The following is a 288,358-nucleotide window of genomic DNA, read 5'->3' as shown; positions in this document are numbered from 1 at the left end:
TGTATGAATAAAACATTTTTCTAAATAACAATTCCATCTTCTTTATTTATTAAACTCAAGAAACATAAACATTTAAAATTTTAAGTTAATAATTTATATTGCTTATTCACATTCACCGCATTTGTTTGCAAATTATTAAACTTTGTAATTATTTGTAACTTTGTAAAACTTTGTAACTTTCCTCATACATATTTTATGTATTTTAAACAAATGTTTTTGGCTTCGCATTCTTTGCAAAACCTTATTCGAAATTTTTTTCGCAAAGTTGAATGCATGCTTCGAAAAGTTTTAAGACAATCTGAACAAAAATTCTTGCCTTGTAATATTTTCTTCTGTTGTTTCTAGGTACAAATTCTAGCCAGATCAAATATATTGAAAAAAAAACCTGCAGGGACCATCATCCTGATTTGGAATTCATATTGTACTTCCTCACCATCTGCTTCGTCATATATGCACCAAATTTCGTGCTATTGTAGAATCTGAGAGTTTCACATATGGACAATATTTACAGTTTTATACTTTGAGCTTAATAGAAGCACTTTTTTCTTTGGTTTACTTTTGTAAAAATTAAGCATACAATGGTTCGATTTCTATAATTTTAGATGAAAAACGTTTAACCTGCTTCTCAATGATTACTTACTTCTCATAATTTTTGTCAAAAACGGTTAATCTGCTCTTTTGGTGATTTTCTTTTATTTGCACTGGAAGTTCCAATTAGCTAGAGGTTTTTTTTGTAGTAATTTTTAAGTAATTTTGTAGCTAGCGTTGTCGCTGCGTTTGTTTCCATGAACTTATAAATATATTTCTTTAAAATTATAAAAACAATAGCAAAAATATATAATCTTGTACAATGGGTACACAATCATTCATATAAATACTTTTATGTGTCAAAAGACTTATTGTGCTAGCTAAACCAAATTACATACATTTCTCGGTAAAAATATTAACAAGGGAAAGGCGAATATTAGAAAATACATTTTATATTAAATATTTTTTTAAAAGAAGTAGCAAATTCAGATGACAAATTGATACTATTATTTCTAAGAACTTTTTATCAAAAATATCAAAAAAGGATTATTGATCCGCCATAATAAATTAAGTGTTAAAACTGTATCATTAATAATCTCAAAAAGAGATGGGGAATTATATTCCGTTCTTTAAAAAGAAAAATCTTTTAAAATTATCATATCCTTGTTTAATATTGAAAATAATCACGGTTTTTTTTTAATTTTTTCTTTTTTTGTTGATATTTATTTATTTTACTACGAATATAACCAGCAGTTTTTCATCCTGAAATGATAAACAATTTATGTGATTTTCAATCGTTTTATAAATTATAGGAAGACAATTAATCCGTAAAACATTAGAATGTTACAAATTAAAAGAAAAACACTTCGTATGCATGCATCATTTTTTCATTAAGTAACAATTAAATTACTTCTGAATTTAACCAAAATAATAGTTTATTTTATTATCTGAAAATAAGGTACATTGATCTTTTTAATAACGTAATCACTTCCAACTTTAAATGATCCTGATTAACTTTAAATGATCCTTTAATGATCCAACTTTAAATGATCCTTTAAAATTCCTGATTGAACAGAATAATTTAATAATATATTATTAAATATATCTGTTATATTATAATATATATACATATTATCAAAAGAAAAAAAAACGTTGAAAATAAAACAAAAACTGTGATTTTAAAATCGGTTCACTCAAATAAAAGAACAAATATGTTAGATGCATTTTTGACTGAATAAATGAGAGGAAATAGACTTTAAAATATTGGATAATTTGCATAATATATTTACAAAATACTCGAACCGAATATATTTTACAGATAATAGAAAGAAGAAACAATTTATAGACTTGCAATGTTAAGAACATCTTTACAGTAATAATTTTATTGATGTGCACTTAAATACCAGACATAAAGATTACTAGACATACAAGTAATTTTAAGGAAACTTTGCCTATAAGATGAACTTAAAAATATTAACAAATATAATCGCATATGAGAGTTTTTGTTATTTATCACATTTACTTAGTATTTTTTATAAATTATTTTAATATGGTTATGGAATTGTCTGCAGAATTTTATATAAAATATCAATTACATATAAAAATTCTTATTTTAATTCGTACATCATTCGAATGATTTGATGTAATTTCTATTCCCAAGAAAATGAAGATTGAAAGAAAAAAAATCCTGTTCTCAAGAATGATATATCAAAACTAATACATTTAAATAAATAAAGATGTATTAAAAATTAGGTTCTTTTTTTAATAATTTAATTTCACAGCATAATATCTAACTTTGTTTAGCTACTTTAGTTTGCTGTATTACGAATTATTTATTATCCTTAAGTTTTTTGAAAGACAGATGTTTTGTTTCCTCTAGATTATTTCATCAGAAAATAGATTTGATCATGATAATGTGTAAGAGTTTAAACGTTTAAAAAGAAATCGTTTTCAAGGAAGAATGGATTTGCAATATCCCAAAAGTAATTAATGTATATTTTTAAATTTCAATCCACACATTTTACACAAAATTTTTTTAAGTAAAACTCTGTTTGCTGGAATAGATTCGGAACGCTTTGCTTGTTGGCAGAGGTACAAATTTAATCATACAAAATATCATACAAATCATACTAAATATTTCAGGTCATAATTATGAAAAAGTTTTTAAAAATGTATTATTCCTTTTAAATTTGAAAAGATTTTGATGGGGATCATTAGCTTCAATATTATTAGTCTTAAATGTATTCTTGTACTTCTATAGAATTTTGTTTTAGCTTATAAAATTATTTACTGCTTTCACATGATTCTCTATATAAATCCCAATTGCGAATGTCTGATCACATGGACTTAAAATAATGTAATTGATAAATCAGTGTCTTAGTAATTGATAAGTCCTTGATAAAATTGATCAAATTTCATGCATTTTTTGGATTCCACAGTGTTTTATTAAAATTTCGTGATATTTCATAGCATCTGAAATAGGTTTTAGTAGCTAATGCAACCTTCCTCCAAAATAAAAGCCAAGCATCAATTTTTGTGTCTTTTCTGTACTCTTAACTATATATTAGAAAAGTGATTATGAACTTTGATACATAATTGGCAATATGTTGAAAATGCTGACTATATATTTTACAGTTAAACGCTAGTTGTAAAAAAAGTAAACATTTGTGAAAGTTTCTTATGAAAGAAATTTATTAATAAAATTTGTTTTGTCCGTTTTATTCATTTTGTTGACAAGATGCTGTATTTTTACTTGAGCCAGTGAAGAGAAAAATTTCAATATATCATTAATTAGTCATCCTTTATTAAAATCAGAAAAATCTTCTGCACGAAAGAATGAATTCTTGCTCTATTCAACATTTTATTTATTAGAGATACATTTGATAAACAAGAACATGTTTTTTCTTTCCTTTGTTCAAACTCATAATAAATTTCCATCACAGAAGCAATGAAATTTCATTTCTTGCCCATGAGAATTCTGTTATCACTCAGCAGATATCTTCACTCTTCTTCCAGCTGAAGCACTGAATGTCAGATTTTGCTATTTATTGAAAGAGGAAACAAAAAATTACAGGATAAAAATTGGGAAATCCAATGGAAGCACTCTTTTCCGTTCCGCATACTCTGTTTTAAAGACGTTATTCCCGCTTATCTCAGCAAAAATTATGGAGTTTAAGCAAGGCCATGCTTGCCACGAGTACTCAGATTTTTATTTCCAATCTTGCGAATAAGAATTGAATGCTTCGCTGTATAGTAAAGCAAACCGGAACTTGTGTATTAACGGCATGTCACTGACGAACAATATTTATGAAAAATCTATCTCTGGCATGAATATATTGTGCTATTTTTAATGATTAAATTTTGGCATGCGATTTATACACAATTATAAGAAAATCAAAAATGTATTTTTGATGCCTTTTTCCAGGTCGATTAACAACAAAATTTGACATGGAACTGCAAATCAAATCACTAAACAAATTCCACTCATTTAAGAAAATGTGCTTACATACAGACGAAATTACAAATCGACAGATAGTCATCCCCCTGATGAATTAATTCCAAATTTGATATGAATCTACATTTAGATGATAATTTATATATGCAATTTTATTTATAAAGCAACCAACTTTTTTATAGTTTCCATATTTACTTGTATTTCAATAGGCGAGAGTTCTGTTGTTTGAACAGAGTTCCTTTGAAATGCTTTCGTTCAAAATTTGATTTAAAAAATCCATAATTTTGGTGTAAGGGCCATATATCAAACTTCAGCAGCCAGATGAAAGCGTTTTTGAATCATAGACAAGCAGACAGACAGAAAAATATACATCCAAAAATGTGTCTTTCTGAACGAGTAGAGGTCGCGGTGGCCTGGAGGTAAGTTCTCGGCTTTTGAGCCGTAGGGTTTCAGGTTCGAGACCCGATTCCACCTAAGAACCGTAATGTTAGAGGGTCTGTTGCACGTTAAATTCGTCAAGGCCAAACGACCTACCGCTGGTGTGGCGTGGTGTGAAGAGGAGGGTGCCAGCTCAGGTGTTGTCATCGGTTTAAAATTTCGAGGTCCGTCCCAAAATAGCCCTAGTGTTGCTTAAAACGGGACGTTAATCCAACTAACTAACTGAACGTGTATGTTGGTTTTGAAACGTGGAGATATTTTAAAATCTTGAGTTCGAGTTTTCTGACTATTATATTTTTTTGTATAATTCATATACAAGAAAGTAAAATGGCAACAAATATTTGCTGATAACATGAAATGAGTTTTGAAATTTTTTTATTTGGTCATAAGAGTCCCATCTATATGTAATGGGAATGAAGCTAAGTACCATAATGTATCTTCTAAGAGCATTAGGAGACATTATGACTGACTATTTTGAAATACAAAATTTGCTTGTGTATATGTTTTTCTATAATTTTTTCAATCAAATTTATAAATGATGCAATAAATGTATTTATTTATTATTTTAAAATTTAAAAAAGAAATTAATACCAAAAGTTTATGAAATTACAATGAATAATGTTCGGAAAAATATGTGTGAAAATATTTGTAAAATAGATCATTACCAAAAATAAGTCATAGTTTCCTTTAATATATTTATGTATATAATTGTAAACAGATTTTATTTTTTGTGTTGTAAAAATAAACAAGTTTTCGGTATTCACATTGAAAGATTTGTGCTTTAACAAATAGCATAATAAGTTAAATTCTCTGTGATCATACGCATTTTCTGTGATGTACCATGATTTTTAGAGAAATTTTTACCTTTCCGATGTTTTTCCTTTCATCTTACCACACTTTAAAACTTAGTTGTTTAATTTTTTTAAAAAATGTATACTGCATTCATAAAATTGACTAAAAAGTATAAAATAATTACTCCTAAAGTCATACAGAGTGTCTTAAAATTGTGTGACTTATAAAAATTTACAATCATAAATATGATTATGTGCGTGATATTTTGCAATCAATTTGTATGTGAAATTTCTCAATCGATTGTGTGCATGTGTGAAATTTTGCAATTGACTATGTGTGTGAAATTTTGAAATCAATCATAAATTAAATTTTCGGTGAGGTGAATATCGGAGAGAGTTAATATGATTATCCAGTTTTAAGTTATGTTTAAAGTTTCAAGTCTCCAACTCCTCGAAAGTTGCATATTATTAGATTACTTTAAAAACGATGGCAAAATTTCTATCGATCAGACAAATATAAAGCCAAAAAATTTGGTTAGTAAAAAGTGGCGAAGAAGATTGCTTAGAACCGTTCTTACTTCAAAAATACGACGAAAGTAAATTTATTTATGGCATTGATCTCAAGAGGAGGATTTTTAATGTCACGAGATAAAAATGTTAAAAAAAAAAATCGCAATTTGATGCATCTTAAGAAACGAAATGTTTTCTTTTTCTTTATTCTTTGTCTGCTTTATAGTATTTCTTTTGCTTAACTTTAGACAAAATAAAACATTTTGAAGTAGAAGAATTTAATTTTTCTCTGTGTGAGGATGATTTTGTTTTCATAAAATCTTGATCTAATTGAATCAAGACCTTTAATAACTTACTTTTTCCATTATTTTTTTAATCAATTAACTCGCTTCGCTCATGCGTCGAATTATCGAATTTTTTTTAATAAAACTTTTTCGTAAATGTTTCAATTCAAATTTAATTATGAAAATAATCTTTTATATCTGAGATAACCTCTGAAGCTTAGTTGAATTAAAACAACGACACGTTGCCAAAACAAAAAAGAAAATGTCTTTTTATTAGAAAAGGGAGAAAACAAAAAATAACTGCAAAATAATAAATATCAAAATATAATAATTAAAATAAAAATATATATAATAAAATTAAAATATAAAATATATATAATAAAATTAAAATATAAAATATATATAATAAAATTAAAATATAAAATATAAATAACAAATAAATATAAAAAAATATGTTCATATGAAGGCAAAGGATTAATTGAAGAGCTTATATTCCTTTTTACTAAGAATAAGGACGTTCAGTAAGCAAATGCAACAAACTTCTATTACTATTATAAGAAAATGCAATAAACTTTTATTTATTTTGTTTTAAATTTATAATGATGAACTAGAACGGAATGAGCCGGCTTCCTGGAATATGGGTAGTGCCTCTTGCCCAAGATCTGGGCACCCGGTGTTCGAGTCTCGATTCAGGCATGGCTGCTCTTCAGTGCTCTATCTCTGAGGTGTGTGAGTATGCCCTCCGGTAAAAAGGGGTTGTGTATGCGAATGTAACGCATGAAGCAGCTTAGTAGTGCTCTTGGCCCTAGTTGGCGCTACTGATAAAACAACAAACACTCACTCGGCTTAAATCGCTGACAGATAACTGTCAGCGGGCTGGTAAAGTGCCATAAGTCACAACAACAACAGAATGGTATGAACCATAGTATAACTGTCAGATATAGGTTCTTTGAATTAAAAGAAACAGTTGAAACTGTGATTGTAACAAACATGAAGAAGAATGTTTGTCTTATATATGATTATTATCATTATTTACACATTATAATAAGAAAATGTTTTGTATTGCAATTCATTCTCATAAAGTTGCTATTTAGAACTTCTCTCTTCCGATATAGTTTTGTTTATAATACGAAATAAAGAAATTAATAAGTTAATTTAAGTTCAAAGATACGACATAAAAAAAGCGGTTTTGTAAATTAAACAGAGAACTTTGTTCTAAGTAAGTTAAATTAAATTTTCTGTAACTAGATTTCAAGAAACATATCCTCAGGTATTTAAGAAAAAAACAGCAAACCACAAGGGAACTGCAATCCAATATTTAATACGATTAACTAAGTGTGTAAATTTCAGACAATGGGAAATCGAAAGAATTCCTAAAAGTTCAGACAATAAAGATGTCGTCTTTTTTGGAAAGGAAAGTCGTTAAAATTTTAAAGAATATAAACAAAAAATTCAAAATTGGTTTAGAAAAAAAAGATTGAAACAAATACTTTCTCCGGTGGCACATAAAGGTATTTTTGAATCATTTGCTTCGAAATATTCTTTGGCATTTCTTTTGACGGCTATGCAACTTTACTCTCCCTTGTTTACCATTTCTAGCATTTTCCTATTTTATAGATGTTGAAGGGGATATTTTAAAGCCTCTTTTTATCTTCCATATAAAAGTTGTCCTTCTAGAGTTATTCATTTCAAAATCTTTTTTCTCTTTAAAGTAAATGATATTATTTTACTTCAGCGTTAGCATTAATTCTTGGAACCATATGTAAAATACAATTTAATATTAATTTATTGACTGCAATAAATTATTATTATAATTACTTTATAACAATAATTTTTAAAAAGCGATTTTTCGTTTATATTGACATGATTAATGAAAATACTTTTAATTTTTGGTGCTTAAAGTGAGAAAGAATTAAGAATGAGAATGCATAATATTTATTTTTATGACCTGAATAAAAAAAAATCCAATGTATGACAAATTAATTCTTTTTTTCTTTTTTATTATATTCTTTAGAATAATAGTTTTAAAAAGAATTTGTAAATAGCCACATTATCAAGAGAGAGAGAGAGAAAGAAAGGAAGAAAGAAAAAGGAAAGAAAAATGTTAAAGAAATTCTGAATAGCAATTAGAACCACAAAAAATAACAATCTGTTCCATTAAATAAATTAATAGCATTTATATAAACTACGAAAAAATATAAAACATATATAAACTATAAAAATTTAAAATATTAATAGAAATTATAAAAAATATAAAGTACATATAAATTATGAAAATATAAAGCATTTGTATAAATTATGAAAATAAAGTCAAAGAATGAAAATACTTATTAAAGATGGAAAATTATACTAGTTAATCTTATATACTAGTTTCCGGAATATAAAGATACATACTTCACCGGCAAGAAAAAAGAATCTGTTAGCCGTTGGCAACACGGACTGTAACCTTTAATCTTTTGCTTTCCCTCGAGGACGTTCATTATTTTTACAGCAAGTCGTGTTTAAGCAGCATGTTTTTATAATGTCTGAGTCAATTCATATCCCGTCAAATGTGAAGTGTACTCTGTAATATGTTTTCTTCATGAAAAAGGTGCACATCCAGTGGATATTCATAATAAAATTCTTTCTTGCTACTGAACATTATGAAAAAATAAAATGTAACGAAATGGTGTCGTGTTGTCTGTGAAAATAAAACCGATGTTCATGAAAAAGTAGATCATCTTGGTCATTGATGTCCTTCTTCAAAGAACATAGGAAGGAATTTGAGCAAATATTAAAAGATTTGTATGAAATCATACCGGAGGTATCTATGACATTTTTTTATGAAGCTGTGATTGTTACCTTAGGGTTACAATTACTTGTTATCGCAAGCTGCATGTGCGTCGGATCCCAAAAAGATTAATGGAACACAAGCAAAAATTGGATGGGCTATACATTTAATTTTCTCATACAGTATGCACAGCAGGTAATGAGTTTCTTAATCACGTTGTTACTGGTGATAAGACATCGATTTATTACCACGCATCTGAAACCTAGTAATAATCAAAGCAATTATACCATATGAATTCCTTAAGAACAAAGAAATTCAAAACTTCAATTTCAGAAAAAAAAAGAAAAAAAAAAGAAACCGGGCTTCAATTTTTTTAGACAAATAAAACATTTTTCTGGTTGATTTCATAACTCCTTTTTCAGCAATTAATGCTGATGCATATTGGGAGACTTTAAGACGTATCAGACGGGTAATTGAAATAAACGAAGGGGCTTGCTGACAAGGGGTATTTGCTTGCAATATAACAACGTTTGTCTCATCCCTCTCTTCAAACGGAAGCACTACTAAAAATTTTCAAATGGAATATTTTAGATTATCCTCCATACATCTCAGACCTTGCACCCAGACACTTCCACTTATTCTTTTATCTAAAGTGACATCTTGCAGGGCAAAACTTTCAAGATTACGATGAGATCTAAGTTGCAGTTAAAATGTGTTCCGATAAAAGGAGGCAAAATTCTATGACTGGAATTTAAGAGCTTTTACTCAATTTTAACAAATGTTTTGATAATGGCGGCAACTATGTTTAAAGATAAGGCATGTGCCAGTAAGTAATTTGTAATATACATTAAATCCATTAACATTGTTTCGTGTGAGTATGCAACATTGAATTTTCACTTTTCGAAAAAGCCTCGTATAATACACACTAGTTAAACTAATTTCATTAAAAATAAATACAAAATTTGATTTACCAAGAAAACCTCATGTGATGTACTTTTATGAAATATAAGTGTTAAAAGGAACCAGGAAGGCTTCATTTAAGTAACATGTAAATTAGTTATCGTTTTCAGACTTTTATTATTTTTTATTTTTTTTAAATAAATTAATTAATTTTCTTATTTTATCATTTTTACGATTTTTTTTAAATATTTCTAAGCAGTCTGGGATTTATTGCATTTTATTGTCTGAAAATAAGCTTTTTTTATTAATGTAAAAATTTTTACTTTATTGATTTTTCTGAAATGTTGAAAATTACTAAGCAAGTACCATGCATATAAAGTGTGTTTTCGTAATGGAATTTATATTAAATATATCATTGGAATATTTTAAAAAGCTTTCAAACCTAATTATTAATAAAAAAAAAAATACTGTATTTGATAGGTTTTGAAGCCAATAGATATCAAATAATCCGTCGTAGATGATCCGATATCCGGCAGATAATCTACTAATCAGATAATAGATTGATAATCAAGATATAGATGAAGTCAAAGAATTTACATTTGCTTTGGCTGTGCACTAATTCCCGCTACTGGTTATTTTTACTTTTCGTCTTTTAAACGAGGTAGATTACAGGACAACATCGATCGATCTTCCTAAAGGGATAAGGAATAACACCAATTCAACTAAGTCATTCAACTTAGGACATAAGTTTTGTCCCGCAGAAGATATTTCCAAACTCATGTCTACATAAATTTTCAATTGCACCAACCTATTTAATAAAATATATATATTAAGTACATACATTCTGCATAGCATAGCCGTCAGAGATTACATTGAATATATGCTATTAATTTTGACCAATAAATTGAAACTTTTTTGTTATGCCACCATTCAAGGGACTTTTCGATTACAGTCATGTATTTTCAAAAATAGCATTGAAACATTAGAAGTAATTCTAAGGAACAGCAATAAAAATTAAGCGCAAAAGTAACAAGAGCAAAAATCTAGTATGAATAATTGAACCATTACTTTCTGGATTACAATAAGCTTTTTAAATGATCTGTAAGCTAGAACTTTTATGCATGCTCTATACCACACATAATAGTGAAACGTAAATCTCAGTGAAAAGGATACATAGTATCCATTAAAGGAGGAAAGGGAGATAATCTGTTTAACAAATAGAAATGGAGATTTAAGTGATATCTGTAAAGAAAGCTTCGATGTTTCTTTCATCAAGAAAACGAGAAGCGTTAAAACGGGAAAGAGTAAGTCTTCTGCAATTTTCCAAATGTCATTTTCTGCGTTATTCGCCAGAAAGCTTTATGCCATCTAACAGCGTCCTATTATTTGAAAATTTCCTCCAGGCTGAACCACTCTGTCTGCAAGAAGATTTCAGCGAACTTTATGGATTAGATGATCGTAAAAAAATAAAGTGAACCAGGATCACTCGAGGTATTATTCCGACGCTATGATAAAGTAGCTACTTTTTTTGAAGCATTGAGTTAAAGCTCGACTGAAAAGATCTGTCGACACGTTTATGCGATTTTTGACCCAAGAAGGATTACGATGAAACGAGGAAAAGTAGATCACGTAAAAAAAAGTCTATAAGATGCCATCAAAGTTGCAACAATTTCCTGCCAGGTAACAAATGCATTTTTCTTGTTTTATGGTGGATATAAAACTCGCCATGAAAAGAAATGTTCTGTATTTCTTAGGATAATAATTTGAAATAAATACTAAATATTTTAGCAAATTTTGATTTATTATTTAGTGTTATTTACAAGAGGAAGTGCAGTTTTGCCTGTTAATATCTTTTGAAATGAATTCTAATTTTTAAATAAAAATATTCTCATGGTTCTGTAATGCTAGTTAAATAAATGAACATTTATAAAAAATATATATACATAAACTTCTCTTTACTTTATTATAAGAGTAAGAAAAGTTATAAGATTAGGTACTTTTCCGATTCTAGGAGTCGTTGGCGACAGTTAAATTATTTTGTCGATTTTCTGTACTTATATAAGTGAAATTATTTGGCGATTTGGCTAAATATAAATCATAATACTTCATATATTGATAAAAATAGAAAAAAATTATGGTACTTCACCGTTTCCGAGGGCTGTTGATGACAGTTAAATTATTTTGGCAATTTGGCGATTTTTTACGGCCCTTGGAAACGGAAAAGTACCTGAGATTGTTTTTTTTTATCATTTCTAATATGATGGCTTGTAATATTTCCAGGAAAAATATTATAGTTCTGCAAATTGGCATTTTTTTATATGCAATGGCAAAATAATTTGCTGATTTATTTCAATCGAATTATTGATAATAAAGTTTTTCTGTAAAGAGTCATGAATGTCGAAACATTCGGTTCTTAAACAGTCTGGTTCGTAATCAAAATCTTGGCGGAAACTTTAGGTTGTATAGTTATTATAATCCAAGAGAGGTTTGAAACATGCAAAACTTTTAAAGATATGCTGGCATATATGTGCAGTGTAATTAGAAACATGGTTTTTAATTCCTTTGGTAAGGTAATATTACTTGAAACAAATAAACCTTATTCAAAAGATCGAAGAAGATATTTGTTTCAAATGAATATCAACTATCTGCGCTATCTTAATTGTGCCTTCGAAAACTTTAGCATTTAATTTTACCTTTGTCGTTTCTAAACAATTGCGGAAAGAAAGAGTAGGTGAAGCAACTGAATATTTCAGAGGGATATGTAAATATAAGTGATGTTATTAAGTATAGAGGATTATTCAAAAGCAATTTATAAACATTAAACATAAGTTTATTAGCATAGCAAAAGTTGCACGAGTAGTTGATATGGGATTACACAAAAAACATTTAGAATAACAAAATGTCAAATGAAGCAAGTTTTAAATTTTGTTCCCCTATATATAATAAAATCTGCTTATCCAATAGTTTTTTTTAAATTTATTACGGCAAAATAAAGAAGAAATGGGCATCAATGTCGGGGTGAAAATTGAATCTTGCTCTTCAATAAATGCTTCGATTTTAAAGAAAATAGTTATTTTAAAAATTCAATGGATATTTATTTCAGTGAAAAAATTAATCTAAAAGTGTTGCGAATAACATTTAAAAGATTTTTTCCTCTATTTTTTGCTATCTCAGACATATTTCTTTACAAATACATGAATAAAGAAATATTTCGGGATTTAAGACATTAAGATAATTAGAAAAATATAAGTAGCACTCTTTAGTGGAAAAAAAGCAGTTTATTATCTTTTATGAATATATTTTTGCTTTTTCATTTTTTTTCCATTTTCGTTGATAGACTGCCAAACAAAGTCAGTAAAATTTAAATTATGAGAAATGCATTTAAAATTTATATGAAAGTCTTTGTGTGATAAAAATTCTTTGTAATAATTCTGGTGGACAAAAATTTTGCATGAAAACAAAGATTTTTGATGTACATTCAAAACTTTTGTAGAAAATACACAAATATATAAAATGGCCATAAATGCGTCAACGCCAGCAGCTCGAAATTAGCTATAACTATCCATGCATATAGATAGATGTATTTATCATTATACTAATAGATACCTGATCCTAACTGATGCTCTGAGATATTCAGAACAACTATAAATCTTGCATTATATCTGGATATTTGAAACATCATAGTTATTTGAGTCACGTTGAACATTCAGACTGCATGCCCATTATAGTACCCAAGTATAGTTCATTTTACGTCATCTTCATATAAAGAATGAAATAGAACAAATATCTGCTGGATATTAAGAACGTTGGTATCGGTGATTTGATTTTCATTCATTAGGACACATAGGACGTGTTTGTTGTTCTGTGATTCCTATATTACTCGATTATAAAACATTCTACAGACAGTTTATATAGAGCGTCAATTATTGTGGGTAAACCATGAATGCATTGTATAAGATATTAACCATTAAGACTATATAGATATTATTATGGAGTAGATAATTACTGTTATGGAGACGGATAAAGACTATAATGAAGAAAATAGAAAATATATAGAAAGTCATCTGATTTCTTAAACTAGATCTAAGATAGTTCCTAAACTTTATTCAAACTGGAGTTAGATGTAATTTAGTAAGATTCCGAAAGTAAACTGTACACAAATGTTTAATTCAGAGTGAATTCTTACTGAAAGATAAGTTAATTTTTCGTTTCAGCTATTTATAAACTAATGTTGCAAGCTATTATAAAGCAAGTTTCAGCTATTTATAAACTAATGTTGCAAGATATTATAAAGCAAGTTTCAGCTATTTATAAACTAATGCAAGGATAGACATCAACTTTCGGTCTTGCAAACTATTCGATAATTTATTTAGATTCATTTTCTAAAGGAATATAAATGAATAATTAGTTTTCGGAATTTTACCTGGCATTTTTTTAATGATTGAATTGTTTTATTTCTCTATAACATATGCAAAATTGATTTGAAAGATAAAATGATTTTAGAAATTAAAAGTTGTTTGTCATTAATGCATAACATGTATAGCACTCTATCCACTCTCTTTTAGTTATACATTTTAAATGCTAATGTAATAAAGTATTTAATTTTTCAAAAATTTGAAAAAATAGTATACGTATTTTTTTAGATAAACTAACATACATTTTTTAGAAGAATATAAATTGTGACTCGAAAAGCAAAGAAAAGATGCGGGAATGAAAAATAATTCTTTCTTTTTACTGTTTTCATGCAAATAATTCTTGTGTTGAATAAATAAATGAAAATAAAATACATGAAAAATGTTTCTGCAATCAATGTGAAATGAAGATTACAAAAAATTCTTTCTATGTTCTTTCTTCTTTAAATCTATGTTGTTCTTTTTCATAGTCATCTAAACATTTGGATGTAAAATGTGAAGAAAAATTTTAAATATTAATAGCTTTATAGATAGAACAGTTTTTAAAGGAAATACATTATTTTTTCAATATGAGTGCTAGGTATTTCAATGTTTCTTTCTCAGTTGAAATATCGAGTAAAATTTCGAAAATATATAATTTTTTTTTAAATTTTCAACAAATTAATCATTTTGAAGTTTATTACAAGCGAGTTTAATTAGTTTTTCATGTCAACAAGTTTTAATATATAAGCAAAAATTTGGTTATTATTCATTAGTAATCTATTTTCTTCGAAATTCTAAGATCCTCAAAAGATGTATTATGAATATCAAGGGAAAGGTATTTAGAATATTTTGTTTTAAAGTACTTGAAAACTAAAAATATTCTTTCTACAATTTATCAGAACATGCTTAATTTTATAGCAGTGTGATAATACTACAAAAAATACAATTTTCTGCGATATTTCTTTTTATTTTAAGTAACATAATTTGAAAGTTTAATACTGCCAAGCGAAAATAAAGTTTCTTTTATATACTGTTTTTAAATCGAATTTTATTTTCTCATCAATTTTCCCTCCGAAAAACTCTCTAAGTTATATAAAAAAATAGAGAAAAAATATTTATAAAAAAGTTAAGCAGGGTTTCAAAAATTAGTAACGAGAATTATTTAAAAGTTTGGAAAATAAATAAGAATTTTAACTTCATTCCTTTTATATCTCAAACATTTACGAATTGTTTGTAAACATATGATTATTGGCATATAAAAATCAGTTTTCAATTTATTTGAAGAATAAAGGACATTACTCGTTTTGTTTGAAGTAAATATTCATCTTTTGTTTCCTATATGATCTGTTAAGCTTAAAATGAGAAACAATTAAATATAGATCAGAACAGGAATCTCTCTTTATAATAAAGAAGGAAGTGGTTCTGTCCTTTGGAGTTTAGTATTCTATGGCAATTGAGATAGAGCCACCATATTTGGCACAATTATACATTGCAAAGTCAAAATGTGCATACAACTCAAATTATTTTTGGTTAAAATCTATGGCAATATTTTTCGAAAATATTATTGTAAAAAAATAATTTTTATATCATTGTAAATATAAAGCCTTTCTTTCAGACATTCTAATTTAATGCACTTAAAATTCTTTTCTTAATTTCAACACTTTTTTTCTGCATGGATAAAAAAAAAATATATTTTCATTAATAAAAATTCAGAGCATTTTCACTAATTTTTAAATATTTAAATGCGTGATTTTATTCCATTGTTGAAAAGTTATAGACAGAATATTTTGTTTATTATCTGCTCAATTTACGTGAGGTTTAAGGAAGTAAAATTACAATATTGGAAAAGACAACGTGAAATTAGAAGACTGAATACCTAAAATGCTAGGTTTTGATGACACTCTGACGTCATGAATATACTTCAATACAAAACATCATGCATACATTGAAGAGAACAAGTGAAAGGATAATAAAATAATATGTGTTTACTGTTTAAACCAATTAGACATGAGCACCAGGTTATGCATTAAATTTAACTGAAACTAAGCATAGTAAGTGCTGCTAGTAAATCGAATGGTTTCCAACCTTGTGGATATTTAAACAAAAAATACCTTCTGTGAACAAGTTTTTTTACAACAGTAACATAATTTGTACTAAGAAAAGCACAGAATTTTTTAAATATATCTCTTTTCAAATGATATCTGCAGCTGCAAACAAGTGTAATAACAATTAAAAAAATATGAAAAAGGTTGGATTATTTAAGAGTTTTTTTAGACAAAAAAATGAAAAAGGAAGAATAATTTTTGGTCCTGGATTGAATAATTTTTATTCTTGTTAATTCTATGTTTATTGATCCTGGGATCAACAAATATAGAACCGTTATTACTCTTATTCTTATATACTAGTCCCATTCTCCAACAAACAAATTATAATTTTTTCGGTTTTATAAAAAAACAACACATGAAGTGCATATCTAAACAATAAGCAAATATCCTGATATTTTGCGACAGAAAATTTGATTAGGTAATATGTAAGGTATATTTTCCAGGAAAATACAATATTCCTAATCTTTAATACGTAAAAAAGGAACAAATAATAAGAATTTCAATTTCACCGAAATAAAATTGCATAACAAAGATGATATATTTTAGGACAGACATTGTTTAAGCATTAGACACCATTTTCGAGCATTAAAGATTGAATATTATATTTTAAACGATTCCCTATGCATTTTCATATGTGCGTATATAAAATGTATTATTTCATATGATACCATACGTATTTTATGAATTAGAAAAAAAAGCATTATGTCGATAAATATTTGTTTCTTTAGTCTGTATTGTGATATTTAAGAAAGTGTACAAAACATAAGCTTATGTTCTATTCATGGCTTAAATAAACAAGATCATCACTTTTTTAGGGAAAAGGTAAAAAATGGTTGTTAAAGCAAAGCTTATATTTAATATTTTGAATGTTTAATTCATAACAAATATTTTATTTGCCTTATACTAATATTCCATATTTAAAAGTCAAATATTTTCATTTGAATTTTTTAAAATCTGCTATTTTCATAATGGGGCTAAAAATATCATGATCATATTTGAGTTTTTAGATACATAATATATTCAAAACAATTTTTTTCAGAAGTTGGATTTGTTTAATAATTGTATATTTTAAAAAGGCACTGTTTAGAAGAAACATCAGAAAGGAGGATATTTCCTAAACTTTATTTTACACATTATGACACGTGTTTGTGCTATCCTTGTTGAATTGTAAAAAAAATTACACATGATTTTGTAAACAGAATATCTACCCATTGAAAGATATGATTTAATTTAGCTCTACAGATTTGATGTAATATACTTAATGTGCATGAATTTATATCCATATAGTTAGTTTCTGTGTTTTTAAGTCATCACTTAAATATATGCTTATAAAGATTGAAAAGCAGATAGGTTTAATAATATGTGAATAATTTGAATGTAATAAGTGTGCAAGCAGTCTTTTATTTCCGTATAATTTTAAGATTATGTAGACTGCCATGTGAAAAAACAAATTAAAAAAAATTGCAAAGCTTTAACTAAATTTTAAAAATGCTCTATTGATATAAGTTATTCTATATTACTATAGAAAAATTAAGTTACTCAATTAGTAATATAAATATTTTATTCAAATACACATTGAGTTACAAATAGTTTTTATTTATCTGAATAAATTAAAATAATATAACTGATATATAACAAAACTATATGTATACTGAAACAAATTGTATGAAAGTTATAAAGTTCTAATAATTTAGAGTATTTCAGTAGACATAATACATATATTAACAAAAGGATTATAAGGATAAGTTCAGAAGTTAATATTCAAATGTTCAGCCATTAGAGTCTTTTAGTTTTAAAGATAATCGATTTTATATATTAAAAATGTTAAAGGTGAAAGCACATTTAAAAAAAAAAAATGTAATGGTGTACCAATTATAGATTTTGGTTTCATACTTTTTAATTATACAAAATATACAAAGAAAACTAAACTAACTTGATTAAATGGAATATTTTGAATGAAATGTTGCGTTCAAAACCGTTTCCGTTCATTCATTCTGTAGCACTATAATGGTATTTCTGAAACAAAGTAATCTTCAAGAAGATCAATTATTAAAATATAAATCACTGTATGTAGAACAGTATGGCTTAACGGAATTTTTTTATATTATTTAGAGTTGAGATAAAATATTTATTCAACATTATTATTCTGTTTTCGAAATTACTGTTATTTTTATTTTTCCAAAAGTAAGTCATAAATATTTATTTTACTATTTTTATAGTTTTATTTCAGTTATTCTTAATTTATATGAGGAACCTTATCAAAGTAGGAATTAATTTAATTCAATGTGCTTCAATAAATTTTGCATTAACTGTTAAAAGAAACGAACAGGTGATGAAATCATGATTTTCTCATAATTTAATAAATTTTTTAAAAAATGTAAAAATATTTGATTTTTAGCTTTACATATCTTTATAATTTGTTTCAGTATATATATATTACATTTTAGGACAATAATTTAAAAATGTATTTACATACTTAAAAAATCTGCATTAGGTATCCGACAACGTTAAAAATACTGGTTATCGACCACATTGGCGAATTCTTTTCTTGTAGTTCAGACTTTCCTCTTTCCAAAATAATATCTTTTCTAGGAAAAGAAAGGCCTGACTTATCTTCCAGGAGAATTTAAAATTTTTTTTTTTTACCTAAAAGTTTTTTTTAACTTCAATTTTCTCAAACTTTAATTTCCATAAAAATTCTCCACCGTTAACATGATATCTCAAAAACTAATAGAGGTATTTGCATAAAAATTTCAGCATGTGTTTTAAATAATTTGGGCAATGAAATGAACCAAAAGTTTTATTGCCGGTGAAATACTTTTTCATTTATGGGTGATTTTAGAAACATTAAGCTGTAAATTTATTGAAAAAAAGGTATATATACGTATATTTTTACCCATAACTTCTTTGCATCTCAGAATGTTTCTTAGAGTTTGGTTCATTTCATTCATCATTATATTCTATAACTTGTGTACAAACAGAAATATGATTCTGCATTACAATTTTACATAGAGTGTTAACCGTTTTGGTTAAATTTCATTAAAATTTACTACAAATTTTTCAATTTATCAAAATATATTATATTTTCAAATAATTTTTTTGTATTTATAGTGTTTATAATTGACAATACATCTAAAACCATAAATAGTTTTTAAAAAAATCCAATTTTTCAAAATTATTCCTTCGAATGTAGTCGGATACCTTAATTGCATTTGTTTTAAAACTGAAGCATACATTAACTTAATCGATTTAATTAATTAAAATATCATGATGCCTACTTTTCCTAAATAATATTTTAAATGTGGAAAGATGTGAACATTATTCAGATTTTTATTTTTTACACTGTGATAGAGATAAGGTAAGCAAATATGTAAATGAAAAGCTGATAAATGAAACTATATAAAGAAAGTACTTCGTTGTAAGCTCTCATCAGCTTTTATGATGAGTTCAACCGGAAGCACTTCAGGATTAAACTATCATCATAAATATCCTTTTCATGAAAGCAAACAGCAATTTTGGTTTCACAACTTACAGAAAATGTTATCGTTATCCGATATCATTTTGTATATCCATCATGCTAATGGAAATTCATTCTTTTAATGATTCTTTTGAAACTTTGAGGATATTCTTCTTAACCAACAATGTGGAAATTTCAAGCATTATTATAACTGTCACGAAGAGAATTATTTTGTTTGTGTCCCATTTAAAGGCATCATATTTTCGTTATTTGAAATTTAGAACTCAAACCAAGACTGCTGTTAAAACATATTCTTACTAAGCAGAATTGAAAACTAAAAGTTTCTAACTAGAACAAAAATTATGCATTATTATTAGCTTTGTTGGTTAAGACGATTTAACCAAAAAACAAAGCCAGAAAATTGTTTATCTTGTATTATTATTGTATATGTATATTATTGTATATGTATATTATTGTATATGTATATGTATGTATATTATTGTATATGTATATGTATGTATATTATTGAATATGTATATGCATGTGTATTATTGTATATTGTACTTGTATTGTATTATTATTATATATTTTATATGTTGAACGTACTTTTTCTAACAACAAAGATTTATTCATAATGGATGGATTTTTAAATTACACATTTAAATTTAATATGCTTATTAAATTTAACATGCTAAAATTTGTTATTGTCCTACATTTTGGATTAAATAAGGGACTTAAAAAAATTGATTCAGTTCATAAAGAAATCGAAAAAGGTTATTGTTTGCTGATTTTTAAATTATTTTGCTATGTTAACATCTCTGTATTCATTTCATTATTTTTATTTTATTATTTTACCCATTTCCGTTCTTATCAATCGATTTCTTTTAATTTCTTAAAGATTTATTATTTTCTTTAAATGTCTTTAAAATTTCGCTTATTTTTGTGGGAAGTACATACTTACTCTTTACAGTATCTTTAAATAACTATATATTCTGGGCATATATAAAAATCACCATTTCAAACATCTGTCAGATCATATAAATAAAAATATTGTTACAAATCTGTAATTTTGCTATCCGGCACGGCGTGCTGAGCTTGGCGACTATTTGGCGACTTGGCGGTGAATTTGGCGAGTTTGGCGACTAAATGGATAATACCAGAAAGTTCGAGAAGTTTCATGATCCATCCAGTAATAACAGAGATACACCCAGGTACGCCCTGATTGGTCTGCAGTTTCTAGCCCCGCCTCCCGGAACTATAAAAGACGAGCACTCTGAAGCTGCGGAGAAGTGGTATGGATCTTCAGAAGTTGTGTGTATGAGAGTGGTCGGAGTCGCCGACGAGTAAACAGATTTGAGAGGATCAGACAGCAAGCAAGCTGCTGAACTATAGCAATTAAATGCGCTGCGTCATTACAATTGAGTGGCGGTATTTGTAGCAGAAGAAAATTTTTGTAACAATATATATTTATCAAATATCTCTCTTGTTTGATATTTTGATAAAATTTTGCTTTCTTTATCGCTATGTCTTGCTTAGGTAATGTCTTCAGCTTTCATTTTATTTTATTGGTGCATTTGAAATTATAAAATAATTAAAAATAATAATTTAAAATTAAATTAATATTTTAAGTTAATTAATGTTAGATCAAGTGCTTAACAAAGCTTTAGCACTACTCCAGTAAGAACTTATCTAAACTCTTTGTTTCTTCAACAGTTTTATTTCAGAATAAAGGGAAAACTTATTTGTAATTTGATGAAAAAATTATAGACATTGTACTATGATTTGAAAACTAGTGGATATTTTCAATATTGGCATCTTGGCTAGTTAAAAGAGCTCAATAGAGATAACACTCATTTAAAAAAAGAAACACTTATATTTATATTAATTCAAGACTTAGATTATTCATAGGCTTCATTTAAAAGGTGCCCAATAAGAGGATTATTGAAAGTAAAGAATTAATTTTTGTCAAAATATTCATTCAATTTCAAATTTTTTTTTACAATTATTAATAACTTTCAATAGTCTTCAGTAGAAATCGCGTTTGTCGCCTTTATAAGAGAATATTTCACGTCAAATGGAACCAAATTCTATAGAAAGGCAATTGTGGTGTGATATTTCCAATATTATACATAATTTAACATTAAATTTGACAAAAAATTCGAATTACGAATGAAATTAAGATATGCGTATACAATTGCCTTCCTATAGATTTTAGTGCCATTTGACGTGAAATTAGGGGATTTCTTATACCTTTTTAGTTTACAATTATGCCCAAAACTAAGAAAATCAGCAAATGGAAAGAATTTTTATACATTTGGCCTTTTATTTTATCACCAAATGTCAATACTAAATAATTACAATTGAAGATAACTATTTATATAAAGATCCATTTAGCAAATTTATTTAATTGGCCTTGCTCAGAATTTTCATGCCAACTCTGAATCGTTTATTACTATCTTATCGTCCAAAGTTGGTGAAATTGAATTATTATTTAAGCCTTATGAAAAAGAAGTAAATACTCGAGATAAAAGAATATGAATTTTTTATTAGGCTTAATATCGTTTAAGAATAAATGTACATTAAATGCTAGAATTAAAAGTATACTAGCATTTTTATAAATTTTCACAAAATGCAGAGAAATACTTAATAAAAAAATGTTGTAAAAAGAAAAAAAAAATAAAGTTTACAATTCTCAAAATTTTATCCAATAATTGGTCAAACAAGTGGAAAAGTCTTCTTTGGAACATTGTTCGATCTAAAATTGATGAATAAATCTAAATATAAATCACTGTATATTTAAATATCCCTTTTCTGATGTAAGTACAATGTAACAATCACAGAGACGGGTTTTTTAGAGATTTTTTGAGTAAGAGCTTTTATAGAGATTTTTATGTAATACAGGTTGTTGGTACCATATTTCCTCTTCCTAACTTTCAAAGCTAATATATTTTAATTAATTTTAGTTTAATCTTTTATAAGTGGTTTTAAGTAAGAAAATTAGAAATATTTAAATAATAAAATCTTTACCTATGGGTCACTTTCTGGAATTTGGTTTCAGTATCTTGCGCATAAATCTATTCAAAATGATAAAATGTGCATAAAATTTTATGCTTATGCAAAACTTAAAAGAAAAAAAAAAAGACAACATTTTTAATTTAATCTGAATTATATTTCATTATAAATCAAGAATTTAAAACATCATAATATAAAACTTGCAAATGATTTCTTCATTTAATTGAAGTATTTAATTGAAGGATTAAGTTGTTAATTAATTGCACAGGAAAGAAACTCTCTCACTGATCTCACAGAAGAATTAGTAGAAAAATTAAATTTACACATCTGTCACTACTATTTAAAGCAACACTTCACTTTTAATTATATTAGTGTATTACTAGTTACAACACGATGAGTTTCTGAGACTTAATTTCTTTTTACATGACTCTTTTGAATAACACTTTCGTCAGGAAAATTTTCAAACAAGTATTCACTTAATTATTTGCTAGCTTTTACTTTCTCTATTCTTTAAACAATTAATTTTTATTTTTGTTTAATGGATGTATACGTTTAGAGTTGTAATTAAATTTGAGACGATAGTATTACTAATATTATTATTAAATTCAATTTTTCAAGGATAAGTATCCACTTTGCTAAAGTGTTTGTTTTGATAAAAAAAAGAAGCTGATGACTTTTCCAAATAATTTCTGTTTTCAGATGTAATTAAATTTAAAATTATAACATTCCAACATAATATTGCTATTAGCGAATACATTCCTTTCAAAAGGTAAGTATGCATTTCACATCATGCTAGATTTAATAATAAATGAGAAGTGACAAGAGTTCTATAATTAATTTTTACCATTGAAGTATGGTTTGTATCCATTAGTTTAAGGAGTTTGGGACAACTAAATAAAGAGTTGAAAGCAGATAAAAGTAAATAAAGAACTGAAAGATTCCGGAACTGTTTATATGAAATTTGTGTATGTTTTAGTAATTGTATATTTGAACATGACAACTGGAACCATGGTCCGAGTTTGATAGACGGAATAACGATTCATTATTAGCGCTATAAATTTATATCAAGATGTTTTATTTCATTTTGTTTTTCCTTGCTGTATATTAAACCAACATGAAAGTGGTAATTCTGAAAGGAACAGACTAGATGAGTGACACTGATTTACTCTCTTTGCATCAAATCTGATAATAAGACTTTAATTTTGATCCAAACCAATCGAAGATAGAATATATTGTTATGGAAATCGTCCCTTAGGTTGTGGGCTTGATAATGGATAAAGCCATTTTATTTACAAAATAAACAAGTCATACAGATAAGAAAAGCATGACCGGGGTGTATACAAATAGCAGCACTTATAGAAATTAACAAAGAATCATCAGTACCGGTGGAAATGCTGCTGGAGAGTTCGCTCTACGTTCAAAATTCTACAGAGTTACCAAATGTATATTTTCCTCCATATATATAAATTCATTGATAATGTATCAAATTTATAAAGAAATTGTCTCTTAATATCGCCAAAGCTCGTGCATTTTCAAGAACTTTTTTTGTTTTGAAAATCGCTAATTTTTTCGACAAGCTGCCAAATGGTCGCAAAGAGTCATGACCTGGCAGCCATAAATTCTTAACAACATTTCTTATCTACCTCTATGTATGTGAAAATGAAAAAAAAAAGATAGCTATATAAATAAAATTTATTATCATATATCGTTTATATCTTGACAATTAAACTGTAAATTCGTGTAAAATTTAGGAACATTGAGTCATTCGTTTCACAAAAGAAAAATATACATACATAAAAAGTTAGCTATGATCTAGGTATACTCCAATAGAATCAAAAGTTTGGTGAGGATTTTTTATTCCTTTGAATACCAAGGAATTTTAATTAAAAACATTTATTATACATAAAATTCAATACTGGCAATGTTCATTTAGTAAGAATGTTTGCAGCATGTAGACCTAAGTTTTAATAATATCTGTAGAAAGGCATTACACATCGAAATATTTACAAAGGTAAAATGGCCTGTTTTTTACAGAGAAATATCTAAGAAAGCGAAGACTCTTTCTCTTTATTTTTATCAAAATAGTGAAATTGCCTTCTGATACATATTCTATATCGAGGCTAAAAAATAATGCCAATATTCTTTACCGGATAAATCTGGAAAACAAGAATAGAATCAAAGCATTTAAGAGGTTTGTGAGTAGGCGTTGAATGATGACCGCTAATGTAAGATGGAACTATAAGATAAGACCCCATTTCAGATAAAGAATAAGTGGATATGACAATGGAGGAAGGAGTCACTAGGTGTCTGCTCTATTTTTAGCAAGGGACTATTTTTCCTTAAGTAAAAAAAAGGAATGTTATCATTTGCTATTATTTTGGTGCAAAGATAGACTAATGTAGTCCATTTATTTTCCTGATTGTTTTAACAATTTTGAAGTGTTGAATTGTAGAAGTTTAGAAAGTTGCCTATCAATAAAGATTGAATAAAGAAATAAATTGTAATATAGATGGTCTTGAAGAGTGTATGGAAAGTTTTTTTAAAAACTATATTACGGAGAAATAAACGCTCTTTTGAAAAGTTGTTGATTATTTTGTTGATTATTTGATGTTGATTACAGTTTACCAATAATTTTCAGTATTTATGTTGCCTTTAGCTCACATTATTTCGAGTACAGTTTTTGTTTATTGTAAGAGGCACTATTTTAGAGATATAATGATAATAACAAATATAATATATTTTTATTATAATATATCAATGCTATATATATATATAGATTTTAAAGAGAATGTGGTGAAACTCTAATTATATTCGAATATAAAAACAATCAAGGAAACTGATAAAAAAATTAAAAAACTTCAGATTAGATAATATAAGTAGCTCGACATGTAAGATAATGTTGTTTTCCTTGAGGGAAATATATAGTAAGGAAGCAAAAATGTTATATGTAATTCAATTTTGAAATAATATCATTTTAATGTAAGTGACGTCATTAAAAGCATTAATTTGATATAAAATAAGTTCCCCTCCCCTTCGAATTAAAATACTAATTTTGAATACATGGATAATCTTTTATCAATGATATATTTTTCATTTTGCTTGACAACATTATGCTAAACATTTTGCAACTGTCAATATTAATAAAACTTCTAGGTTTTACCAGCAAAGACCTGAACCAAATGCAATGATAATCATCATTATAACTTTATCATTATAACTTTTAATATTCAATTTCTTTTTTGAAAATGTAAATAAAGGATAATTGATAATAGACTGATGGGACTTCATGCTGGATAAGGCATTAGTTTTCAACTATAATTCAATATTTTTTATGAATTGCTAAATCAGTGCATGCTCTTTCATTATGAAGGATAAACATGATTTCTAAGTTATCTGATAGCTTAGAAATTTATTATCATTATGTCTAATTTCATTAATTTTTAAAATCGAGCAAAGAACAGACTAACTTTACACAATATTTAAATTCTCTTATAAATATGCGCCTGTAAAGCGCGCTTCCCTTTTTTTGAAGAGTTTCAGTTTTTGATCTGGTTTGTACTGAATCATTACGATTCTTCAATTAATGTTATGGAAAAAAATCCATTTTTCAATGATGTTTATGAATTGTTGTAAAAACATTTTTATTTTAATTCATTTGAGGTGTAAATATTTGAAACGTTATGATTTATTTTTTTGTAATTAATGAAGGACGTAAATATTGACTTTTTTTAAAACAAGCAAACCGAAAAGTTAATGGTTGAAGGTAGAACTCGGAGTCTTCCGTTAATCTCATGTACAGATATATGACGATCCTTATCATTTATGGCAATCATTTTTCATATTGATCAAAATGTTACTCACATTTCAGTAAATCTTCATCAAGATAAGTTTCGGAAGCTAATTTTGATAAGCATTTCATTTAATATTCAAAATTTTAGTTTTTTTCTATTTCTATTCGATCATCGATTATTTCTTCCCTTTATGCAAATAGCAAAAATTAATTTTTATTTTATTTTTTTTATTTTGCAAATTAAAATGAAAATCATAAAACATCTTTAAATAACATTATGTTCTGCTTGGGTAAAAAGCACTGTTAAGGTAGCAGACAGATATTTAAAAATAACAGAATCATGTAACTAACAAAAAAATTTCAAGAAGGCTGCTAAGCTGTCAATTATTAAAAGCCCTTTTGCACCAAAAAATCAAATTGTGCACTTGAATTGCTAAGAATTTCAGAGTTTTATTTTATTTCAACTTTTTTATTTAAAACTTTTCACAAAGTAAGTGCAAAAATCATCTAGGTTCCTTTAATCATGAACAAAAATGTCTCTTCTCGCTTGAGGAAGTTAAAGATGTTTGTATATAAAATATAAAAGTTTTTTATATAATTAAAATTCCTTTTACATAAATGAAAAATATATACTTTAGATAATCACAAAAAAGTTATTTGCTGCCAGAGATGTCTGGAAACGAATTGAGAAAAGAAACATGAACGACAAATTGGTCACATATGATATAGAATAAAAAAAATAATTCATCTATCTATTTTTAAAATTCATCTATAATTCATCTATCTATTTTTGTTAATTTATTATATTTTTCCAAAAGATAATAATAAATTCATCACATATTTTTTATTCATTTCAAAGAAGGAAATATTCCAGAATTTCTACAATATTTTCTACATTTATGTCTAATAATAAAGAAGATTGTGCGTGTGTGTTGACACTCTGTAGCTCTTATTGTTTGACAAACAATTATCAAAATCTATGCAACATATTTGATAATTGTATGTCAAACAATAAGAGCTACAGAGTGTCAACACACACGCACAATCTTCTTTATTATTAAACGTAAAAGTAGAAAATATTGTAGGAAATTCTGGAATATTTCATTCTTATATATATATATATATATATATATATATATATATATATATATATATATATATATATATATATATATATATATATATATATATATATATATATATATATATATATATATATATATATATATATATATATATATATATATATATATATATATATATATATATATATATATATATATATATATAAATGCATTTATAATAAATTCTATTTATCTTTAAAACATTTGATTTGTGTTGAAATAAAAGAACGTTAAAAGTTGTTTTTGAATCCAATTTTTGCGAACAAATTAATAAGTTATTGAAATAACTTCAGAGACAATTAATGCAACGGCTCGTCCAATCTAATTAAACGACAATATTCCACAGTGTCATTTCATAAATTTTGTGCTAATAAGTTGAGATAATTCATTTACCGATGCATGCCGAGTCTTCTTCAAGATAAATCACTCAATTTATTCAGACACGGGAACTGCGCGGCCTGACTGACGATTTTTCATTCTAGTTTTACTTTATCTTTCGACATAAGATCGGCGGGTGTGGAAGAATATGATTAAGTTGTTTACTAGAGATAGAATGTCATTCTTTCTGAAACAATACCAGAAAGACTTTTCGTAAAGTGGATTTCGTTTCCCTCTTTTTAAATAGAAACAAAACATTTTCTACTTTATTAATATCATTATTGTGAAAGTGGTGCAAAAGTGACAATTTTTTTTAGTCAATCGAAATTTCTAAAGAATTTAAATTTGAATTTATATTTTATTCTCAAGCCTTTTAGTAACTTCGTTTATAAAAAATTATTTTTGTGCACTAAATTGGTCAACAATCGAAAGAATAATTTTAATATGGAAGTACTGAATGGCCCAAAGTGAGGTTTGGGGGTGAAATATAAAATTCTATTACAAAATTCTGAATAAAAGACATTTGAAATTTTATCCATCAAAATCCTAACCACATTTGGAGACCAGATAATTCTAGAATAATAGTGAAGTTCAGTTTCATATAAATTTATATTCATTATTCCGTCAAAGAATTCCATTTTTTCCAAAAAAAGTAGTTTTTATCTGCATCAAAGTGATATTTTTACATTATTCTGTGTAAGAATCTTTCAACCTGAGTGGAATTTCATGATATCATCATAAACATAGCTATCCATGTACACAAACAACATTTTTTAAGACATATTTTAACTTTCTTATTCTGCATGTGAAAGATGCAAGTTTCAAATAGAATATTTTTTCCTTAGTTTGCAACAATGGAAGAAATTTATGCAACTAAATATTCGATGGAAAAATGAAATTGATTTGCATTTCAATAAAACATATCCTAAAAAATAATGCAAAAAGTGCTGGATATATAAATTGGTTTTATTGAAAATACTTTTTTAAAAAAAATTTAAAGGAGTTTGAAAATTAGTATTTTGCAATAATATTTTTTAAGATTTCTGGGAAAATCTTCAAAACCTCGCCTACTTTTTAATTACATTCAAATCATTTTTTAAATCCACCTTCTTCCTTCACAATTTATTTTCAGCAAATATGGTAGCTACAGGTAAAAAGCCTGTTGAGCTCCAAAGTCAGACACATGCACTTTTTGCCTTTATTATTAGTAAAGGTTATTTGTACATCATAATGAAATAGGTTCGTTTGAAAATTTTCAAATGTGTATATTCATAATTATTTCTCTTTAAAATAAGATGGATTTAAAAAATGCAAAGATAGAAACAAAAGATAATTATTTTTTTTTCTTTTTAGATAGCGTTTTATTAATGTTAAAACATTTATCTCACTATTACAATAAGAATGATTTCATTTTATTATTAGTTCCATAATAATATTTAAATAAAAAAATGCAAATAAAATGTTTTGTGTTCTGTAATAAAAGGTAAAGTTTGTAATATCAGACAAATGGAAATTTTTCATTTAACAGAAATGTAAATATTATAGATTGTATCCAATTTTCACCAATTTTAATTGTTCATATCCCATTCTTCTTAAAATTTTCCTTGAATGAATATTTTTGAACGGAGGAACTTGGAACATTCAAACTACATGATATTTGGAAACATAATACAAAAGAATAAAGATAAAACATATACAAAAATTAAGCGAATTCTGATAAATAATGGATTTTTTTTGAATAAATATATGTTCAAAGAAATTTAAAGTTACATTTAAGAAATTGATATAGGAAGGGAATATAATAAAATCGGCGTCCATTTGCTTTAACACTATCATTCATTAATTCTATGCGAAAAAATTTATTTTTAAGTTCTAGCAGTTTAATATATATATATATATAACTCATAACTACTATTCTTCAAGTCCTCAAATATATTCTTAGAGAAAAGGAAACAAAAGCAAACTTGTAGTATAATAATAAGTCATAAACTGCCCTCGGTTAGTTAATGTAAAAATAAAATAGATAACTAAAGTTTAGTAATAATAGAAGTCTACTAAAACGTAGACAAAAAAGTTAAAGATTATTAGTAGAGTTTTGAATTTTAATAATCTCCCTTGATATAATACACTTCCCACCGTGAAACAATTTAGAAATAATTTCATGTGTCTCAATCTTTAAGCTTCACGGTCGTATGTTACATCCGAAATTGAATTAAATCATATGATATATGGCTGCTGAGGATTATTTTGCAGACGGTAACTGCAATTGATTTTCGCGGGACGTGCTTTGGTTGCAAAACAGCCTTCGTTGGTTTCCTCTTAAAGGTAAAGCCTGAGTGAATTTGAAATTAAATCACGAATGCCGTTGAGACGACTGATATAAATACTCTAGTTGTGGTTTTAAGTTTGCTCTCAACATTTGAGTGAAGACTCAAACTAATTTCTGGAAACTAACTTTTATTTTAAGAAAAATGTAAATATATTCACTGATGAAACTAAAAATGTGTGATTCCAATATTTTTTAACCTAAGGATAGATCACAAATATTAAAAATTTTAATAAAATTTATAAACAATTTTAACGATCTGTTTCTGTAATTTATCTACATTTTTCCAACAACGATTGCATCTCATGAGCATTCTAATTCCGTACGTTGAATGAAACTTTTATTCACTAAATTATTGATGGTTTATTAATTGATGAATTAGTTAATAATCTCTACTTTCTTAATATATACAGATTGTAATAGTATTCTGTAGGGGAAAATTAATACAGTCAATCTAGGTAAGCTATTAGCCAGTCGATTTGTAAATAATGCAACATTAGGGGATTGATTTAATCTAGTCATTAGTTTCATATAATTTTTTAAATATGAATTAAGTAATTGCAACGAACAAACTAATCTAGAATCTTGATGGGAATTAACATCATTCCATTAGTTGAACTTAAAATTTTAATCATTAATAGCATGATTAAAATCTTCTATTAATGTCCTTTCCTTGACCTTTTAAAATTCTAAGACAACCGTTTCTCATTAGCATTGTCTATGGGGTAAACAGTGAAGAATTTTGCTCTAGAAATTTAATGGACATTTCATTATTTGCCAGTGTTTTACTTCTTAAGTAATAAATCCCAAATTGAATTTGAAATACATAAATTCATTTACTAAATTACACACGTTATAATTCTCGATCCAAATAATTTGACTAACAGGCTGTGATTTCTGACGATAAGCATTTAATAAATAAATAAATAAATATTAACAAATAATAAATAAAATTTTTAATAAATAAAAAAAAACAAACATGAGTCTTCGAATGCAAAATTGATTTATCAATTCTTTTCTCCTGAGATTAATGATTTTTTTTAAGAATTTAAACAGTTATTTAATAATATAAGTTATACAACTAAGAAATATTTAATTTCACAAAAAATCAGAAAAGTAATTAAAAAATTCCAATGTGTTCATTGATCGAATATCTAAGACTTGAAAATAACCGTCATAAATAAAAAAATAATTTGAAAATATTTAATTTATTTCATTTGTAATAGTTCTATAACTTGTTTAATAATCGAAAGTTAAATAATACAAGGCATCATTTTTGATGCTTGAAATTTATAATTATTGAATAATTTGATAGTTCAACCTTGATCATTGCATGTAAATTATTAATATATTATTTTATAAAATGCGGTGTAAGAGTGTTATGTTAATTATATTCCTGTTTCGCATCATAGGTAATCCAAATAATAGTATTTCCTATTAATGTTTCACAAAACGGGCGAAGGATATAAAATCTTTCATAGGAAATAATGACAGAAAACTCAGATTTTCTGTCAAAAATCCAAAATTTATTGATAAATAAATGGTAATCTTAAACATTCAGTGGTTCTACATTTGGTTTCGTAAAGTTATGTTAAAAATTAGAGGCAGGGGAAAGTGATATTTTACATGTATAACCTATATAATGACTCAATTTTATCTATGCTGAAATTATTCCCATTTGTAACGCAATAATGAAAAAAAATGCTTTGTGCTAAATTTGGAAAACTATTAAAAAATGAAAAAAAATGTCCATAATCATGTTAAAATAAGCAGGTTAGTAACGATCTTATCTACGTCAGTGATGTAATTAAAGAATGAAAGGATGAAAAATGAAGTCTCATAAATATTATCTAATTTCGTTTATGATATAAAAATTATTTGAAAAAGCTGAAAGAATGAAAGAGTTTTAATGAGATTGTAAAATACCTAAAAAAATAATAGAGGAGGAATTATATAGTAATTCAAAATATATTAAGTTTATATTTAATTTAAGTATAATAATATATTAAGTTTATATTATATTAATATTTAAAATAAGAACATTATGAAAGCAAGAAAAAATATTCAGATTCATTCTATATAAATGACTGCTCTTTATTTCAGTAATCATGATGTAAATGATGTTAAATATGTATAATGTAGGAATTTTAAAAATAAATCATTAGTAATTAGAAATCACATTCGTAAGTATATGTTCAATTATTCCAAATTAGTATAGTTCAAAGTGACTAACTTTAAACATACATTAAAAACTATCATAAGATTATGAAATCTAAGCAGATTCATTTCCTGTATTCTAAAAAAAATATTTTCAGCTTCATTAAAAATAAATATTAATTTATTATGACTTATGGAAAATGGGAAATTATGCTTCCTATATCAAATCATTCCAATGTCTAATAATAACATTCATTTTTTTTAAATCCATCACCAATATCAATATTTATATAAAGCATTTTTATATCTATTCGTTGCTTAAGAATTTTATCCTTTAACGTTTGTTTTCTTCATGCTATTTTTTTGTTTCCTTAATACAAATATAATGGCTGAATTTGTCTAGACGGAAGAAAAATAATATATTTTTATTCTGATCTTTCCTCTTCTGTGAGAAGAATTGCTTACCAAATGAGGAAAACAAAATTTGCCAAAACCAATGAGGAAAACAAATAAATTTATAGAAAAAAAAGTAACTTTATATTATTTTACTAAAATATTTTTATTAAAATATTAATAGTAAATGAAATATGAATAAATGTTTTCTATGTTCCATTCTTGTATAATAAACTAAGGACTTTATTTATTAATTTACTTCTTTTAATTACTATTGACTGCGTACCTCATTTTTACACCGGCCTGCATTTGGGTTGAGTGTCTTTGAAAATAATTACAGTAGTTTCAAATGACTGTGCATTTATCTATAAATGACGATTAAAAATATCCTGGGAAAGCTATTGTAACTGTGAACGATAAATTAAAATGTACTTGTAAGACGTATTGGAAGTATCATTTAGAAAAGGACATTTGTTTGAACGTTGATTCAGAAATACTTAGATTTATCCCATATCTTAAGGAATTATATAAACCTGAGATGTGTAAGTTTCCTAATTTGCTCTTTATTTTTATGGTTATTATCTTATGTATAGTAAATTACCTTTTTCAAATAATATAATTATTTAACTTATTTATCTCTGGGCTATATTGTTTAATCTTCAAACGATAACTATTCTATTCTTCTAATTACATATTGTTCTTCGGTGCTGAACTTAATTTAATATTTCAGACTATAATAAGTTATTTTAAATGTCTTACTGTGTTTATTTTTGCTTCACAAATTGGCTTAAAGATCTTGGTAATAAACTCCTTAAGAGAGTATAAAAAAAAGTTAAATTACATGCTTATCAATTTCTGCTTCTAAAGATATTTGTAAGTAATATAATATTATTAGAGTTTTATATAATTACAGTATTTTAGGATGCCATAGTTGAAAGTTATTGTATGTTTTTTAGTTTCACAAGGAAACATCGACATATCCGCTTATTATGTGCAGTACGTAGAATAGTTTTAAAAGGATTACATGTTTAAAATTGCCTCATTATAAGTCTCTTAAGAGCATTTTAGAGGTTCTCTATCTATTATTGAGATTGTAGTTTATGTCCACGCCTTTAAATTTGCAATAAAAATTATTAATTATTAATTATTATTAAAATTATTAAAATTTTTATTCTTCAGAATGAAAAATTCACTTAAAAATTTGTTTATTACCATACTATAAAACATACTAAAAAGGTTTTTATCCTAAGAATTTCTACTTTTTTGAAAAGTAATAATGCGCAGTTGCCCTGATGAGTTGAGAATTTCGGTACAAGTGACTAAATATTTTCAAATTAATTTTTACATCTAAACAGATAGATTACATATGCCACTTTACAATATAAGGTAGTGTTTTTAAGATATTGATGTATTCTTATTGATATAGAATTTGGTTAAATATACTTTTACTTTAATCAATATTACAAAGCATAAATGCGAAATTCAATTAATTCTTAAAACTATCAAATTTTATGTTGTGAATTACTTAAAAATATTTAAAATAGATTCAGGTAAGCAAATAAAAAAAGATAAAACTTCAAAAATATATGTTTAAACAATACATTTTATGAAGCTAGATACACAGTTTAGGTACAAAAATTATATAATTATGGAAAAGAGTATAAAGCATCTTAGAAATGTTTCTAACATTTAAATGAATGAATTAGAAAGATAATAATTTTAGCAGAATTTCGAGTAATGTTACAATAAATTTGTTTCAAATTTATTAACATCATGGGTGGTGATTTTAAAAGAATGGAGAGTCAGAGGTAATAAAATAGAAATTGTGTATCTCACAAAATAATCCTCTGTAAACAAAAACCTCACTAGTACAACTTCCTGAACAGGCAAATCTCTTTCTCATATATGATATTGTTTATCAGTCTTATAACTGTTATTGTGGTTTCGAAGGAACATAAAGGCCTTAGTGGTCTGGTTGTAAGGTTTCGATTTCAAACAAGAGTTTCAGATTCGAGACTCGATTTTATCGAAGAACCGTCATGTAAGCAGATCTGGGCACGTAAAATCCTTGGGGGCCAAGCATCCTTCCACTAGTGTGGTCTCGAAGCTGGAGAGGGAGTGCCAGCTCAAATGTCGTCCTCGTCATCTGGCCGTGGTTAAAAATTACGAGGTCCATTCCAATATAATCTTCGTGTTGCTTTAAAATGCTAAACGTCGTATTGCTTTAATGTAAATAAACAGAAGGAACATGATACTTCATGTAGGATCATTCAAACATATTCAAAACTGTTCCTCGGTTGTAAAGTTTGATAAACTTATATTCGAAACTGAAATCTCTAAAATGAAATACTTACAGAAACATAGGAATAACCATGCATCACTTTTTCATTATTATAGGCAATTACAATAGGGAAAACTGAAATGAAAAATATATTCAGGGAAATTCAATTCAAAGTATTGAACATTTATGATGTTTTTGAACAAAAATAACGATTTTGCATATATGGACCCTTAAAATAAATATTATTTTTAGTTTACAGATGCAAGAAGAAAAATACTTTAAAAATCAATGAACAATCTTTGATTACTTTCATAAACACAAGGTTAAAATGCATCCTAAAAGCCATCAATCAAATTCCTCTTAACTAATAAAAAAATATACAAATTATTAATTTTATATTAAAATTTTGAAATAAAATTAAAATTTAGTTAGAATTTTGGAAACATCTAGTTGACAGCAGAAAGGACCACGTATAATTAATCTGCATTCGTGCATCCTTGACTTCTCAAACAATTACTATCACCAATTCTCTTTTGATGTATTACAGAGTTGTTTGATGAAACATGTCTACCGTTAATCACCATAAGAGCACAAAAGCTTAATCACCACTAAAACATAAAAGCTTATGTTTTATTATGAAATTAATCTGATGTTGTGTATCTCATTAACAGATGTCCCCGAGTAATTTGTTATGTATGATTCATGTATTTCATATTATTATCATAGTGCTTCCTACTATTGATTAAATGCAACAAATATTAGAAATTAGAATAAATGGTTAAATATTTCGTATCAAATAATATGCATAATGTAAACTGTATTATAAAGATTTTTTTTTCCTTTTTTTTACATTTGCGTAACAGTGCCATACCTTATGAACACGAGTTTCTTATACGTATTTTCTATCATTTTAATTCTAAATGCTCGTTCAAACAAATTGCTTAAAGCTTTGAAATCTACTTAAAATCTACTTTGAAATTTACTACTACTACTTTCAAAACGAAAATAATAATAATCCATTGTTGACGAATTCTCTTTTGAACAATTCTTATGAGACATTCAATAATTTTAGAAATGGCTGATAGTTTTTTGATAATTTTTTCATCATCCAAATGCTGGCGTAATCAATAAGATAGGTTTTATAGTTTCAAATATGAAAAAAATTTTGGACAGAATTCAAGCAATTTCTTAGAAAATTATGTTTATTTTTTGTTCTTACTCGACATATAGTTTTTTAAGTCGAAGTCTGCTATTTGAACAATTAAAAAAATAGTCATATTTATTTAAAAAGGCTAATTTGTGGGGGGGAAAAAGGAAAAAAAAAGAAAAAAAAAAGATTTTTTTCTAATGCATTAGTTTTAATGAATATTTGATATTTTATACATATTCGAAATATTGATAATTTTCTTTTCTTTTTATTTATATTTCTTTTGAAAAAAAGCCATCTTTATTTTCAAAAGCTCCATTGCATTAGGAAATCATACACAAAATAGAGAATTATTGTAAAAAATTATTAAGTTGAGGAAATGAATTGAATTGTAATGGCCAAATAGGCTATTGAATCCTAAATGCCAAAATTTCTTTTCCTGTCTTCGTATTTTAACATTTAAACAAAAAAAAGCTTTTGAATGCGCCAAGCTACGGACTCTAGAAATCTACATAATTGGTCGTTTCTTAAGTATGTCAAGTTGCATATTCCATTTATTAAAATGCTTTTTAAACTAAAGTACTGTTTCAATCACCTATAATTATGCATTTGAAATTAATATAAGTCAAAAATACAAATGTACTTTACTAATTTGAAATGTCAGTACCACTTGGGTGATTCATATGAAATAATATAATATTTTTGAAGGAAAGTTTCTAGGAATCTCGGAGTTTCGTATGTAATAATCTTAAACAGTAATAATCTTAAACATTTCTGAACTTCCGACAGAGATATTGCGATTTTTATTTATGTTAAAAATCTTTAAATGAAAAAATAAAAAAGAACGTAATTTTATAGTCCGAATCATAGGTCCTTGAATATTTAGTAGTTCAATATTTATCTTAAAATTAAATGCAGGAAAATTATAGAATTTCTATAAATTAATTATATGAAATGGTGGTAAATTCTTATTCATCTCTTTACCAATTCTTATTTCCTTAAAAGTACTATCCCATTTAATATTTTAAGGCAACGCAGATTGCTTCAAAGTAAGAATTCAGATTTTCTGTAAGTGAAATGAAACACTACGAAATGTTCAACTCAATTTTGCAATTAAATTTTTTTGCTTCTTAACAACAAACGATAGTCCTATATTTTAAAAAGAAAATGAAAAAAACTTTTTTAGCAACAAAAGATATACATAAACAGAAAAAATCTATGCATATATATATATAACTGCAATATCAAAATGAAACTAAAAGTCTTTAAATCTTCAATTAGAAAGCAAAACAGAAAAAATAAAATATGTACTATAAAAGTATTAGATGTATGAAAGAGAATCATTTTAGCATTACAAATCGTTTCGTTCAATACGTAAGATCAGAAAAGCATGCTTTTACAAAAGAATAACTTCTATTTGCAAGCAACTGAAAACAAGTCATGAATTAATATAATAATGAAATTCACTTAATTTTAACTTTAATAACTTATCTTAAATATACATTTTCGTTTCAGACTCGTAAATACATTAAGAATAATCCAAACTACATTTTATTTCCAAGAATCATCCGTTTAATTTAACGTGAAAACTTCATTCTTTAAAGCATTGGAAAAATAAATAGCTAAATGTCTGTATGTCAGAAAATCAATTTGTACTTATGATTTTAAAAGTAATTCTGTAGAAAGGAAATTTTATTTAGGAGAATGGATAGATTTTCTTTGAATTAAAGACTGGAATGCGTGTTCAATTTAACGTTTAAAGTCTCCGAATCAAAAATTAAATCATGCTTTCATTTAAAACCTTTTAAGGAACAAGCTTTTACCTTAAAGCATTTTAACGTATATTTATTTCCAAGAATTTTCTTAAAAATTTATTGTAATGGATACTTAGAAGTAGAAGTTGATTTATTTTACTTTGGCATTCTTAATTATGAGAGAAACTTTAATTTCTAGTAATTCATGTAATATTTCCTTTTTGATACAACTTTAAAAATACATATTGCTAGCTATAAAAAATAACTGATAAGGATTTCGAATCTTTAACAAAGTGTATAGAAAAGAATTGCTAAATAGCGTATTGGTTCAGAAATTCAAAATTTTTCTGATTTTCAATGCTGTCAATTAAATATTAAAAGTATTATTTTGTATTTATCGAAACTTAAAATTGAGTTTAACAAGTTTTATTAATCAAAGAATTTGCTATAAAAGATCGACAAAATAAATTTTTGTTTCTGCATTTTTATTTTGTAACATCTTTTTTCAAGCGTATTCATTGTAAAAGGTTAGACAATAAACATTTAGCTATAATTTAATTTTTTTATTCAAACTGTTGTATCATTATTCTAAAAGTGTTGTGAGATTATAAAATATAGAAGAAAAAGCAAATAAATAAATAAATATTTTAATTACTATTTTCCTTTAAAGGTATACATTTTTCATCAATGTGATTAAAATTTTATATATTCTTTTAAGCAGTTAGGCTAAATACTTTTTCATATTTAAAAGCGTGAGTTTAAAATAAATTCAAGATCTAAATTAAAACATTTATTATGCTAATATTCCAAATACAAATGTTAATTAACTTGGTTGAAGAAATTCATTAATGAATTGAATTTTTGCATTCAAATATTTAATATTTATGAATTATTAATAATGTTGAATTCTGCAAATAATTTTAGAAGTTATTTTACAAGTTAATGTGCAATGTCGCGTGTTTTAAAATTATAATTTCAAAATCTAAAATAAGTTGGTGAGATTTTCTTTCGTAATTTATCTTCATAAAATTATATGTTTAATTTGAATTTCACTTTTTTTTTGTCTTCTTAAGATATATTTTGTCATGAAGCTCATTTTGGGGTGCATTAAGTTTTGAGTTGTTCAAAATAGATTTCTTCATATTAATATGATTTTATTAAATAATATAACAATATATTTATAGAATATGCATTCATAAGTTTTATATTTTTACAATTATTAACTACAATTAATTCCAAATATTGATTTAAAAATAATTTGGAATCTGAATTAAGGTGTACGTACACACTTGAAGATTTTTTTAAAATTTTAACTTTAAAAATCCAGTTTTTTCACAGTAGGTTATTAATATATGTTTAAATTCATTTCAGTGAGAAAAAACCATATAACACTAATTATTAATTAATTAAATAATATTTATTGAGCTAATTAGCCTATTTTTTGAAACATGATATCTTAAATTCTAATTTTTACAGACACACAATTCTAGTTGGAAATTATGCCTACTATTAGTCTTCATGTTGTCTGCCTCAATCAAGTTATAAAAATGTATAGTTTTTTTTAAACAGTTTTTTCATCAACGATGAATAGAAAAAGCGAGATTTTTTCTGTAATTTTAACTTTTAAACAGCTATTAAAAATTTATTTCTTTAAATATGACTTTGATTGAGGCACAAAACATCCGCTATTTCATACAGATTATGTTGATATATAAATAACTGTATTTGGTTAATTTCTTGTTGAGTTATGATTGTTTGAATGAAGCAACATAGTTGGAAAATATCATTCTTCATAAAATGAGTTTTAAAAACATCGTAACTAGAGTTTTTAATGAAAGCACCTCAAGAAAAATAACTATAACTCGAGAAATATTTCGAATATTGACAACATCTTGGTATCGTTTGAAAGCTAAAGGATCAGAGAACATTAATAAGCAATAAAAAAGTATTCGATATTTTGAACGATTTTCGAATTTTCAAGTGTGTACATACACCTTAAGACATTATTTTTGCGTACGTTTGAACTATGTTCCCAAAAACATATATAATTTATATAATCATACACTAATTCAATTAAAAAACATTTGCTTGTTTATAGGTATTCACAAAAATTATTTAATATTCTGAAGAAACTGTATATTATTACTGTATATTATAGAAAATTATCTAAAATAATTGGTGTTTCCGTTTAGGTGTATAATGATTTAGCTGAGGAGTTGCGAAAATAAAAAATACTTTCGTTAAAAACACATTATGCTACACAAACAAGAATTTTTTAAAAATATAGACAGGTATTAGTAGATGCAGAAAAGCATGTAAATTAAAAAAAAAATGTTCGATGTTCAACTGCAATATTTATAGTTTTTCTTATCTTTCTAATTTCCAAATAAAGTAAAAATTCTCTTTTTCTCATTGCAACCATCACGGAAATTGAATGCAAAGAAAATTCTGAGAAATGCTTTGCATTACAATTTGAGAACATATTCTTTAAATTTTAAAGCCTTCCTAGATTCCTGGAATTTCAATCCTTCTTAGAAATATTTCTCAAAATTGAAAAGGAATAAGTATAGTTTCTTTTTAATTATTTCTTTGATGGTTCATGCATGTTTATTTTTAACACTGAGTGAATTAGGAAATGTTCACAGTTTGTTTTTTACACTTGTGAACGATAGGACTTGTGAATGGATTATTAAATTAAAATTTCCAAATTATTTATACTTTTTTTAAAATTTAAAGTTCCTATATTGTGACTGGATTATTATATGGGAATTGTTGACCAATGCTTATGCTAGTGATGCTTCCTGCTTCTTTTCCACTCTAATGGGTTATTAAAATGTATTCGATTTCTCATTTTCTGAAAGCTTATATTGTTTCATAATTAATTAGATTTTACTTTTCAAATCTCTAAACAAAGATGCCTTAACCGGAACAACTTTGCCACTTTCTTTTTCTTCAAAATGCTTTGTAAACGAATAATGCTGAAAAATTGTTTAAAACATCATAAACATTCAATGCTAATTGTTGGTTTTACATTCTTTTGATACATGATAACTGAAGTTAACATTTATAGGGAAAAAAATGCAATGCTTTTTGAGAAAAAAAATCACAGACTTATCAACAATGTTAAAGCATTTCGATAGCCACAAAAATATAAGGTAATAGAGTGTTAAAGAATGAAAACTGTTTAGAAATTAATATTAATTCTTAATTGAAAGTAACACTATATAAAGAATCAAGCTTCAAAACTTTAAAACATCAAAATTGGAATGTTTTAAAGTTAAAAACAACAAAGTCTAACAATTTTTTTTTTTTTTTTACAGTAAGAAAGTTCAATTGTGATGAAAACTCTTTTACACTGAGATAAGATTCATCGCATAAGTTTGGGAGATGATATATTTTCTTTCAATCAATCTGACGAAAATATGGTTCACCACAGTTGCCTCTCCATAAAACCCACATTATATGATCTTTGCTGTAACAAAGATTATGTAGTGTTTAGTTTATGGAGAAAGAATATAGCAAGCTTTAATTGTTGTCAAATCGTACTATCGATATTTGACCATCATCATTTCATCAGAAGAATAAATAAAATGCATATATAGATTCATTGCTTTGAATCCCCTTCCTTTTACAAGTTTTGCGAATTCCAGGATTTTATTTATTCCAGAAATTCCAGGATTTATCTTTTCCTATCAACGTCATCTCCATATAATTTTTTTAGTTTTCTTCTTTTTTGTTAACTCTGTCTACGATTATGATTACAGTTTTGAAAACCTTAAAGAAGTAAATCACTAACTTTTGCTGGTCACCATACTCATTAGTCTGTGATTCAAGAATAAGAATTTTCGAATTTCAGTGTCATCATGCCACATCTTTCTAAATTTTGAAATAATGTTTGATTTCATTTCAAAGATTTGGGAAATTTGTCAAAGGAATCTGGGAAGAACACTGTTTTTCGTACTTCTTGGAACTAGATGAAATTCTGATTTCACTATCCGTCACATCATTTTCTGCTTCTTTTTACAGATGCCGCGAATGGAAGCATTGAGGGGCAAAAAAATGGGAGATAAGAATAAGAACACAAATCGAATGCCAAAAATGTTGCCCATTTTAATGATTCTCATAGTGATATGGCTGAGGTTGCCACCTGTTTTACATTTTGAACTAATCAATTATTTTTTTATGATAATCAACAAAAAGAATGGGAAAAACTCCTTTCGAAATCATTGCAATGAAACATTTACTTGAAGCGTTGTCATTTTTCCCCTCTACTGTCTTCTAGAAATATATGTGCTCAATTATTTCTTTGATAAGTACTGTAAGGAAGAAGTAACTTTTTTGACTGTAATATTAATATCTCAAATATTTAACTTTTACATATTTTCAACTAATTTATCATCAGTCAATATTGTCTCATCATAGTTTAATATGCTAATTAAAATCACTTTCTGAGAAGATTTTCACATGGTTAAAATATTTTTTCAGCTGATTTATTTCAATGCAAGTTTCAACATCGAAAAATATTTTGGTAACTGAGAAATTTGGATTTGGATTTTTTGGATTTTATTGGCACACGAGCCATGGTATTGACTAAGCTGCGCCAAACTGTATTTATTTTAGGATTAAAAATATAATTTCAACTTTAAAAAGCAATGTAAAAAAATGAAAAAGATGAATGTTACTTAAATATGGGGGTAAAAACCTACTGATTTCAAAAAAGCAAAAAGATTAGCATGTGGTATTCTATCAAGCAAATGTGAAAATGTGGAGTTGTTAAAATGATATAAACGTTTAGTACTAAAATTTGGACATTCACTGAGAATATGGTAAACAGACATGGTGCAATTGCATTGAGATCCCATTGGTGCCGCTTCTCCAAAAAGTAGATGGCGATGGGTGAATCTGGTATGACCTATCCGCAAACGGGTTAAGATAGTGTCTGCTTTTCTATTTGGAAGACATGGCCAATGTTCAACAACGAGGTTTAACACTATGAAGTTTTGAAGAAAGTCGTTTTATATTGCTTGATAGAAAACAACAACGAAATAAATGAATCCTATTTCTTCTTAGGTAAGTCGTTACCGAATTACAAAACCTCCCCTAATCACAGAATCTTAGAAATCTGAAGAATAAAAGAGGCAACATCCATTCTAATTTTCAAATTAGAACTTATTCGAGGATCTCATTTTATCCATCACTGCACAATGGTATCTAGAGTCCAGGTTTCTTCGAATGGGGACTCTTATCTTTATTCTTAAAGATTCCTTAAGGATATTATACATTGCACTGATCATTTGTCCGCGTCTTGGCATTGAAATAGCGCCTCTTCCCTGTGATCTGGGCGTTCCGGGTTCGATTCCTACTTTGGGCATGGTTGTTCTTTAGCCTGTGTCTTGTGCGTGAGAACCCTCCCCCCTTTTCTCAAAAAGAGCTTGTGCCAGCGGCGAGTGAATGAATGTTGTCGTCATGCGAGCTTGAAATCAGAGTTTTGCCATCGGGTGCGCAGGGACCTTCATCTCAAAAGCTACTATACAAAATTGGCTTAAGACTCTGACCTCTTCAGCGGTCTTGTTTATGGCAAGTGCTATAAGTAACATTAACAACTGATCCTTTTCATTTCAAATACAATAGAAAAATCGAGTTACATCATATTATCATGAATGTCAATACATTTGGTCTCTCAACTTGGACCCCACACAACCTCTGCATCTGAAATATCTATAAAGTAAACATTTGTAAAAAAAAGTATAGAAACGCTTAAAGAAGACAAAATTCTAGATTAACAAAGTTATCCTATTTCCATTCCGTTTTTTGATGTAACATTGTTGTTATATTATTACACCTAAATGTAGCATAGCTTTTAAAATGAATTCTGAAAGCTACTTATATGCTGCATTAAACCAAAAAATAATCTGTAGTTATTTTTGAATGAACTGGATGTCCGATTCGCTTATGCTGACTATAACAGATATATAAAAAAATATCTGTTTTATAAGTTAAAAACATAGACTCTGAATAAAGCGTGAAAAAAAAAGGTTAAACCGAGAATTTCATATGATATAAAAAGTATTACGGATGTTTATTTTTAGAGTGCAATCAACTAAACAGGCTGAATGAAGAATTAATTTAAAAAGTAATGAAATGCTTCAATATTTAAATAAATTCCAAAATATTTGTAATTAGAAAAATCATGCCCACAGTAAGGATGAGTCTGAATCGTGTTGTTTATTTTTCTGAAATTTAGGGAATGCAAATGAAATAAAGCATTTTTTTAAGTCGAGAAATTGAGAGTTATTAATTTACGGTTCTATTTGGAACCCACACACATACTGTGAATTTCAGAACGAAATTTAATACACATTCATAAAACGGCCTGCAAAATCAAATTGTTGAAAAACTCTTGCTTTCCATAAAGTAAAAATTTTATGTTACAGATCAGTCACCTATGTTATTTAACTCTATTAATCAATTTGTCTATCTAAACAAATGTGTTCCTTTAAACAATGTTTATCGACTCGATTAAGCGATTTCCATCAACCAATTTTTAGCATTAATTCAATAATTTTGTGAAGATGCAATAATAAATAACAAAGTTATAAAGAAGTATATATATATATATATATATATATATATATATATATATATATATATATATATATATATACACACACACAGTACTGTGCAAATTAATTGGGACAAACACAAAAATTTTCACAAATGTTTATAGGTTGACTTACATGCACGGTATTGCAATCTAATACAAAATATGTCCTTCTCGAGCTTGAATGAGATCCTGTACACGGTTTGGCATAGATTTCACTAAATTAGAACATAAATTTTTGATGTCGTCATCACGAAACCAAACTTTTATAGCATTCTCAATCATTGTTTTCTTTGTTGAGCAGTCCACTTTATTCAATTAATTGGGACAAACACAAAAATTTTCACAAATGTTTATAGGTTGACTTACATGCACGGTATTGCAATCTAATACAAAATATGTCCTTCTCGAGCTTGAATGAGATCCTGTACACGGTTTGGCATAGATTTCACTAAATTAGAACATAAATTTTTGATGTCGTCATCACGAAACCAAACTTTTATAGCATTCTCAATCATTGTTTTCTTTGTTGAGCAGTCCACTTTATTCAATTAATTGGGACAAACACAAAAATTTTCACAAATGTTTATAGGTTGACTTACATGCACGGTATTGCAATCTAATACAAAATATGTCCTTCTCGAGCTTGAATGAGATCCTGTACACGGTTTGGCATAGATTTCACTAAATTAGAACATAAATTTTTGATGTCGTCATCACGAAACCAAACTTTTATAGCATTCTCAATCATTGTTTTCTTTGTTGAGCAGTCCACTTTATTCAAACGTCTCTTTACAATGCTCCTCAAATTTTCGATGGGATTTACATCAGGAGAATTACCAGGCCAATCAAAAACTGTTATTTTCTGTTTTTGAAAAAGATTCGTTGTTATCTTAGAAGTATGGCATGCAGCCATACTTCTAAGCTAACAACTGCAGCCATAATTATAATTACAAATTTTTTTCTTTAAAGTTGAAATGTAACTAAACGCTATTGATACAGTTGTTTTAGCTGAAAGAGGAAAAAATATATTATTATTATGTATAATTTTGGGTAATTTTAGATATCCAAGAATTTAATCACACATAATTCTTTGTAAACATTATTTTTATTATTAAAAAGTAAATGTTTTTTATTATTAAATTATTTTTTTATTATTATTATTATTTTATTATTATTTTAATTATTTTATTATTATTTTTATTATTTTATTATTTTATTATTAAAAAGTAAGCAACTTATATGTTAAAGAACACTTGGAAAAAGGAATTAGATAAAAGAATGCTAGCTTTCGCAAAAAAAAAAAAAAAAAAAAAAAAAAAACTAAGACTTGCTCTCTTAACTATCTTTATTTATTCCCAACAGTTAAATTTCATAAAAATCCATTAAAATTCAGATTCGTGACCTGTAGCCACTGGCAGTTATAATTACTATACGGGTAAACATTTCTTTAAATACTTAAAAATTATCCTGTACAAAATAAAAAATGAAGACAACTTTATTATTTCTAGTAACAAAGAAGTACTGGATTTTCTTAAAGATAACAACATTAATAAACTTAATACTTTTGATTTCGAAAATTTATACACTAATCTACCTCGTGAAAAATTAATAAAGGTCTGCCCTTTTATATATGACGAATATTTAAATGAAAATATCATTCCTAAAAATAACTGGCTTGAGTTATGTAATTTTAATATTACTAAAAATTACGTTTTTAATGGTATTAATTTTTATAAACAAGTCAAGGGCATTCCAATGGGAACAGCTTTCTCAAGTTAGCATTTTTAAAGAAATTAATAGTTCTACCTTAGAAATTATCTTGCACGAATGAAAATTGGTTATTAATAATGATTTGATGCTGTCCAACTACTTGCTGTCTGTAGTGTAATATAATTGTAAATAAGGAGAAAAAAGGAAAAAAAATCTGAGGTTTAGAGAGGAAGAGAAACTATGACTTTCTTGAACCCAATAAAAAATTGAAATAGTAGAAAAGGATGAGTAATTTATCTGGAATCATCCATGGTTGATTTATGAAGAAAAAAGCACATTTTGATTGATTATGTCTAAGGCACAAAAATAAATATTCTTATTCGTAAGTCCGATTAACTGATGGAATTGATTATGGCCAAATGAATGTGACAAATTTAAAGAGCGCAAATTTGATTATATCAAAATTTGTTTCAGTGATAAATGGAAATTAATTTTGCAAAATCCATTCCCAATTATAGTGCTTGCCCTCATGAAAAATACTTTGATTAAATAAAAAGATAAAAATTCTTATTCTAATTTTAATTCATTTTTTAAAAGTAATGAGAAATTCCAACTACTTGCTGAGACACTTCAAGAAACTCTTTAATGTAAATGTATTTTTTCCCTCCTGCGGAACAATAATAAAATCCCATAATGCAATACTCATTCAATTTTTAAATGCATTCACAGAATTTTTAAGCGAAAAATTCATTAAATTTCTGAAACTACTGTTATGCGCAGAGTGTGTGTTTCGTCTTCAATTTCTACAATCAAAAAATTATAAGAAAATAAATCCGTAAAAATGTTTAGATGCCCTGAATTAGATATCATATATCACAGCAAATTGTTAACAAACGTACCAAACTATTAGCAGAAACAAAACATAGTTGCTTTGGTAAAATTGTAACAAACGATAAATGCTTGCAATCAAACAATATATCAGTTTGCAGAAACTTGACTTCATATTCTTAATTTTGAAAACCACGTTATGTATATCAAGACTGAAATAAGTATTGTCAATAAAAAAATGTTAATTATGGAGCATTTTATATGAAATATGTTTCTGTTACTTTTATATTAAAAATACCGTTGGATGATATGAATAATTGAGTAATAAAAATCAAGAATAATTAAGAAACAGAAATCATTTTTGGAACCATTTGGTTATTCAGTTTTGGGATACAAACGTCAGATCTAGTCCTAATGTGTTAGATATATGGTGATATTAAAAAAATACTGAAACTAATTAATTGAATTAAGTTAAAAGAATTAAACAGTAAACAATTTTGAAAGGCATCATAAGTTAAACAAAATTGGTCTGTCACCCGTCTTTTCATGTCACATAAAGTCTGTGATTTCGTTTGTGGCTCAAAACATAGGTGAAGTTAAAAGTGAAATAATGATGAAGTGAAACATCACATATGATGTTTAAAAAATGAAAAATTATCTTATGAACGTGTTGCTAACGAATCTGAAAATAATCATAAAAGGTTGAGTCTCTAATTTATAGACAAAAAAAAATCTTATGTTATTTTTTTTAAAGAAAATGTGTTTAAATAATAGAATAAGTATCATAAAACATGTGATCATAAAATATTATATAGTAAACAGTAATTCTAATAAATTGGGCATGCAATTTTTTTTTTCATTGGAAAAGTGAAAAATTCATGAACTGTAGAAGTACTGCTGGGGGGGGAGATAATTGTTTTGTGAACACCATTATTTCCTTGAAATTTAAAATTATTTCTTGGTTAGATACTTAACAAAACTATGGAAGTGAAATGATAAAGAAATATTTTTAATTATACTTATGCTATTTATTATTTATCATATTTTTTAAGATTAACAAGAAAGTAATGAATATTTATACTTCATTTAATACTTCAATTTGAATTTAAGTATTAATAAAATTGTTTTCAAGCTTAGTTGTTTTTTGGATCAATATAATTGAGAATTAAAATATCTCAGAAAAATAGTCACTTGAATCTTTTTGAAAATGATCTTTTTATTGAGAAGAGTTCTATAATTATTCCCAATAATATAATGCTATTTTCATCGAATAATTTGAATTTATTAAATATAATTTGCTTCTGGAACAATAACCGATTGTATATTTATCTATCATTAATTAAATATTTTCAAAATTATAACGAATCATCAAATTATCGGTATGAAATAATTAATGTTCTATTTTGTATTGATTATCATTTCGTTTTATAGCACAGTCTCATCAAGTCATTAAGGTGAGAAAATTCACTGATTTATTTCCTTACGTAATCAGTGCTCTAATCCTGATAAATCGAATATTTATCTAATCCTGGGATTATCTCTTCATAACTAACGATATTTCACACTTGCTTGCCATCCATTTTCGAATGAGGCGAAAACTATTCTTTCCAAAGAAGGATTAAACTACTTACTTGAGGTAATAGTTCATAGCATCTTTAAAAATAACATATTTGTAATACAATCTTAATATAATATTTTTATATTAAATATTTTGTAATATTATTGCATCAACAATATTAATGTAATATTATTACATAAATGTAATATTTTTTTTAACATTAAACTATGGATTAAAAATTTTGAGAGATTCGATTAATTTGGGTTTGACAGCTACAACAAAGGCATAGTTATGAAAATTTTATCGAAACATAAAAATAAATAATTTATAGCATACCAACTGTTTTCTATATCTAGGATATTAAATATTTAAATGTATTATATATTGCCTATAAGAATAGAATTAGTTAAATACAAATTCTGTATTTTCCACTCTAATTTCCAACTAGAAACATAAAAAAACATCCAATACGAAATATATAGGACACTTCTTAATGATTTTAGTCATAGAATTTGTTTATCGTCTTAGAATCCAGGTAAACATTATATATTTACATATTAAAATATAGGCCACCAATTTTTTTTGTCTATTTTTAAAATGTTTTATTCGTTTTATTTTTAATCTCACTCTTGATAATTATATATTTTAAAATTTTATTATCTCAAAGACATAGAGTAATTTAATTTTGAAATACTTTTTGCTTAGTCAAGTTTGAAATATTAAATGAAATAAATGTCAGTTTTGCTTGTATGTAAAGGTTGTTAAATTTTTTACTTTAGACTTCTGTTTGAATGCTTTAAGGAATTAAAATAATCCACTTTTCTTAAAATTCATGTAATTTACTTATTTTAAAATAACTATTCCTTTTGATATCTATTATAATATCTATTATTTGAATTTATTTATTATTTACTATAATGACAATTGTGTTTACATTTTTATTCGATTCCAGTTATATTTACATTATTATTTTTTTTCCAATTTTCCAGTTCATTAAATTGAAAACTTTAAATTTCCTTGCATATTTACTGTTAACTCCCTGCTTACTTTATTCCTGTTCATGAGCTAAAAATTAATTTTAATTTCAAGCAAATGAATAAAATATTTGCTAATTTATGAAAACCTGGATGAAAGTAAACAAGATTTCTTGAGATTTTAGATTAACTTAATTTAGAATACGTTTTCAAGAAATTGAAATGAATTATGTTTTCTTAAATTCTTTCCCACTGTTGAAAACAAATCGTGTTGAATGTATTTTCTGACAAATGGATTCATGCAATTTCTTCAGTATAAAGTAGTGCTTTGGTAGCAAAAAGCAAAAAAATAGTATTAAGACAAGAATCTTCACTTATATATCTGCATAATATTTATCGTGATGTTTAGGAACAATATAAATAACTGGTAACTTACATATATAATTTGATTTGATTAAACAATATACATTTGATTAAAGATTAAACATTAGGGAAGATAGGCAAAACAAAAACAAGCCGAAGTCTTAGGAAATAATGAGTGAAAATGTCAGCAAGTTGAGCAAAAGGACAATGCCGAAAATATAATTTTCACATTTTCATAAATTTTCATCTTGTGTTTTATGTATTTTTATTTTCATGTTATTTCATAATTTATTAAATTATTGCACTATCAATAGCAATCTTGGCGCAAGTAAATTGAAAAGAAAAGCTGTGATTATACATGTCTCAACACTCGAATGCTATATATAAAATCGCAGTTGTACTATTATGTAGATATTTAAATCATGCGAAGATTATCCAACGAATCCAAAAGTAGAGATCTTTGAAATATAAGCTTTCCAAGAAGTTCAATATTTTTATTTTTTGAGAATGAAATATATTACAATTTATTTTTGTTATCCAAGTAAATATCTTCAAAGAAGACGGTATTACGTATATGTGCATGCAAGTTAGATCATAGCTTTAGATACATCTAAGAAATATAAGTTACTATACATCTAGCTTTTTATATATCTAAGAGATATAGCTTACGTGATGTATCAAGTTTTCTGCTGGGATTTTTTTATAAGTAGATATACAGCTAGAATTAAACTCTAGAGGGTTTTTCTACTTACAGAAAAAATAAAAGGATGCAAGAAAATGAAAAATATATTTTATTAATCTTAAGGCAAATTAATAATTTTCGAGTCACTGATGTCATATTAACTAATAACTGACCAATCACTAATAACTTAACCAATCACTAATAACTTAACCAATCACTAATAACTTAACCAATCACTAATAACTTAACCAATCACTAATGACTTAACCAATCACTAATAACTAACCTACTAAAGATTTAACATTTTAATGAATAAAATATTCCCACAATTCCTATGGTCTAGCTGGTCAATAAATTATATATTCATTTCAATAAATTGAAAATTTACATGACTGCATGGAAACATTTAATTTTCTAATTTTTCCCGTTTTTGTTCTTGAGGACCATTGAAACATTTCATAGAAGGTTACCATTTTGCAGAATGCTTTATTAAAGGAAAACGATAGTATTCCTAATTGAAGTTTCATTTTAGGTATATTTATTGATAGGCTGTCTAAACATGTTTTAGGAAGTTATAATTTTTTAAAAAAATATTTATTCAAATAAATCTGGTTGGAAAGTAGCAAACACGATTAAAAGTAGCTTTTCTTCTCGTTATTCTTCTGTTTTCATTTGCGTTGTTGCCTCTTTTTAGCAATAAAATATTATCTGATGATATTTTAGACCATTGCATGACGTTTTAGTTTCTTAGAATAATCAGAAAGGCAACAATTTTAATAAATATATCTTCTGTTGTTTTTCTATCAAGAATTATTGAAAAAGTTTCTTTATTAAATATGTTTTCATTGTTACAGGGCTATCATTATCATTGCTTAAACGTTTCAATACTCAGAGGTGAAAAAAAAATCTCGTTGAAATTTAATTTAATTTTTCGTTTCCCAAAATAATATTTTAAATAGTTATAAATTTAGAAAATATGTTTTTTTCTTTAAATAATTTTTGTCCTACGACTGAAATTAAATGAATTTAAAGCTCTGAAACGGAATAACAATGCTTTATATATATATATATATATATATATATATATATATATATATATATATATATATATATATATATATATATATATATATAAAATACTTCTTCTTTCTAGAAATCACTAGCATATTTTGAAAAATCAAATTATTATTAAATAATTTAAAAGCAATATGTTAAGGAAAGAAGATATCAGTTACACAAAAATTCAGTTTTCTTTCACGAAAAAATTCTTGAATCTCATATAAAAATAATTTTTTGAAAATTAAAAAAAAAAAAAAATATTTTGGCTCATTATTTATAACCCTTGAATGATTTGAGAACATGAAAAAATTGACAAACTTCTTAAAAGAAAAAAATAAGTCATTTAGAAAAGTTTAGTAGTTTCTCTATTTTTATTGTAAAAAAAAAAATCTTTTTCAACTTCCGAAAGATATAAGTTATTCTAAACTACGTAAAATCTTTCAGGAATTTGCTTCCAAAAATCTTTAGTGTGCACTCATGGGATGAAAAATTGCATGGAAAAAAATTAGGAAATACATGGAAAACAATCTTTTTATAGTCTACTCTTAAAATGAAACAGAGCGTAAAATTTTTGCGCTAAATTTTCCATTTTTTCCTGTCAGAACATGAAGATTTTTCCTTTTTAAAGGATCATTCTGAAAACTTTCTGTGATATATTATCATAGACTTCGTTTCTGAATTCCTTACATTTAACCAGAAATAAAAAAATTGCTACATCGATTGTTGCTAGTTATCCATGGTTTATTTGGCATTTTCAAAGTCTCAATACTAAAAAAAAAACGTTAAAATTTTATTATTTTGTGTTTTATTTATGTTTAGAATTTTATGATTTATAATATATTTAAAGGATGGTTCAACTGTTTTTAGTTTTACAAAGTATAAAAAAATGACATAAAATGCTACATTGGCAAAATTTATTTATAGGTTGAATATTTATAATGTTGCTTTTGGAATCAGATATTAAAGTAGAAAACAGCTTGATAAAATAAATTTATTTTTATCAAAATTTAGTTTTTTTCATTACTCTTTTAAATTCTAATTAATATTTGAAAAAATAAAATTTTATATAGCCTTTCCTACATATCTTGGCTATATAATGCAATATTACTTTTTATTTGTAATTTTAAATATATTTCTTGTATAATTTATGAAATAATTCTAAGAATGGTTGCTTTAAACTATAAGTACTAATTTAAAATATATTTTCCACTTATTGGAAATAGATTATTGGCTATTAAAATATAAAGATATATTTTACAAAGAATGTTTATTAATTTTCTAGAAGTAATATAGTTGGTACAAATTTTTCAACTGATTAATAAGAAATCCTCTCAAGAATTTTATGTATGAAGAAATCGTTTTTAACAATATTTCTTGCAAATTAAAGCATAATTAACAAAATGAGTTTAATCATTTGCAACAATGCAAACAGTTTGGGAATAATTGGCTTTAATAATTTAGATTTCTGATAACTGTGCAATAAATTGACATCTGGATGTTATTCAATCACTATTGTTTAGACACAATATTAATTATTAAACTAAAAAGATTTTTGAAATTCACAAATGTTATGGAAAAGTATAATTATGATTCTTCAGAAATTAAAAAAAAATATATATATATTGAGAAATGCCGATTTTTTTCGATCAAATAATTTAAGTAGAAAATTCGAAAACTCTATCATTGCTTTTTTGATAAAAGGGGATAGCATTTTAATGGTTTCTATAAAATAAGGAATAATTAAAAAAATTATAATAATGACAAAGGTATCAGAATATTTTTATCTGCAAAGTTTTAGATTTATAAGTAAGCGATTAAATTTTACCAATTTATTAATTTAGCTTAAACATGTATAGGTTATTTGAATCATACCTGTCAGACATGCCATTATCTGAAATTCCATGAATTGTCTTTGAATACCGGTATTTGCTAGGGGGGTTCCACAAACGCAATGCGCAGAAGAGTTGCTGCATATTACAAAACGATTATACATATTTCGGAGCTATCCACTTTTTCAAACAGCTTTAAATTAAAAGAATAAATTTATTTCATCAGTAATGTTGTTGTTGTTGCTAATCTCCATGGTCTGACTTAGTCAGACCAAATCCAAAAATCCGTTGCCAAGAAGAAAGTCAAAAACGAGGAAGGGAAGAGAATAAATTTCTCTCCAATGAAATCCTACAGTCCAGAATATGTTCAGCAGAGGCCTGATGTTGGCAGAATTTCGGGCAAAGAGGGTAAAATTTTCCACCCTGAGAAAAGAAAAGATATTTAAGGTGGCCAAAGATCATTTGTCAACAGATTCATGGGGAGGGAAGTGCAGCTTCTGTGAGTCAAAAGACTGGAGCCCCAGGAGGTAGAAGACTGTCTCAGCTCCTTCGCCGGCAGATTTTAGCTGGGTATAGTGGAATGGCCTTCACGCCTTGGGTGACCCTACCAGGAGCAACTCCCGACGTACTTCACACAATCCACCCAGGGACACCCTCCAGCCACGATGAGGCAATCTGTAGGACTTGGGAATGTCGTCAGTAATAAACCGTTATAGTATCCACATATTTTTACATCACGAAACTGCTTTTTATTTCTTATAAATTCAGCGTTATGTACTTTTATTTTTAATGAAAATGATTCCTGATTTTCCTTTGGTATTCCAAACAACCAATTCCTTCTTGTAGATACCATCTGTTTATTTATTCATTTTTACTGTTTAATAGAATATTCAGTGAATAAAAATAAACAATATGTTCTTTTGGGGTTTTTTTATTTTATTTATCGCTAATCTTCAGTTGAGACTCTTTTTTTTATATTGATTTCTTTTTTTCTCTTCGCATCCCAAATTGAAGGACAGGAAATTTAGTTTCATTTTGGATATTTTTCAATTTATTTAATTCAAAGATGATTACTAGATTGTTGAAAAAACGTGTTTGAGTCTTCCTCTTGTTCCCAAAGTAAGGATTAAAAAGAGGCTCATTTTTCACTCGGATATTCCAATTTTACTGAAATGTTGTAAACTGATGCAGTGTCCGGCTGTGCTGTTGTTGGATATTTGAGGCATTCAAGAAATTCAGAGACAAAAACTTTGTTTTCACTTTAATGTCTGAAGATCGTAATAATAGGGGAAAATGGAAATATACCTTTAATACAGCAAATGCCCGAATTTGTTCTCTGCATTTCAGAGGATTACGCGATTATTCTCATAATGTGAAAACTGGATTGCTTGGTATACTGATAATAAAAACATTCGGAGCAAAAAGATGTATAAAGCATTAGACTGGCCATTAAATGATTGTATATCATCAGTTGAAAAAAAATAAATCACTCATGTCTCTTAATACGCAAAAACATTTATTCGAAGTTTTGAATAAAATGATATCGAAACAAAAATATCAGAATAGAGATTAGGGTATTTAGTGTAGAATCTCAATTTATATTACAAGAACAAAATGTTTGCATGAAAAAAATAGGAAGTTTGAAATTATCAAATATTTCAGCGAAAAGACAAATAAAAAATATTAATAGAATTTTAGAAACAAATATTTTCTTAGAAATTAAAATAAAATTTGTATTGAAAGAAAGGGAAGTGAAAAAATGGACAAAAGCTAATATTTGTAGAATCACTGCTCTAAAAACTATTTCTAAAAGTTATTAAACATTTTAAAGAGATACTTTTGAATTCCCTCTATAAAATGCTTTAAATTTAAACCAGTGGAACTATCTAGCAGAAAATTTCTCGTATAGAAGCGAATGAAATTAGAGATAATAACTAGAATAAATATTTTTTATATATTAATCAATGTCTGCTTTAATAAAACCGAAATTTTGAATCAATAATCTAGATATTTTAAAGAACAAAGAAATCGTGCTAAAAATTACACGTCTTAAGATTTAGTTTTCTGCAAGTGTTAATATATAATCTACATTTTTTTAATGTGATGGCAACACGTTGATAATAGCTAATTTTTCACATATCCGTTTTATACATCACCCATTTTTTTAATTTGCAAATTTTTCTATCCATCATTTGAGCTTTGATTCAACTTCAAAATTACGTTGCAAAACATAAAATTATGTAGATTTTATTCAAAACATTTTCTACTTCAATGAATATTTTTTTTTTCATCGAAATGGGAGAATTTTCACACCTGGATTTTATGGGTGAATTGATGATGTTCAAAAATATGCAGTTTATTTTTTGTAGATACAGTTAATATGCTAAATAACTTTACTATACTTAAAATCAGCACATTCAATTTTTTTAAATGTAAAAACAGTTCCATATCATTTTCGTTTGTTTATTTATTTATATTTTTATTTAGCTGTCGTCCATTCATTCCATTCATCATCCAAAAAAAAATACTGTATCTCTTTTAAAAACGTTAATAAATACAAAAATTGAGTGCTATGTGTAATAAAAATAATGTCTGTAGAATGGCGTTGCTGCATTTATAATGTGTCATTTGAGGCAAAAAAGAATTTTTATTCTGAAGATCATGTTTAATATGAAATTTCAAAAAAAAAAATGTGTGTCATTTTCTTGAAATCTTACAAAAATGGTAATGAAGGAAATGGTAATGGTAATGAACGAGGAGAAGAGATAAACGAATTTAAGCCTCTTTTTAAAATTCGTTAAATAGCACAAATTTAGAAGTAAATATTTGGCATACTTATTGCATATATAAGATATGTTTTAAGAACTCCTGATGACATATTTTCAGTTGAATTTAATTTACAACACCGCTAAGCTCTTGCTTGCTGCAACAAATTGTAGCAGATGCCAGCACCTGCTCTAATCAGATGGGGCTAGGCCATTTTGCACACCATGGTTCTTGCAATAAAAGAAGGATCTTGTTAGTAAAGATAGTTAAAACTCATATTAAATGAAAGTTGCTGTTTTCAATTGCTGATTGTAGTAATAATCTGTAAACTATGGCAGACTAACTGTTCAGTAGTTGTAATAGTTACGAAGGCACACTACAGAAACTGTATATAATAGTTTGTTAAATTGAATTTCATCCTTAGAATGTATTATCACCCGGCCAGTATGAAGAATTTTGCATAGAAGAGCCATTATGTGCTTAGACAATGATATTTCCATGGATGAGTGCAGAGAAAACACAATATTTCACGTTAAGGGGATAAGATTACTTAAGTTTATAGATATAATATCTAAAAGTATTATATTGCTACTGCATGCAAAGTAAGTTATAAATTTATTCTAGAAATAGAATATTCTGAATTTCAACATTTCATATGAAATCTATTTTTCTGATATACCCGATTTGTCATATTCGTATGAGTGAATATTTGTAAAATTCAATAAATATGCGATATTTTTTTTTCCTCTTTGGAATTTACAAATTACACTATTTACAAACTATTTTCTTTAATATTTTTAAAACATATTTTACTTGTTAAAAAAATAAAATTACTTCCAGCTTCCTTAAATTCATCATATATTATTTATTATATTATTATGATCGCTAATTTTGTTATTTAATTTTAAATTTTGGAAACCGGCACATTTGCGAACTTTTTTTAGAAAGCTTACCAAAACTAACGTAGTCATGATATAATTCATTTTAAATTATCGCATCGTACATAAAAAAAAAAATATTATATTTTAAAGCCAGAAAGGATCCTGATATTATTTGCAAGTGGTAAAAAGAACATATAAATGTTGGTCACAAAAATTAAAATTGCTATTTTACTACATAAATTAATTTGTAGATTTTAAAAATCCAGTTGGAAATTATTTTATTTTAAATATTTATGAATAAAGAAATAAAGATGCATTTCGATTTTCCCAAATTTGATTATTATTAAATAAAATAATATAGTAATTATTTTCTTTTTATAAAAATCTGTGGTCTAAATAAAATGAATTTCATACTCTTAATGTGAAAGCAATTCCATTCCGATGTGCTAATTTAAATCTCCCCTTTGTTTAAGCAAATAAACAAATATGCACTTAAAACAAGAGTTAAGAGATATTTTTAAAAGTCATTTATTCCTCCCAAAAACATTTAATTTTTGTTTATATCACATAAAAAATTTAATAGAGTAATGGAACTGATGTATATGCAATTGAATATGACAAAATTGAAATAAAATATAAATTCTTCACTGTTATTCTTAGTTGTCGTTTCAGTAATCAAGATTTGGCATTCTACAAATTAGTTCTTTTTGTAAAATTTTTCCAATTTCCAAAGTTTTTTTGTTAAATTTTTCCAATTTCCAAATTTTTTTTGTTAAATTTTTCCAATTTCCAAATTTTTTTTGTTAAATTTTTCCAATTTCCTTAAATTGGAAAAATTTAACAAAAAAAAAAACTTTTGTAGAATGTGAATATAACAAAATGTGAATAAACAAAATATAGCAAAATCTGACTATCTTCTATTATTTTATGTAATATATATTTAAAATAAAAACAATATATTTCATGGAATCCTCACAGTTAAAAGGAACAAACGGAAATTAGTTATTTTTGCATTCTAAGAAAGAAATACTGATTTCTTTCATAGAATACAAATAATTTTTTCTTTAATTCTTTAAAAAGAATACAAATTAACTTTCTTAAATATACAAATTAATTGTTTTATACTGATATCAAAATGATTGGTTTCTTTAAGAAACCTTTAATTTTCATAATTTGATAATTAAAGATACATATTTTAGTGGCAATTAAAATCCCGCAAGCAAAATTTATTTCAAGAGGCGATTAATCTAAATTTACTTTATATCATATATAGTAATAACATAAACAAAATGCAATCATAAATGCAGTCATTGCATACTTAATAACTCAGGATGGATGTGTACTTAAATTAAAGAATTTCTTTAATTTTCATTTAAGTTTGAATCGAGTGTTTATCAAAAAGTAGTTTCTTATTTTCATTTTAATTTTAGAATCTAATAAATTCACGAAAACAGAAAAGCTGAGTAAAAAAGAAATTTCAAAAGTAATAAGCAAAATTAGTTTAAAGGGTTTCATAATTTAATTGATCGAAACGTGTGAATGCAAATAAGCATTTTGTTTGCAAGAAATATTTAACTTTAGAAAATTGTATATCAAGAAAAAAAATGAACGATGTATAATATACAATAACGTAAAAACAAATATAATTTCCTTATTTTACAACTTTTAAAAATATTTATGCTTCTACACAATTTTTTTTTCTCTTTAGTCTTTACTAAAATTCAGTCAAAATAAGAATAAAGACACGCAAGGTTTTTAATATGAATTATTTTTCTATCTGATTGGCTTGTGGCATATATTTTTATTTAGTTTATTATTATGCCTTTTGGATCATGCTTTTATTAGTTATGTTTCTGTTTATAAATATTAATCTATTAATTATTTTGAATTAATAACAATGATAAGTTTTCATGATTTCGTTTTCTTATAATATGAAACATACATTGATTTTTCTTTGGAAAGATGTATATACGAAATTAGCAGATATTTTTTATATTGCATAGTAAAAGGGGTTATATCATATAAATAATATAATGTTTCACTAATTGAAAATTGGGGAAATTCTAATAATTCCTAAATAATTTGTAATGTCTTTTTTAATGTGACTGTGTAGTATACTGCATAGAATACTTTTCTTAAAATATCAGGACATTTGTGCGACAGCTTTCTTTTTAAAGCATAAACTAATTAGTTAATTTGTTAAAAGTTTTTTTTTGGCGACTTTTCGCCTGTTAGTTGAAAGAAGTTACATGAAAACTACTCATGTCAGTTGCAAATACAAGCTTTAAATGTGTTTTATAAGTAGTTAATATTTCAATGAGTTGAATAAATGTAATTTAATGATGTTAAATATTTAATTCAAAAACTGTTATATGGAATAAAAATACATAGCAATTGATAAGATTGTTCACACTAATTTTAGCCAATTGTTATGTTTTAGACAAACATGTAGTTCTAATTGTTAAAAGATTCCAAACTAAACAATCTAGTTATAAATAATGATGAGATCTAAGTTTTATGCTATTTTAGCTAAAGAAAACTTAGCTGAAAAAGTTGCATAATCTTAATTTTTGTACACTCTCAAATCCTGTTATGTGACAAAATTATTTAGGCACAGTAACATTTAATAAAGAAAGTTCTACCTCTTAGCGACAAGCATTGATTGAGATATGAATTTTTCAATACCAATCATCATTAAATCGATGGATGATTTTTCCTAAGGCTTCCATTGATTGGTCTAATACTCTGAAATACATATCTTTATAGAATCCACGATATTTACATAAAAAAGTGAGGACTATTTTTCATGAAATGTCATGAATCAAGATTACAATAAATATGATTGTCACGACTTAGAGAATCTTTTCGAATTTTGACTTCATAATATTCTTAGCAATTCATTTATTGACTCAAGCAGCATCAAATGAAATTCTTAACATCATTTTAAGCCTTTTTTACAACTGTAAATATCTATTTCTATCGATAATAGAATAAAGTTAAACATTTGTTGACGGTTACAGTCGACACACTAGATAGAGAGTTTTCGGTTAATCGATGGACAAATACAAATAAACATTAAAATAAAAAATATAACAATTGAACACGATATCACAATCAGGATGAGAGGGTGAAATTTACGAAAAACACGAGAAGGATTTCAGTTCAAAAGATATTGTCAATGCTCATATGTGGATGATGGATAGTAGTTATGCCAGTGAGCTCAATTCTCGACAGAGGTTTAGAGTCAATGCGTGAGCAAGAATTCTCGATAATAGTTTGTTGAGGCCGAACTTGCTGTCAGAACGCCTAAATATTTCTGGAACATTACCTTTGGAAATGTGGCTAAGTGTATTTACCATGTCGTTTATAGGGAGGCTTGTAATTCATGCATGATAGTACTTCTGTTTATTTTTCAACGAGATGTGTAAACATCTCAATGTTAGATACATAAGAAATTGACTATACGCTCAGGATTCCTTACTTGACCTTTACGATCACCAGGTCGTAATCCCTATGAATTCTTTTCTACGAGATCATCATTAATTACTCATTTGTGCAAAATCTATGAACACAACGGTTAATCTCATAGCTCGGTTAGTCGTCACTGCTTCAGACAATAAAAGCTTACCTGATATTTCCGTTACCATGTCGTTATAGATTTGACGTCGTTATAGATGCAATAACGTCAGAATTATTCCAAGAATTATTTTTATAATAAATCTTTCCGGTTCTTGTGGTACAATTTATCTTTCCAACATTTTAACTAACTAGAAAAGGAACTGCTGGTAAAAAATAGTTGAAACATCTGACAAAATTTCATACTAATCAGTTCATTTATCATTTGATTTTAAAATCTATAATTATCAGAAAAGTGTGATTTGGAATTAATGAAACTCTACAGAATCTTGTGCCAAACAACTAGGAAAATATTTTTATGTGAAAGCATCCCGTTAATCAAAAATGAATTGATTCAGACCAGCTTTAGATACAAACGTTACACAAATATCAGTGTTATGTATAAAGGATATTCTAAAAGAAGAAATAACAATTTATTTTTCAAATTATTGCACCAAGATATACACTGTAAATTAGAAATAAGTAGTAATTTTATGAAAACATTTTCATTTTATTGGAGACTGATATTAAAAGATTTTCTAAAGAATATATTTTTTACAAGTTCTTCCTAAAGTAGAACTGTCAATCAATAAATTATTTCTCTTACATTCATCTTTGAACATAAAAACTTCTAAATTTTGAGTGAATAATCTTAGATTATTTTGTGTAAATTATCTTTATGTAAATTTGTATTAATTATTTAGTAATACAAATTTATTCGTTACAGAGGAATTGTTATTTGTAAATATTTACCTAACTATGCATATATTTGCCTCCAATCATCATTACTGGAACTAAATTAGTTGTACACATTGCCTGTTATTTGCTTGCAACTTTGCCAATTGTATAAGAAAAAAAAATATCTCTTCTCATTTATTAGCATAATAGTGCGTATTTCAATAACGGGGGACATTGTGTATGATGAGCATTTATGCTTGAAATCATTGTAATGCTGACCACTTCGCTACAGAAGAATACAATTATCGTTTTCCGAATTTCAAGCATCCATTCAATGATTGCAAATTACAGTATCCAAAATTTACAAGGAAGTAAATGAGATAGTATGAAAAAAAGTATTATTAAGGAGAATCAATAATTTTATAAGTTGCAACATTTAAAAATATGAGTTGGGAAAGCGAATTAAATCAAGTAATTAAATTTCGGACTCGATAAATTATCTTAAATAGATTTCCTGCTTTTGATATTTATATTTCTGCATTTAAAATATAGCCTCGGTAGGAGCTGGTTAGATTAATACTGGTATTTAAACAATTTTACTAATTGTTATTTTTTTATCAATAAAAATTGGTCCGAACCATAATATTACTCAATATTCCCTCATTGCATCGAAATTTACTCAGCTACTACTATTAATTAAAATCCACTCAATTTAGCTAATAATTTTTTTTCTAGGAATTGTGTTCTAGCATGCTTGAAAAAGGTTTAGATTACAATGGATGTTAGAACCAAAATAGAAATATTTATTTACTTCTCGACAAATGTTAATATCTTTATGTTTTACCTTCCTTGAAATAAAATTTAAAGCAATCAGAAATTTCGGTAAATTTTGGCATTATATAAAAACGAGTTTCAAAACTGGAATTTTATAATTTTCAATTCAGCTTTTTGTAATTTATAGCTTTTCTATTCAGCATGGTGTTTCAAAAATGCCTCAAGACAGAATTTCTGAGAGAATATTTCAAGCACTGGAAACAGTATTTCGAGTGAAGATTTCGAATGCCAGTTCAATCAATGAAATGTTTTAGAGATGTGAAATGTTTGGTCAGCGAGAAATCAGACTCTCTTTCGCTTTTCAAAGATTTATATATACTTCTGACACTTTGACTGTTTACTATCGATTCTAAGTATTGTTGATTTGACTTATCCGTATCTCTGAAACAAGTAAGGTATTTCGAAATATATTGGCATAAAATATGTGAAAAGAAAAGTAATATTTTTTCCTGGGCTGGGAATTCTTTGTTAATAATAGCAAGCAATTCTTAAGAAAGAAATAAGCAAAATCTTGAAATTAAAAACATTAATTCAATCCTTTATTTCCTATTCGCTATTAAGTATTTGAATAGTGTCTAGTTGAATAAAAAACTAGCCCTCTTCTTAATTGAAAGGCCTAGAGTAAAAATCATTAAAGCTCTATTTTTTAAATTTTATCAGAAATGTAAAATGAAATTTCTAGTCTTCTCCACGTGAATTTAAAAGTTTTAACACTATTATTTTTATCTTATTTTTAATATTGAGGTGTGTCAAAAATTGATTTAAAAAAGAAACTGAAGCATATTTTTATAATTATAATAATTTGCCCAGATAAAATATTATAATATTTTTATGTCTTAAAAATATAATATTATTGGAATAAACCTCTCTATCTACTACAATAGTAAAAATGTGCTTCGCGTGCTCAAAAATCATAGCCGTAGACTAGTACTGATTTAATTCTAACTAGAAAATTCTTCAAATGTTTAATGTCCTTGTACTTTCTCAGTGAAATTGCTCAGGATTTGTTGTATAAATTGTTCAAAGGCATTTTTACCGTTTCACTTTTTTATTTGTACTTTTGCAAGCTTTTATGAACTGTAACAAGTTGATAAAAGCTTTTTTCCCTGGTACTCGTAAAGGTAAAATTTTATTTTTGTCTTAAACTAGCAGCTGAATTCGCATATCAGCCCACGTCTATTTATTCTATGTATTTGTAAAAAAAAGTAAAACACATATACTTCTAAATCGTACTGTTTTAATGTTCAACGCAGAAAAAGTTTAAACCTTTGATTAATTATTGCCCTAAAATATCGAAGAAAAAACATTTTTAGTACAAATGTTTAACACACACGTCTAAATATTTGAGTTTACGCTATAGAACTTGACTATATATAACCTACCGCTACAGAAGCATGGGGTTTCTAGGTTCATAAAGGAGTTTTAAACGAAACACATTTTAATTAAAAAGATAAATAATATCAGGGAAAAACAACCTAAATGATTTTTTTTGTTCTCAAATAGTATATAACACTTTTTCCTTCGTTTGCCTATTGACTGTAATCTCTTTTTAGGAAAAAATGCTTTTATTCCTTGTTTTCAAAAAATCAAAGTTAGTGTTTGCCAAAAAGCGTCAGAAATAAAAGAAAATTTTCTGGTGACGCTCGCCAAAAATGGTACGTTTGAGAGAATATTTGAAAGATTGTAATGACTAAAGAATAATATCAAGTTTTTCCTAGCTTGAAATTTGCTGTTCTTGTTCAAATTTCTTCTATGCATTGGGTATTTCAAAAAATAATTGGATAAGGTCAATATCAATTTTGTTACAGGAGAGATTTTAAGAATTGACATAAATTCTAAAAAATAAAGCATAAAGGGATAGTGTATTCTTCATACAGATAAGTAGGTTTGTTGTTGTTATGTCAGCTGTTTCATTTTTTTAAAACATGGATAAGCGATATAAAGAAAGAATGCCTAGAATTTCTTGGTAGATGCTATTTTGATAAGTTTGGTACATAATTGGAAGTCAAATTTTACCTTAATATCGTGATTCGATTCCACAATCGGTTCTAAGGTAAAATCTATCTTCCCATTCCAAAAATATATTTAAAACTAAACTATTGTGATCTTTTGGTTAAATTTTGTTCTAATTAGGATTTTCTTGGCTATTCAATAAATAACTTCCGTTGATTTTGAACGATAAACATTTTAAGATTTGAAAAACTTTGAATTTTTAAGATAAAAAGAGAATTTGTCTATCAGCAAAATTCATTTTCACCCTTGATTTGAGAGGTATTCAACAGTAGGACGGATCACTAACTCTTTAGCTGTAAAGATAGAATTAATGAAACGAATTCGATAAGAGTAGGATTATAATAATAATACTAAATAATGACATAGGATAATATTAAAACATAATTCTAGCATTAACATTATTATTCTATCACTAGATAACTGCAGCAAAACTTCACTGAATTAGGTATAGTGTTAGCATTCGGAATATTCTCTTGAATTTTGAAAGTATTTTTGGCAATATTTATTTATCATCAAAAAGCATTGATATATATTTTATTATCTACTTTTACACGTATTTAGAAATCTCGATACATATATAATTGATATAAAGTTTCAAGTGCTAAGTTATGAGAAAAATCAGATCAGAACAGTTTACAATTTTAAAAGATTAAGTTTAATTACAAATTACTGTAAGCGTTTATCGATTGAAACTGCGTAGCGAATTCAATTCAAATAAAAAAAAAGGTAAAAAAGAGGATTTAGAAAACAAAAGCAAAAGCAAAAATTCTGAAGAAAATAACTTCAACTATGGAAACTCCGCTAGAGTGGTTGATATAATTAATCAGTAAAATAAGACAATGCTATATAATATCTTATTTTACATTTTAATTTCCTTTTAAAAAAGGCAATGTTATACCACTTATTTCAATTAAATTTTGATTTTTTTTTGAAAATTAGAGAAACAGATGTTTAAGAAATACACTTTTGTCACTGAAACGCTAATTTTGAATCTTTTTATAATTGTTTAAATTAAACGATTTGATCTGAAGTTATGGAGGAAAAACGTAATTGCTTTGAACCCCTATTTACTCCTTTTAAACAGCCATAAAAGTTTTTAATGGTGCTGTAATGGTTTTGGTTTTATTCCAAAGCATGAAAATTTATTTTGATGTCAAGTAAACCATTAAAAATTATTCTCCTTTATCTCCTTTAAAAAATTTGTTTGAAGTTAAAACCCAAATGGGAATAATGAAAAAGAATTCTTCAATTAATTTTTGAAATTTAATGATAATTTAAAACCTGTTTATTTGTTTTCTTACTAAGGAATTTCTGAAAAAAAAATTCGGAAATTGCATCACTTTTTAATATTTTTTTCAAAGAATGTACAGAATTATATGCACTTCAATTCTAAGAATAAGAATTTGTCCAATGAATTTGTCCATATAATAAAATATTACCAGAAAATTTATATGTAACATTTTTACTCACAATTACATAGTACTTAATTTTATTAATTACGAATAACCACTTTTATGAAATTTCTGTTTTAATTTTTAAACAATTGCATGGATTTTGAGTAAGCAGTTAAAAATTGAGAGGAAATAATAGATAACACTTCAGACACTTCAAGTATTTTCATTATGAATTCGCCGAATTATAGCGAAAAAAACCAATAATGAAACTTCCTGCAGCTGATGAAGTACACTTTTTTTTTTCAGAACTCCATCCACCTAAATACCTTTTTGCCGACATATTTCGATTAAAACCTTTTAATAAACATTGATTTTGCATAAAATCTTCCATGAATGAAACATAATTGAATTTTTTTCCATCCGTTTCTTTCGCTCGATCATCATTTCATAAGTAATTCCATTGGTTTAGTTCTGAAGGAAAATGGAATATTCGTTATGTTCTATTTTAATAAAAAATTAATTAATTGAAAAATTAAGGAATTATTGAAATATCAATAATTTCATTAGTCTTTTTATAATATTTTTTTTATTTATTTTCCATTAATCTTTTAAAATATCGTACTTTAACGTATGAAATAAATATTCAGTTTCTTTATAAATACATATATGTCAATTTATTAAATTTACTATTAATCCCTCATCTGCCTTTAACCATGAAATTATTGTCTATTTTATATTACAGGCTTGTTTTTTACATAAATTGTTTTTTGAGTGTAAAAGCAAGTAATTTCATATATTTTCTTCGCCTCAGAAGCATATTCCCATTTGCAATATTTTTTTTAATTCATTGACTCCTCCTGGTCTTATTTTCATCCCTTTGGAACTGTGGAATAATATTTTTTCTATGAGTTATTGAGGTTCTCATCTTAAGGCATTTACAAATAATTACGAAATAAACCCGAGGAAATGTTGAAAATTGACACATTATTTAAAAAATTAAATTAAATTAAAACATCTAACCTGTTTCATATGTAGAATACATTACAACTAAGATAAATTAAAATAAATTCATTTTCTATAAATGTAGTAGAACGAATACATACATTTTGAATTTTTAAATCAAAATCCAATATGCGAATTTAACAAATCTGTAAATAATTTAGCATTTGAATTAAGTAAATATCTACCCGTTTACTGTCAAACTAATATTAATATATCTTTACAAAACCGAATTATAAAATCTCTAAAGCTGCATAATTTATTTTCATTTTCTTTTTCAGTAATAGGGGAGGAAAAAAAAGGAAATGTCCTGAATATACTGCGGGTAACTGAGGCAGATCCATTCCAGATGCAGATAAAATACCTCAGCTAACACTTTGATTGTCACGTAAACTAGTTTGTGGTTTGCTGAAGTAATTTCTTCTGGTGTTCAATATTGGAAGAAATTGAGCAACCAGATCCTCGTAGAAAAGGTTTGCGAAGATGTATCTTTCTGCTACCATTACGTGAAAGAAAATTACATGTTTTTTGTGATTGAGGAAATGTTTAGTTGCTTTGTGCAAAAAAACGAAAAAAAAATGGTCTGATTATTTAAATAAAAAAAACAATTTGGTAGAATTAAGTTATGTATCTGATGGAGAAATTTCCATTTATTATTTTTTTTATGTTTTTTATACGAATATTTAAAGATAAAGTATTCTTCTAAATATAAAACTCGAGTTGTTATCGAATCTTCAAATTCCTGTCCTCTCTGAATCCGAAAAACACATTTATGGAATTATGTCTTCCTACTTGTCTGTATGGGGAACGATAACTCAAAAATGCTTTAAACTAGAAGGATAAAGACATTTGAGTTTTAAGTTAAATTTCTATACCTGTCAAGTTTTCAACGCAATTCATTCAGAAAAAATAAATTCATCTTTTCGAATACAATAAACACGGTACTCTAGAAAGCAAATATATAAATAAAAAATGTTCGCATAAACGTGTTTGGCATCTAAAATGTATATTCATAAGAAATTTGAAACTATATCTGTCAAGTGGTTGACCATCTGCCGGTCTATGTTTTTATATGCATGTAAATGCAATAATTCAAAATCATTGTCTTAAACAAATGAAATTTTCTGTATGAACATATATATGATCTCTTGACTGTGACTGTAATTCTTTGTCAAATGTTGGTTTAATTCGATAGGAAAAGACGTTCAAAATGTAATTTCGATTTTATGGTGTTTTGTATGAACTGTAAGTCAATGATTAATCGACAAAGATAGCGATCTAGATTTATGCCAAATATGGTTAATATGTAGTGATTGTATGTCAATATAATGCAATTAATATAAAAATACCGTTTTCCTATACTATAATACGAAGCACAAAAATATAATTTTTGAGACTCTTTTGAGACAATTTTGGCATTCATAGTCTTGCCCAATGTCTACAGTTTTATGCGGGGAAATGCAGAATATCAGTTTTATTAGAGAGAATGCGAGAAAGACAGGTGAAGGCCAATCCTGGTGATTTAAAGTTTCTGGGGTCTCTTATTTATAAAAATAATATTTGTAGAAATACCTAGAAGGTTCGAGTAAAACTCTTCTTGAAAGATATCTATTTGGAATTCTCATCTTTTCACAATCGATCTATAAAATTTTATTTTTAGAAGAGTTAGCTTTCTTAATATCTTTTTCGATAAGTTCCTTAATTATTTAAAATTATATTCAGATTGTGGTGCACCAATTTAAATATTGAACTCGATCATGAGTTTAATCATGTGAAAAGCATCCAGATTGAGAGAAGAATTCTGAGCCTTCAACCCTCCAGTTTCAAAGCTGCATCCTTCTTACTAGGTCACCATCGTTCATTGTTTAAAATGAATTCATTTAAAATAATATGTTAGTTTCATTAAATTAAAATTTTTATGATTAGACAAGAAATGAAATCTGGAAGAACTTTTTTTGGGTGCATTTATTCAAATTATTGACTCATTTTCGTTCCAATAGGAAATTATTCTGTAAGATAAGCCGAATTAAAAAAAAATAATTCAATTATTTTACTGTTTATGAGTTTGAGTGGAAGGCCAGGGAGAGCAATCAGCAGAAAGAATTTGATATACCAGTTTTCGAAACCGATTCCTCAAAAGTCATAAACCCCATTTCTATTTTTGTGATAACAAACTAGTTTTTACCTTTCATGAGTACAAAAAGATAAAATTAAAAAATATATATTTTTTTCTCACTCCGTGAATAGTCGAATCAGAAATACACAAACTATTGCATCATTAACACACAAACAGCTTTGAAACCCACATTGACAAGTCAAGCCTGAAGTAAATCACGTTAAGTGTAATAAAACATATGATTTAAACAAAGCATTAACATTGAAACTTAATTATTTGTTTGCGAAAGCCACAATTCTTTTTTTAACTAATTTAATATCTACTCAAAAAATGCCAAAAATGTGAAGGTGAGTACTTAATGATTATTTAAATACTTCATCTTAGATTTCAAAACAAAAATTGTGTTTATATACAAATATAATATGAGTAGTAACGGACAGTATTTATTTAATATTTGGAACCAATATATTCCTTCCTACAATGATACGCAATTGTCAAGAATAAATGTGATATTTCCTGATAAAAGGTTATACCAACATAATTCGTTGTAATAAATTCATAAGACCAATTAGCAACGGTAAACCCTACAAAAGAGTTAATTTAAATAAACTTTCAGACACAAACATTTCTAATCTGATCGCATAGAACAATTATTTGAACTGATCTGAATAAGATTGTATAAGTGTATTCATAATAAAATAATTGCGTTAAGTCTAGGAAGTATTAATTTTAGTACATGTTTTAATAACGAGAATCAATTATTTGCTTTCCATTGATCTGATATATCCACTTGAATGGATTAGCATCAATTTGGATAAATTGGTAAATTAGCCATAAGATCTTGAAGCAGCAATGAATAGATGAAAGAGAGTTTTGTAAAACTCTTTTGCAGTGCCCGAATCAGTCATATGCAGATATTTTCATTTATATTTGATAATTACTAAATGAGACATTTAATTATCAGATTATGAATGGATGCATTAATTACAGTTTCCTACTCCAGCGTAATTTTAGGAATGCAGATTGTCCTAGTTGCAATAAGAACAGAACTTGAACAATCACAGAATTATTAGTAACTTCGTATTCAAAGAAATAAATTTTATGATACGCAGCAAAGCAGGTTCTGAATGAAAATGATGCAAGACAGTAAACAATTTAAGATAATAATTTTGTTTATAACTATTTTAACATATTGTATTATCTTAAAATATATAAAATGCTTGAATGTAATGAAGGAATCATTTTCTATATTTAATTTATCGAATACAGACTTATCGAAACTCAAAATATCGAATAAACTATTTCATTTTATTCATATATTATAGTTAAAATTGTCAGTAAATTCAAATAAGTGTTTAATGCTAAACCACATACTGTGTTTATGAAGTATAATATGTTAATCTTTATATGTATTTAACGCAAAAAGTATGAAAATATAAAATTTTAGACGTTTTTCCACGAAATAAGTTTTTTTTAAATGAAATAATAAATTAAATTCTTCTTTCGGCATTGAGAAAAAATATGTACGTTTTGGTTCAGTTCCAGTGCTGTATTGTTGCTCATTTTTATATATTCAAATGAGCAATAATAATAAAAAAATATAATATTGCAATAAAACTATAAAGAAGAAAGATTAGAGCCTTTAATAAAAAAGGCTGCGAATTGAAACCTTGTTGATTTTGTGTAAGAGAGTTTTCATTTCTCGGAAAATAAAAACAAAAAGTTAAATCATAAAAAAAATTAAATCAATTTAACCACATTGCAAATTTGTTCAGATATTTTTATTAATTTTAGCAATAAATTTCTGTTTTAATCTGTTGTAATAATATACTAAAGCATTCAGTTGATGCTTGCCCTTTTGATTGGTATATTTGAAGTTTCGAATTTTTTTTCCAAATAATAACTTTTCTAATTGTAAAAATTCATTTATAAATATATCGCAGGAAATGAGGTTTTGCATCTGCTTGCAATGAGGATACATTTAGAACTAAATTTTGAATTTGAATTTTTTTTTTGTATTTGAATTTATATTTAATATGAATAACAGTATAAAAGCGATGGATTCATTGTTATACAATAAACATTTTATGACACTTTTGTAATAAATGAGAAGATATCTACTGTTATTCATGCATTTAAATTTAGAATGAATTTTGTTTTCATTGATGACGTTCTTGATTTTTCTTACATGATTTTGAAAAATATCAGATAGTGTAAATTTCTGATTTTTTTTTTTTTGAAAAATACTTATACATTTTATTTATCAACTCAATAAAGTAGAAGTTCAGTACAGTAGCTATGCTTTTTTTAAAGTGAATTTGTTTTTTGCCTCATAATGAGTGTATTGCTCTAGTCACGTTTTATTATTATAAGCATATTGACTTAAATTGAGAGCTGGATATTTTATTTGAAAATAAGTAGCTTAAGCGATATTTTTTAACAAATGTTTCATTAATTAAATCAGGTGAAATGCTGCTTATATATCATTCAAGAATCAACAGTGTGTTCCATTATTTTGGAATATGAAAATTTTCTAATACCATTAAAAAATATTTGATATCAACGATTTTTTTGATGCAAGATATTTAGATTTGTTATTTGGTAAATAACCTACGCAATGAAATATCAAATTGCATAAATATATTTCGAAAACGGATCAACTAAGGCCATCCTCCTTATATTATTTTATTGAGAAAAAAACATTGAAATTAAATATATGTGTTATTTTAAAAGTGATTGATCTATTTTTCCTATGATTATAAACTCAAATAATTTCTTTATCTTGGGATGTAAATTGTTTTTTTCTTAATATAATTTGTGCAGCTATTTGTCTGAAATAAGAACTAAATTCAAATATATTATTTCTAGCCTAATGTAATATTAGATTAGGCTTATTAAATTCTAATATTAATATTAGAATTTAAGAAATTTCCTGTTTATCCAACTCGTCTGATACCTATCTTCTATGGTAAGATCAAACTTATTTAACATCTTTTACTCATCTCGTATTACTACAGCGTCATTCAGCTCGGTAGGAAAATGGAGCTTAGCAATTGGCAACATTCCAGCACTTGTATCACTTTGGATCTTGGATAAAGGAAGCTTTACGATCAAATGGTATAAGATTGCTATGCATGGCAAAAGAAAATCTAAGTAGGAGGAGATTTTCTTTAAATACAAAAAAAGTCAGGATTATTGATTATTCAGGATGATTTCATCCAATAGGTAGTAGAATTTATAATTCATATATAGAATCTGTATTATTTCATATGTAGAATTTAATAAGTAATTGCTATTAATGTTGTGCAGATAAATAGTGTATTAATATTACTCTAGGCAATTTTATTCTGAGAAGTACCTTTCGTCGATTCAAGTTGATGCTAAAATAAGAAGAGTTATTTATAACATAAACCAAAAGTCACACAATAATATTCATTTTTTATCAGAAAAATTCACAAATTTATTCCCTTTTTTTGAAATTTGAATTTTGACGATTTTACCTCGATTCAAAAATATTTTCCCAAATTCTATTTTATTTTCGCCTTATCACTGAGTTGAAGACTCAGAAATATTCCATTTCTTTAGGAAATTCTATAAATTACTCTTTATCATTACAAAAGTTTAGGAAGATTCTTAAATCTTGGGGCACTTCTTCATAATTTTTGGAAATTCATTTTCTTGCAAGAGAGTTTTGAGCACTGAATTTTGACAAAAATTTCAGATAGGAATTTCTCGCAATAGAAGCAGACTTTTTAAAATTATTCCATTTATTTCCTCTTTCAATTTTAGAATATCTAAGCAGTAAACCAAACGGAGACTGTTTATTATTTGAAAAATGTTTGGAGCAACTTTTTTCATTTATATTTTTATTTTAAATCTGAAATCCCATATACGTTGTGATTAGGTAAAGAATGAATTCATATAAGTTCTGAGAATTTTACGAAAAATTTTACTTTTCACCGAGATAGTATTTGCATACACAGGTCTTTTATAAAAGCACGCATTCATTTTCATGACAGGCTGTTATTTTGGAACAAAACACAGTTTTTTTAAGTTAAGAAGGAATTAAATTAAAGCAAAATTAAAATATTCTAAATATTTTATCGTATTTCTAACATTATTTATTAGTAGATAAATAGAATTTTCCACTGAAAAAAATAAAATTTGATGGCTTGGAATTAGATTTTATACATTCTTTTAGAACCGATATTATCGAATATTATAGATTATTTATCGAATATTGTACATTATAGCCTACATTTGCTTCTAACTTTACAATAAATGGCAATCCCTAAATCGTTTCAGATTAGGATTACTTACTTATCAATCGAGTTAGTTATGTTTAAGAATTTAAATTATATTCTGGCATTCTTTTCTGTGTAAATTGACGGATTTTCTTTCAGAAATCACCAATAGGTATCAAAACTTTGATAAATCATAGCAGAGTATCCATCAAAGTCTCAGTGCAACATTGATGTTAGACACGACTGCTAGAACTTAGCTTGAATAGAAAACATTGCAGATTGTAGCAAAAAAAGTTTTCAGATCATCACTGATACATTAAATTGTCTAGGGTTAGAAAAAACAATTGAGTTATGTATTTAAATCATCTCAGTATGATGTCCAACTGTGTATGCCATTTAAATTTCACTTTCGAGCCTTTAGATTTCACACAACATTATTTCAGCTCATATGACATACAGTTTTAATCACACACGAGTTTTACGACTTACAGTATAGTTTCATGCATATTTGGTTTGTGTACATGTGATTTACAGTGTGCTGCCAGTCTTTTTAATTCACAATGAAACATATTATCTGTCTCTAAAATGAGTATGGTACTAAGTGACACCGTATTTCTCTTGATTTCTGAACACAATAGACAGAACAGTCCAACTTTTTCGATGGCCGTGTTGTTTTGCCAAACATTATCTCCTTGATTAGCAAATAACTCCCTTCTCGTTTCTATTAAACAAACTGCACAAAGGAATTCTTAGAACGATTCAATATAATTGAGATTGCTAAAATGATCTTAGCTCTGAATTTTAATAGTCTCTTCCTTCTGAGTTTCTTTTACTCGAACTATCCAGGCTGTGAAATATTTTTTTATATGGACATATTAAATAAATAATCATATATGATGATCGTAATAAATCTTTTTACGTTCTTTCTTAAAATTCACGTATTCACCAGAATATATACACACTTCTTGTTTAACAACTTCTTGTTTATAATTTGATTTAACACAAAGAATTGGGAATAATTTCTAAGAGTTTTTGATTATCTGGAAAAAATATTTTCATGCTGATAAAATTTTTCCTAATATTTCGTGAAAATAATTATTTTCTAATGTTTTATAACACTTTTAAGTTTTCTAATTTTTTTAATAGAGTTAATAAATGTAAATGCAAAATGAATATTTTTAATATTTTTTGGTTAAAAGATTTATTTAGTATATTTAGTTATAGTTAATTTCAAAAGAATATACTTAAAAAAATTGAAGAACTTTATGCAAATTGTACGAGCATTTACAACAAATAAAAAATATTAATTCAAGAAAGAAAATCTATTGTTTTAATTTATATCTTTGAAAAGTTGTATTTTATTGGCTTTAAAATAAATTTCTGAGGTTATTAAAAAGAGTACTCTTTCTTATTTCGCCAGCTATGAATTTCTTCAGAGCTATAAGAAATTAATCTTATCTTACCAGAGAGATTAAAATGTTTCAATTGATTATTTTTTTGATATTTTTTTCATTAAATTCATTTTTAATGTAATTACTTTCTTTGATTAATTTTTCTTAGATAAATTATCCAAAATGTGCTGATCACATACAGTTAGGCCATGGCCAAAATTTTGTCCAATATTTATTTGAATATTGCCATTTATTTCTTCCCCAGAAACGATTTTTTTCCATTCTATTGTATTTTCGATATCGATTTCTCTTTATCAAAAATCTCTTCATGGCTTATTTAAGAAATTTCTTCTGCAAAATAAGATTTTTAAAAAAATATATTGTTTATTTTATTATGTATTTAATTTACATTAATTTACACTATGATTTTTTTATTTATTTTTCTGTAGATTCATCACTTTTAAATTCTTTTTATTCAATTTAACAGTTTTATTAAAGAACCAAATGAGATTTCCATCCAATTCTTATTTAAAATGGAAAAAACTGGAAACGGAGTCAACATTCTTCAACAACAGCACTTTTTTATGTTCTGTCATCTTTCTTCTAAAATGGATTCTCTGCTTTCAAAATTCTATTCTATCATCCCTGACTTTCAATTGAAATCAAAGAAAACATCTAGTGTTTTGTCGCTGTTTTTATTTTATCAATTTTTTTTTTTACTTTTATGGTCACAAAAAACATGATTAACAATCGGTTTTACTATTTTTTTTTTCTTTTTTTACTCCAAAGCATTTATTGTCTTCGAAAGAAAGACTTCATTAGTGGAAAATCTTTGTAGAAAAGTACAAACAGTTTCATACATGGAAATATAAATTATGAATTTGATACTCCTTTAAAAAGATTATTAGAAAAGTATTGCGCATCTAACAGATAAAATATCACCTTATATTGCATTTTATATTTATAGCAACACTGAATCAGTTTCATACATGGCAAAATAAATCGTGGAGTTAATATTCCTTGAAAATAGTTTTCATGAATGAACTTGGATTCTGAAATCATAATTTGCCCTAACATTACCTTCTATTGAATTCCATGCTAATTTTTTAATTATTAGAGAAATTTTGCGGCATGTGCTGTCACTTTATTATGAATGAGTAACATAGTGTTTATTATATTTTTATATCGTATCATTTCTAATACTGCTTTACTAATCTATTTAAATTTTAAATATGGAAATAATTTTATGCCTCCTACGACAATCTCAACAGTTTTCCTAACAAAATTTAGATTTTCCGAAATTGCCAACAACATTTATGCCGAGACTTTATATATATTATTTTGCTGTGTTTTCATTCCCAATCCTGGTTTCCACGTCTTTCACTGTGCAAAACCTGTCTTGAATCTTTAAATATTACAACAAATCTATTTTATATTCCATGTTATGAACGAAATCCATAGGTGTTTTAGTAAAAATAAAATGAATGTTTGAATGTTTTCTATATCATTACTTAAAGGATGCACAGAAATGCTAATTGTTACACATAAAACATTTAAATAGAGATACGTTTCTAATTATTACACAAGATTTTTGAAAGAAAAGTTCAATTTATATAAATATTTGATGTGACGAATCTTTATGTATTGGGATTTGACATTATATATATTTATGCGGAATAAAAAAAAGTATTTAAGGCTTTAAAAGAAAACTTTCATAACATTTCTTTTTCTGGCAGTAAAATAAAGATGCATATTTCAAACAATGGAAAATTCATGCAAAAAGCAAGCAGCCGTTTTAACACATCATGTGATGTAAAACAAAGCCAACAAAATATTATACGTGGGCAGATAAAAATACTAAAATTTGACTGTAGTGTGTTTTTTCAAGAGCAATACTTTTAAAGGGAGCAAAAACGCATAAAAATTATCTTCAAAATGCAAATAAATGTAAAAGCATCGTTTTAAATGAAAGGATGTATGAAGATATATTACTCCATGGAATATAAAGAGTTTCCGAAGATAGATTACCTAGTATCATCCACTGCTGAAAGACAGTTCTGAGACAATAAGATTTCCCGATATAAGGTTGTTTACATTTTCAGTACGTTTGAATTGCTATTTTCACAATTCCAAAGCCTGTAATATTGTATCGTCAGAGGAGCAATTTAACTTTTTTTATGCTCCTGACTTCAGCGTTTTATTCCCTGAAATGAAAAGAGCTATTTTTGAACCTTTTTAGTCTGAAGAGTATCGGTGTCATGTGGGAAATGAATGTATTGATGTGAATAAAATGCTTTTTAAACGAAAGATTTTTGCAACCGTCTGCTAAATTTATATTTTATTTGTGAATCAAAGTGAAAAAAAATGCCCTGATTCATCAAAATTTAAGCAAAATCAATAAAAAAAATCATTATATAAAAACAAAAGTATCAGAACAATGTTGTAAGAAATTTTTTGTTATATGAAATTTTGTAATTTCTTAAGCTACAATTAATAAGTTTCAATTCCTACATAATTTATAATGCATATTTAATACAAAATCTTATAAATTATGTAAAAAAGTAAATCTTTAAAATTACGGTTGTTTCAGCTTATATCTAAATGTTGGTTGCATATTAAACGAAGAAAATGTTAAGGAAATCTATTCTTTCAACATGTTAGAAGAAATTTGATTTAATTTTTATAATAAATCACTTTTATTATCATGGCATTTTTGTGATACAGTTTTTTTCGATTCCAAATTTTCCTATTAAACTTATTTCTATGTCAAAAAGAAATACTGAATAAATAATGGAATTTATAGGTCCTCATTAAGATTGAAACAAATAATCTAAAAACATGACTTTTTGAGTTTATGGGATTGTTCTTTTCTCATTTACAAGGCATTTACAATATTCTTCCCAATGCGAGCCGAATATATACTATTAAAAGCATGGACTTATTTTCTTTAAGTTTTCAGAACAATTCTGTGTTTAAAAGTATTAACAACATTCTGTTTTCGTTTTAAAAGTGTGATAGTTAAACGTTGACCAGGATTATCCACAATTCCTTTATTGACATTGTATAAGTTTCGGCTTTCTATCTGGTCTGATGCTAATTGATTTATTATGATGCATTGTGCTCATAAGAAGGCAGTTCTTTTTCTTTCTCTTGGATTTAATTCACAACTATTGTATAATTCCTATTATATAAATTTGAGAAACTTTCTTTTTACTTATCCTTTAATCAAAATGTTCTGATTTTTTTTTCATATTCTAAAGAATAGTATTAATTAGATCTAGAAGAATATCATTGTATAGTAATGACTTAACTAGAATAGAACAGAATGATTAAGAGCTTTGGGACTACTATGAGAAAATACAAAATATAGAAATTTATTTAAATGTTTATTCCTTTGAATCTTTAAAATCAAAAATTTTCTATCAAGTATGGGAAAGCGTATAGGATATAATATTTCATACAACTTGAAAATAAATTGAAACAAGTTTTTGAAAATAAGATAACCAATTATATTATATGGCAAGTATCCGATTGCAAAAACCCTGTTTATGAAAAGTGAAAAATTGTTTGAGCGATTTGTTCAAAACCTATCATCCCTGTCTTCTTCCCTCTCTTCCAATTATAACACTAGCATAAAGTTTTTTAGTGAAAATATATATAAATAACAATTACAAAATGAGGTGAGAGAAGTGTAATTTTGATATTTGATTTGGTAACTATTTTAAATATCAATGCATCTGTTTTGTAGGAAATGAAAATGCCACGACATGAAATATTGAACTCACTAAGCATATAGGTCACATACATCTCCAAACTTTTTTTTTTACCTGACTTTGCAACTGGCGCTTATCCAATATAAATGTATGCTTTTAAATAAATAAAATTTTGCTATCATCTGAAGTTCATATTTTAATTCCATACTTTGTTTTGACGCGATAACATATTCTGTAATCAATTGCGAATTTGTTATGCTATCCTAAGCAGTTTACATCATAAGACAACTCTCTTAATAAAAGAATCGATTTGGTTTCAAATTTCGGCATGTTTTGAAAATCAATGTATCAATTACGTATATTATGTATTTAGATGACTTTTTTATTCTAGGAATTTTTTTGAATATGTTGTTTATTTATTTACAAAACTCTTGAGAGCACGTCAATCATGTTTGCAGGAAATCTATAATAATGTATTTATAAATTGATATTATAAACCAATTATTTATAAATTACATTATAAATAAGTCTATATCCGTTTTTATTTAAAAACTGATGATTTTTAGAAATTATGTAATAAATAATTGTTATAAATATCTGTAATAATCAATTGCAATTCCGTAATAAATAATTTTAATCTTAAATAATGTGATGGAATCAATAGAAATCTGAATAATATACTTGACAAATCCTATATTTTATAATTAAAAGAATTTATATATTTTTTTTAAATATGTGTATTTGGATACTAAATTAATGATTCTTTAATGAACTGCTTGCGGTCCCTCTTTAGATCAGCATCCATAGTCTGCTTGTAATCCGACAGAGGTTATCGTATCACATCCTCTAGCAATCAATCCTCCTGATTTCAAATGAACTTATATTCTTAAGTGAAACACGTTTGAAAACTAAGCAAAAATGTACTTTTATCTTTTCCTCTTGAATTGACAGTACACTGTGCAAGACAAGTCAAAAGAAACAGTCAGCTGACACTTACTCGTAAAATATAGGAATGCAATTTGCAAAAAAAAAAAAAAAAAAAAAAAAAGATATTTTTAAAATAGCATCATATACTTTTCACAACTGAAGTTACGAAATGCCTATTAAATATTTTGATACTATCGTTTTTAAAAAGCTGTTCAAAAACATTTCATGTCAAACAGAACCAAATCAAAGAAAACAAAAACCAGATTAATTAGACTTCTGTGAAATAATACTTCCTAATTTGTTTAAGATTGTAAAATAACACAAAAAATTAAAATTAAAAAAAAAAACATTATTTATTATTTAAAAAAGCATTTAAAAATTGCTTAAAATATTCCTCCTTTTTCAGTTTTTTTACTTGTATATCTTAGTTGCACATCTCTAAATAGTTTAAATTAAATATACTTACAGGTTGATAATTTTAATAATAAATCTTAATTAAAATGCAATATCAAGTAGAATAGCTTGGAACAATTGTCAAACAGCCATTTTATTCCTAAATTATCCAGTGCAAACTATAATTTTAAAATTATAGTATAAAGATAAAAATGTTTTAGTTTCGATGGTAGGTCTAATAAAATATGTTTATTTTTTTATTTTTGACAGATTCAAAATGATAATGTTACATTATTTATCTTGAAATATTTGAAAATGACATTTCAGAATACAAAATTATTTAATTCAATTACAAATTTAATCTCTCATTACCGGATAAAAGGATCAGTGATTAAATTAAAGTGATATGAACAGCTTTTAAGACACACTATTTATTGATATTATTTAAATTCTCCCTAATAAAGGCATCGTCGAAGAGCTCAACTGCTTCATATTTATGATCATCGGATTATAGTGCACATGTTCAATTTTCGAACATCTTTAAACATAAACTTTAATAATGATTAGAGTTATGAAATTTTTTTAAAGGTTGAATAATATATATTAAAGAAAAATGAGAAAAAACTCTAAAGATTTTAATATTTACTGCCATAGCTTAATATAAATGATTAGTTATGGCATAAAGTTTACACATATTTAAGCTCATATTGAAAACTGAAAAAAATTATTCTACTCAAAACCGTCGCGACTCTTGTTCATTTAAAATTTACAAAGAAACTAAGTGTTATGTTTTCATTAGTCACTTCTCTAAATACTGAATTATAGAATAGTTATTATATTCAGTAGTTGAAAAATTAATAAAGATATTTCGAAACTCTCATTTCCTTTCAGAATTTTTTAACATTTATATATAGAGTAAGCTAAAATAAATCGCTTTTGAAATAAATTCATAATTAATATTGGGATAAGGTTGTGATAGATGCTATATATATTTGCAATTATATTTATTTAAAAAAATTTATTCTTTGGGCCTCAAATTTAATTTTATTTCTGAAAAATTAAGAGATCTTAAAAACTTTATGAATATTTTTTGTTATATTTCAACAAAACGTTTTTAATGCATTTGAAGAAAGCATTATTGATTTTTTTAACCAATAACAAAGTTACATTAAAATTTGAAATGCAATGGAAAAATCAATAGTACTTATTTTTCGATTGACATTATAGAAATAATTATCTATAGTATTATTAAAAAATTAACGATCTTCTCAAATGCATTGCTAATATTCCTTAATGCAAATTTAAAAAAAAACAATAATTGAATTTTATATACAACCCTTTTTTCTTTTATGTATAAGCGAAAATAGCTGAAATAAGTCTTCTGTAATGAAAAATTGCAAAACAGGTAATTTGGAAGGATACCATTTCCAAACGCTATTCAAGAATAATATATCACCGAAAAATAATACTTGACTTTTTAAATGTAGTTTTTAATTTATTGAAAACAAGAAAAAAAAAAAAGATTGTGCGCATAATTTTTGGCCAAGATTAAATTCATTATTATTAGTAAATAATATCAAAAATTCACTAAGTAATATACATTTGCGACATCTATATGCTTCCCTTGTATTTTAATTTATATATTTTGTATTTTTGACTTTAGTTAGCAATTGGGTCATCTAGTAAACTTTTGATGAAAAATATTAATTAAATATTTTAACTACTTTTAACTAACTAACTACTTTTATTAGCAAAGCATTTTTAAACTTCAAACTTTGATAGATTTCTGATATGCAGAATCATAACCTTAGAGGCTTAAAAGATAATTTAATTTTCTTATGCGCCTCTCTAATTTATAGAAGTTTCACTTAAAATTGAATTTGAATTTTAAATCGCATGCTTTAAACTTAACTAATATATCGACATATTTACTGAATTGAATCATGTTTATAAGAAATAAAAGGATAGAAAATCTTGAGTATTGTAAAAAAAGCATATTTTTAATTTAATGAATAACGATCTTAATTTCGTCACATCAATGCTAGTATTATAATATTTAAAAACTCATCTTCATATATCTAAATTATAATCAGAGAATAAGTTTTCAGAACCGTACGGGTGTTATTAAAACCATAATTGTTTGAGTTTTATGACAGAGAAAAAATCAGTTTTTTCCCGCATAATCAAGTGATACAATAGGAAAAAAAATATCTCATGAAAAAGGATCTGGCGAACATGGAGATCAATTAATGGGTATCGCGTGTTTAATTCACTTCCTTGAACATTTTTCATTGAGGAGATTGGATACTTTTCTAGAAAAATGTGCAACTTATTTAAACTATTTGTCTCGTTGCTCTATGGTTGCAGCATTTCGGAATAGATGTGTTGCAAAAATACAATATATGTTGCTCCATTCAGACATTCAGATATAAAATATTGTCTCAATAGATAAACATTGAAGACTTCACCACACTCATTGACACTAAACCTTTGTTGAGGTTTTCATGGTATAATGGAAATGAAGATAATAAATCGGCCTAAAAATTCCTTTAGCACTCTTTCAACGCAGTTTGCTATACCACGTTCCATTGATGTTTTTACTTCTCTTGATGCCTGCAAACATATATCTCAGTTTATGAGTCCATTGACAGAATAAGTACGAATACAGAAAAATGCATATCAGCCCTAAATCTGTTAGTTCTAAATCTAATGGTCTGCTATGTCGAACACAAGATGGAGTATTTCTCCTTCGTAGTTGATTCGTGTTTATTTTTTTCTTTATTTCATATGGTTCGAAATTAAAGAAATCATTTAATCACTGTTTTTTTTTTAGTTAAAGTTTTCTCTTCATTGAAGAGATATACATATTTCCTATAAAAATATTTTATATTGTATAAATTAATTTATTAGATATAAAAATAATTTCTATATTTTGTTATACGTTTACAAACAAACTATTATGAAAATTTATTGATATTTTTTGTTTGAGAAAAATTGATTTTCTAAATTATTTTTATGACCCCTTAAAAAATTGGATTATTAAAAGAAAGTTAATCCAGGAAACACTTTAAGATGATTTAGTACACGCTAAAACATTTTTTTTCTAGCCGAATATATGGTTTCAAAAGATACTCGAAGAATTAATTATTTAAATTAATTCACCTATTGTTCCAGAATACAAGGAACATGCGAAATGTGTATATATATATTGTTATTATGCAGTATATGGCATACTTTTTATTGTGAGTTTTTCTTCAGTTTCAACAAAAATGATTTATGAACTTTTAGAGTGGAAGAAATTGAAAAGCTAAGAAATAGCCACCATGGTGATTAAACAACAAGACAGATTTGGCCAATCAAAGATGATGCCCAGAATGAAACACGTGTTTTACCCAAAACTGTTAGAATCCTATATGCTGGTAACATATTTCAACAAGTTTGACAGACCGTCATATACACACACAAATTATTGCCTTTTTCACAGAAAACATTCAAAAATACCGGTCTCTTAAATTTCGGCAGATGATACGTAGCCTATTCTTCAAAGAAAAGCATCGCATATCGATAATGGAGGAGAAGCATATGAATTCATATGACATGCAGGTATTCAAAATGAAGGTAAAATGCAGTTCTTCCAAAGATTGAGCATTTGATCATAAAAAGTTCTTCTCCTATATAAAATAGCAACCGTCTAATTCAATACTTAGCTGGTAAAATCGACACGAATGTTGATTATCCACTATATTTGATACTCTTTATGCATCTTTCAATAAAAGCCATGTATTCGGGGATAGCGTATTTAGAATATAATATATATATAATAAGATTTCAATTGGATAGTTTAAAGCTATCCAGAGGATTTATTCTACCATCAGATATCTGGACATTCTATTATCACTTATGCCTTAACTAAAAGTGTAAAACAGTCCAGCCTCGTTGATAATTATGTAGTATATGCGTAAACATGCATCATGCTGCATCTCTGCTACAGTAATTTTCTGCTGCATTTTTCTGTGGTATTTTGGTATCAAAGAATGTTTTACCTTGTGATTAAAAAGCAGTTCTTGATTACAGTTTTCTTAAGAAAACATCGAAGTTATGATGAAAATATTACTTGATGAAGAATGGAAGGTTAAAATGGTGATCTTTTAATTTTTCGCTTTGTGTTTCATCAGAAAAGAGTTGAACAACATGCAGACAAAAGAATTCAAAAGACATTAAATAGATAGATACTGTGCTCAATAAAAGTACCAGACATGCTGCTTATGGAAAAATCAAAATAATTCATTTTATTTTAATGCTAACAGGTTGTATTAAGAAAGTTACAGTAGGGATATATATATATATATATATATATATATATATATATATATATATGACCCCAATGAATAAAATAAAAAAAGGTATTCAGAGGCTTACAGAAGTACAAACACATTAATAATACTTAAGGTATTACAAACGCTAAAAAATATTGTCGTTTTTTTCATTTAAATGGATTTGCATATAATTTTTCAGTACTAGATTCATTGGAAATCTCATACCAATACAATTATATAAAGAAATAAAACGAGTGGGAAGATAAACAATACTGAAAAAATAGCACCGGTTATGTGAAATTACTTCCTAGGATTATTAATGAACCCATACTAATCAATCTTCGCAAAGAGCTAAAAATGGGCATTGTTTTGGTTTCATCCTATGACACAGAGGAAAAAAATGCCTTCTCTTGGGAGAAAACAGACAATTCATCTTCCATCAGCACTCAGAGCAGGAAAGAGGCGTTCCTCTTCGTTTTCCCCTGAAATTCTTTTCTTATTATGCCCACAAAAAGCCTTTAACTCATCTCAGATATTCGGGTATTCCTTGTCTGCCCTAGAGCAATACAAACAAGCAATATTCGCTTACATAACACTGCTCTTAAGAATAGTATCTATAAGCAGCTTTCGGAAAATGACACAGGTCAGAGAATTGTTGTATAATCATTGCTGTCAAAGAAAATTCTAGAGTTTTTTTCATGCTTAGAGTCTTGTATGAAATTTATAATTTCTATTCTCGAATGGGACAAGAGATGGTCCGGATAATGATACTAAACCGAACTAAAATAGTTTTTAATAGTTTTCATTAAGATTTTAGAAATATTTTCTTCCTATTTGAGTTTTCTAACTGAATATTAAAAACTGTAATACTAAAGAAGTTTGAAACATTATCCTTTAGGCTTCTTTATCTAGTCTCAAATCAAGAAACTGGGCAAAAAAAAGAGCCCCTTATAGTGTTGAAACATTTACATGTTCTTTTGATTCGATATAATATTTAAAAAACCCAATTATAACTACAATTTTATGCCTTTTATAATGGTATTTTAATTATAATGTTCCATATAATAACCTGCAAAATATTAGAAGAATATTCTCCATTTTTAAGGAATTATTTGTCTCATTTATCGATGTGACGCAATTGATTTTTGGAAATACTATTTTTCATATTTTTTGTTAAATATTTAAATTAACAAGATTAAAAAAAACTAAGAGAAAAAGACATTTCCACTTATTTCTTAAGAATGAAACACTCATTTACAATGGAAACTTCAAACCAAATCATTTGTAATAACAAAAATGCATCAAACATATGAAGAAAGTGTTTAAGTGTTTCCATGTGATACAATATATTATGAAGAACTCTACTAAAGATGAAACTAAATTGCGCACGAGCATAAAATAATCATTAACAAGATAATGTATGATTTTAAATACATCCAGTGTTTGTAAAACTAGCTTATATTAAACAATACATAGATGTTTCTGGAGTTTATAATAAGCCAAACCCAGTAAGATCTTGGAGAAAAAGGAAATGGTTTAAGTTGAAAGATTTATTTATTTGGATGCAGTAGCCTTTCCACGAACACAGCGGCACAAATCTATCAATAATAAAAATATCTGTCACAAGACGCGGTTCATCTGTACCTGCTGTGGGACGGTTGTAATAAACTTCATGTCATTCAATCAGTCAACTAAATGAGATTTATGGCCTTTGATGATAACCGAACCGAAACCTTCCTGTAAAAAAAAGATGAGAAATGCTTTATAGATTAAATATTTTTATATCACATACAGTAAGACTGTAGAAGGGTTTTAGCATGTAACAAAAAATCATTTCTAAAAAAATTGTACAATAATCACACAGAATTAAAAGTCTCTAGCTGTGTGAATTAGTGGTAATAAAACTGTCTAAAATAAGCATTTCTTTACAGAAGATAGATAAAGGAACAGTACAATGAACAAAATCGATATATAAATAGAAAATAAATATATAAATAAATCCCGACATTTATGATCAGATGAATAAAGGAAATCAATTAAAACAAAAAAGATCAATTTCGGATAAACCTTTTCAATAGACATTGAGGGTTTCACTTTGAAGTTGAGAAAAAGGAAAACAATAACAATATAACAAAATAATCAATATAAGTCATTACAAACACACGCACACGCACGCACACACACACACACACACACACACACACACACACACACACACACACATATAAAGAGAGAGAACAAATGGATATATAAAAGTTACAAAATCGCAGTCAACATATTGATTGCATCATCAGCGGATGCAATCATTGCAGACCATGTCAAAGAAAATTGTGTTTTTGCCAACGGTATTGACGGGTAAAGTGAAAATATATTGCTTTCACCTCTAACTCCTGTTAGGTCACGTGAATGGAAAGGAGAATGTTGAGGAAGATAATATTTCTTATTATGCTAAATCAAATTTCATGGCATGAAAAGCATAGTGGTACTATGAATAAGTGGTTTTAAAGTAGATATGAAAGCATTTCTTGAATCGAGGAATTTTTTTCCAAAATTCCATTTTTAATATAAAACTTGATTGAAACGCTCTAAAATTATTCTTTAATTTTATCGGATAAAGAGTTTTATGGAATCCTAAAGGAGGAAAAGAATTTTCAGAAAAAATAATTTTAATGAAATAGCAGATGTATGCAATATTTGATAAAAAATTACCTTACAGAATAATAAAAAATATGAATCTGTAGAATTTCTTTAAATAAAGGAATGAGAATAAAAATTCAGATAACGTCACTTAACAGCTATTATTCATTTTAATTTTTTACCCTACCAATTATTTTAGCAAGTGTTTATATACCTACCAAAGTAATTTGCTCCAATTATTTGAATATTATTCTCAGCAGAATAATTATCCAATTTACACATATATGAAATCATTATATATAACCAAAACTGAACTATCCGATATGAAAGGCAAAGTTATTAGTTCTTGAGGGTTAATAATTTTGAAAAAAATATTTGTTTAAGATACTTAAATGCAATAAATTCTGTTAATTATTTGAAAGCGACGAAGAGATATTTAAACGTGTAATCTTTTGAAGCAAGAGAAAATTATGATAACTAAGATTTTTAAAAAAATCTTCTGTGAAAGATAAATTTTACTATTTTAATAAATTTGCAAAATTGATTTTCATTACTACAAATAATAAAAAAATATATTGAACATTACACTTTTAAAATATATTATTTTGAAATATTTTGAGCAAAAAAAGTAGTATTGCTTTATGAATTTAGTAGGAGGATCAGTTTTAGAAGTCGTTTTCATTAAAACAGAAGCATGCTTTGAAAGTTTTTCAAGAAGGTTGTTTTTTTAGTTATGTTTCACTTAGTGTAGCCTGGCTAAATATGCATTATTTTTGCGTAATTGCATCAATTTTTTTGCCTAATCATTTCTTTATTAATCCATTTTTTCACACAGGCAATAATTATCGGAGACCACTTTTGCCCCGTGATAAATTCCGCAATGCTCGAGAGTTCTAAAGCTGCATTGTCAGAATTCTGTTCCAGGTTCTGTGGAAGGTCAAATGTTTTCCTATCTTCTTATTTATGTTTAAATTATTTTCAGATTGTAATCAAAATTGCTATTCTAATCGCCATTTTTTATTTTAAAATTTAATTCTGAAATCAGTTTGGAAATTAAAAATTCATTTGCCCTTAAAGTTAGTTATGAGGCACAAGAAAAGTTTTGAGATAGGTAGGTACGTTTCCTCATTACCACCTAATTATAAAAACTTTAAAGAATCCATTTAATTAATGAATGTTTTTAGAAAACATTTAGAAGATAAAATTCTTATGCATTTCTAATTGTATAGAATGAAATTGTTAGGATTAGTAAGATTTTTATTTTAATTGATATGCTATGATTAAAAAAAAAAGGTTTTTCATAGATACCTTTTCTTCACTGTCAGAATAACCAAGAAACGAAAAAAAAGTTACAAAATTTTGGAATATTTTATAAACGAAATCAATTTATTAAATAAAAATATTAAAAATTTCTTCTTCATTTTAAAAATAGAAATAATGGTTATTTATTATCAGATTGTAATCAAAATTGCTATTCTAATCGACATTGTTTATTTGGAAATTAAAATTCATTTGCCATTAAATTTATTTGTGAGGCATAAGAAAGCATAGATAATGCAGTCTAACTTTGAATATTATAACTATATTCGGTCATTATATCTTCCTTTAAATTTAACAGATGAGTTTTAGTTTGTATGGCTATTCTTCTTACTTCTTACTTAAATTGCAAACTGTTGGAATATAGATGAAAATTATTTAGCAGCATAATAGGTTTGTTATTTATAATCCTTATAAATAACAGACTTCTAAAGTAGATACCAATTCTTTACTTATTAAAAGGTTAAAGCTGTTATCCTTTTGCAATATAGTATAAGCAATATAATAGCTTATTTTATCTCATTTCATGATCTAAAATAAAGCGAGATTTATCTCCACTTCTTATTCAGTTTTTTTTTTGCTGACTATTTCTTTTAACAATAATCCGATAAAGCTCTTTTATTTTCGACAATCAAAATGTAATTGAATTTTGTAGGCTAAAACTACGTGTTATTAGTTATCATTATTATATGGAGACTTCTGAGTTTAATAGCCTTTACTCGCAAAACTTTGTAGAGATTTTATCAGTTTGAATAAATTAAAATTTATTGAGATAGATGTAATATATTGTCATGAATAATTCATTGTGAAATCTTGCTCTTGGTTTGATGCTCGATTTCCTCCATAATGTTTTTGAAGAATTCAATGATTTAATAAAATTAAAATTTCTCGTTGCTTTTTTCTCTCATTTATCTATAATTAATAATTGTACAATATTTTCCCAATGACTCTAAATATAGAAAAATGCAAGCATACGTTTTGCATTTGAAAAGTTGAAAGTTTTAAAAATATATATTCTGTTAATTTCATTCTATGACAGAGTTAAAAAAAATTCAGAACGAATGTTAAAATATGCAAAAGTTAGGACAAATCTTCAAATTATCAGTTTTCTTATAAGAAATTAAAATAAATATAGATAATTCACTTTGGCGTCCTTCATCCCTAATTAAGTGAATTTTCCCTAATTCCTTCATCCCTAATTTAATTTTATATCCCTAATTAAGTGATTATTCTGAACTTATTTAACGTAATAATTTAATATTCGCTAGTATTTTAATTGTCCACATAGAAAGCCAGAATAAGAGCCCTTCCACTATTGTCATTATAATAACATATTCAAATGTTTAGTGAAAATATATAATAATATTAGCAAATTATAACTATCTAAAAGCTTGAAAAATCTAGATAAATTGAGAAAGAATTAAAATTTATGAAATTAAATTAGTAGATTTAAAATTATAGATTAAGAAAATATAAATTTTGAAAATAAAAGGTGAAGCTTCTTTTCCCAAGTTAATACTTCTTTCTAAATCTCTCTCTCTATATATATATATATACCTAGAGAGAGAGAGAGTTTGAATAGCTACTCTACAAAAGATTGCGACAAAAACAAGCTAACGCACGTTGCATCGCGTATTTTCGCAATTCAGAAAATAGACACCTGCAACAGCATCGCTTCAGTTTCTTTAGAGTTGAGCAACAAGGTTAAGTCTTCAGATAACTGCTCAGTAAACCTGAGCAGTTTTTTGTAATAATTTTTTCGTCATCAGAAAGTAACGAAAGTGGCTGTAGAAACTTTGAGGTAAAGTTACGCATTTATTAAATCTTTAATAAGCTAAAAAATATTTGTGACAATGTTGAACATTTTTCTTTTTTAAACTTGGTGTGTAAATTCCTAGTTTCTGTGAAATAGTATGAAAAAAAAGTAAGGTTAATTACGCAGTTTATTTTTTCTTTGCAATTTAATATTGAAATGAAATATTATAAAATTTCTTTCTATAATTACCTACGAAAACACTTTCGTTGTTAAGTTTCACCTATTAATAGATTTAATCTCTTTCTCTGTTAATATCTTACTTTTCAATTATGAAAAGCATTTTTTGAAATGAATGGAATGCATAGTTATAAAAAATAAAAGGAAATTAAGTTTAGAATTATATTGCCAAATTTTATTCTCAATCTAGTTATGTTTCTGTTAATATCTTACATTTCAATTATGAAAAGCATTTTTAAAAATGAATAGAATGCATAATTGTAAAAAAATTTAAAGAAAGTTGGGTTTAGAATTATATTTTCAAATATTGTTAGATCTGATTGTAATTAAATTGGAATCAAAATAAAAATTATCATTTTTATCCTCCTAGTTAATTGCATTTGTGTGAAAATTTTGTAATTGGTTTCTGTATTTAACTTGATTGCTTTTGTTTATAATTGAATTTACTGGACCAAATATTTTAACATTAAAAATGGTATATACTATTTTTATTTTACATTTATTTGTTTTAAAGAATTCGTTTGCAATTTTATGGTTCTTGATACTTATTTTTAATTAATGTACTTAAATTACTAAGCAATATAAAAGTTTCAATGAGTAATTTTAAAACTTCATGCATATAATTTTCAGTTTTATATTACTTTTTTTTCTTTGAATTTCCATTGTTTATAGCATATATTATACTATAAACAACTTTCAGTTAATAAGTTTATAGACTATTCCAAGGACGTTTATTGAGTATTTAAGTAAAAATCACATGCTGAATTTGTAAAAAAAAAATTTCTACTACATATTATACCTTACATTACACAAAATAAATATCATCGACACAGTCATTATTGGACGTTAGTTGCAAAACTTTAGTTCGGAACATTTACTTAGAAATAAGAACATTTCTTGATCTTTTAAAATAAAGTATAAATTTAGGTTACTTTCTGTACAATTTTTATAAGTTTTTTTCTTCTATTTTTTTAAAGAATCAAATCTTATATTAATCAAATCGATGCCATTGGTACGTACAATGGAATTTTGAAGATAAAATAGCATGTAGTTCTGAAAATAAGATTGTAATAATACAAAATAAGAATAAACTGAAAATTAAAGTATAAACACTTATTCTTTTAAAGTTCTATTCCTTTCAATGAAGTAGATTTTTATATTTTACTTATTGAAAAAATTACACCAAACGCAAATTAACGTGTCCTCATGTATGTGAAAGAATGAAGAAATGTGAATGAATTCAAAGCTTTTTATATCTGAAAAAAAATATTTCGTTTTGCATTTTGCAATAATTTGTATTCTCACAACGAAGTTAAATGAGACAGATTACTTTTAGGTAGTGATAAAGTTCATGACGCCGGGGGGAGGGGTTGTTTCTCAGCGGAATGGGCGAAGTATGTCGGGAGAGTATGCTCCTGGTAGGGTCACCCAGGACGTGAAGGCCATTCCATTATGTTCAGCTAAATGCAATGCTGACATCAGACAAAGTCAGAATCCAGCCTTTGGTGCCTCTGGGTCCGTGACCTCTTGAAACTGAATTTTAAGCCCTTTTATCATGACTCGTCGATTAGGAGACAATGAACATACTGCGAGGTAGTTCTGCATTGTTTGAAGGCGTTCGGGCTCATGGATCTGGTTTAATGTTACTGTCGACCGAGTGGGATAAGCCACAACATTCCTCGATATTTGTTGACTCTGTTGTTACTATTGCGTATGTTACTTGTCATAAAGAAGAACTGACTGAATTAGCAATTTCAAGACAAGTTTGAGCGTCTCTAGTTTCAGTAGTGCCATCTGACACGAAGTTTACGTTTAGATCCTCACGCTTCACAGCCCTTTTTATGGCGCGGATTTCATACATACATTCCATTCACTCATCTACATATCTTAATTTAAACCTGAATCAGAGAACGGTCACTTGATCCAGACCCTTAGTAGTATTGTCCCGATTTGGAGAACTTTGTGGCTACGACAGATTTATACGTCCAACAGCCACCATCGGCCGATGGGGTTCGAAGAGAGAGCCCTGCCAACTCAGCTATCCTGGCCTTCTGTTTCGGATCGGATTAAAGAAGAGCAATTTTCTTCTCAAATAAAAAAGAAGATAAAATTGCAATTTTTCATTTCTTGCCACCTCATATTAAACAGAATATTCAAATCATTTAATTCGTTTAAACAATAAATATCGTTATTTTTAAGAATATAACTGCAATATCTAATTCATTCATAATTTTCATCCAGAATTAATATGCTAAAAGGGTCTGTTTGATTCGTTTCATCATATTCAATTCCTTGTAAAAAAATCTTTGATTAATCTAATATTTTGTTTTCCTAACTCCTTTAATATCCTTTTATCGTATTAAATTTATCAGTATAAAATCATTCGCTTCTTATTTTTATTTATCCTTATTTAATAAAAGTATCCTTATTAAATTGCTTTAAATTATTTTCTATTAGATAAACAATCAAAGTCTGAAAATAAACATTTTTACAGCAAAAAGTATTCGAAATCGTATTTTCAGAAGCTCTCTTCGACTTTTCATTTTCTGAAAAGTTATTTTTAACATAAGAAAAATTATAAATAAATGTCTCATCCCATAATTTATACATAATCTACTATTTTCGCTCAATACAATACAACCAGACATTATATATCGACACCTAACAATAGACCACATTAGTATAGAATTCCATTTTTTCAGTTGGCAATATTTTTTTTAATTTTATTTAGATATTTTCCCTTTGACAAAAATATTTAGGAAATGAAATTGTACTCGCATACTCGCGCTCATACGAAATTTTATTTTTTGCTAATTTTAGATTGTATTGAATGAATATTTAATAAAAGTTTTCTTGTGTGCTTAAGAAATTTTATAAAACTGAACTTTCAATTAAAAAATGCAGAATTGAAGATATATGCTTCCTTATTGAGTATTTTGATAATTTTCAGTATATAGCCTGAAAATTATTATGTTTATCAGATTTATAAAATAATTTCCAATTCGTTTGCTTAAATTATTTGTGCTTTCTGTATTTTCAAATGCCATTTTCTAGTCGAAAATTTTATCTACTTGTTTTCCCTGTTTCATTAATTGAAATGCAAATTTATGTTTTGATTTTAAATCTTCAAATTATTCTCGTAAAATTTACTATTTATTTTTATGAATGGTAATATCATTTTTCTTTCTTTTAGTAATAAGTTTAGATCGATAATAAATACTATAATTCTATTTCTTTCTATGATATACATTAAAAAAAACTTCATAAATAGCTTTATTTCGGCTTTCATATGACTTAAGAATTATAACAAAAGCATGTCTGTGAAAAAATAGAAAGAATTCAAGAACAAATTACATAAAAATCAATGTATGTATGACGCAAGTACTTTCACTTTTTAAAACTCATACCTTAGAATGATTAAATTTTCTATCATATTGATCTTTATAATAAAGTTTTCAAAATTTATATAGTCGATATTAATAAGCAGAAACATGAACCGATGGTTAAGAGATATGGTAGTGAAAATATTTTTCATTTTGCAATAATAACAGGCGAAAGAATTCTGCCTGAACTGTTATTTTTGCAAAGGATTATAATTATATTTCAAGTGCTGTAATATTTTGTTTTGATTTTTCAGACTTGATTAAATTTCTGTAGGGATCCAGGAAGATTAAAAATATTATTTTAGTAAAATATCAATAAAATATTTTTAAAAAAAGAGATAGATTTTGACAATCTAAATTGAAAATCAAAAATCATATTTTTCTTACACAAATTTATTTTCTAAATAATCTCTGTGTTTATTTATAGTATAATTCCCATTTTAAACACGATTTAAAAATTTAAAAAACACACATGAAAACAAAGGAAGCTATTTGAAGGCAATGAATTAAAAAAAAAGTTATTTTTTGACCCAGTTCTCATTTAAAATATGCATTCCTATATTTGAGAAATAAAAATTATTATGATGTAAAATAAAAGACAACAAAGCATAAAAAACATATTTTTCTTCTTTAGAATAAAAATGACTTAAAATAAATACAATTATAGAAGTGAATTAAGCGTATAAAAATGGTGCAAAAGTGAATTTCAAAGTAAAAATGAGGTATACAGTTATTAAAATTTTGATACTTAATGAAATGAACAACAATTTAAAACTGCCATAATATTTAATATTTGAGTATAAGTTAAATCTTCTTTTCTTGTTGAAATATAAATATGAACTATTTTCGATATTAGTATATAGTTTAAAATTTCTATGATTTTAACTATATACTATAAACACATATATACTATAGTATATATTTCTATGATTGAATTTCTCAAAAAATTACTATAAAAATAACAACAAAAAAATAAAGTCTATTCAAAGAATAATTTAGGAAATTTTTCTATGATTAAGTTTTTTATTATATGGGCTTTTATATTAAAATTGCGCTGAATCTTAGATTTATCGTCTTTATGTTACTATTTATTCAGTTATAAAATGTGTATTTTTTCATTAAACTCAATTCTAAGGACTATACATACATTAATAATTCGTTATATTATCTCTTGTATTTATATTTTTCACTTCAGTAAAAGTAATAAATGTTGATTTCAGTTTTATAATATTTATAGAACTTATTCAATCTGGAAACGTTTACTTTATTTAAAGTTTTATGATATGTGCATTAAAACTGCGGTAAACCGCAGGTTGTCAATTTCAATTTTAAAATGCGTGTTTCTTTTTCATTAGACTCAATTATAAGGAGCTATATATACGTTAATAACACGAGTAACCAATCTAAAGTAAGAAAAAGTTTAAAAACGAAACTAAAATGAAAACGAAACAAAACAGTTTCGCAATCGCAACTAAAATTTATTACCTATTTAAACTAAAACCAAAAAGGAACTTCATAGTATTTAGAGAACGCAATTGCAGCTACTTCTAAAACACAGATGAATTGATACAAAAGTATTAGAATCAAGTTAATAGGAAAAACAAAAAACAAATAAAAATTAAACCAAAAAAATTATTAAAAAATATTAAAAAAAGAATCCGGCCTGAAGATTCCTGATTAACTTGATTCTAATACTTTTGTACGTTAATAACGCGTTGTACATAATTCTTATATTTATATCTTTCATTTCAGTAAGAGTAATGAATATTGATTTCAATTTTATAAAATTTTACTGATTTAAAAATTAAGGAATGGCCACAGAAATAAACAACTGTTAAAAATATCTTTAAAAAATGTGATTGTATTTTAAAAAATAGATAAGAATATAATTACGATAGAAAACATTAGTACAGTTTGCTACAGTCAGAATTTTAAAATTTAAGTAATAGAAATACGCGAAACATAAACAGTAAGACAATAAATTCAACTATGACATTGAAGATACGGCATAGTGAATATATTAATAAGGATTCGAAACACTCGTGTATGAAGTCTGATGGGCATTGCCTTTGTAAGATTAGAAGTTTCCGAGAATCTGATTGATTCGTTTCATGTGATAATAATATTTAATTTGTTTGCTTTTGTTTCATAGCTCACAACAATTTTATTTCAGAGATTTTATATTCAGAAAGTTTCATATAGGCACTGCCTTAAGAAATATAACCATCGATAACAAATATATGTAATTATATGGGAAAAGAATTAGACCAACAACAATTTAGTTTTGTTGCAGCCATTTAATGGATTTTATGCATCATAAAAGGGGCTCTATATAGGTAATTTACATTTGAGACCGGTTAGTTATTTATGTCCTCCAATTTCAAAAAAAGCATCACTTGCAAAGTGTATTGTAATCAGATTATGAAGAGTTCAGAACTTGCTAAAAAGCCCATAGCAGATTATTTGTAATTGGACAACACCTAGACACACAAGTCATACCTTGTGTTTCCTCATATTATTTTGACTTTCACAGTCTTTAAATAAGATATATCAAGATGTAATGCTCTCTATTATTATATTATGTTCTGTGTAGCAATCCTTATGTCCTATACGATGACAGCCCAGTATCTCAAAAGACGTTTTGTAAAATTAATTCCTCTCATGTAGAGGCTGAAAAAATATTTCAGTTTTCCTATGTTAATTTAACTGGATGATTTGAATCTTCCAAAGACCATTCCACTTTTAGATCAATTTAATAAGAAACATGTTCCTCGCTTTTATCCCACCTTGTTCTCTTCAAGGATATCTTAAACCGCGTAGGCCTTAATAGAAGAGATCGTATTCCATTATTAACTTTCCCTGTGAACTATTTTCTTTCATATAACTGACGAATTTAGTTATTTTCGCCTCTGTATCATTTTATTGACCTCATAAACTCGTTCACTCGATAGGTCATAGCACTACTAGAAGAGATAATATTGCATCATTATCTTTGCCTAAGAATTCTTTTCTTACATTTAAATGACAAATTCAATTATTAATTTGGATATAAATATAGTCAGTAATTTAAGAAAAAAAATATTTCACTGAAATTTTCGTTTTTATTTCCTTTATGTACTGTATGCAACATATTACATATAATGTAAAAAGAAACAATTTACTAAAGGTTACGAATTCAGAAAATTATTTTATACGATCTTTTTTCCCGAATTAAAAAAAGTAAGACAACTTTGATGCAGTTTAATCAAGGATTAAAAATTGTAAATCATTTCGTAAAAGATTATAAATTATTATTATTGATTAAATTATTATTATTATCCAGTAATCTATGTGAGGAAATGTATTTAGAATTATTTAGAACTGCGACTAAATGCCTGAAATATTTCACATATAAAATAAAAAATAGCTTAATTGGTATATAATAAATTGATCTAAAAATTTTCCCATTCATAAAATTGGATCTTGATTATATCTGAAAATATTAAATAATATTTTTTTCAATTGAATTTCATTCTCTCTCTTTTTTTTGTTATTCAGTCAATTATTAAATAAAGTTTATCTTGGTTTCTTTAAGAAATATCTTTAACTTCACATTTTACGTGGACTTTATAAGATATAGACATAAAAATGATGTTTCGAAAGCCCAAATTATATTTAATATGGAACTTATCTCTTAAATATGCTGTTTTTAATATTCTATTAGGTGACATCTGTTTTTGGAATACGTTATTGTATTGATTTCCTTTAAGGTCATAGGACATTTAATCCAAAAATACCTGTATTATCGGATTGAATTATATTGTCTATCAATAAATTAACAAATGAGTTTAAACACATGATAAATCGATGCCCTAATAATTTGGTACTGCCATATTTTAAAATTAATGCTATATGTTATTCGATTGATGAAAGATAATAAATAGATATCATCCGTGTGCAGGTGAATTTTTAAATCAGAAATGCTCCAATTAAGCCCAATATTTTTATTTTATTATAATTGATTAATTATCATTAAAAGTGTTAATATTAGTAAAACATGAGCAATATGGTCTACCTTGCAGTTTTCCTTTTTATAAGCTATTTTTATACGGGAGGAAATCTCGTGCTGAGTAGTATTTCTAATACTCTTTATAATTGCCAAAGAAAATCCTCACCTGTTCTTGTGCAAACAGTGTCAACATCTGCTCATGAAGTAACTGCGGGAAGAGATTTTATAAGGTCGAATTCTCCTTCCACTAAGCTTCAAAATATTAGCCAGTGATAGATTAAAAAAATATATATATTTAATGAATGCTGTCTTTTAAAAAGATCACTAAGTAAAATTTTCTGTTTTTAATAGAATTTTCCTGTTTCTAGGATCAAGCTTTAGCTTTAAAGAATATTAGGGGTTTTTTTCTCAAATATATCATGATGAGATGAACTAATGCAGTATTATCATTATAATATAAATTTAAGGTAATAAATTGTTATGAAAATGTTCAAATTCCATATGAAAAAATCTGAACTTTTGAGAGTGAACCGCTAAATTTGTTCATCTGAATTTTATTCCATAATGAAATTTTTTATAAGAACAGAAATCAAGAGGTAAAGTTTAATGGACGAAAGCAAAGTTATTTACAGAATGGGACAAAGCACATAATGAATTTTTATGTACCTTCAGACTTGGAAACATATTAATTGAAATAAACTGTATTTCTTCAATAGACAAACACATTATTGGTAACTGTGCCATTTATTAATATGTTCAGTGCACAATAATAACTGAATTGCATGTTTAGAACTGAAACAAAACTCTTATTAACTATCCTTAACCGAGTCTCCATTCAAAAATTACCATTTTCAGAAGATATTTTTTTGATTCTTTGAACAGGACTTAATATTAATGATTATTAGAATTTTTCTAATATAACGCCATGAGATGAAGCTAAAAATAACTTAAATAACTCTGCTGACATGTTCATTAATTTTTTTTCTGCTTTTGGGACAGGAGTTTTTGAAATAAAAGAATTTTAGGACATATATTTTTTATACGAGAAAAATAGTTTTTAGCAGACATCATAATTAATTAATCGAAATGATAATAAATAAATTGCAATAAATTTCTAATAAATATAAAGAAAATAACTCTTTTCATTTCAGGTAGTAAATCGTAAATTTAAAGTATGGACTCATGTATCATGAAACTTATTAATATACTTTAATCTGCTTAACGTATAGAAAGACTCACTTTCTTTTGTTGAGATTAAATTCATGCATGAACAAGATAGCTCGATATCCAATTGCAACCACCTATTCAATAATACAGGGTATTGCAAAACTAATGGTCCACACTTTAAAGGGCGATAGAATTCACCAAAACAAAGAACTTTCACCATACAATGAAGACAAAGAACCTTTATTTAAAACAAATGCTCAAATGAGTGACCGGCAGCTTCAATACAGGCTTCACATCGGCGATGTATTGAATCCTGCATACGTTGGAATATTCCTGGCATATCACGAACATCTGCAGCTGCTGGGCAAATTCTGGCCACGAGGGCCTCCAATGACCGGATAGGCTTCTCGTACAAGACACCTTTTAGCGGCCTCCAGAGAAAAAAAAAATCTAAGTAGGACAAATTGGGAGATCTGGGAGGCCAAAAGACTGACTCCGGAGGCCAATCCATCTATTCTGAAAGGCAGTATGCAGTTTGTTTTGTACATTCCTGGGAAAATGAGCTGGTGATCCCTCGTGCTGGAACCACATGATGCCTCGGACATTTGTTGATGCATGTTGCAGTAAATCAGGCAACACCTGCTGGAGGAAGATGAGGTACTTTTGACCATCTCTACGATCTGGTAACAGATATGGCCTAATTAAGTGATCGTGGATCATTCCTACTCATACATTCAGGGAGAATTTTTGCTGACTATCACTCAAACTTATACCATGTGGATTTACTGAAGCCCATACATGACTGTTGTGCATATTAAATACGCCATCACGCGTGAATGTAGCTTCATCCGTGAACAGGACAGATGCTGCAAACTGGAGCTGCAGTATGCTCTGTTGCAAGAAGCAACGCGCAAATGTTACATGTTGTGGAAAATCAGTTGTCTGTAAGGCCTGGACCCGCTGGAGATGGTAAGGCCTTTCCTCATTCAGCACACGGCATACCATCGTATGATGGACCCCTTGCTCCTGAGCTATTGATCGCGTGCTTCGTTCAGGCTGGTTGTTCACTGCCTCCAGGTCTGCCTCTACTCGATTTGTCGTTCTCGTGCTCATGGTCGACCTGCATCTTGTCTTCGTCAAGTAATAAACCTCTCTCCGAGATTTACCTGTGTAAACATTTAAATGTTATCCGATCGGGTAGCGCCCGTTCTGATGACGTATCCAGTAATGCCTTACCGCTTCTCTGGCGTTGCCATTCGCACGCCCGTACTTGAAAAGCACATTTGCCTTCTCCAAATTCGAATAGTGTGGCATCTCTAGCGAGGAATAGCGTCAAAATGAAGGGCTCTGTGGAAAATGGATGATTTATCTACATCCTCTTGCGGCATTTTATGGTGAAAGTTGTTTGTTTTGGCTAGTTCTATCACTCCTTGTAGTATGGGCCATTAGTTTTGTAACACCCTGTAAATGCACACAACAAATCGAAATCAGAGGCATTTTCATAGGGGTATGAAAAAGAGGAAATACCACTTATTTTTCTTTTAGTTGTATTGTAGAAAACAATAACTTTTAACTTTGTAATTGATTTTTAATTTTTTTTTCTGAATTTAAAAAAAAATTCATTATACGCACTTAACTAAATGAAGGAACTTATACTTAGCAAAATGAAGGAACAACCCATTTAATAACTTTAAAAAGGATATTTTTAAATTTAAAAAATATTTTATCAGTATTTTTCTAAAGAAAGTAAAAAAAAATGGTAATGATATAGAGAAACATATATAGTTTGACATTTTAGTTAATTTCATAATTTACCATTATTTTTAAAAGTACAAGGCATTAATTAGGATGAGTATCTTTTAAGTTGTTAAAATAATTATTTTCACTAATTAGGATCTTCTAAGAAGTGCGCTTGAATAATTATAAAAGTATCTAAACAGCAGTTTAATTTCTATTAATTTCTATTAAATTTAAGTTTTACTAAAAAATGGAATAAAAATTATTTAATGTAATTACAGAAAAGAATTGTATTTATTCGCAGGGTAATTTTCAGTAATGGTGAAAATAATAATAAAAATTTCAGAGTAATAGCTAAAATAATAATAAAAATTTCAGAATAATGGTGAAAATAATAAAATTTATTATCGAAAATGAAATTAATCTTTCATAACTGCCTTCTCCAATTTCTCTTTTCTGGAAAAATTTTAATTAAAACCCTTTATTGAATATGGATTCCATATTAATTGTTCAACTAGCATAGAGTTTTTCTTTATTTTCTTTTTACCATATGAGAATGAAGAAAAGAATTTTTCTTGTCATTATCTTTTGTTGCACACTCATTTCTCATAATAAACCAATTGATAAAGGAAAATGGATTATCCTTCCATATTTTTTTATCAAATACATTCATGCATGTTTTATTTGTTAACAAATAGCATCAATTAGATCGGTGCTTTTTAATAAAATATTAATAATGTGAATTAGTTTAAAATTTGAAAAGTGTAAGATAAGATTCAAGAATTATATAAAAATATAATTAAGTTTTCACAAAATTATAAAAACAATAATTAATGCATTTTCTTCCCCATTATCTATTTTCTGGCCATCGCTTTGTACAAATTAACAGCAATAAATTCAAAAATATATTATTTTCTTGAATATAAAATTAATTGATATTTCTCATTGTTATCGCACTTAATGTTTGTGTAGAGGGTGAGAGGATTAAGATTGTTCTTTATTATTAGGACCCCCCAAAGCCGTAGATAGATTTCTCAGATTGTTTTAAAGCATTTGACTGTGGAAATAGTTTTTTAGAATATATCAGTTAATCTTAAAAGGCCGAATATTCAGATATACATATTTTGCTTTTCTTTATTTAAAAAGTATTAAAGTATTAACAGAAAAATGATATTATCTCTTTGATTCATCCAATGGAATCATACTAAGAGAGAGAGAGAGAAGAAGAGAAATAACATTTGAAATAGAAAATAAATCAATATATTAAAAATATATTTAAAGAAATTAATAAATATACTTTGAAATTTTTTTAAAGTAATCAATTTACATTTTAAAATAAAATTTCAATCATAACTTATGTACGAATTTATAAAAGTATACTTTTTATTTTAGTTTATACAATATATTCCAGTTTTAAATGTTGAAAATTTATAAAAAAATATTAAATTTGATTAATTATTAAATTTATTAAAATATTAAATTATTATTACTTTATTTAAAGCATTTGACTTGGGAAATATTTTGTTTTTAGAATATAGAATTTAATATTAAATGCCTAGTATTCGCATACATAATTTTTGATACTTTTCTTTGTTTGAAAAGCATTAAAATATCTAACACAAAGATAATACTGTCTTTTTAATCTATTCACTGTATTTTATACTAATAGAGAAAGAGAGAGAAGAAAGGAAAGAAAATTTGAAATATAAAATAAATAGTTAATATTAAATTTAGTCTAACTGTTAAATTATTAAATAAATTAAACTATTAAATTATTATCATTACTTCTTTTAACAATTTAACTGTGGAAATAGTTTGATTTTAGAATACACAATTTAATATTAAAAACAGAGTATTCATGTACATATTTTATTAAACTTTTCTTTATTTGAAGATCATTAAAATATCTAAAAAAAATAATATTGTCTCCTTAATTCATCAATTAGACTTCAGATTAAGAGAGAGAGAGAGAGGTGGGGATGAGTGGAAAAAAATTTTGAAATAGAAAAAAAATCAAATTTTTTAAAATAATATTTTGAAAGAAATTTAATAAATATACTTTGAAAATATTTAAAGTAATTAATTTACATTTTAAGTTTTGAAGCAAAATCTTAAGTATAGTTTATGCACGCATTTATAAAGATATAATTATTTTTATGAACAAAATAGTCTAATTCTAGATTTTGAAATTTTATTAAAAAACTATGACATTTTATTTTTTATTAAATCAATAAAGTTGCATGATTTATTTCTGCTATAAATTTCAGTAAAAGAAGAATTTTCAAGAAAAATACATTGAAGTGAAGGAACAAGAGACAGAACTTGTCGAGACACGAGAGAGAGTATATGTATATATATACTTCAGGTGATGGTTAAAATATCTTGAGCGGCATTTATACTGTCACGTAAAGTAATTTGTGGGCTACGACGGCAATTTTTTTCTTCTAAAATGCGTTCAAAACTGAAAGAAACTGAACAAAGAGGTTCTTGTAGAATCCCCCAGACATTTCATTTCTTACTCTGCTCAATATTTCAGCTATTATCTTGCAAAAAATGACTGCAATTTTCCATATAGGGAAAAATACGTTACGTGCTTTATGCATTAAAAGAGAAGAGATTTTCATCAAAAGCTAAGAACAAAAATATACCAATTTTGTAAGCGCAGATTATTTGGAATGAGAAAAAGGAGTTTTAATTTTTTCACAATGACATATATTTGTTTTGAAGCCAGCCGCGTGTTTTCAGCAATAAAAAGCATAAGTATGCGAATATGTAAATAAATGGTGCAAACAAAATATAATTGATTATTGCAATCTCGGTCTTATTTTTTCTATAAAATATTTTTGTTGTGAAAGAAAATTATGTTGCATATATTTTTGGGATCAAGTACAGAAAGATACTACTTCAGACATCTATTAGAAGTACACCTTTTTTTTCTAATATAACTGATTCACTGATTGAAATAAAAGTAAGACGAAATCATTTACGTTGGGCCAATTGAGATTCGTTGTTCTAAGCTGAGTGTTTCTAGGTTTATCAAAATCTTGATAAGCTTGGTTTTAGCTAAAGAAGCTTGGTTTAACTTAGTGATGTCAGCCTCTTATTTTAAAGCAACGTTATCTTGTAACCTCGTAATCATGTCCCAACATCAGATGATGAAAAATACATTTGAGCTGGCCTTTTTTCTCCAAACCTTCCCATAATACCAGCGAGGTTCACACGTAGTTATAATGATTTAAAATGTATAAGTAGCGGGTTAAGGTATACAATATTCACAAAATGAGATAGATTATGTTTTTGTAGAGCTGCGGAAGAGTGAAATTACCTTCTGTGAAATCGCAAAAGTGACTCTGCATGTGTAATTGTGTATAATTATTGTCAATAATATCTTCAGAAAGACAATAACTGAAGAATTCTGACTTTTAACGGGCACAGTGATATTAGTGGCAATGTAGATTTTAGAATTCAATTGAAATACTTAGAAAATTGGATTACTTCTTGTATTTCAAATATATAGTTTAAACAGCGCTCACATGAGGCCAACTACTACGCGCATTTACAGGTCACACCTACCTCAGGAATACTAGGTGATCCCAAAGAGACATAGCAAATGGTTGTCTCATCTGGAAAATTATTTACCATTGTCCCATTGCTATCACATGATCTTCCTGAAGTAGGCATGACCTTCTACTGCGTGCAATAGTTGGCCACATGTGAAGTTGCTTTGCAATGAAACAATTGTGTTATGAATAAAAAATGCTTCTATCACGGTATTAGAAATAATGGAAATAACATGCATGAAATGTTTTATTGAACATTCTTCATCGCAAATACAGCAGAGAATTTCTGAAAATTTTGGATTTTGGTCAACAAGCTTATAATAATCCCGATGGTCCTAAATGTATAGTAATGTCTCAAAATGTTAATTCAATTAATTTTTAAGAAAAACATTTATAAAGGTTATTGAGAAGCAATTAAATCCGGTTTTAAAAGTCGGTTACATTTACAATGTGTATTTAGTACTAAGTTTTTGAACTGTAATCCTTTCAACAGTCACTTAAATACTCAGTGCACGATGATTAAATGTTTAACTGGCGTCTACATTTGGTGCCTTCGTCAGTTTAATTACATTAGCCGTTGAAAAGAATTCCTGAGCATTTATTATTTATAACTCAACTTTATTTATACTCAATATTTATACTTTGTTTACACTGTATAAAATGTATTACACAATTTCCTCTCAACGAGAACTACACATGATTGTTGAGTTTCTCATACAAGAAATGGTTAATTCATCGATAAAGTGATTTGATAATCTATGGAAGTGCATCAATATTGTAAAACGCGATTAAAGTTTCAGTTTAACATTTAATAAAAAAATTAAATAGTTCTTAATATTTTTTGCTCTTGAAATATAAACACATAAGAACTTGAAAAATTCCAAGCCACCAAGCTAAGGAAGAATGAAATGGTATGAAAAGCTTCAAAATATTATCTTATAAGTTACACCCAATTGCACATAAATTATCATCTACTTGAAGATTAACACATTTTTCATTTATCTACAAAATTCTTGGCAGCTATAATTCTAATTAATAAGGAAAAAGAAAAATTAGGATTATAAATGCATTTTGGTAATTTACGAAAATGGAAAGAAATTTTTTAAAGATTTCAATAGAGAGAATACATTCAAAGATTATATTTTTCTTAAACAACGTATTTCGTCATGTCAAACTGCACAATGGAATTTTTCAGATTGTGATAGGAATGAAAGCCGGAACGGTGAAATTGATTTTCTCCTGAAACTACAAATATGTTTTTGAATTCCTTAGTTGAAGCATTATTTATTTTATAATTTATCTCACATTTTGAACTTCATAATAAGCTTCCAATAAAGTATTTTAATTTCTATTGATGCATCTTAATCCATTTATCTAAAACAAAAGAAATGAAATCAATTATGCTACATTAAGCACAAATACGTGTTTAGATATTACGGAATAGCTGAATATTTTTAAAAAGATTTTTAAATTTGTTAAAATAATTAGCCTAATTCTGTAATGTGAATGTTTTATAATTCGATATTTGAATGATTTATCTAGATATTTAACTTTTCTATATTGCTTTTAGATTTATTTCAATTCATTAAGTGCAAATTCAGTTAAACTGCCTTGCAAATTTCAGTTATTTCTTTCTTTGTTACTCTTAGAATCACCAAAATATAACAAATACATTTAAATTTCTAATTAGAAATTTAAAGAAAGACCTACTTAAAATGCATGAGAACAGAAAGACTTAAAGTGCATTAAAATAAAATCTTGCAATTATTATATAATGTTTCGAATGTTTCTGATGCACAAAATGACTCTTATTTGAGTAAATCATTTTAGACATAAGTATAAACCTAATAATTGAGAAATAATTTCTTTGTTTGTAAGCTTGTGTTACGTGGATAATATTATTACTGATATTATACAAAAGCATTGTTAACAAGATTAGTAACTTAATAAGCTGAAGTCACTTATTATAATGATTCTAATAAATGATTTTTATGTTATCTCCGTTTTATGCAAATTAGGTTTTCAGTGTTCTTGTAATATCTCACTTCATTTAATTTCGTTCCAAGCATCTTTTGACGATATTAAGTTTTATTAGAAATTATATTACTAATTTAAAACATTTAACTTAATTACTTTCCTTGTCAATAAAGTTTTTACGGATATGAAATATTTACTCTACTTACTTTTTATGTCAGAACAATCTCCACATTTCAATATTCCAGCTTTATTAAATTATAGCAGTGATAATTTCAAGTTTTTGTTCTTTTTCTCTTTTAATCTCTTTTATATATGCGTGTAGTCTAGTTTACTTATTTAAAGCAATATTCAGTTTAGGGGATATATAACTTATAAAAAAGTCCAGTAAAAATATTATAATTAGTTTTTACTTTGTCCCAAGAAATGTAACTATACACCACCATAACGAATCTTATACGTCCATAAACCAGCGGGACGGTTTCCATTTATTATGCTTGACTAATAATAAATCATGAGATTGCAGAAGGAAAAAAGTTTTAGTTAATTTTAAAGTGAAAAGGTAGGGTTGAAAAATGTTTTCCGTCTGCTGAAGGTTCTGTAAATCTCACTAGATGGATTTCATTAGGTAAAATAATGAAACTTGACTTCAATGGATAAGTTGTCCATTACGAGGTAAAACCACTTTGATAATAGCTCAGCAAATAATTGCCAGTAGACTGTTCACAATATGTGTTGTACTCTAGCAAGATGTTGGAGAAATTGTTTAAATAATGTCAAAACTTTGACAAGAAATGTGTGTTTGTTACTGCGAAAATATTGTTTTACATAGTTTCTTATAATTTCTAGTGTATGTATAAATAGATATAAATGTCTTTTCCAAGCTGACATAACTATCCGTCTTATTGTTCCATTGAAGTAATGGCACAATCAAAACTGGGGTTATACATCCATAGTAATAACATAACATAATATATTTATTTAATTCAAATATTTTTTAATTATCCTTTCAAATGCTTTCTATATGAAAATGATCTAAAAAGGCAAAAAGGGTAAATAACGAGATTAAATTAATTATAATATAAATATTGGATAGGAATTAAATAAAAAGTGCGGTGTAATGGTTTGATATTCAAAGGTGATGGACTTTAGAAACCATATCGGCGTTGATTAATCATTGAAATATATTTTATAGATGACGTCGATTTAGATGAAAAGGACGAGTTTGAAGATAACAGACGATGATGCATTTGATGCAATAAGATGGCATCATGACCATGGGAGTTTGGATAACTATTTTCGGCCCCGTGTAACACGTCCCTGTGTCAAGGTTTTTAATTTTACTTTAATTTTTTGTTCAGAGCACTTTTAACATATATAAAAGTATTTTATCAATATGTAAAAAAAATGTAAAACTAATTAAACTTTTGTAATTTATACAATACTGAAAAAAAAATTCCTCTGTTTCCTCTATAAATACTTGTTTACAATATTTTTTTTTTCTGTTTTGAAGTAATATTATACCGATTTTTTTTGCATTACCTAGAATATAAAATAAATGCAAGTTGTGTTTCCAAACTAATTTGTGTATTTCCTAATCTACTACTGCTTATACTAACTGTAGATGTGCCAAGGAATATCAAAGGAAATGAGAGGCTTATAAATACATAGCCTCTCATTTCCCTAAAAAACTCGTTTTATGTACCTTATGAGGTTGCATTAATGTCATTTCGCAAGACGCTGTTACTCTCAAAAAATGGTAGTCTCTTGAGTTACCAAAGGGATCAAGAAAAATAATCTTATGTCGGAATTTTTATAAAGCCTTTTTTCTTTTGTAATGAAGAACAAAATATAGTCTAGGTTCATCTATTTTACATTTCCTGTCAATATCGATTACTTCAAATGATAACAAAAGTTAGCGTTTATTAAGGAACACATGGTAATAAATATATTGGTTAAAAAGATACCTGACAATGACATTTTCTACAATGTTATTCTGATTTGATCAGATATAATGGTACATTCTACATTATTATAATCCGGTATAGATACAGTTTAAATCTATGTAGATTTATTACAGAATTGAGCTTATTACAGTAATATGCTAAAACTAACCACGGAAAAGAATCCCCAGTTTTGAGGTAGCTTTGCACCAAAATTTTGTAAACATATTGACTTTTTACTAAATTATTATATGAATCAAATTTTGCTTAAAAATATTTTTCCAAAGATTACCCATTATGGAGACAAATCAGTAAATCTCTCTTTGAGTTATACATGCATTTAATCTCAAAATTCATTTTGAAGTAAAAAAATGGGTATAAAATTTACTCCATATTATGGTAGTCATGTAGTATCAAAATAAGGAAGACAATTTTATTCAAAATTTATTTAATTTTCTTGATTCTAATTATTAATAAATATTGTAATCAATTCATCTTCTGTATTATTAAGAATTTCTTGTTTCCACAGAATGATTATAATGAAAGAAAAAAAAATATTGAGGCATGAAGATGCATTATGTTTTTGAAGAATACATGCGCGATTTTTTATTTGCTATTTTTGGGAAAGCTTTTAATGCAGAAATTCATGCTATTTATTTTTAAATGAATAAAATCCTATAAAGTTCTTGAATCGGAGAATTCATGGATATTCTGAAACACAATCAGAATTTTTCCGGAACAAAAATAGATTTCCATTACGAATAAAATTTAGTTTGATTAATGCAAAGAAGGGCATTGCATTCCTTTGACTTAATGAAATCTTTTGTTGCATTTCTGATTAAATTATCGAATCGTTTAGAATTTATTTTAGTACAGAAAATCAAATGGAAAACTGATTCGTCGAAATATTCTTTCTTTACGAAATAGTTCAAGTGCTTTTCCCCGAATAAATTATTTCTGAAAGAATTGCAGCCCATAAACAATATAATACTATTTTTTTAAAGGTAATAAAAAAAAACTAATCTATTCAAAAGAAACAGAAAACTCGAATTAAAATTAAATTACAAAAGAAATCCTATGATATAATAAACCCATGATAAATTTTATCTGAAATTACAAGGAATAGAGAAAAAAAAAGATGCTACATGGTAAAATGTATCCAATGCTGGCTTTCTAAAACATTTTATTAAATAATTAAATATTAATAGAAAAAATAAATTATTAGGACACCAAATAAAAATGAAAATACAGTAATTCTATAAGGTGTATAAATCTGAAAATGCTGCGATTCATAGAATTTTGTTATTAATTTTTCTCTAGGAAATGTAAATCAATTTATATTGGTTTGAGAGAAAAATGTACTTCGCTAATTCAATTCTTCATTCATATCTTAAATTTAAAAAAGTAAATATTCAACAGTAAAATTAAACAGTGAATCAATATAAATTATAAATAATTTTCGATAAAAATTTATATTATAGAAACTGCGACATTGATTATTCATATTTCTAATCTCCACTGCAATTTGATTCCACAGAACTTAATTTTCGATTATAAATGTATTTCATGTTTGGGCAGAAGATAGATATTCTTTCTATGCTCGATGCGTTAGATGAACATATCTTAATTTTGAATGATTTATTTTATTTATAAATTTTAAAAGTTGATTAAAAAGTGTAATTTGAGTAAGTGAAAGAAATATTTTAGAAAAGTAAAGAAAAGAAAAAAAAAAAAAAAAAGAAGGAAGAAAAAAATTTTAAAATTAGATGAAAAATGAAAGTTTATCTATTCATTTATTTTGTTTCCCTCAATTTTTTCAAGTCTCTTAATTTCAAAAATATTGGATAAACTATTAGTATTGATTTAGAAATATAATTTTATTTTCACTCTTAGAGGTTTTATAATCCATATTTTGGAAGGACCGTTGATAATGAATATATTAATGCACATAAAAAATTTCTGCATTACATTAATTTATGTCAAATATCATTTTTTCTTTTCAAAATACGTTATTACAATTCTATTTGTCTTGTTTCCGTTATTTTATTCTTACCACTATTCTGAAAAAAAAATGAGTTTCTTGTTGTTATTTTTTTTTTTTTGTGAATTATATACAATAATCTTTTATGAATTGAAATGTCAGTAAAATATTGAATCAGTAATTTCTGAGAGTGCAATTACCAAACTATTTACTGTATTAACAGCTATAAAAATTATACAGAAGAAGAAAATTATATCAAATTATGTTACAGAATATTTTACTATCAGTTTCTGAACATCTAAGTCGTTATTAAAACTTAAAATCTCTGTATGTTAAGAGAGTTTATTGAAACATTTAAACTATAGTAGAATGAAAGAATAATAAAAGTAAATAATATAAAATTTGACTTCAAGTGATTTATTTAACTATAATTTGCTTTTATTTCCTGTAATTTAAATGTCAGATAGATAAAATATACTAATAATCAAAAATATGCAATACTTACAAAATAAATCAAACTTTTTGAAAAAAAAGTATGGGAAAATTAAAAATAAGATGTATGGAAACATTAAATCGACTTTGTGCTGTAAAGCAGTAATTCATTTTCTAAATTGAATATATACTTTGGTACAAATGGGGAACATTATATGTAAATAATTTATGAATGAATAAGCAATAAATATAATTAGAAAACATTTACGAAAAACGATTCCTAAAGAGAGTTATGTTCCATTCGTAGATATTAATTAAAAAGTTTTAACATTTCGCTAATGAAATTTTCTATATATATGTATTAAATCGTTATATATATAAATATTAATCTAGATATTAAACTGTTTATACATTTTTTTAAATATTTTAGTCCATTTTTTATTTTTATTTTTGACTCGTAATATTATGTTTAGTCTTTTGGTGTTTTTATTGTTATATATGAATTTGGGGACATTGTGACAACTGAAATCTGAAATGCAGCATTGCAGAATTGTTTTATATCATTTAGGTATTTCTAACATTTGATTTATTTCTTTTGTTCATTCATTTAACATTGTATTATTTTAATTCAGATTAAACTAATTTTAACTTGGCTAGCTTTTAAAAATATTTGATTTTTAAAATCAGGGTCGAATTTTTGTACATAGTCAATAATATAGATAGTTAGTTTCAATAATTTTGGAATTCCAATTCTTGGAATTTTTCTGTATTTTCTTAAGTTTTATGCATTTATTCATTTATTTATAATTATGTAAGGATTTTTTTTTTGTACACTCCTTTGTGTTTCTGAAGTTAATTCAATATCATTTCTTATAACTTAAGGTGTTTATGTTATTTCAAGATTTATTGATATTCAGGTCTCCTATTAACATCTTTTCCTTACCAATTTTAGATCAAATATTCAATTGTTACCGATTTTTTTTAGTTATTTTCAACTATTCTCCTTCTGTCGATTTTAAACATAACATATTCACTTTTTTCATTCGATATCATTCATTGATAAATATGCTTTAAACATTGAAAAAACAATTTTATGTACGACATTTCGTAAATTTGACGTCAGTATTTTGAATTATTTCAGACTTGTATGGAAAGCTTTTCAGTTTAATGAGGGAAAGGAATATTGAAAAAAAAATAGCTTGGAAGTAGTCACAGTTAAAAAAAAATATTGCAGAAAAGAAAATGAACCACCTACGGAATTCAAGTACATGGTTTTAGTTTTCTGAACAATATCTTCAAAGCGATATAAAAAAATGAAATGCACCTTTGAAAAAATAAATGTGAACGCTTCATTGAAAACGCAATGAGGGGTAAAGATATGTTCCCACGTTCGGCACAAGATGAGATAGTTTTTTGAGGTTGGTCTACAAGGAATCAACCATTCTGAGTCAATATTCCTTAATACTCGGTCGTTTAAGATTTCAATTTCTTCGAGTTTCTATTTAAAGATTTCGAAAACTTTCTAGAAGATCAAGTCAATTTTATTCGACATTCATTTCTATTTACTATTTTTTTTTTTTTAGATTTCAATTTAAAATTCAGTATTCATTTTTGAAAGCGAAACTTGAAATCAACAACAACGTATTTTTGGTGAACGCATTTATGAACATTCTTTCCATTAACCTATCCTATAAAGGAACAACAAATAATAAATAGTATTAAAAATAATAAATAAGAAAAATGTGTGTTATTTACAAAATTAAAAGAAAATTTTAGTTCATTTAGTAAATATTCATTTAGTTCACTTGAAAGTTAACGTTTTATCATTGATTTATCATCAATTACTTACTGTCTCGATTATTAATTCTTGTTCAAAACAAATTTCGGTGAAACCACAGATTTTTAAAATTTATCATTGCCTGAATTTAAAAAAAAAAAATTGAATTGCCAGAGTAATTCAGCTAATAATCACAGAATTTTATTAATTCTTTAAAAAATGTTTGTCTTAAAAATATCACAAACCAACCATTGGGCTGCACAATAGTTAATTGCATTTAGCTCTAAATTGCATTAAATATTATTAAAAATCGCAAATTAATAATTTTACCATTGAAAAATAATCTTTCAGAATCTTTTCTGAATTATGCATAGATAGCCACAGCTGAAGTAAAATAAAACGGGTAAATCGGTTTATATACTTCCTACAGAAATCAGACGAGATTAAAAATATGTAAGAACTTTCAAATTTATTTTAAAAACAGCAAAGTTTGCTAAGCAATGTATGCACGGAAACTGTGAATTTCCATTTAAGTAGGGAATATCTTTATCTCACACATGTTATACGCGTAACCTGTATGTTGTGTAACCCGCATGTATGTAGCCTGTATGTTATGTAACTGCAATAGCTTTATAATTGGCATATTTTGCTGACCATTTAGCAATCCTTTTCAGTAAAGTACGTGGCATTTGGATCTCGGCCAATATCTCCTCAGTGCCAGTTATAGTAAGTGTATGTAGATTAGCTGTAGAGAAAAGTCTGACGTGAATGAAGAAAACTAATCGCAATTTCTAAGTTAGCAGTCTTAATTTTTATATGTCAGCTGAAAAAGTGAAATGAACAATACCTCTTATTGCAATTTTCCTTTCTTTTCGTCTAAATAGCGAATTTAAAGTATAATACAGCAAAAAGCATTCACAAAATATTTGATTGAAAGATACAAAGGCGAAAATAGATTATTTGGAACTAAATCAGTTTTTTTAAAACGTTGAAATTAATAGCTTATTTTTTTTTTATTTTTTCCCATAGTTACGTTGATTTTCCATTGTTAAAAATTCATTTATTTAAAAGAATGAGAGATTTCTTTTTAAAAAAAGAGACTTTATTGTATTAATAGAAAAATGTTCAAGCAAATTTTAATCATGATACGATAAACTGTACAGATTCAATAAAATAAAAGCATTATTTATTTACCAACTAATAAATTTGCAAATGCAATTTTTCACGAATAATTTTTTTAAAAAAATTGTACTGGAACAGTTGTTTTCTTACACTAATGTACAAATTTAGCTTAAAATTTAGACTTCGATATAAAATGCCTTATGCTATATTTTATTCTGCATCATAATTAATTTCCTTTAGAATAACAAAAAGACCATCAAAATGAATAATAATTTTTAAAAATTCCTTTATTTATTTAACCACAAATTCTTTGCAAAAGTAAAATCAAAAAATAATTAAATGCTTAACAATTACTGATTAACAATTTTTCGAATTAACCAAGGAATGGTAGAACAATTGTCAATCCTTCGCTTGCATTAAATCTTTGTGAAGCTTTAAAATTTGATTTCTTCCGGTGACATAAAAAAGCAATTAAAATATTTCATGAAAAAAGTAATAATTTCATTTTTCATGGAAACTCAGAAATAGGAAAAGGCATTCTTTTTGGGGTGGGTTTTGATCTCTTCAGAAAAAAAGGTTTGCCTTATCTCAAATGTTTGGTTATGCTTTATTTCCAATAGAACACGACAATAAGACAATAATTTTCTCAATATTATTTTTGCCTAGTGAAGAAATAAGAGTTTTTATATAAATTTAAAAAAATCAGCAATATTAATTTAAAAATAATAATTATTTTATTAGTATGCTATAGTTGTGACTTTACTAAAGATTAAATTTAAGTTCCAGTTTGATTGTTGTAATTTATCTTTTCATAATAATACGGAAAAAAATATTATGTGAAAATCAAACTGCAATATTTTTTTGTTTTAAAGAGTTTTTTTATGGTTTTTGTTGATATGCCGAAGTCATCACATGTTTGAAAGCGAGGTTTAGTGTATGACATATTCTGATCCTTCCAATAATGCCCGAAGACATAGGAAAGTGGATCATGTCAAAAAGGAAATTATAGCATTTCTTATTTGCAAATATTTCTTGAGAAAGGTTATACTTTTCTCAGTAAAAAATATGGGACACTTTTAGAAATAGAGAAGCAATCATTATTTTACTGTGCAAGATTTGTCATGTCTAATGCACCCAAGATTTGTAATATTTATGAGAATTGTTAAAAACCGCATTAGAAAAGAAGTTGGACTCATGTATTTGTAAATATTCTTTTAATCGTAAATTGTATGAATAAAGCAGATATAGTATGAAAACGTTATCAAATATTTTAGTCCAACCTGTTCATAGCTTTTACAAATATCATTTTCTACCAAAGAATGGGAGATGTATATATGCAGCCACTTTGTTCCGAATTTAAAATAATAATATTTTGTGGTTTAGAATGACAAAGTGAATTTCTAACCAAACAATTCTTCAGTAATGTCGACAAGCTATTAGGCAAGTTGAAATAGATAAAATGTAAGGCAAATCTTATCTTGTGAATAGCTATGCATGCAACATAAATGCTTAAATAAAGTACTCCTTATTTTGATAAATTGTCGATTGTTGATATATAAATTGAGAAATTCTAAATTCAAAGAATGATAAGACTAAAAACACAACGTTTATATAAATAAAGAAGGAAGATATAAAAATGCCTTGGCCAACTCTAAAGAAGTTCAACTTATATTACTCGAATAAGTTTAATTTACGAGCAACTTCTTCCACCGTAAACAAGTTCTTTTATTTGCTTCGACGTAACCGCTTTTCTCACAAATACAACTCAGATCTATTCGTAATGAAAGCATCCATCAAAAGACATGAGATTTACCTTTATCTTTCAGCGGGTGGCTGTAATTGCCTTTTTGTCAATCACCCACCAGCCTAACTGAGATTTATGACTGTTGTTGACAATCGAATTGTTCCTCTTCCCTCGGAAACAGCAGTAGGAACAAAATGAAGTATTTTAGTAGAAATGAGTAGAAAATGAGTAGAACATTATTAAGTTGAGTTTTAACCGCCCTGTATCCAATATGGCTACTGTGTTGTTGTTTTTTTAATATTTAAGTAACATGAATTGCTGAACTCTGATTTTTAAAAAAAAATATTTCAGAGAATTGTTTGACGTTTAATTATTTATGACAGTGATAGGTAAATTCGAGCTCAAGTTGCAAAAACTAAGAATTTAATATAAATATTTAATTATGAATGATAATGAAATGTCTCTACAAACCTAAAACTAAAAATAGATGCCGACTTATGTGATTCAATTCTCCATGAATATCACTGACCAAAATTTTATTGAATTTTAATATCTAGTGCGAGAAAAAAATATATGTCTTGTTCTTTTTTTAAGTACAATAAAGTCACTTATCTTTATTAACAAGAAATATTTCTTTCGGAACTTTGAAAAAATACTAAGAATAGACGAAATGATGAAGAGGAATGTATCTGTAAAATATTTCTTGCATTAGTAATCCCATTATACAGAAATAATTAAAAAGTTTGGACATTACAAAAGAAAAAAAATCGAATTTAAAACACGAATTAAAGGTCGATTGGAAAGGAAAGAATTCAGTTATCATTGAAACTAAGTAAAGTTAAATGACAAGTAAAAAAAAGCTCGATTCTAAAAATAATTTAAAGTATTAGGTTGTAACTCATTTTTAAATGATTGTCATAGGACTACCTGCAGCTTAAGAGTAATAAGTTATGAAACAGTTTTATTGCTTGTCTAATCTCTTTTCACCAAGTTTTTTTATAGAGAAAAGTTTAACTCTTTCATCTTTTCATAATTTTGTTTTATTTTATTGCCATTTTAAGTAAATAGTAAAGGAGATGAAAGCGGATAAAAAAAGGCTTTTCACTTTCATCTTTTTTTTCCCCACAATTTTGTTTCTATCAAGCACAATAAAAAATAACGAAATAAATGTTTTTAAATCATTTTTAGGAAATGTAAACTAACCGACGAAGACATAAAAATTTCCTCTCTTTTGCTATGCATTTTTAAAGAAATTAACAAAAGGAAATGTTTAGGAAATACAAGTTTTGAACCAATGAATTAGTGGAAATAAATATTTAAACTCATTTTCAATGTAGATTCATCATATATTTCTAGTTTTCGAACTTGCATGAAAAATTATACATCTGTAGATAATATTTTGATGTAATGAAACGATGATGTACGATGAGAAAAACTGTCCGAATTCTAAGCACATTATAGTTTCCTTTTACAATAATACTGTTAAGAAAACGAGAACTCAAAATGATTGCATTCTAAATATTAAGGTTTTAAACTGCACTCCATTGTCAAAGTTATCATCATTATTATGAATGCGTAAATTCTAAGTATTCTAAGACATATATGCATTTCTAATTTCTAACTATCTGCATACGAAGGATAGAAAAATATTGTAATCGTCACAAAATTCGAATTGGATATTTTTGAGGATTTTCAGAACAAAAATTATGTATTTCTCTAATTGTCTGCCCATGAATACAATAAATAAAAAAATAAAAACATCATGAAATATAATATATAGTCCTTATACGGAATTTTCAAATTTGGTTTCTATCAAATTTGAGTGAAATCAATTCAGAGGAAGTATGTCTATTTGTTCGAGTTCATGTGATATCGATACCTACAAAATGTGATATCGATACCTACAAAATGTGATATAGATACCTACAAAATGTGATATCGATACCTACAAAATGTGATACCGATACCTACAAAATGTAATAAGCAAGACAAAGAAAATTTAATAAACCCGTTTAATATATAAAATAGAAATTGTCATCAGATTTTGAATGAAATTTATAAAAGAACTCACCAACTGTCGAAATTTAGAGAATATGCGAGAACGTTTCTACTCGTCTAAGATTTTATACTGTGGTGAAAGCTTATAAGCCAGTTAACAGCTACGCTACACGAACAATTGCTTTTGTATTGTGGTCATGTTACTGGGCTGCGAACCATAAGATCCCAGGTTCTATCCTCGCTCGTACCAATTCTCCACATTGGTGACCTCAGACGATGAACCTTCAACCTTCGTACAGCTGTTGTGGCGCCATCTACCCACAGCAAACTAAAGTCGACAGATTCACTTGACGCAGCAACACAAAGTCGTCAGACTCACTTGCCGCAACAGCAACCACACACTCTCGCCATAACGCTTGGCGCTACTCAGATAATCAGATTGGCACAGGCGCATTGTATTCAAAGCTAATACATCACCACTCAACAGCCATATAGTTCGTCTCACTTCCGACTCACTGAAAGGAGAGTCTATGGCGAAAGCTTATAAGCCAGTTAACAGCTACGCTACACGTGCAATTGCTTTTCTATTGTGGTCTTGTTACTGGACTGCGAACCACAAGGTCCCAGGTTCTATCCACGATCGTTACAATCCTAAACATGTAAAAGAAAATAATTTAGAAATTTCCAGCGATTTTCAAAATTAAAAAAAAAGATGTCTAAATAAATTTCAGAAAAAAGGTTATCGTTAGTTTTATAAATTATTTAAATACGTTGAAAATTAGTGAGACTGCTCACACCGAATTTTTCTAGCACACTCGCCAATATATCCTAACATCTTTTCAAGCGAATGAAATTATGGATCTTGGATAAGGCTGCGAATACCTTGAATGACTTTGGTGAGCAATAATTTTCGTAACATAGATCTTTGGCATAAAGCGAATTTTCTGAATATATTTCTACCAATATATTGTGAGTATGTGTATTTTTGATAGAGGTATGCAGATGAATTCAATTAAGGAATAAATTCATACATTCAATTAACTAAAAACTGAATTCCTTCAATTAATTAAAAACTGATACACAATTATTTCTTTGTCAGTAATTGAACACTTAGGAACAATTAAAATCTGAGAACACGGATCTATACACAGGAATCTATGAATATGAATCTATCGAATCTGTGAATTCTAAAATTGTTTGTGTAGTTATTAAATGCTCTTAAACTGTCACATGGATATTCTTATATAATTTTTTATTAAAATTTTAAACCACGGATTTGTAATATAGAGATAAAATATATGATTACATAATAGTATTTCTTCATGTTCTACTAAATTCTCTACAAATTTTTTCTTTCGTTGCTTCTTTACTTTATTAGTTATTTTTCAAATGACTTATTTTCAAAGCAAAAGATATCTTAAAACCTAATATTTAACTTTGTAAATATAACTCATCCTTATACTACCAAAGAGAGATATATAAAAAGGAATATATGAAAGTATTTCTTGAGATCAATCCTTTCTTTTCATGGAAGAAAGTTACAGAATTTCCATATGCATATCTATATCTATAGATCTATGTTTATTTCCATATCTATCTTCTTTCAAAAGACGCTTTCAGAAAAAAGTATTTGCAAGATGCATGTGCATTTCTCAAATATTAATGTTAGCAAAATGCTTATACATACGAGTTCTTATTTATTACTTTTAATAAGAAAAAAACAAACTTGGAAACAGCTGTAAAATTGTTTTAAGAAGAACATTAACATTGATAAAATCTTCGAAACAATACATATAAGTTCCTGAACTTTAATTATTATTTAGAAGAAAATGTTTTTAATCTAAATTTCAAACATAATCCTAGTCATTTACTAAATGAAGCCAGTTACCAAAAAATATTAATATTTCTCTTTATCAACACAAGAAGTGCGAGCTTTTTCTCAAGCCCGAGATTAAAGAAAAAAAATCATTAATTATTAATTAATCTTTAATTGATCAAATCATCATCATTACATTCAAATTTCATTGCAATGAAATCATTAAAAAGAATATCAATTTTGTGAAATGTTTTTGAATGCACTATGATCTATTGATTTGTGACTGATATACAACGTTAATGAACATAACAATAAGATTAGATAAATAATTGTCTAAATATTCGTAGTTTTCCTCACCTTGGATTTTTATGATTGCTTATATAAAATACTTTCAGAAATTATTATTACTCCAAACATTAAAACTTTTAAAATAATTTTTAATAAAAAATATCATTACAAAATAACAAATTGCAATCGTGCTAACTAAAAGCATGATTGCAGTAATCATTGCTAACATGCTAATGTAAAATTGTACGCTATTTTAAAAGCAGCATGATTTAAGAATATTTCAAAAGCATATTTTAACTTCAGCAACTAATGATGGAACTTACTAATTTATATAATATTTTTATAAAAATATCCTTTTGAATTCAATATTATTTTATATTAGAACTCAGTGCACAGTTTCACAGTAATAAATATACTAAATTTCCTAAGATTAACTCCAAAAATTTATGTTAAGTGGTTTTTGTAGCAAAATTCTGAAATATAGAATATTTTTTGAAATTTTCATTAAAATACTTTTCTGCAGTTAAAACCTATTTATTACAAGAAGAATTAGTCACCAATTTATTGGAAACATTTTGTTTTACTTTGGAAATTTTGTTTTTTATTGGAAGAATAGTCAATATATGTACAAGCACCAACAGGGAAAAAACAGTTATTTTTTTAAAGCTTTAGTATTTAAATTCAACGTTTGAGTATACTGAATTCAACTCTTTACTGTTTTATATTGTACCAATTTCAAAAAAATTCCAAAAATACAGTCCCTAATAAAACTTGAAAACTATTTCTTTCGAAATTTTTTTCAGTCAATTTAAATCCTTTGGAACATCCTTTATATATTTTTTTCAGATAATAATTGATCTTAAATTAAAATTCTACATCTAAAAAAAGAGACTCTCTTTAAACTGATCCACAATTTTGCAAACGATGTCTTATAATTTTAATAAATTCTAGAGAAAATAAATTATGTTTTCAGAAAATCAGATGCAATTTTATTAATTTATAATTTAGAGGGAACTGGAAAAATATGAAATAGACAAATATTTATTTTCGAGCGAAGCGGTTGGTTTTCCTTTTTCATGAAAATGAGCCTTGAAAATATATCAAACACAAAGATTTGGAGCCAGTACAAAAATAATTGAATTCAATGTTATAGAATGGCATAGTTTGAGGAATTACTGATATATTTTCCATTTTTACACTAATGGTTCAATCCATTTCGAAGAAGATTCTTCCTTTTGTGGAGTAATGCCATTTATAAAGTAATCAAAAATTTACTAAATCGACATTTATTAAGAATTCTTAGAAATTTTCTTTATAGCTTCAATGAATCTCTTGAAAATTATGACTGCAATTCTATGTCTTTAAATTTATTATTTCAGTCTGGGAACTTTGTGCCTCATAAACTCGATTTAGGATTAAAAGGCTTATTTTATGTGAAGATTTTCTAGATTTTTTTTTTTACCACAACTAATAAATATTCCTTTGTATTTCTGAATTTCAATATTTATTTTATTCGCAAATTGTTAATATTCTTTTAATTGCAACGAACAGCTATATTCTACAAAATTGTGATTTAGAGATAAAGAAACTGGCAAGAAACAACAAGATCAGGCAAATGAAAATAAAATGAGACCTGCTTAAATGTACAATTATAAAATAAATCCGATTCGTTAGTATCTGTTAATATTCGTATAAATTATCGAAACTAAGAGAAATGGCTTTCAGTCTCTAAACTAGATTTTTTTTATCACATCTAAATAAATTAATAATTGTAGTAAATGCCAACGTACACAAATAATTTCAAAAGTATAAATAGTTGATTTTTATTTAATAATAAATGAAAAGTTATGTCCTTAGTTATGGAATAAGTTATACAAGTTAAAAAAAATCATTTCATTTTTTAAAAAAATGTGTTCTGATATAAAATTTCTAATGATTTTTTTTTCATTAGGAAACTTTTGTACTAGTTCTTCAGCTATTGTGATATAATTCGAGAAGTATCTGAAAAACAGGAAAACATTTTTTTTTTTCTATTTTCGTAATTATTATTTTGAAGAGAAATAAATAATAGCCATAATAATTTTTTATCTCCAATCCTACAAAATGAAAATATTTAAAAGTAAATTTATAGGAATATAATTTCATATGAATCAATAATTCTTAATTAGATCTCTTATGTATTAACTTGTTTAAAAGTTTTTCTGAAAAAAATTAATTAAAAGGGGTAACAAACTTCATTTGCTATTTATTCAGTTTGAAGTTGGAAAGCTATATTTAAGTAAAAAGCATTAATTATAAGTGTCGATTGAATTAACCAATTTTAATCAACAATTAAATTAGTAAATTTATTTTCATATTCTTTATATTAATTTATATGGATTTATACAACAGTAGTTGACACTGAATCGTATTTCGTGGGCTCAACTTAATTGTAAATTGCTGAGTAAAATAAATGTATCTTTTAAAAACATTATAAATAGCGGAGAATAGGCAGTAAGAGAGAAGTAAAGCCATTAATTTTGTTTTATCTTCAATGTGGGTCTTTCTTTTTGCTAGTGATTGCGCATGCGTCTAAAATAAACGGGAGTTTCGGGAGCGGGTAGCTTTAGCACGTGTCTCACTCCTATTCTCTTCGTCATCTGCAGAAGACACTTGTTTCACCTTTATTGAAAGCTTATCCGCTGAACCCATTGCTTGTCTCTATTTCCAGTGAATATCCTTTAAGTGTAGCCAGAAGGTGTGAATGAAGGATGGCGATATTAAAGACATGTTGCTGCTGGAAATCGGTGAGAGATGGAAGTTTTGCATGCGGAATATACACCATGGTGAGTATTTATTAATTTCATTCTTTGAAGGAATAAAAATCAGCATATTTATGAGTCTGACACATGAAGAAATATGCATTAAATGTATTTCGTCACATTAATTTTTAGCACTAAAGAAATGAAGCACTTTATTTTTCTCTGTGCTTAAAGAAATAAGGCTTTTATAAAAATGATATCAATGGATTTAAAATATTTACTTGGTAATAATAATTTTTCTGATATCTCAAACTAAGAAAAATTACAATTGTTATGTTTTCTTCCTTAAAAATATGCTTCAAGTAGTAGTTACTTTAATACCTTATAAATAAAATTCATTATTAAAATATCTAATAAAATAAATGCTATTTCATTGGAAAATAAATTACTTTGAATATAATCATAGAAGTTAAAAAGGAAACAAAATATTCTATTCGATTAAAATTAAAGTTTTAATCTAATAAAATTCCATTAAATATTTCAATTAAAATAAAAATATACTTTCATGTGGAATTTTAAATAGAAGAAAAAATTACAGGGACAAAAATATGGATTTGAAATTTAACGCATTCATTTTAAATATGTATCAAAGCTACAAATAAAAACCTGACAGATTCAAAATGTGTATTAATTTAAATAAATTTATTTTTTTTATCACTCCTTCTATTAAAAAAGTCTTTGAAAAAAGTTATGAGAATTTTAATTCTTTCAACTATATTTTTCACTTTAAAAGTATTTTTAAAATTTGCCATTATGAAAGTTAATAATATTAATTATATTATATTAATGTCTAATATTTGTTTTAGAAAGTATTATTAGATAAAATTTTTAAAAAGCAGTTGCCCTCTTTATATTATGTTATATAATTATTAAATTTTTAAATGAATTAATACAGGATCGGTCGGTATGGCATCTGTATTTTTTTTAAATTTCAGTAAGAAAATAGTATTTTTATAAAAAATATTTATTTAAGGAAACAAATAATTTTTTTAAATAAAAAAATCTTTGAAATCGGTTAAATTTTTTCAGAGACGTATAATCAATTAACTTTATTTATAATGCTAAATTTTTGTAAGATATTCAAAATTCTTTCCCATATTTTTAAAGAAAAACTAATGGAATATGGTTTATTTTAATTAAGAGGAATGTGCTTTTAAATATTCATCAAATTGGGATGATATTTATTCACTTTGGATATTTCTTAATCAAACGAGAAAACGAGCTAATAAAATACTCATAATAATATCCACAATGGTACTTTTATTCATTATATATAAGTTGTAATTCATCATATACAATATTGCATATTGAACATTGAACTAAAAGAGCTACAGGTGCTTTCACGTTCTTAAAAATTTATTCCTAACTCGTTTTTTTTAATGTAGTTTTAAAGAGAAACATTGTAAACATTTTTTACATAGTTAATTCTATAAATACAGAAAGGTTGTAAACGCCTATTCAACAAAACCACAGAACTTGACCAAATCGCCCAAATATTAATGAAAAATCCCCCCTCCCACCTTTCGTTAAGAGTGATTGAATGAATACCCGTGGTTCGTCCTTTGTCCATTAGAAATGCTCTCCCAGATGGATGCGTTAGGAGCAGATAGCTATAAAGGATACATTTATTTGTTGGTGATCAGATAAGTGGAGTGCCCTTTTGTATAACAACTCTTAGGAGCTTGGAGGGGTAGCGGTGACCTGGTGTTAAGGTTTCGTCTTTGAAGTTGAAGGCTTTAAGGTTCGAAACCCGATGCCACCGAAGAAAAGTCGCATAAGCCGGTCTGGTGCTCGTTAAATCAGTCGGGGCCAAATGTCTTCCCATTGGGGTCGTGCGAAGTTTAGGGAGGGGGTGCCAGCTCAGGCGTCGTTCTTGTCATTGTTGTTCAAATCTGCCCTAAAATAGCCCAAGGTAACATTCAAACAGAACGTTAATATAACTAAACCAAATTCAATGCAAGTGTCGACTATTTTAAAAGTAGGGTTTTTTTTTCTTCTTCTTATCTTTGAGAGATCAGGGATCAAGAGAAAATCAGGGTTCCTATCTTCTGAGTTACCTGAACTAAAACGATTTTAAGAATGAAAGGATTAAACAACAACCAACATTGGACCAAAAATTTTTAATGCTCAGAACATAAACTGGGATTGTTTATTCTAAAGTTTCCTAAACATTTTCTAATCCGAAACAGTAAACCTGCATATCTAAATACATGATTTTTTTATTGATATATAAATAAAATTTTATTCTACAATTTTGTAAATGTAATAAACTTTCCTAACATTTTACGAAATGCATAAATCAAATTAATTGGCTGTTTAATAAAGCGATCATTTCAGTTGTGTTTGTTATTAGCTAAAATCACTTCTTTGTACAAAGTAACCATGAACTCAATACCAGTGTTCATTATTTTCTCAGAATGTCTTCTAAACGCGTCAAAACACTAGGATCTAAATTGTGGGATTAACTGTCAATAAATAATATTAATCAAGTCTATAAAACTGTCAATACAGTATGTAGAGCGTAAAAATTTATAGATGAATTTCACTATGATCTTCGATCTATCGGGATACTGTCAACAAGTATTATTTTTAGGCTGCCATGTCCATAGTTTGTAATAGTTCTTGCTTCATTTTTCAATTATGAGCGAAAACAAAATTCATTTCCAATAAACTTTTTGGCAATACATGGGGAAGATAGATTGCACTGAAGCTCTATAGATTCAAAAGATAAGAAATTATCTTTCAAATAAATTATTCGCAAAGACTAAGATGCAGGGAATAAAATCGATTTCTCAAAATTCTTCATTTTCGAAACTAGTTTTTTATCACGTTGATTCCTCTCAAATACAAATGATTTTTTTCCTTAGAAAATATATTAATGGAAGTTTACAGTAAAAATATTCATTTAGAGATTCGCTTCAAATAAAAAACATAAATAGCAAAAAAGGTAAAGAATTTTAAGTGAAACTTTGTGATGATAAATGAGATGAATATTGGCAGTTGTTTCGCTCTCAAAATTTTGTATAAAAAATGTCGAAAACTTATTAAATTTTTCAATCAATGTTTTCTGGGGTAAACTGGAAATAAAATAAATATGGGAAGAATGTTGTGAAGGCTCCTTTTCCTTTTATATATTAATATCTTATAAAATATGGATCAATATCAGAATAAAAGGAAGTTTCGAGAGAGTTAAATATTATATTATCTTAAAATAAGTTTTACCAACGTATTTTTAGAGGAGCGAAGTGAAACATGGAAAGCAAATAAGAAGACAAACTACGTTTAGAACAAACTTTATGTTACTTGCTATGCTTTAAACTTCAATAAATTTTTAGTATTTTTAAATTAATTGTCAATTTAAATACGAAAAGGAATGTTTTAAATATATCATATTTTTAGAAGTAGTATAATCTGTAGAATATTTTAATAAAATCTTGCCAAAATGACTAATATTCTTTGCTAAATTGTGTTGTCATGATCATAATTTTCTTTGTACACAACTATAGGTCATAATGGTCTGTGAAACTATCCAAAATATTAGAAAAAAAGAATTAAATAGGGGATACTATTTATAAGTATGCTTTTATCCTATAGAGAAGTCATCCGAGTGGAAAAGATTATTTAAAATTAATCTTTCATATTTGATTTGAAGAATTCGGTCCCAGTGTGTCGGACAGACGCAAAATTAAAGTAAGACATAATTAAAACTCATTAATTTTATTTTACCTTTTTAGAAGTAATCAATAATATTTATAAGAATATTTAAAAGGAAAAAGAATGCAAAAATGAAAACATTTATTTTTTTAGATAACTGAAGTATACATTGCTCGAGTTTCGTTTTCCCACGAAATTGACATGGATAATCGGATTTCAGATTAAATAAATCAGGTAATTTTAAAGATGAACATTATAAGTTATAAATAATAAAATTTGGATAATACATAACATTATAATGCCGGACATTCAGAATCACTTCTATTTAATTTGCTGACGTTTTTCCACATTATCTTAAGATTATATGTTACATCTTCCCTCAAATACTCGTTTTAACAAACCCTTTAAATTTTGTTTAAAGGATTTATAGAATTTTCAGACCATTTTAATGGATAATCTGGGAAACCAGTATGAAACATTTATATATTTTCGATATATTTCAACAAATTTTGAATGAGACAAACATAAAATGAAAAAATAAATAAATAAATAAACCCTCGTGAAAGGAAAATAAAAGTATTAGGAATCTTATATGATGATTTTCGATGCAATGTAACTGTAGATCAATATGACCATAACGACTTTCTAACAAAAAGGTCGAATCAAATCAGTGAAAGATTCTGGACATTTGGTAAAAAAAAAGTTCATATCTAAAATTGAAAAAAAAAAAAAAAAAAATCCATCCCTTCTTAGAAGAGCAGGGAGACATGGGGACATGCAAGCTATATCTGTCAGACCATTGGTTCTTAAGGTAAGTTAAAAGAAGTTAATGTCTGCTAAGGCAGCTAGAAATGTCTAAATTGACCTAGAACCGAAAAGCCTTTACCCTATTTAAAGAATGACGGTTATTTTTTTTTATTTCAAAATTTGAGGAGTATTTGTTATTACACTTTTTCCTATTCCATTATATGATAAAATCTCCTACATATATTTATTACTTTCAATAGGAAAATCTGAAACTCACACTGATGCCAGTTTAAAGAAAAAATACTGTTATTTAAGGCATAATTTACCTTTTGAAAGGGAATATTTGTTAACCTTAAAGGTTTATATTATAAAATTTTGAACTGAATATGAGGTATCTTGCAACTAAAATTTAAAAGTAAAAAAGATTGCATTTTCTTTTCATAATGCAGTATGATTCACGATTCAATGTACAAGCCATTAAGAAATGCAAAAACATGCCACCACACGTAGTGCCAAAATGTGATCTGAAATGTTAGAGAGTTGGATTAGTGTTTGCGAACTCTGTACTTTAATTTTAGTGCCAGTCGTTTGAAAATCTATTTTTATATGAATAAATGTAAGAATTTTTGTTAACTTAGTATATCCTTAACACCCTCACCAAATCGTGTTCTTTAGATCATTAAGAGCTTCTCAAGAATGTCATTTAATAACCTACAAATATTCGTAATAGATACATCAACATCATCGCAAGAATCTTTATAAGAACGTGCAAATATCTGTAAAGCCAAGTCTTTTCACAAATGCATGCTTCTTTGTTGTGAAGAACGAATAACAGTGAATTTATATTGCTCTGAGCAGTCGGTTTGAAATCGGGCAGATGTAGTACTGTTTGAAATACCGTTTTCAATAAGATATTTCTACCAAATAAATATTTCTTTTTCCAGAGGGTATTTCTTCCAAACATTCATATGCTATTTTTCATCATACTTTATCTTTTTTTTATCTCTTCTAATAACAAGAATATTGAATTTTGAATCATGATATGCATGCTCTATCTACCATGATATATCCAAACAAAAAATCCAAGCTAACATATAAAAACAACTTTACTCGGTTTCTAGCTATTTTAATTTATTTATTCCTACTAGAAAGAGTAAACATCGTCATCACCAACAAATGCAATTCTATTTTATATGCACTTCCATCAAAATTATTGATAAATAAACAACAAAAAACATTTGACCTTTTTTTTTTATTTAGAGTGAAAATCTTTAGAACGAATGAAAGAAATTTTCTTGCGCTTTTAAATTTACAGAATTTTGATGCACTTTATTGAAACTTTACAAATGTGACGAAAATGCCATTCAATACATAGAAAATCCAAGCTAACATATAAAAATAACTTTACTCGGTTTCTAACTATTTTAATTTATTTATTTCTACTAGAAAGAGTAATTATTGTCATCACCAACAAATGTAATTCTATTTTATATGCACTTCCATCTAAACTATTAATAAATAAACAACAAAAAAATTGGACCTTTTTTTTATTTATTTAGAGTGAAAATCTTTAGAACGAATGGAAGAAATTTTCTTGCACATTTTAAATTTACAGAATTTTGATGCACTTTATTGAAACTTTACAAATGTGACGAAAGTGGCATTCAATACATTGAATTCAGGTACATTTTCATGAAATGAGCATCATTTCTCGGTATCATCAGTCTTTCATATTCTTGCATATTCCAACTAGAGTTTCCTTTTGTCTTTCTATCTAATGCGACATAAAAGGAAATAAAGGAGACATCAGTATATCAAGAATATCTTCTCTTCGAAACTTCAGAAAAGAGAAATACTTTCACTTCGAATAAAAGTTATATATTCTATAAAACCTAAAATTGTCCAGGCGAATGCTTTCTGCTGTTATTTTTTGTCTTTTAACGCAAAAAGTTTAGTGTTTCTCTTAAATAAAAAACAAAACTACTTCGGAAATTGAAAAGATGTTAATACTTTCTTCATTGTTATAGAGCATTTTTAAGTTTTGGAGAAGCTGTCCTTACAAGCATTTGAATAACTTTTCAGTCTTTAATAATACTGTATTGATAAAAATGATAGACACAGAAAATTCTCTAAAATATTAAAGCAGGATTATTAAAACTTTGAATTTCTATAGAATATCTGGCAATTTCCCACTATTCACTCCAATTCTTATATATATTCCATGCTTATATCATAACAAAAGATTCTATATATTGTTGTTGAACTTGCATTCAAAATTAGAAACTCTGTCGAGAATAAGTAACGAAATGAGTGGGATAATAATGAACAATAGCTCTCAAATTGAAAAGAGATTTTTAATATCAATATATATGAGACTCGATGAACGCTTTATAAGGATTCCTCTTATAATCAAATGTCAACTCGGGAGCAATTATTTGAAAGTATGTCAGTTAGTGAGGAATGTTTGGACGAATATTTGTAATTTGCAAAAGATCCAGAGTTGTTCTATTTGTTTAATATCAAACCTTTATTGGAGATTAGAAATATAACTATTTTATATGATGTTGTTATTGTTACTTGTGGCCTTTTACAAGCCCGCTGACATATATCTGTCAACGATTTAACTTGCATGTGGGTCACTTGTTTATTCAGTAGCGCCAACCAGGCACAAGAGTACGATTTAGTTACTTAGACATCACAACCCTTTTTAAGGGGCGGACTTCATCAGTGTATGTCATTCACTCATCCACATAGCGTAATTTTGACCTGAATCAGAGAACGATCAACTCTGAACCAGTACCCCCAGTGGTATTACTCTCGACATGGATGACTTTGTGAACACGCCAGATTTATATGTGCGCCATCCACCACACACACGAAGAGTCTTCGGCCGGCGGGGTTCGAATATGCAATCAAAGGGATGCGAATCCAACCCTCTACCACCAGGCTATTCCCGCCTCATCAATGGTATATAAAATATACAGTTAACTAAGGGCATTGATGGATAGCATTTATTTATGTAGTCTTCAATGCTCCTTTTATATGGCAGTTGGTAAATTAATGATATGGAATCCATAATGCTTGAATATTTTTCTTTGATTTTCATCAAGTGAATGTAATAAAAGTATAATTATATAGTAAAGTAGCAATAACTTACACTACTATGCAATAAGGCATTTTTATATTGATAGTTTAGAGATTAATGGGTGCATACGGCCCCCCAAAATAAAAAAAAAAATACAACTAAGAAAATTTGTAAAGCATGTGCATTATTATTTCTATTGAGTGAAAGAATAATATTAGGTTTTAAAAAGTTAAGCAATGAAACATTAAAAAAAGAAATTGAGAATTATATTTGGAGAAATGTTTAGAATATCATTTAAAATTAACTAACTTTTAAAATTTTCCAAATATATTATTTTGAGAAATATGATTAAGTTAAGCAATGTAACATTAAAAAAAAGAAATGGAGAATTATACCTGGAAAAATGTTTAGAATATCATTTATTATCATTATCATCATTTTTCTTAGTTTCCTATATTAAACGAAAAGAAATCAGATTGTAATTATGAAGAAATTAACGTTTAAAAAATGTAGCTTGAAGCCGAAGCAAATGTCTGTTATCACTTTCTATTTCCTCCGTTTATAAAATATTTCTGAGAGTAAATGCTTCACTAAACAAAGAAAATAAAAAGAAAATCACTTCATTAAATAAGCCTGGTTTTATAAATATTTTATAAAAAAATAATTTATCAAACTACTGATTAGTGAAAATATAATTTGAAGATAATATGTATAATGTACTAAAGAAAGCAAATTTAATTAACTGCAATTTTAAAAACGGGAAAATATAAAGTGACGACTTCTTTTTTTTACCAACAACCAAGTTTTACACCATGTAACAAAACGTTTCTTTCAAAACGTGTTCAAGCACTATGCTCCTTCTTTAATGATATCAAATCAACAAACGAATTCATGTACGTTTGTGGCATTGGTATCATAAAAGAGTGAACTGAAATTAAAAATAATGCAAGAATCAATTTTCGAAAATTACATTTCCAGATGCTACCACACCCAACGCATAAAATATCTTTTTAATATCTATTGAATTGAAATTTTAATTAAATTTTGTATTTTGTAAAAAATTACAATAATTACTTTCTTGTTTCAAAAAGCGCATGGGCAAATTTCATCATTTTTTTTAGAAACAGTGAATTTGGTAAGACAAGATAGTAAACATTCTGATAAAAATTTATTAAAATAAGAGTTAAACCTTAAAGCCTAATTTTTGCATTTTTATAATGAAGATCTCATTTACAAAGATTGTTATATTTTGTTTAGTCAAATTTTCAAAAATAAATAAAATAAAATTATGTTGGATATGCTAATAATCATGTTGTTGTTGTTTATAATGACATTTGTCATGAACAAGCTCGCTGACGAGTCAGCGATTTTAAAACGAGGGTGCGTCTCTTATTTTCAGTAGCGCCAACTAGGGCCAAGACTACGTCTTAGCTACCCATGCATCAAATTCGCTTGCACTGCCCCTTTTCACAGGAGGGCACATTCACACATCTCACAGATAGAACAGATGAAAAACAACCATGCCCGAACCCAGACCGCTCACATCACGGGGAAGACGCGCTACCCCTATGCCAGGACCAATGCCTACCCCAATGCCAATAGTTTAGAATTCATAATTCTGTTGTTGTTTCTAATGGCATTTGTCATAGACAGGTCCACTGACTTTAGAAGTCAGTGATTTTAAACCCAGGGTGCATCTCTTGTTTACCAGTAGCGCCATCTAGGGCCAAGAGTACGACTTAGCTACACACACGTCACAAGCCTTTTAACGGGGCGGACTTCATTCACTCCTACACAGATCGTAATTTAGGCCTGAATCAGAGTAGGATCACCCCTGACCCAATACTCCAAGTTTCACTACTCTCGTCAAGGAGGACTTTGTGACCACGACAGATTTATGTGTGCGCCAGCCACCATAAATCAGGGAGTCTTCGGCCGGCAGAGTTCGAACTCGCAACCAAAGAAACACGATCCGCTAATAATCATAAATGAAATCAGTGATTACTACTGGTAAATCCTAATATATATATATATATATATATATATATATATATATATATATATATATATATATATATATATATATATATATATATATATATATATATATATATATATATATATATATATATATATATATATATATATATATATATATACACAGAACTGTAATCTCGTAGTAGTGTTCATGTTACATTTAATTTCACCAAATTTCCAAAGATGAATCAAATTATGTAGGAAATTCTATGTTATAGAATAAATGGGTGATTAACAAGAATGAAATAATTTGTTTGTTAATATCTTATTTAATCATGAAATAGCTGCATCTAGCGAAGCACAGACAGAATTTCCTCATTTCAGGTGATAAAATATATTTCAAGTGGAAACTGACATCCTTATAAACTAAATTTTAAATTTCTCTCTACTTATCTAAATTAAAATCTTTCAGTCGAATTCTTAATGAGCTTGGAAGAGGGTGAATTTTTATTATTTTAATTGCCAGGGATGAATAATTTGCAATCGGAGCTTATGCCACAAGTTTTACAACAATGGACACAAGTTGGAATTTTTGATAATGAAGAAATTTGTGGGCTCATTTGTGGAAACTTCAACAATTAATTATATTTTTGTCTAGTAATTCAAATTATTTTCATTTCTTCATCAAATTATTAATTGGGCGATTTTCTTCCATTGTAGAGAACTATGAAACGATGATTTAGATTAATATTTGTACATTTTACAAGACGAATCAAAAGGTTTAGCTACAATATAATGAAAACTAGATGACAGATGAGTAAAAACGAGATTTACTATTTTAATACCTCTGTAATCTTATCGGACTGACTTTCATTAGTAATGTTCCTATATGCGATAAAAAGAACTTAAATAAGACAATTAAAATAACACTGCTTTAATGTCTGAAAATTTAGCGGAATCATGGTCAGGACTATCTAACAGAGTTTTCTAAAACCAAATATAACCAATACTACCGGTTAACCAGGTGGTTGCATGAAGCAGCTAGTTAAAAAATATAAATAAGTTTCTATAGAAAAATAACTAGCAATACTTTTCTTTTTACTATTATGATTGGGCGGTCAAGTTTATCAAATATGTCATACACGATTTTGACAAAAGTATCTTTAGTGTATAGTTCTAAAAAGTATTAATTAATTTTAGTGAACCATTAAAATTTGTTAAATTTTGTTTATGTTGTTTTCTATACCGATATTACCACTTTCAAGTTTACTAATTAAAATTCTACGAAACGAAAATTTTAACCTTTGAAGAAGAAAACATCACATTGCATTGAATATTTTCTGCCATTTTCACTCTGCCATTTTCATGTACGCTATCATGGATAGAAAAACCCGAAATAATTTCTTTCAGTTTATCCTTTATTATGATTACCACGTGCTTTTGAACGACTTATTTATTTTCGCATACTCAGTCGCAATAAAATATGACGTTTATTACTTGGAAGTAAAATGAAATGCAAATTTAAGAGAAAGTAAAAGAATAGACGCTATATTAGATAAAAAAAAATTGTTCTTGTATTTTTTGTGGTAAGATTTTGTTTGAGCATAAAATAAATCTAAAAATAATGAAATATAGTATATGAAATATAGTTATGAGCGAGCTTTCTTTTATTTCTGATTTCTTTAGAATGTTTCTTTTCCTTCTTTTTTATTTTATTTTATTTTTGTAAATATTGACAAAAACACAAAACATTGTAAATTTCTTATGAGTTCTTTTTTTTCATTTTAATTTTTATAATATTTGATCTTTTTATGATATATATTATCAGTTTGATTCTTTTTTTTCTTTTTTCATACATTTTATACTGCTCAAAAGATACCAATATTTCCCTAAGCTTTTTTCTGTTTTTGTTAATATTTTTTACTAATAATTCTTTTATTTCTTTATTTCTTAATATTTTCAACTCTTTTTCTTAATTTATACTCTATTAACAATATTTCTAATTTTTTTTTCTTAGGAAATTCGTTTCACATTCTTTACTTATTAGATTAAACAATTTTTACTAAAGTTATTTTAGTTTCAATAATAAATATTTATCTAGCCCTTTTTTTTGGTTTTTATTATGTTTACTTATATTACTGACTTTCTAGGTCAACATTTTTTAAGAATTTGATTAGAATTATTTTAGAAGATTATTCTTAGAAATTGATTTATGTTGATTTTTGTATTGATTCTTGTTAATATTACTAGTATAAAGGTTCTTTATCAATAATATCTACAAAAGAATAGGATAACTCCTTTTTCAAAACCCTTTTTATTCATAGAATAAACATAAATAGTATGGATTATGTTGCATTACGTATGATTAAGAAAAGTTGCATGTATACTTCATGAATACATGTCACATAACATCTGTTAGCTGCACAGTGTTACAGCGAAAATTTAATATACCATTTTGTAAGCTTGAAAATGGAAGGATTTCTTTTGAAGTCTCGAACGGAACAAAAGAAAAAACCATTTTTGCAGGATAGATTCACTTGCAACATTTTGAAATCTTTGTCTGTTTTCGATATTATATCCGAGAAAATCATTGAAACATTTGGAGAAAAGTTGATTCTCTTTGATAAGCAAATTAATTGATATGTTTTAACACTGCATTTATACTGTTCGGATATTTTGAAGGTTATCCAGTAAAAGTCTTCTTAATAATATATCTGTATCTGCCTGTTTTAATAATGAAGATGAAAGTATGTGTGTGTGTGGGGGGGGGGAGTTCTCTACAGACCAGATCGTTTGAAACATGACAGTGGATTTTTGTTAACAGGAGCGCTTAGTTCAATTCTGATATATTTTCACTTTTTTTTATTTGGACTCTCAATTTAAATATTCAGTTGATCTCATGCAAAATATATATTTGTTTGCGAATGGAATCTCAGAATATATTGTAGTGTAAAGAGGAAATTCTAAATATATATATATGTGCGTAAAACAAGTGAAAACTTCTTATTTCGAAGAAACTTTATTGTTTCATTCAGACTTCTGTATAAGCTTGTCTGAGCTCTCTTCTTACTGTCTGAAAATAAGAAATTAAAAAAGAATGCAAATATCTTATGACAGAATGAAAAATGCATAATTTTTATTTAAGATTCATGTAAGTAACGCGATTTTATAATTTTGATATTTTTCATTTACGAACTCTTGCACTTTTCAAAATCCCTTGCACTGAATAACAGTTGTGAATCTCAGATGAAATGCGGGCTGTAAGCACATCCTTGAAAAATTTATGTGTTGAATTGCGATGCGGGTGAGAGCACTTTATGTGTAAATAGGTTAATAGAGTAGAAGTTGTTTGTGCATTTAAAAGTGAAAAAAAAAATCTCCAGATAATTTCAATGTTAACGTTTAGAGAATTTTTTTTTATGAATTATCTAATTTGATGTCAAAGATCTAATATTATAAACGTGTATAATAAAGAAAAATAAAAATAAAAAATATATCTTTACCAAAAAAAAAACATAATTATCTATTCTTAAAAGATAATTTATATTAGTCTCATAACTTAATGTGCTTAAAAAATTTCATTTCAACAATTTTTTAAAAAATATTTTGTGTCTTCTTTTGACCTTTTATTAAGAAAAAAAAATAAAAAAAATAGATTTAATTTAGCTACATTAGTTTCCAGTGCTTTTAACCAATAAGAAATTAATTTTGACTTTAAAGTCAAATTTTTAATTGTAGCGAAGTGAGAGCAAAACTTGTGCTAGGTGGACTCTTTAATTTCTGCAACACAAATGGGAGATCGTATCACTAACATGGAATTAAATAATAAAGCCTACAGTGCGTATTAGATAAACTTGAGTTGCCTCAGTGATCGATTGCCCAATCTTCCAGTCTTTCAGTTCACATTTAAAACAACAACAATTTTTTTAAAATTTAAAATAAAATGGAATTTTGCTAATTTGTTTTAAAATATTTTGTTTTCATTTACAATCAAGCAAGGGAAACGAATCACTCTGTTTTTTATCGCTATTGGTTTCGACAAATGAAAACCATAAGTACGACATTAAATGTAATAACGTCTGCAAAGATATTGCTTGCAAAAGGTTCTTAAAGAATTGCTAACAAATTTAAAATTTCATACATTTATAATTTCTTAATATATTCCCCATGTAAATCTTATTCTTAGTACCGAATATTTTTAATATATATATATATATATATATATATATATATATATATATATATATATATATATATATATATATATATATATATATATATATATATATATATATATATATATATATATATATATATATATATATATATATATATATATATATATATATATATATATATATATATATATATATATATATATATATATATATATATATATATATATATATACACTGCTGGCGAAAAGTTTTGCAATTTGTTAAATTAGTCTAAAGGCAAGATATAATTAAGTTATTGAACAAAAAAAAATAATTTCAAAAAGAATAAAATGTGAACAAAATATACAGATTATCAGTATCTGAATCCATTTTGGTTTCCCGGAATAAAATAAGATAAAGAAAAAAATAAAATGCTAGTTCTTTTGATCAGAAAAGATAATAAAAGAGTTCAAGTTAACTGAAAAACATTTAATATTTGATTGTATCGCATCTGGCTTCGATCACAGGAGCCACTCTGTTAGGAATGGCATCCATAAGGTTTGCAACAATTCTTTTATTATTTTATGGTACCGATTTTAATTATTGTTTCCTTGAGATCTCGTTTTGTTCTGGGATGATTATCAGTCATTTACTTTCCCATTATCTCCATAAATTCTCAATGGGGTTTAAATCTGGCGAGTTTTCTGGCTATGCGAGAACACCAAACACAGTCTTATACTAAAATAACGAATGTTTCGATATAGAGATCAGAACTGAACTGAAATTAATTTTAAAATTAATTGTAAAGTTTGTCTTGCCTTTTTCGATGTATGGAATGGTGCTAAATCTTGCTGAAAAATCCATTTTTGCCTTGGAAACGTGTCAAGAATACTATGAAACAATTGATCCTTCAGCACACCAACGTACTTGTCACCATTCATGGTTCCCTGTACAAAATGTAATTGTCCAGTTGATTGATATGACATGTACTCCTCCACTATTACGCGTTCTGGTTTTTTTTAATGTACTAATCAGGCATTCTGGCTCATGATCTCCTTTGCTTTACTCTAAAAGTGGCTAGGCTTGTCAGACCTTAAAGAAAAACGACTTTCGACTTATAACTTTTCGCCATTTCGGAGTACTCCAATTTATGTGCACCTTAACCCACTCCAATAGTTTTTAACACAGCCTGGCGCTTCTCACGAGATTATACACCCATATTAAAAATAATTGATTAATTTAAATTGAAAAGTAATACACAGCGAGCGCATTTCGACAACACAACAAACGAAATTAAATCCTTCGCAGTCGGAGTGATTTTATAATTAACAACCGGGATGACTTATCGTTGCAGACGATTACTTCACAATGGATGGCACCATAGCGTGAAACTTCTTCACCGCATTTATAATAAAAAATATCATCTTAAATGAAAACAATATAATGAAATATTAATGAAAAAGCGTGAAATTTCTCAAACACTCAAACACTTGTAATAGTTTTAACCAGTAGTTTATATATATATATATATATATATATATATATATATATATATATATATATATATATATATATATATATATATATATATATATATATATATATATATATATATATATATATATATCAAATAAAACCATGCATTTAAGGACACATTAGCAAATTTAAATTCGAGATGCCGACTCAAGCTGCAATTAAATGTCATTGGACACTGACGTATGTTTAAATTTAGGTATTTTGTCATTCAAAAAGTTTTGAACTGCTTTTTTACAGCTCATATTGGATAATGAAAATCATTTTGAAATTATAAGCATTTGTACAACATATTTAGATTATTTCACATTTCTATAACGAAACGGTCAGGACAATAATTATATTTTTTTTCAGAAAATGAATAATACAAGTTAAAATTTTATTTTAATATTAGAGGATAAAAATAATTTTAGCTCTTATCTTTAAAATAAAATATCTAGATGAGTAAAATTTGGTTTCTGATTTGACTTTTCATTATTTTTGAAATTCAGCGAGGAAAATTGATATTGTAATTTGAAATTGTTCTTATACCAATATATAGCGACTGCTTATGAAATTTTTAGAGCAAAAAATCTTTCAGAAATGTCAAAATTTTTTAACAAAGCAGAGTACTTCGTATTTTCAATCATAACTATAAATTTCTTAAATAAAGTCAAACATAATTTTAAAAGGGGAAACAAGCAATTTTTGATATTCACTCTGGAAGAGTTTTAAATTATATTAGGAAACCCAAAAAGAGTTTTCTAATCATATTCTTTTTCTACAAATATGAATTATGAAAGGGAATTAGAAATGTTCCATAAAAAGTAGAGGAACAAAAACTTACAGAACATCTTTAAAGTAAATCGATGTGCTTCTTTTTTAAACTAAACAGGTCATTGACGTTCTATAAGCACCATCAATTTTATTGCAACTGTAAATTTTCTTGTACTGAAAGAAAAGAAATAAAACTGTCACTATTTGAATTTAGTATCAGGAACTATATTGAGCGTGGTAATATTTGTGGGTGTTGTTTATTTGTTTGTTTATCTTTGTGTAGCGTGTATTATCGCTTAAATTATCAATTTTCGTTTGAGAAACTTTTGGATAGATAAGAAATTGGCGAAGACTCACCATGGAAAAATTTTGTTTCTAAAAAACAATAACTTTCGATAGATATTGAAATATTACTCTCTAAACCTTTTAAAAGTAATCATTTATTTCATAACGCCAACTTTATTTTACCTTCTGAAATGCTAACTCTCAAAAATTATGTACTCAAATTCTAAATATTTAATAGAAAGTAATATTTATTTCAACCATTTTCTCACATATTTCATATATTTTGATACATTAACATTATTAGTTGATGTCCATGGCGCCAGAGCTTTCGCCAAATAATTATAAATGCAATCGCTCCATTTTAAATCCATTATGTGGTTCAGTGGTTTTAATTGTCTAAGATCTAACCTCTGAAATTTGTTCTCAAGAATCAAAAATATCATTAAATATAGAGTGAAATGTATTGACGAACACGAAAACCTACATGAGCGCAAATGTATTCATCGCTACATCTTTAAGTAAAAATAACAAATGTGAAAAGCTAAGAAAAAAACGTATCAAAGTTTTAGAAAAACTGCCCATGTGCCGGACTCACGGCAAATCAACTGGAAAGTGAAAAAGCGTCTCTAAGACAGAACACTATTTATTCATAATAAGCTTTTGTAGTTTTGGAGATCATTATATCCAGATTTTATTTCACCAGTTGCAAATAAATGTACACTATGAAAAATAATGTAGGATAAATTCATAGATTTTCAGATCTTAGTACATATATTTATGTATCCAGGATTCAGGATTATGTATATCCAGGATTATGTATCCAGGAGCTTTATTGCTTTAAATAACATCTATGCAATAAAAATTATTCTCTAATGCATCCTAATTCTCTCTCGGAATTCTCTAATCCAGTTGTAAAAGTTGTAAATAAATTAACATTATGAAAATGAATGTAAGATAAATTTATAGATATTCAGATTTCCGTATATGTATTTATATATTCAAGATGCACAAAGCTTTATTACATTGAAATAACATCTATACAATAAAAACATTATTCTCTAATGCGGAATACCGATTAAATTCAAAAGATGCTATGCAACTTTATTCTGAAACATTAACGCTGAATTGCAAAACTGCCTTGTTGTAGGGATAGTAACTGCTTTTAAGGCATGTATGTGTGTGGTTCTTTTCGTCTTAAGTACCTGACATAAGCATTCCAAAGATATTCCATTAGATTAACATTTGGATAGATTATACAGTAATGATTAATTCTTACTCAAAAAGAAATTTTAGCCCCCAATATAATAATAATTGAATTTTTGAATTATAAAACGGGGGAGGGATTATCTATAACTAACTTGCCAAACTGTTAGTAGAATGTTTGAAAATATGAAGAAAGGAAAAAATATTGTTCAAAAATATTTGTTTAGATATGAGGGAGCCAAGATATGATATCAAGAAGTGATTATAGGTCATGAACGTTTGACGGTATGTTCAAAGAATTTATGTTTGATTCTTAATTGTCCATTCAATCAAAAGAAAAGTAATTTTCCTCTTTTAATTCTGACCAAAGTATTCTTTATTGATTAAATAATGATTGAAACAATTCCACAACATGATTAAGAAACGTTGTTTATAATAAACCATAGCTACTGAATGTAAATTAATTACTGAATAGGAATTCACTAATACATTGCAATGCTATATACAAGGCTGTCTACAATTTTATCACGTAATGTCTGCTATGTTTATGTAACAGTATTGTTTTGAACAGAAAGAGGAAGAAAGACGCATATACCGTATGACTAGAATCTAAAGTGGCGTTATCCTTGATTTAAAAAATCTCTAAATAATATAAAATTTCCTAGGCTTCAGAAGATTGTTTCTTTTTGTTTAAAAAAGTATAAGATTGCTATTTTCCTCTGTCGAAATCCTAATTTGAGTTTTTGTATTTTCATGTCATTTAGAATATATATTAGAGGATTATTTTTTCTTACTAATAAATTAATTTTTAAATAACATTCCAAGATATGCTAAGAAAACTAATGAAAAAAACCCATCAAATATCTTATACATGCAGTACTTACCTAGCGATAAAATCAAGCAATCTCTGGAAAAAAATAATTTTGTTTGATTTGTTTTGATTTTTTTATTTGCTACTGGTTTTACTTATTTTCCGTATTTTTTTAAAAATTTTGTAAATTATTTTACTGTTTATGAACAGATATTTCGATTTATTGAATATTAGAAATCTGAAAATCCCATTCACATTTGAAATTGAAACTTTTCAGTCCCTCATTTGAATATTTTTTTATTTTTGTTGTATCTTGACCTTCACTATTGTAAAGGTTAAGATAAAATTACAGCTGATAATTAATACGAAAAGTGCTAACATACAAATTATTAATTGGCTGGAAATTTGCATATGAATTTGAAGAGAAATAATAATTTAAACTCAAAACGAAGTAAAAGCAATATGTTGAATAAAAAAAAATGACAATTAATTTTCAATCCTCTTTTTAATTACTTCGAAATAAAATCCCACCGAAATATATTTTAGATAAAAACATTTAATACATAAAAAAATTAAGGAATTAATATCTTTAAAAATGTGTCATCCAAAAGGAGAAATACTTCATCCTACAAGTATCCTTGATGTATAAAATATATCTAACATTTATTACAAAGACCCTTGTATCCTTCTGATTATTTTCAGCAAGTTTCTAAAGAACAAAAGTCCCTTTTCTTTAAGCTTGCTTTAAAAAAATAAAAATCCACCCCAATATCTTTTGTAACAAGGATTTTAAAATATCTGTTTCTCCTTTTGTTTCACTGATGGATTTTTCTTTCAAAAGAATCGAGAATTGTTTTAAATTTTACGAGAGGTAGGGAATAAATCTTATCTTACCATTGTTCATGGAAACTCTAGAGAAGTATCGAGACAGCAATTGATGTCTTCGTCCGAATGATTCAAAAAATAAAGTAAATTTATTTGAAGATAGATAGCCCATATTTTAAACAATGAAGAGTATTTAATACCAGAATTTTACTCATATTTTCTGAAATTTAACATGCGCACTTCTTTTTACAGCATAAAATTAGTATAATTTTTTAAATATAGTTTAAAAAAAGTTTTGTGTTGGAATCTATGTTGAGCTATTAATTGTTTTTTTTTCTATTAAGAAATTTGCTACATGATTTTATAAGAAGCTCATTTTAAAAGGTTATGTTTTTTTATAATATTCTTATATTATAAAGGGATGCTGCATATTGTACTGTACGAAGAAAAGCAGTGAGACGCTTCTGCAATGATTTTTATCAAAATTTAATAGAGGCATACGATATTGATAAGTAGATAAATGAGGAAATTTCTTTTAATTAGTGCATTTTTATGTTAGAGTTTTCAAAAATTGGCATTACAATTTTATATTACATTTTAGTTTGTTATTTTATTATATGTTGTATGTGATTTAAAGAAAATAAATTATAGTTGCTGAGAATTCTAAACGTTTTTTTTTTCTTTTTCCCTTGCTAAAACTTGTTTCATTGTTGAGTTAAAAAAATTATAGTAGGTTTCTATGTCATTTCTTGCCGGAAAAAAATTTAAATGAATTAAAAAAAAATAAATCTTTAAATAGTCTTATTAGAAAAAATGGCCATTTTTATTATAGATATTTTCAGCATCTTTGGCCATCAAAAATGGAAACATTATCTTCCGGTTTGAAAAGTTGTTTTGGTTGCTTCAAAATTTAAAATTTTTGAAATTGCATTATCGACAGTGAGACGATATTGAGCACAGTTGAAATAATTTTAAAAATAACGAGAATGATCTTTATGAAATTATTTAAAGCTCTTTAAATAAATACAATCGTGTATTTTTAATTGTATATCTTTCGCGAACAATAGTTGCGATAAAGAGCAGGCGATATTTTTGTGATTAATTGCTGGGATGTGATTAATATATAACAGAAACAAATACGTATTTGGAAGCTTTTTTTACGGTCAGTTTAAAATCGAAACTTGGTATAAAACTACAATGTAAGTTACAAAAACTCATTCCAAATTTTATATATTTAAAGTACTGATGTTGCGTTTACATGCTTGCAAAATTATAGATGGGCAGACGGCTAACCTGTTGATGTTGCTCAATGGGGATATGGATTAAAAAATTAATAAAGATCTGAACTTAAATGCCAAATTTCATATGTGTATGTTGTTTTATTTCTGATTAATTCCGTTTATATGCATGTAAAAGAACAGGCTCACCAAAGAACAGACTATCGAGTCTTTGATGACTTGATGGCTTGAATTAAAACTTTAATGCATATAATTCTTTAGATGTTGTATGTGCACTAAATGTTATTTATCTAATCCTCTCAGTTTTGTAGTTCATTTATATTCGGACAACTCTATAAAAATACTTAGAATGGATTGCATGAGAAATTTGATAGAAAACTAGAAATGGGTGTACAGTTTACATACTATAATTCATTCGTTTAAGTCAAATAATTTTTCAGCTCCCTGCTAAGATACATATATAATTCTATAATTGTATTCTTCAGATTTAGGGAGTTATGGAAAGTGAAGATGCTTCAAAAACTCAAATTCGAATTTGATTTTAATGATCAAAGTACGTACTTTCTCTTCCTATAGTTCGAATAAGTAAGTCATACGTCTGACCTTCGACCCGCCACGAAGGCACACGGTGAACCGGACCGCCGCAACAGCAAGGAAACTGTGGTTGAGTCCTAAGGGCCATCACCGGCCACGGTACAACCCTCCCCGAAGGAAGTACGTCCCGTCATCGAGGGGAGGAGTCAGATCCCCCCCCCCTATTTGTGTACCCTATTTTGGCGAGATCCAATCACCATGCCTGAAGCATCTCATCTTCATTTCGAGGTGTCCCCGAGGGTTTATACGAACAAGTAAAAATAACATCAGTGATAGACATCATCTGAACAACATCTGTAATCGTCATAGTCTAAACAGCATCAGTAATATATATGAACTTCTTACAGAGGCACAGAGGAAAATATTACATCAAAAATAATTGTTTATTTAAATTACTGCATGAATATCCGAAATGGTCTTATTTATAGGCAAATCTAAAATTTTACATAGATATTTATCTACATTAACATAACTACATAGTCTGGAGTGGATTCTGGATTCTTATACATTACAATGTTTCTGAAAATATCCTTCTACATAATTTGTAATTAAATATCTACCAAAATCCAAACTCCGGCGGCACCGAAGACAATGGATTAATCATTTCGGAAGGTACATGCACAATTTTATGTGATAATTTTAAGAATTTATTGTAAAAATACATGACAGTGTGACCGAGAAAAGATAGAATTTTCAGGTAATCCAATGAATAGTGAATGAAATGCGTGAATGAAGTCCGCCCCGTAAAAAGGGTTGCGAGTCTGTGTGTGTAGCTAAGTCGTTCTCTTGGCCCTAGATGGCGCTACCGTAAAAACAAGAGACGTTACCCCGCCGGCTTAAAATCGCTGTCTTCGTAACAGCGGACTTGTCCATGGCAAGTGCCATAAGAAATAACAACACAACAACCTATATTGACTAAATTTCCGATTAACTATAATTGGCGACCCGCTTGTCGGAAGATTTGTTAAGCATCATTCTAATAAAATATTTTATGTTTGATAGTATATTTATGATTCCTTCAACAAAATTTGCAATTAATGATTTGCAATTAATGATTGAATCTGTTGTGTTAAAAATTCATACACCTGATTTATTTATTGCATGCATAACTTTTTTAATGATTAACAAGGTAACAGAGTGCAATGGAAAATGTAAATGACTAATTTCATTACCATTCGACTATCTGGTTATTGTGCCTTCTTTTTTATTTCTCATCTTAATTATATACATATTATAGTGATTATTTCTTCCTTCTCTCTTTTTGGAAGAAGAAAATACATCATAGAGTATCTCATGAAAAAATGAAATCAATTCATATTTCAGTTCAATCATGAAATATAAAGCTGAAACTATGTAGGATATATTATTAAAAAAATTTCAAAATGCTAGAAAAAATTGTTTAACAATAAAATCAGTAAGCATTGAAAAATAATTTTCTCTAAATTTTTAATTGACAAGATAAGCTATTTTCTTTTTTTGCAAAAATACTTATCGCAAAAAAATGCTAAATCTCGTTTAATTTTTAAGTGACTAAAATTTAAAAAAAATGCTTAGTCCTGTCCTTCAAAATATGCTATTGTCAAATATTTTGGTTCAGGCACTTTTATATTTAGAGCCACTGCACATAGATACATACATGTTCTTCATCATTATTATTTGACATTTGGGCTGCAAAGTATCGATACTATAATCCACTTTGATTCCAATAATTTTAAGCGTGATCATCAGTTTTATAATTTTGCCTTTATAGGTTTCATGAAGTGCTTCATTACCCTTTCATCCTAATGGGCATTTGCATAGCTGACTTCGTGTCCTATTGGGTAAATAAATCCTACATTTATGGGTTATTCAAATAAGAACCATTTTTAACATGGTACTTAAAATTTTAATCAAGTGAAAGACATGTCTACAAGATTAAGTTTCTCTGTATACAATCATTCCGCCTGCGATTTTGTATGCGTTATCTTTTATGACCTGTTTCCTAAATATTAAAATTCTTTATGCATGAATTCCCTTGTATTTACTAATAACCCATCCTCTAGAATATAATATAAATTGCCTATATTCTACCGAACTTATTAGCTACTTTAAATTCAAGATGAATCTCTTACACATAAATTATTTTAAGTGCAGCCTTTTATGCCATTATGTAGGCAGAAACATTACATTGAATGAATGCTTCCACATACCTAATGATTATAAAATAAGTTATTTTAAATGCACTATATGGTGCGATGCTTACAAAAGGAATTCTTATCACTTTAAGTTAAGTTTTATTTTTTAAGATATAACAAAAAATATTGATGCCTTTAGATTAGTTCATTATTTTGTCAATGAGTTACGTACAGCGAAGAATATTATTTTGAAATTAAAGCGAATAAAATTGAATCTCCATTAAATTAATCCTTAGCTTTTATAAATTGCTCCTGGAAAATCATGGATACCAAGAATATTAAATTTATATTTTAAGCAAATAATGGAGTGTTTGCTGCGTTATTCCGAATTTACGTGCTGGATCTCAGATGTGTGCCGGAAATTCTTCGATAACAAATGCAAACAAGCGAGTCCGTCATATACTCTATAAGATATTGAATGGTATTCAAATCATATAATTCAACATATTCAATTCGGATTTCAACGGAATCCTTTATTAAAATTAATAATATGTTACCGAATCCTCATTATATCAGCAAGTATTATGCATAGCATATGCAAATGCAGAACCACAAATTCAGATATCGTTCTCTCCTTTCCAGTATATCTGACAGTAAACCTGATAATACATAGATTAAAATTCCATATAATATCAGAAAATAAATTCTTAAAACTGATTACTGATAAATATTTATTTGTTACCTTAATTGACATGAGTTCTAGAAGGATCAAAATAATCCGATTAGAGTACTATAATACTCCGAACTGCATATTCAAAATAAGCAATTGTAAGTTTTATGAAAGAGGGTCAACAAATGTGAAGTGTTGTCATTGTTTTCAAGTCAGACATTGGAGTTTTTATTTATTAGATGATATCTTTAATAGCTGAATTCTTATTTGTGTTAATTATTTCAAAAAATATTCAATAATTCATTGTGCACTATTTGATTTTATGATATCAAGACAATTGTGTATAAATTAAAAAATAGGAATGGCAAACTGAAATTTAGCCTCTAATTTTTTTTTGCACATAACATCGTTTCTAATTGTTGTTCTTTTAAAATTTATTTTTTACACAAACTTATTTGATGAATTTTATGTAACGAGTAATAGAATAAGCCATGGTACCTACATAATAAATGTAAAAATTAGAGAATCTGCTCTCACACTGGTAACAGTAAAGTATTGTGGAGATTTTTTTTATATATCAATAAATTAAATAAGGCCAATCATTTATTCATATTTATGCATCAAATGCATTCTCATTAAAACAAATAGAACAAATAGTATCCTCTCTTTTGTAAAAGGTTTCTCATTAAAGGTCAATGAGCTTGGATAATTGCATTTATTAAAGACAAAAATCAGACGTTGAATCATTTTTTCTTTTGAGATCATGGGTTTGTGATGATAAAGTCTCAGAATCAGTCTTGCTTCTCATAATAGATAACATAAATATCAGTGGTATTCCATATTTGAACAAATACTATCCATGAATGTGAATTCAAAATCAAAGTCGTCTCATTAGAATGTTCGGGAAAGGATGTGGAATCCTCGTCATCTGATTGCGATTTAAATCTTTAATTCCATAGAAAATAATATCAGTAAGATTATAATATAGTTTGAAGTATTCTCACGAATTACTATTTCATTTAAACTATACAACATAAATGAAATTTATAACTATGTATTTTAGTTTCCAAAATATTATTTTCTTCTGAAAAACATTAATATGTCAGAACATTTGCAGTTTTGTTTTAATATTTGTTAATAATAGAATTGAAAATAATTCTGAAGTTATTTTCGAGAAATGTACAATGATTTAGGTATAAGAGTATTCGATACGCAAATAAGAAATACATTTTTAAAACATTGGATTTCCTTCTATTGTGGAATTAGGTGGCATAAATAGACAAAGCATTACGTAAGAATTAACAAATCAAAGGAATTTTTTAAAGGTATTTTGAGAGCATCCTTTTGGAAAATATATTTAATAAGAAAAAAAAATTAATATTTGTTCAAAACTCATTTTACGGACAAAGAGATTTTTTGAAAGATATTATTGAACAATAGCATTTTGTTTCAGAACAACAATAGCATTTTTTTTTTACTTGATGAAATTTTATGAAATATAAATTTTAGCTTACTCTGCTGTAATATTACATGTCCCGTGGGATATTTGAATTAACGATTCTCTTTACTAACCTAATCATTTTAAATATCCAACAAAGATCTTTTTGTTTAATTTAGAATTTTTATCTTTTAATTTTTTTGTAATTCAAATGAAGCTATTTGATGGCTTTTGTTTTACTGAAAACTGCGCTATAAGTTTGTCTTTTAAGATAAAAATAAGCATTATCATATATGTTTGCTTTATGAAAACAAATTTCGATTTGGAATTGAGAATATCTCTAGAAATGTTAACAAATTGATCTCATATTGGGTAAAATAAAATATTACTGTTCAAAATAGCAGCTAAGTTAGATTATAATAATAATAGTTTACATAAATAAACGTTATATAATATTTTTCTGTACAATCTTATTCACTCAATCGTGAATTTTTTGTTTACACATTTAATCAAGTAAGATTTTATAATATTCAATAATTTCGTATATTCCATTTTATTATGATTTAATTGATAATATCCTAACAGAATATGTTAATTTGTATAGAACAAAGAGCAGTATAGTGATAAGTGATAAATAATTCAAATGTACTTTTCGACTATATGTATAAGTTTGTAAAATATATTCAAAAATTAATCGGCATTATTTGTGGTCCAAAAAATCAATTATCAGGCAACAAATTAATTATGTACCTGTGTAAAAACTTTTTCTGGTCCAAATAATTTTATTAATAATATGTTTTATATAAAATTTCCTCCTCTTTCAGTTTTAGAAAATAAAAAAAAATACTTAAGATAAGAAAAATGCTTCCTTTTGGTTATGCTTACGTTACGATTGAAGCAATTTTACATCACAAATTAATCCTCAAAGATTTAAACATTTTCTTTTTCTTTGTTAGAAAGTGGAACAAAGAAAATCGATCTATATATTTTTCCCAATAAACAATGTCTAGAGAATGTGAAAGAATTTCACTTGGATGCACGTTTAATTTATTTCTGTTTCTGGCGTAATGATCTTTGTTGTGTACAAATTTGTATAGAAAGAAAAAGGGACGGAAAGGAGTCTCTTCAAGTTTAGAACGTAGATTTAGAATTTGCTATTTAAATTAGGAAGTTCGTCTTGAGGGCATTAAGCAATGATTTTTAATTTCCATATAAAGTGAGAAACAAAAAAATTGCCCGGAGAAATAAGTGAAAGCGAATAAAAATGTGCAGCAATGTTTTTCTTTTTTATAATAGAGAATGATATTCAGAAATCATTACTTGATATGTAAATATATATCGCCTTTCAAATTTACATTGTTGTTTCAATTATTTTGCTATCTTAATGATAACCCCAGTTTTTAAAAAATGGAGAAATATATATATATGTTACCGTTAAAGTATGTAATCCGTTATTTTATAGAATACTTAGTTATTACATGAAATAACTGATCGTGTCCGTTAAAGTGTAAAACTCTCTGTATTTCATGGTTTAACTAGTTATTTCATAGAATAAATATCTGCAGCCCGTTAAAGTGTAAAATAATCTATATTATATATCTCGCACGGCAAATACATTTACCCTCCACCCCTACTGCATTTATAAACTACAGCTCAAAGTTTAGGTACTGGTCAGGGATTTAAAAAATGTTCATGTAAAACCCAGTGTGTCAACAAAAAATGTTTTTGTTTTAGAAATAATGTTCTTTGTAATTCCAAGTGTCATTTTAGTAATCCTTGTTATAACAAATGATTTTATGGTACGTTTCTATAAATAACATTTATACGCTGCATAAATTAGATAAATTGCTTCTTTTTCATTTTAATTGTCTATCATTAGTTTAATTTCATTTTAGATAAATTGTTTATTTTACACTTTCACTGTCTCTCATTAGTTAATTTATAGAATACCTAGTTATTTCATAGAATAACTAGTTAAAGTGTCAAATTAATAACATATTACACACTTTAAAGGACACGATCAGTTATTTCATGGAATAACTAGGTATTCTATGAAATAACTGCATTATATACTTTAACGGTACTCGTGAATATATATATATATTCACGAGTTTATCATTAAAGAATATACAAGGCACGTCATTATATTTTGAAATATAAATGTTAACTGTCTTTATTAAGTAATTTAAGTAATAAATGAAACATATGAACTGATTTAATTTCTTCATTTTGTATGAAAACTTATTTAAATAACCATTACACCAATCGCAGCATCTCTATATTATGCTATAGATATTGCAAAATAAAAGCCTTGCTTCAAACAATAGGGGTAATTAGAAACAGAAAACAACAACAATTGCCACCACTGTTTCATTTTCTGTGTTGTCTTTAAACCTGTACACCCTATCAGAAGAAATGCGAACAATACACACCACATTGTTATGATGGTGGTGAATGATGTTTTGGTGTAATGAATCTTTAAAGTTATACATTCTGTAAAAGAGGAATCAGGTTTTTATATATATTTCACAATTATCAATATTTATTATCAATACACTTATTACAATTATTATTATTACAATATAAATTATCACAAAATTATTTAAACAGCATTCCGTTACGCTAATAATACTGATGATTGATAACAGATAACAAAATTAGCAATAGCCATCACTCTTTTCCATGTTCTCTTTAAAAACATGTACAACCTGTCAGAAAAGATGTGAACAACGCACCATCATTGTTATGATTGTAATGAACGATGATTTGGTGGAATGGATTTTTGAAATCATATATTCTGTTAAAGAGGTGTAACGGTTTTGTTCTTAATACACAATTATCAATATGTATTATCAATATACTTATTAGAATTAGTATTATTACAATTATACTTATCACAAACGGATGTAAAAAACCTTGCATCACGCTAATAATACGGAAGATTAGCAAAACAAAAAGCAATTGCTATCACTGTTCCATTTTCCATGATCTCCTTAAGAAGGTACACACTGTTAGAAAAGACGTGAGCAACACACCAGCATTATTATGATGGTGATGATAGATTATTTGTCGGAATGTGTCTTTAAAGTTATACGTTCTGCAAAATTGAAATAAAGGATATTTTACTTATTACACTTTCGTTTTCTCTTTATTGTTGCAGAGAGGCCGAAAATAGAATCTTTTTTTCCTCTAAGATGATATATTGAAGCTATGGATATATCATTATAGAATTAAAAATGAAATGGAATATCTAGCAATATGTGTCTTATTCAAATGAAAAAAAATAATACCCAATTAGGAAACCTGCTCACCAAAGCATAATCTATCTACCATTAGAACATCTGACTTACGGTTTAAGAAAGTACACCAAATCTGAGCCCACTCTAAGTTACAAATACCTCGGGAATTTAGAAAACTGTTTGTGTAAAGATTTATCTATTGATATTTGCAACATCTGTATTATTGATTTGTAATTTTTTTTACCCGTTTTTCAGCACGATTATTGCTCTTAATAGATATTCTTGTTTAACCTATGAATTAATTATTTCGTACTCAGGCAAGCAGAAAACTTTCTCCACTCTTCAATATAAAAGTTCTTCTAATAAAAATAATAATAAATGTTCGGAATCCATTACTCTCCCTATAAGAGCCGAATCTCTTCCTGAAAGTGGGATGATACCCAGAGAACTCTTCTTTAATTCATTGCCTCTTATTTTTCATTGATGGAAGATGGATGTTCCTTTGGTACTATGAGAAAACAATTACACAGCTCTTAAAGGGCATCCATCAAAGAATAAGCAGAAGTTTCATTTCAATGAAGAAGTATTCATTTTTGTTTGAACTTCAGACAAAAATCATAAAGGAGTTTTCTTAATGCCAAATTTCATTTTTAAACGCTTTTGTAACTTCTTTTATTATTACCTATTTTACTTTCTGGAATAGCTATTAAATAATTACTTTATAATAAATGCATCAATTTCGCCAAATTAGAGCCTCATTAATATGAACTAATTTTGTATCTAAAGATTCATGATAATTGCAATATCTTAGAAGTTAGGAGCTAAAATGTGACTTTCAAGTCCAAATTTTGTTTGTTTCTAACAACAGCTTACGTTGCCAAATAGTTACTTAGATGTAAAGGAATCTAACGTTACCTTCCAATTCTCAAAGAGGAATTTCTTTTTATTCAAAGGTTGATGTGCTTTCCATGTTGTTATTATTATTAGTTCACAGCATGATATATCAACAAGGTAGCAAAAAATATTTAATATGTGAGAATATAATTTTCACATAAGACTTCAAAAAGTGAGACTGAAAAACAAAAAAATGATTATCATTCAAATCATTTTATGTTGATTTCTGTTTAAGCATTTTAGTTTATTGAGGGGATTTTATCTCCAAATCGATTTTCTAAAACATTAAGAAACTGATAAATAAGGAAATATGAGGCACGGCATGGAATGGCGCAACAGAAAAAAAAAAGAAAAAAGAAAATGCTTCTGCAAAACTGTTGTCCTGCTTGTGCAAAAATTTTGGAGTTTTCATATGTAAACTGTTCTTTATTTTATATATTTTAGGTATCAATATAAAATTGTGTCTGAAATTCTTCTTATTATAAAATTTATAAGAAATCTAATCTTCATTTTTGCATCTGCATTAAAAGCAGATTCGAGATTAAAATTAATAATTTAGAATAAACTCAGCAATACATCCGTCAAAGTTGCATTTTAAAAAAAGTTAAGGAAATAAAAGTGTTCTAGCTGTCACCATCTATCAACTTTGAACCGGCGCAGTTGCGATGTTTCCCCAATTAAAAAAATTGTAAAAAAATGAAATATTATGGCGTGCTTCACGTTTGTTTTCTTATAAATTACAAGTGTTCCCAAAATTGCTGACGCTTTAGTTCTTATGCTACAAAAGAAGGGATACAAAGCTCTAACATCCACAGTTAAACTTCCAAAAATACGTAAGATTCCCTTCCCTGAATCGACACATGTTCAAAGAAATCACAATCTGTAAAATCACGGAGGGGGAAAATTTCTCACATTTTTCTCTTGTGTCCCGATGTAAACAGACGAGTTTCATTGATCCTCCCTGAGTGCAAATTATGTTCTCTCGTTTACAAATAAATCGAAGTTAATTCCAAATTTACCTTCCTTTCGGCCTCTTATCTGCAGAGCTATATTATATATATATATATATACTAGCTGACCCGGCAAACGTTGTTTTGCCATATAAATAATTTCCTAGTAATTTCTAGTGTAGACAAAAAATAGCTTACTTATTGTAAGTATGTATGTATGTTAGAATGTGTATATTGTATGTATGTAAGAATGTGGTATATGCGTGAAATAAGCATGGAGCGCTGTGAACGATGAGGGAATATAAAAATAACCAAAGGCAAACATTATTTTTAAGTTATTATAATTTATTCCTTAAAATTATATATCATTAATTAAACAATTACGACAGTAACACTATTAAACAATATCAATCTCTTAATGCTATAGCGTGAACAATATTTTTTGTTAGTCCATCTTTAGCTAACACAAACAAACTGGATGGTTTACCCACTCGAGAGCATGCCACGTATAATTGTCCGTGTGAAAAACATGGTGTTCTCAAATCTAATCCACAAACAGACATCGTTTGACCTTGGGATTTGTTGATAGTCATTGCAAATGCCAATCTAATCGGAAACTGAATACGTTTGAATTGAATTGGCACATCTGTAGGTATAATAGGAATCCGTGGTATGAGTATATTTTCACCTCTGAACTTGCCATTTAAAATCCTGGCTTCGATCACGTTTTTCATTAATTTTTGAATGACTAATCGCGTACCGTTGCACAACCGGGGCGGGTTCAAATTACGAAGCAAGATAATTGGAGATCCAACCTTTAATTGTAAATTATGCGGTGGCATGCCTGGCAAATCCAGTGAGTTCAAAAACTCTGTGGGGATATTTACTGCTTCGCTGTCGTCGCAAACTGTATCAATAGAATTATATGATACCAAGTTCCCTGGCAACAACATTTGTATCTTCAGATTTAAATTGTCAACTTCTACATTTTTTGCCGCTAAAATCGCTCTTTCTGCAAGCCACTCATGATTTATGTACTGTGTGTGTACATCGGGAAATATTTGTTCAATGAGAGTATCTTGCGAATCAGCGATTGTGCAGAAATCGGTCGGTAATTTTACGTATCCAGTTTCATCTATAGCAACTTTTCCATCACCGATATCTAAGAGTTGTTTTGAAAATGTTTCAGCGGATGGATCTTGAAGCATTTGAACGCGCATATTTATTTTTAGCTGTAATTTTTCAACATTACGCCACAATGGAGATGATTTTAAGCAAGCGTTGATCTCATCAGCGTATGTTGAACGTGGAATGACTGGAAGTGTTTGTCTGAAATCACCTGAAAGGACCAACAGAGTTCCGCCAAATGGTTTGTCACTGTTTTTAATATCTTTCAATGTCCTGTTCAACGCCTTAAGTGAATGTTTGTGTGCCATAGTACATTCATCCCAAATAATAATTTTACACCGTTTCAGCACAGTGGCCATGGACGATTGTTTCTTAATGTTGCATACTGCGTCAGGGTTATTCTGAATATTTAGTGGCAGCTTAAATACTGAATGAGCTGTTCTACCTCCATCCAATAAAGTTGCTGCAATGCCCGATGATGCAACGGCCAATGCGATGCCATTATTTGATCGTATTTCAGCAAGAATTAGCGAAATAACGAATGTTTTGCCAGTTCCACCCGGTGCATCCAAAAAGAAGAACCCACCTTGTCCAGCTGAAACTGCGAGCATAATGCGATCATAAATGGTTCTTTGTTCCTCATTCATTAGTGGGACATTGCGGGCAACAATCGCTGCCATTTCTACAGTACTGTACTGCAGTTCACGATTCATTTCAGTATTCATTAAATCAGATGCAGTTCGATTTGGCGAATTCATACCGAAATTACTAAGTGGTAGGTTGGCAATGACAATGCAAAGATCCTCAATAGCAATCAATGCTTCATTGTACATTTCGTCGCTGAATGTTATGGTTAGATCGTGGCACCGTATATGATGTTGATGCAATATATCATCAGTCATTGAATCTTTGTGATTTTCCCATAATATCTGTGCTCGGGCTGGGAAACATGTAGTCAACACTATAGCGAATAGTAGACGAATTTGTATTGCTGTACAGTTCAATGCAGCTTCAGCAAGCATGCATTCCCACTGGTTGTCGTCATCCAGCAAGCCGAGTGCAAGGCATGCATCTTTATACGTTGGATATTGTTGCCCATTCACTTTACGTATATCTTGAAATGATAATGGGCCAGTAACATTAACCAACAACAGTCGAAGATAAAAGCACTCCGTGTGTCTTGGATTGACTGTAAATAATCGCCCCAAGGCGTTTGATTTAAATAAATTGAGACATGCAGCAAATGGTGAGCCTTGCTTGCGGGGCATCCATGTTTTTGTTTGAGTCCATGTGAAATAGCGTGGTACTTGTGAATAGAGTAATGTTCGTGCAAAGGCACCAAAATCATCCGCACGATTACACAATTCAAAAAATGCAGTGAGTGTAGTTTTAGGTGGATTTATTGCACGACCAATCGCTGTCTCGTTCGTGAAAAATACACGCTGACCATTTTCATGGTTGGATGGCTAACTGAACAACTGCTGGATCCCGTTCATGAATTGGAAAACCAAAGATACGCCAAGCAGCTTCATTGGAGCTGATGTACCGACCAATTTGGTAGAGCGTTATTTCATCGTTTTTATTCACTGGAGGAGCATTCACATTAGTATTTTCCACTCTAAACACAGCCATATCACTGCCTTTATGGACATACTTGCAAATGTATTTGATGCTCTTCACAGAACTGCAGAACTCAACATTAATATGAGCATTATATGTCTTGCTCAGCAGAGGCGAATATGGCACCACCCAACGATTGTCAATATCAATGTCTGTGTTGATGATATTTTTAATAAATGACTGTCCGCCATTTTCAGGATTTCTTCGACGATATATTGGGTATCCGTCGACATTTGTGACCGTATCATTGGTAAAATCTTTAGGGAAATTTTTAGTACATTTTCCATCAACCATGCAAGGCGATGAACTATTAAGAGTACCACATGGACCATGAATCATGTTTGTTGTAACAATATCAAACAGCAGTTGGTCAGTGGATGGATCTGGAATTTCCGCAGAAATGATACTATCGATTTCTTCAGGACGGATTTTGTCGATGAACCAAACCAAAATGTGTGCATGAGGTAATCCTCGCTTTTGCCACTCAACCGAATACATCCAGAAACGTGTGGGACCAAATACATGTGATTTAGTAATGAAACTTATTAAAGACTTCAACTTTTGTCTGAACACACGTGCTGTAATGTCATGGCGATGTATTGCATTTTGGCCAGGCAGTAGCAAAGATGTAATCTCTGGCCATTTTGGATTACATGTGAACGTGATAAATAAACATGGTCGTCCATATTCGCGCACGAAAGTCAGAGCATCCTGTATATATTCTTGCATATGACGTGGACTGCCTACGTACGATGATGGTAAAATGACATGGTTACCAATTTCGGCGACGTCGGCGTTGTTGTTGATAGCGTCTCGCAAATGAATGTACTCTTCCGCGCGCAGCTTTTGTTGATTATATCGTAAGTATCGTAGTCGTTCGCTCTCAATCTTCGCATACATGTCGACCATGAATTGTTGACAAAGCTCACGACATCGTAAAATGACGTTGTCCAGGCCACGTCTAATCATTAATCGGTACGCATAATAATCCTTTGAGCTAACGTTCTTGTTTGTTTCAGCTCCTGTAATATTTGTTCATAAAAATTAATTTAAATTTATTACGTTCAATAATTTAATTGTTTTGTTAAATGATTAATGATCAAATTAATAATGAATGAAGTACCTGATACGGGATCTCGTTGTTTTATGTTTATGCAATATCCGTCTTGTCCCTTCCAGAATATTAGCGGATATTGGAGAGCGTCATATGAACGATGTGTGTCAGCAATGAACTGAAGATTATTATTTCTTCTACGAATCAGAATTTCTCGTGCAGCTGTACAATCGCCAACCATGATTCCAGCAACATCATCAACAACGGGTGCATTGAATCTACGAATATACTCTCCAGCTGGTGTTTTATCATGATTAATGACGATAGCGTGATTATCGCTTTGTAATTGGTGCATATGTGATTTGAATATTTTCAACAACTCGTTGTGCTCGTTCAAAAGAGCATCTAGCTCGCTGACGATGCGCCTGGCATAAAGTGAATAAAGGTTATTATAATCACAACGTGCATTCACGCGATTGGCAAGTGCGCTTCCGGAATCCTCGCCGCCCATAAAGTAGATTTGTAAGAATTTATGTGGTTCGTTTGGCATTGGCAGCAGTGAGCCCATTTTATGATAAACTTGGCCTCTAATTTTGAATGTAGAATTGAATTGTTGACCATTTGCATTAGTATTTCGAACTATTTCTGTTGCTCCGAACGATGTCATTTGAAAGCATGAATTGAATCTTCGAATTGACTTCTGGAACACGTTAGAATCTGGATCCATGCCGATAAGTAAGCCGTTCATTGCTTCAGGTGGTGTTTCAATTTCAGGTAGTTGCACTTTTCCTGACGCGCAACACATCCCAGCTGGCTCATTTTTGAATTTCAGAGCATGACAATGCGGACATTCCTTGTCCATAGCACCAATTACCACTTTTGAATGAGCATAATATTCAATATCGGGCTCATACTGGAATGCTAGACGCAGGAATGAATCAGATATAAATGCTCGATGTACCTGTTGTCGTTGTTGGTCATTTGTTCTTCGTCTATTGACTGTGAAACGGCGTGATTGTCGTTGTTCTAATCTTCTGACTTCATTGCGTTCAGCTCGTGTATCTTCTGGCTCTTCTTGATGCAATTGCGCCATTCTGACACGTGCATCAGTATTTTGTTGCTGGATTTGTTCTTCTGTTCTTTCGGATCTGCTATTTCGCAAGTTTCGAGCTTTACTTGTACTGCGGCTCAAATCAGCCCCTTTGCGTTTTCTTGGCATTGCTCACTGTAAAAATTGAAACTATGAAAATCTTAATTGTTCAATTACATTTTTTTAATAAAATTAAATTAAAATTACATTTTTATAAGATCAACAACATTTTCGATATAAATAAAAAAAAGTATACTTACAACACAAAATCCGTTGTTATTGGAAGCTCGTGTCACGTGTTGAGTACTTTTGAGGTTATAAAATCACTTGATTAACTAATCGTGCAAAATACACTCAAAATTGATAATTTAATTATTATTGATAAAATAGGAATGATTAAAAGTTAATATGAGAGTTACACTGAGATAGCAAAATAATAATTGTCAACGTTACTACTACACTTGATGCATAAACAATAATGATGGCCGACAACTGTGTAGGGAGTGAGAAAGAAAGGAGACCGGCTTCGTTCTCATCCCTACTCCGTGCTGTTTACTGGGTCAGAAGTGACACCTGTAGACATCTGGCGGGGATAACTAATTAAATGACGATTGATCAGTTTTCGACAGGAGAGGAAAAATGATTAAATTACTAAAATGGCTATTAAAAAATAAGGGTTGATCGTAGAAGGGGGAAAATTGAGGATTGTATGTATTTTTGTATGTTGTATCATAAAAAAATAGAAATTAAAAATTTTGTCTAAAAAATAAAAAATAAAATTTAGGGGTGGACTACCCCTAACATTTAGGGGGATGAAAAATAGATGTTGGCCGATTCTCATAGATACCGGATAAGCACAAAAAATTTCATCAAAATCGGTCAAGCCGTTTCGGAGGAGTATGGCAACGAAAACTGTGACACGAGAATTTTATATATTAGATTTTAATATTCAAGCTCAATTCTAATTGTTTTAATATAATTAACTTGCTACATTTTCAGCCTAAATATATTGCTTTGCTATTTGTTATTGACTTTAGTATAATTATTGTTAGAATGACCTGCAAATAATTTTGCATTGGAACTCATGTGTTAGGACCACGCCTTCTTCCTGTCATGCACCACTTAACCCTATTGTGTCTAGCGTGTTTTATTCTCTTCCGATCATGAAAATTACCGAGCAAGTATTCCACCATTGTGATTCTCAGAGCAAGTATTTCGCTGCTGTGCTTAATTGTGCTCTGGAAGGATGCCATCGACCGCATTTCACACAACAATAGAGTAGGATCATTAGAGCAAACACATCCGCTGCATTGTCTGCTTCAGAATTTAAATAGCTCTGATTGAAGAATCCTCCCTTTTTTAAATTTTGGTGAAGGATTAATTTCTCTCCTTTTGTACGTATGATTGACCTTACAAAAATACCATAAAATGCAAAATTAGGGCGATTTAATTATCAGTTTTTACTTAGTAATATTGTTGGGTGCCAAGAAACGCTATTATATATATTGTTCGTCAATTTAATATTTTAAGTAGTTCATATTTTAAAGAAGCTGATTTTGATTGTTGAAAGTAAAATAAAATGTTTTTGGGCAAATATTAACTCAATCAGAAAAAAAAAAAAAAAAAAAAACAGACTCCTAAAACAGTTACTGAATTTTCACTATATTTTGAAGCTACATGATGAATAATTGGACAGCTTGATTCTTCTTTAACAAAATGGCACCGATGAAAAATGAATTGTTAACCGTGTCCTCAGTACGGGGAATTTATATTGTCTGATGATAACCCAGCAATCATTCGCGATTGCGGACAAAATGCCAGTACTTAAAAATAAATTATCCAGACCTATATCATCAGAGATGTATTCTGGATTTCATTGAATATTTTGAACGATTGTTTGACAGATGTTCGAAACCAATTTCGATAGATCGCATTGTTTTTATCATTATTCGAATGGCGAAGATCTTCCAAATTTCTTTATAAAAATAGTTAGAAAATTTATTAAAGGATGTTAACTAGAAAATTGGTTTTATGTATGATGAAAATATACCTGCTTCTATTTTTAATTATCCTGCATTTAAAGTTATTTGAATCATTTTATATAATTATCTGTTAATTTGAATTTGAAGTGAGACTTATGATTCATGTTACTTCATCAAGAACTATAAAATATATTATAAAATTAGTTTGAAATAAAATCTAAGAACCCATTCAAATAACTTTAATATTCTAAAATTAATTCCGGGAGAGTATTTTTTTGTGTGTGGTAATGTATATTCTCTTCACGGTTTAGAGCAAATCAGTCAGCTAATTTTCACTACGCATTTGTTTTATATCATTTAATACTGATTTATTAAATTTGGAAGGACATATCGATGTTGTTTGACACTTGATGAATGGAAGTTGAAATAATAAATAAAATATATTACGTTTTCTCTTCAAATAAAAAAATAAAATAAAATTTTGATTGATATTATAAAACAGAAATGAGATCTCTTAAGAAGTTTACAATTTATACATTTTCTATATATAATCGAAAGGAAAAAGAAAAAAATATAAAAATCGTAAAGCAATATTTAATGGGAAAAAAAACTACACTTTTTTTTTGATTTAAAGTTTCTTGCTCAGAGTTTTTACTAATCGTTTTTTTTAAATATTTAAATGTTTAAACTCTTAGAGATTTATTAAAATTCATTAATTTTTCAAAGGAAGAACAATAGTTAACTATATTTAGAATAGGTAGTAAATTCTTTAAAATTTAACAAATGATCATAAAAATATTTTGGTACCTTTGAATAGAATCTGAGAGAAAAGGATTTTTCTCGTAACGAAACATAATTCAATAAGTTACTATTATATGCCTTTGAAGTGAAATTTAAAGAAGATTAGAGTGTTTGCGGAAGCATACCTTCATTACCAAATCAGACATTGTCGTTAAATGAAGTATTACTGTGTTAAGAGCCGCATTTAAGACACTGATGATGAACTTTCCGTTCGAGCCACGTCAATCTGTGATGACCGATATTAAATTTTTCGCGCAGTTGGCAACAGTAGGCAATGACTGACAGTTTAAAATACGGTATAAAACAAAGAATTACTTTCTATGAATAAACTAATATATGCGTCTAAATTTTCTTATTAAAATATTTTAATAGGTTTCATTAAAATACGGTAAGTATCTTCTGTGAAAGATGAATCTAAATATCGAGAACATCAGTGAAGACCACGTTCAAAACGGAAAGAAAAGCCATTCTGGCTTGATTTTTAACGTATTTAACATATGTACTTTGAGCAGCTTTTTATATTAATTACAATTTTTTATGTATAAAATTCATCTCAAATGAAATTTTTACATATTCGATCTTCTTCCTTGAATAATTGATTTTTTTTTATTAGAGCATTAAAATAAATTTCTCGGCAAAGTTATGCTCAACAAAAATAGTTCACTTTTATGAATGTATCAACAATATAACTTTTTAGGCAAAATTCAACAAAAGAATGGTATTATTCTGAAATTTGTGTTTGTTGATACAATAATATTAATAGAGAAAAATAAAAGAAATATTGCAGTAATTCCCTAAATTATCAGATTTGCCTGGATTAAGTCGAAAACACGAAGGTTGGGAGTGAGATACGCAACCATGGATATATATCGTTTATGAAAAAGACAAAACACAATATTTTAAGAGAAAAAGGTATATTTTATTAATAATACTTCATTTCAAAAAACTAATAATTAACACCACAAACCCATACGTTTCAGGCTTCAGACAAAAGCTATGAATTTATTTATTTGAAAATATGAGACTAATTTACATCGAGAAAGCGAGCTAATATTGTCAGACTTGTTTATCATTAAATTGTTGATTCAATTACATCTATCTTGCTTTCATTTGTATTTGCACTTTTAATAAACAATGCCTTTTAATTTAAGCTGGATAAGAGCTATCAGAAGTTTATAAAATATCCTATTGATTAATATATTTTTCAGCGCTGTGTAATTGTATTAATTTAGAAAAAGAACCTCGGCATCAAATGTAGGATTGTTCAGTATTTACATTTTATACGAAATATATTCAAAGGAAACCGCTATCGTAGAATTTGTTAAAATTCTTATACATTTTTTAAGAATGTTTATCCGAATTACTCAGCATGTTTAGCATTGATGTAATTTTTCATTTAACTTAAGTTTTAAGTAAAATATTTTTATAACATACTTCTATCTTAGAATTTGTTAAAATTCCTACACATCACTTAGTAGGAGTTCTAAGTAGTTAGTAGTTCTTAGTAGGAGTACCTTAAGGGTTGAAAATTATGAATAACAGAAATTCATTCGCTGTAGGTTTTATATTAGATGAAAAATCAATATTGTCAAATTTAATACTACAGAGGACAGTCACTATGATCAACATGACTTTTTAATGGTAATATTTCTTACATCTATGTTTTAATAATCGTATTAAAACATATTGTTGCATTATAAAATTTATTGAATTAATGTGAATGAATTGAGGTAGATGAAAGAATATCTGTGAAGGCGAATCACCCATCAAAAGTTTAATAACTCTCCTTTCTGATTCTAATAGTGAAACACTGCTGGTATATTACTTTTAATAAACCATATTTCAAACATTGTTCTCAACTTTATTATGTATGTATATATATATCAAATAAAATGGACATGTTTGTATAAAATATCAGAAAATATTAAACAGTTTTAACAATACAATTGTTCAAAATACAAGGAAAAGATAATGTCATTTCATTATACAAACCATTTGAGTCTCATAATGAAAACATGAAATTACAATAATATTTGGAGTACAATTATTGAATAATTTAAATGGATGAATCTGATGATTTATTCTTATTGTTATTTTATAACATTTGACCTCATTTTTATTTAATATTATTTTATTAAAACAATATTACACCATTGTGCATAATAAATACCAAACATAAAAAAAAAGTCTACTTTTAATAAATATATAAAAATCAGGATAATTGACATCTCACAATGCATAAAATAATCGAATAATATAATTACATTTTTAATCAAATAAGTCTATTTAATTGCATGTTTAATATCTATAAAGTTTTTTTTATTGATATAATTTGCTCGTTTCACTTGAGTTTGAATTGAAATTTTGAAAGGCTAAAACTTTATTAAAAAATAATAAAACAAAAGTTTCCTTTTTTAGTTAGGGAATTAAATCCTTAGAAGAAAAGAAAAATAGATGCCTTTTTAGTTTTACAATAACATGTTTTCTAAGAAAATCCTTTATGCCTCATTTTTCTTCATTGTGTTTACATTTTGTACGAAACAAAATATATATATTTTTTGTTTACAATATAGAATGTAGCAATCTTGAAGTTATTATTGTTTACTCTAAGTCTCTTACATAACTGATTAGGATACACGAGGAAAGCTTACTGGTTGAAGGAAGAGATCCCATTCATGTTTAAAACAATGCTAGTAAGGATCTCTTTCATAAAAACACAGTTAATTAAAACGTGTTCGGCTTTCGGCTTTAAAAAAAATTGTTTATTTCCTTTGTCTTTTTTCTTTTGCCATTTTTTTATGTTAATCGTGTAAACCATTTGCTGATGAAACAATTATTAGACGTAGATTATTAGAAACCTGTACTGAAAAAAAGTTCATTGGTTTGCTACGGTATACTTATTGTTACTCAAATTTGTGTGTGTGTATATATATATATATATATATATATATATATATAACAGTAATCGAAGTATATATTACATATATATATATAACAGTAATCGGTAATCGAAGTATATATTACATATATATATATAGTATTTACATATATAGTATTTTGATGAGGAGAATCTTTTCAACACTAACTAATGATATAGCATTATCTCTATGTTATTAGTTAGTATAGAGCTATAATCTATAATTTTATACCAAATAATTTGGCATTATTCACCTTTTTAAATTTGAATTATATATTTACTACTTATTCGCATATTTAAATATAAATCCTGAGAAATATTTGTACTCAAAATAACATGTTTCAAAATGATTAAATAGTATATTACAATATTAATAACTTTTCATATAGTATATTTCTCTTAAAGTCAAAAAGTAAATGTCAGTTTTGGAATAAAAGGACTTTAGAAAAAACACTAAAGTCACTTTCGTTTTTCATAGAACTAAACATAATATCGCTAAAAACTAAAAAGAACTTTTTCAGCGAAACCATACTAATATAGAACAGTTCTAATAACCAGCTTCTTCTAACAAAAATGCAATATTTTTTTTTAATTGATAAATAACCCCTTATTAAATATTTCATTTTTTTAAAACTAATATTAAAATAAATAGGAATTTGGAAAATCAAAGTCAATAGTTCCATTTTAAACAAACAAGAGTACTTTTAAAACCGCATTTAAAAAGAATTAAGGAAAACTTAAGTATTAATAAATATCTTTATCCTACAAAATCCTATGAAAAATGTAAGGAGCTAGATAATTGAACAGTTGTTTTCAACCAAAATAGTTGGTATTAGCAAAAACAATAGCTAGTTTAATCATTTACATATAACTTTTTTCGAAAAAATATATCTTAGGAATAATCTATTCAAATAAGTATCTCTATTGAAAATAAATATTTATAAATTTTAATTATTTTTAATTCCAGATAGAAATGAAACTGTAATGATAACTCATTTCATACTTAGGTGCACAGTCGTTAAATAATTTATTCTATTATTTATATTTCGTCTGTTTGACTGTACTTGGAATGATAGAAAATATTAAACCAGATAGTAAAATTACTATATTTGGCATATCATCAAAATCATTTATTTATCTAGAGTTTCATTTTTAAATTTGGAGCACATGGAACGACTGCAAACAAATTATTTGTCGATGATACTATATTCAGCTGTTTTTTTTTTTTTTTTCGATATTATATTTTTTAGTTCAGATGTACGAATTTATGGAAACATGAAATAAAACTGATTCAAATTTTAAATATTTTTTTTATTCTTAAAATATGATTCTGAATAAGTCGTAGGTTTTCTCAAATGACGGTTACCAGTTGTTATAAGCAAGCAAATATATAAAGTGTTATTCCACAAAGGGATGAAGTTTTAGTGTTTAAAATATAGCAAAATTATCTGCAGTTGTGAGGGTATGATAATAATGTCGTATTCAAGAATCTATTCAATAAAATTTTGCTTGTGAGAATTTAAATTTTATTTTATCAAATATATAAATAATGTAATATTTTTATTAGGATCTTTATTTATTGTTTTTATAATATGCTGTCTAGGCTAATATGCTTTCTTATAAAGAATATATGAAATAAAAACGAGCAACAAATCAATCTATCGCATTAAAAAAATATTTGCTGGTGTAAAAGGATGCATTAAGCAAACACTTTATGAAAATTCAGTAACACTTTGTCTGAGTTGGGCGTGGGCAAAAAATAAATAAATAGATAGCAATAATAATAAAATGAAATAAAAACATAGGATGTCGCCAGACTGGAAATCGAATATAGATTTCTTTTGCCTCGAGATAAATGGAAAAGAAAATTCTATTACACCCATCATTTTTTCCTCCAATTTCATAAATGTTTTGGTATGGGGATAAAAAAAAATGTGAGAAAAGGAAACTAATGAGAGCTTTGTGTTTCTATCCACATAATTGTTACTTAGCAATAATTCATCTACTTACATTATCTTTAAAATTTGCTGTTAATCATACAACAGTAATATTTAGCCACAATAGTTTTTAGTAATATTTAACTTAAAATCGTCACAAAATGCCTTTTCAAAATTCAATTTTTGAACTTTTATACTATGATGTAAAAATTATTCACGTCCAATAATTAGTTCCAATGTTATTGAATTAAAACAAGGTCATTTTGATAAATGTTTAATTAAAATTAATTTATTAAAAAAATTCTAATCATAATTTCGAAAAATCAGTTTTTTTTAATGAGCACCAGAAGTAACTATATGTCTATCTTCCATGTAGAACACTGCGAATAATTTCTGCCTTATTCTTGCTTCGCAGGGACATATCGCGCCTTCTACAAGGCATGGTACCAAGCAAATGATTGCGCTATATTGATTTGAAACTAATATTCCAGTAGCACTTTTTGTTCGTGGTACATAATTCGTTAAAAAAGAACAAAATACTTTTTTGGGGTAATTGCCTTTTTCGATAACAAACAAAAACTTGCGTCATCCTTTCGATTAATAGTATCCGAAAACTGAATTTGCGCTTTAGACACGTTTTTCTCAAGCGATCGAAACAAAGCTTTGAAATAAAATCTGCAGTTAGAGTCACAAAATTTCATTCCATATATAACATATTTAAGCCATTACGTGTTTGAATTATCACGTTAAAAAATGTACAGATGGACAAATTAACTTCCTCTGAACAGAATTCACTCAAAATTTCACAGCAATCTGCAAATGTAATATAAAAATTGCATATTAATTTTTTAAAAAAAATATTTTTGCGTTTTTTGAGTTATTTTTGTAACAGACAGATGGACAACTTTCACAAATGTGTTTTCTTAACTCAAGGATGTCTTAAACATGGTGATTAGCCAAAATCTCGAGTTCGCATTTTTCGATGATTACTATATTTTCTCTAAATGCCCTATCGAAGAAAGTAAAAATAATGTAAGGAATTTCGAAGAACTTTCTTTTAAATTAAATTTATAGTAATCATTTCAAGTCGGATATTGATTAAGATGCTATACAGAATATCAGCGAAATGGGTAGTATATTGATCTTGAATGAGTCGTTCTTCTTAACAATAATTTTCCAATTGTGCCTTTCTGCTTTATTCATAGCAATGTTTCCTTTTGCAAATCTTTATTTAATTAGCATTTGTTGATCTTTCGGGAAAATTATACTTCAGAAGGAGGTCAGAGTTCAGGTTCGCTTTCCCCAAACCAAAGAAAAGCGAGCCTGAACGGATTATCTGAGGGCACCAAATCGATTTCTGAGATAAATGCAACGTATCCTAGGCCATTGCATCAACGGCAATTCTAGTAATAGTATTTAAATATGTAAAAATCTAAGACTAAAACGAGGCGTGTTAAAAAATGTAGTTTACTCAGAATATAACTAAAGTTTTTTATCTGTGACAAAATTAAATATAAGCATTTCCGTATGTGGTTTGTCAGGAAGTAAATTTTTGGACTTTAAAATGGACTTCTAAATAACATATATCAAAGAAATACAAATCTCAGCTGTCTGATGATGAAGCATTTTTCATTGGGCATCAGATATTTATGAAAGAACAGCTTAACATAAATTCTAATGGTTGGGAGATTTTTCGATGAGTCAGAGAATGGCTAATAATTCAATTATATATATATATTAAAACATGTTAAAATAATCGAGGATAGGAGTTGTAAATTAATGTACAATTTCCGACTTCAAAGAAGTGTTTGTCATGCAATGGTATATAATAAAAAGTTGTTCGCTATAATAAGGCATTAACTAACCTATTTTGATTTATAGTTTTATCTTCAGACGTAATAAAATTATTGGAAAACTAAAATTTCAACCTTTCTCCTCCATTACTACCCTTGTATGATTTAGAACACCCTCTAGGAACACATCTAATATATTTTCTTCCCCGCAACAGACACCATTTAGTGGAATCTAATCAAAATACTCAGGTTTTCCTTATAAATACATATGCATGTATATATGAATATACATTAAAAATATGTATATACATATGTTTTCCCGAATTAGTGTTTTGAGAACTAGTTCAGTATATAATATTCCTGAAATGAATCTGTAACTCAAATTATTGAAAGGATACCGAATGATATACATTTACCTCATTAACTATGAAAGTTAATAATTATCTCAGTGGCGCAAGCACGTCATGGCTCCTTGGGAAAAATTAGTTTTGTTCAACATGTTTTGTCATCGTGTTGAAAAAAAAAACTCACATTTAAACATTAAGTCAAGTCTTAAAGCAAATGAAACGTAGAAAAGTGTAATTTGGATCACAAGTCTATAAGAAAAGAAATACAAATGAGACATGATATACAACAATTAGGAAAATTAGTCGAGATGAAATAAAGAATATTATGCAATTTGAGTCCATAAGATTCTGATGAATTACAAATATATATTTATTAATGAAAACAATGAGTCATATTAAGTAAAATATTCTTCATACAATGTTATTTTAAATGCAAAGAAAACGTTCGCACTATTGCGATTAAAACTGATTGAGTTATGAAAATTTAATATTTTATCTTATAAAAGCGCAGGAATTAAAGTTACTCCATTAACCATCCCAAAGAAGAAACTTAGATAAGCATTCAGCGTTTCTAATTAAATTAAAATTTTGAAATTTTTGATTTTCCAAAAATAAGGATTTTCTTGACTACATATCCTTCAGATTTGGTTAAAGAAGACAGAAACATTCTGGTTTTTTTTATATTTAAAAGTTTGAATGCCAAGAATATTTCACTGAATATAAAGTCTGAGGGAAAGGGACTGCAATAATTTCAGAAGTATATCTGTAAATTGAAACTAAAAAAAATACTTATTTCTTTTAACTTCATTTAAATATAAAACTAAAATCTGAATTTTGTGATGAATCAGATAAATTTTTAATGAATAATTCTTTGAATTATTACATAAAAAAATTTAAAAAAATATTATTGTGTAGTGCATATAAGACATCAATGATGAACGATTCTGCGTCTGTACTTATATTTTTAAAAAATATACAATATATACAAATATACAAATATTTTAAAAAATATACTTATATTTTTAAAAAATATACTTATATTTTTAAAAAATATACTTATATTTTTAAAAAATATATAGTCTTAATTGATGTCTAAACACTTCTGTTTCAATTTAAAGTTTAAATTTTAAGGAAGTGAAAATATAGAGAGTTATAGAATAATAAAGAGAATGGTGTAAGGCTTCTATAATAATGTGAGTTATAAAAGTACAAAAATTTGAAGCTTAAAAAATGTTTTCTGAAGAAGTTATTAAAGAAGAAGTTATTATCATAAAAAATTATTACAATGATAAGCAATTTATTTGTTCGTGTCAAATCATTTAGAAATTACTAAGGATTATTTGAAAATTGAAAGTTGTGTTTATTACTTCTTGTTTCATCTAAAAATTTAATTAAGAGTTTTATGAAGATTTCTAAAGATAGTTTTCCACCTTTTTTGGAGTTAGTTAATTAAAAGAATCCAAATGGAACCTGTCAAGTTTCTCAAAGAACTCAATAGAAAGAAAATTGTTGCATCTTCCAGTGTACCATTGGATTAAAAATATTTACCATTGCAAGTAACTGTGCTATTTTCAGCCACAAAGGACTTCAAAGATTTTTCTGAAGCCATTGAAAGAAAAAGAATATTTTTTTTTCTAATAATTAACAGAATAGGGATTTTTTTTCTATTCACTTATTCTTTTCTAACGTTACGACTTACTTTTGGACTTTTTTCCTGTCCAAAAAGAATGTATACAATGTAAGCTGTGTCTTATAAATTCTGTATAAAAATTATCAAAAAAGTTGCAAACTAACATATAACTTGGAGCAAATATTCAGAAATTTGAACAAAAATGTAATGATAAATTCTTATATAAAAATTAAAAAAAGCTTCAGCATAAATTCGCATAAAAAATCTTTTTATTATATTATGCATAAAAGAGATGCAGTAAAATATTTTTTTAAATCGTCATTTGCTTCATTTTAACTGCCACCGTACTAGAAAGTGAAATACTTGCAAGTCTTAAATGTTCAAAAGAATTCCAATTACTTATGTAGCAATGAATGGAATGAGTTTTCAGATGCAATAAAAATAACTCTGAAGTTTTAATTATAAACCTCGAAGTTTTATGATAAAACCGTTTGTATTATTATTCAAATATTACATGAAAGAATGTTTGTGGGTTTCTATTTAGTTTTTGAAAGCAATAAGAAGCATCTTCAAGTGGTCATTAAACTGTTAATTAGATCATCATTCTGCTTGACATTTTCGAAAACATGAATATGAAAGCATGAAAATTTTTCCACTTAAAATTCTTAGCAAAGAAATGATTAATATTTATAATTATTGATATTTTTTTTTACAAATTAAGAAAAAAATTCTTATTTGACTTAAATCTCTTATCAAACCCAACAAGTGACCTCATTTAAGCCATTAAGTTCTAAAGGCTTGAGGGCTGAAAACAGCTGCATTTGCCACCACTGAAGGAACTGTATCTAAAAAATTTCCTAGGAAGTACATCTTTTGTTTGCAGTGACGATCCTATAGAATTACTTTAATAACAATAATAATAATAAAACCGGAAGATTTGACATACTTATATGGCAAATTGTCGTAAAAGTTCCCGTGATGGTCTTTCTTCGTGATGAACACACACTATTTTAAGACCCAGAAGACAATAAGTATAGACTTTTCTTATATTTGCTTTTCCTTAGAAAAAATAACCAAATCCAATATACACAAGAGTAGATAACAGTGTTAACAGAATGTAGTATTAGAAATAATAACAAGTGGTAGGTTACTGTAATTTTAAAAAGAATGTAATCAACCCTTTCTCTTCTAAACCGAACACATCGATCATGAATGTTTAATCTAATGCACAATTCTTCAACCGGTTTTATGTTTCAATTGAGGAATGTGGATTGTAAAGCAAGCTATGTAGGTTTAGTTTTACATTCTGAATTCCTCGTTTGGAAAAAGAAGCCTTACCAAAACAACCAATAGCAAAGAGCTTGAACTACATGGTGAGGTCGGGTTAACAGTGAGATGGTTAATGTAGTTTCAGTAACTCCGACCAACGCAAAAGGAAGCGATCTACTATTTTTTAATCCCCCCCCCAAAAAAAAGATATGTTTAAGGCAAAACTGATGCATCAAATGGAAAAATAATTAATTATATTTCATGTAATTTATTTTTTCATTTGAGAAATAATTATTTATATAATATACAAATTATGTTTCTTTAATGCACAGAAAATAAAATATCATGTACATTCAGAATTAATTTGAGTATGCTTTGATTCAATCAATTAAAGAAATTTAAATGTATAAATTACCTTGTACATGGATAAAGCAGTAAATTTATCATGAATAATATAATAAATTTCCTGAACTGATACTGAACATGGATAAAGCAGGAGTTTTTCCCCCAGTGTCTAAAATTAAAGGGATTCAACTTATTTTTCTAAATATTTTAAAAGAATTATATAATAGTGGTTTCATTCACAGTCTTTTAATATAATCTTATTAAAAAAACCCAGTTAAAACTGTTTCCTAAGAACAAACAAAAGAAAGAAAGAAAATGCTTATAAGTTATTTAAAACAAAAGTACGCGTATTATTGATTTTGCTTTATCAGGATTTCTTACTTTAAATAAAGTTTTTCCATCGCTTCAGAATATTTAGTATTTAGATACTAGGTATGTAAACATTATATTCTTTTGACAATAATTTTCTGATTAAAAGATTTTCTATTTTCAAAATATTTTATATATATTTAATTATTGAGTTCACTGAAAAATTTTAAATTTAATCAGCTGAAATTAAAATTCATGTAAGCTTGCCACACTTTTACAATGATTTACAACAAATTAAAAAAAATAGTACATGTAAAAATTTCACAGACATTTTTCATCAGACATTAATTGCACAAAATTTCCAAGGCAATAAAATATCGATATATTTTTATTGGAATATATGTATTAATTTTAATATGCCTGCATTTTTACTAGAAACAATCTAAATAATCTCCCCAAACGTTATAACATTTATTTAAACTAACATTTGGATATATTTCTGTTGTTTTATGCAATAGGCGTAATCTCTTAGACAACCTGAAATCACGCATCTGTAAACACAGAAAGTTAAACTTCAAGAATTGTAATTAAGAATTTAAACTAAGTTTCCCGTTTCATGTTATTTATGTTAAGTCTTTTAATTACTATGCCTTAGGCGTTCTGTTGTTTGGGCACCGATTCGGCATATCAAACAATGCCGTCTTGTTCAGTTGTTCACTAACAATTTATGCTAAAGATTTCCGTTGCTTTTCAGAATTCGTTCTGCTTAGATCATGAATTCGAACATAAGATAAGCGTTTACGGAAAATGCTAATGATGAATCTTTTAAAATCTGGCACTTTAAATCTGAAATAATGCTTTATTGCAGAAATATTGGAATTTGTTTGAAATGATAAAATGACTTTGAGTATATGAAAACTATTTTATATTTTTGAAATTATTTATTAACATAATTATATATATATTCCTTCTGTTTCATCTAAATACTTATTTGCTTTCTTATGAAATCTTTTAAATTTTGGAGAAAAAAAAATGTTCTTACCCACAAATTCGGTCAAACGATGAATTCTTCAAAAAATTTTTTAAACTTTTTTTTTTAAATTTTTGAAAGAAAAAAATGCTATTGCATAAAATTTTTAATGTTCTATTAGGCCTCACAATTTTTTTTCGGCATGACTAAGTATAAAATTAAATATTAGAAATAAAATATGTCAATTTCTTCCAGTGCACGCTAATAAATTCTTGATAATAAATAAATTTAAAATTAAATAATTATTTTAAAACCCTTTATAACGAGTAGGCCATCTGTAAGATCACTTTGGTATGTTTTATAGCAGTCCTTAAAATGAATTATTAATTATTTCTAAACTTTATTTTTTTATAAGCATTTCTAATTATTTTTGAGAAATCTAAAACAAGGCAGTATTGCTGAATTTTCGCTGCTAATTGCTCATCACTGTGCTCAGGAAAAAGGAACAGTGATTTGTCAAATCATCACATCATCATGTCACGGGTTCAAAATTGTGTTGATGGAGTAAGATATTCCTCCATGCATTCCACAAAATTAATTTTTAACGTCCTCCTCAAAGAACGTGTTATTTAAATAAAATTTAACCAAATCAAGCGCATTATATGTGTATGCAAAAATTAGCTTGTTATCAATGTGTTGTTATAATGCTGATTGAATCAAAATTTAATTTAACTAAATTTAAATTAATTAATTATTGATATGTATATTTGAAATTTTATCCTGTCATACTGTTTAATGCAAAACTATCTTTGGATTGAATTTATTCCAAGAATTATGATTTTTTTTAAAATTATGTAGAATTTATATATTTTTATTTATGTATGGTATGAATGCAAATCAATCAATATGAATATTTATTATAAAGATAAATTAAGAAAACAAATGAATATTCTGTTCCATACTCCTCATTGAATACCTTTTGTGAAGTAAACAAAACAGTAAATACTCGTTTAAACTATGATAATTATGTAGCTTGCATGCTTTTCAGGATTATTATATTTTTACCAACCATGTTATGATACATATCGGCTGAATAAAATTCTAAAGTTCTTTGAAATCTTTAGCCTTTTTTTACCGTGTTTGATAAAAACCAACCACCAATAAAAATTCTTTTAAAAGAATCATCCGTGCATTTCGTGAATGCATGCTTCTTTCTTTTGTGGCGGAAAAACTTTGAAGAAAACCAGCAAAATCTTCATAGCAGTTCTGCTTTTGATCAATTCAGAAAATAGTCAAGAATGTTATGCCATGATTCGCTGACATTTGAACATAATTTTTATTTTCGTGAAAGATGTGAATGCTACGCAAACAAAAATTTGTTTATTATACAAAATTCCTAAAATGCATTGATGTAGATAATAGAATCGAAACTAAAAACTAAGATACACCAGGTTCCGCATTTTACCATATATTTCCTGTTACAAATGAATGAATTATTGTAGACATGCATGTTTAATAACTTGGAAGTAATTTCCAATAGTTCACTTTTATTTTTTTTTATTGGATAATGTTTTTTGTTTGAGTAAATTTCCTCCCAAGTTTAAAATTTGGCAAACAATTTAAGTGTTACTTATATGTTTTATTTAGCTAGATATTTTTCACTGTTGTAAATATGATTGCAAATTGATAAAAATTATCTTTCATTTCCTAATGTAAATAAAATAATTCATTAACTTCTAATTAAAGTTAAAAAATGCTTAAATGACTAAACGTCATCGAATCTCCAAAATTAATACAGTTTTATATATGTAGCACATAAAAAAATTAATTGAAAATTCCGTTATAAGTATCTTTAGAATCCTTTATAAGCTCTGTCTAATGAAAGAGCTTAATAAATGTACTGAGTTTACAAAAGAAAAATTCTGCTAGGGTAGCAATGTTTAGGATCCAAAACACATGATTCTGTATATCATTCATGCATTTGAGAATCGAATCTCATTAAATATGTCATTTCTGGCGATGCCAAACTTTAAAAAAAATGTAGTCATTTTCTGGACATCTGTTCTCATTTAAAAATTATTATATAGATCCTAAAACATTTATTTTTTTATTTTAGGATTTATTTAATAATAATTCAATGAAACGCTATCTAAATATTTAAATAACCTAGAATTATTTATTAGAAGTTGGACACATTACTGAATGAGTGGCAAAATTTACAACAAGAAAGAAGGTAAAATCCAATATTAGCAGCAATATGGAATGTTTTACACGAAATAGAAAAGGGGGTAAGTCACAAATATTACAAATGAGAATTACAAATGTCTACTTTAGTGATTCGTTTTCTCAAAAATATTTCTAACCATTCTTACAGATTCGTTTGAAATAATGTTTTCTATTCATTAAGCCTTCTTTGAAAATGTATTGATAAATAATATTGTCACATAACAATTTAACAGACTTTTTTTTTATTCCTTTCAGATTTACTATACATTATTTACTACTTTCGGAACTTTTCATCTCACTCCATCAATTGAAAATAAAGGTATGTATTCTCTATTCCGAACTTCTAAAATATTCAATTAAATAAAGAAATAACTAGCAAAAATAAATTTATTTTATCATTTATAAGAATTATTTTTTAAAGAAATTAATTGATAATCGGTTTCCTCTGAAAAGTTTGAAAACATATTCATGTTTTAATTCAATATCATATATTTTGCCTTTATTCATTTTGTTTGATAAAATATCTTTTTAAAAAACGTTAATTTAAAGGATATTAATAATTAAATGAGATAAAATCATACTATAAGCAATCTTTAGAATTTTTTATTTCATTTTTTAACATTTTTTTATTACTCAGGATGAAAGAAACAAAAAAAATAATGTAATACTGGGTCGCTAAACTTTTTAATTCCTTTAAATTTCTTAATTTATTCATAAACATCGAAGTGCAGAGAAAAAAAAGTTTTATTTTTGAATATAGAATCTTAGCTAGAAGGTTGAATGTATGCCTAAATATCAAAGAAAAATTTATTTTAAAAATTCTGCATAGAACTTTTTTACTTTTTCAAAGAGCTTAAGTTTGGTAAAAATATAAAAGAGATGCTAATTATCTTTACTCCTAAAATTATAGAAGCTACGGTTATTGGTTTCAAATCCATCAAAGTACTTTATTTTTAATAAGTCATAATAGAATGTTATTTTAAAAAATTACAATTTTCACCTAGAATCCGTGTATTAGAACTAAAACTTTGAACTTAGAACTAAAACTTTATTCTCTGGACATCAGTAAATTTCAGATTGAATACAAACATAGATGAAATTAAGGTTGTTTTCTGATGGTTAAACAATTAGTGAAATGTTTCATATATTCAGGTGATACAGCATCTCCTCAGAAGTGTAGGGTCCCGTTTAATAAATTTGAATGATTACAATTTAGGAGACAAAATTATTTATCTGCATTTTTAACAATTAATGACGATAAAATAATAAACGTTTGTATTTGTACTTATATATTCATTTTATTATTATTTTTTTATTATTCCTTTTATTCAAACAAATCTTATATATTTCGAAATACAACACAGCATAGTTCTTAAAGCAGTGGGAACTGACTCCTATAGTTAATGTTAGATAATAGGATCTCATTAATTGACACATTACACGTGCTTAGTAAAACGACAAAATTAAAGCAAAAATATACAGTCAATCTAACTTATTTGCGATATTCTCCTCTTTCTCTGCTTTTAAAGGCAATAAATATATTATCTAAATAATAAAAATCAAAACTTAATCCACTAATAAGAAGGCATGGATATTTTTCGAAACACTGCAGACACATTATCCAAGCCAAAAAAAATCATTACATTAAATTCATATAAAGCAAGATATATCAGAGTTGCTTTACGTTTGAACTCTTCTGTAATTGTGATTTCAAAATTTACTTTAAATGAATCAATTTTAGAAAACATCAGAATATTTTGTAACATTTTTATAAAATTCTTCTGACCTAGAAACGGGGTATCGATCAAGAGTAGTCTCAGAATTTGTTGACAGTAAGCTAAATCCTCACATGACAGATATGATTCATCATTTTTCTTGAATAGATGCAAAGAACTTGACCATTGTGAAGCTGATGGATGGATTATTTCATTGTTTCGAATGAATTCAGATGATTTTTATCCCTATTTGTATTATGACAATTGGTTATGCTTTGGAGCGGTTAATTTGAGCATTAGTTTCAACAAATGTTTAACTTCAAATTTTAAGAGGCTCACATTTTATAAAATTACTCTCAAAATTGCAAATTTCAGGATGTTTTGGAAATTATGTAGATTTGGAACGGCTAGGTTCCCTTTTTATTGATATCAATAATTAATTGCAATTTGTGGAACAGTTCAACTCTTATACTTTTTATGAAGTTAACAATATAAACTGAAAGTTAAGTTGTAATTCAAGGAAAAAGTTTAAAATTTTTGTATTGAATCTTGATATTTATATGCCATTAGCAGTTAAACTTATATTATGTTGCAATTATGCTGACATCAACACCATTTTCTTTTAGGAAGTGCAAATTTTATATTCGGTAGCGAGCAAATCAAAGAAAGTTTCGACAATTATTTGCATTGTTTTTAATCAGTTCCAACTTCCATAGGCTTTTGAACATGTTGCAATTTGGAATTTTTCTCAATATCTTGAGAATTTTGAACATAATTGCTGGATGCTGTCAATTCACAAGAAAAGATGTTGTGCTAAAGCGAAAATGAAAGTTACAAATAAATCCTTCGAAATCAAGATTAACTATGAAAAGAATTAATATTCCATATTCCTTTTGTTTTGGTTCCAGAAAATATATAATTCTTGTGATTTAAATATTTGATTAAATAAAAAAACTTCATAAAGATAATTATGTGTATAACTTGAATTATATACTTAGTTTAGGACTTAGATGGCTAATTATATCAATCATAATTGCTAAAATATTGATAATTACAATACTAACTGAATGCGACTGATTTTCTTTACTGATAATAATACAGTTTTTGATCGCTCCAAATAATTTTCAGGGACATAATGTTTAAATCAAATGTTTGGAAACATAATTATTTAATTCGGTTCCAGTGATTAAACGTTAAATTCGAGTATTTTCACTTCCCTTAAGCTAGCTTCAGAATCTTGTCTTACAATAAGATTATTTGATTTGGTTGTAACTACTAATTATATTCCACATTTTTTTCATCTAACAGATAACTATACAGGAAGTTTCTGAATTTCATGTGTAAATTTAGAACTAATAGAAATAACAGTATCATATAGGAAAGCAAAGTCTTAAATAAATAGGAGGCGCTGTAAGGGAATTCATGATGCTCACTGCATTTGGCACCTCAGTGAAGTGAACATAAATCTTTTCACTAATTGCTGGGTTGAAAAAATTTACTTTTTGAAAATGTAGATATCGATCGTGCATGAATCGATGGCCTGAACTTAGATTTCATCTAATGTCTTTTCGCAGTTATGCTATTTTTTGTTTAATAAGGTGTTTAATACCGCTTTCAGTATTGTATAACCTCCCTGTTCATAAATAGAGGTATTTATGTTCCTTTATCACTTGAGGACGGCATTTGGGATTTTCCTTTCCTATGTGATTCTGATTCCTATTGATGTTTAATACACCCCCTCCAAGTTTGTTTGTGGAGTTCAGAAACATCATGCATAACAAAATTCCAAACCAAGAGGAATTATATCAGGTAAACGGAATTTGTAAGGCATGTTTGCACAGCTGAAACATGACGCCTTTTATCTGGATTCATTTGCATGCTAGATGAATAAACCGGCTGTAGTAGCACTATTATGAATATGCAAATTTTGAACACTGTAAATACTCTGTAGATCTCAGGAGCGTTATTTAACTTTTCGACTTGGCGTCGTAAGTTAAACTGAAGTGAATATTACAATTCAGAACTAGCAGAAGACATCATAAGCAATGTTCTGAATTTTAATGAGTAGGGCAAAGAGAGGGTGGATTTACTTTTCGCGATATTGACAAAACACTTGGTAGGGTATATACATTATGCATGACTCTTGACAGCGGTTATCAAGAAAACACACTGTCTGATGAATGCAGGAGTCCGGTTACGAAATGGCATTATTGAGATGGGGAACAACCATATTGACTCATATTTGTGACGCACGGAGCTTATCTGTAGCAGAAATTCGAACTCTTTCTGGGTATCACTGTAACACAAAAAATGGTAATTAATGGTTACTCGATGAATAGTTCTTACACTGACACCCTGTAGCATTCGTTGCACAAATTCTATATAACCACCTTTTGTGACGTTAGTGGTGTCAAGCTAAAGCTCACTGGATAATGGAGTGGAAATGTTTCATGCTAAGAGGAACTATTTCTGACTGGAAGGAACACACATTTTGCTTGGAGTTTTGGTCTGGAGAACAATTTCCTTTTTAAATCAGAGTCCTTTTCATCGTTGCCTTACGTTATTGGAAAGCAAATTTATATGTAAGACTGATGTTTGAAACAGTTACATCTGATCACTATTCTAAGGGAATAAAACTCAATTATATATGGTTGCTGTCATTAAATGAACTCTGAAGAATTTCTATATGTTGTCTGGATTTTATGATCATTAGAATTCTTTCTTTTCGAACATGTATGAGACATTATTAGAGTACATATCCAGCGTTATTTACAACCAGTATGGACCGTTGCTTATTTGACTGAATAAATGCAACAAATTTGGAACTCCATCCCCAAAATGGCATAGGATACTTGTACGATAGAATGCCTACAATTGCAATCTGGTATTCAAAATTGTGATGATTACAATAGTTGTAATATATGGATAATTTCCGTTTTCAGTGGCACTATTTATGCATATTTCAATTTGGAACGACACTGAAACAGAGAATATTAGAATAAATACTGAATAAATATTTAAATTGAAATAAATGTTGAAATCTAGCCAAACGCCTTTGAAATTTAGCCTTATTTCTTTAAACTAAATTCTTCTTTATATTCAGATTTCATTTTCCACCAGTGTAGTTACATTTCTTTAATTTAACAGTAATATCAGCTGTATGAAACTGACACTCTGCTTGGTAAAATCAAAACTTTCTGACTTGATGATAAAGAACTAAGGTATTTAACAGTCCCCATGAGCAATTTTGCTTCACAATCCTTTCTTAATTCATTCGATTTTCTACTTATTAATCATTGTCCCGAGTATGTCGACTTCTAATTCATGATAGTCATAAAAGCAACTTAATTTTTTTAGAATACCAAATAAATTTGTAAACACTAAAGTTCAATTCAATTTTATTTTGAAAGTTGATGCAGTGTTGAAAAATCCTGAAAGATAAAGTAAGAAAAATCCAATTTGATTGATTTTAAATAAATACATTGTAAACAGAAAAAAAATAAAGTTAAATATATTAATAAAAATAATAGTAATAGTACTAATAATGATAGTAGTAATAAATAATAAGAAGAAATCTCTACAAAAAAGTCAAATATTTTGCGTGTCGTAATTAAACCTCTATGTTCATGATCTGAGGGAAAATATCGAGTGATATTCTAGTAAGGAATCGCAAGCAAAACATATAACATCTTACATTTTCCTTTGTCATTTTTCAATAAATGTGGTAAGAAAAATACTATATATGATTTTTTAAATATTTAGAGCAAATAATTGACCAAATCAGTATGCATGATTATTTAAATAATTAAAAGAATTGTTCAATCATTTTAGACAATTATATTTATTGAAAAATATGATACAAATAGATATATGTTGATAGTTGAACAATTCCACAACGTAAGACTTACAGTGAGCTAACAAACACATTACATTATAGAAACTATTCAATTAGCTGATAAGTCTCAAGAGCAAGGATTTTCAGAATCTTAATAAATAAAGTCTTCAGAATAGGCATTATTTTTTGTTAGAATAAATTTCTCGAAGAACATCAGGAATTTTATTCCTTGATATTCTACTTGTCTAGTGAAGTAATATTTGTCTTGATTTTTTTATTCTTGTGACGAAACATATAGGCAATACTGTTAGTTCGGAAAACAAAATTTCTACGAGCTCCAAGAAATCATCTTTATAAGATAAATGATTTATAAATATTCTGAATTCTAAACTTGTAAACGGAGGGGTTTTTTTTAGATTCTAAAAAGCTACGCATATGCAGAAATACATTTGTCATCAATGGCTATTATTGTTGAACTTCAATGGGTAACACTTATAGTGGACATTATAATTTTCTTATATTCTAATTTCCAACTCCACCTTTAACAAAAAATGTTTTGGGAAATCAAGAAAATATTCGTTAAATAACGTGTTTTATCAGCAATTTCTATTATTTTCAATGCATGTACTTTTCTGAGAATATACGCTTTCAGAAATCGCAGCATATCTTCATTTTAAGGAAAATTAAGAAATGTTTCCAGATCCAATCATAGATGTTTTTTAAGTTAAAGAAAATGCAAAAAATCCAAATAAAAGGATTCTTGATAAAAAAAAAATGGGCACCCAGAAAATAATAAAAAAATATATTTCTTTTTCTTAAAAAAACATTGAAAAATCATGTTGAAAACATAAAAGTTGCACACGTTGCAAACATTTGATATTCTATTTAACGACATGTGAAAAATATTAACGTAGTTAGGAAACATGCTAAAGATGTAATATATATATATATATATATATATATATATATATATATATATATATATATATATATATATATATATATATATATATATATATATATATATATATATATATATGTATATATATAAGTAAAAATTACACATGAAATTTAATGAATAAGCGCATTTCCAAAATATGCGCTTCTTTCTAAGCTCTCTTATTTGTACAACAAAATGAAAACTTGTCATAGCAATCAATCATATGATTGATGACTACATAAGAAGGAAACTACACTAAGATCTCGTCTGCACTCAAAACTCTAAATGTCAAAAATGATATGAATATAAGATGAAGATAAATTTACAGCATTTCACGAATTTATATCGACATAGTTGCATTTTTTTTAAATATATTGTCAGAATGAATTGTCTTGAGCTGAGTTGAAAAAGAAGTATAAAAATGCATTAATATAATTGAAAAGGAAATGATAAAAGTTAACAAAGGGAAAGAAAGATCCCTCCCAAGAAGTTGTAAAAACTTTTGAAAAAAAATAAACATTTTAGAAATGGGATTTTGTAATGAAAAAAAAAGTTGTCAATATCTGTATGCGAATCTGAATATGATTATCATTATATGAATTATGAAAATCTTGTGAGATTTCTTATAATCTTAAAAACAATAAAATTGAAATAATGGATTGCTCCAATTTCAATTTGTGCATTCTGATTCCTTTACATATTTGAAAACAATTACAATAAATAATCCTTAAGCGCAGAATGCATTTAACTAGCAGATGGTTTTGAAATAAATCATTTCAGCATCATGTACTTGAAATAAACAAAACGTCCATATCAAGAAGCATAGGATGTAATTATATGCTTTAAAACTCGTCTCTCGAAGTTTTCTCATTTTGAAATTGAATGATACTTGAATGTGTAGTTTTAAACTCTGGAAATAGATCATTTCTGCCGATGACAGAAGAAAATCATTAATTTTCATTCATTTCAAATCTACATTTAAAAATATTTATTTAAACTAAATTTTTATAGGATATTTTTTGAAATAGTTCATGCTTCTGCAATAAATTATATCTTCACTGGCAAAATAATCTAAATGATATAAAACTAAATGCATTTCTTTTTTGTTGATACTACTTTTTGAAGAAAATAATGAAACTAGTTAGATAGCTAGGTAAATAACAATTGATATTATTTCAGGAAGTAAACATGCACGAATATTTTCTTTTGCACTCCTTAAAATTGGAAAATAAATGCAATCGGCATCTTTCTTAAGCTATATTATAAGTACAATTTTTGAAACGTATAATGAATGTTATACAACAAAATATAAAAATTATTTTGAATTAGATTTTCTGATGTTTATTTACTTAATTTATATCAGTAATGGATTTCTAAAATAATCTTTTATTATTCTATTATTTTCTATTCATTATTCTATTATTTTCAACAATATTACTGCTACAACATAGTAACGCGGTATTGTGTCACAAGGCATTTTTTTTTTCACCAACAAAATTTATCTTGATCATATTTAGCATTTCCCTCTCTTTAGAAATCATTCAAAAGAAGGATATAATTTCAAAAGGAGAAGGAACATTTTATTCAACTAATTTAATATGCAATTCACTGTACATTTTCTCTAAAACTGTAATAATATTTTATTTAATATTTTTTATCTAAATGTCTAATAAGCTGTTAATCAGATAAACAGCATTTATCATTTCGAAAAGAAAAAAAAAAGAAATGTATATAAATATATACAAGCATTACATTTGAATCTGATTTGGATTTTAATTTAGCTTTATTAAACTTTTTAAATTGCTTGATATTCAAATAAGCAATTTTCCTATTTGATCTAGAATGTTTCTTTCTCAAAAATTACTCTTTTAAAAAAATACAACAAGTTTCTGTATTATACCGTACAGAAACTGAAATTTCTTAAATATTTCTAGCAAAAAACGTGTTCATTTACAAATGGTAAGCTCTAAGAACTATTGGTTAGCAAAATAAATCCACCGTGATAATCATGCATCGCTGAATATAAGTCAAAAATAAAAGTTCTTGCTAATCATCAACTATGTTTTGAACAAAGAAGTTTTACTCTTTAATATCCTTATAAGTTTTTTTCGATGTTTACTGAGGAAGAAAATCAAATGGATAAAGTACGTAAAAATAAAAAACAGACTTACCATCAAATTGGAAAAAAAATATATATATATATTATTTTAGCATGAATTTATTTTCACTTTCGGTAGGAAGAAACTCTCTTCATATATTTCTCATCATTGTGCCCTTACATATACTCACAATGGCTTCACAAAATTTTTCTATCCAAAAATAAACAGAATTTTATTAGCACAGGGTTCTTTAATGATCTGGAACTTCTTTTAATATTTTTGAATTGGGATTTTAGTCATTATACATTTTGGTATATAGATTTTACAGAATTTCAAAACAAAAATTTAAACGTTTAGTATGTAATAATATATTTCTCTAAATATCTATCATAGAAAATTCTTCAGTAATTTTAAAATTTGGCTCTATGATTCTTCAGACATTATTACTCTAAAAATATCATTTTCAGAATTCTGGTAATTAATTTATTCTTCGGATAATTTTTGAAAGACACATATGGTAACTAAACTATAAAAATTTTATTTAATAATTTAAATGATTTTATTATAATATGAAAACTTTCCGCTAAAACTTTAACACAAATTCAATTAAAATATTTGATAAATTCCTTATAAGAATTTTTAAATTATTATATAAATCACTCTGAGGGACTAATTATAAAATTTTGTATTCAAAATGATACTGAAAAGCTAAATTGGATTGCAAATTTTCTTGAGAAATTATGAAATTATCTTTTAATAACGGCAGTATTTCAAAACTGTATTAATTTATAAGATTTAAATATAAAAATATTATTTATATACATTTTAAATTATTGCAATAAATCACACGAACATTGATTTAAAACCTAGTGAGAATAATATATCCTTCAATTTCTGTACATCATTTCGTGGCTTTTATTTAAAATGCATGTTAAAATATTATAATAATCAGAATAAACTAGCGATAGAAAAATTTCTGCTCAGTTTCAAAATGACATACAAGTCCTTTAAAATATAACTTCCGATATTATAATGGATAAACATCAAAATTACAGTGTTAAGAAACATCAAAATATTATATAATACTGTTGAAATTAAATTAATATTTTCAGCATCATTTTATAACAATTTTAGATAAAGAATTGTCTGACAATGCGATGAATAGATAATTGAAGATAGTGTTTAAACGCTAGAAATCAGCAAGGAATTGGTTAATATATTTTAAGAATTAAGCAGAATACGACTTTGTTCCACGGCTAATAAAGCGCGAGTTACCTTTATGAATCCTTGGGTCTGGAAATTATTAGTTATGTTAAATTAAATGAGTTCACACAATATGACTGTATTTGTCCATAAAACGTCATTTATAATTTGAGAATGGATACTGAGACTAACATGATTTTTTTTTCTCTACATTTGTTATCATTGTTTGCATGTATCGTATTTAAGAATAAATTATTCTTTGCAAGTATGCTATAATATATACAATTTAAGTTTGCTTTTGTTTTATAAAATATGTTTGAATATATTTATTACAATTTTTTTATTTATTTTATATTTTTTACCTTGGAGTTTTGTAAAAAAAAAATATTTATTTCGTTCCTTTATATGCTTCGGTTATAATACTCAGAGCACCATTAATGAAAATAAAATACACTAGTTTAATATTTTCAGGGCATTATTATTAGTTAATTGATTAATTTACTTAATTGATTTCATATATGAGTATTATCAACAGTAATTAATTTGAAAATAATAGATTAGAAAAATCCATAATAGTTTTAATTTTAAATCAGACCTCAATAATCGGAAAATGACTTAATTAAAAAATCCTCCCATTTATTAAACTAATAATTCTGTTTTTTAAAAAGATTTTACATTTATTTATTTAGTGACATTACTAAATACGAAATGCAAAAAAAAATAGAAACTGTTTCAATTATTTTGTAAAAATAGATTTGCAAAACAAGAATTGATATTTAAAAGATATTGAATTTCCCCCGATTTAAATTTGATAAAAGACGTTCGAAAATGTTGTCTTTGTAGTTTCAAAGAGGAACGGAAAGAAATTCAAACTAGTGACTATCGAACTTGGAAATTAATACAAGCCAAGTGGTTATTTACCCACTTATAATGGTTGAACTAGGAGTTTCATCAAATGCCCATTAATTACATAAAATGTCTATTATATATTTACAATGTATTCAAATAATTTTCACATTTTATACCTTACTTAAAACTTGAAAAGAATTAATTATAAAATGCTGGCGTTTCATGCATTGCTGGTAACTTATAGAAATAATTTCCAGATTCCCCGAAATTTCAAAGGCAAAATTTTTCCAATCAATATATATATATAATTATTTATATTTGATTTATATTAAATAAAATATAATTTTAATTATAATTAATAGTTTATATTTTTATTATACAATATAATAATGTATCACTTCTTAAAAAATAAATTACTAAATGGCTCCTATTTTCTAGAATTACAAAAAAAAAAAAAAAAAAAATCAGTTGACTTGAAAGTAATTATTGTCGGCAACATTTCTTCATAATATAAGTGAAGACATCTGAAACTAAATACAAGAACACAAAACCTAATTTTTTTTATATAAAGATAACCTATGTTCTGAATAATTAGAATATTACTCTCATACTATTTACTATTATTATTTAACTTTCATTTTTAATAGCATTGAAAAAATGCCGTATAAATATTGAGATGCAGTTTTCTTTTAAATTTCCTTCCATACAAAAGAACTTCAGAAAACACGCATTTTAAGAAACTATTATTAGCAAAATGTAAGAAAACACACCTTTTAAAAAACTATTATCAGTGAAATGTAAGAAAGTGCATGTAAGAAAGTACACGCATTTTTGGAAGCTATTATTAGTAAACTATAATAACGATCTGTATGGGACGTATTCCTGGAAATGTACGCGTCAATGTCTCTAATGGGAGTTTATTTTCAATAATTTAAAACTAGACATGTAAATATAACTCATACGGTATAGAGTGTACTGCATCGTGTAATTCAATGTATTGTATCAACTATTGTCTTTCATTTCAATAGATAAGCTCATTATGCAAAGTATGGATAGTTGTTGGGTGAAATTTATCTTATTACATTCATTCATTATGCACAGATTTCCAAATTGTAGTTGGTAAGATTTAACATAAAAGAGATCGGTTTTAGATTATGGGTTTAGTACTTTGCAAGCATAATGGCTCAAGGTAATTCATAGATTTGGATTTTAATTCATTTATTTTCCGTGAAATTTTATATTTAGCCACACATTTTAGAAAAAAGAAAGAATATGTAAGGTGCAGAAAGGAAGTGATAAGCATTTATTTAATTTTTATACTGATAGGATGTATCATAGAGATGTATTTAAATCATTTCTATAATTAGAAAAAATGAGCATGTATCTTAAAGATACCACTCGTCACGCCTCTAGTAGGGAAATAAAAAAAATACGTATTTTTTCTCAAAAATTATTTACAGTGCTGGGAAAAAGTCAATTTTACAAAGCAGAGACGTAGGTTCGGTTCAAATCATGCATTTTGCGATGCGCACTTTTGAGTACACGTATCCTGTGATGCCATTTCATTTCATTTTTTTAAATTTTTTTTTATTTTTTTATTGTTGGACCACATTTAAGTTACTGCTTCCCATCACTTAAAGCTTTTATTCTGCAAGGCACAATCACTTTCATATAAATAGATGGCATATAAAAGTTTATACCTGGCTATCATAAGAGTAACATTTTTTTTTAAATCTATAAATATTTCTTTAATATTTAATATAATATTTTAAAATCTATAAATATTGACGTTATTCCAAATTAAATGAATAACGTCATTTGTACACTTTATCTTTTATGTAAAAATAATTTTAAATGATTACAAAAGAATTTAAATATTCTTTAATTTCAGTGATAAAGGAAAAAAAAATAATTGACTGAATTTCTTACTACTAGCTCAATTTTATTTGTAATAGAAATGTGCAATATATTTAAAGGCTCTATATAATGGATCCTGAAATATAAAGCTTGTGATTACAAAAAAATTAAAATATATATGAATAAAATTATATACATTTTAAATATCTCTGATTTTAGAATACGAATCACTTTATAATTCAAAATGATGAGTACATATATTTGTTGAAAAATTTAAGGCTGTACAATCAAAATGTCGTTTACTAAATGAAATATGAGAAATTAACTGGAAAAGGATTTCTTAGAATAAGTTTCCAGAAAATATGTTTATGCATTAAAACATTTGTTTTTAGGTGAGATATTTCTCAGAAAAGAGTTCACGAATGATGTAAAGAAATCGATCCATCTCCTTCACTGCTTATAAATGGCAGAAAAAGTTCAATCCTGGTAGGACTCCCGAAGAAAAAAAATCAGACAGAAATCGAAAGAAATTTTGATGGATATGATCAAGTTTTATCTCCTTTACACCTATTATTATAAGCTTTGAAATAAGATTCAAATATAAATTTATATCATTTTTGAACTGAAAATAATTACACTCGTATCACATTATATAAGATAAAAAAATAATTTATAATCTTTTACAAAGTTATAAATGCTGTTTTGAAAATGGAAATGGAAAAAAGGAATCCAGTTTCTCATTCCATGAAATACTTGATTTTGAAGATAATTCCAAAAGCTTTTAACTTGCATCTTAAGCAGTTTATTTTCTTCTTTTGTACGAGGAAAGCAAAATAAAAGAAATGTTCTTGCGCACGTGGCATCAATATTTTATTAAATCTCTATTTTTGAATCTCCATCAATCTGAAGAACCTGTTTTTGGAATCAAAAATTGCTGTCTTTCTCCATAATCATGATAACTAAAAAAAGACTAATAGCCGAAATAATGAAATTTTAGAATGTAATGATTTAATGGATTTCTGTTAGATTTTGGACTAAATTTTCAGTTGGAAATCAAATTAATTTGGTTGTGCTTGTAGAGTTCAATACATAAATTCATAATTTAACATGCAGCATTCTGGATAGATAACAAATAGCATATAATGTTAAAACAAAAATTGTAAATTTGCATCTAAGTTTGAAACAATTGTATCAAATCGTCATTTAGCTAATGCTAAAGTATGGGAAAATTGTTTATTTTGCGTTATAATTATTTACCTTCTCTTTTCATATATTACTACCAAAATTGATTGTTTTGATTTTAATTTTGACATACAGGATACATTCATTAAACATGTTTAGAGTTTTGATGCTCTTATTGGCCATCGTTGAAGTTTAAAAATATCTTCTTAGTTATTAATAATAATTTGCAATTCACTTTCAGTGGGCTTAAAATTGCAAACGTGTTCAGTTAAACGTCATCTGCAACATAAAAAATAAAAAATAAAAATAAAAAAAAAACTCTTTGAAATTTGTAACTTTTTTTTGTAGTTTTCATGTATAAGCTGATATGTAAATATATTACCTTTTATTTATCTTAATGCATGAGCAATTATTAGTAAATGGTTGCTTATAATTAAATAAATAAATGGGTGCAATTTATTGACAATATATTAATCAAAAATTCATTCCAACTGCAAAAGTTCAAGTTGAAACCAAAATCAATAAAACTATCTCATATTTAAGCTTCACGATTATTAGCAAGGCACTCAAAATTAGTGGAGGCCATTGGGGAAATGAGAAAACAACACTGTCCTAGTTTAACTCTGCAAACTTTTAATCCGATTATCGATGAAATTGAGAAATGAGTTATAATGAAGTAGGTCAAAGAATACCATCTGTTTAAAGCGTATCAACAAATTTCAGCATATGCTTGATACAGGGCTGAAAGAGAAAATAAGACTGGTAAAATTATATAACAAATTATTCTGAAATTTTATACAGGAAATATATCGTTTGATTGTCTGTGATAAATTTATAAGCATGTGATTGTATGTATAATTCATAAATATGTGCCGGATTGTTATTAGCTAGGATAGAACCTGGGACTTGTGGTTCGCAGCCGAGTAACATGGCCACAATACAAAAGAAAATTGCCTGTGTAGCGTAGCTGTTAACTGACCTATAAGCTTTTGACCACAAATATAATAAATATTTATGAAAGAAAATTTTTAAAATACTTTAAGAAAAGATTTTGGTCCCAAAAATGTCGATAATTTTCACCACCTTAGACTGTTGAGTGGTAAAACTATTGATAAGATCCCTCTATACTTTTTATTACTTCAGCCTCTTAAGCAACGATGCACACGTATAAAGATATTACAACACAAATATTTGAAAATTCTATACATAAAGCGGGATAGGATGCCACGGCTATCTATGCAGTATTGAAAGAAGCTTAGTAAATAATAAAATATTAATTAAATATTCGCTTAAAAATATCATTCAAATCAATCTGGGTTACATTATGTGTTTTTTTTCTTTTTTACCAAAGGCGATTATCTGTCATGAATATCAGAAGTTCAAATATGTAAAATAAATATTTACTAAAATTTACTGAAAACATATATTCCTCTCTCACCCGCACAAAAATAGTGACTAATCATCTAAGTGTTTGCCATGGCGGGAAGGAAAATAATTTTCACATCACAAAATTATTAAAAACGAAATAATAGCAAGGTATTTCCTATATAAAGATAAAATTAAAAAAACAGAATGAGAAAACTTACATCAGTGCAGTGAACGCAGTAATAAATGCTATATAAACACTATAAAAGATAAAATGACATCTATTAACAAATGATAAATATAATGAAATAAAATATCTTCGGAAAAATCGGATGACCCTAACAAATAGCAATCAAATAGTTCCCTATCAAATAGTTTCAAAAAAAATACTTAAATTGTTTTCGTTCTTTTCTGCAATTGTTGAATTTAAACAAAAAAGAAAAAAATAGCGAACGCATAAATCTTGCCACTGACGCAACTTAAATGAGTCTATTCATTATAAGGAACTCGCAGAGAATGAATTATGTAAGATTTAATTTATGTTCCAGAGATAAAAAAAAATCATGCAGAAATAAATGAAATTATCAGAAATTAATATTTAATTCATCAACTCGTCCAATATTTTCATTATGCTGAAATTTTACCATTTTTACCAAATAATAGTTAAGTTTTTGGTAACTTTTCTTGAGGAGTGGAGAGAGATATCTCTCCATATATCTTTTAAAAGGTTATTTATGAAAATCAGTTTTATTCAATTTATTGTTTCTATTAATTGAGGTCTCCAATTAAAGAAATTTTTAGCACACTTTGTGTGTATATATATAGTGTTGAATCAGGAATCTCAGTATACACTATCATTTAGCTGCGTTAATTCTTAGCTAAATACAAGATCCGGCACACAAAAATATAATAAATAAACGGATAAATTATTTTTAATGTAACTTTATTAAAAATAAATAAATCAACAAAAAATAACAGATAATATAAGAGTAAACATTTACTAATGAAGAAATATAATTGGTTTCAATGAGGTCGCCTTTTGTAGCGATGCAGAAGCGCAAATGTTTATTGAAATTTTCAGCAATGGGCTGCAAGTCTTCTACCTTGAATCTATCTCATTGCCGTCGAAACGATTGCTTTAGAGAGTCAAAACTTCTTTATGGTTTATTTCAGGCCCTGGACATCAAAATGAACTATATACTGGAATCCATGGAATTGAGATCTGACGAATGGGGGGGGGGATATTCTCCAGATAATATCACATCGAAAAATGCGTTTTGCATCACTCTTGTGCCTTTGTCGGCTTTGTGAGCTGATATGAAATTTAACTGATCTTGTTGAAAGTCCAGTTTATCGAAGTGCCTTTTGGCCTAAGGAAGCCCAACAGCTTCTAGAATGTCCCACTGGTACATGATTTGATTTATTTTAATACCCTCATCCACAAGAACCTGAGGTGTTTTGCCACGCAAATTCCGCCCTAAATTATGACCGACTTGGATATTGGAGAAGTTCAACAATATCCGAAGCGGTTGAAGCTTTTACAGACCAGATCCTATCGTTCAGGAAGCCATGAGCTTATTGGACGTTAAAGAACTTATCATCAGTGAAAAGGAATCTCTCCCAGCACCGACTTGGGGCTAGTCTCAAAAGTTGTTGGCAATTTTGAAGTTACACAAGTTTGTTTTCTTCAGGGTGAAGGTGAATTTTTTGGAACTTGCTAAGGCTTTAGTACAAGCTCTGTTTATGCCATTTATCGCACTGGTCGGTCTCTTATTGTCATTTCACTAGTTATCCTCGAATTTCGTTGAACTCGCTTTTTGATGGTCTTACGATTATTGGAAGTGTTCACTGTAAGCTTTTGTATACTTTCTGGAATTCGACCATCGTTGGCAAGCTCTTAGAAACGGGATTGCATCAGACAATGTTTTCCGAGGCACATTGAAGAAATGAAAGATTTCACACTGTCATTTTCTTTGAGTAAATAACTCTTAAATAGCAGATATTTTGCTTGACATAGCACAATTCATCGCTTGACAATACAAAAAACAATACGTAAACAGAGAGATATATTATAAAATGTTTTATAAAGAAAGAGATTTCAAAAAGAAATAAACATACATAAAAAATAATTAACTTCTATTTTATGATGCAATAACTTTGTTCGAGGGTTTTTTTTTTTTTTTTTTTTTTTTTTTTTTTTTTGCTGAACCCTGAACCCTGTAATAGAAAGAGTGATCCAAGGTACAGCTATCTTTTCTTTCTATGCATAATTTAAGATTTTAAAAATTAATCATCTTTTTAACTACTTAAATCTGAAATATAAATTTTATAATTTCTGAGGAGCGCGAATTTTCCAAAGCTCTTCACACCTGAGAAAGGCCATGGGAACATCTACTTTAACTGCCTTCAATTGTTTTGAAAACAGTCCCTTAGACTTAATTTCAATATTTCTATTGTAGAAGAGAATGTTCTTTCGGGCTGTAAATAATTGCAGCTTTTTTGGGTTTTTTTTTCTATTTTTGCATTGAAGTATTCATCCAGGAAGCTTAGTTGAAACCATCTTCGATGGTCACTTTCTGGCAGTAACATATGAAGAATAAATTTTCTTACAAGCTCCAAATTTAGAATAAACAAATATATGACTATTCCTCATGGCAGCAATTTTTCTATATAGTTTGATTGTTAAGCTTCTATTATAAAGGTGAATTTGAACCATCATGAAGAAACTTTATTGGATTTCGAAACCATTGATCATTAACAAAGCATTTGACGTTACATTTTACTGCTCTCTAATTGCTTACACACGCCCTTTGTCTGAAATTTCATTACGCTCCAATAAGTTATTTGCTCTGATGATTTATTTTACTTTATTATGAAAGAAAGTTTTCCGCTCTTAGGTGAAAAACAAAAATTCATGGAACTTCAATGATTGTACATCGATTAAACGCAAGTCTCTTATCACTTAATTGTTTCTATTACGTTAAAATTTCGAAATTCCACTGTTTTCAAAAATGTAGAAAATAATGACCAATTTAAAGTTCCACAAAAAAATTACAGTGCTTAATTCTCTAATGCCTTCAAAGTATTTCGTACAAGAATTGAATCGCGAAACTACTAATGTTAAAAACTGCAGCTCTTAAAGAGTGATTAAAAATAATAATATTGCATTTTTCACCAATTTTAAAATTGTTTACATTCGGTATAATAATTTTTGAATCTATAATTAGTTTGTTATTTTACATTTTATGAAATTTAATAATGTAAAATTTGAACACTAATATGTTATTTTGAAAGTGAAATTCGTTTTTCAATATACATTTATTTTCTAAATTTGTATTTCTTTGATTATTAGTAGTTTTTTATAACAAACTTTTATATATTGAAACTCTAATTAACATAAAATCAGAAAATTGTCCACACAAAAGTATGTAGTAATTTATTCTTGAACGTACTGCTCATTTAAAACATTTCTTTAAAATCTTTATAAGCCAAATTAATAAAATATGTCCTAAATTATTACAATTTTGAAAATTTTGGTAAGCATTATATGATTTAAAAAACTAATTTAATGTAAAATATTAAATAAAAAGTGTCACTAGGGCAAAGAAAAATATTTTTACTTCATTTTTCCGAAATACAAAAAGAAAACAAAAGCTAAAAATCGGAAAAAAAAAATCAATTCTCAACATTCTCAGATCATCTACAGTTCTCTTCTTAGTTATCTACCATATATTGAAAATGAAAGAAGAGTGCTGTTAATTTCAAAATTCTTAGTCACTATATCCGGATTGAGTTAATTCTGATTTGAACATTAAAAATAAATTTACTCATATACATATTCGCAATGATATCCCATCTTACTAATGTTTTTAAAAAGAAAGTTTAAAACTACCTTTACATCCTTTTAAAAAGCTCCTTTTTAAAAATACAATCTCATTATTGAAACATTTTGCTCACCATTACCATACTTTGACCAATTTAATTGGTTTGCACTGCACAGTTTAAAAAATTATCTGAATTAAAAAAACAAAAAAAATGCAAAATAAAATAAAGAAAAATAAAAGAAATTACTAGTATCAAAGAGTTCTATCAACAAAAAAGTTTATTTTGTTTAATTGAAACAAATATCTTTGATTTTAATATTTAATTACAACCTATATATTTTGTTTTTGAAATCAATTCCTTTTATGAAAATATATTTTTGTCTATCTGTTATTGTACTATATTGCTTTGTCTAAATTATTTAAAACTATTTTGATATATCATTGCATATAGAAAATTTAATCCAAATCTTGAACATTAAACAATCAAGTTTATCTAGATTTTAGGTATATTTAATCAACTTTACATCTTTTAGAATAGTAAAGAGCACATGATTATCCTGCCTTACGATATTGGAAGGGAAGTAACTACAATAAAATCAAATTATTTGCATTTTAAAAGAATTATTTTTATGACTTGAGTTAAAAAATAAACACATTTTAAATTGTACTTATGAGCTGAGTGATTTTAATAAGCGTTTCAGGATTTACCAACAATAGTTTTAAATGTTCTATATTGTCAATATTAGCAACTAATTCTCTAATGTTAATACTAGTGTCGTTTCCGAAACTCAGATTTTTGACAGTATTGATCCATTGAAAATTTCCAATGTCTTCTTTTACTACATTTTTGTTCCGAAATTCACACTAGTAAATCTTCACTACATTTCTTTCAGTGGTAATGACACGGACTTCAGACAATAATATCTGAAGATCAGGAATTGAAAAAACAATTCCAAAATTTGCTATTTCTTCTCCTTTGATATGAGCAAAATATATCAATGGCTATTACATTGTATAAATCCTTGTTGACTCACATTTTATGCAAGTATATATTTTTAGACTGCTCGATAAAAAGTGGCTAAAAATTAATAGAAAATAAATTTCGATACTTATTCACCAAGGTTTGATTACCTTTCTCAAAATTATGTTCAATATATTTACTGCATTTCACCCAATTTTTTTCAGTCTCCAGACGCATGTTGGGAGCTATTTTTTTACAGGTTTTTACATCTTTAATCATTCTTTGTTTATCCTATTGCACATGTAATATGAAATTATTTTTTCTTGGTTTGTTTAATCATCTTTAAAAATTTTGGTCATATTTTAACTTAACACAACAGACCTCGTATATACATATACAAATATATAATATAATATACATTAAACTTGTAAAATATATTTATAAAACATAATGGTGAATTATCCAAACATCTGTCTACCTTTCCACATCTACTTTTTTTTAACAAAGAATATACCTCGAGATATTCATTTTATACAGCATTTTAGTCTCAAATAAAAATATGCCAGTAATATAATTTATCAACATTTTATGAGTTAACCAGTTATAAATAAGCATGCATATTCTAACTTTATTTAAAGGGAAATACGTTGTCAATTGCTGATTTAGGAAGAAAAGGCAATAAAAGTCCGTTAACCAGTATTGACCAGATGAGCTCTTAGCATTTTTCCTCAAGTGTGTAGTATAGGCAAAATCAATCAGAGAAGATCCTAGGGATTTATCTGCTTCAGATCTATTGGATGGAGATAAAAAATTGGCGACATTTTTGTGAGTATAGAATGAAGAGGAATTATCAATAAATAAGTTGGCTTCAAAGAATAGATTCCGTTCAAAATGGATTATAGGAACGCATCCATCAATTTTGAAATCGAATTTCAGCGTATATATGCTTTAGGGTTATAAGTAATATAATTCTTTCAGTTGGGATGGATTATATATTTAATAAGGGTTATTTATAACATACAATTGCATAATCATACTGAATCAAAACGTTTAGGATCTCCAATAGTGTTGGTAAGGAAAATATGATTATAAATTTTGCAACTGGTAATAATTTAGAATATATAAAGGTCATGATGGACGATAAGATGAGAGAAATAAAAGTGACTTAGTACGCATTTCAATAAAAAAAAAATTAAAAAAACCTTCATTTTAAAATGAAGGAATCCTTAGGCAATACATTTATTAAATTGTTGTTTTCTAAATCCAAATTAATGACTAGTAAAAAGCATTTCTAAAAACATTATTATCTGGAAATGCGGATAATAATTCAGGAATAGAAAATCTCGAAGGAGAAAATAAGATACGTGGAACTTCAAGTGTCTGCTCTAAAAGCTGAAATTAGCGCGGGATAGATCGTTAGAGAAACTATTAGCAAAACACGCCCAAAGATTAACAAAGAAAATTTTCAGATAATTACAGAGGAGATGAAGTGGGAGATCCCGATCCAACTTTTAAGAACTTACTTATAAGTAGTTGAATGTAGTATATAGTCTGCCGATGCTCCTATCGAAAATCAATATGTGGTACTGATTCAACTTAGAAAGGCATCAACCTATGAAGAAAATTCCATAGGCGAAATAAGTTTAATGATTTCATTTATTTGTACAAAAATAGTGAATAAAATCTGAAATACGAATCAGGGCACTAAAGGACGTACTTTTGAAAAACACTTTATCCCGAGATTTCGAAGAATAGATGTAATATCAGAAAAAAAGATTAAGTTGCTATAGAATTGGCTTCACACCGTTGATGGGTTCTGTTACCTACAAAAATTGTTTCAGATTGGCCAAGTGCTAGCTATTTTGCAAATGATCTTGTTTATCGTACCATCGTACTGTTCACGGTGTGGTCATTTAAATATACCGGGACGTCCTTTGGCATGAAATTTAAGTTCAATGGAATGACAATTTCTGATGTGAGAGATAATATTAAATATTTAATGTGGTGCATTATTTATTATGGACAGCTGAGAATATTTTTATTATTTCATGATATATTATACTAGAAAACTAATACATTGCTTTAGGCATGTATGAAATTGTGAGCATCAAATGGAAAAGAGGCTTATATACAGTTTTAAAATTAATAAATTGTCCGATGATATTTAAATTTTATGCTGCTTTACATCTTTTATCTGGTATTGCGACAATTAATGCAGATGTAATTATCCATTAATAAATTTGTATGATAATAACTTATAATGTATATTACTTAATGTGAGCTGCAATTAAGCCATTTTAATTCAATATTAGCTAACTTTTAGGATTTCTATCAATGATTCTTCCTTCATTGGCTTCCCAACACTGAATCATATGATCAGATGAAATGCAAGATAACCTTATCATAGAGGAATTTTGGCTGAAAGCAAATATCTCTATGGAAATTTTTAAATCAAAGGCATAACTGTTTTCACTTTCGAACTCGATAAGTGCTTTCAATTTTTCTTGTCTCTTGTTAGCAGTTAAATAACATTTCATAAGACGAGAGATACAATAGTATTATTTCATTAAATTGTGAAATATAAATCTAAAAATCATAATTGAATAGTATTTTCAAAATATCTTTATTTAAACTATCTGCATTTTTTTTTATAAAAGAAGCTTTTCAGATAAAAGAGAAAAATATATAGATTCAACTCTCCAAGTCAAAATATATTGACTTGGAGAGATGTATTATATTGACAGCCTGCACTAATCTCCCCATTTCCTGTTAAAATATCTACTGCTTGAAATAATTGGTGTAAGTAAGTTGAAATATTGTTTCTCCAAGATCATTTCAGTTTTGTTAACGCTAAACGCTAACTTAAAAGCTATGTTATTCTTTCTTCAGTAGTTTTAAATATTTTTCTTAATCAATAACAAAATTACTTAGTATAGAATCGTAAACACAAAAATAAAATCATAACCTAATGCTTAAATTTTATGGGATAAAAAGAAAAGGAATATTAAAAACTGTAGCAAAATGCAGCTGAAAATATATTCATTTAAAATGAGAAAATTATTCATAAAATACACATGAATGGAATCAATGCATAATACATAATTCTCATTCGCATTTCGCAGATTAGTCCTTCAATAATAATAGTAACAAATATTTTCGATTTTAAATCGTACCTCTGAAGTCTTAATGAACCAAAAAAGCATAACATTATTGGGATTGCTCACTATGCAATCGCAATTCTACGGAATCTAGAACACACAGTAAAATAATTTGAAATCTGCTGAAGTTGTTCAATTCTATTATGCAGTTTCCTTTTGAAGTGAACGGAAGATTAAATCCTTTGAAACATTTGAAGAATTCACCATTATCTTTTAATGAGAGCAAAGGGTTAAAAGTAACTTAATTATTTAGGACTTCTATGCCAGTCATGGATGTTGGAACAGCTCTTCTAAGCTATTCTTGTATAAGATTTGTATGCTAAAGGAACGATACTACATAGATTTAATAACAATTAAACGATTATTTTGAAATTGGTAACATAACCATATATGCTGCACTTGTATGCAACATCCTTTCTCAGTCGTTGTTGGTTGATATGCCAAGTATAAAAATAATTTGGATACACATGTTATTACCAGAGATAAATAATTTCTCTTTCGTGCTTATGGTTTGGTTTTGGTATCCACTGTACCGTTTTTCTGACAAAAATCATTAACTTGCAAACATGATTATGCATTGCTACTGCAAAAACTGTTTTTATTTAGAAAAGCGTTTTTAAATTTAATATTGTATAGGAATTATTACATTTGTATCTTTTTTTTTCTTTCAGTACTTTTCGTCTTGGGTTTATTGGCTCTGTGCGTTTCCGGAATGTGCGTCATGTCTTCAGCACTATTACTCGTGGGATTATGTGCGGTAAGTCCTTCAATTGGAAATGTTGTAAAATATACAAGAACGCTTTTTATAATAGTCAGAGAGAGACTTATTTTGTTAATAATTTACATTTAGTGATTGTGGAACATTCCCTTAAGTTAGATATAGAATACTTTTTCGATATTAAAAAAAACTATACTTTCTATTACGGTATAAATTTACGTTTTAAATTTAAACACTGCACACTTTTTATATGTAATCTATTATACATATACTTCTTATATGTACAATAAATTATAAGCATATGTCATTAAGTACTTAAATCCCTGAATGTTTTCACTTCTGCCTAAAAATATTTCTGAAATAAAAGAGAAAGGCAAAGATTAAATATAATCATTGAAAGAATTTTTTCCTATAAAACTTTATATTTTATTAGTTTTTTCTACAATTTTAATAATATTAGTTTCATCGAATTTCCTTCTACGATCGTTATACCACTTGATGTGATTTTCGATCAAAATTTCAGGACAGTTTTTTTTTCAAAATTTCCAAAGATTTCGCTTTCACTGTATCTATAGTCTTACTATTGCTTCCTTTTAAATGCAATAAAAAGAAGTCCAACAGATCAGCTGAAATGAAATAATTTCGAGTGAAATTATTTCATTTCATTCAGCTGATTTTTTTATTTGACCAAAATGTTACAGACGTTGCATTATAAGAGTCATAGCTTCATTTGCCAGAAATAAAGTAATTTTATCTGTTTCTTCCCATTTAATTTATACCTCTCTGTCATAATGTTGATTGACTGTTAGAGATTTCAGGTAGCAAATAAATATAATAAATTTATCTGATGCTGTAAAAGAGACTATGAACTTGATCACACAAGAAATGTCGCCTTCAATCATTTCTGTAAGCTCTTTAAATTTCATGAATTACTATAAAACTTATGCATAAACCATAGATTCATCTCCAAACAGTTGTTGCAACAAGGAATGATTTTTCATACATTTCATGTGAGACCGATCACATAGAAAACCCAATACTCTTTCTCAAAGCTAATCATTTTTTTCCCGACGTGGCGGATATGAAAAAATATCTACTAACATAAGAAACGAATTGAGCAATATGTGGTGTTGATGCTTTAGCTTGAGATTGAACATGGGGATATGTGACACATACATAATTTATTTATTTATTTTTATTTTTTGACTTCCTTATCGTTAAGAAAATGCTGACTTGCTGCTTGTATACTGTCTCATATTGCTACCTTTATTAGCGTTTTCGTAAATGGTTTCACATGAAATATAATTGATATCTAATTTCATATAGAGATAATTAAAAGTTTTTGTATAGGTGGTAACCAATGTGAATTTTGAAGCAAAACTATCATTTATTCCTAAAGTCTTTATGCGGATTAAAAATAATATGGCAGAAGTGAGCAGATAATTCATTCATTTCATACGGTATTGAACTTGAGTTTTTAATAATATTTCAGAATATCAGCATATTATTTTAATGCTAGTTTGATTCATTTATATTTTTGATTTGAAGACTGATAAAAATGATTGCCTGAAAATGAAAGTTGTAAAAACATGATGTTTATTTCATCTGCAAGTAAACAAAAAAATGATTCCGAGAAAATATGAGGAAACATCGTAGTGTATATAAATATATATATATACCATAAAAGTTATTTCGATATATGAGTCCCTAGCTATCATACCGTTTATAAAAACTGAATGAAATTTTGTTTGAAGTATTAAAGTATGTTCTAAGAAAAATATTGCTAATAATAATATTGCTACATGATAAAAATATTGCTACATGACAAAATGCCGAATATAAATACTTACATACTTATTTTATTGTAATGTGATATTCACTGTGAAAAACCATAAATAGCATTGGAAAGGTACCTGTGGCATAAAACGCGCCAGCTCTAGACTAAGAAAAAGGCTAAAACTAGTAATGAAGACCAAAAAAGAAAGTTCATAGTGTTTCATAAATTTCGGTTGAAACATCTTCGAAAAGGGCTGAAGATAAAAATGCTTGATGTGCCGAATTACGCAGTGTTTGCATTCTCTGTTACGGAAGTGCAGTCACATGAAAAAAATTACTTTAACAGTACATGGAATTTTTCGAAATAACTTCACCATACCAATTCAAGAATCCTTTTGAAAAATCTAGCCATTGTCGTCTGCTCTCCATTTGCAACATTTGATCACGTTGGAACCTATATGGTGATATGAGGAGAAAAGAATGCTGATATTTCGGTCGGGAACTACAGAATGCATCGAACATTGGCACCTATAATACGAACTTCTTGTAGTCTCATGAATTTCAGCACCCACCTAGACATGAAAGGAAGATCATCCAGGTCTAGACTGCACTTGCAATTAGTTTCTTGAAATTTTCTCTTCAAGTCTTGCACAGCTTTTATACTTCAATGATCGTTGGAGTAACGGTTGGTTTTCTGTATTAGACAAAATTGTTTTTGCAATATTTTATACGTTCCGATAATTAATCTTTATTCTCCACTTTGTTTCCCATGGTATGATGTTCAGAATAGAAGAAAGCGAGACTTATTTTTATTTTGCCTTTTCATTCAATTAGTGCGTTTATGCAAAATAAAACAATATTTTACAACAAACCAAGAAATTTGCGTACCTTAGTCTCTTCTTTTCATTTCGAAGGACATTAAATAGACTGGGAAAAGAGGTGAAAATAATAAGATACAATTTGAAATTTATTGTTATTAGAAAAGAAAGTAGTACTCTGATGAGCACTTCAATTGCTTTCTGCTACTTTTCTTCTTAGTATGCTCAGTGTCGACAATTTTCGTGCAGCAAATACTATTCTAATGATATTTATAGGTTTTTTTTAACTGTGAAGATGTTGCCTTTTAAAATTTCCAGAATTTTCAACTGTAGCAGTATTGTCAAAGCTCATTAAATTTAATATAAACTTGCAAAAATGCCTCAAAGCACATTAACTCACAATTTTATTTGGTTTCTATGAATGGTATGATAGTTAAGGTCTAACACATTGATAATTACCATAGATATCTATTTAACGATACCCTTTATATCTTCATAAAGGGCCTTTATCTAAAAATGTACTTTCTATCTATTATATTATATTATGAATTGTTTATAAATAACTTATAATATTTAAATAATTGTCTGAAAAATCAATTTTATCTCATAAAAGACGATCTCTTAAAGGATGTATAATATTTAAATTATTAATTCATTACATTGTAAAAAAAATACACATATTTAATTCTTTATATATGTAAAAGTACAAAGTGCAAACAAAAGAAGATTTTTTTTAAAAAATCTGTAATGCAATTACTATATATTTTGTTTTATATATCATTTCAAAAAAAATTCTCTTATGAATGTGTTTGATAAAATATTCTATCTTCTGCTTTTTTTTTGTTCAAAGCCTAAAAGTTAATAAAGCGGAAATAGAACAATTTCTCAGACGGGAACATGTTATGCTCTGTTAATTTTGATACGAAGATAAAAATGTTCTAACTCGCTTCTATACGGGATTTTTAGTTTACTTTTATAGAGAATTGCTTATTTTCTTCGTTTACTATATAAGAGAAAAATGATGCCTACTTTGGTTGATCATCAAATTGTTATATTCTATCTCCATCATGCCAGACTAACCATCACTTAAATAAGCATTAAACTATATATATATATATATATATATATATATATATATATATATATATATATATATATATATATATCACGCACCATTTAACTGTAACACATATTATCGATTTGCTACTCTTGTTAGATACTTGTTAAAGAAAAAGACGAGTAAATTCTTGAAATGTCAAAAGTACAAAAAGTACAAAAGTATGAGAATACACTTTTTAGAAGTCTTAATATAGATTCTAGATTTCCATAGATTTTATGAAACTTGCTGTATTTAACTATTGCTACTACATTGTAGGGAAAACTTGTACATTATTTCTAAAATTTACTAAACTTTTGTAAAATATTTTAAATATACAAAAAAGTAATACGTTTAAATTGTTAGAGGATGTTAGATGCATTGTGAATAAATTGTACAAATGTGTCTTTTTCCTAATTTATTTATATATTGTGTAGGATAAGGGTTTTAAATGATTGGTTTGAGGTAAATTCATGTTCTTGTACTAAAAAATCAAAAGGAACGATTCAGTATTTGATCTATTTTACATCATTGGGGGGGGGGGGGGAGATGTGTATCATCATAGTTTCTTGCCAAAAATTTAAAGTTGCTAGATGAAAAAAACCGAAATTTTTGCCCTGTAGCTATGCCATCACAAAAAGATATTCTATTAATTATTGAGTACCTACTACAAAACATATTGAATGAAATATTTTCTCTTTAGAAATCAGCGGTAAAAATTCTACTGCTTCAAATGACTACAAATTTCTTTCATAGATTTACTATAAAAATGATTAATTTTTTTTATTTTAACAAAAGATTAAAAAAGTATTAGGTTATTTATATTAGAGTTATTTTTCATTTTTTTTGTCATTAAAGTAGGTAACTGCATTAAAATATCAATTTTGATGAAAATATTATTTTCTTACTTACTTACGATTTTAGCTGAATTCCTGAACAGTTTTCATTATACAAACGTTTTTATTTTGTTACCAATTTCATTTTTTTTTACAACTTACGTTGATGTTTATATTTGTATTTATCTGTTTTAATCCTATCTTATATTTTCAAACGCTGTTTTCTCGAATTCTAATTTTTAGTAAAATTTTCGTACCAAAAATATCTCATTAATTAAAATATGTTGCATACTGCTTGTTCCAGTTTGGTAAGAAAAATTATCAATATGTTCTGCAGTTTCTGAATTAGATAATAAGTAATCTACTCATTTAGATTCTTTACAGTGAGAAAAAAAATGTCAGGTTTATTTATTAGTGTTTACTTTTAGATTATTAATTAGTAAATAATTAGCGATTATTTTTTTAGTAAAATTATTATTCATTATTTAAATTCCAATATTTAAAGACTACATAAAAATACAGCTTAATTTTTAGTTTAGAAACTAATTGATATATTTCTTAAATTATATGCAAATGTTAAGTAAATCATTTGATAAATATCTAAAGCAAAATATATTTGCTTTATACCTATTTTTAGGCCAGAAAAATTGGTTTTATCAATTTTGAAAGCGCTTTTGTCTTTAAACTGGTATATTTTAGTTTCATGTAAGTTTTATTTCAATCTTTATCTTGCAAAAACTCAAATTTTAGATTGTTTTTCAAAAACTAATTGACAATAATTTATTCTTGAGGTCATTTTTTTTTTCTAATTTAGGTATTTTTAATACTATTGGTACGACTTCAAAATTTATTTCAATGAATGATTGTCTGAGAATTATGCTCTCAAAACATTGAAGAAATATGTTTTTAATAGGAACAAAGCACAAATCTGCAAATTCTCTAACTTTTTACTCAGTGGGGAGAGAAGAAACTCAACTAAAAAGTCTTACAATTTTTTTTAAAAAAATCACATTTTAATCTTGACATATTATTTTAGTTAAATATAAAAATTTATTAATGAATTTCACATCTTTCGTTTTTCCATATTCCTCACTTACATACTATAATTTCATAAATAATAACTTATAAACTTATTATACTTATATTACTTATAAAAACTATATATACATGATTTTTTAACCTGATTGGAAGCTTTTATACTTTGCAAAAGAAAGGATTAAATACCGCAACGGTTGTGTTTATTAGCAGCTATTTGTGGAAGGTTATTATAAAGGTTTTCCATGTGTCAACAATATAGTGTATTTTTTAAGAATGAAATAATCTTCAATTATAGCACTTAACAACCAATCTTATAAGCTATTTTGTAACTTGAATATTCAATTTTTTTTAATATAAGTTTATTTATATTTTTTTGTATTGCATATAATAAATATAAATTTAATTATAATTTTTTTTTCAATGGTCAACAATATAGTGTATTTTTCAAGAATGAAATAATCACAACCAATATTACAATCTATTTGGTGATTTCAATATTCAATTTCTTTTTATTTATATAAAAAGACGTATCTTAGCTTTATTTCTATTTTACGAACTCGAAATATTTACATATATAAAGAGCAACTTTTTTTGGTTGAACGACGCAAAAAGTAACTTTATTCGAACTGAAACAGTAAATGTTTCAGAAGATTTAAAAAAAAAAACATAGGCTTATCAAATAAATCATAGTTTTTCACTTTACTGTGTTCTGTTTCATATTTGCAGAATTTGTTAAACTGAGCTAAAAACTTTCAGTCGTATAAAAGAAGAAATCGCATCATCATAGTTTTTTAATTTTTTTGGAATAAATTTAGCTAACCATCTCTTTAAAACAGTAAAAAATTATTGTTCCTAAAAAAATAAGTTTACTATACTTTATAATATGCACCAGGAATGAAAAACTTTATACAAAAATCTATGCACTCTGAAACAACGAGGCTAACATTTTACTGCACGATTTTTCAAACAATAATTTGGCTTTTAGTTGAAGAAAATTAGAGTTTTCCTCTATAAACTTTCTTGCCATTTTATTGCAATTTTTTATAGTATTCATAAAACTTTACAATGCTTGCGGAATTTTTACAGCTGTAAATATGAGTTTTAACCAGTAAATTGCAATAAAAGTCAAAAAATTTTTGTATTTTAAATTCTTAGCATAACACACAATCTGCGTATCCCTGAAAGTCATTAAAAAATGAGTGTAAGAAAAGATGGCAATATAATTTAACCTCTTAATTTTTAACTTAATTAACATTAATGAACTAAAATCATTTATTATTTATATATCCTTCTTGGTACAATGCTCTCTTCTTCAATTCAAAAATAAAGTAAATATCTTCGTCAATCAATTACTAAATTTTGCAACTAATTTCTAAAAATAATATGGTATTTAAATCGAATCTATAGACAATTCTTAATTGAATTTAATATATATTATAGTTCATGTTAATCATGTTAGTTATATATTATAGTTCATGTTAATCATGTTAGTTATATATTATAGTTCATGTTAATCATGTTAGTTATATATTATAGTTCATGTTAATCATGTTAGTTATATATTAAAGTTCATGTCAAATAATTAATACCTTTAAATTGGATAGCAATCCTTATTTTTGGAAGAGATGCAACTTAATTGCAACGAAGCATCGAATTCTCAAAGATCGAATTCTAACCGAGCAAGCAATTTTAAATCACTTTCATTTATAGCTGACGCGAAATAAATGCCTGTTATTGAAACATCTGCGTTATATCTATTGGACATCCTTACAATAAACGGAATTGGTACATTTGAGGGAGATACATACTTCAGTCGATATATCATCGATAAGTCACGTCGCCTACTCAGATTTACTTGGATCAGTCTTTCAATAAAATTAAGAAAATGCTGCTTATATTTTTTGCCCGTAAGAAGTAAATATCTTCATTGTTATATTAAGAACTAAGTAGATTCTCATATTGTTATGTTATGTGATGCACTTAAATTGAGAAATCACATGAATACCTGTTCTAAGATTAAGTTAATCGTGATTTTCCTCATTTCCTCACTTATATTATAAATACGAATATCGGAATATCATGTAATAAATAAGTCGAGAAAATATTTTCTGTCTCTTTTACGCTCTTCAGCTGCTGTGCCGCTGTGCGAATGGACGTGTTTCCATCCATCTTGTAATAAACCATCTTGTCATAAATTATGCTACCTGGATGGAATACAAGCAAAGTTTAAAATTAAAAGTGTTTCTCTCTCTTCAGCCAATAATTTCTTCAAAATATCATGTGTTTACACACACGCACACACACACACACACACACACACACACACACACACACACACACACACACACACACACACACACACACACACACACACACACACACACACACACACACACACATATATATATATAAATTCGGAATTTCTCAACCAATCCTTCGAATAACGTTTCTGTAAATTTTCAAGTCAATCCTCATTATAATTAGAGATGAAGAGTGCTCTGATTAGCCAAGTTGAATTACGATCATTTTGTACATATAACAAAAGTTTACAAAAAGGAATGAATTATAAAATAATATTATAATTATTAATTATTAAATTTAAAATATTAATATAAATATAAATATTATAATATAATAATATAAAATAAATTAAAGTATTAATAGATTTCAAATGGATTTAACCACTCAGAAAAGAATTATATGTAAATTCTTTTTGTGCAAAATAATTTGCTAATTTATAGAAAGTAATTATATTTAAACAACTCACTTCTAATAAAATATTACTTCTTATCAATTCGTAATAAACCAATAAGCAAGAAAAAAAATAATAAACAAAAATAAAAGTTTTACTGTCGAAATAAAAATGATCCACCAGAGTTGAAAAAGTAAAAATAAATAACAAATAAAAACTATATCTATTTTGTGAATATCTATTTTGTGAATTCCGTTTGCGAGTCTTACAGCTGTTAAGTCAAATATGCCACAGAAAAAATTAATTTTTCAGTGTAGCGTGAATATATTTTGGACCATCCTTTCATGATGACATTCTTTTACTGCTTCTTATTAGAAATTTTATGTTTTTTTGATTTTGTCCTTCAGCAGACTCCAAAAATTTTCAATTCCGTTTAAATTCGGATAACGCGCAACTACTTTCGGACAGTGATACAGTAGCCATTCTTAAAGATTTTTGATTTGTGCTTGGGATCATTATCTAAACAGAACTAAAAAGACTGTTCAATTCAAAATGCACTTTTTTTTGCACTTTCTTTTAGATTATCTTTTAAAACTTGCAAGTACATAAATATGCCTATATTTCCATTAATTACTTGAAGCTTTCTGACCCCATTAACACATATAGCCCATAACCATCATGCTCCCCCCTCCCCCACGTTTTACGCTAGCTTTCACTTTACTTTAAATTCTTGATCTTTTTTTTTTTTTTTTTTTTTTTTTTACTACATATCAATTTTACCGTTTTGTTTCGAACACATTATATTTACTTTCAGCTACTAAAATTGCGTCTTCCGAGAAATCAAAATTCTTACCTTGAAAGCGTTTAATGAATTCTACCCGCCATTTTTGGTTCATTGGGCTAATATATGGCTTCATCCTGGCCAACAGTTTTTGGTTCATTGGGTTAATATATGGCTTCATTCTGGTGTTTTCTTATAACGAGACCAACAGTTTCAGCACAAAGATATTTTCCCAAGTTATTTTTCTACTTGCAGAGTATTCGGTGTACTTAATTGGGTTTCTTTGCGAATCTGATTAACAATCCAGCTTTTATCTTTTGCCCCAAAATCGGTTTTGGGACTTTTCTCACTTTATTTGCAATTCGATTTTCACAGCAAAAACAGCAAAAACAATCAATGATATGTTGAATTGTGGAATAAGTTGTATTTATTATTTAAGTAATTTCTCTTTTACTTTTACCAAGTTAAAAATGTTAAAGTTCACATTCTTGATAAATAGTATGGTGCCCTATAGAATTAAATTCCCTAAATAAGTGTCAGCAAAATTGGAAATACAAAATATAACTTCTTAAAAATTGTTATGAATTAAAAAAAACAGTTTTTTTTTTCGTGTAAATAAAAATTACCCAAAGAAAGCATTTGCTGGGTCAATTTCATTTTAACTGCTTGTTTTATACATTTTTTTCTTTTATTTTAGGGAAAAAATGCATACATGATTTATTAAAGAAAAAAATGCATAAATGTTAAATTGAAATATAAGATAATTTCAAAATTTAAAAATGTTTTACAAATAAAATTTATAACGCATTAATCTTAATAAATGATTTTTAATGAAATTATTTAGGCAACTCCTTTTCATTTTGAGTCACTGTATATATTTATTTGAAGGATGTCGGAAATTCGTAAAGAGACATCTGTATTTTGCTTTATCTAGGCGAGGTTTACAATTACGTACAACATAATTCATTAATATTTCATTACATTTCCTGTAATAGAAACATTTCATTTTTTTCTAAAGAAACTACAACGATTACACACTCATTACTGCGAACGAAGAATTTTAAATTCTTATCCAATATTGAAGTACTACACTGATATTATTCTCAAGTTTTCTTCCCTTTTAAAATAAATCAAAGTCGTAAATCTCACTCTATCATAGTGAACAGCTGCATATGTGATTAAAAAATTTCTTATAGGACATGATGGTTTGATGATAGTTTAGTTTAGTTATATTAACGTCCCGTTGCAAAGTAACACTAGAGCTTTTCTGGAACGGACCTCGTAACTTTGAACCGCGGTCAGAAGACGAGGACGACTCCTGAACTGGCATCCCCCTCTCCACACTACACCAGTGGCGGGACGTTTGGTCTGACGGATTTAGTAAGCAACAGATATCCTTACACGATCCGTTTTCTTGGGAATCGGGTCTCGAACCTGAAACCCTTCAGTTCCGAACCGAGACCTTACCACCAGGCCACCGCGGTCCGATGGTTTCATTAAATATAACTTCTAAATAAATATTTATGCCTGTTTTTTCATTAAAAAAATCGAATTTCTAAAATGTCTACTTTTAAATTTGGGATAAGTTAAGCTATGCCTATACTATTGTTTAGCGTGGTACAGTATATTAAGAAGTCTTAAAATTATAAAACTCATTTGAAAATTTATGTGAAACTCAAATGAAAATACTGCCTCATTCAGTAAAGAGAGAACGTAAATAAATATTTATACACATACATTATCTTTAGTTTTGGAGCATATCTCTTCTCTATTTCTTATTTATTTATAACTAGCCGCCTTTGGCGACCAGCCGGTTAGCCAATCTTAATGTCCGTTAAAATTTTAATAATTAAATATTTTATGCAATTTCTACTTTAATAGCTTCTTCATCAAAATATTTTAAAACTTCAAATTTTGATTATCATATAATTCATTCATAATATTATAAAGGCCTTCAGTCATAACGTAATATGTATCTCTCTCATTTTCTGTTAGCACCCGTAGAATTTATGCTTTAAATTAAAGTGGAAATAATTTATCTTCAATTAATATAATAATATTTTTTACTGAAACAAAGCATTTTTTTATAATCTGATTACTGAAAATAGAGTCACTCAGCGTTTAAACTTTATGGGCACTAAAGAATATATTTTTAAATTTATGTAATATCTCAAGAGTTGGTCAACAAAATTTTCTTAGATTCATTATGAGCAGATCGATTCATTAACAATGTTTAAATTTAAATGCATCAAACACTAAGAAAATAAAACGAATCGTTTAAAATAAACGGTTGAAAACAGGTTTTAAAAAAACTACTTAAAAAACGATGTACTTAAAACTATAAGCATATACAAAAAATATATAACTAACATAAATACAATTTACTTACAAAAGCATGCAACTAACCCAAAAATAATTTAAATCATCCATTGATAACGTTGTCATGGCAACAGTCAGAACAGAATGCGCATGCGTGAATTTTCTTCGCCGGTTACGTAACGCAAATACGTGATTTTTTCTACGCCAGTTGGGGTAACGCTATGCGGATTAGAAATTTTTAATTTCCTTTATTCTGTTTTATTTTAATTCAAAAGTACTTCAGAATGAACCTGAAAGATTGATTCATTAACAATGTTTAATTTTAAATGCATCAAACATTAATAAAATAAACAGAACCGATTGAAATAATCCGCCGAAAAATTTTAACCCTAGCCTCATTACTGTTGGGAGAAAAAAAAACCGAAGCCTTTCTCGTTTGGCCCTGGGGATAATGGAAGAGTTTTTTGGCGGAAAAGTTGGCGGTGGGGAAAATGGAAGATTTTTTTGGCGGGAAAGTTAGTTTTTAATTAATAATTAAAATTCTAATTAAAAATTCGAAAAAAGAAACCCCAGGTGCACATTCCCAACCTCCAAGGTATACATGTACCAAATTTGGTAGCTGTATGTCAAACGGTCTGGCCTGTAGAGCGCCAACACACACACACACACACATTGAGCTTTATTATAAGTATATAGATTAAAATTGAGTCTTGTCAGCAATGCACAAGATTTTATGTTTATGTTAGAGGTGTTGATTTAAATTAGTTTACTGAATCAATTTGTATTTCGTATTTGTTTTGATGCATCTGTCTAGGTTATTAAACTTCATATAAATAGCTTTGATGAAACGGAATTTGTTTATTATTCAAAGTATATATTTTTAAAAAGTATGCTTGTTTCTAAAAATATTCCAACTGCTTTGCTTTGGTAAAACACAAAATGTTGTGAAATATGACTTTTGAAAAATACCAATTTTTAGTAATATTTTTCTTTAATAAAGTTCATGTATAACATTAAGCTCAGTAAAGGAAAAAGAAATTAAATGATTTTCGATTTATTTACATATTTGTTAATAAATCGACAATTACTTATTTTAATAAGTAATTATGGTAATTTCTTTTATAAAAAGGAAATATATATGCACATTATAAAGAATATGTTGTCATTCAAAATTTCGAACTTGTATCCCTAGTTATATGGAACTAAAAACGTACTTCACGTAATATGATATTCTGTGAAAGACTGCGCAGATAAATATAGAAACCTCAAAGATATAGATCTTTTGCATATTATATTTCCAGAACAAAAAACACACTCTTTTCTAAAAGACGGAAAATGATGAAATTTCGATTAAATCAAGAAAAACACTTCAGAGTTTATGTCCAACAGTTTCTTAATTTAGAATAATTTTATTTCCAAAGTCTCTGTTTTAAAGTAAAATTCTAATTTTATGCGGATGATTTAAATTTGAATTTGAATTTCTCAATGAAACTTTCGGTAAATTAATAATCTTCAATTGATAAGAAAGTTTTACGTATTAACTCTGTTTTCTTTTCCTAAAAAAATACGGAGAATTTAATTAAATACAACATGAATTCTTGCATCACGGATGATTATTAAATCATATTTTATTAAGTCAGAATGCGTTAGGAACTACTTATCGTATTAAAATATCACTAGTCCATAATCAATAGTTTAATAACGTTGGAAGAGAGAAAACAATATGCTTTAGTAACCATCGGTATTATTATAAAATGTGAAATGCATTTTTTGTAAGACGTAGGAAAACATCGTATCAATTGCTATTTTATGCATTTTTTAAAATATTATTGCAATTTTTTGGTTTTAAAATATAAATATTCTTTAAAAATTTCAAACAAAACACCTTTATGTAAATTGAGATTATTTTTGTTAAACTTCATTTTTTTTGTTTAGTATTGTTGCATGTATTGAATAGACATTTTTAAGAAGCGAATTTAAACTCAAAACAAGTGATGAAAAACTCTTTCATTTAAAAGAAAAGTAGCCTCCATTTAAAAAACAAAGAAGCTTCTATTTAAAGCTTCTCTCTCCATTTATGTGAAGAGAAAAGATTATTATAATACATCAGTTTTGTTTGGAAATAAGCTAATCTCATTCTCATTAATAATTAATAATTTTATCATCAATATATTTCTTTATGAAAAACATATATCTTATCCAACTTGGAATTTTAGGATAGAAATAAAATAATTTAGAGGTTATTTTTGTATTAATTACCCTTATCAGTAAGCAATTACAATTTAATTATCAATTGATTATTATAAAAATATCGTTTTATTATAATTTTACTCCACTAATATCTCCACTGCATTTCAATTGAAGCGTAAGCAACTCAAATAAATATCTTCTTCCTTTTTGAAATTCATATTTGAAAAAATAAGATTTATTAATAAATTAGTAAATGTTAATAAATTTTTATTATTTAAAAATTCGAAATATAGTTTGCATTTAATATTTCCCAAAGCATATGCCCTTTTCAATAAACTTACACATGAATAAAAATTAAAACATATCAAACGATGAGTATATTATATAAACTCTATTTACTCTTATATTTATTCTTAATTAAAAATTCTTATAATATCATCAGTAGTTATTTGTAAGAAACTCAGAATATAATTAATTACAAACTACTTCGACACTATATTTAGAGCTATTATTGATTATATAGATTGTTTATACTATTTCAACAGTAATTCCTGTAAAAAATTTTCCATAATTCAGGAAATATGAATTAAGCATCTGTAATTTAACCATATTTTTTTTCAATTAATATAGGAAATGCTAAGTCTTCCAATCTTATTATAAACGGATCTAATCGGATTAAAAGACAAAGTGAAATTTATTTGTATCTCTAGAAAATTTATCAAAATACTCACATTGTAAATATAGTGATTGTAATGTAATAATTATAAATGATAATCCTTTAAAATTAATTGAAACTAAACAGAGCGAAAGTAAGAAAACGAAACCTGTTTCAAAATTTTATTTCGGAATACAATTTTCAATATTCATATTGTTAGGTGATTCTTTAAAATGTAATCCTAATGAATTCAAATTCAACAGTACTTAACAAAGGGCTCAAAAATCCATTATCAAATCTGATGTTATTTATAAGTTTGAGAGCTTGTTATTTTGTATTACCAATTATTATTCATAAATGTGTCGTTACTTATACAATTTCATTAGATATCAAAAATGCGTATTTCCTGAAGAAGCAAATGAAACAATATGCATCAAATTTTCGTTTATTAAATGTTTGCAAGTTATTATTTTTCAAGCCATAATTATTTAATTTGAAAGGAACTGTATTACATGAAGATATACAAGAAATTTTAGCTTCAGAAATGATTCTGATGTTTTTACATACGTAGATTAAAAGTTTACTTTATTTTTTTTCCTTCAATTTTTCCCCTATATTACAGTATCTAACTATATCCGAATGGAAGTAATTGTGACACAGTGCTGTTCAAATCGAAATGAACATTTAGAGAAGTTGAGATGCTTAAATTTTCCAAATATTTTCCAGTAGATTGAGAAAATCCGAAAATAGGCCTAGGAAATTATCTTATTTATAAGTACTTAGCAATGATAATATTCATTTATACCTCTAAGCAGGAATAGTCTGGTTGGTAGGGTGTTGAATTCGCATGCCTTGTGTTGTGAGTTTGAACCCCGGCAGCCGAAGACTCCCCGTGTATGTAGTGGCTGGTGTATCTATAAATCTGTCGAGGCTGCAAAGTCCCCCAAGACGAGACAATACCACTGTGGTAAGAGGTGATAATTCTCTGATCCAGGTCTAAATTACGATCTGTGATTAGTGAATGAAATGTGTGAATGAAGCCCGCCCCGTAAAAAAGGGTCATGGTGCATGAGTAGCTAAGTCATACTCTTAGTCCTAGATGGCGATACTGAAAAACAAGAGAAGCAAAAGTTTTCGGCTTAAAATCGCTGACTTTGTCAGCGGGCTTGTCTATGACAAATTCAATATAAGACAACAATTTATACCTCTGAAAGATAATATGTTTCATTAGATCTAGAATTAAATTAATCCATCAACCTTGAATTAAACAATTGAAATTAAAGATGGTAACAGAGAAGATGTGATGTGTATGAAGAAGAAAGGCTCAGATTTTGTTTTTTCTTTTTTATTTCTATATACCATGTTTTTCCTAAATAAGACTAAATTTCCAAAAAATATACATTTATTTCTTTTTTTTTTTACCCGTATAAACTTTGTTTTTGTGAACACAGGCAATGCAAAAGTTGCAAATGGACATTTTTCTTTTATGTTTTACACTTATTTTCTCTTAATAAAAATTAGTATTTTATACTGTGTATTTAAACTGCATTAACTTTACTAGTGTGTGACTACTGTTTAAACCAGGCAAAACTTTTAACTTAAATGTGCAATACAAGTGTGATAAAATTAATTGTTACAGTAATTCATCTAGTTGACGACCCGACAAGTTCTTCTAATATTTTATGGGTATAGGCCTTTCTCCCACTCTCGCAATTTAGAAAACTGTGAATTTTATACATCAAAAAGGTTCCAATTTCAATTATACATCGGTTCGCAATATATATCATACTATAAGAGACTGAATGATTGATTCAAACGTAATAAGCTGACTAATTCAAACGTAGTTGCGAAATTTAGCTTAAAATTTATTATGATCATCTCGTGTTTACAAGTTGAAACATGATATAAAATATTTTTTTGCACTGAATTATATTTTATTCCTTTTTAGGATAACAGGACTTTTCTAATTCCTTGGCTTGTCTGTGTGTCCACAGCTACTTTACTGGATGTATTCCTTTGCGTCTATTTTTCAGCTGAAGACGTGAGTCGAATATTGTTTGCCATAATTCTTTTCAAACAGTAATTTAAATTAAAAATTAATGTTTAAAAGCCATGGAGATTTCAAGATTTAAAATTTTATTTACTTATTTCTAAAAAAATATTCTGTTATTTTATGAAAAAGACATATTATAGTTAAATATAGATAGTTTAGAATTTTAAAAACTTGTTTTCAAATGAATTTCAACTAAAATTCTCATCCATAAAAACTGAATGAAATCATAAATATTAAGATTATATTTCATTAGTTACAAAGAAAAGGTGCACATTTTCTAGAAATTTATTGCAAGCCTTTTTTTGCCATTAGAATGAGAGATTTTAAATGTATTTTCGAATGGTAATAGTTTCTTTTTTACTTACTATACCTTAAAATGGAATATAATTTATGAAAATATTTTAACATTGTAATCTAATTTTAAGTAGATTTCATTTATTGAATAAATTTTTATAGTGTTCAGAAAATAACATCGAATGTATTTTCTTGCATGCTGCTAGATTTTGATATTTTTGTCTTAGTACTTATTATAGAATATCATTAATTTCGTAACTGCCATTAAAAGAATTGACTCTGTCCTCTACAAAAATATTGTATTCCTTTACAAAAATATTTCGATATATCCATATCGAAAACATTTAAATGTATTATAAAAGCATCGAATAATGTTTCTTTGCGCACACACGCACACACACACACACACACACACACACACACACACACACACACACACATATATATATATATATATATATATATATATATATATATATATATACATAATTTTGTACTTAAACAAGATGTGCCAGACATCTTGTTTAAGCTTCCCCCATGTATATCTTTTAATAGATAAATCGTGTCTTAAATTAATTAAATTAAATGATATAAATGTTTCATCATTTTGAAATTTTTGCATCAAAAGGAGAATTTTAAATTAAATATAACTCTTACTACCAAATTTTTTTTTTAATTGTTTGAAATGAAGCAAAACATCGACAGTTTTTCATAGTATTTTCTGGTGTTTTTTTTTATTATTATTATTTTTGGTTGCAAAAAATAATAATAACCAAATAAAAATATATAATAATAATAAATAAATAATAATAAAAAAATAAAATAATAATCGACTTCCTGAGTTATTATGAAAACTAAATTAGGCAACTGTGAAAAAATTATAATAAAAAAATTAAATTATATAATTTATAATGTTTTAATATTAACGGATATCTAGGATCTCGAATGTATTCCTTACAATCTGTAAGGGGTGTAATCTTTATAAGTTTATAAATTTTCTATCTGTCATATTAGTGAAAACATTTATCAAGAAAAGAAGAAAACCTAATGCCTCTTTCGACCTTCCTTCACTAGATGTACTTTTTATAGAGAAGGCTTCAATGGGAAAAAGGTGGACATTTATTAAAAGCCTTTTAAATTATTAATAAAGATCAATGTTATTTCTTGAAAAGACACTAGATTGTCACGAAGAAAAATTTAGGAAACGTTTTAATGGGCAGAACACTGATGTATGGACATTTTAATGAATTTCGTTATATAATGTTTTTAAAGGAATGAATATTTAAAGATTGTTTATGAATATAATGAACACGAATGTAAATCTTTTCTAGATAAAATAAAAATTGATTATTTTAAAGTTTTTTTTTATTTTATATAATAATAAAATTCTTCTTTCCTAACAAAAATCTTTGTTCATTATTTTATATCAATCTGATAATGATTTAAATAATTTCAGATGACGGATTTTTAATTTGATAAGAACATTGCACATATATATAAAATATAAATTGTTTATTTTAAAATTTATTTATTTCATACAATAATAAATTTCTTCTTTCATAATTCGTAATTTTGTATCAATCGTAGAATCATATCTGATTATAATTATTTCAAAAGTCGCTTGTTAATTTGATAAGATTTATCTTCATTATTTATATTAGTATTATGTTTCCTTTCATGTGAAATCCATTTTCTAAAAATATTTTTCATCCTCCTCATATTACTGTGTTTTTCTCTCTCTATTTTCAGGCGAAGGATCGTTTCCATTCAGCACTTTTCATAACAGATTTCTTCTTCTCAGCCGTAAATGTAGGTAATCATTTTAATTCATGTAACTTACAATTTTATCTTTACTCTAATGATAGTTTGTATCTCAAATTAAACAAAGATAATCATTTAAGAAATATAATCAATGTTTTCCGAAAAAAAGTTATTATTTTCATTGGCACTTAGGAGTTATTTCAGTTCTCTTTATGTGAAACGGTAAGGGCATATATTTAAAGTAAGTTAGTTGGTCTTGCAGAAATCAGAATTCGAATAATCTGTAAAATATGTTGGACTATAAGGTGGATTTGAGTGGTAAGAGTTTCTAGTTTATTATCAGCAAGTGTATCTAAATAAATAAAGGAAAAAAAAATATTTAGGTATAAATCAAGATAAAATGTCAGAATATCTTAAATGTAGTTCTGTATATTAACAAGGTGTTTCAAAATAAAGTTGATAACTTTTGATGCCTCAAAATAACTTTTATTCTTTTCTGCTTTCAAACTGTAGGTGATGTGTATTTATTTCAAAACGCCTGATTACTTTTTACTAATTTTATTTTAAATCAATCTGTAAATAGCAGAGGTAATAATTATATGGATAATTCCTTATTGATTTTGAGGCAGCTTTACTTTCATTTATATGCGAGAAAAATCATTACAAACATTTTTTTAATAATAAAATTAATATAGAAGCCATTTTACTGATTACGGTTTAATGAGATTCTACGACACTGTGTTAAATTTAAAAAAGTTTAATTTTAACTTTGCTTTATATAATTATTTTATTATATCAAATAGTATCAGGAGTGATTTCTCTCATATTACTTAAGATATAAAAAATAACTCATTTGTTTTTAAAAATGAAACTAGATAAACCACTTATGAAAAGAAGAACAGCAAGATGTTTTTTAGAATATATATTTCTAATGTGATATTCCTTTTTAAATAATCTGGTTTTAATTTCTCAAGAAAAAATATACAGCATGTAAACAAATACAGAATTGGAAAAGTAACAGAAAAGTGAAAATTATTTGTTCTAAAATCATGGAGTTGACCAAATCCGCAGGATTTTGGTTATTTAAGACACCATAATATTCATTACCGTTTTCAGATATAAATTAATTTATCAGTAACATCGAGGGATTTGAGATATTCTCCTTTAATTAATGTAAAGCCTAAAAAAATAATAAAATATTAACTGTATTCAACTAAGGAGTAATTAATTTTCTCTAAATGAAATAATTTATGTAGTTTTCATCATAATGAATATTTTCCAACTAATTAATCCAGGCACTACTTTCATTCATCCGTCTTCTCTCATTAGTACATATTAACACAAAAGCATAATTCATTACGTAATTTAATCTTTCTATGCCTTACTAATAAGGAAGAAACAAGATCATAGAATTGTGAGTCTAATTCAGTTAACAGAGTGCTGTCCTTTAATAAGTGAGAAGAAGGAAATGAAATAAGCAAAAAAGTAAAGGACAATAATTCATTTAATGGAATGAAATAAGAAGAAATATGTTTAATTTTCTCATATTTAACCTCTTTTTATTTGGTATCTAGGAATGTTTTCATGTGAATTGTCGAAGAATTCTGAAGAATGAAAATAAATTAGATTGAATTGTCTAAGATATAAATCTTGTTACTCATTTAATGATAAATATTAAGTTGAATAGCTAGAAAATCTCATACACTCCGGTAATTTTTCCTCTTTCAAAATGAACGCTCAATATCGGAGATATCTCTAGCAATGTAATTATCTGATCAAATAGTTATTAAATAACTTTGCACAACGTTTTCCTTTCTACTTAAATAATATTAGCTTAATTTATTTTATTCCGTGTCTTATTTACATTCAAATAGAAGAAAATGATTTTATTAGACTTCGAATGAAAGACTTGTAATAAATAAAAAAAACATAAAAGATCTATAAAAATCAATGTAAATCCAGTTAAGTCGCTCCAGGTAAGTAGCAATGCAAAATTCAATTAAGTTTATCATGTTTTAGTTGCATAAATATTATTGAATGCTGTCCATATATAAATTAAGTTAATCTCCTCATTAACTAGTATGTTTTTTAAAAGATGATTCAAATAAAATATATTTATTCCAAAGAGAGTTCAATAAATATTGGGAAAGGAAATATAACATAAATCTTCCAATCACTGAAATCTCAAAATAGCGGCGTCTTCAGTCATTTTTTTTTTTTATCTTACCAAGAATATAAAAGCCTAGAGATAAAATGAATAACTCTTTGCACATTAAATTCTAAATTAATGTATAATTCCTTATAATTATGTAATATCTATCATATTCAACAACTTAATATAAATAGATATCAATTGGAAGAAGAAAAATTCAAAAATAAATATTCCATAATGTAACATTTATGACTGTGTTGCAACAAATAATTAATTCCTGGCATCTGGGGTGTGCTCTTCATTGTCCATACTTTGAATTTTTCCGAAATGCTTTTAGAACTTCCTTTTACAGATAATTTTATTTGATATTACGCCATTGATATATTAACTCAGATAATTGTTTCTGAATGTGACTCGAAATTGCTTAGAATATGCATTTTGTGAATCGATGGTTGTACTCTTGTCCTGATAGCAATTACAGCTTCTACAGTGATTATAAATTACGATATAATTTTACCCCAATCATATTATGAATTACATTTATTAGATTTGGAAAATCATTATTTCTTAAATGTTTAACAATTTTGAGATAAAAATGATAAAAAAGGAACAATAATTCATAATTATTAACACTTTGAATTCAGAGTCGTTCCATTGTTTGAAATATTTATTAAAATACAATTTTTAAAATCTGTATAATACACATAGTGATTTGTTAATCATTTTATAGATTTATTGCTTACTGTGTGTCCTATCTCAATATCAAGAGTACTCAGCAGGACGAGGAAGACCTGAGGATTGCATAAGGATGCAGGTAATTTTGATTGTAATGCTGTGTGAATTAGTTTCATTAAATTGTATTAAATGATTTGAAGTACAAATTGATTCGTAAATTTGATTTACTAGACTTTCAACTGTGCAAGGATAGCATTAAAATCTTGCTAAATTAAACTGCAAATTGAAAAAAATATTTTTTTTTTTTTGCTATATAAATTAAAATTTTATTAATAAACTAATGACGTCAATTAAATGAAACTTATATTTTATTGTGCATTTAGTTTTTAATTGCTATTTAATTTAAAGCAATGAATGAGAAATATCTTTTTCTGCTTTATTTGTAAGTTGTTACAAATCATGGAAATTATTAAATTTATACAATATGCATTTATAGATAGTTTTAAATGATAAGCGTTTCATTTTTCGGCACAAAAATGATTCCATTTTTTAAAAAATTTAATATCCTTCTGTAAAATTTATTGAATCATTTTTATTGTTTTTGTCATTATTGGATCATGTGTATAATTACACATAAAATCTATCGTCACAACATGATGTCAAAAAGTGTGTTCTTCTATCAGTGAGAATATAAAAAAAATATATTTTGATAATTAATATAGAAAGCGATTTGATTCTTGTTACAAGGATAATAAAGTATAAGGCCTATTTTTTTAAAAAAAAGAATGAATTTCAAATAATTCCAATTACTTATAGACGGTTATGATAAAAAAGTCATTTGAAATAAAGCGTCGCGTGAATAATTTATTCTGATGAAATTTAAAATTTAGCAATGGGATGTGTTTCTTCCTTTTGTAAAAATTTCCCTTTCTATTTAAGGGAAAATCCATTAATTTTTTACTGCCCATTAAATCTAAATGAAGTTCTTTGTCAGGCTATTAAGGAAATTTAAAAGTCAGTCCATTTTGAATGCTTTATTCTCATAAATTTTAAAATTTACAGAAGAATAGTTTTACATTACAAAATAATAAAGAACAATTGAATTTTTTTCAGTTATTGGTCAAAAAATTGGTTAAATGATGTACGGCTTAGCATTAGGTAAAAAATTTGGAATGATTATAACCGACGTACAGATTGAAATGCAGGCCAGGAATTACAGAAATGCGTGCATCAGTTTTCTCTACAGATGATAGAAAGAAATTCTATGATTAAAATAGACAGCAATTTCGAATTTTGCCTAAGAAAATCATATTAGTTTTTGTTATAAACAATACATAATCATTTTTTTTCGAAATTGTTTTTCTAAGGATAATAAACTAAATGTATCTCTTCTATTTCTTGACCATATGAAAACAACGTATCTAAGTTGACACGAAAGTGGAAATCAAAGTGAGTTACAGAACTTTGTACTCATCAGCACGGATCAAAATTGACATTACCAATGGTACAATGATAGACCCATGAATCCTTTCAGTATGAAAATGTATTAGTTGATAATACATTGGATTCGATATTTATTTTTCTTAATTCTTGTACTGCAAAAGAAATAAAAAATTGAAGAAGCTTTTCCTGAAATACTGATGAAATGCTAGCCTTTTTATGGATCTGAAAAGTATGAGATAAAATTTTTTTACAAAGAAAAAAAAACTTACAGAAATACTGGGCACAGTAAGCTTGGTATCGTGAATCCAAACTTAATAGGCAAGCCTCTATAAGTTATCTAAAAATTACTAATGAATTCATTTTGAATCGAATGTGGAGAATTACGATAATTTGATATGATGTGACGTGAAAAGTTCTACTTCAGAACGCGAGTCTTCAAGATCGAAATCCGATCTTACAAAAGAGCCACTCTTTAAATGAATCTAGTAATGAATATTAAATCCATCGAAGCTGAATGAATTCCTCATGGTAGACTGCGGAGGAAAGGAATATATGTGTGTGTGGTGGGGGAGATGGGTCCTGGTTCCTTTTTTCGTCCTTCTCATTTGCCAAAGGTTCGAAATAACGAGAAGCATCCCAAATTAGTCTTTATGAATCTTCGAAGAGGAACGTAGATACATCGAATCTAAGCTAAATGATAACTCATTTTTGACAAAAATATATTTTTAGATTAGATGCTCAGTAATGAATGGGAGGGTAAGTCAACTAACTGACTCTCCCACCCGGCAATAAAGACACACGGATATAAACCATAAAGCTGAATGACCGGACTGCAGCAACATCACCACTGGTGAGTCCTAAGGGCTAACGGTACAACCCTCCCCAAAGGAAGTACGCTCCGTCATCAATGGGAGGAGTCAAATCCCCCACCTATTTTTGTACCCTCCAGGGTGGCGAGATCTAACCACCATGCTGGAAGCATCTCATGCTCATTTCGAGGTGCCCCCCGGGGGTTATGAATGGGAGGGTAAGAAATTCACAGAAGAAACTGTCACCTCCAAAACTTGATTTTTTTTCATTAAATATATACCCCACCATATTGCAATATAACTTTTCTCAAATTATCATACCTATAGTTTAAAAAAATAGTAATTCTAGAATTTAGTACTTATAAAAATCATGTTGTGAAATTGTCCTCCTAATCGAATAAGAAATAAGTACACCTTGAAGCAAAATATGATTTAATTCCTTTTCAAGACTAACTTCGACAGTTTATTTTAATGACACTCTCCGAAGAATTTGGATTTCTATGCTATTTTAATATATTTTTTTAATCTAACTGTTTTAAAGTTGGACAAGAAAATACATTTTTCACTAGTTTATTAAAAAATATGAACTCCTCAAGTATAAGAAAAACATTTTCATTCTAAGACAGATATGCACTTAATAGTTTAATGTAATGTTTTTAATATTATGTAGTGATTGATTTAAAATACGCCTATAATTTATTTTATAAACTTTTCTTAAAACTGCTATGGCCTGGGCGTTTTTATATAACTTAAACATCCTATGTCCTCATGCAATCCATTTGTTATCACTTTAGGTGCTCAATAGAGTTCCAGCAGATGAAGAAAAGGTTCCAACTGAATCTAGAATTGGCAATCTCGTCGCAGTGTCAGATCATCCAATTGAATCAACCACCGAATTTCTTCAGGCGCCAGAGTCCATCAATTCATCTGCCAGTCTCAAATGCATTGTGGAAATATGTCATAACGAATCATTCAGTGGTAATAGCTTTATTTTATCATTTTTTTTTCACTTTAGTTTCTCTCTTTTGGCGTTCTTCGATTTTGTTTTCTATGTTTTATTTTATATTCATTTTCCTATGTTCTATGTTTTATTTCTACGATCCTATGTTTTATTTTATATTCATTTTAATCGTTTTTATTCTGTAGTAAGGCGAAATCCAAAAAATATAAATACACATATTTTTGTCGCACTCTTGTTTTCTTAAATAGTAATAAAGAGCTGAATATCATTCAAAAACTGTATTTTGAAATTTTGTTGATCTTGCAGAAAGGATAAAAAAAAGTGTACACGTGGCAAAAATTAGAAAGATGCCACGGCGGCTCACACATGAAAGGCTTAGAGACCGTGTCTTTCTGGCTTGTTTGCAATGGCATAGGGAAGATTTATGAAATAAAATTTGCCGAGAATTTATACTCGAACAGGGGTAAAAGGTGTTTTCGAAATTAGGAAGTAAAAGCTTGCACCAATGCGACAACTAAGAATAATAATTCGTCCTTTCTGTCCCTTGTGCTGCGTACTGGAGGTGTCATGCTGTAGTCGGCGAAGCTGGGACATGTAACGAGTTGATATGAGAAGTGTAAAATACCAACACTCAATTGAACCTTGAAGAAATCAGTACAGACGTGAGATGGCATGTTAGTAGGTTTTACTAAAGGGCTTATGGATGAATAAAGTCCAAAACTTCAACCGTGAATCCTGGACGACAAGAGGGCTCATGATAGCAAATCAAGTGATGCCAATGGTTTAAAATTCTAATCATTTTCTTATATTTCTTCAGCGTTTTCCTTCACAGAGATATAACACAGATTGGGATCTCTGCGATTAGAATCCATATCATTTGAAAAAAAGGATATTTCATGGAAATTATAAGGACTATGGAATTAAATTCTGCGTAATGCTCCTAAATTAGGAAATAAATTGGAAATAATGTATAAAATGGTGTGATGATACTTTATTAATATGAGTTACAATAATTACATGATTTTTTACAAATAAATAAGTGCCATACTCTGTATACTGACTCCGATTTAATTTTATGTTCATAGTTAGATAAATTATTTATATTTAAGCGAATTTATTTCAGGTACATCTAAAATCAAAATTTTTAAATGTCAGTTTGGATTCAATATCTGTTTGTAGGTTCCTATCATATTTAACTCAGAAATTTAATGAAGTTGGCTTTAATGGGTAATAAATCAAAGTTATATTTCTACATATGCTTCTGTTCAATGATAAACTGTTATTATCCAAGGAGATAAGTCCGTGAGCTGTAGAATTCAACAAAAATTAAACTTTTTAAACATACATAAAACTCAATTATACTGTCATACTAATTACCTTCTAAAATTTATTTAAAGTAATTACCTTTTCTTAGCTTAAAAGAGCCAAAATTTTAGGATTAAACAAACAAGAATAAAAAGCAAAAAAAAAAGAAATCCTATTTTTTATTGTTATGAAACCACATTTTACTGATTGCATAATTTGATATTTTTATCATTAATAGCATTTCTGCTGATTCAGAAATGAGATAAAAATACATTTCAATAAAAAATATTGGCTTTTAATTATTCAATTAATTCTCTTAATTTCCCGAAGGACAGCTTTCATGCTAGCAACCCTCATGGTTCACTTCATTATTCTTGGGTTTTCTTTTTATGACTTGTATGTGCTGCCACATGCCTTCTTATAATATTGCTATTGACGCGGTTGATTTGATATATATCCTAGACTAAAAATCCAATCGCTTGTTTAAATATCTTACGGATAATTTAATCTTCGACTCTTTCTAATTATGATGAAATGATGTTGCTTTATATTTGATCAATAGAAATGCGATCATTTTTTTCAGCCAACAGCCATTCCACAATAAAGTGCCAGCAAATAAAAAATGATAAAAATGAAAATAATAAGGTGTCAGACTGAAACACATTTGTCAAGAAATGTTTGTGGATTGAAGAGGAAAATTCCTACGTCGAGAGAACAGACGTTTTAAAGTTCCATTAATGTATTTTTTCAGTTCCAGCTCGCCCAACGATAACTAATCCTTGTACATGTTGTTTAAGCTATTTCGAAATAATATCATTTCATGGCACAGTTTTCACAGCAGCAAAACAATTTATTAAGAGAATGCGTATTTTACTTTAAGAAATGGATGAAGATCAAATTTTAGTTCATGAGTGAGATGAGAATTCAACCCATTGTGCTCATCTCTCAGTTGATCATCGCTTATCTTTTTCTATACCCATTTACTTGGCTCTAGTTAAAAGTTTCCATTTTTTAGCATATATTGTAATTCATATTCATATCATTTGATAATAATTTGAATTGATCTTCATAATCTGTAATTCATAAGATTCATCTAGAAAATATAAGGATAATAATAAAATCTTCTAGAATGAAGAATGTGCCATTCTTCACAGTGAAGAATGTGAATAAAAATCGCCAAGTGTAATGCACATCTTTTCAATCAACCAGTTTAATTGACAATGTTTGAAAGATGAAGTCTAGAAAATATTCGAAATATGCATGAATATTCTGTTCTATCCTCTTAACAGAATATTTCCTTGAATACGTGAGTGATGCAAATTTGCGACTTATAAATATATTTCTAGTAAAAAAAGCTGAAAATGTGTGCGCCTTTAAGCTTTTCAAAAGTATTTTAAAAATTTTAAAAATGTCTTTCATTTAAAAAAGTTTATTTTAAAAATAAAAAAAAAAATGTTTTAAAAACTGGCTAACAATAACGCCATTTAATTTATATACTGTATACTATGCTAGTATTAAATTATTATTTCGTCAATGGAATTTCGGCTTTTGTTCCATAGAATCGTTTTTGTGTATTTGAAACACATTGATTGAAATTTTTGTGTACTTTGTGTATTTGTCTTTTTTTTTCTAAATTGTCTCATTCTACACCTAAATGAAAAACGATAGAAAGTTATGAAAAGTCAGATAAAATATAATTATATTTTCAAATAATTGATTTGACGGGATTTTTAAATAAAGTCTATTTTACTTTTTTTTTTTTTTTTACAATTTAGATTTTCTTCAAAGCAATCGTATAAAATGATACTTTTTAAAATTATTATTAAAAGCTTATTAATTTGTTTAATACAATTAATATTATTAATTTATTTAAACCATTGACTTATTATTTCGTTTCAGACATTTTTTTATTTTTATTTTAGGAGAAATTAAAGTTTATTACTTGAAATGTAAAAATTTTACATTTTTACTTGATTCAACACCTTTTAGTTTACATTATAAAAACTTATCCGAGTTTTCTTTTTATTTTAGAAAACACTACAAGTGTTCTCTCTGCTGAAGGAGCTAATGAATCAGTCTGAATAATGACTATTCTTCCATTTCATCATGAGAAATAAGAGCTGAACATTGTATAATTTCAAGTTTCGAAAGCTTGTCTTTCCCATTCATCTTAACCATCCTAAGGGACTTCAAACCCTAACTGTTTCCATTACATTATCAAAGCAATTTCCTCCGAATATGAAAACAGAAAAATTGGTGCTGCATTACCAACTATTAAAATACACGTGATAACTTTTCCAGCGAAATTTTGATTTTGTGACAGCAATGTTTAATGAAATAGATATTTCAGTGTAACATCTGTATGTTGCTGTTTATAGTTTGAATTTTTATTTCCTGTGTACATGCCAAACCTCTATGTGTCTAATCATCAACCGAATAAATATTTTGTCTTTCACACATTCTTTTCCTTTTATTCCATTTTTTAAATGATGTCTTGAGAAACTCTCCTTTGCATTATTGATAAGTAGCGCATAATTCTCTAATATAAAAAAAATCTTGATATTATTTTTGTAATTTTTAAATAAACTTAATTCTTTTGAATATTCCAAGAAACATTTTTATAAAAATAATCAGCCATAAAATGTTTTTTTATCATACAGTATTTCTTGCAAGATTGATAATTACAATGACTACTTAAAGTTACCAAAAATTAATTAATATAAGAAAAATCATGATAAGTTATGAACAAATAAATTAGTAAGAAAAAGATAAAAAAATGTATGAAAAATCCATTGCATTTTCCATTTGCATCTGTTTTTTGAATTCACCATTCTGATGAGATATCACAGAAACATTTCGATTTTTCTTAATATTAAGAATAACATGCTTACAGAAAAAATAATGTGGTAGAAAGTTGCATCTAAAAATAACTTGCAAATTAATCAAACAGCTTAATAAAATCAAGAAATTTATTTAGAAGATGTGCTTCAGAATTATGGTTTTTCTGTAATACGTTATATCATAATAATAACAATCTCATCTTCTGTCTCTAGTGTATTGATTTTCACCAATAATTAATGTCGGTTTGAGACTAATTAATATTTTTTCAAAATACCATACATAATATTAGCTTTAATTTATTCTTTAGATTCAAAGATTTATAATGAAGTGTGCTAAAATAAACAATAAAAGATAATTCTATGTACGAAAATAAAATTTTACGTGAGAAAGCGAACAACATCAATCAGTACAGATTCTTTGAAACTAGTAGTAAAAAGAATCTAATAAATAATTACTTGGCATTCATAGTTTGATATAGTTGCCAAAACTGAAACATATAAATATCGGAATCGCTTTTAAACATTCTCTTATCAGGTAATGTGAATTTCATTCAGGGGAAGGGTTATAAGAATCATCTCCAAAAGCGATTGCCATATTTTTATAAAACGTTCATATTTATAGCTCAGATTGTAAAATATGACATAATTCATTTCATTATATCTCAAATGAAATTCTGTGTTATATTATATAATTGAAATCTTCGTCTAGGAAATCATTATACATGTGAGACACATCGGATATTTGAGTACATACAGCATGTGTATTGTTCGTGCAGATAAAAAATTAAACGAACATATTGTATTAGCAAAATGAAAACAACAAATGAATGTTAAAAAAATTAACCACTTCAGTTTCTTTAGCTCCTAAAAATATTAACTTTACTGTTAAAAAACATTCATGCTCTACAAAGCTTTATAAAAGAAGGAAGCGGTAGAAAATTTTACAGCTTATTGTCAGCTCAGACGTCGTCCTCGCCATCGGACAGTGATCCAAAATTACAGCGTCTGTCCCACAATAGTTCTACTTTGACTTTAGTGTTATTTAATAGTGTTACTTTAAAACGGGGCGTTAATATAACGAAACTAAACAAAAAACTAAACCAAATGATTTACTTACTTCAACCTTATCTTACAATTTCCGGAATTCTGATTTTAATAACAATCGAAAATATGATGTCTACATGTGTTATCGCATCATGCAGAAACAAGAAACTATAAAATATCTGATAAGAAAAAATTTTGAAGTTACCTTCTTATAACATTATTTATCTATAAAGAATAAAAAAATAAATAAATACTTAAAATAGCCAATGTAAACTTAGAATCCCCATAATCAATTGTATATCTACAAATTCGAAGGTGGGAAAACTAAGTAATTTTTTAAATATATGCGCCTAAATTTGACACTAAAAATCCCCTTTACCGAGAACCATTATCATAACTGTTAATTAGATATTATATATTTGGGTTATAATGTTTTTAAATCTCTTAAAATGTAGAATATTACGGCATTTAAGTGGATGAATTTACTTTTAGTAAGTACTAGTCGCATCTTGCGACCAGCAAATTGCCGGAGCTTAGAGCCATGTTATTTTAATTGTTGTAATTTATTTCGCTTTATTGTGTATATGAATCTTTATAATGTAGGCAAGCTTTATGAATTCATAGCGCTAATAGAAGTATAAAAGCCAGATTTACCTAGCTTCTGAATTTTACATAATGCAACTTATTGTTCTTTTTATTCTTCCTGTAAATTATTCAAATATTAAGTAGAATCCTTCTCTTTAACGTTCAACAATGGGAAAAAAATCACGTGATTTAATTTTGGATAAAACAATGAAATCGGTTTGAATTTTAGGAAGACAATGCTATGTATTATTGGAAATTAGGCAAATATGTATATACAAAAATTGTAAAAGTTCAGAAAGAAATTACACAATTATTAAATTGGTTTCATTTAAAAGGGCATTCTTGAAACTTTGAAATTCAGTTCCACGCCTCAATATTTAGGGCATGCTAAAAGTTTTCTTAGTTTTTAATTAATTAAGGTTCCAAAAACGCTGTTCCGAGGCTCACATTCCTATCTTACAAGATTTAAATGCGTTAAATTTCATAGGTATAAATCAAACATTCTGGCCTGTAGAGCCTAAATAACACACAGAATATTGTTGTGAGAAGAGTGTCAGGAAGTTCTTGAACTCAAGTTTCTTAACCTCTGTACTTAATAGAGTAATGGCAAAGCAATGGGATTACTTAGTAAGTGGTTGAGCTTAGAATATTAAGGATCTTTTAATAGGTAAATTATTACTACTGAATCGGTAGCACACGCATGCCCACTTATGCACATGCGCTCGCGCACGAACACACATTAATCTTATTATTATTAGAAACATAAAAATATAATACACTCAGTGGATATAATGGAGAATAAAAGGAGCCGTTGGTACAATGGATAGGGCTGAACTAAATCGTTTATACGGAAATTGAATAATATATCCTTGCATTTAGTCCAGATTCTTTTGCAAAATACGATTTAAAATAATCTAACTTTAAACTAAACCTGCGTTTTTTTTCAGACTCATTCTTTTTGCGGAAGATTGCATTAAACAGTTCCATTGGCATGTTGCAATTTATGTTTATGACAATGATTTTTCTCTTCCATATTATATGATGCTTTCTGGGATTTGTTCTTCCCTTGTTGGATTGATTCTTGAACCTCAATTAAATGATGAGGATACCTTCAAAGTTAGCATCATCTTCTCAAATCTTCCATGTCACAACAGCGAAAGAGCGTCCTGCAATTGAAGTCATATTTTAGTTCCACCAAACTCCGTGCATTATAAATATTTCATAAAAAGTGATGTCGAATGTGGAACCTTTCTCTCAAACACAAAACCGTATCATCCCGCTGCTACAATTCAACGTTTGCGTACATTGTTTCAGCTCTAATTTTTAATGACATCTCAAACATTTATAAATTTTATCTAAGAACCCAAAGATCGATGTGATTTCTTTCTGTGAAAACATTATAAATATTAGCATAGGGTATAAAATGATATTAAAGTTTTTAATTTGTAATCCAGATAAGCTTTTAATATGCAATCCAGCTATGCTTTTAATATGTAAGCTAGTAAGAGTTAAGCGATTAATTGGTTCTACTGGGACAATGTACGTCAGTTTTCAGTTAAGCCTTTAATGTCTAATCTGACAATCACGGATCGCAAAGCAAAATAATTTTCAATCTAAGATGCGCTATAGCTACTCTATTTTAGGATCTTTAAGTTTTATACGCTCATTATGCACGTAAATCTACCTAACAGAGTCCATTCCCGTGATGTGAAATTTACGTAAACATATTTCTACCGTCTAAGTTTATAATTTCACTTTCCTGACACATATGTAAAATGCGAAACTGATTATAACATTAAAAGGGTGGGGTGTTTTTATTTATCTTTATACTCAGTAATATGTTTGTTGGATCGTATGATGCTGCTAATAAAATTAAAGAACACATTATAAATTTTCCATGCATCAACTATATATTTATATTTTATTAGTCTTCTTTCGAAAATATCTAGTTCACCGAAATAATTGCTTATGTTTTGTTTTATTTTTTATGTAATAATTTTCTCTAGAATATCATTTTTATATAATATATCATTCCGTTAAATCTACAGCCATTAAAGCGATGTTATTTAAATTAATTTACATATGTACTATCCTTTGAGCGCCTGAATTTTACTAACGGTTTCATGACATCATGGAACCATTATGTCCGATTCATCTATTTTACAAATACCGTGATATAATAACTTCGTTTTCTCATTCGTAATATAAACTATACGGATATCAAACAGAATTCTAATTCTTCAGCTTTCACCATTAAAAGAAAATCACACTATTCACGGTTTCAATTTCAGAAAACGAATGTAATTTATTGTTGAATATTAGAAAAAAAAATAATTTAAAAAATTTCCAAGATTAAAAAAAAAAATAGCTCGAATATTAAATTAGAATCATTAAAATAATAATTTTTAAATTTAAAATTGTCGTAAAAATTACTTTCGTGCTGCAATAATTTTGGAAGTTTGTGAAGAAAGATAAAAAAAAAATGCTTTATTTTTAATTAATTAAATTTTTCCGAAAAACTGAGCACATTTAGATTTTTCAAGTAAAAATGCGCCAAGTTTGGCATATATCGGCTTAACAGCCTGACCTACGCACATACACTAACATTCATCTTTATCATTAGTAGATATATTGCTTTTTACTCAATTAGAATAATCATTTGCATTTAAAAAAATTTAATGGTTTATCATTATTGTTTCTTTACAACTTTCTTAAGCACATAATATTTATATTTGGCGTTAAATTTAAACGAGCCTTCGGATTCATATTTCTTGTTGTAACATTATCAGCGATGAATGCTTAAAATTTATTTAAATGAGTTCGTGTCATTAAAAGCAGTAACAAAAGATAAAGAGCTCCTTTTAATACCGAAAAAATGTTTCTTTTCATAAAAAATAAAAATAAATGTGAACAGTTAAGTTTTATCTTTACCAGAAAGTGGTTTCTTACTATAAATAGAAAGGAGACATCGTGTCCATTTTGCTGAAAACTATTGTTGCTTACATTTCATCGACTGAACAAAGGACATTGTCTTAAGTTGCTTGAAGACACTTATGAAGCTTTTAGCGGGCGTCAGTCAAGACATACTTACAACTCTTTGAAAAGGCATTCCCATTTTTTTTTGTCTGGGTCAAAGCGAATGGTTTTGATATATTATAAGAAAATAGAAAATACATTTGATAGTATTTTGGCACGGTATAGCAGCAAATTGCTTCTTTGATTTCAGCAAATATTTCTCCTGTGAAAAGTGAATTTATCACTTATCGCTTTTTCTGGTGTCTCATTTAATGAAAACTGATTATTTATCACTTATCAGAACTGTAAGAATGTTATTACTAGAAAGTTTCTTGTCCTAAATTCAATTCAAAAAGGAAATAAAAGACAATGATTTTCATAGCTTCGCGCTTTTTTTCATTTTGAAGCGCTATATGATATTCACACAGTAAGTTGTTTTTCTTTTTAAACTTCATTGAATGATTAAAGAATCAATTTTTTTCCACCTCTTTTATTTCAAATATTGAACCTGAAAATCGGCGCAGTTCTACAATTTTTTGTCAAGATCACGAATAAAATTAAATTTATCTAGTTTTCATTGGTCTCTTTGGAAAAATACAGATGGATAATCTAAGCTATTAGTTTGTCAAAAATTAAATATATATCTCTGATTTGTGATATTAACTTTTGTCCATTTAGTTCATAGAATTTTTGAGTTTATATTTCCAGACAGATGAGAATTGGCATAGAAAAGGAACCTTAGAAGGATTTTCTATAAAATAAGGTATAAATTTGAAATAAATTATGAAAATCATCGTGCGTTAGGTTTCTATCATATTGGAAAAAATACAGTTGAATGGATAGATAGACTTTCTGTCGATGAATGTTTAGCAAAAGTTTGATAAAAATCTGTAATTGGATTTTCAAAAATTCAAGCAATAACAAGCCTAAGTATCATTTCATTTCTCAAGTGTGTTTTGCTTTTAAATTATTGCATTTTGAGACAGATGTAGGAACATAATTACAATTATTTTTTCTTTCAAAGTACAAAACGATTTATCATAACGTTGAGATTCAAATTTTAGACGATTACAATAGTTTACGTATACTTCTATCAGGAGAAAATAAATATCAACTATAATCCAATCTTTTTACTTATAACAATCTATACGAACAAAAAGATATCATATGGCGCAAAGAAAATTTAATCAAACTATTTTCCTTGGCATCGATTACCTGACAAGCTATAAGGAAAAATGAATAAAATGTGTTTAAAAATAATATAAAAATTTATCATAACTTTTGCATTTAAATTTATATATTTTGAAACATTTGAAATCATTAAATTAAACAATCCTGAAATAATTATTTTTCAGAACACTTTACCTTGTTGGGCTTGAGGACAATTAAAAAATTACAAAACTCTAAATTTCAATAATTTGTCAAGAAAAAGTTGCAATATATGTATTCTTGAAACAACAATCTTTTCCTTGATAGATTTCCCTGATAGATGTATTTTCCCTGATAAATAATTTGATCCATTCTGGATTTTAAAGCATTTGGCATAAAAAATAGTTTTTTTTTATATAAAGAATGACAAATGTTTCTTTTAAAAATAAAATCGAAATGAAAATTGGAAACAGAATGTTGAAGAAATTAGTTGTTTTATTTCAGTGAAAAAGTCAGGAACTGATATATGTTGAAGAAAAAGTATTTTTCGATATTCAAATATTTACTTTGGCATTTTGAGAAAAAAAATACAAAACATGATGATACACAAAACGCAGTTTTTCCTCCTGCATGCAATCCTAGCTGTATTTTTTGATCGTCAGCTGAATAAATATTTTAAAGTGCATTATATGTTTAGGCCTTTTTGAATTTAAATTTAAAGAAGTTTTAAAATTTATGAAGGTTAAAAAACAAAAATTTATTTGAGATGATAAGGGTATGATTTAAAAGAATATATACCATAATTATTTTCTTTTTTAATACAGCGCATGGAAACTAAAAAGAAAGGACTCTGAATCTTATGCAAGAAGCCAAACTATTTTAAAACTTCTATTTTACTCTTCTGTTATCGTTTGCTTTCAATGTTAGCTTAAAATTTGCGTATCCGCTTTCTTATTTTTCCTTCCCAATTAGTATGAGGAAATTAAGCGCCTTTTCTTGATTTACAGCTTCAAAGATCCGTTAATACCGTACAAGTTGATTCTTTACGATGTGTGCCAAATAAATGCGCCATTTTACGACTAGCAATTTAATTTAGATTGCACATAATTTAAACTTCTCAGAAAGTTTCCTTCCAAGAATACGAAATAAAAATCATGCAATAAATTCCAACAAAATGCATCTATTATTTTATAATAAAGTTAATAAATAAAGAAATATTTAGTTTAATATTTTCTTATATTGTATTTCTTTATACTTGTATAAGCACATGTATAAAAAATATTATGAACAATAGAAATTTCGTTCAATTGTTTGGTTACTTCAAGCACTAGAGAAATATTTCTATTTTCTCTATATTTTACAGATTATATGAAATCTTTCATTTTAAATATTTTAACACATTCTGCGTCTTATGATTCCGATCCTGATGTCATTCCATTTCCTAGGAATGATATACCTCTTTGCTGGCGCTAATAAGCATTGATTTAATTCAACAACTTGATTAAATATACTGTATATAAATAAAGGGCAATTCGAAATCGATTTTTTTTTTTACAATTTTAGTGTAAGGAATAAATTTTTATTAAGATAAATGAATAAGTAGTGAGGTACAAATTTAACACTTTGAACGGTACCGACAAGATGTTTCGTCTTTCAGATACTTACCTTCATATTTGATATTTGTCTTTCCATGGAGTTTTTATCTAATTCATCCTTAGCGATGAATGTGTAAAGATTCGAAAAATAATTTTTAATGGTACCAATTCAATTTTCAATTTTTTTTTCCCAATTTAATTGGAAGTATCTGAAAGACGAGATATCTCGTCAGTAGCGTTGAAAGTGATAAAATATGAGTCAAATTATCTAAATGTTTGATATTTGACATACTGTCCAATGAATAGGCGAACTGAAATAAAAGTATGATTTTGATTTACAGCCTTCAAATATACCAATATTTAATCCTTTAATCTATTCCCAGATTGGAGTATTACATTTGTCCCAACTCTATTCCTATTCTTCAAATTATCCTTCGTAATTTCATGTTTTATTGCTTTCCTATTACCCTCTGTCGCTCTCAGGGAACATTTCTACAGAAGCTCGAGTTGGAGGGTAGGACAAACAAAAATAAAGGTACCGTCATGTTACAAGGTATGTGAAAGCAGAGCACATTACCTAACAAGGTCCAGACTGAACCTCTGTCTGCATCCGTCTGCTCCAAAACAGACTAGCTCCAACCATTGGTAGTTCCTAAAATGGATGGATTTTCTCCGAAAACGGGACCGTATTTAATGAGTACAGAACATGAGAAAAAATAATGAGCAGTTGGAAACTTATGGATATTTGGCACGTGAAACTGTGTGCAATTCTTTAGACGATTTTTGCATATTATTTTCCATTCTCCTATGATTTTTTGAGATCAAGTGCGTACTCGAGTTTTCATAATTGGGATCACTAAAAATGGTCCGGAACAGTGAAAATAGATGATAGGAAAGCACATGAAGGAAACCTTGTAAATCCAATGCGTTCATCGACGTATGATGTTAACACTCGTTCAGGCTCTGCATCATCCTTTCAAATTTTCTGAACATAGTTGATGTGTTTGATCCCCATTAAAGTTTTTATTTTCTTTATTATGTTATTCCCATGAGTAGTTCAAGACATTTTATAAATTTGTGTTTCACCGAAAGTTTTTCGCAAAGTTTTGCCAAGTATTTATTGTAGAATATTTGTTCAATCCGCTCATCAGTCTTCACTCTTGACGTTAAGAGAAAAACTGAGCCCGCATAAACAGTTTTGTCTTAAGCTGCTTAAGATGTTTAGTTCAAATATCTGATGGATAGTGACGTTCCAATGGATAGCCGCCAACAGGACAAAGAGGGAGCATGGACAAATATATCAAGGGCGTCGTTGGTGCTTATTTCGTATTTATTGGACAGAAAACATACATCTATCATCAATGGTGATGCTTTACCGTTTTTCAGCTTTCACTTGGAAGAATTTATAACATTTTAAGATATAGGTTCTCTTGAATTAAAAATAATTTTATTTCTATCAGTAATCACCTCACTTTTGAAGAAGAAAATTAATTTTTTTAAATATATTTGTAATTAATTGCATTAAAAAGGAATTTATACAGAAGAAAAAAATACTTGCTGTTCAAAAGAGTTTTTTTGAAAAAATTAAAATTAAAATGCTTCTGTTTGATTTTCTAAGGTATAGAAAAAATTGTTCTTTTCTGTGATTATAATGACGTTTTATATTCATAAGATGCAATGAAATCACTTCCAATAGTATTATTGTAAATATGACATACTATCGGATTTTGGTTAAAAATAGATATAATTGTTTTATTTATGTCAATACAGGTGTGGTTCTAGTTTTCTACATGATCTCGTAATTTTCTTCGAAAGGCTCAGAGAAAATTTGCTCATAATGCTTCCTTAAAAAATGTAAGCTTTGATAACAGGGACATCTGCTTTAAAATCCCTGATTAAAGTACCATGTATTCAAACTAAAATGGGTAATAATAAGTGTCATACCAATATGGAAAGAGCTTCTGTAATGTTTCGACGCTCTTTAAAATAACATAAAGGGACAGTTTATCATCCTCGGTTTATCATTATTAATCATCCATTTCCACTTTCTTTTAATCGAGAAAAGAATTCTTACTCAAATCTTCAATTATGCACTGCCACATGAACTAAAATTTATAGCTATCAAAAGTCATTATTATTATCGATTATTCGTTTTCCTTTCATATATTAGAAATTTTTCATCGTCAACTTCATTACCAAACTGAGAATCTTCCTCCCGAAATACATTTCTTGGAATTTTTTGTTCTTTAATACTTTATTTAATTCATTTCAAACCCTAAGCTTGGTTCGTTTCATCTGTAGAATGTTTTAAATTTTAATTTACTGCTATAGACGGGTTAGAGAAACAGATTTAAATAGTACTTTCTATTGTACACTTTTAAGTTAGGGGGTGTGTTTTTCTAAGACAGTTATGTTCAGACAAACGAGAGAAATGAACATTTTTTAAAGATTCTTTTTCTCTTCAATTTTTTTTTATGAACAAATGGTTTCATCTTTTTTCTACCATCATGGTTTGTGAATAATAACACAACTAAACTAATTTTCTCTTCCCTGTTTCTTTTACTCAATTCACCATTAAAATATTCGAGTTCCTTAAGAAGTGATGAGATGGAAAATGTCAATTCTTAAAATTAAATGTATTAAACTATATATATATATTTCTTCCTTAAGAATCCAATTATTAATCGATTTTTCCACAGATTCAAATGAAATGGCCTTCAGCTGACAGTTAATGTTATAGCTTGTTGCCAATTTTCAGCCAATAAGATTATATATTTTGAGTTAAATCACACCGTGTTTTCCTTTTATGATCGAGAAGAAACAAATTATTCAGAGAGAGAATTGGGGATAAAATTTGCATTATATTGTTCAACCATAAATGCTGTTGTTGTTTCTTACGACACTTGCCACGGACAAGCGCGCTCTTCAAAGACAGCCGATTTAAGCCTAAGGGGGAGCGCCTCTTGTTTCTATCGTAGAGCCAACGTGGACCAAGAGTACGACTTGACTACTCATGCATCACTCATTCGCTTTCACAACCCCTTTATACAGGAGGCCCCATTCACACATCCCACAGATAGAACAGGAAGAACAACCATGATCAAGCCGGGACTCGAACCAGGGACGCCCAGATCACGGGGAAGATGCGCTACCCCTATGACAGGAAACCGGCGTAACCATGTATATCTTTTAGTTTACTAGGTGTTTTAGCGTTTACATTCAATAGAAATGATTGTATAGTGCTGGTGGAGGGAAGACAAGGGTTATTAAAAACAATATTTGCAAAATCAGGAAAAAACGTCAAATAAAGTTTTTTGAACTTATGCTGATAGCTGAACACATCAGTGATCATAAGGGCAGGTAATTAAGTACATTTCGAAATATTCGCTAGTATCTAGGACAATTGTCTGAGATATTTCATGTTTGAAGAGAGTACGCTCAGAACCATGTAAGACGCGAGGTGCAAATAAAAGTGTGTGGATTTTAATTGGAATGATTCCTTGGTATTTTATTTCTGAAGAGAGAATAATAACAACCTTCTGATATCAGCAAATTATTACCCATAATATCATAGAATAAATTTAAGAAATTCTTATGAAATTATGTTTTATTCCTCAAAGCATTCATTTAGATTATATTTAATAAAATTCTTAACACTATAAATAATGTATTCCTGCTCTATATGAATGTTTCATCATTTCCTTCCGATGTTGTTCCAAAAAATTTTATATTACTTGAATTTTTTTCATATCGATTTTTTTTTCTCATCTGAATATTCAAGGGGTATTCAAAAATGCTTGAATAAATACAAATTCAAATTACCTAATAAAAGTTTTTGAATACTATTCTTCATAAAGAAATGATAATCAGATATCTATCAAATAAAAAAAAATCATCGTTATGTAAAAAATTTCTTGACTTTTGATGTAGAATTAAAAATAAAATTTCTTTGAAATGTAAAAATGTTACTGAAATGTATTCATTTCCTAAAGAAACAGAAAAGAATTTAGCTTTCAAGTATAAAACATCATGTATTACAACCACAATTATAATTAGCTTAAGAATTTAGGTATTGAAAGGAGAATTGAATAAATTGAAACTCCGTATTAAAACGTTCAAATCACTGAAAAATAATATTTCTCTTAAACAGAATATGTAATCTAAAGATTTAATGCGGTCAATTCACAATCTGCTTTTTTTTATGCAAACATAAACCTTGAGCAAACATAATTAAAATTCTTATTTCAGATAAACTTAACCATGAAATTGGATTATTAGTTAAGTTTCCGTAAATGTTTTCAGCATTAAAACGCTTTATTAAATGCATTAAGGAATTTATGTTTCATAATTTTTCTACTGCTAAACGTTGCTTTGAAAAATAGTGACAGGTAAATGTTGAGTAATTTAGTGCATTTTAAATTATAAAGATGATTTAGTGAATTATAAAGATGATTTAATGAATTTCAGAAATTCATATTTATAAATATTTGTTGGTGCATGGATTCTGTTTGATCAATTTTTATATCTTTGACAAAATGTTATGAACCAATTTAAAAAGAAAGAGTTTTACTTAAAATTGCGAATGAGCTTCTTTTAAAATGCTCAGGAAAGCACTGATTAATAGTTAAATCTAAAGGTAATAATTCAAATGAACACATTTAAAATACGCTTTTTCATTTAAATAGAAATGCAATCCAAAAATTCTAATCCTTTTTAACATATGAATGATAGAAATATAAACTTAAAGTAAGTCATTATTCCACAATTCATAGATCGAAGAACTCAATAAATATCTTTGGAATAGCATCTACTTTTAGGAATGCCTGATTGTGACCACGTTAAATTTAAAAAAAAAAAAAAAAATGTAAAATTTGCACCTGTTTTTATGGCAAAATTGTGAATTTCCCCAAATTTCAAATTAAGCATATCATTTGGACAATAGCACGCCCTTGGATATCAGAATGCAAAATTCAAACAGATTGCTTGTTAAATACACGAGATTTGAAATGCAGATAAACAATGTAATTGCAAATATAAGTTACTTGATGCAAACAATCGATCGCGCGCGTGTCTGTATGCTACCCCTATTTATATAAAGCTGCTTTAATTCAAAAACATATAACTTAAAAAATCAGATGCTTCGATTTAAAATTTGAGAATTAAAATTGAATAGCAGTTATTAAAATTTGAAACAAATCCATACTTCTCTAAAATACATCATTGATTCTATTAAAACATGTCTAAATTATATGCAAAGTATACCAAACTGCTGAAATATACGAAATAATAAAGCGAATAACACTAACTTCATTTGTTCTATAATAGTTTCGATACAATATAGTTTGCATTGAAAAAATATTAGTACAAAAGATCAGTGACTATTTTTGTTGAATAATTTAATTAGTAGAACTTGCAGTATTTAAAATCTCTGAAACAACGCGTAAATGAGCACATTGTTAAAATAAATAGACATGACACGTAATTAGATTAAACAAATGACTTCTTTAATTACCCCTTAAAGGAAGTTTGGACCTCTCTTAGAGTTTTAGTTAATATCATAGATTTGCACTAATACAAAAGCAGAAAATTATTAAATAGGATTAATTGGAATGATATTGCCATGAGCATAATTCTTAATTAGAACATCTAGGCTGATGCTTGAGGCTCACAGTTTTCTCAAAGAATATTTAAACATGTGAAATGCATTTAGTTTCAAAAATTCCTAAGAAATAATAAGAATAATCTAGTGGTACTACTGAATTACAAAAACTTATCTAAATTACTTTTGAAAGAGTTGAATTTCTGAAATAACTGTGTAAAATTATTAAATAGGATTAGTTGGAATGATATTGCCATGAGCATAATTCTTAGTTAGAACATCTAGGCTGATGCTTGAGGCTCACAGTTTTCTCAAAGAATATTTAAACATGTGAAATGCATTCAGTTTCAAAAATTCCTAAGAAATAATAAGAATAATCTAGTGGTACTACTGAATTACAAAAACTTATCTAAATTACTTTTGAAACAGTGGAATTTCTGAAATAACTGTGTAAAATAATTGATGTGTAAATTATCCTATGTATTTTATTACTAAAAACGTATGAAAATAAAGGACTATGAATGAAAAATGAAAAATCGGTATAAATTTTATAAAACACTTGTATCAACAAATGTTTTAAAACAATAAATTTAAAAACCCTATTAACAAAAATTTTAATTTGACTTTTATTGAATCATTCTCTATTTTTATATTGTTTTATGGTTGATTTTATTAAGATACAATTTTGGATCTTACAAGATTTTATAGATCTATTTTTGGTTTTCCTTTGTAAATTACTATACCTACAATTGCTCTACCTGTAAGATCATATCCTGAACTTTTCATATAATAATAAATAATTTTTTAAAGAAAAATTTTACATTGAAGCAAGAAGCGGAAATATATATTTTTTCTAAATTTATCCTCTAGAAAATATTTAACTCCAGACGAGAGTACTTCTAAATTCATTATGATTTCGGACATAGTAATCGATACTTCTTAGTTCAAATCTCATTTAATTGTTTTGATATTGAAGCTTGGAGAGTGAATCTCTCGTTTTAAAAGCCCGATTTCTGAGTTGAAATATCCCCATGTAATTTCGAAATAGAATGTTAAATTATTAAACAACATTAAAATATTAACAGCAATTATTTCTAAGCAGTTATTCTAAAAATGTAATAACATTTATAAAATAATTTTAAAAAATTAAATACATTTTTAATCCAAATAAAATTAATTTCTTCTAAAATATTTTTTATAATTTCTAAATTAATATTATTATATTTTAACATTCTAAATTCATTCCAAATCCATTTACGTGTACAATCAAAAGACCAGATGATAATTTAATGAAATATAGAAAAATACTGCGCCTGAACTCATATTTTTTGTCATATGTCAGTATTGTTCCCAAAAGCAGAAAACAAATAACTCTGAAGGGTTCATTTTGCTAAAATATATGAGTCTGATCTGGAACTTGGCGCTTTCTTCTGAAAAGAAATGAGACTTCTCTATGATATATGCTTTTTTAACAGTAACTTCCAGCCGTTAAAAGTCGAAACAAAACACTTTGGATCCGAAGTTTGATAGAAATGTAAGAAAATTGTGGAATTTGGGAGAGATTTCTAAGCCTAAATCTCTTGAGTTGTAATATCTTGTTGACAGAAAATAAATATTTTGAAGGTTCCAAATACTAGTTTCAACTGCAATTTTTTTCTTTTTGAGCCGGAAATTGAAGCAAAAGAAAACAGTTTTGTGTCTAAAAGCTGAGCACTTTCCAGTTGCTTTCAAAAATATTGTTTCGAATTGCATGATTCACCTTATGCTTATAAAACAAAAAATGGGATATTTTGCCAATATATATCAATTTCAGGTATAAATAAAGGATGAAATCAGTTTTCAGGATAGCGTTTGCAAATTAATGAACGAAATTGGTGGCAAAAAGTATAAAGATTTCTTATAAATGACAATGTTAGATCTAAAAATACTTTGCTTTACTAGCCCAAACATAACGGAAGTTGAAATAATCCTAGTAGAAAATGTTTGACCTCTAAATTTGATGAACAAGAATATTTAGCAGAAAATTTTGAGTTTATTTAATTAGAAGATAAAATAACTTTTTTTATCATCAAAAGATGACTAGTTTTTCTTAAATTAAAAATGTCTGCCTCTTTAGAAAATGAATAATATAAAAATAACACGAATAAAACTATCAAATATCTTTACAATCACAGCCTAATATATTTGTTTGATTCTCTTAAGGTTTTTTTTTATTTTACACTCAAAATTACTCACTCTCTTTTACACGCACATACGTATATACATATTATTAATAGTAATTTTCACTGATGCATATGCAGCAAATATTGGACGAAAAATTTCAGTTAGCAAATTTAAATTATTTTTCGAATTTTTTATTATAGCACACAATTTCATTTCATATCTCTCTAAAATAATATAGAAAATTTTTAATATATATATATATATATATATATATATATATATATATATATATATATATATATATATATTCTTTTTTTCTGACGTTCGGAAGTTATGAAAATGTTTTTCTTGCATGTTTACAATTGAAATACTTTATTTTATTATTATTTACAACTTTGTTAGCAGTAAATTGATTTATAAATTTTGATTTCGTATTTGAAGTACCACTTGATGATGAATTGGAGAATAATGTGATTTGGAAATTCCTAATTTTGTATAAATTAATTTTCAAATAAAGATAAAAAGAAGAAAATAATTAATGTAAAATTATTCAGAATGTTCGCTTTAATATAATTCTTTTAACTTTAAATGAAAATATTTCCCTTAACTTGTTAAATACAAATGTTTTTAAAAAAATCAAATGAATCAGAATTTATTTTTGGAACATAACTATTTTCTCCACTGTGAAATAATTATATTATCAACAAGAAAAATGCCAGTTGTTTCCATGCATCTCTCAATCATCATTTATTTATTTCCTGTGCCTTCGTTCTTCCTTATAGCTTACTACTCGAAATTTAAACTTTTAGATTTATTGTATAAGTAAACAATCTAATGTATTTTTCCCAATGATATTGATACAATATCAGTAACAACAACAACAAAAATCTCTCGATCTAATTACATTTTACTAATTTTAAAACGAAGAAAATTTCAATACAAAGAGAAATAATAATTTATCTTAATTATCTAAAAATTGGACTTTTAAATTTTAATTCGTGTTATATTCATCATATTTATCTGAAACATAACGACATTATTCTATGCACTATATTTAATGTAAATTATATCTTAATGAGATTATTAAGAATATCCATTAAAAAAATAGAAAGTGATTTAAATTTGAAAAAAAATGTACATTTGCAGATATTAAATAAAATTTCTTCATATCTCAGAGAAATTCAAATCAAATTACTTTCTTTATTTTTAGCAGAAAAACAACAATAACATGTACTTCACTATCTCTTTGGCAAGAAATTAGTTTATTTCCTGTAAATGAAAAAAAAATAGTGTATGATTGATTTTAATAAGATTTAGTAGATCTACATATATTAATTTTATGGATCTTTAAGTAGATTTTAGTGAAAAGAAATCCAAGCTTAAGAGTTGTACTGAAACGTTTTCATTCTGAAAATAAGTATAAATCTAATAGTTTCTATTTTACTGATTGTGAGAATTTTAATTGCATAATTAAAACCTATCTTTGAGTGAGTCGGAATTGCCACCTTTGGTTATCTCTTGAACAACGTTCATTTGCATTGCAAAAGAATCAATAAAAATATCACCAGTAAAAAAATATTTTAATTACATTAAAGTCAGTGTATTTCTTTTTCCCTTCTTTTTTTGATCTGTATATTCTCTACATCTACTACATCTCATATCAAATTTAAATTTCAAATTTCAACATCACTTTTCTAAAATAATGTTTAAATATCTGTGCAAAATACCTATCTAGAGAGCTTTCCGTCATACGAAATCCTGATATAAAAACTATAGGAACGATTAATGTTATTATAGCAAGTTGACTATAACGATTAATGTTATTATAGCAAGCTGACTATATTGATTAATGTTATTATAACTTTCTTAATTTCCAAAATTTAAAACAGAGCTTATAAAATTTTTAAAAATTATTTTTCTTCTGAAAAAAACAAGAAACAACTGTAGTTGTTGATTCAAAATGCTGCCTTTGTTTGTTTTAATAAAAGGTGATTAAACACAAGTCATTATTTTGAAATTTGGAATCAATAAATGTTGGAGAACATTAGTGGTATTTGTAGATTTTTTTTAAAATCAGCGTTGTTGGATATTTTGTATAGTATAACTTTCAAACCTGATTACTGAATGCAATGTTCATAATGTAAGAACCAATAAAATAGCTTACCACCAGAATTTAAAAAAAGAAATGCAAAATGAACTGCCTTACTAAAAGAAAATATATATATATATATATCTGTATGAGTTATTACTATCTGAGACACAACGACATTTTTCTCTTTCAGATTTTCAAAAAAGCATTATTCTGAGGATTTTCCTTTTTTTTTTAATTTATAGGAACTTTTGATATTTCAGTTCGCAAAAAAATTATTTCGTGTTGCAGTTAAAAGTAATGTATGCTTAAATATGTATCTTGAATATAATAATACCATTAATAATAATAATAATATTTAGATAATACAATAATATAAGTGTCTTGAAGTGATTTTAAACAAGTAACTCATATAGTAACGCTGCAAAGAGTCAAAAATACTGAGTTGAAGAATCCAGTAAAACAATTTTTTTAACATTTTTGCTTACTATTCATATTCTCTTTCTAATTGAGTGTTCAAAAAGATAGATAAAACATTTATTATCAGAAATATTTTTAACCTATTAAACATTTACCTAAAATGAGTTGTTGGAATCAAATAGTTACTTTTAATCTATTTACTATTTACCTAAAACTTTTTATTGGAATCGAAGGAATATGATTCTGATCTTCCCTAACTTAAAATATGTAGATCAAACTTATATTGTATAGCTCAGCGATAAACGAATAATATTATGAATAACCCTTTTACTCACTGACGGAATTTTTCAGGTTATTCATTAAAGTCTCTGCAGTTTTAGTACTCTTTTTCCTTCTTTAAAAATAACTTTTTTCAATATAATAGAAGTTTGTGTTGTTTAAATTTTTTTAAATAGATTTCCGATCACTGGAAATTTAATAAACGACAATAAAGTGTTTTAACTATATAAGAAATACTAGAAGAACAATAGGAATTATCAGGTAACATAAGTTGTTTACAGTCCAAATTTTGATCAATATTTAGAATTTTGTTCTATCAATTCTGAATATATTTCCATAACTTTCGAAATTCTAGGTTTTGCATGTCAAAAATTCATCAGAAGACGATTAATAATAAACAGTGCATGTCTTAATATATAAATGACCTAATTTCTATTTTTGAGTGAAAAAAATCAAAACAAATTTTTGATTTATGAAAATCAATTTGCACTTATACGCAAATAAAATTGCTACATTCCCTTATTAATCCACATAAAATTCTTGCAAATCATTAAATTTTATTCTATTAAATGGCTACTCTGCATTTAAGTATCTTTATATATGCAATCATTAAATACGAAATGCTTTTGCCACTTTGTAAAGTGCCAACATCATTTGAGAAATCGATGTCTCTTTGAACTAAAGTTCAAACTGTGGTCTGTAAAGAGCGGTAGTTAGAATCTGCTTAATGGCGCTTTTATCAGCTAAGTACTTTACTCAAACTTTAATGATAGGGTAAATCACTGAGTACTTAAAAAATGTTTTGATGAACATCTTCTGGATTATTCTAAGAACCTATGAGCTAAAAGACCAAATATTATATGATAATATCTCTGCAATTAAAAAGTGAAAACGAGCAGAAATCATGCTTATATCACTTCAAAGCGTAGTAGGAAGCGATGTGTAAAGATCTAATTAACATCATTATAAATATAACCTTAAAGGAATGGAAACCTATATTTCAGAAATGTACTTCATGATCAACCAGAATAAATAAAATATTTTCAAAATAAAGGCATGCCTAATTAATTAAATTAAAATTCACAGAGGCGTAGTATTAAACATTATTTTTACAATGTATCACAATTTATCTAATTTTTGTACTTCATGATCAACCAGAATAAATAAAATATTTTCAAAATAAAGGCATGCCTAATTAATTAAATTAAAATTCACAGAGGCGTAGTATTAAACATTATTTTTACAATGTATCACAATTTATATAATTTTTTTCATCAATTTATATTAGATTCCTTTTTCACTTCAGGACATGTAAATTAGTCTAAAAAAATGCAAGAAAAATGACTTAAAATAACTTTTGCATTTAATATTCTACTTACAATGAAAATAATCGTCAAAATGTTATAATTAAACACTTTATATTCTGTATATTAACACTGTGAATGTGTAATATTTATTATATTAATTCTATAAACAAGTTATTTATTTTACACTAAATTTTATATTCCAAAAGTAACGACGCTGCAATCGTAAATATAGGCACAGTACTTTTTTAAAGAAAGTTTCAAAATGGAAACATAAATTTCTTTAAGTCTGAAGACCAGTTTAATTAATACGTTATGATTATTTTTCAAACATTAATTAAAAATCAATAAATATTTTTTTAAAAAAATTCTTATATATTTAATTAAATGTCTTATGATTCAAACGTTCAAACTTCTCAAATTATTTTTATTCCAGTGTAAACATGTTTAGTTTATATAACTCTAGATAATACTAAATTTAGATTTCTAAACGTAGTGCAATTGTTTGAAAGATATTAAACTGATGCTTGAACCCGATTTTAAATTTTTTTAAACCGCCTGATAATTAATACAAAATGCTCTCGGGAAAACTTAAAAAAAAGATTTTTTATAAACTTCAACTTTTAATTTATGGAAAAAAAAATTGGAAAATTTACAATTCAAATATATTTTAATCAATTATAGAATTTCGTCGACAGATGTCATTGACCTCGAAATAAATAATTTTATATTAAAAATGACAAAAGAAATTTATAGTTTTTAAGTAAAATCCCCAATTGAAATTAATGCTGAATTTTATTTTCTGATCGATGCATTTTTCATGGATAAATCAATAATAAATTTTATTTATTTCAATTTACACATAATTTTCAAATTGATCAAATTTTTCTGTCATTTATGTTAGCTTAAGCATGTGTAATTATATTGCTTCCAATGTATGAATTAAAACTTTTTTCTATAAATTTTATGTTTTATTAATCAATTAAATTTCTCTTGCCTAAGAAACATATTTCAAAATTTTCTTTTAACTATTTTTGAGACGTTGATATTGATAATTTCTGCGATTTTAATAATAAAACCAAAAAAGTAAGTTAATAATGCCACATAAATGATTAATTCGGCCTGAGATTTTAAATTATAAAAGATCATTCATTTTTCCTTATGCTGGAATCGTACTTATATTGCAAAACATTTTGTTTCATAATTCACAGAATAAAAAATAATTAGAATAAAGTAATTATTTGTAAAGACTTCTGAATTTATTTATAAAAGAATAAATAATGCTACTAATTCTGGAAAATTGAGCATATTTTGGTTTCTTGGTGACATTTTTGTCATTAACAAAATTCGCTGTATTTGTGACTGTGAAATTTCTAATGGTTCCCAGAAAATACCCGAATTTTCTGAGAGGTATAAAAGTATTTATTTAATCTCCAATCTGTCCTTTACTGTTGTCCTTTCATTCCATAAGTATGACATGCTATCACTGGTGTCTTGACCGAAATGAATGCTGTGCTTGCCCAAGAACACTGATGTGAAGAAAAATTACTTGAAAATTTATCCACTATTTTGTAGTGAGCTATTTTTAACGGTACTAATCTATTGAAAACTGAATTGTTTCACTTTTATCAACTATTAATGGTTATAAATACTAAAAGAATAAATTTTTGTTTGTGCAATCTTCAATAAAGACGATTTTATTAAAGTCAAACTCTAACATTAATTACCCTGAAATATGGTTTGCAACGAAAGCATTGCTAAGAATGTGTAGATTACAGATTAAAACTTGAAAGACTTATAGAAAGCTTACCAAAAGAGGTCAATACTGCATATCCATCTAAATAATTATTTTTAAAATCCGTGATCAACTTCTCATTTATTCGAATGAATTTGGAATATAGCGTGTAGAGAAATTTATTGAAAGATAGATAACTATCTCTATTAGCTCAAAATGAACCGAAACATTGTTATGATATCTTCATTTTTAGAATTAATAAGCATATGTAGACAGTATATGTTTATTAATGCTTGTATTGCTGAATTTGAGTTTTTCATGTTCTGAGATAATGGTAGAACCTATTGGAGACAATTATAAATGTGAAAAAAAATGTAATTCAACAAGTACAGAAGAATGGACGCATTTTTTCATCTAATAGTTTCTATTAATTACCCCAAAAGAGAGGGAAATGAATTATATATTCTTAAACTCGAATAGTTGTAAACTAAAATTATATTACCCAAAATGTGGCAGTAATGATTGAGACTGCTGTCTGTCAGTAAAAATGAAGAAGAAAGAAATGTGATGTCCAATATTCAATGCGTTCTGAACAAAGCAAAGTTAAATTATTTTTCTACGTAATAATTTCGTGTTTCAATCAAATAAATGGCCGCATGAACAGCTATTTTATTATATTGTTTATTTATTAAATTCCTTGAATGCTTTCGTTTCAGCGCCATATACGGAAAATATTTTGAATTATAATTTTTCTATTCTATGTTATCCACCATCTCAATAGTTTTTATGTCATTATAACATCATTATTTTTCATAAACGTCTAACTCTTTACAGATTTTCAATAACTCAACTCCACTCTCTTGCATCATTGCACTTAGTTAGTAATTCCAAAATTCCACTGTTAGTAATTCCGCTTCTGTACATTTTGTCAAAATGAAGAAGCATCATTTATTTTGATATTCATATTAATGAACGGAGAATAACTACAGGGAATGAGGTGTATTTTTACAATAAGAAATCTTCTCCTCAATCATTTCTTTGTTCGAAGTTTACTGACTATATAATTTAGATTGGGGGATTCTAGCATTTTCTTTTCATTTTCCCAATGTATTTCTAAACAATTCCTTATGTCATTACCTTTCATGCGAAGCGTTTATTTCCAAGTAGATTGATGGATCAAGTGACAAGACAGCTATTAACAAAGAGGATTGAACAGATACATCAGAAAAGAGAATAACAGATATGTCTGAATAGAGAATGCAAAAAATTGACAGCGAATGCGAGATATTTATAGCTTCTTTAACTATTCAATGGATAATATAGAAGATCTTTTGTATAATAAGAGCTAGCCTATTGATTTCTGTCTTGTAAAGTAATAAATAACTCTGTACCTCTTAAAGATGAGATAACATATTATGATGAATCTCAATCTATACGCAAGGTAGCAAACATATATAAAGATAGTTAAGATGTCTATCTTTAATCGTTGATATGATACAAACTAGTCGAAAGGTAAAGAATTATTCTTTCTGTACTAAAAAAAATAAAATTTTATCATACCGTTTAAATAAAATTTCATTTAAATATTCATATTAATTTTGCACTATGATATTCAGTTCAAAAAAATTACTTTTAGCTTGCATTTCATTATCATTTTAAATTTATTTCATACTTTTTTTTATCTTTGAGGAGCAAAATTTATTTGTATAAAAAATAATTTGTGTCTCTATTCCGAAATTATAAAATTTAATTGTTTTAAATCTTTGAGTTAAATGTTAATACGGAGAAATTTACATCACTAAACGTTTGGTTGTCGAGTTGACTATCCAAAACAAGCCTCTAAGTTTACTTCAGAATATTGTATCAAATAAGAGGGTAGGATGGAAAAATGACACGATTTTCCGTGTTTTAATAGAAACTCTATAATATGAGAGTTATATTTTAAATTAAAATGCTTTAGATATCGAAAAAGATATAAGTGGCACTTCAACATTAAAATAGTATAGTTAGATTTAGAATAAATTTTAAAAAAGTATTATTTTGTAAATTTTGATGAAATTTTTGAAATTGCGTTTCGTGCCTGTTATACAGAAGATAATTTAATGAGATTTAGAATACATTTTTAAAAAATGAAAAAAAAATTAAGTTTATTTTAACGAACATTTTGGAATTATACTTGTATTGTTACATAGAAGTGAACAGTGAAATTTTCAGATCAATATCCCTGTTATTCTTTGAAACATTCAACTGTATATAAAAAATGAGGTCATTGGAATATATAAATTTTTTTTCTTCATACTACATTTCTATTTTCAAGCAAAATATTATACTAAAAATATTGTTCCACCATTTTAAATGACATTATAAGTTTTGATTTTCTGAAAGAAAAATGGGGTAAAATAAATTTTGAAAAAGGCTTACTTTTTGGTTATTGCATCCTAGACAAATCAAATAATGTTCACCAGTATTACAGTGCGTAGGCTCAGCTATAGGAAAATGCATTCAGACATAATAATTGAAAAAAATATTCCCTTCAAATTTGCTTTTCATAACTTTTTTTCTGAAAATGGGCCATTATAATACAATTTGAACTCTTTGAAAATAATATTTACTATATATCTTTTTTTTTCAGTACATAGGGAAATAATTATAGGTTTTTTTTCATATTTAAGCTTTTAAAATAAACCTGTTTTCATTAAAGTATCTTAACATTCGAAGTTGATTATATAAGTTATTATTATATTGGTTTTCAATTTAAAGTTTCTTTCTTGGATTGAGTTTTTTTTTTTTTTTTTTTTTTATGAAATTGTGAAAAATCCTTATCCCAACTTCTACACTTTCTCTAATATAAACGTAAGGCTATATTTTCATAGCCAATTCAAAAATTTAATTCAGTAATATTGCTATTATATATTTTTTTTCACATTTTGATGTTATACATGAAAATTCAATTCTACTACAAATTATAAAATCGATTTTATTTTATTTTATCTTTCTTTTAAATATTTTCATGTGAACGTGATTTAAGAATATATATTTAATATCTTTTTTAGGAATTAACTAATTAAAAAAATGATATTTTTTATTTTAAAATATGTTTAAAATACTTAAAATTATATGAAAAATTGCAGTGATATAAAATTAGTATCAATGATCCTGTCTAATGATATATAACTTCTACATATTAAAATGATGTCAAAATATATTTTATATTATAATATGCTCTATAGTTATTGAATGTAACATTTGATTAGTTTCAACTGAAATTTGATGGAAACTTTATTTAATGAAGATCAACTACTCAAAAAGTATCTATCTGTCAAATATAAAAATTCTAGACTAGCTATCTTTCCTATAGAGCGTTTTGAAATAATGTTTCTTCATTTTTGTCACAATGAGGAATTTATTGATGGCGTTCTTACATATAAAAGTTTACTAATAATATTAACGAATTAAAATCCTTTGAAATAGTTTCCGTCCCAAAGGAAACATTATTGTGACATAAAACTATAAATTAAATATAAATTATGATATGAAGTTTTTTCTTTCAAGCAATTAGAGATTTCCATTTTTAGATCTAGCTGGATTTATTTAGAATGGATTCTATATCAACCTTTCTATGTATATTTAAAAACCTGGTGTTAGCTGTATAATTTTTTTCCCTTCCTTCATCTGAAAAAATTTGTCTTTTAAGAATGAAAAAAATATTACAAATACATTTAACTAATTTCTTAGAGAAATATATTTTCCTAGATTACATAATTCGATATCTCCCAAGGTAATCAGTGGGGAATACTCATTTTATTTGAATGTATAACAATTAACCTATGACTTATTTCATCAAATACCCTAATGATTAATTCAAATGATTAATCTGTTAGATCTTACAATTTAATCATAAGCTGTTAAATAATAGTGTATTAAATACGTGGTATATTAGTTACTGTTACTAGCAAATAATACTGCTTGCATATATTATTGCTTGAATTATATTGAAACTCAAGAACGAGTCATTTTATTTATTACATTGTATAAAATAATTTACGTATATTATACTGCATATGTTTATTATATATATTCTATATGCGTTTGACTAATTTTTGTACATAAATAGTTTTTCGTAGACTACAAAACTCGAAAATTTCCACTGTAGCCATTAGAGAATTTTCCTTTTAGTTTAAGGCAAAACAATTAATCTACATTCTATTTCAGCAAAAAACCTAATGATCAATTCAAAATAATAAAACTGCTACGTATATATCTTATAATTTACCAACTGTCAGTTTCTTTCTGATCTCTGCTAAATAAAAGTGAATTAGATTTCGAGGCACATTATAAATCATACAATAATAATTTCTGTTCAATTATTAAATGTAATTGAACAGAAAGTATTATTGTATGATTTATACTAAAACTTAAGAAGGTCTTTTTCATTTATTATTGAGTGTTTAAAATATAAAAGATAATAGTTACAACAGAATTTACACTGGAATCTTTAAAAATAATTCAAACTCTTGAGAAAATCGAATGATGTATAATATAATAATAAAAAATTCTCTTTCAGTCATAACAAGTACGTATCTAATTAAATATATTGCTTAAATATATTTGCACATTTCAAACACTGATTATAAACTTAAATAAGCTACATAGACTTTGCAGCTATTTTCAATTATTAATAAATTTTGAATGTCAACAAGTTCAAAAGAATCCCTAATAATGTATCAATCGATTTATTTTGCTATTGCAACTTTGCATTCTTAAAATACAGACATTCTCATGTTTACATTTTCATCCTGTTTGCATTCATCATATTTGAAATCATGATGAATGCAAACAACTATTAGTCTTTCAAAGTTTCATTATCATAAACAAAACTCTCACTCACTTATTTAGTATGCACCTTTCAATTAATTTTAAACTTATAAACGATTTCCAGATCTATTATTATAAAGTACTAAATATTTAAATTTGCCTATTGTGAAACGGTGAGATAAATAGTTTAATTGTAACGTTAAATAAATTCACAGCGTTTTGGAATTAATATCAAAATTACTTTTGGAAAAAGTCAAAGCATGAATGGCAAGGATTATCAAAAAATAGTTATTTTCACATTTAATTGCTGTTTCAACGTTATTAAATATTTAGATATCTTTTATAAGCGAATGTTCTAAAATTATGCTAATGAATAAAATTCGAAAATAAGCGGCATGGAACAGATTCTTCAATTAGGCTTCTGAATTCCTATCATCTTTCAAAAGTTATTCATTACCAAGCACTTATCTTTAATTTTCAGAATTTTATTTATCAATTATCAAATCTTATGACACATTTATTTACTTTAACAGTGTCTCATGAGGTTTCATCCTTTAAGATGTTGAAATTAAAATTAAAATTCTCTAGAAAATTAGCTAGAATGAGAAAATATAATTTTTCTTAGGCATTTTTAATTAGAAAGTCAGGGGTTAATTAGGATATTTTTCAAAATGTGTGAGAAAACAAAACAAAAAATGTAATGATTTCATTTATAATTTAATGGCATTTGCTAGCAATTACGATGCATTTAAATGAAGTCTTCATTATTATGGTTTCGAATATTAAAGTAGGGAAAGGTTTATTAATATTTGACAAATTGAAAATGTACAATATAAATAAAAATTACTTGTATGAGTTTAAAATAAAAATCTGATGTTTTCAGAAATTCTTCACAACGTAATTAATAGTGTTTTGCATATTAAGTAATCAAGTTTTCCAAAATTTATAATAATAAAATAGTTTCAAGTTTAGATCATTATTATCGCAAAATTTTTTCCTAAAATTAGAAAATTATAATGTTTTTATAAAAGGTAATGTTTATATAATGTTCTTACTTAAACACAAAGAACTTGTGGACCGATTCAGCTGCAGCTGTAAGTGCGGCTATGGGCTACACAGCGATGTACATGACAATATACCTAGTATTAAATTTAGCTCTTAGTTATCTCGAAAACTATGGAGACAGAAAGACCAAAAGTTTTACAATTCTAGCTGTTTACTAATGAAAAAAAAATCATGCCAGTGAGCTAGGAATAAAATGCATTATTTTTTCAGATTTATATCATATTTATGTTATGGAACTATTTGGAACGAGATAACACCAGCCGTTTTTGGTACAAGCATACATATTTAAAGATACTGCATTAATGGATGGTAATGGATTTAAAGATAATGGATTAATACTAACATAAAAAGTATTTGTACAACACTTTCGTACAACAAATGATAGGTAATGATAAATAAAAGTATATTTCATGCTTAATGAATCTCGCTCTATGTAGACTTTTGGAAACACCTCAGAAGGAAGGTCTAAAACACACGCCTCACAACTTAGAGAAATAATTTGACGTGTCTTAATCCGAAAATACTGATTAAGAAATCTATAAAAGAAGTAACAGATATTAGAGCTAGTAATCAGACTGCACACATCAAGACTGGGTAAAACGGTTTATGCAAGAGAAGTGTATAATATCTTATTACAACCAATATGTAATTTTAAAATCGCATTTGGCATGAAACCCAAAAGATAAAAGTAAATATCACTGATTAATCCATTACAATTACAGTTCAACCTGAAAAGAATCAGTGAAAAAGATTATCTTGCCCTTGCTTCGTAAAAGTGAATGCTATGAACTTTTATGGAAAAACCGCATGAAAGTTTTACGTTTAAGTAGATAATAAAAACCATAAATATGGGAAGAAGCATGTGGCAACAATCACGATTGTATAACATTTCACTCTCAATAATTAATGATAACATGCATTATTTGATGTACTGAAAAATGTAGTCATATGATGAAATCAGAGCTCATATGAATTTTCTGGCACATGAAAATGAGTGATCGTAAAAAAGGGAAAATATACCTACTGAAAATATGATACTCATACTGTTTCGTGACATAATATTGTATGAAATAAGGAAAAAATAAACAAGCACAAAATCTATAATCTATTCATAACACGAACGTAAAATTGTTTTTTTTTTCTTTTTTGCTGGATAATAACTTAAATATAATCAAAAATTAACTTTTCTTTTAAAGCTTTTTTTTTTTCGAATTTCTTTCTCCTTGACATAATAAATCTAACTCTACATTTTATTTCTAGGAAATATTAAAAGATATTTTAACGAATAATGCACAATCATTTTATTTAAAAAACTCCAAATTAATGACATCAGCTGGATTGGTTGAATAGCTATTTGGTTCAAATAAAGATTCACAATTCCACATGTATTTTATTCGCTTTCATCATTAAATGAGAAATTTTACAAAAAAAATCAGCATACTTCAATAGCTATAAAACGTTTTGATTCATTATTATCGTATAAAGTCAAAAGCTGAATAAATACCTATCTCATTTGAAACCATGATTCATGCATCGATTCCTGATCATTCCGAAACGCATTTATGAATCAATTAATTTTATCAAATTTTTTGCAAGCCAATTTACTTGATTCTTTGGTTTGGTTATATTAACGTCCCGTTTGAAGCAACACAAGGGCTATTTTGGGACGGACCTCGTAATTTTGAACCGCGGTCAGATGACGAGGATGACACCTGAGCTGACACCCCCCTCTCCACACCATGCACACCAGCGGGAAGACGCTTGGTCATGGCGGATTTAACGTGCAACAGCCCCTTTTATACGACAGTTCTTCGGTGGAATCGGGTCACGAACCTGAAACCCTGTGGTTCCGAAGCCGAGATCTTACCACCAGGCCACCGCAGCCCGGCAATTTATTTGAATCAGGCTTGATATGCATATTCAGAAATCGTAGACAGTTGATTTGATAACAAATACTTGATTTCCTTATGGAAAACAATACCTAGACAGCTGTGCGGCACTCAGATATTTTACTTTTTGTTATAACCTTTGCATTTATGTCGTTATATGCATAATGTTTTATAAGAGTAGATTTTATAAGATACATAATCAACTCATTTTTTAATCATTGAACTTGTACTGAATGGAATAAAAAAACGCATTGTTCTAATTCAACAATCAAAATCTTTTGGAAATCAAGACACTCGTCGATTTTAATATGATACCATATCATCTTCAAGAAATTTTAGAATTTACTGTAATGTAATATCTTTGCTACACAAAGTTAACCTGATCATTCTTTTCCTTATTGAAACTGGAATGAAGATTTTATCATGTAAAATCCATAATACAGATCTGCATTTGAATTTAAGACAATCGATAACAGATACTCGTAAATTTTAGTTACAACTCTTAGTTTCGATATCCATGACTCGCTAATTTCTGTATACTTTATAGATGAGAATCTGCGTATGCAAAGAAGAAATTTTTTGAAGGGATTTTAAATAGGCGCATAATGTAAGGATTATCCGAAAATAAACTTCATTTATGGGCGATAGAGACCCATTATCTTAAAGAGGAGCGCCAAATAAACTGTCTGGACGTCAATTTTTAGGCTATAATGAGCTGAATTGTGCTGTATTATGATTCTCCAAAACCATTATCATAATTTCTCAAGCAGGGTTATCATTACTGCATACTGAAGATTATCTGAGCAAGGTTCACGTTCTGGCTATATAATCAAAATTTGGTGTTTGCTGCTAGGCGAAAAAAGTGAGGAGATGTCAAATTTTTTAAAGAATTTATAGCCTGTAGGTATTAAGAATTTCTTTAATTGATTAATTGTTATGATGTTTTAAAAATTAATGCGAACTAATATTTTCAAAATAATACTTCGATTAAAATTCGCTTTAATATCAACATTAAGTGCTCATTAGTTCATCATTTTTTTTATCCACCCTTGAAACTTATAAAGAGAAAAAAAAATTCTTGATGTTTATTAAATTAGATATTTTCTCAAAAGCAGACAAATGTACAATCAAAGAAAATGGGAGTTATTTCATTGAAATCAGTTTTTCATTGAAAGCAAATACAGTGATAGGTCATTTGATACGCAGTTAATTAGTCTTTTTCAAAATATATAATATTTTGTCAATAATATAATATTTAGTTGATATTTTTATTGGATTCTTCATTTTTTTTTTTTTGTTTCCTTCATTCACTGCGATGAACCATCATAAGCAAGCATTTAACAAGCAAGCTCAGGCTACTTAATATCTGTTCACTACTCAAGTTTCACCTCAACGGTTTCTGCATTTTGTTTTTGTTTTTAAATTCAAAGCTATAACAATTTTAGAGTTATATCTAAAGCTAACTAACAGGAATTGGGAATATTTGGAAGTGGCCCACACGTAACAGAAAGAAAGAAAATGTACTGATATTTCCCTTGAATTTTGTGAAATGTGTTACTTCTAACTGGCTAATTACTAATTATTATTCCACGCCATATCTTCTACTTTTCAATATGACATATCTGATTCATTTAATACATCGAAAGTTAATTAATATAATACATCAGTATTTTATTTTCAGATCGAAAATCCAAACATTTATAGCCTCTTTTTACTTGAACAATGAAAAGACCTTGCCTTGCAATAAGAAAAATCTTATTTGTTAATTACTATTGAAACCGGTAAAAAAAATAACCTCATAAAACTTCGATAAAAATTAAATTACTGTATCAATTATGTTAACAATTTAGATTCAAAAGTTTCGAAGAAAATGTATTGGAAACAATATAATTATTAGCTTGTTTCAAAATTTCTATACAGTGTTTTTTGCGAAATTACTTTCAAATAATCAGTTACTACGTTGTTCTTTTCTAAATTAATGTTCTTAGCCAGCTAATTAACCGCGGATTTATTTAACTATTACTTCGCTTTTTTTAAAAGACATATGAAAAAAAAGAAAGAAAATCCTGGATATATTTGACAGATTTTCCCATTAAAAGGGATTAAGAAATCGGAAAAGCATAACAAAAAAATTCTGAATATTTTCTGTTAGTTTGACAAAACAAATTTAGAAGTTTATCTGCAATTATTTTCTATAGTTTAGTTGAAAAAAAATATCTTTCCCGAAAACTTTTATAGAAAAGTAAAAAAAGAAGAAGAAGAAATCAAACTAATGAATCATTTTTTTTTATTTTCAAACTTTTGATTTTTGTTTCTGAATTATTCTCTCTTCGTGAAAGTTTTTAACATGTTAAACAAGAAAATTATTATTGAGTTCACGGAATCAAATATCATACACATTCGCTTAAGCAATAATTAACCAAAAATGAAAAAGTAAAGCATTAATTCCCTCTGAAGCAAAGGAAATCTCAGAAATTTCTGTTATTTGTAACTGTCAGATTAAAGAGAATAATATATATTTCTGTGTTATAAAAGACGTGTGCGCAATTAATCATGGGTTGCACATATGTTCAAATATGCTTCCTGAATCTAAGAGGAAATCTAAGAAGCATCCTCATACCCAAATGCAGAATGGAAACAGTACTATTCTCTTAATCCAATGGAATTTCTTTTCCATGAGTATCATAAAAAATATAAATCTTGATACCTTCATTTTATATTTTACTATGCCAAAAGAAAATATATTACCAAATTGAATAAGAAAAACTATTTGTATTTTTGAAATACAATACGTGTTTACGTATCTGCAAATGATTTTCAAATTGAATAAGAAAAGATTTGTATTGAAATAAATCATAAATGTATGCTGGATACACAGAGAATTCTGTACTCATTCGTGACATATATGTATATGTTTGTCATACACACACCATAGTACAAACTCATAATTAATAATCTAAAAAGAAATTTAGTGTTACAGCAACTAAAAAAAATGAGCTGCAAATTGTGTTCGGAAACTTTTTCTTGCATAATGAAAGCTTTTGAATTTATTTATTAAAACTGAGACGTAGATTTAATGTCTTAACATCTCTCAGGAGGAGTCTTATTAATAATAATAAAGGAATTATACAATAATTTTTTCGAGTTAAAATCGTAGAATTATTATTGATACTGTAACAGCATTATTCGCATAGTTTTCAATTACATGAGTAAGAAAAAATAAAAACATTACTTATAGTTATTTATTAAAAAAGACCAGTATTGGACATATTGCACTTTTGGTCAAGCTTGTTATTGCATAATATATATTGTACTTGCACAATGCAAAATTGTCTATTTAATTATGTCTTGTAAAGCCACATAAATTATTATGCATATGATATCTTCATAAAATCTGTATTAGTCGTTCTTAAGAATATTTATTTTCTAATAGTAGCTATTAAAATCTGATTAACACTTGTAACTAATAGTATTTCACTTTTTGTTATTGTTATAAATATTTACGATAAGTTTGCATGGAATCGGCATTAAATGTAGTAATAATGTATTTTTTATTCAGACATAGGCATCAGTGAAAAAACAACGATTTCATTGACGCAGCATTTCTACTTTTTGATAAAATTAATTGTTGTAACTTATATGAGTAAAATATACATTAGCTCAATATGCTAAAATATTGATTATTCAATGATTTTAACATATTTTGGTTTCATTTTTCCACAGGATTTAATGTAAAACATGACATAAATAGAGTTTATTTTTTTCAATATAATAGAAAGGCAATTTACTAAAGATACAAGGAAAGTAAATCTTTCCCTACGGCCATTTACTTTTCTATTATGTTTGAAATGAAATAATTGAATATTAATAAGATTTTTGATAAGATGAAATTTACTTTACTTGGGAGAATTTTATATTAGAAGTATAGGTAGGATATGGGCATAAATGGTTTTAATTTAACACACGATCTTATGATTCTTCTGAAATATATATTTTATATTATATAATAATTATCCTTTGCTTATTAGCATTTGTTTTATAACACAAGTCGCTGCACCCAGTCATCCGCCAGTGTTATTTCTTTTATCTTCTAATAGTTCTTTCTTCACACTCAATTGCTCTTTTATTATTAAATAGCTTTAGGATTTATCTTTGCAATTCTTTAAAAGGTTTTAAAGCCCTAAACCTTAATTAATAATTTTTATTTAATTGACATTCTAAAGTTTTCTAATAAGTGACGTTCGTAGTTTGTCGTTTCGTACAATTCTAGTAAATGACAAAACACGTTTTGGAAGCCATTGAAAAACGTGATGAAACCATTTGAACGGGATAATTATGAAATTACACGTTTTCACACTTTTACTATTTTGGAAACCATTGTAATATCTTTTTAAGTATGTATTCGACTATTCAATAATGAATTTTTCTATTTTTAGTTTTTGAGGGTATGGCAATATTTTTTGAAAATAAATAAATGGCTGAATTCTCGGTATTAGGAAGTTTTAAATAAATCAGTAATCAGTTGGTAGGAAATGCAAGGATAGAAGAAAGTGTCCATTGAAAAGTTTTAAAAATTAATACTTTGGATAATAATTGAATATATAATAACTGAATATGTAATAATTCAGTAAACTCTGAACAAATTATGGAGAAATGAAATATTATTCAATTAGCAGAAGCTTAAAAAAAATTGTGATTATGAAATGACATACGATGCGTCGAAATGATAAATAATAAATATTAATGTTAAAAATTTGAAAGAAATTAAATATAAAACATAATTAAAGCGAACAATTAGTGTAACTAAAGCAGTTTTAAAAGGTAATATTTAACGATCAATTATTCCTTTTGAATATTAAAAGAAACTGTTATAAATATAAATTTTGTCTGACATCTGCATAGTTCCAGCAGTTTTGTTTTATATTAAAATATTAAATCAATTTTAATTTCTTAGGAAATTTATTAAAAGTGCGTTTTTGTTAATGATTTTTTTATACATTTTTTTATGTTTGCTTCTGTCTTTTTAGTCTAAGTTTTAATGTAAATTTTGATTTAAATTAATTTGGAGAATAATTTAATTTAATAATTTTAATTATCTTTAATATTTTGAAAGATAGGATTAAAAGTGTGTGGATATGTGTTTCATGTCATTAAAAACCATACTTTTTTTTTTCAAATTTTAAGATGGTGTAAATATATTTTCCTTGCAATGATATGTAAATTTATGACAGAAAAATGTAAAATACTTTTACACCACTATTTCACTAGAATGAAACGTAGCAAGAACATATTTATTCTTTTAAATTATTAGGGAACATGTACACCATACTTGTTTCGAATTCCCCAAGGAGTGTGACCAAAAAAAAAAAATAATAAATAACAACACTACCCGCTTTGAAGTCATTTAAAAAAATCTGAATGACCGGAACATCAAGATATAGTACTGGTGGGGACTATGAGTGAGTCTAAATATTATCAACGGTCTGGGTACAAACTTTCCCGTAGGAGTTATATTTCGTCTAGAAGTTATTAATCACAGCCGCACCATTTCTATACCAAAGAGGACAAAAAGAATCAATTATCATGTCGGAAATTCCCTATTGTCATTTTCAGATACCTCCCATGAGGGTCACAAGAATTTTAAAATTGTAATATATATATCAAGTTTAAAAAAAAAAGGTAATTTTAGTGCCAAGTGATACTACAAGAGTGGAATGAAATTAAACAACCTTAAATCCGAAAAATATCACAATAATGTATTTTCACTAACACTTTAAATAACAATGTCTTAATAATAACAAAAAATTAGGAATCATCCACAGGAAATGAAGATACGTCAGCTTAGGGTAAAAAATTAAAATCCAGATTTTACCTACTTCGAATTCTGATTTCACTAAAGATCCACCATGTTTTCGGTCTCAGGTTATCTGAACCTGAAGGCATTGTCAAATAATTTATACCAAATGTGTGGTGCTGAATTTTGTAAAGAGAGTGCAAACTCATGTAGCGTCTTCATCACCTTAGCCAGTTCCAAATGCGAGATCTACGCCTAAACAGCTATTGTATTGCTTCAAAACAGAGCATTAATGTATGGAAAATAAATCCAAAGTATTTCGAAATTAAGAGAATGATATTATTACTTTCAATAATTCCTTTGCTTTTGGCTTAAGAAATTTTATGAGATAATTTATCAATTGTGAGGATATTATATATTTTAAACCTTGAGATTTACTAAATACAATTTTTGGACTAATAGAAAGAACTTTTACAATAGTTTTTGGTGAAGATAAATGCAATTGGATGGCTATACGAAAAATTGCTGAGTTTAAAATGCAGATTTAACTTAATATTGGAAGCACTTCTTTAAAAAACATTTTTAAAAATGCTCTTCTAGTGTTTAAAGAGAAAGAAATCACTGCTAAATATCAATATAACAAGATTGAGGGAGAATACGAAATTCTTTTCCTCAAATAAAAATAAAAATAAATCGCTTGATATATTGTCAATGCATCTTGAGTTCCTTTATCTCTTGAAATCCAGCAGGATAATTGATGAAATAAACGCATGAAGGTGTTCAGTCTTTTAATATATTTTTTCATTGTCTTTTTCTCATTTATTTCTGTTAAATGCACTGCACTTGAAAAATTAAAAAAAAATCTAAAAACAAATGAGAAGATTTTTTTTTCCTGATTGTGTCAAAGAACATGCGATGTGAAATATGTTTAGAGTAGGTAAAATGCTTAACTGATTAATAAGAATTATTCAATAAAATGTAAGACAATAATTCACTAAAAACTATTTTCATTAATCTTTGAAATAATTCAGTCTAACTTACTGACAAAGGAAGTGAGCAATAAATACAATATTTTTTCATAGTTTATTATTGTGCATCTTTAACTCATCTTTACACAGGTTATATAATAGAAAATGGTGTAACAGAAAAATAATTATATTGAAATATTTCGAAAACCATTGAATTAAACCGTCATGAATTCTAAAAATATTTTGAAATGTCTACTTATACGTATCTACATATTAGAGTCGGTCCATTAGGAAAATTTCGCATCCGTACTTTAATTTCTTAAATATGTTCCTAAATGATGATACATTTTCAATGAGCTTTGATCATGAAAAATATATTTCTTGAGCTCATATTTAAAAGCGAATATTCGATTAATGCGGCATTTTAAGGCCTGTTCTCGATTTGTTGAGGAAGAAAATAATTTGTATTCGCCCGGTTACCAGAAATATAATATAATTAATAAATTTCATCAATGATTTTTTGTTTGATGTGTGCTATAATTATAGCCATTTGTTTGAATTGCGAATTTATTCTAGAACGTATAAAAATATTTTCTAAAAAAATTATATAAGTTTAAACAATTTCTGTCTCTTATTATATGCACATTTTCCAACTAAATTATATGGAATTTACAAAATATATGGCAATGTATTTTTGAAATACCGTACTCAATTCAAACTAGATAACTGAATTGTTCAGAAAATTGTAATATTCCTGTTATGTAATTCTTAACTGTGTATGCGTGGGGAACATTTAGCATGATTTTTCTTTCATAATTTCAGTCAAATTATATTAAAGTGTAATTTGAATTCCGTGAGATTCAAAAATTTATTTTGAAGATAGAGTAAGCAGGATTTCAATTGTTCTTTAATAATTTTTAATGGATTGTGAAATTATTTTTACTATCTGATATTTTTTAAACTTGGATATTTAAAAAGCATTGCTAAATTCTATAATGCCTTAAATTATATTGAATATCTCTATATTCTTAATATAAAAGAATATAATCCAAATTAGTTACAAGTCTTAAAAGCATCTACATGTGGTATATCCTTTACTAGAATGTTAATAGAAGTTCAGCTACCTAAAATGCCAATATCTCTGAATCTTAATGTTAATCTTAAAATTCATATAAACTGAGTTATTTACTTGATTCATAACTCTGAAACATTATTAAATTACGATTCCAACATGAATGGTTAAAACATAAATGGTTAATCAGACCAGTCAATTTCCTAAATGAAGTCAAGCAAATCAAATTCCCAAGTCGAAGTCAATAAACCAATTTTGCAGAATTCATGCCTTGAAGAAAGGAAATTTATCATGAAATAACAATGGATATTTCTCAAACTGTTACTATTATTAAGGTAGCGTGAATTTTATACAAGCTGCTTTATATATCTAACATCAAACGGAGATAAAAATAATATTGTCACAAGCGTCAATTAGTCGTGCGAATAATAAATAAGTTAATGAAGAATGAAAAGATAACCAGAAAAACTTCTGGTTGTCTAATCAAGTTAGGAGAAAAACTGAAATTACAGGTTGAGAGAACTTGAAAAGATAACCAGAAAAACTTCTGCCATTCCAGAAATTATATCTATTTACATCTCATTATTTTTTTTCTATTGATTGCATCACTTATCTTAGCTCAACTATATAAAATAACAATTATTTATTTATAAGCCATCCAATAGCTTGCTCATTTCTATATGATAATATTCAACGTTTCACAAATGTAAAACAATGAACTATAAATATTCACATATCCAAAGATATTTTTTTTTAACATTTAATGCTATATTTTGATGATCCTTTGTCTCATATTTTGGAATTTCCTTTTTTAAGCAAAAACATGCGGGAAAATTGAAATTGATTTTAAACATATTGTATATGTATAGATCATGGAGAAAATTAATTCAGCCTTCGAATAAATATTTGGAAAAAAGTAAAACTCCAAAAAATATTATATTAGTTTAAAAAATTTCGTTTCAATTATTTTTCTTTTAGTATAAACACCACTAAATATTATACTCGTTCCATTGAATATGATATATTCAAAAGTCAATCAGGTGGTCAAATGAATTTATAAAGTATTTTTTTAAATTAAAACGTAACCCTGAATAAAAATTTGAATTAAATCCTCAAATTTGATTTATTACTCTATCTTTATTGATGTACAAGTCACTTCAATAACATGGGAACACCAAAATAATACAATTTTTATGCGACACTTAGTCTCAAAAATTGTACATGCTTATTAAATTTTGGGCTTATGCTTATGTTGTCTGTCTTAAATGTTTATGGAAACACGGTAAACTCAGTATTAACATTCCGGACAAATAAATTTAGAATACGTTGATTTAACGCAAACGTACGAATATTTTTTTAAATGCTAATCAAATCCTTTGGTGTGAAGAAATATATTACAAAAATAAATAAATAAAAAAAATGGTACTTATGAGATCAAGACAAAACAAAGTTTGCATTCCAGTTCAATTTCGGGTATAAATGTATTCGAACTTTTAATAATTATAGATATTAAAACCAAGAATACATTTATATCCAAAACTAAACAGCTATAATAAATCTTAAATGAGATGATTTCTTTAGTTTACACACATACCCATGCAAAAAATTCTAAATTAAATATATGTAATTACAATAGATTTTATAATTAGAATGAAGAATTACTTAATGATTATTATTCCAATGTAGAATTTCATCTAATCAAACTAATATATTTTGTATTTGTCCCATTGTTGATAGAATATAATTTTAAACAAAATCTAACTTTAACCAAAATTCTTATTTTTCTGTAACTGAATCAATAATTTCCATCTAACATGAAATTATTATTTTTATCTGCATGGCAAATATCTGAAACTTTGTTTCTATAGTAGAAGTTTAATTATTTCTCTTTATAAGCTAAACAGCCGTCATTTTATTTTTGCGCAAGTATAACAGTTCATGGATATTTTTAAGATATTTTTGATTAACAAGATTCACAATTTCTCGTATTATGGTAGTGATTAAATAAATTTTTGGCTTCATTCCGGATTATTTTTAAATGTTCTTCTTTCTTGTGCAATTTGCCTTTATTTTTTTTTTTAACTTTTTATCGAAATATTGTAAATGGAAAGCTTCTGAATCGAGAAAGTCAAAAGTGACATCTTAAGCTGTGTTTCATACGCATTTAAGACTAAATATTAGTGTATTTTTCTTAAAAGGAAATCGAATGGGGAAAAAAACATAGATCATAGATTGTAAGTATATAAAACTAATCTAAAAGAAAAAAAAATCACCAGTTCTTAGGCATGAGGGATGATGAAACAATATTTATTTTAAATTATTTCATCACGAAGCATCTAGGTTTCAAAGACTCACGTTGTCTTTCGTAGGGCATCTTTCACTGAAACCGAATACTTTTTCTCTTGACTCTTATTCATTATACAAATATTAAATGCTGAAATTTCTATAATTCATTTATTATTTATAATAATTTATTTCAAAACCTTAAATACAATTAACAAGATAAAAGATCCATTGATATTATTAGATCATAAAATTATTTTTCTGAAAGAATGTAGAAATTAGAAAATGTAGAAAGTCACTTTAGAGCTAATTAAACAGTTTTTTTAAAATTCTATTTCGGTAGAGTCGTAATCATTTGTGTAATATGGAAAAATGCTACATTTTTCAGTTACGCTCAGAAATATATGAATATTGATTTGAATTAAGAAAAAAAGAAACCGAACTTTCTTAAAATCTATAAAAAATGTTATAATAATTATTTAATTATTTATCTAATATCATTTTATCATATTGTGAGTGAGATTGCAAAGTTATGTTCAGTTGTTGGGTCAGAAGTATATATTTGATGAAGTGTAGTGTGGTGAAAGCTTATAAGACAGTTAACAGCTACGCTACACGAGCAATTGCTTTTGTATTGTGGTCATGTTACTCGGCTGTGAACCACAAGGTCCTAGGTTCTATTCTTGCTCATAACAATCCGCTTCAGTAGGTTTCATCTATCTGGAATGTTTTACAAATTTAGTTGTCTTATGGGTTCTAAGGAAAACATCGAATTTAGAAAGTTAAAATAATAACTTTTTCTACAAAAAACAATAAATATGTTCATTATTATTTGAGTGTTACCTCAAATCTTCATTAAATACCTCATATTTTATCATTCAAATAATATTCAGAAGAAAAGTTAATTAATCCCTTTCAAATCAAATTCTTTTAATTAATATTTTTTTTTTTTTAGTTCTACGCTTTTTACTTTCTTCAAAGAAACAAATGAATCACTAATGAATCTAATTTTGTGATTAAATAGGGCATTTAACCAGAAATCTGATTTAAACATTTTCCTAAAATGGTGAATTTCCAATCAAACTACATTTTTGAATATATTAAGTTCACATATAAATGGAAATAAAATAAAAAAATAACCTTACACCCTCAAGGAATTAATATGTAATTAAAACTTTCAAAGTAATTGGAGAGAATTTTGTGAATAGCTGAAAGCATTTTTTAATTCATTTCTAGATACATTTAAAGCTCAATTACGAGGGAATTAAAAATTAATTATCTTCTTAGTATTTTTTTAATTACTCATAGAGGTTTCACATTATTATATTATGAAACGTACGGTACTTTTTGCCCTGATTAAAAAAATTAGTATATTTTTACGCACTTGAAATTTAGATAGAAATCTGTTATTTTTCATTAAGTAAAAAAAAAAAAGAAAAGATTTTAGTTTTTTTATTTTTATTTCAGTTGAAAGAAAGTAATTTTCTTGGACTCAGTAACTTTTTTATTTGGAATATTACTGCTGTAACAGTTACTTCATAAATTAATTATATACCATTTATCTATTTATTAAATAAATATAATTTTCTCATAATATTTCTTATTCCTTTTGTCGAATATAAAATATTGCTATGATAAAAAATATTTGTAGTAGATAATTTAATGAATCTCCATACTTGAGACCTCTTTGAATCAAGAAGATTGTAATTTTGTAACTTTTTACTGTCTCAGTTTTTCAGGATACTGTATATTGGAAGAAAGAAAATTAATTTTTCGTTGAATCATAGCTTTTATTTCTATCTTAGCTGTCAATTCGAAATATTTCAACTTTGTAAAGATTTTGAAAACATAATAATTATCCATAAAAGAGATGCACCTTTAATGAGGTACTATAAGACAGCAAGTTCTCTTGATAACGGGCTTTGCAGAGCATCTTCGGAAATACAAAATATTTCTTTGAGATGTGATTTTTACATGATACAATGAAAGATAAAGTTGTTAAATACTGTAAATAATCGAAAAAAAAATGAAAATCGCAAGGGACTTTAAAGTTTAAGTACTTGCGTATTTGTTTTTGAATAAAAAAATTATAAAAAAAAACATACAAATTGATTAAAAAAACGAAATAACTCATTTATTGTGCTAACATATGTATATACATATGTTTCAAATCCTTACAGAAATGTTTCATTCAGTGGAGAATACTTTAAAACTTTTAAAAACAAAACTATCCATAATCAAAAAATCTCCATATAATCGATAAAGAACACCTAGAAATAAGAACATTTTACTTCTCTGCTCCAAAGCACGTATGTGTTTTCATCATATTATATAAGAAGAGAATTTAATTAATCTAAAAGATCAGTTACTCAACACGATACATTTTGCATCTGAGATGAATAACTATGAGATATTTAATTTTGAGAAAAGTAATTAAGAATTCTAATTAAATTTTCTGCTTGAAATCATTTACACACAAGTCTCAAAAACGTTTAATTACGTTGCCTCAGGAGTTTTGATGTATATGTGGCGATTTGGTGAATATAACAATTCAGTTTAGATTCCATTTGCTTACAACACATGCTAAAAGTTCTATATGCTTAGAATTCTTCGTGTTTAGGACATAAGATGAGCCACCAGGAAAAGTATTCTATGAAAATCATGCTCATTTAAATCTAAAACATTGTATTATTGTAGTAATCACAGCTTTCAGCTCTTTCGAAACTATAATGATTTGTAATGTTTTAATACTCTCTTTGATGTTTAATAAATGTACTTTAAATGTCTCCATAAATGCATTTTAATGCATGGGTTCCATAAATTCTGAAATTACTTACATAATATATCAAATATGCCAAATTTAATCCATCCTCTGTTGCATAAGCTAAATATGGTAATATTTCTATTCAAAAGTATTTAAATCTGATTGAAGAATAATGATGCGGATTGTGAACTATTTCATGAATACTAATGCATCACAGAAATGCGAGGAGCATAAGAGAGATTCGAACATTGTGAAATCACGAAAGCTTATATGAGGAATCTCGAGAAGTCATTAGACACTGATATCTATAATAGTTTAAAAGGTTCTAAATCATTAGCATGACAATCGTAACTAACGATTCATATCAAATAAATAAACTTATAACGAACATTTAGACTATGCTAATTTGAAAGCAAACACAGTGAGTGGAATTTGGCTAATTCAAACCTGAGGTCCCGTCAACAGAAGCTGATTGATTTACATACAAAAATAAATGCAGATATAAATTTTAAACTTAAAAATGACACTGAAGATTTATATTTAAAATCGAATATAATTTTCAAGAATGACACAAAATAAAATACACCACATGTCATTATTAGCATTAAGTTTCATAAATTGATAAAAAATCTAATTAAAATTTATAGTTCTAAAAATAATAATTTCAATATGACAGTAAGTTGACTTCATACAAGACTGCATAGTAGCTACGAGATTAACAGTGAAATTAATATCAAACAAAATAGCAATTGCTAGAAAATTTTTAAAATGTGTGTTGAATTTTTATTATTTATTTTTTGTAATACAGTGTGCATTGTACTGCAATAAAATTCTTGAAATAATTCAAGTCTTAAAAGTCATACATTTTAACCAACGAACGAAAAATGAAAGTACAAAATTATTTACAAATTTTATTTCTGTAATTTCATTTATAATTTTTAGTTATGAAATTTTACAAAAAAGAAATCCTATTAAAGCTAACATATAAGCTTATTGAATGAAGTAAATTACAGAGTGGGAAAAAAAAAAACGAATTACTAATGAATTCTAACTGCAACTGTTTGAATTAGTCAAGCTCCGTTGCATGAGAATTTTCTAAACATATAATCCCAAGAAATGATACATTACGATTTACAGATCATAATTAATGCTCTAAGTGCTGTCTCCGACATTCCAAACGGGACTGCGGTGGCTCGGTGGTAAAGTCTCGGCTTTGAAACCGGAGGGTTTCAGGTTAGAAACCCGATTCCACCGAAGAGCTGTCATGTAAAAGGGTTTAGTACACGTTAAATGCTTCAGGACTAAACGTTTTCCTGTTGGTATGGTGTGGAAGTTAGGAGAGGGAAGTGCCGGCTCAGGTATCATCCCGTCATCTGTCCATGGTTAAATTCTTTTTAGTCCCGTCCCAAATTCACCCTAGTGTTACCTTAAAGCGGAACATTATTAAAACTAACCTAACCTAATCTCGCCAAACTAAAAGAATAAAAATATTAGCATGAGAAAAGCAATTTTCTTGTCTTCCAGCACATGTGATATTGCAAATTATTTTGATCAATACCATTGCTTGAACATTTCTTTATATTGTATGTACATATATATGCGGTTAAATATTATCTTTTCATCTTTATTTTATTCGCAATATATTAGAAAATTATAGAGGATATTTAAAAAGAGATATAGAGAGAGGTTTGCAGATGATAGATATTTTTTTCTTTTGGAAATAAAATTATTTGTTATATCAAATTTCCTTTATAATTTTTACATTTGTGTCCGAAAAATGTAGATTTATATAGGGAATTCTTTAAATCTAAAAATAATTAAAGTTGATATTTTTAAATTTGTCAGTTAATTTTTCATTCATTATCACATATTGTATGAAGAGGTAGAACGGATATTTAATGCATAACATTTTCTATGCAAAATGCATGTCATAAAATTTTTTTAATGAGTGTGTGGCACTTAAATGTAAAAAAATAAGTTTTTTTCATGGCTTTTTAGGCATAGTTGTTTCGTGTTATTGTTTTAAAATATTTCAAATTTATCCAGTTATTAACCTAATTCTGTAATAATTTCAAAATATAATTGCAATAATAAAATTATAAATTAAATTTTGAAAATTAAAAAAAACACTGGAACCAATGCAACTTCTATCATTATCTTCACTACACAAATGATTAATTATCATTGTTATTAAAGGATTAGTATTTTTCATTTTGTCTAGCTTTTGTGCACTGATTCTTTCTAACATTCTTTCAAACAAATTTATTGGCATAATCTGTCTTCGAAATGATATAGTCTTTGATTTAGCAAGGATGTATGAAGTTCATATTAAACGAACTATAAATAGGGCTGAATTCGTAGTTAGTAATTTTTTTTCACCTTATCTCACTGATGCTTTTAGTGTTAAAGGAAAGAACGGGTGAATAAATGGTCGTCTTCTCTTATAACTCAAAATTCCTTTTATATTAGGAAACAATTTAATATATAGTTATTAAATGTTAAATTTAAGGACACCCATATTGCTTACCTTTAAAATAATATCTTAATGCTTCCTTCATTAAAATATAGTGCAGACATCGGCGATATCAAAAGTTCGTGTAGTCTATCCATAGTCAAAGGAATCAATACAGACATGCTTTGACAAAATTCCCATAGCTTCTTTTTGAAGTTACAAAGTGTCAAATTCTGAACGAACATAATAATTTTAGACAATGATTAAATTAAGAATTGATAAACTGATAGCCGCGTTTATAGTTTCAATTAAAGATGACAGAACTTCAGCCATCATAGTCACTTTAATATTAAAGTTCATTAGAAATGAGTGCAAAAATTTGCTTGCAGGAATTGCATGTATGATCATTTTCTTTAGTTTCCATTTTCTAATTTATTTAGATTGCCGTTGTATTCATATTCCATGATATACTCAGATAATTAACAATATGCTTCTCTAAATTATTTGTGAATCAATTTTAATGTGAAATTTAATATTCATGTGCCGATATATATGTAAAGGTGTCACAAAGTTGTCAGACTAATAACAAAATTGCAGTATCTATCATTGCAATTCAATCTGCATTTTTTCGTCGTGATTAATGTTAATTTGTATCATTTTTTTCTTCATAGAATGCGAAGTGCCAAACCAAATTGATGAAAATTATTATTTCAGTTTTATATGCGAAAATAAGCTGTTATTATCAAATAAAACATCTAGTTCTGAACCTCAAATAGGTGAAAAGTACTCAAAATAAAATAAAAGAGTAAAAAAATAGTGAATGAACTGTCAAAATGAATTTAATAAAATACCTTCCCTGAAATTAAAAACATTAATTGGGGTATAAATATACTTTTTAAGCTTTCTATAATTAATAAGTTTGTTATCCAATTAGTATCAAGTACCATAACTTTCATTTAAAAAAATTACATCTATTTATCTCCTAAATTAAAAAAAAAATGTAGTATCTAAATTAATGCAATTGAATGGTATGAAATGGAATATTTCCGACGTCTTCTAGACTGGGAAATGTCTACAAGAATTTAAACTGACGGTTGAAAATTTACATTTCTATTGAAAATATTCAAAATGCTGGGGGCAAAATGCTAGTTTGATCTCAGATAGCTGAAATGCATTCATTTTTCAACAACTTTGGCTATTGAATCTTTCTTTGAATGCAAACAGTCTCTCATCTTCTTGATATGTAATGCAAAGAAAATTCAGATTAGTTAAAGCCTTTTTTAAATCTAGAAAAATAATTACTACTCAATTAAATTATACAACCATTTTGTAAACAATAAGGAATATTCGTGAAAGAATAAATCTTCAGTTTAAGAATATTAAGTGAGAAATATGGTTTTAAGTAACGTAAGTAATAATATTTTAATGTTCACCTGAATCCTGAAAACATCTACTAACATAAATTTTAATTTGCAAATCACTATTTTTTTTTAATTTTTCAAAAGCTTCACTTAATTTATAAAGTAAAATCTTTCCTTTCTCGCTTGTATCATGTAACACAACAAAAAAAGAGTAGAAAATGAAAATATGTCGAACATGTTTAGAAAACTTTTTGGGATCCATCTCTTATTAACTCTGCTGTTCTGTCCGTATTTACTACACGTATGTAGCGTTCGGGTCAATATGACCTGTTACAGAAAACTAACCTTTTTTGTAGTAAGTGGCAGGTGTCATTTAAGAAATGGTTTAAACAATAGTAATGTAAGTTTAAAAATAGATCTTATAATATAAAGCATCTATAAAAATAACAGAAATATATTTGAAATTGAAACTTACAATAATAATATAAAGAATCTACAAAATAATAGAAAAATATTCGAAACTGAAATTTACCTTTATTTACAATTTGAACAGTAATATTTTGCATGAGATTTGCGAATGCGATTCTTAGAATTGTAGCATAACATATTATTTTTGTTGTCATTACTTAATGCACAGAACTTGAATCTTGCACGTTTGACACACAATGAAGTATTCTAAGCAGATCCCGATGGTACATTTTCCCTTTTCCTCTGCATTCATTTCAATATTTTTATTGAGCCCTCACTTCTTGGTAGGTGTGGCCTTGCTTCAATGTGTGGAAAAATGAGTGATTTTACCAGTTCGTCAAAAAATAGCCTTCGTATAGTCAATTTGTTTCCGTTCCATTCACAATGTATTGAAGTCCATAAAATAAATACATTATACCCAGAAGTATCAAGCATGTTATAGAATAATATCATAGACCAGCGATTTGTTTTTCTTTTACAATTGTATGTGTTTAAAAGTTGATCAAGAGTATCCACAGTTCCTTTAGTTGAAACGTAATCTAAAATCACTAATTTTTTTTTTTTGTCAGGTCTGTTGCTATTTTCTTTGTCATGATGCAAAGTGCTCATAATAATGCTCTTTTGTGGGATGTAATTCACAACTATAGTGTCTTATGTAAAATAAAATAATAAGCTGTGAACTTTTTTGTTTGGTATTTCTTCAGTAAGCTCTGATTTTTTTTTTTCTAATGGTGCCAAACATAGTCATTTTCCGTTTTAGAAGAAGTTGTCCTAAATTGTAAGATATGAATTTTCTGTTAGTTATTTTTTAAAAAAAAATATATTTCAATTATTTTTTTGAGAAACTTTATACTGATTCTATTAGATATCTTTGAATTTGCTTATCTATACTTGTATATATGCATTGCAGATTTGCTTAATGAATTCTTTCATTTTATTTCTTGGGTAAGCAGCATTTTGAAAATAAATATTAATAAGTATATTAATACATATTAATATTAATATATAAATATATTATTTATATTGTATACGTAAAGATTGTAATTCCAAATTATAAGTGTTTTTTTAATATAAATATTATTTGTTTTATAACACGTGATAAATAAATATTGTCTACTCAAATTCATTCAAGAAAGTACGATCTGATATGCAACAAAATTTTAACAAACAGTAATTTTTTAGAAATTGTTCATAAGAATAGTTTGATTATTGAAATTTCCTTTTGGAGCATTTGATCAATTTCATATTCTTTCCTCTAATCTGTACTTTCACATTTCTACACAATTCAAGAGGACATCATTTAAATGCCCTCACATTTAGCTTTTTTGTTAGAACACATTTTTTTCTCAAAAAATAAAGAACAAAGGGACATGGTTCAATCACCGAAAATTACAAAACTGTAAGTGTAAAGATTTGGATAATGAAAACATATGGATAACACATTTTTTTTTTTTTTTGTAATGAGAAAAGAAATAAATTTTTCGTATAAAAAGTATTTTAAATTATGATATTTTGCTAAAAGTCATTTAATATTCAAGTTAAATCCAATAAGAAAAGTTTTAGTCTCAATCCAAATAGGAATTAAAATTCATCAATTTTTGAAGTTTTATATATTTATTACATAATGTATTTATGGCGATTTTTATTTTTTTCTTGTTTCAATGAACTTGGTGGATATTTTGAAAAAAACTTTCCTTTTCACGTTTTACCAAACTGAAAATGTGTTATTAGACCAGGGAATTTATATAATTTGTGTTTGTAATTATTGTAATAATTTTTTGGATTATTCTAAAGAATTTAGATTTGCGAGTTGAAAAGTTCTTTCAAAAAGCTGGCAGTAAAAACTGAAACTAAAACAAAAAAGAAAATATAAAAATAAAATGAGTTGAAAAGTACGGTCTAAAAAATTTTCCAGAAAAGTCTAGAATTATATTTAATTTTCTAAACGGGAATGTCATACAAAAAATGTGTACATCATAATGGTATTCTATAAAAATATCAATTAATTATAATATAATTACTCAACAAGCATGATTATTAAATCCATGTCATAAAATATTATTAGCAATATAAAAGGTAAAATTCAAAATATAAAAAAGCTAATTTTACGTTTGTAATTACGTTTTGAAATTATAAATATGAACTACATAGCCACACTATTCAAGTTATAAATATCTGCTACGTTATCTATTTATAAAAACGTTTTTTTGTTACATTATGCAAACAAAAATAAATATTCAAATTTTAATTCCTCTGAAAAGAATGAAATTACATTACAACTTGCTGTATATTAATTTAATTTTCAAGTTAATTCTACTATCTACAAATTAAAATAAAAAGCAAGTGAAAGATGAGAAACAAAAAATTGCATACCATAAAAGAGAAAAAAAAATGAAGTTTTCAACATGCAACAAAAGTGATTTAATATGGAAAAAATAAATGCATCTAAAAAGTACAGAAAAGTATATTTTTTTTTTATAAAAATAGCTAGAAATGTCTTTTAGTGAAACCAAATTTAGCTAGCATTTTTATTATATACACATGATATTACTTCTTTCAAACCATAAAGTTAAATTACACGGATGAATTACCTTCAATTTTGCCTCTCCTAATTGAAGTAAACTTTTCAAACCATTAATTTATAAAACTAGAACTCATTTACTTTTCTAGTTATTGTTCTTTGAGCCGTTATTTCGGTGCATCTGAATTGCTTTTGAGGTTACTGGGCAATAACTTGTAACGAGCTATTTTTAAGCTAATGATTCATCTTAAGTATTAGCAAATAAATAAGCCTATGTTCTTTTCAAAACAGAATAATCTTTAGTATTAGTTTTCCAAAATGATTGCATGTGTTTATGTGAACATTCTCTTCTTTCAAAGATTTAACATTCTCTTAATCCTTTTTCTTTGGAGCTTACTTTTTAAAGCGCTTTGAAACATTAAATCTCAAAAATTTTGCGAAAGTAATCTCAATCAAAGTGAGTATGAAATACATTCCCTTTTTGATTTATGCTGTTTTCTGCCGAAAAAAAATTAAATTCTGATAACATGACACATTTTAAAGATATCGGTTTTATAATAAATGAAATATTCATTTACTTTGTTGTTATATTTGCATGCAATTTGCTGGTTTAATGATTAATGTTAATATTTTAATGATAAATATAAAACAATGATTATTGCTAGTTATGTATTATTAAATTTATATAATAGAGACAACTTAAATACTATTTAATTTTCAGACCTATCAATATAGCGTAAACTTTTTCACATAAATTTTATTCGATGCTACTTGTCATAAAATAAAATAAATCTCTAACTTCGAATGTTTTCTTTCTCTTATCTTAATCTTCCCAATATATAATTGCATAAGTTCATCCTGTAATTTGTACTATCAATCTTAGAATATTATAAGAAGCAGCATTCAGAACAAGCTTCCCATATTTAATTCCTCAAGGAAAAGTAGATTTTTATCATGTATCAAAATTTTAGAAATCTTCTGTATTAAACAATTCAAAAGAAATCTTTATACAAAATATGTACAAAAATATACAATACAATTGTATATGTAAAAAATAAATATATTTACAAAATAAATACAGTTTAAAGGGAAAATTTTCTAATTAGCAACATATAATTTTCTTATTAATTTTCTCTATTATTTTTCTTATGTATTACATATTAGCCTGTAATATATTTCAGTTTTCATGTACAATAGCTTGATTAAATGCCTCATGACTGTAATAACTAATACAAAATATATTAGATAAATAACTAAAACAATAAAAATAATATTTTAAAAGACAAATTATAGTTAGAATGAATTGTTGATAGAGAAATAACTGTTTAAAGTGTTCCAAATTTTCTCACTTATATATATTACATATAATCTGAAACAAAGAATAACAATTTACAAATTTCAATTCTTCAGTGAAAATCGGTGTAAGATAAATGTTTCTTCGAATTCTGAGTGGAAAAAACTTACAGAATTGGACATATATAAAAAGAAACTTTATTTTATTTTTTTTTTTATTTTTGTACAGCACTATTATTTTAATAGAAGTCTATCTTCACACCATAAAGTGATTTGTAAATCAAATGCATATCATCCTCTTGTAAATTGTCATATGGAATAAAAAAAAAATCAGCAGTAGAAATCGTTTTTTAGTTCAAATTGAGTCACAATAGCTGAATGAACTTTTAATACAATTGTTACTTTATTATACAAATTTCGTATTTTATAACATTCAAGTAAAACATATTTTTCTATCATGTGGTAGAATGAAAAACCCACTTTAGTTTTAAACTTTTAAATTTTATTTTTAAAGGAACTTAAAAACTTATTTACGTTTTCCGTTTTTCTTAAATGAATGGAATATTTCTTTCAACTAAGGATGCTTTAAAACTGATGCATTTTTTAATCATTTATTTAAATTTCCCCTTTTAACTTAAAGAAGCAGACAGAAAAATTTAAATTCAGTGCATTGGATTATCTCATACTCTAAATTTTATGCTTATACCTATTTGTTTATCTGGGTCTATATTTTCTTATTTATGAAACGTTTTTCTTAATGTGCATGATCTAATATGATAAATATCAATTAAAATGCAATTATTTGAATCTCATAAATACAATAATATTTTACGCTATGATTTTAATCTTGTTTACAAAAATGGTGTACAGTTCCAAACCTTTAACATGTATTACAAAATGATATTACAGATTATTTTTTGTAACACACAGCTCGCAGCGATTCTAAGATAATCCAAGACACTGAATTTCGATTTCAATGTTTGGCCATTTAAATTACTATAAGAAATTTATTTTTTAATTAAATATACATTTCATTTAATATGTAATGTAAAACATAAAGGTGAATATACAGAACGAAAAATGTATAAAATACCTACAGTAGTTACAGTTATTAGAGTATGAGTATGGGTATGAGCTGAAATAGATGAGATGACTCGTAGAGCTTCTAATGGCGGAAAGTAGAATTTAGCGATGTACTTTGTAGCGATCCTATTTCGAAAGCAATTGGAAGAATGGCAAATGCATCATAAGAGAAATTCAATTCTCCTATATAATAGGGTTAATACTGATCCAAACGACTACCCAAAATTGAAATCGTTTTCTCCTATTCTCGTAATGAAGCCATTTACTCAAATTTAAATGCACATTACTCGTTTTTTTTTTTTTGCTTTGCTTTTGACGTAATTTTACATTGATTTTTTTTGTTTCTTTGAAAATATAATAGGATTTAGCATTGTAACATAATATTTGAAGCTTTCAAAGATTTAAGATTTCAAGATTTTAAGTTCATTACTCGTTTGAGTCTACGAACAAAAGATATAAATCATACATTTACATTGATTTTTTACGTTTATATTTGTATAAACATATGGATGAAATTATAGTTCAAGAGTACAAAACCGCATAGAAGTCAAAATTCTAATACCAATATTTTAATTTTTTCAGTATAGGACTCAACGTTTTCTTTGTGATAGAAAAATAATTTTTAGAAGAATTTTGAAGGCAAAAATGTGCATATGGATTAAAACTGTTAAAGTGAAATGTGTATTTGAAAACTATTCGTAATTGCTACTAAGAAAATTTTTTATTTTCTTCTCGCTTTATAAATGTTTGAAAACTCCGACATTTGGAGGGAAAAAATGAAAAGCGAAGAAATTTTAGAAATTGATATTGTGTTCCATATTAAGAAAATCTATTTTTCGTTGATCTAAAGTAACATATAAAAAGTTAGTTATTATGGAATGACAATAAAGGTATTTGCATCAGAACTCAATGGAAAACAGTTTAAGAATTAGTTATTAATTACAATATATATACACATCATATTTTGTCAAATTTTTTTTCCAGTTTTCCAATAATTAAACAGATATATAAATACAGATACATAATCCATAAGTGATAGTGTTCATTATAGCGAAGTAGAAATAAAATTAAACGGTTTATATCTTATATGAAAACTTACACATGAATAAATAATAACAGAAGGAACAGAATTATGAAGGAATTAAGCATACAAGGAATGACTGGTAAATTGTTAAGATAAATGAGGAAATTTAAAAATGCAAATTTAAAATTGAGTTCAGTTATTAATGATATGACAATATTTTTTTTTTAGTTTCTGTTGAAGAAATGTAAATAATATGAACTGGATAATACAACAGATATAATGAATGAAACTATCTATAAAATCGCAATAAGAAAGACAGATTATTTTCTAGATTGTATATAAGTCTTAATTACATATAACAGAAAACTTTATACCACTACAAATGCTGAAATTGCAATTATATTTAAAAAAAATGAGGGAACAACTTAATTACCACGTAAGAATTTTTTAATGTAATTATAGTGCAACAACGTCTGTGGATCTGGTAAAAGGTCGGATCATCAAAAATTGTAAGACATAAATGGAATTTTATAATTAAAAAGACTCACTTGTAAGATCCAAACAGATTTGAATAAATGTAAATGAAAAATAAAGTTTTTAAATTTTAAAAAAGATTTTAAGTAAATTTGATTTATAAATGTTCGTTATTAAAACATAGTATATATTTTAAGAGCAAATTGTTAAGGAAAATACAAAAAAAGGGGGTTTACATTGCTTTGTTCAAAGTATCTTGAAGTAAATCCGCCGGAAATTGAATTCTACTATATCTGTCATTTTCCACAAAATTCGTTTATATCTAAAGAAACGTCTGACGGTTGGTAATCCTTGCATCCTATCTGACTGACACGATAATCTCGTGATATTTTCGGATAACTTTCGGCTCTGCTTGCAGGTTAAAAATGTACATAAAATCTGACATTTCTCATCTGAAATTATATTGTGCTTTGAATAGATGAAATTATTACGAATATTCGGTTACATTTATAAATGTTTACCCAAATAACTAATAATTCAAGATAGGAATCAGAGATCATGGATGAACAGAAACATTTATATTATACTAGCCGCCTTTGGCGACCAGCCGGTTCGCCAATCTTAATGTTCGTTTAAATTTTAATAATTAAATAGGTTGAACCGGAGTTTAACCCCCTTCTTCGCCAAGTTGCGATAACGCGACAAAGCTGGCAATCTTTATTATGCATTATAATTGAACATCTGCTCCTTTGCTTTTGAACATTTCGCAAGGCCGTTGTTGGCGATTTTTAAAAATTGCGCAAAGAAGGGGGTTAAACTCCGGTCGTACCATTAAATATTTTATGCAAATCCAACTTTAATAGATTCTTCAGCAAAATATTTTAAAACTTCAAATTTTGATAGACATATAATTCATTCATAATATTATAAAGGCCTTCAGTCATAACGTGATATGTATCTCTCTAATTTTCTGTTACCCCTCGTAGAATTTATGCTTTAAATTAAAGTGTAAATGATTAATCTGCAATTAATATAATAATATATTTAACTGAAACAAAGTATTTTTTTAATAATATGATTACTGATAATAGAGTCACTGAGCGTTTAAACTTTATGGGCACTAAAGAATATCTTTCTTAATTTATGTAATATCTCAAGAATTTGTCAACAAAATTTTCTCAGATTCATCATGAACAGATCGATTAATTAACAATGTTTCATTTTAAATGCATCAAACACTAAGAAAATTAAATGAATAGTTTAAAATAATCGGTCGAAAACAGGTTTAAAAAAACTACTTAAAAAACGATGTACTTAAAACTATAAGCATATACAAAAAAATATAAAACTAACATAAATACAATTTAATTACAAAAGCATGCAACTAACCTAAAAATAATTTAAATCATTGAAAACAGGTTAAAAGAAACTACTTAAAAAACGATGTACTTAAAACTATAAGCATATACAAAAAATATATAACTAACATAAATACAATTTACTTACAAAAGCATGCAACTAACCTAAAAATAATTTAAATCGTCCGTTGATAATAGTTGTCATGGCAACAATCGGAACGCAATGCGCATGCGTGAATTTTCTTTGCCAATTACGGTAACGCAAATGCGTGAATTTTTCTAAGCCAGTTGGGGTAACGCTATGCAGATTTTACATTTTTAATTTCCTTTATTCTGTGTTATTTTAATTCAAAAGTACTTTAGAATGAATCTGAAACATGGATAACAATGTTTAATTTTAAATGCATAAAACATTAAGAAAATAAACAGAATCGTTTGAAATAATCCGCCGAAAAACGTTAACCCTAGCCTCATTACTGTTGGGAGAAATAAAACTGAAGCCTTATTCATTTGGCGGTGGGGAAAATGGAAGATTTTTTTGGCGGGAAAGTTTGTTTTTAATTAATAATTAAAATTATAATTAAAATTTCAAAAAAGGGACCCCAGGTGCACATTCTCGACCTCTAAGGTATACATGTACCAAATTTGATAGCTGTATGTCAAATGGCCTTGCCTGTAGAGCGCCAACGCACACACACACACATACACACACATTGAGCTTTATTATAAGTATAGATTATAATTACATAAAATTTTGCATTGTAATTCAATTTCAGCAAAATTTACAATTGCTACTATTGATCCATAAAATTTCTGATGTGTTCTATAAATCTTTTACTTTGGTAATTTAAAATTAAAATTAAGTTATTAAAACTATGTTCTGTTTTGCACTTCCTCTAATATTCAGATACAGGAATCACAAACTGTAAGATACCGTCTTCTTGCATGGCTGTTGCCGGAGGGTAAATTATTTTCAATTCTTTCGCATCAAAAAGTTAGTTATTTTGATGTATTCCTTAAATTACCTCAAAAATATGCTTAAAAGCTTTGTAATATTCCAAAAAATGATATTTAGTAATAATGTTAGAAGTGAATTACGTAATCCAATTCATTTTTAATTTATATTTAACGATTATTATATGTGTTTATACTTTTTACTTTCAAGCATGTATGCGATGTCAACGGCGTCATTACTCTCCCGGTTTCCAATGAAAAGATTTATATTTCAAAATTTTGTGGAATTTATGAACGTATTTTCATATGGTTAGCGATTAATTAGTTCCATCACTTATAAGTACATATGTCGCTTATGGAACTTGTCTTCTTATGTTAGGCATGAGATATTTTCTGTAAGTAAGGGGTCAACTATATGCTCAAGCATTGTTTCATAAAATCAAGTATTATTCCATCTAATTTAAATGATTTTCTTCGTAAAAGTTGTTATACAAGTCATTTTAGTAATTTATAATTTTTATTCTGCATAGATTTAATATTCTATCAAGAGTTTATATTGTCGTATATATGAATTTGCTTATTTCTTATCTTTTTGAAATTTTATGCGTTGATTTTTTCAGTTCCTACTTGTTTGTATAGATATTTACAACCTGAAGTATATTGAGTGGAAGATATTATTGAGTGCATTAGTGTAAGTACTTCTCTGGCATAAATTCTGATGCAGCGGTACAGCTTTTGTATTTTATCAATGTCATTTATAGATAAAACATTTTATAATGCCTTCATTGATGATTTTGAATTAAAAAATATATTTATTCTATTATTTATCTATATTAGCAATCTAAATTTCCAAGATTTTCTTGTTTTCACAGATCTAATATCACAAGGCAAATAAATACCTTCTGATATTAGATGTATCCTAATATTTTAGGCATATTAGGATACTTCTAATTAAAACATTTTCTCAGAATTTATTCCAATGATTATTTACATTATAGATGCTTCAAAGAATTCAAGGATATTTGAATTTCGTCAAAATTAAGGAAGAGAGAGACTTGTTGTAATGATTTTTTTGAAAAAAATATTTATATTTTAAAAATTATTTGGAATTTATTTATTATAGCTATTTTTATAGCTTAATTATTCATTCTTAATACACATAAAAATATTTTTTTTTCTTAATACACATAAAGTTTTTTTTTTTTTTTTTAATCTAGAAATATTTCTCAAATCTTTCCAGTTCCGCATTATCGCGGCAAGTTGAAATAGACATGGAACATGTTTTAATAATAAAGACAACAATATTTAATCTCATTTTCTCTTTACCATACTTTTATGAATTAAAATGCTCAAGATATTTGGTTATGATTAGCACTTTTCAAAGTGATATTAAATGTTATCATGTGAGAATACTAAATTCATTCTTTAAAAGCATCTGCACATGACAATTCTCTGAATATTTTAAATTTATTCAAATCAGAGTAGGCCTTTTTTGAAAGAAAAAGTATTTTTTTACTTACATTTTCTTTTTCTAATTCCTGATCTCTCATAATATTTTCTGAAAGCATCTGTTTCATTTCTTGCCTCCATTAACTCTTTTCCCATTGGGAGAGTAAATTCTAGCATATTAAAAATAAGGAGTCAATTTCTAGAATTTCTCTTCCTTTAAAAGTAGTTATAAAACTTGCAACAACACATGTACAACATTATTTCCTCTTTTTTTATAAATCCAGCTGAAAAATATATTTGAATTAAAATTTTTCGTTAGAATTAATATTTGCTTTCAGTATTTAACTTAAAGTAAAAAAATCTGTTGTATAGCAATTTTTATTTGCTTATTAAGGTTTAATCTAAGGAATTTTAATTAAATATTAGTGAAATTTTTAAAAAGTTGTTTTCTTGCAATCATTACTCTCATTTAATGATTTAGACACTTTACAAAAATAGTTTAAATTATATTTTTCGTATATTTAACTGTATTTTTTATCGAAACCCTACATGCATTTATAAAGAAAATATAAAAGAAATTTCTACAGAGACAAATGTTTGAAAAATCAAATTATATTAAAATGAAAAGAATAACAGCATAAATATCAAAAGTTAAGGCAATTTGCATAATATGACCTCTATCACATCAAGCAACTTTCATTTAAAATAACATATTGGAATATAAGAAGGCTTTAAGTTTTCTTTAATAACAACAATCTAGATTTTCCTTTAAGTTTACTAGAATTTTTCAGGGTTTGCATCAGAACGCTCCTGGGTCTAACAACTTTCTGAAGTAATTATTGATTGCTTTTCACTATTAATTTCGAAGTAAAGTTTCTTTCGTGATAAATTAGAAAATAGCAACTCCACCAACATAGAATTAGTACTGAATTATGGCTTCAAACTTTAAGAAGACTAATTTGAGAAGTAATCTGATAAATCACTTCAATTTTTACAGCCCCACTTTAGACATTGTAATAAATAAAGTTGCAAGAAATAAAAAAAATGTATATATATTTCCTAGTTTCAAAAAGTTGTTCCCGCAGATAGGGATGTTCAATAAAATGCAGAAGCTAAACCATTTATTATTTCAATTCATATATTTATCCTTGCTTGCTTCTGAAATATATTTAGGAGGAAGTAGGAATTAAAATGTTAATTAGGAATATTCAAGATATAAACACAAAATAATATTTAAGGGAGTTTTGTATATATTTATATAGATAACATAAAAATTGTTTTAAATCAATTATTTTATAATTTGGAACAATGAAAATTATCATTCCGAAGAATATTATTTCCACGTCATCTTTTAGTCTTATTTCATGAAAAAGTCCCCATTTTAATAGTTAATGTTTTTTAATAACAAAAATTATATATCAGATTTTTAATTTCTAAATTTTGTCAATTGCAATTTTAATAGACTTGAATTAGATTGAGAAATTCCGCTAAGAAATCTTCAGTTTATTATTATTAACATTTGAACGAGAAACCTTTAAAATGTGCATATAAGTATGTTTTTAAGATAACAATTGCTCTTGTACTTATATTCATAAATAACTTTTATTTTAATTCATTTTGTTTTATTTTAGTATTATTACTAAAGTTATTTCTATTTTTCTGATTATTATCTTTCCCTTTCAAATAGCTAAAATTGAAACTTTTCCCTTCTTTTAAATATTATTTTGATCCATTAGTAGTGTGACCATCGTAAATAATTCCATACATCTATGTGTTATCCGTGCTTGATTATTCTCATTTTATAATGGTTCCAATCTTAGGTTTTTTCACATTATAATTGACATCAAAATTCAAATTTCTGCAGCAATTTCTAGGCACTATAATAAGCAAATCTGTTATATTTTCTCTTTCTTAATACAATTGTTAATAAAAACAACTCTTCCATGCCTTTTCAGCTATTCAGTAGCATAACAGACGTCCTTCGCAATCTTTTTCCTTATAATTTCAATCTACAAAATGTAGATCAAATGACAATTTTACTTACATTTATATATTAATAATTTTATTTTTTTAAGGGAGAGGTTAGGAAAGAAGTAAATAAAAAATGTGGAGATTTATAAAAATCGCGGGATTTATTTTTCAAAAAAATTGCAATACTTTTAGTTTAAAGAATATGCCGGCATAACTTCTATACCATCAACACTATAATCCATTCTACATCATCAGCATTAAATCTGAAAATCAGACATATTTTATGAAAATAATTTATTTCAATTCTACATTTATATACAACAAGACCTTGCAATTGTGAATCTTTTAACCATAGTCTTTTTCAGTAACAATGTAATAACTAATCGAATTTGATTTGCTAAATTTCGATATCTGTATGAATAAAAATTCTTCTTAGTTGTAGCAAATTACTAAAAGCAAATGCAACTTAGTTTTACTAAAAGCAAATGCAATAAAAATGTTAAAGAAAAAAAATCGATGTTAAGCAGCCTTAATAGTACCGAAAAAAATTAAGCTGCATACGAAATAAAGCAGAGATTTTATATACAATATAAAAGGTGCTTATTTTTGTATTTGTAGAGAGGGCTTAACGAACTACAGACGGAATAATAGAACAATTAGATATATTATAACTTTTAACTTTTTTGGTTCAATGCTAATTCTCCTCTAATTTTTTATGCGAATAATAAATAAATAGATTGTCTTCTGATAAATGTAATTTAAAGTAGAGTAATGAATTATTTTTTATACGTCAACGACTTTTCTTACAGAATGATAATTTAAATTTAGTCTGTTTTATATGTTAACAGATTTAATCAAGAGTATATTTTTACGGTTTTCCATTGTAAATTTTAACGTTTTAACACTTTTACAGTAACAAATATAGTCTGGCTTGAGAATGAAAATAATACATTAGACATTATATTCCACGCAGGAGTGAAGAATAATTAAATAAGTGAAATGATCAAAATTCAATTTTTTTTTCATTACTGCAAAGCATTTAGAAAAATAATCTAATTTTTTTTAATATGAAAATTCTGATTATTATTAAATATACACATATTCAAATAACAATTGTAAAGCCTGCTTGCCAAAAGACTTTCATTCTTCAAGATATAAAATACATTAACCAGAAACTTTCATCAATACATTAATAAATTATTCCTAATTAAATACAAAAAGCAAAGTTACTTTGATGCAAGCAGATGCATTAGGTGGTGAATGATCAAATTGCAATGATTCGAGTTAAATTAATTTAATAATTGTTTTAAAATGAAACTGAGTATTATTTATTAATTTGCATTTATAACTGCAACAGCAATATCTATTTTGAAATTTTACTTCTTAATTCCAAAGATGTGGATTTCCATATGACTGAACACGAAATATCTAACACATTCCAAACAATTTATTTATTTGCTGTGAAATCTTATTTTCTATATATATCTATATATAAGTAAAGAATTTATTTCTTTGCTTGCACTATAAATTCATGTTCATGAAATATTTGAATTACTCTCGTTACCATTTCTGACGTCTTTATAAAGTTTGAGATCGATATCGCTGTGGAAGAGACATTCTCCAATCGATATATCATCAATATGCTCCGCTGTGTCCTCAGATTCGAGAAAAGAAGAAACTCGGATCAGGAAAATTCCCGCTTATTTTTACAACAAAAGCATTATACAAACTTTGTTAATCTAATTTTTAAGAACATTTATATTTTTGGAATTTTATGTGAAACAAGCACATGATACCCTTATGTAAAGTAATCTTTAATATTAAATTATGAATGAATCCTTCACCTATCCATCGATATATTTGTGGTTAAACATTATCCTTATAATTGTAATTCAAAGGTGAATAGTTAAAAAAAAAAGAAATATTTTAACTAAGAACATAAGGAGCGATTAAACAGTCTAGAATAAAAGATTTAGGGAGGGAGGAAGATAAAACTCATAAACATAATGAATTACATAATGAACATAGTTAGCGATTACATAATGAATGTATGACCGGCAATTACAATAAGTGATTTGGTTGATGTCTAAAAGTTCAAACGTAATTACCTCATAATAATAATTACCTAATAATTACCTTATTTGCATTGAGTATAAGTAATATTTCTGCGCATCCAGTTTCACAAAATCTTTCCGGCACTTCACATACCTCGCATTAATGACCACATTACAGAAGTGCCAGAAGTAAAGCCGGATGTTTTTGTCAAACATTTCGAGGTCATTCTTAATAGCGACGGAAATACATTTGATGATATATGCATTTTAGGTAAGATGATAAGCACTTTTATACCTACCCTTTCAGCAATCGTAGACTGTTAAATACCCTTCTTATTCAGCGAGATTATGGATAATTGGAGCAGAAAAGGTATTATGTATCATGTAGACGTTTTCGGGATTGTTTTTGTTTCTGTATTCATAAAAATTGAAGGATAAATTTTGAATCAACCTCCATATGAAAATCACAATATTAATGAGAGAAAATATATAAGGTAAATTCAGTATTGTTTTTCAAAAATACTTTATATTTACTTTTTTTAATTACACTGACACAAAAATCATTAGGACTGTCAAAATATATGAGAAGAAAAATTATTTAATACCTTGAGGAAAGCTAGTCCCGTTTTCTAGGATTTCTGTGTTTAAAACCATCAATTTCTTCTCTTTTCCCTGAAGGTGAATTTCTTCTTATTTCCTCTCACAACTCCTGCTAAAATCACTATGCTCAAAAGTAACACTTTTTTTAAAATACTGTAAACTAAATTATCACAAACATATATAAAAGTATTCGATATAAATCTTTTTGTATATGCATGCGATTCTTACAAGACATCAGGACAGAAAAAAAAACATGATGGCAAATATATTTTTTTAAACTTTATTTAATTATTCGCTTGAAAAGTATTTATATTTATAAAAGAATTATTTTTGATGTATTGAATATTTAATTAAAAAATACTTCCGAAAAGAAATAGCATTGCACTCTATATCTTCTATCTAATTTCACGTGATTTGATCTGATGATTTTCAAAAATGCATAACAGAAAAACGATTAAGGTTCAAAAACAATTTTTGAAGCAAATTCTCGGGGCAGGCCAGAAATCTTTCCTCTCACAGTTTTTGGTTTTAGTTCAAAAAGTTATAGATAGATAGGCCTGGAAATTCATTTTATCGATCATCCCGCAAGTAAATCATCAAAATACGCAACCTCAGAAGAGGTTAGTGTTTCGACTTTAAAAGAATTTTTCTGTGACTGGACTAGCAATAGTTAACTGAACAGAAAATTATGTTGGAAAGTTTTGAACCTGATATAGTCGTTAGAGGAAAGAATTTTTCTTGTATTAGATTATCGCCGATTGAGGGAGAGTATTACTGGGATAAGAAGAGGCTTTCAGTGCAAATTTCAAGACTCTAAGGGTCTGTAGCAAAAGAAAATAAAGCAATTGTATGAGAAATTCAAACAAAACGAACGGCGCTGACCATGGTATTCACTAGACTTATATTCTTGGTATGTCTTCCTTTAGGGTCTCATGAAGGATGCGGTGTACCAGACAAATTTCCGAACACATGAGGAACTTGAAGAAATAATCATTGATGCATGTGTAAACATTCCACTAGCCATTTTCCAGAAAATGTCTACCAATTTTGTCCTCCGATTACAAAATGTAATTGCAGTTGATGGCGGACATTTCAAAAATATTGTACTGTAATTTTCATTAATTAAAATATTTCAAAAATTTGTTATTTTATTTTCAATTATTTCTTTATTTACATTTTTATTGCCTCAGCGCCATCTATCGGCAAACTTTAAACTAAAATTAGTGGGAGGAAAAATCTATGCCCTGTCGCCAAGTATTTGGTGCAAGAATAGTCCTTTTAACCTTAACCATTTTCCTGTTATGCATTTTTGAGAATCGTCAGTCGATTTTAGGATATATTATATGAATTTTTATATCAAATTGATGTCGATTTGTAACTTCTTATTTTCCGTAAGGCTTTAAAACTTGTGATTTTTGAGATGGGATGGTAATTCATGATTTTTTGTTTAAAACGAGAGCTATTTTGGAGATACTAAAATTAAGAACTTGGGAAGCCTTTTTGTCTGCATATTTGTAGACAAATTAAGAAATTTTAATAATAATAATAATAATAATAATAATATATATATATATATATATATAGTTGCTCCAGCTTCATTTTTGTAGTATTTACGTGTTTAGGAATTTAATAACATAAATTCATTACAAAATTTATGTTAATTGTCAATTTAAAAAACAAACAATCGATTTATATGTTTTTAATATATCTTTTCATCTATCCCAATAAGAAATATTCCTTTCATGCAAAACAAATCTATAAAATTAAAAATTAGTATGTTTAAAAATGTAATGGTGATTGATAATATTAAAAAAGTAAATTAAAAAACAAGTAATACGTCAAAACAATTTTCCGAAATTTCTCTGACGAGAAAAAACTAGCATACATTTCTAAGTCAAGACATTTTGCTTTAAAATAAAATAAATCACTGACCTTCTAAATTTCGAATCCAAATAAAATAATAAATAGTAACATGGATCCAAAAATTCAATTATCACAATTTTATAAAAAAAAATATTCATATATTTCAAATATAATCTAATGAGATATTCTGTATGAGGAATATTTATATTTTAAAGAAAAGGAAAGCATTACATCATTCGATAAATCATGAACAATTCTAACCTAATAAATTATAAAAAAAACTATTTCAGGAACCATAATCTTTAAAAATGATTTTTAATTAAATTTTATCAAATTTTTATTAAAAATAATAAAATAAATTTTAAAATTAAATTTAAAGATTCTAATGTATTTTTTTTTACAGGTCAAAGAAAAATTAAAAATTAATGTGAAAAAAATGTAAAAATGAATTTTTTGCAACATTGAAAATATTCCATCTCT

General features: G+C 26.9%; 1 protein-coding gene across 1 annotated transcript; it reads left to right on the top strand.

Annotated features, from left to right (window-relative positions):
• The first annotated feature begins 89,544 nt into the window (after nt 1-89,544).
• LOC129989390 (uncharacterized) lies at nt 89,545-224,799 on the top strand. Its single transcript, XM_056097907.1, has 9 exons — nt 89,545-89,635; nt 121,448-121,562; nt 173,382-173,445; nt 196,786-196,871; nt 212,982-213,074; nt 215,130-215,189; nt 218,024-218,107; nt 221,015-221,198; nt 224,518-224,799. The coding sequence occupies exons 2-9, from the start codon at nt 121,488-121,490 to the stop codon at nt 224,565-224,567; spliced, it is 696 nt and encodes a 231-aa protein (XP_055953882.1). The 5' UTR covers nt 89,545-89,635; nt 121,448-121,487; the 3' UTR covers nt 224,568-224,799.
• The last annotated feature ends 63,559 nt before the right edge of the window (nt 224,800-288,358 follow it).

Source organism: Argiope bruennichi, chromosome 2, assembly GCF_947563725.1.
Source record: "Argiope bruennichi chromosome 2, qqArgBrue1.1, whole genome shotgun sequence".
Classification (NCBI taxonomy): Eukaryota; Metazoa; Arthropoda; class Arachnida; order Araneae; family Araneidae; genus Argiope; species Argiope bruennichi.
This window is presented reverse-complemented; position numbering and strand designations above follow the sequence as displayed.

Bases quoted from the DNA above. Each gene is read 5' to 3' on its own strand.
- LOC129989390 (XM_056097907.1), top strand. From the start codon at position 121,488: ATGGCGATATTAAAGACATGTTGCTGCTGGAAATCGGTGAGAGATGGA. The intron at 121,563-173,381 runs GTGAGTATTTAT...TATTCCTTTCAG, and splicing joins CATGCGGAATATACACCATG to ATTTACTATACATTATTTAC. The intron at 213,075-215,129 runs GTGAGTCGAATA...CTCTATTTTCAG, and splicing joins TCTATTTTTCAGCTGAAGAC to GCGAAGGATCGTTTCCATTC.